Source organism: Ambystoma mexicanum, chromosome 11, assembly GCF_040938575.1.
Source record: "Ambystoma mexicanum isolate Mex_15411 chromosome 11, UKY_AmexF1_1, whole genome shotgun sequence".
In the NCBI taxonomy this organism is placed as follows: domain Eukaryota; kingdom Metazoa; phylum Chordata; class Amphibia; order Caudata; family Ambystomatidae; genus Ambystoma; species Ambystoma mexicanum.
The window spans coordinates 866,811,764-867,071,952 of NC_090934.1; the positions used below are offsets into that span (position 1 = coordinate 866,811,764).

The 260,189-nt window shown below is 47.3% G+C and overlaps 1 long non-coding RNA gene and 2 other non-coding genes across 5 annotated transcripts; all 3 read left to right on the top strand.

Moving 5' to 3' along the window:
- The first annotated feature begins 4,088 nt into the window (after positions 1-4,088).
- LOC138503855 (uncharacterized) lies at positions 4,089-163,948 on the top strand. Of its 3 annotated transcripts, XR_011279721.1 has the most exons (5): positions 4,089-4,166; positions 13,127-13,200; positions 102,714-102,800; positions 103,085-103,172; positions 163,099-163,948. It is a non-coding gene; the product is annotated as an uncharacterized lncRNA (long non-coding RNA). The 3 variants fall into 3 exon arrangements; XR_011279720.1 differs by lacking the exon at positions 4,089-4,166 and having other exon boundaries at positions 12,077-13,200; positions 162,714-163,948; XR_011279719.1 differs by lacking the exon at positions 4,089-4,166 and having other exon boundaries at positions 12,077-13,200.
- LOC138505245 (5.8S ribosomal RNA) lies at positions 90,241-90,391 on the top strand. Its single transcript, XR_011280073.1, has one exon. It is a non-coding gene; the product is annotated as a 5.8S ribosomal RNA (ribosomal RNA).
- On the top strand, positions 90,871-94,554 carry LOC138505198 (28S ribosomal RNA). The gene has a single exon (XR_011280036.1). It is a non-coding gene; the product is annotated as a 28S ribosomal RNA (ribosomal RNA).
- Positions 163,949-260,189: the final 96,241 nt, after the last annotated feature.

Genomic DNA, 260,189 nt, shown 5'->3' on the forward strand with positions numbered 1-260,189 from the left:
CTCTGGGCTGGGGAGGCTGCAGCAGCCAATAAGGAAAGTACTTAGTTGGCTTCTGAAGCCAGTTACTGCTTTCTATGATTGACTAGCTCTTTCAAATACAGAGACAGATAACTCATCATAGAAAGTGGGCCAGACTTTCAGCTTCGAGTGAATACTCTACAAGGTATTCAGCTGAACCTGAATAGCTGGATTTTGGCACAATTCCAGCTGAATACTAACTCGAAGAAATTTTTTACACCCTTAATAGTATGCTTCTCGCACAGCTGCTATCATGCAGGCCCATACCATCCACGAACATGTCAAAATCTTTCCTCCACCAGACCCATTAGATGTCTCGGTTACTGGAGTCAGCTATGTCGAAGTGAGGTGGTGCTTGCATTCAGGGTGCCTCTAATGTAGGTAAATCTGTCCGTGAAGAGGAGGGCGTGACATGCGCAGGAAATATCATCTGACATGATTGCTGGAGATACTTGTGGTACGTGTAGGATGTCACTAACACAAATATTTGTGTCAACTGTATAATATGGGTCAATAGTTGGTAACCCTAGAGGGACAACATAGCCTATGGATGTAATGTTTTCAGATCCACCATTATATGATGTGTTGGAAATTGTGGCCTTCAGATGGTGGGCGGCAACCCTCTCAGTCTTGTGGGTAGCAGAATATAGATTGAATATGGAGAGCATGACTCTTCAGCAGTGGCAGCTTTGGAGCGGAGGTACGTGGTGTAGACTTTTGGCGGTTGCACCCTCCACTGATATGCTTTTGCTGATTTGAATTGGGAGCAGGACCTCCGCTCGGCAGGATAAAGGGCTGCAGCATGGGTAGCACCTGCATGTCCGTCAGATACACCCTGGCACAGAAGGCGAAACGGGAGGAGAGTGGAGCCACCCCTCGAAACAATGACGAGATGGAGTGGGACTGCTGCTTGAGAGGATTAATACAACTCACGTCCCCTCTTCCTCATCCCAGTGCTTACATCACTGAAGGACATTGGTCCACCCCCAGTCCCTTCCCACATCTGCTCTTCACATGCATCCCCGTCCCGTCCCTCTGCAACTCGTCGGCTTCTGTTCCCTTTTCCAGGCTCGGAGGATGGTGGAGCATGCTGGCTATGATTCATGATCCCAGGTAAGTAGGGCCCCCCGGGCTGGGGTTCGGGTGACGTGATGCCAAGCCATAGGGCATGATTACGCTGGTTTGGTTTTCTCTTTTCAGCCGAATGGCAGTGGATCGTCCACTGTTCCCCCCACTTCATCCTCCCTCTATCGTAACATTAAACCAAACACCACACAACTGGCGCTGGGCGGTTTGGTTCTTGAGAGGCATGTGTTAAAGCACCAGGGCTTGTCCTCCCCAGTCTCATTGTCAGTTCAGGAATCTAAGAAGCCTTCCATGCTGAAGGCCTACAAAAGACACTGGGGGACGTTCTCTGGGTGGTTCATGAGTCATGATCATCTGCCATTCGACTGCGGGACCTCTGAGGTGGCTTGGTTATTACAGGACGGGTTTCAGCTTGGCCTTTCTGTCTGCTCTTTGGGGGCACAATGGGCAGCTATCTGTATGGTCAGGGACCAGTGGGTGATTATGCCTGAGTCTGATCAAGTCATGGCAAGGTTGTTTCCTAATTTCTCTTTGACTCAACTTTGGATAAAATCTCTTTCCCCTCCTTGGGATCTCCACTTGGTTGTGCAGTGTCTTCAGGATCCTTCCTTTGTGCCTTTGAGTACCATCGACTTGAAATTTCTGACCATGAAGGCAGTCTTTATGACGGCTATTATGTCCACCAGGAGGATCGGAGTTGGGGACCCTCTTGGCCACTCCTCCAATCGTCCTGTTTCACCTGAGTTTATTATCTTAAGTTTCAATCCTACGTTTTGCCCTAAAGTTGTTACCACATTTAATTTATCCCTGGACATTGTCATCCCATCTCTGCCTGCGGACAGAGGTGGGTCCCGAGCACTGATGGACGGGTTGGAGGTCAAGGAGGTGCCTTTGGTGTACCTGGACAGGACCGCTCCCCTTACGTCTTCAAACAGTTTGTCACATTTGTGGTGACTCTCAGGCGTCGGATGTTCTTCATCTCTGTCCATCAGCCAATTGATCAGGGATCACTTTGTTGGTCTACAGTCAAGGCAGGGTTCCCCTGCTTGGTAGGGTAGTGGATCAGGAACAGGGGCGTCTTTGATGGGACATTTGTGCAGTGGCCACCTGGGTCTCTCTTAACACTTTTGCACACCACCATCGCCTGACCCTTCTCGATGGGATGGCTCAGGGGTTTGCTTTGGCTGCATTACAATCTGTCCTGCCTTTCGGCTCTCGTGTTTGTCTGCTTTTGTGAAATAAAGGTGCACTGGGTTTGCAGTATTCCTGGCTCTGCCTGGTTTCTGGTTGGGTCAGACAATCGTTCTGCTCTTTGGGATACTTCAATGATGTAAGTACTGGGATGAGGGGACGTGAGGGTAATGCTCTACTTACTTACCGATAATCTTCATTACACCTAGTCCTCCTCTTCCTCATCACAGTACTGTTCTCGCTGCTCCCACCGGAAGGGACCTTTGTCCGGGATCTTGGCAAAAGGACGTAGTGGCAGTTGGCTGCTTCAGATGCGGCTTTGTACCAGTCGGGGGTGGGTTGAGTAGGAGAAAAAAATTGAGCCGATGCGGGAAGGTGCTGGGGACGGACTGACATTGTTCAGTAATGTAAGGACTGTGACGGGGAGGACTAGGTGTAATGAAGATTACTGGTAACTAATCAGAGCATTGTGGCACTCATGGACTCACATCCGCTATCGTCCCCAGTGTTATATGTCCCATGTATTGGGAGATATATCAGAAGAAAACACACAGAGCCTCCAGTGTGCAGTACTCGTCTTTATTCCTCCTTTTCTGTTTTGGCCCCTCCCCTTTGCGGTGACTTCACTTCTGATCTCTCCAACATCAAATAACACTACAACGGCTACCGTTCAATTGTACAATCAAGTTTTTTTTATTTAAATCCTTTATATTTACGGATTAGTTGATGTGCATACCTTTGTAAAAACGGTGTTATTTCACTATATTGTAAACATGTATTAAAGGGTTATATAAACCCATGTTTGCTAAAAAAAAAAAATACAATACATGAAAAGCATTGCCAAATTAGGTCCATACTGTAATCCCATACACCAATGATGGCAACAGTTTGCACTGCGTTTGCAGGTTGTTTTGTCTAAAATGCAGGTCAGCCCCATCGGCCGGCTATGGCATATTATTGATCTGCTCATCACTAGCCCGCCTCCCTCTGGGCCCGCTGACGCTGTTCATGGTCGCTGTGTAAATATTTGATGTGCCTATGCTGCAAGCTGTACATCTCTATTCATGAGGATGTAATATCACCCCTCTCAAACGCTACATCACACATAGCCCGCCTCCGTCGCGACCCCTACTGCTAACGCTGGCTGTCCGAGCACCCTGGGGGAGCCTGCACTGTGTACACGCGTTTAGCAGCAGCACTCCGATTGTATATTCGGCATGGAGCTGGCGTCGCAAGGCGCAATGAGAGCATCGCGCCCAAGTCTTACCACGCAGAAGGGAGGCGTGTGACAGCTGGGCCTGTACTCCCACCCGTGCATGTCACCAGGCGTGACGCAATGCTACGATGTGGCTCGGCTCCCACTCCACCGAGCTCTCTCCACAGTACATCTCTTGGCTCCGCGGGCTCCTTTGGGGGCCATGCCTTCTCACGCAGAAGGAGGGGTTCTGTTACTGTGTGACAGATGCTCAGTGGGCGCCAGCACGTCGCCAATGTGCACCCTCCTTTTATCTTGTCGCAACCCCTCCCCCACTAGGTTACTACCAACACAATAATACAAGGCAAGTTGGTCACATATCGCCAAAGTAACTACACGGTGTACATGAATGTTACATGCTATTTAGTGGAGATTGTTTGGTTCTCTCTCTGGACATCCGCCCCTCGCACTCCACACTGCCATTCCTTTCTGCCAAGCCTTTAGCACTCCCACGTCTGAAGCTTTTTGTATCTGTTGACGTAAATCAAGGTTGCAGGAGGTGGAGCTGCCAGAGAGAGAGACATACCAGTCACACTCTCTCTGCTTTATTTTTAGCAGCCTCATTTCTTTCCTCGATTCTTTTCCTATAAACACCGAAGTGGGCGGGAACTAAAAGGTACGAACGGCGCTCTTTGCTTTTTTTGGGAAATCAGTGATCGTTCCCTTGTACCTTTATTTATGTACTTGGTTGTTTAAACCCCGAGCACCCCTTCAGGACACCTTTATTTATTTATGTATTTAGTAACGTTTTACCTATTGGGGATGACATGAACCTGGGTTGTGTGAGTAACACTGCAGTGGCACACCTTGCAGAGCTATCTTGCAGCTGCTGCATTGCTGTTGTTCCTCTGTATAGACTGCCTGGGATGTAACGCCCATTGTCAAGCAGTCACAAAGCCCCATTCTCTACAGTGACCTGTGCCTTCTGCCATTCATCATGGATTGCTGCAGATGCAGTGGGCCTCATTACGAGTTTCCTGTTATGGGATTAATGCGGGCATATTTGCCAGTAATTTGGCACCAGCATTTTTTCCGTACCGGGAACACATGCCTTTGCCTTTGGGGGGGGGGGGGGCACCGATCTATCTACAGGCCTGACCTGGTGTTAAATCAGGCCCCCCTGGCAAATAAATGCTGCAATTACCTCCTTGGAATAGGGATTGACCAGCATTTCTACCGCCTGGAATATGCCGGTAATACCTGGAGATCAGGAGTCGGAAACGGTAGGGGCAGTTTGCCGGTAGCCCGCTGGGATTACCAGCGGGATACCAGCAAACTTTTAATGAGCCCCAGTGTCTGTACAGATAACGGGCAGGGGAGTATGGCTATAGCCCTAGGAGTGGGCGGTAAGAGGTGAGAATGGTGGGTGATGGGAAGGGGAAGGCTGCTTAAAGCTGATTGCTGTGGGGGACAATGACCAAGTAATGGTTGTTATTTAAATGCTGCATTTTCTTTCGTTGTGTTATGCGCTGTCTTAATAGTACTGGGTGGGGTGCAGTGGAGAAAAGGAAGGCATGGTGTTTGCATTGTGGGGGCGTTGAGTATGGGATAGGTGGAGAGTTAAGGGGTGTGGTTGGTGCGGGAGTAGAAGGGGGCAGGAAAGGGGAACAAAGTTCCACTACTTTTTTCTTTACACTTCAATCACTGATAAACACCATCCCTTTCCCTTCTGTCACTGATTTCTTCCCACTTTGCTCCTTTCACCCCTCCATCTCTCTTCTTTCCAGCCATTTCGAATGCCAACTTGCCCTCCTCTCCCCTCCCAGCATTCGAACCTCTTGCACCGCACAACCTCTAATTTTCCCTCCAGGCTGCTTTCTTGTTGCCCCGTTCCACCTCGCTCCCATTTACTGTTTTTATCTCTCCCACAATCCTCCTTGTGTCACCTCTCTTCATTACCCCCCACATCCTCTCTTCCTCATCCTAGTCCTAGCAAATGAAGGATGTCCGCCCCGGCAACCCCCAGAGAATTTCACAATAACCTCCTAAAAAATGCTGGTACACCCTTCCTTCACACAACACTGCAGGGGAGTTGACTTTTGATTTTCCCTGAGGGGGAGTGGGGTGGTGGACACATTTTTAGGATGTCCCATTGAAAGTATAAGCACTTTTAGCGCAGATGGCCTCTCCCAGGGGGTGCTCGAGCCCCACAGCACCCGCATACTCGGCGCCCCTGCCACAGGGTACACAGTAAACGCACGTTGCCACACATCCTGTTTTGTTCACGAGGTAGAGGACCTGCTGGGCTTGTCCTCTCACCTCCATTACAGCGTGGCTCCCGTATCCTCTACCAAGAGTAGGGGGGTTGGAGTTTTGGATATTCCAGCATGCCCACGATGAGTATGGCAGACCCGGGAACCCTGAGCTGGGCTGGACGTCCAGGCTTCCCACAGGATATGCTGGAGGGCCGCTGTTGGACCATCTGGGCGGGCCCAGGCTTCAGGCATGGCAGGACAGCATTCCTGTGCATGGTCAGCCAGGGAAACGCTGGTAGGAGAGGTCACTCTCCTGCTTGCAGTTCAAATGCAGTGCCCTGCCTAGCCGGATGGGTTAGGGCCACCAGGGACTGTGGTGGTGTAAGGGCTAAGGTAGGCATGCCCTTTGGGCGCAGTGTTTTTTTCTCCTTTAACTGCCCTACTCTGATTACAATTATTAAGGAGTATTTTATGTTGTGAGAGGAAACACCTCAAGCATGATTCAGTTAGCGAGGAATTAGAGCACGTTGCCACAAGGATGACATTCTTGGACAGTGCGGCCTCTTCTCTCAGTCGCATGCCTAACATTCACCAGTTCAAGAAAACCAGTAGAAGGGACCTATCTCCTAGAAACTATAGCTTGGCTGAAAACCCCATGGACTTGGAGCAGATTTCTATCCCAGCATTCAGGTGAATGTTATATCTACTTAAGGGGGAGGGGCAGACCGTGCCCTCTTTGTTTGTGATGGATTCCTTGTTGTCCAATCCTTCCTTGTCCTCTGAAGCAGCAGTGAGTAACCCAACAGACAGGAGATAAAACTGTTTAATCCCTGCAAGCCTCTATGTATTCCGCAGCTTAATCCCAGATTCCACCCTTCAAAATGTCTTCACCATCCAAAACACTCCACTCCCAACTGGAAGATCCCCCTTCCATCTGCCCCAGGGGTGGGAGGGTGGGCAGCCTCAGTCTTTGCAGGGTTTCCTTTCTCTCCTCCATCATAGATCCATGGGTATTGGTCATTCTGCATGAAGGATAAAACATATCATTCTGCCTGGGCCTCCATATGCAGAAGTCATGGACTTGCTTTGGCCTTGGCACACAGCAATCGAAGACATGCATGAGGCAGGAAATTCAGGATCTGGTGTAGAAGGAGATCATTTGACCTGCACCTCACCCAGTCTTGGGTCTAAAGGTGCTACTATCAGATCTTCCTAAACCCCAGCACATCAGAGGGGTTAGTTACAGGCTGTCCTGGACCTGGAAGGTGGCGTCATCTGTGTAAGAAATATCCCATTTATGATTGTCACATACCGGCGGATCATTGCACTAGTGTCAGATTGGGATTAGATGGCCTGCCTCTGCCCCAGAGATCCCTTTTTCCATGTGCACGTACACCTGGTGAATAACAGGTTCCGGAGAGTCACGATTGGCGGGATTCCAATATGACTACTATACCAATCTCAAGAAGTCCTACCTCGAGCCCACCAAGGAGCTCCTGGTCTTCCAGAGAGCAAAGCAGCACGGTTCATACAAGAGGGGATGGATTTATACCCACTAAAAGAGACTTTGGCTAGGAGAAGTCTTTTGTATAAGGGCTGATGGCAGCATCAGTCTTGGTTGCCTCATGGGCAAGGCTCCATCTTCAATATCTACACTGGCATCTTCAACAGTATTGGTCTCAGGCCGCAGAAGTGGTTATGAGTCTGATCTCGGACTGATCCCAGATGGTGGGGACTACAAATCTACAGTGTCATTCTTGAACCAGCAGAGGGAATGGGCTCTCACTCCCTATCCGCGATCTCCATTACACAGGGTTTCTGGGCAGAGAGAAATGTTCCCCTGGAAACCTCTCACATCAGGGGAATCCACTACAATCTAGTAGGCTTCCTCATCAGGACACGACTTTCCTCTTCACAGGATATTTTGCTCAGCCCATCAAGCTTTCAGTGCATTCTTCTGCATTTCTGTCTCTGGAAGGACGCCTGAGGAATATGCTTGGGTGCTCAACATTCTGCCCAGCCCCCTTGCCTCTCTGTCTTCTATACAGGTTTCTGCATAGGTGTCAGCTATTCCGGGTCCAATTGCTACTGATAACCCCTTACTGCCCTCATGTCATACCGACCTCCATCCTGCTCCTGTCAGCACTTGAAAGGGAGGGGCTGAAACAGCAGGGTCTGTCTCTCTCCTCGACAGGTTCGACTTCTAAAAAGCCCTCTACTCCCGCTCCTGTGATAGGCTCATGAGTTCATCACTGACTGATGTAGGAGGCTCAGTTTACCAACTTAACTATACATCTCCAGTCATTGCAAGGTTTTGGCAAGATGGTTTTCCTGGTTCTTTAAGTCTTCACCCTTAGAACATGGTTGGCATCCAGCAGTACAGTAGGGTTCCTTGGGTGGACGCCAAGGTGTTTGAAACTATCCTCTCCAGGCTGTTGTGCAATTTCTGTATATCTCGACTTAGGTGCGATCCTCTTTTTCCTGCCGGGGACCTCCACCTGGTTCTTTGGGCTCTCTAGTGTTCCCGTTTTAAACCTTTTTGTTCCTCTGTCCTTAAGCACTTGATCCTTTAGCCTATATTCTGATCATGGTCTCCTCAGCCAGGAGTATAGGGAAACTGGGTGCTCTCCTTAGCTCTCCATCTCTCCAAAGGCGGGCACTGTGTGATGTGTTTGCACTTTCCATCCAAAAGTGTTTCCTGTTTCCTTCTCTCTCAGGGAGCCGGGAGGTCTGATTCCAGCCTTATTGCCGGAAGTTCCTCAGGTATCTTGGGAACGACTAGCGTACTTGGTTGTGAAGCAGGTGAGCCTTACCTACGTGGACAGAAGCTAACAGTCTGTGCGTTTTGGGGCTCCAGGATAAGTCCCGAGATGCCCTGACTTTCCTTTAGCTATTGGTTTAAGGACACAATATCCTAGCGCATCACTTCTCGACTTTGCAGGGCTGACGTAGGGGCTTCACCAAACTCTGATTCCCATTAATCTCGACTTTCCTTCTCTGGGTCAGGCTACTCATGGGTCATCTTGGTGTTATTTCAATCTGTTCTTCTGTAAGATCATGCTGTATTATGTAGGCATTAAAGGTTAAATGGACACTGGTTGCGCATTATTATGATTATACCTTTTTTATTCGTGAAGATGACTGGTCAATCTCTCCCTTGTGTAGCCCGTGGCCCAAATAAGGCCCAGCTAGAAAGGGACGAAACTAGAAATAAAGATACAGATACCAGGGCTGAAAAAAGTACTTTATTTTGTGTGGTGTGATGTTTAGGTGTAGTAGACTAATCCATCCGGCCCACCATGAGGATGGAGGGAATGTTGTAAAGAAAAGATAAAGAAAAGAAACAGACTCCCCTGCCCAGGAATGGGCTGGTACAGGGGAGAACATATTCTAGAGGTTTTGAAAAGAAAAGACAGTTAGAAAAACAGCTGAGTTGAGAAAAGAAATGAAGAAGCAAGGGAAGAAGGAGAGAAAAGAAAACAACTCGCTGGGGTGGGGGCAACTAAGGGAGTGCTTAGGGATGGCCTAAGGACATTTTATATGCCTGGTCGCATGAGGGGGCGACCTGGCTTGGTAACTGTGGGCCCGAGCATGCTGCCCAGAGCAACCCTGGCACGCATGGGGTGCAGACGGGACGAGCCCCTTGATGTTCAAGGGCCCAGGCAGCATGTGCAGCACTGCCTGGGTTGAAGAGCTGCCCACTCCGAGCCTTGTAGGGTGGGTGGACTGGATCACGGCAACCCGCAGTGCCCCTGACAGCCCATCTCATGGCCAGCGAGGTGGGCCCATCAACGAAGTCTTCCCAGGCCACGCGTTACAGAAGGCCCAAGAGGTGAATGGGTGCACATGGCAGCCCGGGTGAAGAGAGCGTGTCAGGAAGTGAGCGTGTCAGTGAAGTTCCGGGCTGCCGTGTCATAGCAGCTTGGTTAAATACAAGCCCTGGCTTGCTAAGGCAAAGCCGCCTATGTGCAGCAAAGCAGCTTGCCCTTTGTGTCCCTCCAAAGCGATGCAGAGGGGCTGGGGCCGTGAACACTACCGCAGGTCGTGGGCATGGTGGTGAGCACAGCAGAGACCCGTGACAATGTAGACAACGTCTGGAATGAAGATGGTACAGTGTGAGAATAGCTGCATCCACACTATGCCCTGTGGGTGTCGCCTGGAGTAAAGATGGTGCTGCAGTGGGTAGCAGTGACGTGGCAAGCACCCAGGGGTACGAGCCAACCAGAAGATTGAAAAGAGGCCACAGGGTGTGTCGGTGATGTCGGACAGCCTACCGAGGACATGGGTGCCACCAAGAAAATCTGGTCTGGGAGCTACAGCGGTGAGGACAGGTGATCCTCCAACTGGGTAGGGGACCTCCCAGAGACTTGAAAGCACAGGTCCCACGAAGTGTGTGCTGGTGGCCCCATGTGGTGTACGGCGCCGCCCAGAAAAAAGAAGTTGTGGGGGGCAGGCACCTATTTCCAGCAGGGACAGACTCTCCCACAGCCTTATCAGGGGACTTCACCACAGAGACAGAATCATGAAGGTACTGTGAAAGGGGGGGCTGACGGCAGCAATCAACCCTTTGTACAAAGACATGGTTTTTATGTTGTATGTCATTTTGTATATTTATGTGTACAGTAAATGTTATGTAGGGTAATTGTTATGTAGGGGATTTTATGGGGACAGTTAAGTAGGTTAAATGATAAGTAGGTTATATGTATAGTGAAATATATAAGGGAGTAGGGAAGTAATACTGTGTAGGGGGAAATTGCCTGCCATTAGGAAGCGGAGGGTAGTGGCGGCCTGCCTGATGCCACTGTTAGGGAGGGGGGATGATCGTCCCAGGCCCCCAAGAGGTTTCAGATGAGGCAGAGGCATAAGAGCGTGTTGTAAGAGCTCACAGAGGTCATAGGCGGGAGAGTCTGCCAATATAGCTGAATTAGAGGTAGATCATCATGTGTTGCGGTATAGATTGCGCTCGGAGTGAAACGCCATCTTAGTACACAGCAGCCATCTTGAAATTAAGTCCTAGTGCTGCGCTGCAGCAAGGGCATTAGGATCAGGCCCAGAACATAGAGATAAGTGTGTGCATGCCGGGTCGGGCTGCAGCTTAGGCAGCAGTGGAAAAGACCAAACCCGCAGAGATTCATAAACCTCTCATTGTCTCATGCCATTAGCACTTGTATCCAAGAAGGAATGTGCCCTGCAAGGCCATGTATCAAGAAGGAATGTGCCCTGCAAGGCCATGAGGGGGCAGAGAGCTCCCTGTGAAAAATTATCCCAAGAGAAGGAGGGCATGAGCCTCCGACCTTCACTAGTCCAATCCCTAATTTATAGCTCCCAGATGCCCCGTCCCAAGATCCCAGCATTCAGTTTACCAGCTAGCCCAAGACCACCGACCATAAAACTGCTATAACGCCAATTTATCAGGAAGATCACAGCAGAAAGGCAGGTTCACCACATTATGGATCCCTGTAATTTGTGCTGCGAGGTGTCAGGGTGGGAAAAGTAACAAACCGAATTTGGGAAGGTGCAGATGTGTCTGGGATCAAGCAGGGGTTTTGAGTTATTGTGACCTCAAAAGTATCCTCTGCACCCATGTCTGCAGCATCATGTGCACATTAGGTCACAGATAGGAGATGCACTGAATTGTGTTAGTAATTCCCAATTAGTAGCTTTGCGCTTGATGACTTACAATGAAGAAGCCCCCGTGGAAGAAGATGGACGGGAGAAGCTGGGACCAAAATGGCTTGGCATCCCTTATGGAGCAGGCCGCCTCTGTATAGGGTCGCGGCAAACAGCTAATCGGATTTGTAACCTATGTGATGTACGTCAGTTGTGACGCTTGTTACCTTTAAAAACGATTGCTCATGCTGATTTTGTAAGAGCGCTCCGTGGCAGAAGAGTTCTTGGCACGTATTTGTATTTTCATGAGATTAAACCCTGTTCTCCATGCAAGAGGTGTGATAAGCCTTTTTCCCTTGTGGGTTGTATTTTGTCTAGTGTGAGTGTTGAGGTGTCTATCTACACCACCTAGGGTATGGGACCACCCCCAAAGGTCATCTTCTGGCCTCACACATCTGAGGGTGGTATCAGCTATTAGGTGTGGGTCTGTTTGGTCAGTCCCACCATATTGGTCTCCCTTTGACCCCTCCAAGGAAAGTTGGGCTGACGGAGCAGATCTTCATTTAGAGAGACCTCATACTAGGGGAATTTTAGAAAACAAAATAAGAGAATAGGAATGGGTAAAATGTTTGCATTAATAAAGAGGGGTCTGTGTTGGGATCCCTATAAAACTCTGGGTGTAGCCCATCTCCTGGTAACAGCAATTTTATTTTACAGGTGCAATTCCCCTCCCCATCGAGGTGGCCTGGGAGTGAGGGTGGTGGTTCCCATGGGGAACTGTCCCTGGTCTGCGGCGATAGAAGTGTGCATTCATTGCCTGGACCAGGGCTAGAAAATCAGCGCTACACTTGCCTTTGGAATCTTCACTTGTTAGGACTGTATTGAGAAAGAATTGGACACGGTTTTATAAAGATTGCTGGTTAGTAATCTGAGCATTTTCTCCTTTACTTTACTCTTCCATTTTTTCCCTCTAACACTGCCTCTCTTCACTCATCACTTCCCTTCACCTCTTCGTTCTCTCTCAAATCCTCCCCAATCCTTGCTCTTCCCGGGACTCTTTCGATATCATCACTCCTTGTCCACCTCTCTACTCTTTCCACTCCCCTTACCCTTTCCCTCCTTTCACAACCTTTTCATTCTCGTCTCCCCACCTTTGCTGTTCACATAGACTCTACCACTATCCACTCTAAATAATCCCTCTTTCTTTTATTTTTCCATCATCTTTTTTCCCGCCCATTCACCTTGCCTTATTTCTCCTCTTCTCTCCTTTTTACTCTTTCCTTCCGCTCTCAACACACTTTCTGCCATTTCCCTCATCTCACCACTATTTCTTTGCTTTCCCTATCTTTCTTCTCATCCCTTTCTTTCTCCCCTCTTTCTACCAATCTTTATATCCTCAGTTGCCTTCCCCCCTGTCTCCAATCTCTCCTTATTCTGGGTCATCACCCCTACTGATGCACGGTCACAAACCTTGCATTAACAAGATTCAGAAGAACACTTCTCCAACCTCCGGCTAATACTTGACTATCTCTCTTGGGCCTAACAGCCCCCAACCACATTGGATCTCCTGGTCACTTGTAACCTCAGTCATGGCACCTTCAGACAGTCCCTAATTTTCCACTAACAGGATTTCGCATTCACAGTCTTCAAGTTTAATTGTTACGGTAACAAGTAGCACCTTTTATGTGTGTGCCAATCAGCGTTTTCACGTTGTGTGGAGACCTGTAATGTGAACACTCTGACTGACAGGAGAAGATTTGTCTTCTGTCAGGAAGCGTGTCTACGTGCCGGAGAGGAGGGACGGCTAAGGCAGCAGGGTGCGTATGAAGGGTGCATCGAGGTAAGGTAAGTGCTTTGTTCATTTTGTTAAATGAAATGTGTATGTATTTGTGTATTATACTAAATGTGTATGTATATGTGTATGTATGTTCACATGTATGTTGGTGTCAATGGTGTGTTTGATTTTATGTATGCATGCATGCAATTAAAGGGGGGTCTCTAAATTTAGGGGAGGGGGATGCTGGCTGCATGACATTCCTTTTTGCTCTACCCTTCATGCACAGAACAATGTATCAAGGGTAAAGCAAACATAAGCGTTATCATTTGGCTAGACTGGCCTAGATTGATCTATGCCAGTCTACCCAGTAAGCACACTTGGCACGTTTGGTTTATCCTTGATGCCAATTAAAAAATGCCAAGCCACATTAAGAAAGCATACGCAGACTAGAAGTAGTAGTGCTAGTCTGCATATGCTTTCTTAATGGGGCATGGCAAATGTTACTTTAAAGCAAACACGTTGCATGGCATTACGTAGCTATACTGGCTTACATTGGTGGCTCCAGTCTCGCCATATATTATTAGCATTTCATAGCATTTCTATACAGGCATTTGTTGAGGGCAAATGCAGCATGAAAATGCATTGGAAAATGCTCCCGTGCACGATTGGCGACTTGTATCTATTGGATTTTCACATGTGCTACCATACAAAACCAATAGGAAACTGTTTGGCTTTTTACCCAATTTTTCAAAAAAAGTGCTGTAAGATGTACCATTTTAACCCAATGTTTCAAAAATGTTCTCGAGGGCGAGTAACCCTCTCAAGCACCCCTTATTTAGTTCATAGCTCTCAACCATTTGTGTCACAAAGGCGGGTGAAAACACCCGATTTTAATTTTGGCAGGTGAGAGGCCCATTGAAACGAATGGGCGTGCAGGAGGCTTGGCGGGTGAGTCAGCTGTTTACAAGGCGGGCGACACCCGCCAAACGCATGTGAGTTGAGAGCTATGTTAGTTTGGTCTTCCTCACTATGCTCAGTTGATCCTGCCTAAATGGCGCAAACATTTAAGCCCCTCCAGTTCAAAAATTCTCCAGCCACGACTGAACATCATCTACCTGCCACTGTGTATGTGTGTTCTAAAACTCACAAAGAGGCAGAGCGCTCCTTGATGCTGGCGTCATGCACCACACAATGCCATGCCATCCTATATATATTTATACATATGATACAAAAGTTAGTCTGGAATAAACCTTTCTTCAGTAGGGAAACATAACTTTGTTGTAGTTGAATGTCATTCGTAATAATAAACCATACCTGGGCTCCTTCACACATAAACTCATGAGGAGATTTCTCACGTCTCCTATTTGCGGCGGTGCAACCACTGGCCTAATGCAAAGAAATTTCAAAGGGGCTTCACCACACCTTAGGACAGCCATGTCTCTGCCCGGCCGAAGCTACTCTGGTGACTGACAGCAACAGGAGGGGAAATTAATGGTGGTTTGCCTGCAGTCTGTTGTCTTTACCAGAGCTGCAGACAGAGTAGGGCCTGAGCGGGCATGGCCCGCCCAAAATCTGTAAATGCCCATTCAGCAGCACTGTGTGGACATTTACAGATATTAATGTCACTGTGGTGGGCACAACTACATTAGCTTCAGGTCGCACTTGTTAGAAAAACCTGGCTACACCTCTGGCCTCTTTACTAGAAACTCTGGTTGCCTGACTACCTGATATATATTAAATGGGCCGCGGTAGCGGTCGTGTGGTTATGGTTAAGTTGCTAAACCCATAGGAAGACCACTTTTTCGGCAGCTTATAACTTCATTCCCCCTGGAGGAATCCTCACCAAATTGCTAAAAAAGTATATGGCCCACACTGAATGTTTTCGGCAAGTTGGGTGAGGTTTCGTGCAGGAGGGGGTAAAGTTATACGGGGGGTCCCAATTTTCTTTTTTTTCCCCCCATAGACTGAATGGGGAAAAACTTTGCGCACGGCTACAGGCCGAATGGCTGGACAAATTTTAACCAAATTTGTGGCAGGAGCGGGGGCTTGGGTCAGAAAGCATGCTTGTGTGTGTTTGGTGGAAATCCGACCAGTAGTTTTGTTTGCAAAGAACTGAAATGTACGTCTCAAAAGATTAGTGATATCTGGCTCCGCTCTGCCTACCCATTTCCCTGTTCGCTCCTTGGGCAAAAGTCTCATTGGCTTGAAGTACACCGTGATGTCGGCAAACATTGGACGTGGCCGGTGGTTGCTGGAGGTAAGCGTGCTGTGTATCAAAGCTTTTGGGAAACGCTGCCATGGTGTATCGGAGGATAGTGCCGCACCGGAAATGGGTTACAAAACATGGTTTGCAGGATCGGGTGGGTGAAAGAGGGGATGAAAAGTTTGGGGGAGTGAAAAGCAGAAAATATGATACATTTGATTGGGTCGAAGAAGACGGTGGTGTGCGAGTAGTGTATGGAAGCAAAGCAGCAATTTTGCCGCTCTGGAAGGGGTTGCAAGACATGGTTTGCAGGATTGGGTGGGTGAAAGAGTGGAAGAAACGTTTTGGGGAGTGTAAAACGGAAAATATAATATATTTGTTTAGGTCAAAGAAAACGGTGGTGTGCGAGGGGTGTACCCGAGCCATGCAGCAATTTGCAGTTAGCTCCTCAGGCGACTACCTTCTGTGGCGACTGCATGGAAGCTCGTTTGGAAATGGGGACTGCATTGCAGATGATGCAAAGAACTTGAAAATGGGTGACATTGCCACATGGAAGGATTTTTTGCCATCACAGTGTTGCGATATGGAGCATTCATGCAGCTACTCACATAACTTCATTGGCGGGTAGTTGCACAGGCCACTATCATTCTTTGGTGAGTGGAGGCAGACTCCATTGGGGATGGGGAGTGCATTGGAGACAATTTGAGGATATTTCCAGTCGGTGTACTATGTTGTGTTGTGCCTGCAAAGCCCCTACTGCCTTGTGCACATGGCTAGGGCCCTTGGACCTAACCATCTGGCCACTGGTTGGAAGTAGGTTTCAGAATGTTGCTTTGTTTGGGTCCTTTACTATACCCATACGTACCTGTAGTCAGGAAAGGTTCGTGGCCACATGTTCCCATGCATGGCTCTATTGCCTTCTCGCAAGTGTGTCCATGGACTAGCCTCTTGGGTGAATGGGCGGAGGCCAAAGGCCTCCGCATGTACCCAAGAGTCTAGGCCTTGGCCACAGCCCCCGCAACGTAATGCAGCCATGCATGGGACCACTGTGATAATGGTATGTGGATTGCACACATATGTATAAAGAGTGCATTTCCTTTGCCTTAGCTCATTTGGATAAGTTATTATAACCATACATTCTGATATCCCGCTATTGGCTAGGGGTGTCGGTGGTTATGTTGATGTTGTGGGTTTCCATTGTGTTGTGGCCGTGGGCAGGGGTGTCGGTGGCTGTAGTACGTTTGTGAAGTATGGTATGTGGCGCCATGTTGCCATGCATGCCTCCATTGCCTTGTAGTGGTTGTGGGCACGGCCTAGGTTTTTGGGTGCATGGGTGGAGGCCGTAGGACTCCATATGTACCCAAGAGGCTAGGGCTTGGCCACAGCCTTGCCTCAGGGAGGGCAGTAAGACATTGCCACATGGAAGGATTTTTTACCATCACAGTTTTGCGATATGGACTTTTTAAGCAGCCACTCACATATACTTCATTGGCGGGTAGTTGCACAGGCGACTGTCATGTTTTGGTGAGTGCAGGCAGACCCCATTGGGGATGGGAAGGGTATTGGAGACAATATGAGGATATTTGCAGTCGGTGTACTATTTTGTGTTGTGCCTGCAAAGCACCTACTGCCTTGTGTGCATGGCTAGGTCCCTTGGACCTAACAGTCTGGCCATTGGTTGGAAGTAGGTTTCAGACTGTTGCCTTGTTTGGGTCTGTTACTATACCCATACGTACCTGTAGTCAGGAAAGCTACGTGGCCACATGTTGCCATGCTTGGCTCCATTGCCTTCTAGTGGGTGTGTCCAAGGACTAGGCTCTTAGGTGCATGGGTGGAGGTCATAGGCTTCCGCATGAACCCAAGAGCGTAGGACTTGGGCACAACCCCCGCAACGCAATTCTGCCATGTATGGGACTACTGTGATATTGGTATGTGGATTGCACACATATGTATAAAGAGTGCATTCCCTTGGCCTTAGGTCATTTGGATACGTTATTGTAACCATACCTTCTGACATCCCACAGACTTTTAGATATGAGGTACTTACGTTTGCAGATTTATTGTGGAGGACATGTTAGACTTCATACAGCAGCAGTGGTGAGACATGCCACCATTCGCCTTTGGAAGGGTGTGGTTGTGAACAGATCCTTGCTGCAGGGAGTGCATTAAGACATTGGAAAATGCATGGGAGTACTGTGATAATGGTATCTCAATTGCACACATATGTATACATAGTGCATTTTATTTGCCTACGCAAACGTCAGTAAGTTATTATAACCATACCTTGTTCCATCCCACACACTTTTAAATATGCGAATGTCCTAAGGTACTCACCTTTGTAGAATCATTGTGGAGGACATGTTAGAGTTGCTGCAGCAGCATTGGTGAGATATGCCAACAGTTGCATTTGGAATGGTGTGGCCATGAACAGAGCCTTGCTTCATTGAGTGTAGTAAGACATTGAGACATGAAAGGATTTTTTTACTGTCACATTTTTGCGACATGGACCATGTACGCAGCTACTGACTTCTAATTCATTGTAGGGTAGCTGCACAGACGACTACCTCTAGAGCCCATTGGGGATGAGGAGAGTATTGCAGATGATATCGGGATAGTTCCATTTGGTGTACTATGTTGTGTTGGGAGTGGCAAGGCCCTACTGCCTTGTGTACATGGCCAGTGCCCTTTGAACTAACAGTCTGGACACTGGTTGGAAGTAGGTTTCAGTATGTTGCCTTTTTTGGGTCCGTTCCTATACTGATATGTAACTCCAGCGTACACTCTTGGAAAAATGCATGTCTCCTGTGGGTGCTCACCATTACAGAATGGTTGTGGAGGTCATTTTAAAGTTGCTACGCCACTAGTGGTGGCGTGAAGGGCCTTCACTTGCATATGGTGTATGTCATTGGACTTGTAGCCGTTCACGGAATGACATGCCACTATTTGTGTTTGGTATGGTGTGCCCCATATAATACCTTGTGCTTTGACAGTGAAGGAAGATATTGTGACATGATACCAGTTACTAAGCATTACACATTGAAAGTATGGATAATGTACAGACCTACCGACATACATTTGCACTGGACAAAACTATCAACGCCATTAAGTCCCCCATATACAGGACAGCAGGCCATCTGACTGCTAGCTTTCTTTTGGTGTGCCCCTGATAATAACCTATGCTCTGAGAGTGAAGGAAGATATTGTGACATGATACCAGTTACTAAGCATTACACATTGAAAGTATGGATAATGTACAGACCTACCCACATACATTTGCACTGGACAAAATTATCAACGCCATTAAGTCCTGCCATATACAGGACGGCAGGCCATCTGACTGTTAGCTTTCTTTTGCGTACTTGTTGAGATGGCCAACAAACGCAGTTGGCGTTCCTATTGTGTGCAATTGTAATGTGTGCCTCGCTTCCATTACCTATACATGTGGGCGGCATACACCATTGCAACAGTCACTGGCATAGCTGACTTTAGTTGTGGAGAGTCTTTGCTCATGGCGTGCACTCCAGGTATTTTCGTTACGTGCGTGCCAAGTGTAGCACACTCTGTCATTTGAGCACCTAGCTCTGGAAAGGAACAATATAAACAAAAGAAAAAGCAGACATGCGCACACAGAGCGTACGGTTCCAGAAAATTCCCATACTACACCAATAACACGGTTTATTGTTGCAAGTGCTTTATGTTCACAAGAACATGTAAGGTGGCTGCAATCACCGCTCTTTTATTTCGCAAACAAAATCCAGTGTGCAATGCCGTCTGTGCACTTCTGTAGTTTTTTGTCGTCTAGCAAAGTGGGAGAAGGATTAGTTTGTGGTCCTTGGTGGGCCATGTGGAAGAACACATTTTCTTTGCAAGGTAGACAAGGTAGTAGCTGTTGCCTCTGGGATGCCTTACATCATAAACGTTTGCAGGTTGGTTCGTATTGCCGGAACCGCAAATGGACATAGAGGCCCATATCGGTCGGCCCAGATAACGACGGAAAACACATTGCTTATGGTAATCTTGCAATACTTGTCCACCACCCGTCTGTTGGGGTGTGGAAGTTGTGGTACGTGCAGTAAGGTGCAAGGTATCTGAGAAGAAAGAGGAATAAGAATAAATGTAAGTACGCATTATTAGTGGCAGCGTACAGGATAAGAGTTTGTGGGAAGGATGTCGTAATAGGTGGCTGACTCATGGAGCATGTACTGTGTGTTATTGATTAGTGTCATATGTTAACCCACTGCCTTGCTCTCTGTTTTGTAGGTGATACTGTCCTTGTACGGCTCGACACAAGCAAAATGTCTTTGAAACGTTGCCACCAGATGCTCCTTTCATGTTTTTCATTTTTACAAAAAAATATAATGCTAGCGAGTGTTTTTAGACCCACGGCACAATGTCCCTGAGTGTGTCCAAAGAAAAAAAGAAAAAAACAACCCTCATGGTGGTCCCTTCGGATTGCAGGAGAATGCAGGAGTTGGTTTGCTAAAAAATGCAACATTGAAATGTGAGCCGGTTGACTGCTGCGTGTACCTGTGGCCGTTATTACTTTCAATACAATGAGGGTGCGTAGAACTGATAATTGTTTGAAAGGGCATATTAAGGGCAAAACAGGGTATGTAGCACTGCACGAGTGAGCATAAGGTGTGCTGTTTGCACAAATTGTGTTCCCTTTTCGTCTTGTCCTTTATGTCTGGATTTCAGGGGCTAGGAAGAATGGCAACAATACAAAGTACAATCACAGTTGCAATTTACATGGAATGGTGGAGACATGCCACTGTAACAGCACGTGATTACTGCCATCACAAACCTCCGTACAATGCACACACAGAAAGTGGGTGGTAAAGTACATTTATAATTATGCATACAGAACTACAGCTTAAAAAATTGTAATCATAATACATATGTGATGTAAAGTTGTACTTACAAAACTTTGGCAAATTCCATGCTTGTGTTGGGTGGGCGACAGACAAATTGCAGTGTACGTCATATGGAATCGTTGCAGACTACCTTTTGGGCACATAGGCAGAACAACTGCACTGTAACTTATGTATCCTTTTTTTCTACGATTACATAAATGTCTGCCCTTGGAGTTAATCATGCTTCCCGCTCAAGGCTATTTTAAAATTAGCATTTTTTTTGTTGAAGGAGAGGTATGTTAGGTTTTGCTTTCCGGAGATGATGCTGGATAAAAAAGGATTAAGCCGGCAACGTGTTTCGATTGTAGCATGCATTACCGCATGGCTGTAGTGTCATTACGGTGAAGTTAGTACGACGTATAAGTGGAGATGATGGTGCTGTACACATACTGCTCTGAATGCACAGATGGCAACATACAAAAAATTTGCTTTTACAGTCCCCAAGGAACATTTATATGTGCAGTGTGTTACGAGGCAACAGTGGACGATGGCAGACTGGTGTGCGCTGCCTCAGCATACGTGGGTGGCTGAGCCATCGTACGCAGTTTGGTGTCTTGCAGCATGAACATGTTTGGTGCTGTCGTTGATCAAAGAAAAGGAATTACTGCGTACGTCCTTCAAACATTGTAAGGGGATTATGCTGTTCAAATGGTGTTTCCATTATACAATAAGAAAGGGAAACAGAAGTTTAAAAAATGTAAGGAGTAACGCAGTGTTTGAAATATGGCTGCCGAGTTATGTACCATGTGCTGCAGGGAAAACTGTGTTGTATACCTACTTTTGGAATGGTGTACATAACAATGAAGATGGCCTAATGGCCTAAACTGTGCCAGTGGAATGTGAGGAGCCAAATGTTGCAGCAGTTAGGACAGTTACATAAGATATATGGATGCATTGATCAATTTGCAATGTTGTGATTGTGCAGATTATCGGGTAGGTTACTGTAGTGTAGTGCATTCAGTGTGTCCACTTATTATAGGCTTAGGTGAACAGTGTACGTAGGAAACAGGTTATCCATTGTGTGGAAAAAATGGCAGGCAATGTCAAGTGCAGTGGCTAAGGGGTAGGTGGCTGTGTTATGTGTGGGGTTTTAGGTACGTGGATAAATGTGTGTATGCATAGTTGTACAGTGCAGCGGCAGTTGTGGGCAGGGTCTACAATATTGAGTGCATGGCTGGAGCACCTATACTGTACTGGTTGTTGTGAAGCGTGTAGGGTATATGCACAAGCTGCGTAGTGTAATATAGGTGTGCTTTGCAAATTGTGGCATTGCAGAAATAAGTGCACACAGTGCACTGTGGACTTGTAGAGAAGTATGATACCAATAATTGCATACTTACTGTTTGGATTGGGGAAGGCCTGTGCAGTTTTTTGTGTATGGAATGTGAAATGTTGTAGTCATGGTTGCTGCATTATCTGTGGGAAAAGAGAACAGAACATGTTAGAACAGGTATTACTTTGCTGTCCACTACATTGCATATATTTATTTACTTTGTGGACCGTCATAACTAGTACTTCATAAGTACTGTGCTTTGAACCAGTGTACTGTGCAATATGTGCAGTTCCTGTGTTTCTTTGCATAATCATTGGGTCTGTGGGTAAAAATAATCCATGCTGGGTAAAAAAAAACCTTCCAGATTTTTTTGCTGCTATGTGCACAATGAATTACAGTAACGTTTGGAGTGGTTATAGCACGTTTTAAGGTGTACTCTTGAAGTAGGAGGAAATGTAATGGTTTACGATTTCTGGCCTATACATGTTGGTAGGATGGGTGGCGTTGTATAGCAGTTTGTGTTTTCTAAGTATTTACCTGCTTCCTTTTTGTAGCACTGTTTCTTTATGCGTTTGGTTGCTGCTGGTGTTTTGCAAGTATTGTGGCATTGTACTGTGCTACTGCAGAATTGGGATGGTAGTTATGTACCTGTTGGCGGACTGTAAATGCTCATACTTTGGAAATGTTTGAAGATATGTTTGTAGCACAGTCATTGTTGAAGGTTGAGTTTTAGTTGGGTTGTTTTAATGCTGCAAATAACATTGTAATACTGTGGTTGCAGTTAGATACCAGGTGGCATATTCTAACTGTTTCCAGTGTCCCATTCCTAAAGGGTACATTTACAAGCTAGTGCATTCCTGTTGCTACTTTCACATCTGTGCACATTCTGAAGTGATAGTCTACCATTATGGGTTTACGTAGTGGTAGTTGCATGTCTTGCAGTTGTCTGAGTATTCTTAGAGACTCATTTGCGTACTTGGTGGTTTCAGAGGTTACTGAGGATAGTTTTGAACCCTCATACTTAGTACTTTCCCTTTTACGTATTCTGTGGAAAATACTGCTACTGGGATTTGTGTACACGTATTGTTTGTTTTAGTGTACTCATTGGGTTCATTGGGGATAAAATTGTCCAACACACACTTTAATGCATTTCTTCAATGCTTGCTGTATGCTAAGTTGTTTTAGGTCGACAGTGTGGAAGGAATTATTTTTTTGGTGCAATTACAAAGGTACTGATTGGTGCTGGGGAGTAAGCTACAGTAGGTTTGTACATCAATTACTACATTTTGGCTTCAAGTATATTAAGTAGGCATTTGCAAGATTTGCAGGTAATCTCTACTTTGGAATGATGGCAGTATCATTGCATTCCCACCATGATCATTGCTTTCTAATGTATGCAGTATAGTGGCCTCCACTGGTTGTGTCATCTCTGTGGTAGATTATGGCTACTGTTGTGAAGGTTTTCTTGCCAAGTGATACTTGTCCGTGTGTGAAGGCAGTAAGTTTGCAGTTGTTTTTGGTTCCATCAATATTGTATCTTAAGAGCATTAATATTACAAATTGACTATGTGAGCGTATATGTAGCTTCAAATGATTATCAGAATCGCACGACATACACAATATGCTATGGTTTGCATTTTGTCACCAGTTGCTGAAATGGAATGGAGACACAGTTAGGTATTGATAAATACAGGAAGCATTCGTTAGAGACTTGTTCCTGAATGACATGGTTGCAGAGTCGGTATATATGTTTCCACATGTAGGAAATGTGAAAGATCTAATTCATGAGTATGTTTTTCCTCTCCAGTATTTGTAATAAGTACATTAGAAATTCCTGTGGATCTTCTTGTCGGTTTAAAGTGAATTTCACCATTCCAGCACGGTAGTCAGATTCTTGCCTTATTCCTGAGACACTGTAAATGTTGTCAGGATTACGTACTGCATTTCTGTGAAGCACAAGCATTTGCAAACACCACTGGTCTCCACCATTTAAATACATGTTTTCAACAATTGCTGGCATTTGGAATTGAAAATTCAACGTTACATTTGCATAGCAATTAACACCTGTTGTATTGGAAAATTTGAGTGGACCAGGTACTTCGGTGTCTAAGTACTTTGATGCAAGAGTAAGTAGTTTCTTTGAAGAGCCACTTTTTTTAGTGTGTGGAGTTGGGTATGTCTTGTCTTTTTTACTCCTTTTGTCTGTGCCTTTGGTAGTTGATCTAGTATGAGTTGATTTCAATTTCTATGGTGGTACTGTTGCCAAATCATTTACAACTTCTGATTGAATGAGCCTTCTTTTCATACCTTTGGGTTTCTGAGGAACATGGTACATTTTCAGCTGGGGTGTGTACAGTGCACGTAGTCTATTGTACTCTATGATGCAAGGAATGTCTGCTCTGACTGCAGTTGCATCAAAATTCACTAGATACAGTCCTTCCAGTATACGTAGCCATGACAGTGCTACGTAACTCATGCCTTCTTTAAAGTCTGTGCTGCCAATATCAATCAATGCGTGATCTAAGGTTAGACATTGCGATTTATGAATAGTTACTGCATAAGCTAGCAACAGAGAGAACTGTTCTCAGCATACATACATATCTTTGAAAAGAAGGAATTGAGCCATTGCATGTCCTATCTTTTTAACTTCTGAATGTTTGTCAAACTGGATGTTCACAAACTGAATGCTGTTGTCCCGTGGGTATGTCAGGAAGCCAACAACTGTACTAAGTGCTCTATTAACTAAACTTTGCTCTACGTCAAGGTTATTCTTTAGCATTACTCTACAGTTCACACATAATGTTAACATTTTCTCCAAACCAGCGGTGTTTGAGATAGAGTTTTCTAAGGTATTTAGTCATGCTATGGCTTGTTGACACATAGGTATTGTCAACCGTGTACGTCCAGTTTGTCTGTGGCATGAATTTCAACTAGTGGTTGTTTTCCTTTTTTCAGCATTGTTGCATTGAATTGTGCACAGCTTGCTAGAGTTGGCATTAAGGTCATACATGTGACATTTATGTGAGCTAATTGTTCCTTGACATCCGTAGCACATGTGTTACACCCGTACAGCCCATGGATGCATCTAGTATTGAGGGTAAACTGCGCCTCCTTTGATAGTACACCAATCCATATGTTTTTTAAAATGTTGGCGTAGGTGAGGTCTGCAGACTGATGCATGTTTTAAGTTAGTTCTCTGTATTGGAAACGTTGCCAGAGATTTAAATTCCTGATTCTTCCAAGACTTTCATGGTTTTAAGGTTTTGAAGATAGGTTCACCTTTCACTGGTGTTAATTGAAGGCGATCTCCAAAAACAATGACATGCTTTCCTCCAAACAGTTCTTCGTAGTCTGTTTTGAGGAACTCTTGAAATCTGAGGTGAATCAAAGGCAACATTAGGTTGGAGACCATGCTCACCTCATCTATTAGGAGCATTCTAATTTGTTTAAAAACTCTCTGCAGCTCCATAGCAGATTCCGCTGAAAGCTTATAGTACTCTAATTAGTTTGTGTGTTCTACTGGAAGGAGTAACAATCGGTGTAGAGTGACTCCACCTATGTTATAGGCAGCCATACCTGTAGGGGCAGTTACAACAGCTGAAATCTTGTTGTTTGTTAATTGTTGGAGGCATTACTAATAATTATTAAGAATGTTTTCCCTGAACCAGCTTCACCACTTACATACAGCAGTGCAGGTTTGTAGTTGTCACAGGTACACGTTTTACTTTCGTGCTGTATACCATGTTCAATTGTTTCACTTACTTCTAGAAAAATGGTACGCTTCTCATTGTTTAGTTGGGATTTCAGTACAGCCAACTCTTCTGCAGACTGCTCATACTGAAACATGGTGGTGGTTACTTCCGTCATGGCTAATTCTGCCTCATTTGCTATGAGTGGCTGTCCAAGTGGTTCTTGACTGCCTGTTACAGAAAGTTCACTGCTCTCAGAAGTGTCTACATTTAGTTGTGCTTGAAGATCTTCTTTTTGCTGGCGTTCATTGTCCAATATGGTTTTGTACCATGTAAAGTTTTCATTTGTAATTGTACTTTCACTTGCATTGAAAGCATCTTCATAAGAGGCGTGGGTGGCTAATAAACCTTCTTCTTTTCTCCATGGTTTGAAAAGTTGCAGTAGAGCTGTGTAGTACAGTTCTTTGTGTTGAGGAGTTTTTAATGACAATTTCATATGATTAATTAGTTTGCGTTTGGTAAGTTTCACCAGGCTGCCTTCACAACTTTCCACTCTGTATCTACCTTTCTTCTAATCTGGTTTAATGTTATTTTTGCATGTGAAGTTTTGGGCTATCTAGTACAGGCACAAGGCTTCTAAAGTAATACGCCTGTTCGGGTTGTATGTGTCCAATAAATTGTTCTTCAAAATGTCCTGTCTGTTGGGATTGCTTTTGGCTATTGTTTGTATGTCTTCAGCAGCAGCAGGACCAAGGTTAGCCACGCTATGTTTTCATATTTCCCATATAAGGCGGTGCCAGTTAAACGTCTGCAGCTTCGTAGCAGCCACATTCTCCATGGGACAGCATTTTTATGCCAAAGCTGTACATTTTTTGTGCCAGTGTTTTGTCAGATGATATGTCATCCCAGAGGTCTTTGAGCTCTGTTTTCTCTGCTTTGGTTAAGTAGGCTGTGACATATCGTGCAACAGCAGTGGAGTTGTCTGCAATGTACTGTACATCAACTTTAGCATTCCATAGGAGGGCAATTATTGCATTGTAATCATTGATGTACTTTGATGCTTTGCTCTTTTTTATGCAGTATGTGTTCTTAGGAGATTTCACTTTCACACTGTGTCGAACCGAAGACATGAACCTGTTTACTTGCCCTGTTGTTGAAACTGGTTATGGAAACCAAAGCAGAATTTGGTGTAGTATTTGCCTCTGTTCTTAGAATTGCATCGACAATACTTGCCACACTTGTGTCTTTGGAATTGCAAAATGTGTGCTTGTAGGTCACTAAACAAATTTTTCCCGAAGGAATTTCGCCAAGTGACATATTTGTGAATGAACTGCAAAACAGTTTCATCACTCTCCTCGCCAAATTTAGGAGCATTCCTAATCCACAAAAGCATGTGGGTGTGTGTGGTGCTCCTCTGGCTTAATATTCTTTTCTGCAAAAGAAGTGTTCCACTTCTCCGAGGGGAGGAAGTGCTTTATTGCAAATGAAGTGCAGCATTGCAAGGAAGCGATGATGGAAGTACCGTGGATCAAGAGAGAAGTAGGAAAGTGTGCAAGTCTTCCCATGCATACTCTGCACAACTTAAAGTGACAAACCATGCGGGTAGGCCAAGGTTGCGTAGCATACACCGTACATCTGCGTGCCGTCGGAACCAGTACTCTTTCATACCACGCATGTTTGCCAAGAGATTTGTAATACTTGATTGTAAAACTTTGTCCTTCTCTTGCACCTTTTCAAGTAGCTGTGTAGCAGACATATTTTGAAAATGGGAACCTGTTTTCAATGTGTGGGCAACTCCATAACATAGCATTGCCATTTCACTTTCAAAGCGGAGGTGGAATATGTACTCCACGTTATGTATAAATCTAGGGTCTTCAGAATACATTCGCAAACAGCGGTATTCTGATGCTGTTATTTGTGTGAATCTTTCATCATATCTTCCACCTTTTGCAGTCGGGAAGAGTAGAGGAAAGGCTTGTGCTTCTACATTATTTTTTCCCATATACTGATTGGCGCTCCTTTGGCTTTCTGCATTTGATATGTTTCTAGTGTATAGTGTCTTTGCAGTGTAGTGGGTGAACTGTATAGTGGTCTAAAATATTTGAGGCTGCACTAGGATCCAGATGTTCAAATTGTCCAGTTGTTGAGGAGTCCTGAATTATTTTGGTTGTTTCTCTCAGGTTTTCTTCAATGTTTATTTCCTTGTTGTATTCATTGTTTTGTTTAAGGTATTGCAAGGCTTCCCTATCTTTGCTTATGTCCACTAGTTGCTGTCTTTTGTAGGTACACCATTTACCAGGATAATCAAAGATTCTTCTATTGGCCTTTGCACTCGTAGAGTGTGTACATTTTCTTTGAGTTCTAATGGTAAATAAACTACTTTCCCATGATGAATGCCTCTCAGTAATTCGGTGGGAGGCAATTTAGCAGTTTTCGGTTGAAGTCGTAAATGGGTGCATTGTTTGGATGATAATGCTCTCATACAAAATAAGCTGCTGCAGTGCGTTTGGCAGTGGAAATACTTCCAAATTATTACTGATTGCCAGTGAAGGCCTCTGGTTATTGTCAAGTTTTGCAGTGCAGTATGTGCACAGTATGGAGGTGTTCGTAATTTCGTATTTGTTTTCAGCTTTAAGGTACAGAGCTAATTGAAATAATTGGGATTCTTCATTGCCTTCTATTTTCTGCAATATATCTATATTATTGGTGCTCTTTCTATAGAAGTTCTACGACAACACACGCATGCTTGGTTTGGCATTTCAGCAGATGTGCTTTTGCACTTTTGTATTTCTTTTCTGTATGTGTGATATAAAAAGTTGATAGCTGCAATGTTGTCAGTACCATTGTCTGAAAATGCTGGAGTTTGTAAGTGATCTTCAGTTGCACAATATTTCCTTTGGATGTGCTCTATTTCTTCGAGCACTTGTTTAGCTGTACTGTGTAGGAGAAATCATTTAAATGTTGCAGTGGTAAAGCTGGACTTTTTGCATAGTACAGTTTGTAAACTAGATGTCTGACTGTTGAATGGTGAGTTGCTAACATTTTGATACAGTGGAAGATGCTTTTGAAATACAGGCTAAGCAATGTCCTCGTATTCCTGTGTAATTGCGCACTGGACAGGAATCCATAGTTTGTAGTATTTTTCTTTTTCTTTTCTCGTTGCCTTTGACATACTGATTGAGGAATTGCTGTAAATACTTGATTAAGAATTTGCGAACATTACACATTGATGTGCAAGGCCATTTGTAGGTGAGGCGTGTTGGTTTGGTGGACTGGAGAGTGACATCTAAGTTTGATGGGGATATTTCTGAAAGCAGTGTTTCTTCTTCCATTATGGTATTGTGTATCTTTTCATACCCTCGTCCACTCAGATGAAAGGCAATTTGGTTTGTTTGTTCTTGTTTGTATGATTCTTCATTGAAGTATGGCTCTGTGTTGGTGGTGTGACTCCACTCACCTGTACAGATGTGGCCAAAGGTATCTATGCTGATGTTGCATTTGTTTCGAAGTAGTTCTTGCAATCTACAAATTAATGTTGTTAGTGGTTTCATTCTGTTCAAAATGAATATAAACAATTTCCATTTCACGATCATTGCACTGTCTAAAAGAGCTTCCAGGGTGACTTTTCTGTGGTAGGTTTTGAGGGGTGAGCGTGATTTCTGCCCTCTATTTATAAGGTTCTGAAGGACTCTGTGGTGGAATTGTTTTTGTAAAAGTAATTTTTTGCAATGCTTTCTTGTGGTTACATTACCATTTGTACTTGCTCTGTTAGCAGTAGTGCACATTGCACTGTTTTAAGTGCTTTTCTTTTCATTCTCACATTTTGACAGATGAACTACACAGTCTTCACTGGTAGATGCATCTGTTTTCCTTAATGACTGGATTAGCTCTTCTCTTTCAACTTTCTGTAGAAGTTCTGCTTGCAATGGATGGCTACTTTCTATTTTTTTAGGTTGCATGGCTCTATTTCTGCGTTGCTTTCTACAGAGTTGCAGTTTGGTAGGCATTGTGTAGTAGCTGTTGGCGAAGAAAGGGAAGTGTGGGTATGCAGATTTTCAAATGTATATGTGTGCAATGTGAATGAGTGGGTCAATAGGAGGGTAGGCTTATAAATGGAAGTGTGTCACTGTGTAATGGCCTCTAACTTTCGGTTGGGGACAGTATTTTACTATGTGGGGATTAGTCTAATGGTGGCGACATAACAAACACTGAGCACCTGTAGAGGCGTCATGAGTAACAATTAAGTGCATACTGATTGATTGCACAAATCTATATGCTACAATACAACAATAGTGCACTCTTCTAGTAAGACGTACAACACTATGATGGTATTGTACTTACTTTGTTGCTTGGTGAGAGTAGGCTTATTGCAGGTTATATTTTGAAGTGCACACACCAGTGGCTTTCCGGAGAGAGGTGGGTACTGCACCTGTATAAGAAGATGGTAATAAAATATGTTGGCTAATGGTATAGTGCTTACATTTGTACAATACATTATTTAAACCTATAGGGGAATATCTTGGCAGGAAGAGATAGTGTGTGTGTATAAATGGATGCCTTACAATATGATGGGGACTTGGGAGCATAAGCATGTTTGCTAAGGGGGTAGGTGGGTTATTTGGGAGTGTGTTGTTTGACGTCTTATTGAACATTTGTGTCTATTAGTGTAGAACTATTTCCTTTCAAAATGGAGTACTTCACATTGTGGAAGGATGACAAAAAGGTGCGGAAAGATGTACAGAGTATAAAGCACAATGTTTTTGTGTGTGCATTTGCATGTACTTCTCTGCATATATATGCTTGCTAGATGAGTGGAGCCATTGTTTCTGGTCTTTAATTTCCTTATGCACATTTATGAATGTTACTGTTGTCAATGCACATATACATTTTTTTTTTTAAGTAATGTTGTAATCTATGAAGTGTGAAAGGTAAGTGGCAGGAAAATGTTGTCATGCATGCAATGTATGCATTTGGCTTAGTTTGGAGGAATACGCTGACTGATCCTTTTGTGTGTGATTTTTACAAATTTGATAGGAGGTGCGTTAATGGGGGAAAGCATCGTAAAATTGACAGAACAAAAGAACAGAGTAACCGTTTGCATATAACAATGGCTGTTATGGGCAAATGGCAACTTTGCCACCACCTACCACTGTAGAAGCCATTTCATAGTAGGTGATGGGAGAAATAACAGTATGGGCTTCATTACGACTTTGGAGGCAGCCATGCCCTTAATAAGGGCATGGCTGCCTCCAAAACCGTGTCCGGGTTCCCTGAATGGGGAATTACTGGGCCATTCCGAGTTTGGAGAGCCCAGTAATTCCTCCTTCAGGGAACCCAAGCCCGGACCTTTCCCATTCCCATTTGAGCCCCCATAGGGCTCAATGGGAATGGGTGAGGGAGCTAAGAACGGGCCGATTAAGACCGGCCCGTTGTTAGCTCCTTGGTCCCCTCGTGGGACCCGCTCTGGACTTCTGGTAAAACCAGAGGTCCACATCCGGTCCCGCAAGGGAACCTCGTAATATTGCGAAGTGGGTTTAACGGGCCCGCCACCATTAGCGGCGCCTGTTAACCCATTCTGCAATACTTGTAATGAAGCCCTATGAATTTTGAGTACGTTATGGAGATTCAGTGCCAGGTACCCTGTTGCTCCGAACTTCTAACACAGTTGCAATGTACTGTACAAAAAGTAGTAATACCTACAAGGTGTGGTGATGGGTAGCGATGCTGATGTACGTGGATGCAGAACTCGTAGATAGTTTTACAGTACTTTCCCGTGCAGGTGCTTTTGATTTACAAGACACTTGAACTCTGCGTGTTTAATTGTTGGTATGGACTGTTCAACAGAGGTGATAGTGTTAGATGCAGAATTCTTGGATGTAATTGGTGGATGCGTATGTGACCGTTTAACAGTAGCCATTGAGGGTGCGTCCTTCACGGTAGTTGGGGAAAGCGCACGTGCTAAATGCTGTCCTTCTTAATATGCTTGCCATGGAAATGAGACTACCGAATCAGGTGTAGGTCTACTTTTCTGTTCCATGCTAGGATGTTCTTCTGTGCACATGAGAACCTTAGTGCTTCTAGTGTGACGTTTGTTAGTGGACCCGCTATTTCTTTTCCCCTATTGAAATTAGTCTTCTGTTCCACAATGTAAAATGTAGGGTGCAGAAACTCGTGTAATAATGTAAGGAGGAAAAGCAGAGAGCAATCCCCAACAACTACCACCACACAAAAAGGTGTTTCTTTACACGCCGCTTTACACTAGGGGTGTACCGAACTTCGGCATCGAGTGAGACTTAAGCCGAATTTCAGCTAAAAACCAGTTATTCGGCTTTGGCCAAATGTTCCTGGAAAACTTACTCGAAGCCGAAGTAAAAAAAGAAGTTACAAATTTCTTTTTAAAGTCCTCTTTCTATGATTAGCAATCTTCTCTCAGTGTGAGGGACGATAGCCAATCCTAGAAAGTAGGACAGTAGAAAAACAGCAGTAGCCAGTAAGCTTGCTGGCTACTGCAAGCAGCACAAGGAAAAATACCCTCAGGCACTGGGACAGTGCACCGAGGCCGAGACCGGAAGAAGACGATCGAAGATAATGCCTGAGGAAAGACGGACGTTGTGGCAGCATCAGGTAAGTGTAACTGTTTTTTTTTACCGTCTTTTTATTGAAGATTTTAATAACAGCAAGGAACAACTTTAGTAACATCCCTTCGGAACGCCCTCTTCCCACTCCCTTCCCTTGGGTTTGAGACGACAATGCTTAACAACCAATCTTATGAAACGACCTGTAGATTTTGGCTTCAGAACATATTAAGAATATGAATATTATGAGGACACCATTGGAGCATATAGTCACTCTGGAGATATTGCAGAATTGGTACCCAGTTCATATGGAAGATCTCGGTGGTGCCCCGCAGTTTACAAGTTACCCATTCCATGGTTATGAAGAGCCATACCTTTCGTAGCCATTGGAGCTGTGTTGGCGGCGTCGGCTGCTTCCAGCCCTGGGCTATGACCAGCCAGGCGGCGACAACCAACAACGTAATCACCTTCCGTTGTCGCTTAGGGTGCATTTTCTGCGCGGGGTCCCATATGCCGGCTAGCCATATACTGTCTCCCAGATTTTCTGCCCCTTGGACCATTTTCACCACCTGTGCCTTGACCTCCTTCCAGAAAGGAATGATCCTCGGGCATGTTTTCCATATTGGTTTTCAGTCTACTTCTTGATGGCAGCCCCGCCAGCACAGACCATCCTTGGCCGGGTACATGTCCTTCAGTCTTTTCTGGGTAATGTGCCATTGTAGCAGAACTTTTTGCCACATTTCCTTGAGATGGATGGAGTTTGTCAGGGTGGCAACGTTTTGCCAAGTTCCCTCCCAGGTGGGCGTAAAGGTTTGATATCAGCCCTTGCGTGCCTGGATCTGTTATCAGGTAGGTCTCAAATTGCATAAGGTCTCTCGTTGCTGCTTCTTCGTTGGACCGGCATGACAACCAATGAGTCATTTGAGCATATCATTACTTCTCAGTCCTCGCCACTCCCAGTTCTCGTACACATTCCTCAAACGACATGATCGACCCGCCTTTGTACATGTTGTCAATTCTAGTGCAGCGGCCAGCTTCCGTGAGGTGAAAGCCTTCAGGTCCAAACCCGGCGGAAAATCGGGATTGTGAAATAGCGGCGTAAACGGGGAGGGGTGTGTCGTCAAGCTTATTCTCTTTACTGCTGAGTCCCATGCGCTGAGGAGGGCGCCCAGTAATTCACTTATTCGTGTGTTCCCATGTCTGTACTTCTTGTGGGACCACAAGAGGTTTGAGAGCGGGCCCCCGGCCACTGCTATGTCCTGCATTACCCATTTGGTCTGTGGGTCGTCCACCACCCACTCTTTAAGAACTTGCAGCTGTGCTGCTTCATAATATCATTTGAAGTGTGGAAAGGCCAGACCTCCCTCCCTGACCGCCGCTGTCAGTATGGTCATTGCCACCCTCGGTCTTCTGCGCTGCTATATGTATGCAGATACCACTTTATTTAACGAGCGAAAGAACGATCTAGGGATCCTGATCGGGAGGGCCTGGAAGTGGTAGAGGACTTTAGGGAGGATCGTCATCTTCACAGCCCAGAAGCGCCCATACCAGGATGTGGATAAAGGTGTCCATCTTGTCAGCAGCTTTTGAAGGTGCGTAAGAAGGTCCGGATAGTTTGCTGCGTATAACTGACTCGTCTTGGGGGTGAACGTCACTCCGAGATAGGTGATCTTGCCTCGTGCCGCCTGGACTCCCTGCTCCTGGGTCAGTTTTGAGATGGTCACTGGGTCGGCAGAGAGATTCAGTATCTCATATTTATTTTTATTTATTTTGAGGCCAGAGATAGCACCAAAGCCTCCAATTTGCTCATCAATGTAGGGAGAGACCTGATCGGGTCTGTCAGCGCCAGAAGCATGTCGTCAGCAAAGGCCATTGCTTTGTGCTCCAGACCTCCAGTCTACACTCCCCTTATCAGGCGCTACTGACGAATCCTTGCTAGGAGAGGCTCTAAAAAGAGAGCGTACAGGAGAGGGGACAGTGGGCATCCCTGTTTTGTGCCTCTCGTCTGTGCGACCACCTTGGATAGGAAGCTGTTGACGACGATTCTTATGGATGGACTTCTATAATTTGCTTTTAACATCCCCATGTAGGTGGTCCCAAAGCCCATATGGGTCATTGTCCGAAAGAGCTGCGACCACTCAACACGGTCGAACACTTTTTCTGCGTCCAAGGTGACTAGTATAGCCTCTGTCAGTGCGTTCGGCCTTTTCTATTATGTGGCATACCCTCCTGGTGTTGTCCACTGCTTGCCTTGTAGGGACGAAACCCGACTGTTCTGCTTCTACCAGAGAGGGCAGGTGATCCGACAGCCTGTTCGCTAGAATTTTCATGAAGAGTTTTGCATCAAGATTTATGAGGGCTATCGGTCTGTATGACCCTGGGAGGGTGGGGTCCTTTCCAGGCTTCAAAAAGAGTACCAATTTTGCCTCATTCATTGACGCCGTAATTTTGCCCTTGATTTGAAGGTGTTGAAGAGGCTTGTAAGTCTCTGGGCTAGGACGTGTCGGAATCTCTTGTGGAAGGCCTCCGTATACCCATCCGGGCCCAGAGCTTTGTTCCTGGGGAGTTGTTTGATGGCTTGTAGCACCTCCTCCTGGGATATATCCGGATCCAATGCCTCCCGGGCTTCCTCCGTCAGGCACGGAAGGGACAAGCCCTGAAGGTATAGTTCTTGATCCTCCTCTGATGGAGCACTGGTCGTGTATAGATCTTGGTAGAAGGATCTCATTATCTCCCCCATTTCCTCATTGGTCATTTTCCGGGTGCCAGAGGGGTCCACCAGCGCCAGAATGGATCTTTCCCTGGTCTCCTCCTTGAGCTGCCGAGCAAGTAGGGTATCCGCCTTGTTGGCGAGGATGTAGAATCTTTGCTTCATTTTCATGAGCGCGTGGCCCACCTTTCGGGTGTGCAGGAGCTTCAACTGACCCAGGATGTGTTCCATAGCCCTCCTTTTAACCCTGCTCGGGTTCACCGCTGCTTCCCTTTGGGCATCAAGCAGTTGAGCTTCCACTCTCTCCCATTGCCCTAGTTGTTTCTGTCTCTTGGATTTCATTGCTATCATTTCACCTCTCAAGACCGCCTTGAAGGCATCCCACAGCATCTCTTGAGGGGTCTCTCCCATGTCATTTTCGATGAAATACGTATCGATCTTGTCTTGTATTTCTTCCACCAACCCTGGATCCTGCAGTAATTCCGAGGGGAAGTGCCAGGACCACACCCTCGATTGCCTTGTGTTAAGTGCCATAGATAAGGTTATAGGAGCATGATCCGAAAGGACAATGGGGCCGTCTCCACATCTCTGATTGTGCCCAGAAGGGGAGTCGAGACCCATATATAGTCTATCCTCGATAGAGAATTGTGGACATGGGAGTAGTGCGTGAAGCTCCACCGGTCTCCATGCTGTGCTCGCCAAGCATCGGCCAGGGAGAGGGAATCGAATGCCTTCTTTAGTGCCGCCGATGGGGCTTTTGAGCTTTCGTTAACATTGCTCGACCTATCGAGCAAGGGGTCCCAGGCCAAGTTCAGATCCCCTCCAAGGATGATTTCCCCCATCGTAAATTGCTCAAGTGAGTCCATCATGTCCCTGAGGAATGTCTCTTGGCCCACATTGGGAGCATAGACCAAAGTTAGGGTGATCCTTCTCCCATCGATAGTAATGTTTAGTAAAATGTACCTCCCTTCCCCGTCGGATCTATGGTCGTGCATCTGGGTCTTCAAGGTGTCTTTTATAGCCACCAAAACCCCGGCTCTCTTCCCCTCTGCATTTGACTGAAAAACATGTTTCGCCCCCTTTATCTTGATGCAGGTTCTGTCTCTCTTCTTTATATGCGTTTCCTGATATAGTAGGATGTTCGCTTTCTGGTTCCAAGCTTGTCTGTCCAGTTTGGTTCGTTTTACTGGAGTGTTCATACCTCACACATTCTGTGATAGCACTATCAACGGGACCTTATATGTCGAGTTCATTGCGAGATTGGTGCGTAGACTTGATGTGGTCGCCTCTTGTTTCAATTGGGAATAGTGACCTGCCCAAATGTCACCTCGAAACCTTTAACTTGAAAACCCCCCCAACCGTACCCACGAGGTCCGGGCTGGGTTGCTACCTGCCCTAAGACGAAATGTCCAGAGCTCCCGGCTTGTATTTTCCCTCTTTAACACATTGTGGTGAGTCATAAACCCCACTAAGAGTTCCATCAAGCTTCTCTTAGTTCCTCTACCTGCCTGCTATGTAACTTATGGAAGCATCAGCCGCATTCTTCTTCTCCTGTTAATGACACCTCATCGGAGCGAAGTTCAATCTGGAGTTGGCGAGTTCTTGGCATGCCCCCAGGCTTGCCTGGGCTTCCTTACTCTCCCTGTTTTGTGGATCGTGTCCCACGTCTCTTGTTGGTTTGACACCTTGAGTCTCCCCCGGGGATCCCAACGTGTCTGCTCCGCACCACTCGAAATGCCCAGCAAACTTTCCCCTTCTTCACAGGACGTGATCCTGTGCTGGACTCTCTCCCATCTAAATAGGAGGCCAAACGGAAATGTCCATCTATATTTGACCTGGGCCGCTGTCAAGTGGCAGACCACCAGGCCCATCAGCCGTCTTTTAAGGAGGGTGGACTGAGCCAAGTCCTGATATAATTGTACCTCCTGGCCATTTACTCTTATCTGGGGGGAGTACCTGGCCTTCCTCAGGATCTGCTCTCTCTGGGTGTAGGATGTCATGGCCACCAGCACATCCCTGGGTCGCTGTCCCAGTTCTGCCCCTCTTGTAGGACCCACCCTGTGGATACGATTGATCCCTATCGCTGGGTCACCCTCTTCAGCCAGGATCTCTGTGAACAATTGCGATACTGTAGACCTTAAGTCAGGGTCCCCAATAGTTTCTGGCAGGTTCTTGATTCTGACGTTGGACCTCCTTGATCTGTCTTCAAGGTCCTCGCATTGCTGTTCGAGGTACATGGTGGTCTGGGCTATCCTATCTAATGTCTCTTCTGACTTATGGGTATCTTCTTCTACTTGTTGGAGTTTTCTCTCCAGGATATCAGTTCCCTCCTCCAGTTTGGTGACGTCCTGTCTGATTTCCTGGATAGATTGCACCATCTCTCCCCTCAGGAGTTTAAATTGCTCTTGGACAGAGGTTAGTAGTTGTGATTGCAGATCTTTGAAGCACGCCTGCATTTCCGCTTTATTCACTGTGGGTTCGTCCATTCTGCCTCTGGTCGAGATGGGGACCAGCGGGGGGAATTCTCCCGATGTGGGCGTGGATCCAGCCTGTGTCCCCCAGAACTGCTTCAGGTTCTTTCCTTGGCTTCTCGGCAGGGAGGACCGCATGGAGGAGCCCGCCCGCGTATTCCTTACTGGGGTTGAGTATTGTGTTCCTTGGGGGGGCTGACTCCCGCCGGCCCCGGGGGGGCCTCTTCCACATGCAACCCTCTGAGGAGATCCGTGTGGATTATTGCTGTTGGCCTTTGTGTAGCTGGGCTGGGCTTGTGAGAGGCCGAAGTGTGCAGCAGCTTTCCCCAGGATTCACCGGGGGTGGATCTATGGGATCTCGTTGCCTGTGAGCCCCTCTTCTGGAGGCGCCCCACCGGGTGTCTTGTTATGTGTTTCACGCCTCCTTTTTGCTGCTTGTGTTCCAGATCCCTCGCCGTGATAGAGCTGGGTGGGGGGGTGGCCCAGGTCTGGTGCAGGGCCTCAGGTCCTCAGAAATGGTTTCTTCAAAGATGGCCCCCCAGCCCCTTCTGGAGCGCTCAATGTGAGTCTGTTGGTACCGCAGGGGGGGCGGCCTCCCTCAAGGCGGCTCCCCCCTCTCCCGGTTCACGCTCTGCCCCCGCCTCGCCGCCACGCCCGGGGTCCTCTGCTCACCACAGGTGGGCGCGCCGGCGCCGGGTTATGTTCCTCTGCTCCTCGGGACTCTCCCGCTCAGGCTCCGGGCCCCTGTGTTCCTCCGATGGTGGGCTGGTGCTTCCCTGCACACACCAGCCCCAATCCGGCCCGTTGTCTGTGAGGGGACCTGCCCGCGCCAGGAAACCCCAGATCTCCTGCTGCTCTGGGTGGGGAGAGTGCCACGACCCAACACCGCTCCCCGGCTGGGAGGCCCGAGACTGCCCCCTCTGCTCCGTCTCACGGCCCCCTCCTCCATCTGAATGTCCGCCGCTGACCAGTTCTCCGGACCTGCTCGCCCTGATCGTGGCTCTCCTCTCCCGGGAGCCCGCCGTGCCCACCGTGGGCTGGCATCACCTCCGGCTTCGGTATCTCCCCTCCGGCCCAGCCCTGGTGCTTGGCCCCTCTGTCTCAGGAGCGCAACTCAGCTCGGCTAACTCGGGAGCTCCCTACCAGGCTCGGAGCGCCACGTATCTTCTACGGTTGCTTTTACGGGGGGGGGGCCAGCCCTTCACTCGTATCCCGCTGCTGTGTTTTCTGGTGCGGGAACGTCCGTTTCGCTTTATTGTGGTGCTAGTTTTGCGGCCCAGGGAGGAGAGACGATCAGATGCGTCCTCCTACAACGGGCGCCATCTTGGAACTCAACTGTTTGTTTTTAAACAGGTCCTTGGATTCTTTCTAGACTCGCATACGGGGCTTGTACACACTTTTTGTTTTCTACAGGCAGAGTTAATCACTACGATGTAGGGAGGGCTGGGTATTGCCCTGGTTCTCTGCCTCCTCCCAAGTGGGGGTGCAAAGAGCCCGGGTCCAAGACCCCACTGCAAAAAGCCCCCAGACTAGTCCATTGGCAAGCGAAGTCCGATGCTGGACTCAGACGGACAAGTGACAGTGGTGGCCCTTCTGCAGGCGAGAGTCTTGGTCACTATGTAGTCTCTGGAATGTTGTTTCCCCATAGACTCTGCCACAGTATTTTCCCCATTTTCCAGTACAGTTATGCAGGTGGGTATCCTTCATTACCCAACCATGAATGCACTTCTTCCACTCCAGAACCCATCAAAATCACGTACCCCTACTCCTGCTGCTTTGTATCTTTCCACTGATGCGCACATCTCTCAATCCTGCACCTTCCCCAGTCCTGCACCTATTACACTCCTATCAGTCCTGACACTGTGCTACTCAGCCACAAATACACATTTTCTACTCCAGAACCCATCAAATCCACGTACCCCTACCCCTGCTGCTTTGTATCTTTCCACTGATGCGCACATCTCTCAATCCTGCACCTTCCCCCAGTCCTGCACCTATTACACCCCTATCAGTCCTGCCACTGTGCTACTCAGCCACGAGTGCACCTCTTCCACTCCAGAACCCATAAAATCCACGTACCCCTACCGCTGCGGCTTTGTATCTTTCCACTGTTGCGCACATCTCTCAATCATGCACCTTCCCCAGTCCTGCACCTATTACACCCCTATCACTACCCTTGCTTCCTTCCCTTGGTTCTTACTCTCGCTTCATTCCCTACCCACGCTTGCTTTCCTTGCTACCCTCACTTCTCTTACTTGGCACCCTGGCTAGTTTTCCTCACCGCCCTTGCTAGCTTTCCTAGCAACCGTTGCTTGCTTGCTTTCCTGCTGCTACACCTGCTTGCTTTCCTGCTGCTACACCTGCTTACTTTCCTTGCCACACCTGCTTGCATTTCACAGTGAAGACCCCTTACTTGCACTTCTAGCCCTTTTTGAGAGATGGGATACAAATGCCAGTGTCGCCAGGGGTGGAATGGCCTGTATGCCTTGGTACACTGGGCCTCTTTTGTGTGGTATTTCCAGATTTACCCATAGGAAAAGGGTTAGGCTTGCTGCTGAAAATGTGTAATATGGGGCCACTTTTAAAATTATTTCAAGGGCCTCTTATGGTTCCCAGTCCACCCCTGAGTTTGACAGCAGCATTTCAAACCTCTGCTCTTACACTAAAAAAATACACAACAGCGGCAAAAATGGCCCATACAGACTAAGGGGAATGTGTTTCAGTTTTTACACATTTACATGCGCATCAATGTGAATTTAGGATGCAAATTGAAATTTGTAGAAATGCCTGCTTATTTGTGCAAATTCTCAAATGGGGTTCAAAAGGGCATCTGAATGTGTGCATCCATGATGCGTGCATTCACATGCTCTTTACTGTCTTGCAAAGCAGTATTTCTCATGTGCTAGAAAATGTATTTAGAAAACCAACTATTCGGCTCACTATTCGGCTTCGGCCGAATTATTTGGCTAACTATTCGGCATTCGGCTGAATAGTAATTTCTCTATTAGTGTCAAGGATGGCACTCCGTCAAGAGTGGCACAGGGCCCCCAGGTAGGGTTTGGGTGGCTGTGTTGATGTAAGGTGACAGATAAGTACACACACAGCAGGAAACTCATCAAGAAAGAAAAGTAGGCAACTGTAGTTGTGAACAGAAAGGGGCAGGAAATACAAAGATACAAACAAACTGGATTCCCTCTTGGGGTGTATGCAGATATGGAAAAAGAGTGTTCCACGGACCTTTGGAAACTCGAGCCTTCTGCACGGATTACTATTACAGAGGCCCACTCTGTCTGCTCATGGCTGGGAACAACAGCTGTGGGTGTCTGTTAAACAGAAAACGCGACAAGGGAAGGGGCAGAGGTTGCCTGCCGGAAACCAACAGTCAAGCTCTGTACAAAGGATCAACATAAGACACAAGAGAGACAAGAACAGAAATAACCAGGGACAAGGAAGTCTAAGAGAAATCTAGAAGAAGGGAATGAAGGAAGAAACAGTACAATAGAAATGGGTAAACTAAAGGGGAGGACAGAGGAGTCAAGGAAGAGAAGGACAGGGATCAAGAACAAGGGGTTGCAACAAGGAAGAGAGCAAGGAGCAGCAGCCAGGAAAGAGGGGGGCTGCAAACAAGGAAGCAGGGCTGCAGTACCAAATGGTACAAGGTACAGAAAAACTGTAGTGGATTGCAGAGGACTGTAGTAGGCTGCTCGGCAGTGAGTCCAGAGGAGCAGGACTGAGAGCTGTAGTAGGCGGCAGACAGAGAGCCCAGAGGAGTAGGGCAGCAAGGGGCGAACCCAAAGGAACAGGGCGTAGAGGCAGAGAGACCCGAGGGTCAGGGCTGAAAGCAGAAGAGAGTAGCAGGCTGCAAGGCAGGGAGCCCAGCGGAGCAGAGCAGCAAGGAGCAAGCTCCAAGGAGCAGAGCAACGAGGCAGGGAGCCCGGAAGGCTATGGCTGTAGGCAGCAGAGTGTAACAGGCTGCAAGGCAGGAAGCCCAGAGGAGCAGGGCTGTGAGGCAGGGAGCCCAAAAGGCTAGGGCTGTAGGCAGCAGGGTGTAGCAGGCTGCAAGGCAGGAAGCCCAGAGGAGCAGGGCTGTGAGGCAGGAAGCCCAAAAGGCTAGGGCTGTAGGCAGCAGGGTGTAGCAGGCTGCAAGCAGGAAGCCCAGCGGAGAAGGGCTGTGAGGCAGGGAGCCCAAAAGGCTAGGTCTGTAGTCAGCAGGGTGTAGTAGGCTGCAAGGCAGGAAGCCCAGAAAGAGCACTGGAACAAAAGCAGGAAAATGCAGCAGCAGGAACAGCATACAAATTTGAGACAAAAGGCAAAAAGGGGCTGGGAGGACTCTTGATGCAAGAGACTGAGCTCCTGCAGGCAGCTGCTTAAATACCACCCTGCCCTGTACTGAGGCAGGCTAATTGGCAGCACCTGGAGCAGCACACCTGAAAACAATCTGCCTCCTCCCTCTCTGGTCCTGAGATGGTGGAAGCAGCACTGATCCCTAGGGCTTCTGGGGATTGTGGTTCCAATGGCGACGAATGGGAATGGCCAGGAATTGATAGCTGTAGCAAGGTGCATTGTGGTACATGTAGTTAGTTGAGCAAATAGGAATTAAGTACCAAAGTGTGAATAGGGGTTGTTCCAAGAGTATTCTGAAGATAAATTAATTACAAATAGTCCATGATGGTTGCCAATGTGTGCGCCCATGGCGCAGGCATGACAATTAGGTACACCCCTACTTTTCACAAATACCAACAAAGCGACCATTCTCTATCATGCTTCAAATGTGTTTGCGCAGCCCCCCACACAGGACAATATGTTCGCGAAAAGCCGCAAGATTTGGAGGTGCGCACGTGCTACATCAGGGTCTTTTCAGGGTGGCTTCAATGGAAATGGGACTGTGCAGGAGTTGGGATTGTCGATACGATTCCCTGGGTGTGGTGTGTAGCAACAGATTGTGCCAGAGCGTGTGTTTGCAAATAGGAGGGGAGATGGCTACGGGTATGGTTGTGCCATTCAGTAGACGTACTATATGGCTTTTGGGCGACTCCTGAATACATTGGGTACAGGTTTACGCAGAATGCTGTGCACTGGCAGCACACCTTGGGTTCCATAATTTCGATGTGCACTGGTACGGAATATGCGGGATGAAGTGGGTCCATGTGGGTCCTCTTTGTGCCAGTTTGGTGACGCTCGCTAATGCAGACATTATTATTGTTCATTGTGGAGGGAACAGTTTAGGACATGTTAGAAGCATCTCACTGCAGTTTGTGTTGAAGGAGACATTTTGGCAACTCATGGAAATGTTTCCAAAGTCGCACATAATTTTTTCACACATTGCCCAGAGAGAGATGTGGCTGCGTTCTTTCTCATGTGGGTCACAAATGGAGAAAGCGCACTGCAATTTGAACAAGGCTGTTTGTGCTTTTTTGCGAGACATTGGCATGTTCTCCTTCCACAATGAAAACATTACGTTTCGTAGTAGCAACATTTTTCGTTCAGATGGAGTTCATCTGACTGATGATGACAATGAGCTGTTTCTGCGTAGTATCCAAAATGCAGTGCAGCGCTTCCTGCAAGTTTAGGAAGCATTTTTCCTGTGGGTGTTCACCACTTCAAATGTTGCAAACATAAACAGCACAAAAAGGCTCTTTTCAGAGCCACCACATCGTTTTGCGAATGCGTACAATGTTTTTGACGGAGTCCCGCCGCCCATTGTTGGCAACCCTGTACGCAGTGCTCATAGGCTGAGCCACCACCTGCATGCTTTCAATCAAATTCTATTTGTTGAACAGTGCGAGGTGGCTCTGAAAAGAGCCTTTTTGTCCCCCCCCCCCCTTCTGGTTGTGTTGCATTTTTCCTGTTGTTATAAGACACGCCACAGAAGGACAGGAATGGAAGGGAGGTTTGGCAAATGGTACCAACCACAGGGATAAGACATTGCACATGGAGAGCAGAAGATGTTGGGTGGACCTTACTTGAGTAGGGGGCATTCTTTGTCATACTCCTGGACTGATGCCTCAAAAGCACTTTGAAATTGTTCCACCCTGCACAGTACCGCGTCACAGTACATGCACAATACAGTGACCTTTGAAAGGTATGGGTCTGTTGCGGTGCATATGGCTTGTATGGCTGGTTGCGGGACATGCTGGCACACTGGAGTGTCCCTAGTGGTGGCAGGAGCAGATGCGAGGATGCTGTATAGGAAAGTAACCTACTGCCTTCTTGGAAGGGGACAACCCTACGAACAGCTGCTTTGTGATTCGATTTCAGGTGCCGCCGCATGGAGGTAGTGCTGTAGCTGTACAAGCCAGGTTTTCTGTGACTGAGTACTCAGTGCATTTTACCTGGTTTGCACGAGATTTGGGCACATCTCCAACAGTCATAAATAGTTTCCACACCCACGACTCACGCTGGCTGCAGGCAATGGGGATTCCCTCTACTTTATCCTTGTTTCCTTTTTGATGTTCATCCACATTATCACGCCTGTTCCCTTGCTCAGGACCTTCAGAAGGAGATGTTGGTGGTGAGGGTGTGGGTGCTCCTGAGTCAGAGGTATTACTAGAAGCCCTGGTGGCCATTACTTGCAGAGGTACTTTCCAGCACAGAAATGGTCAGAAAGCAATTTCTGCTCGAATCAATGTGCACCGCTGCTCTTCTCTGGAAAGCCAAACACGGATTGCAGCGCAGTAGCGGGGTGCACCCTTTTATAGGACTGTTGTGGAGCACGTGCAACCAGAAAGTGGCCCCAAACCTTTCCCTACAATAACTACATGCAGAAGGGAGAGTGTAGGACCTCTGTAAGGGTGCACTCTCACTGTAACACTCCATGCATTGCAGAAAATAGTCATTTTTAGATGTGCACGGGTCCGGATCATGTCTGCCAAACAAGGGCTCAAGTGCAGCGTGGTTCTGTTCCCATGGTGATGTTGCCATTGTTCTCCATTTGGGCGGCTGTCTGCAGGGTGCATATTGTTCAGAATACTTTGTGGCCACGTGCATATGTCTCCTATGGATACACTTGGCATCACCGGACTACTTAAATGTATGGCACACGTGCACTGAACATTTCTAAAAAAGCTTGGTGTGTGCACGATACAGTAGGTGGAATGTTCACGTGCAAAGGTATTCACATGATGTGCGTGAGCGCTTCCACCTACTAAAATTCATCACACGTTTCTTCGCATATCTTGGCCCGGGGCAGTGTTACCAGGCATCACAGGAAGAGATACGCATGTGTGAAGTTGTGCGACCGACAAACATACAGTCCTACAACTACTTAAAGGCGGTTCTGTGCATGCAAACATGCGACCCATAATGGCGTCCTACGAATGCTTCCATTGTGATTGCGCGTAGAGCAGCCAGGTGCGGCGGTCGTACAACTCCTCCATTTCCCTCACTTGCGATCATCCCCACCAGTGCTCTGCCGTTCACAGTTACAATGGGCTTCTTAAAACAAAGAAAAAGGCACACATAAATTCAGTAACAATTTACATATCAACCTTTATTAGCACACATGCATAGCCATTATTCGGAAAGGGAAGGGGGACCAGAAACAGATACATGTACTGGGGATGTCGGCATTTCTACAAGTTGGTCGTGAGGGGAAGTGGGGATGAGGTCTCATTGAAGCGTCTCTCATGACCCGCAATTTGCAGGGATGGGGGCTGGGAAATGGAGAAGGGGCATGTGCAGGTGGGGCAGTGGTATCTTATTTTCTCCATATGTTCTTGTATAAACTCTTTCAAGGCGGCAAAATTGTTCAGCAATTCATCCATTTTGGCACCCAGGCGTTCTACTTTTATCTGTACAGCTTTTCCTTCAGTTTCTGTGGCCATATGTTGCTGTGGCAAAGGTGCCGCTTCTGGTGTACTTCTTTTTTTTCCCGTATGTTCTGGTAAAGAAAAACAAATGTGTTTAGTACACATGAAGCAATATATTGTAACTGTGTTACTTTTCACACTGCGCTCCCTACCTATGGGGTTACTATGGTCACTCATTTCGTCATGCGGAAAATTCCCCTGCAGCCATTCTAGGGTGCTTGCCATTGCTGCGCACAAACAGAAAACATCATGCTTTCCTACTATTGTACACTACCGGACCTGTGTAATTCTAACATAACCTTTAGTGTACTTACCATGTTGCAGTGACATTCTGCTCTCAGTAGTTGGCGTCCTTAACTCTGCCTCTTCATCCTTTGTTGGATTGTGAAGCAGGTGTGTGGTAAGATTGTTGAAAGCAAAAGTTACTTCTCTTGTTGGTGCATACCATTATGGTGCATACCCTATGCCTTTGCGCTGTTGGTTTCGGAAATACAGACTTTGTACAGCTACTGCATTTCCCCTTCCCATTCATGCACTTGCTGCTGTTTGTATATGTTTCTTGTCTTTGCTGCATGGTACCACTTTGTACGACTACCCCTCCCTTTCTCGGCAGGTTGGACTCCACCTGATGTCCGCGAACAGACGCACTGTTCGCAACCACTGTGGCTATTAGTATAGAGTCACCGGCTTCAGTATGCTGTACAGTACATCTATACAAGCTAAGAGTATTCTGTTAAAAACGTATGGAATTCAGTGAAAAAAACCTTATTAAAAGGGACATTATGGTTAAGTTGCACTACTAAAAACCTATCCCCTTTACTGAAAAAACTATGCTAAAGGAACGTTATGGTTCACGTGCCCTGCTAAAAACCTATGAAATTCACTAACAAAAAACATTGTTAAATGGACGTTATGGTTAAGTTGCTAAAAAAAACTATAACCTTCACTGAAAACACTATGCTAAAGCAACATTCTGGTTACAATGCCCTACTAAAAACCTATGAAATTCACTAATAAAAAACATTGTTAAAGGGACGTTATGGTTAAGTTGCTAGTAAAAACCTATCACCTTTACTGACAAAACTATACTAAAGGAACATTCTGGTTACAGTGGCCTACTAAAAACCTATGAAATTCACTGACAAAAAACGTTGTTAAAGGGACGTTATGGTTCAGTTGCCGTAAGGAAAACCTATCAAATTCAGTGCAACAAGTACATGAAAGGAACATTATACTTACTTTGCACTAATACCAACCTATCCATATTATGGTTACAAGTAAATCTGAAAAACCCCAGAAATGTGCCAGTTATGGTAAGCAAAGCAACCATAACTCACGCCACCGCTGTGCACTGCTGAAACTAACACCCATGACATGAAAGATGGCATCACAAATGTCATTGATGACATCACTGATGACATCACATGTTCAGTTAGTTTTCATGAAAAGCCTCCACAAGGGATTGTCATTATAATGTTGGCAGAAAGCTATCAGAGTTCATAGGGGGAACTATCATGACATACATAGTTCATTAAGCAATGCATTGCTATAAACACGATTGCATTACAGAGTTCTTTCCATTACATGAACCTGCTCATGTAGAAACGTAGGAATTGTCTGCAGCATGCACCATAGAGGGGACATTTTCAAATTCCTGCCATGTTGTATAGTAAAATGATGAATGCTTTTGTTTCAGAGTTTTCCATATTGTGCAACATACAGTAAGTACGTAATAATGCCTCACTTACTACATAATTGTACTACTACACACATAACCTTAAGAACACACAATGCATACAAATATGAGCATGTATACGGGGAAAATAAACTAAGGAAAAAAACAGCAGTATTACTAAAAAATGTTCATAACCTGATTATCTTCATGAGCAGAAATGTTTGCTGTGCTTCGCCCTTCCTTCTTCCCCTATGTATATGTATCCTATGATATGACGGAACCCTAACGAAAGTAGTGTCACAACATATGAGAAGGGTAAGGTCTGCAGATATAGTACCTTTTGCATTTTCAGTTCCTGACTATTCGTGAGCAAAACCACCTGGCCTAGATATGTCAGTGAACAAAAAAAGAGGGACGCACACATTTGATGTCATCAGTGATGTCATCAATTACATTTGTGATGTCCTCTTTCATGTCATGGGTGTTAGCCTTAGCAGTGCACAGAGGTGGCGCGAGTTATGGGTACTTAGCTTACCATAACTGGCGAATTTCTGGGGGTTTTCGGTTTTACTTGTAACCATAATATGGATAGGTTGGTATTAGTGCAAAGTATGTATATATGTTCCTTTCATGTACTTGTTGTACTGAATTTTATAGGCTTTTCTTAGGGCAACTAAACAATAACGTCCCTTTAACACCATTTTTTGTCAGGATATATATATATATATATATACATATATATATATATATATATATGTATATATATATATATATATACCCTGTTAAAGGATAGTTCCGGGACTTTTTTTTTATTGTCCCTACGGGTCGGCCATGTGTTTGTAAGCATAAATCGGTAGATCGTAGGAAACTTTCCTATGGACCTTACCCGACTTTTCGCCCATTATCGCACTCGAAATCAGCCTCCATTTTGTGATAATCCTATCATTTCGCCCCATCGACCTGGCTCACCTGCCTTTGCGGCACTAAATCAAATCCCCCGCCCCTGAAACAGACTTTATCAAAACATTCATATTCCCCGCCTCTATCCGTGACGTGACTGAGCTGCGTAGGCAAACGCGCCCAGGCGTCTTCTACGCGACTCCACACAGACCCCGGAAATCAACACAGATCAGCTCACAATACAGCGCGCCACAATTCGGAATATGAAACTGTACTTTGAAATCAAACCGCAAGATTGTAAATGTGGTAAAGTACATTTATTTGACATCAAATGTTTAGAGAATATTCAGCGATTTGCATTTTTATTTGCTCACGTTCCAAAAAGTTCGTATTGAGGAACGCAATGGTCCTTTGCTGTACACAGGGTCTTAGAGCATCTCACAATACAGCGCCACAATTCGGAATGTGAAACCGTGGTTTAAAAGCAAACGGCAAGATTGTACATTTGGCAAAGTACGTTTATTGGACATCAAATGTTTAGAGAATATTCAGCGATTTGCATTTTTCTTTGCTCTCGATCCAAATTAGTTTGTCTTGAGGGAAGCGATGTTCGTGTGCAGTACACAGGGTGTTGGTTTACGATAAAAATAAGCTCTTCGGTGCCACTGATAATCGCATGGCTGTTCCAACAACGAGGCACTAGGCCACCACAACGGTAGGTATGTTGCATCTAACCGTTAGTACCGCGTAAGGGCATACTTGTACTTGGCGATCGTCCCATAAAATGGTCAGGGTGGTAACGTTGTTCACGCGGAGAAGCAACTGGCGGCTGTAGAAGCCGTCCGCCGGTGTCTGGTACTCGTGACACAGACAGTAGTGAATGATGTACCTAAAAACATAAAAAATGAAATTAGTCTCACCATCAGATCCTTATTAAAATTATTCATTTCATAGCGAGGACAGCGCTACTGGGTGTACACAAGTGTTTAAAGGCGTGGCGAGGCATGGAGGGGGGGGGGAGTGGAGTACAAGGTAAGTAGCATAAAATAATAAATAAATAGGGCCAGCTGGTGGCAAGTGCAAGGTAAGTGCAGAACAAGTGCTGGGAAGGGGGGGGCTGTAGGATACTGAGACAGTCCCCCAGTGCAGGGGTTGACAGGGAGGCAGTGCAGGTGGAGAGTGGAAGGGCCCAGGACTGAGGTCACAGACAGTGGACCAGTTGTATCAGGGGAGAGGGAGAGAGAAAGCAGAAGCAAAGAGGAAGGTTTTGAGGTGCTTCAGTAAAAGCAGATGTTTCTCCTCAAGATAGTGCGCGGTAGAAAACAATATGCCACATAGAACGAACAAGTACAACTGAACCCGTCTTTAAAGCCACTGTATAGTAATGAAATTGCGGTATAAACTCATCAAAAGTTACTTACATTATATTTGCATTTTCCATTGTGTCTCTGTGTAGGGCAGACCCGAAACACCACTCCTTCTTTGCCGACGTTACTTCTTCTAATGAACGTGGCTCATCGTTTCGTTTCTGAAATTTTATTCATTATCTTTTCTTAGTCTTTCAGGATGGTCCCGGCCTGTCAAGGTCAAATCACAATAGAACCTTATATTGGGTCGTGGGCCGTTCCGCCACCCGAGCAAAACATCAAAGCAGCTGACCTTCACTTTGAGCGAGCACACATTTCTAGTTAGCTGCAGTTAGTTTTAGGGACATCTTGTCTGCGTGCCTTTTTTTTTATTGTCCCTATGGGTCGGCCATGTGTTTGTAATACGGAAACATTCTCTAATTTTTGTAAAAATGATTTATATTACTGTTTGGTTTAATTGCAATGGGCCTGCAACATGAGGAGACTCGAGAGAACAGACAATCAAATTACAATCATTTAAACCGTGATGTGTATTTCTCAATGAGCTCTGCTTTAGGTGGACATGGAACAGAGGCAATGTTGGGTGGCAATGCAGTTGTCCCCTGCATAGGTTCGTTCACCACTCCATGTATGTGCCTATCGAGGACATCTACGATAAGTCTCTCAATAAACTCATATTGCATATCCTCAAACACTGGTTTGATCACCCATTGTTTACTTCTTTTAGTGAAGGCCTTATTGTAGCGAAGCGTCCCTAAAGTTCCGGTCGTCCTACTTTGTTGACGGCCAACATTATGGTTATGTGCCAAGACCGCTAGAAGAGTCCGATTTATCATGCCTTCCATGCCAAAATGCAATCTTTTGGGCCTGTACTTTAGGCACATATTGTGGAACACCTCCAAATCTCCTGTGTGGCAGAATTCCGTGAGTCCCCTCAAATCTCTTGTTATAGTTTTATCAAATACAATCTTTTCAATGGCCTTGTGAGTGGGTGATGAAGGAATCAACCACTTCTTCTTCCGTGCCTCCTCTGTGGACAAATGGCCATGTTCACATTTGTGGAAATGCTCATTTGTCGACCATCGATGTACGTTGCTACAGTGCAACATTACTGACCGCCATTTTTCCAGTAGAATTTCCAACGACCCTTCACATGTTTTTGAGCTCCACCAAAGATGGTTGCTGATTGACTTGGACCACTGTGAAATACCTTGCATATCTTTTTTTTTTCCTGCAGCCGACAATTTTTTATTAATTGTTTTTGCAAGATGCCATACGTCAAATTGGTGATTTATATTTTTGTACTCTTCTCTCATTGTCTTGGCAATTGAAACGTGTCTGTCCGTGGCTATCAGGTCGATCACCATTCCCCGCGATTGTAGTTCTTGCAATGATGCTACAAAGCCAACTTTCTCCATGGCCACTGAGGATGTACTTTGTGACACCTGCACGACCACCGAACTCACAATTTTCTTACTTTCCATGTCCTGAAAGTGGTAGGTGCAGTACTTGGCTGAAAATCCTGGGCTGTCGCACTGTCCATCACCGGCTAGCCTGAAGCGTTTGCCCGCGAATGTACTTTCCATTGACATTTTTTCCATTCTCCAAGCTTCGCTGATGGCTGGAAATAGATAATCGGTTTGGTATTTGTAGAACTGACTTTTCGCAATGAAATGGATTCCCACAAACTGAAAGAAATACTGTAACTTTTTAAAACTTGAACCACTAAAAAGTGCGGCCGCTGCACAAAGTAGATTGCCTGCTGGCAGTTGCCCCAGCATGGGTTGTGCAGACCATGCGAACGGATGATATTGTGTACAGGTGGCATGTATTTTAAGGTTAGTGCCTCGAATTGCACGAGTCACATTAATCAATGGCTCCCCACATACTTCCCCACCAACCCAATGCCCACATTTCATCATCATAATAATATCCATCAAACAGCTATCGAATACAATGAATTTGGCCTCTTTCCTTATACTGTCACTCTGCATCCCAGCTGGTTCGGCCTGTAACGTTGAGGACATGTCACTCGCATGAAAGGTACAATCTCTGATATCGTCTTCCGCTATGCTGAGTGATATTGATGGTGTTTCATTGTCGTCCACTTCATTCTCTTCCATTGCAACATCTGTTCCTTGTCCGGAGATGGGAGAAAAAAACAATGTCTTCAACTTTCGCGCGCTCTTATTTTTTGCGGGTGTGGATTCTGTGAATTGATCTCCGACTGCATCCAAACTACCAGGAGGACATTCACTATCAATGGCTGGTGGTGGTATAGCTCCGTTGTCAATCACTTCATATTCTTCCCATTGGCACGATGCATCTCCAGTCTCAAGTCCCTGCCAAAAGGTTTGACAAGCAACATCTCTCGTTCGCTTCACTGTCTGTGTAGATCTAGTTCTTACACCCACTCGCAACTAGAGGACAGATTAAAAAAGGGATGTTCAGTTTAAACACAACTTACAGTATTGAACTATTGACAGTGAAAGACAACATAATATAGTGAACAGGACACTAACCTTCTTTTGCTTTCTTTTCTTTGAAACTTTCTTGCCTAGAAATTCAACATCTGGACGCTGTTGCTCCGACTCGTGTGTGCATGTCTCCACTTCCTCTCGCGCTGCAACGACTATATTTTCATGATAAGCACATCCATCACTCACTGAGGCTCCATCGACTCCCTGAAACATAGAACTTTCATTAGTATGTATAATAATATTGAAAACACAAAATGTACTTGGGGACCAATACCCATACGTACATCTCAATAGCAAAACACGAATGAACGCATTGTGTAGAACATTCAAACGACAATAGTTCACGCATTGTTGATCTAGTTAGATTGAACTGTCAAGATCCATACCTCGGGCTCCGCATAGACTTCCATTGATGATATTATTGAAGATGACGCTTCAGCAACTCCCTGAAACACAGTAATTGCATTAGTATGGTTTTCTATTTTGTTTAAAAGAACATAAACTTTCTGCAGGCGTCAACGGCTCATCTAAATAGACCTGCACAAATGATCAGTTGTCTAAAATAAATAATGGATATCTAAATATGATTCGATTTGCTCCATCGTTGGAAGTGTCACCACCCAGAGATCTGCATCAACTACTAGGGGTGATGTTCTTGTTGAAGAAGCTCCGTCAGCTCCCTGAAACATAGTACTTGCGTTAATAAAGAAGGAAGTATAGCGGATGTAATCACGTCATTTGATCTCGCATGATTGATCTGTCAGTATCCATACCTCGAAATGCATAAGAACATCAAGGGACGCTGTAACTGCGGTGCACACTTCTGCAAGCTGTTGCGCCGACCCGTAACTGCATGCTCCCCCTTCTTCTTGGACTAATGCTCCATCGACTCCCTGAAACATAGGACTTTCATTAGTAATGAACACAATATTGAAAAAAGAAGACACATAGGAGGGCGACGACAGAAGGACATACCAATGGCTAAAAACGAAAGAAACATTGTGTGTAACAATCACGCTACAAGAATGCAAGATCTGATGATCTCCATCGATGGAACTGTCCGGAAACGTACCTCGAGCATCTGAGTGACATCTACGGTTGTCGTCAATGCGTTGGACTCCTCAGCATCTCCCTGAAAGACAGTACTTGCATTATTTTGGATAACAATAATTATAACTGAAAACAAAGACTAGAGGACGAGTACTGTGGTGTACCATTAGGTAAAATGATTACACGATCAATTAAAACTATTGATTTACATGCCTAAAACAAGTCAGTGTCAGAATAGCTAAGTAAGATTACCCGATAGGCGCTTGAAGTGGCTGATGACTGCAATAACGACACGGATGGAGAATCTTCCGCCTTCATATTGAGTGGATACATAAATGGGGAAATTATTGTTAGCTAATGCTACACACTACCGCAAGGCCGAGAGACAAATACGTAAACTTGACTCACCAGTGGAGGGATGTGGACGAATAGAGTGGGAATAGCGGTTGAGAGCAATTTTCGCCTCGCTCGCGGTGTTTTCTTCTTTATTAGCAATGATGTGGAGTACATGTCTGGGCTAAAGTGCCTGCTGCAGATGCGGTATCGATCACCCCTCTTGTCCGCAAAGACTTCAAGGACTCTACTTTCTAGCTCAGAGGCTGGATATCCGCAATATCGGACCCATTCTCTTATCTGATCTATTGTCTTAGGGAAAACATGCATTATAGTATCTTCAGATTTGTTATGGGTCTTCGAAGGGCAACCGCCAATGGAACAGGCAGGCATTATGGAAAGTTCTGAAAAGTAAAGATCAACAATTCTCTATGAATACCAATGTGTTAAAACATTAAATGACACATAAAAGGTTCAATGCAAGGTCCGTTTTGGTTCTTGGAACTATACACGTTATTCACATGCGGATAAGTATTTCAATAACTTTCAAAAAATAGAAAAAGTAATTTGACTAAACTCAGAACATGTGACTAGTTCCTTGCATGTACTGTCGTGAACGAAAAGAAAACATGGATGCAATTTGATGACTACTAGCAAATAGATATAAATTAAAAAATTGGACGCAAAATGATTATGGTACATGGACTTACCTTGACGAACAAACAGTTAGATGCAGGGATCAGAGTAGTTTCTTGTCGTAGAACAGGGAGCAGTTCACAGGTTGCAAACTGACGAGTTTGCTCAAAGTGGTCACAGAAGTTCACAGAGACGAAGAGCAGATAACCAGCACCTTCACGGGTTGACTAGCAAAGCGCAAAGAAGTTCTCATTAGAAATATGAAGTGGGTTATAAAGAATTCGAAACAGGGGTGTGTTTGTGAATGAATGACGTGTATATGTCGTGGCATTATGCGGTCTGCAGGGGGCCGTCCAGCGTGAGGGGGGATGCTTGGCAGGAGACACAGGGTCTGGAGGTAGACATGGGAACAACAAACCCATGCTCTATAGACCACTTTGAAGTGTACATGGTCTTTGGCACCTCTTGGCCTTTATCGCTCCCTGACAGCTCCACTTGCCAGCAGCGCAAGTACCCCGGTGCGAACTGCCTTTGATAGGGCGGGGGGTGGATCGGGGCGGTGGTCGTGCAGACAAGACACAGGAAGACTCGTGAATGGAGACACACTTATGTGGATTGCAGGGGGCCGTCCAGCGTGAGGGGGGATGCTTGGCAGGAGACACGGGGTCTGGAGGTAGACATGGGAACAACAACCCATGCTCTATAGACCACTTTGAAGTGTACATGGTCTTTGGCACCTCTTGGCCTTTATCGCTCCCTGACAGCTCCACTTGCCAGCACAAGTACCCCGGTGCGAACTGCCTTTGATAGGGCGGGGGGGTGGATCGGGGCGGTGGTCGTGCAGACAAGACACAGGAAGACTCGTGAATGGAGACACACTTATGTGGATTGCAGGGGGCCGTCCAGCGTGAGGGGGGATGCTTGGCAGGAGACACGGGGTCTGGAGGTAGACATGGGAACAACAACCCATGCTCTATAGACCACTTTGAAGTGTACATGGTCTTTGGCACCTCTTGGCCTTTATCGCTCCCTGACAGCTCCACTTGCCAGCACAAGTACCCCGGTGCGAACTGCCTTTGATAGGGCGGGGGGGTGGATCGGGGCGGTGGTCGTGCAGACAAGACACAGGAAGACTCGTGAATGGAGACACACTTATGTGGATTGCAGGGGGCCGTCCAGCGTGAGGGGGGATGCTTGGCAGGAGACACGGGGTCTGGAGGTAGACATGGGAACAACAACCCATGCTCTATAGACCACTTTGAAGTGTACATGGTCTTTGGCACCTCTTGGCCTTTATCGCTCCCTGACAGCTCCACTTGCCAGCACAAGTACCCCGGTGCGAACTGCCTTTGATAGGGCGGGGGGGTGGATCGGGGCGGTGGTCGTGCAGACAAGACCCGTTTGCCGCAGGGCCTCACCAAGGAGAGGCCATCTAACTGAATGTAAGAGGATGGCTGCAGGATCTACTACATGGAAGGCAGGGGGGTGAGTTTATAAATACCTCACCCTCCCAGGAGAATATATGGGGGTCATCTCTGTACCCGGTGCCCAAAAAGAGGATTTATTATGATCAACCATATTTATTATTTACCTATAACCATGTTTTGTATCAATAAAATCCAACAGCTTTTTATTGCCAACGCTTGATGCCAACCCACAAAATAATATATGTATGACTGCTGCATATATGGGTTCAACGGTTATGTGGATTGAAGGTGTGCGGCCAGCGTGAGGGAGGATGCTGGCCGGAGACATGTGGTGTGACAAGACAAGGCACTGGAAGGCTATTCAACGGAGACACACTAGATTCATTTAAAAAATCAAAACAACCATTGCTAAAATATATGTTGGGCTTTATTTTAGATTTTAGTTAAACATAAATAATAAACATTACACATTGTAAAGTTGAGGTTGCAGCACATCGAGGGAAAATCCGCGGTATTGTCCACTGTCACTGGGGAAATGTTGTCTAATGGCAAGTACCGCACAGGCAGGTATTACTCTCCGAACGCGGTGTCCGAGCCTCCCGTGAAGCCACCAAGTGAAGCAACGATAGGCCACCAGCCTGTACCACCTGTGAAAAAAAAAGATGCAAACTGTATTAAACTGACCAAACTTTCTTATCAATGTCGATTCAGGTAACACATGTCATTTTTCTTAGAAAAAAATTATATCTAGAAAATGCACTATATGGAACCAATTTACATGCGTTCGAATGATATGTAAATGTAATTTTATATGTGGGAGACGACCATGAAATAGTGGTGGCATCACTGACATCACAAACAGAGTATACTTACTCTTTACTCGGATTACGCGGACGAACAGTGCCACGAAGTTCGTGCATAAGCACCATCATCATCCTCAACACTGTCCGTGAGAGGCAGGCTTCCCTGAACTCTGGCAGCTCGGTGATGCATTGCGGACTTTGCTCGCCTTCCTGCAGACTTTGCTCGCTTTCCGAAATGTAGGCCAAGCACCCGGAATTTTCACGGCAGCAGCAGTTCTCCTCCTCAGTTGGCATTAGCTCGCACCGATTGCACGTGCACCAGGTGGAGACGCCGTCCATGCGACATGGTCCAGGCTCTTCATCCGTTGACTGGTCCTCCCAACTGCCGTCCGAATCCCCATCGTTTTCGCGTGCTTGCCTTTCCAGTAGTTCCTCCTCGGTGTACTCGGGCTCGTACATATACGGCATTATTGTGGCCATTGTGCGGTAAAGATAGTAAAATAATTTACAGAGATGGTACAGGTGTTCACACGGGCTACAAGCGGCGAAGGTAGCTGACCAGAGCACTGAAACGAGTCACAGAATACTCAAAGTAACACAGAGAGAGGAATGGAATCGAAAATCTGCTGCTGTATGTTGTGAAACGGTCTGTTTATACTTATTGGGGAAAGAGGCGTCCTGCCATTTCCATGGCAACACGTCAATAGCTGAGGCGCAGCGATTGTTGACACGAGACGTGCTTGAAATGGGCAGTACGCGTCTGCTGATGTCAGGCTCAGGGGCGGGGGATTTGATTTAGTGCCGCAAAGGCAGGTGAGCCAGGTCGATGCGGCGGAATGATAGGATTATCACAAAATGGAGGCTGATTTCGAGTGCGATAATGGGCGAAAAGTCGGGTAAGGTCCATAGGAAAGTTTCCTACGATCTACCGATTTATGCTTACAAACACATGGCCGACCCGTAGGGACAATAAAAAAAAAGTCCCGGAACTATCCTTTAAATCAAGTGGCATATAACTGTAGCAGGGTCAGTGCTTCAATAACGAAATTCTAGGTGACAGGGACTACTGGCACAGGAGCATTATTACTCAATGTAATCCATAAAAACATTGAATCTGCCCCATTGTAATACATGGTTTTACGAATAGTGTGAATGTAATCACTTCTGGGGGCTCAAAATGTTTGCAGATAGGATACTATGGGTGAACTTTCCATATCTTGGAGTGGTAAAGTCAGGCGTGAAACCAAGGCGCAAGGCTTTTATGCCGCACTTTACTGATCAAGGGCATCTTTGTGACATTTTACAGGCGGAGTAGGAGATTGGAGGAGAAGTACGTTTCCTCCTCCACTTCACCACTAGATTTTCTGCCAGTACAGGATTTTCCCGTTGGCCCAAAACCAACGATTCCAAGCGGGAGCACAACTCTCTCCCCAGACAGGACGTCCCTTTGTTCTTGCGGCTGCGGCCGCTTCATCTCCTTTTCTTTCCTCGCGGCGGCGGATGCCACAGGGGTTGCGGGCTGATCCTCCCCAGCCCACATGAGCACCTGCTTCACAGAGGGCTGCGGCTAGGGAGGATCCACCAGCAGGGCTCTGGTCTCCCCTTTCCTTTTAGGGTGATTGGTGCTGCACCCACCTTGTGTTGAGAGGCAGCAGCGGCCGAGTTACTTTCTACCTCTCTTCCCGCGGCAGATGCCGCAGGGATGGCTCTGGGCTGATGGATGGCGCTCCTCCTCTTTTCACTCGTGGCAATGGCTGTCGCCCGCCGCATTCTCTCCCCCAGCAGGGGGACAGCTCCTTTCCTCCCTCCTTTAAAAAATAAGAAACAGGAAGAACAAAAACTGAGGACCAGCGGGGACAGGGAGCCCCACGGGGGTGCTTCTTCATCGCCATTGTTATATGGGGACCTGCTATGGGCATCCAGCAGGCCCCCATGGGTGCTATGGGTAATCAGCACCTTAGAGGCCCAGAGCCTCTGGGGGCTGCTGGGGGAGACCCAGTTTTAAGTGGGGGCAGGGCAGGCCTTACCCTTGACCATGCAGACCCTTGCCACCTTGCTGGCTCAAGGGCCCCACTGCATCATGGCCTGCAGTGCAGGCCTGTGCTCACAGGGTGTGGGCCTGCAGGCTCAAATGAGACACAGACTCATTCATTCCTCTTTGGGAGTCTGCAGCCGTTCTGCTGTACGTGCCTGCAGGGGCTCCTTTTATTAGCTTGGGCCAAGACACATTCATGGCCCACGTTAAAAGGGTAATACACATCGGCGGGATAACATTCCCTTAAAGGGGCAACACACTTGGGAGGGTCACACACCACTCATGGCCCACGTTAAAAGGGTAATACACATGGGAGGGATAACATTCCCTTAAAGGGACAACACACTTGGGAAGGTCACACACCACATGCAGGGCTGAAACTTGCTCTCGTGGTTCCTTCTGTGGTTTAAGGCCTGCAAGCCTCACAAGTGACTGCAAGAGCAAGTCAGAGGACCGGATGCGCAGGGGAAGGGAGAACTTGCTGGGGTGGCTGCATATCAGGGAGTCTGGGCTGAACACCACTTTTTGGAAACTGCTAAGGATCCGTCCGGGGTGGCCCCTCTGTCTTTATCTCCTGTCTCATTTCGAGCCCTCCCCTCCACCCCTTTCGGCCCCTACTGGCTGTTCTACACCAGTTCTGTGACAGGAGTGGATGACTGCATTGCTTGGTAATCTCCTCCCTCTGAGCACTACGTGCGGTGCTGCAGTGCACTAAACTCTTGGCAGGCTGCCTGTGGGAGTGGCTTCTAACATACTGGAAACTCGGGCCAGGCCTGGGGCGAAAGGCATGCTTGTTTGGATATATCTGAGTACTTTCCTGAGCAGTCATGACAACCTCTTAAGCAAGATGGCCCGGGGCAATATATCACTGACTCGCAAAGATAATAAGGCAGAGGTCGCTTTAATGTGACAGGCCTTAGCTCACAAACAGCCCTAAACTGGCTGCCTTTCATACTTAAATAAGAGGCCTTGTAATGCACATTCACCACGCCCAGGACATCTGTTCTAAAACAAGACCCATCCAAAATTCCAAGTTTACAAAGTTCCTTCTTGCCTTCCTTCTCTGAGTTACTAACCGTTAAAGAGCTCCTCCTTACCAGACAGTACTAATTAGGGTTGAAATCGAGGCAAGGGGCCCATGGACAGCGGCCTCCCACTTTTCATCGTCCCCTCAGTGTGCTTGAGAAGTTAAGATAAAACGTGATCTCTTCAGTTAGTTTAGAGTAGTCGGTGCAGAAGACGGGGATGAGTTTTTTGGTCTAAAGGTGCACGCACGCCTTTTCTACTTTGGCAGAAACATTGTTGGAAGCCCTTCTCGTTTGGGTTATTTTTCGGGTATTCATGACTAATTTTGTGACAGGCAAATGCACGTTTGTCCTTTGCCCTTTCAACAGTTGGGAAAGACAAATGGAGCGAAACGTGAATTTTTCACTTTAACATCAGTTCACGTCATGTGATCTCACTTGCAGTAACATATGTTAATGAGCTCCTCCCACTTTTTTTCTAATACTCGTGCCCTGCTAACTGTTAAGCCTTGCTAATCTCGCCTACTAGTTCTCTTCCCCATTCCCTGCCATTCCATAACGTAGGCAGTCGGGTACTGCTCGCCCCCTCCCTCTCTTCAATGTATATACGATCCCTCTGTAGCCCACTTTGACTGACTAACTGAGGCCAGACCAGCCCTTCTTATTGTGGCAAAACAAGGCTGCAGTTTATTCTCACTTATTCCAAACCATAAACTTCAAACAAACACATTCATATCTTTAATAACTCAGACCGTCGGCCGCACCTCTTTTCATATTCTTCATCCTCACCCCCCCCCTTTTCCCTTGTAGCTCTTTATTTATTTCCAGCCAGCTCTTTTTTTCTCCTTATCAACTCTTACTCCAGCATACTTCGTTCTTACTCCCCGAGCCTCCCGTTCAGGGCGAAACACATTGGCAGCCGCCGCTGTTGGGCTGCAGGGAGCGTTGTTATGCTTTCCTATCCACCAGCCAAGGCTGGAAGCTGACGACCACTGGGGGTGCACCTCTTTTTCTGACCTTGCCACTGCCGTTTGTGCGAGGCAAACGGGGAAATCCACACTTGGTCAGTAATCGCCTGCGACAATAAAGTACAACACATTAGAAAACCTTCAAATAAAAGTCATGTTAGGGTGGGTTTGGTGGGACAGAGTTCCTACTACAGATGTTCAAGCGTGGAAAGTATGAGGAATTTGACCATCCGCACAGTTGGTGTGCGCACACCTGGACTTTTTTGAAATTTTAAAAGAAATTGAATGATGGTAGATCAACCTCAAGAAAGTGTGTGGGGCTAACCTGTACAAATATTCCTATGCTCACCGCATGACATACATAGAACCATGTACTCGGGATGGACACAGCCTACAGCGCCGCCCCCAAATATTTAGTTGGGATATGACACCCAGGATTACACCATGTCCTCTCAGAAGCGGTGGGCAAAAAATTCCCCCTGCCATGGTTATCCTAATTAACTAATAAAGGCTCCATGGATCTGCCCTGTCCTTTTGTTAGCTTTGCTGCTGGTGTCAGCTTTGCATACTAATCAGAGTTTAATTCAAACAGGCCCACATGGGGCCTGGCTTCAGAGGCTAACAAAGGAGACAGGAAACCCCAACAACCTTTTATATTTACTGTGCCAACCTGAAGCCAGATCCCTACTTTAGTATCAATGGATAGTGAAATGTCATGTCTGGGAATGCGTGGATTACAGTAGTCATCTCTGCAGGGAGACTCCATTCAGAAAGTAGGAGTATGTGATTTGACAGAGACAGAAAGTCTGTCACTTTTATCAGGAACCACAGTGAGCACCATTACCTAGAGATACCCTTTGATCTACAAGCGACAGCAAGATGGCACTATGGTTATGGCCTCCATACAGGAGATTGTTGGTGGGTACCCAGGATTGGGTCATTAAGGTAGGCTTAGCCTACACCAATCAATGTGGCCCATTTGGCTTTAAAAGAGAGCTGAGTCCCTCTTTTGGGCAGATCATTGGAGGACTTTGCAAGGAGTAGCAAGAAGAGCTCAGCATTGGACCCTGGCTGAAGGTACAGTCTGCCTTACATCTTCCACCAGTTAAGGAAGGCCAGGAACTCCAAGAGGGAAACAAGACCCCTCCCCTAAACATCTCCCATGGAACAGAGGAAGATACTTCCAACTCTTCCTTCTCAAAGGAATTCTCCCTTTTGTCACTTTCCCCCAGAAGCTCAATGTTTCCGGAGCCCTGGTTCTCTGTAGGCTTGACCATTGTAACAGCCTCCTCCCCAGTCTACCTTCTTCCACTCTGCAACCCCTTCAGCTAATCCAGAATAGAGCAGCAAGACTTATCCTTGGCCTTAAGCCCAGGGACTGCATCTTTCCTGCCCTAAAATGCCTCCACTTGCTCCCGGTTGCTGCACGGATCAAATTCAAATCCCTCTGCATCATCCACAAGGCTGTCTGGGGCTGGGGACCACACTATCTACAACTCTCTCTTACCAAATACTCTCTCCCTAGACCTCTACACTCCTCTTGCACCAGCTCTATGTGTGTGAAGCGTTTCGCTAAACAGAGAGCAGGAGGCTGCTCACTTTCCTTAGCTTTGGGATGTCTACCTTAAAGGGTGACACAAGCCCAGTAAAGAAGCTAGGAGGAGTGCATTGACAAGCACCTAACGGCATCTGCCTTAAAGGACATTTTTGAGCCAATATAGTCCCTCAAGCTGCAACTGGCTGCACCGCTGACTGTTGTTACGCCGCAGTCACTAAACCCGTCCAAGATGCCTTGGCTAGTGCTTCAGAACCGCCGACCAGCACTGAGACAACGATTCCTGACCTTGAGCCAGCCACCATGTAGGCCAGCCTCCAGGCTTCCGTCCCGCCTCGCTCGCTGAACTGCCTGCCGCCTGATACCCGTAGCTGTCTCCCGTCTTGAACTTTGTCGCAGAATCTGCAAAGCGCCCTGAAACGGACTCTACACTGTCGAGCATCAAGAACCTCTACAAGCACAAGGTGCATTGTGGTTCTATTGCCCTGGTCCTTCTCCGAAGGCCCCTAGTCACATTTTACAACCCATTGCTCCCTTTGTGTTGGAACCAAGTATCCTTGAACTATTGTGATTAATTACTATACCGACTAGAATGCACCTCTTATCCTTCTTTGAAGCTGTCTGTCCTCTGCATTCCTTTACAGGGTGGGTTGTATTCAGTAGCGTGCTAGAACTGTTTGGTGTGATACTAATAATGTACATATTTTTATACAACCTTGACTGGACATTGGGTAATAATGGTATTTTCACTGTGTTGCAACTAACGACTGATCCACGACCTTGCGGATATAAGCCTGCCGCTCCGTTTACGTTACCAAAATTGGTCAAGAAGGTTTATAATTGACTTGTGTTTCCAAACTGTTCAGATCCCTTTTAGTGTACTAGAGGTGTGGGGCTGAATGATGGTTTAGAAACCGATATTCATCTCTGGACCACTGGTGCCCTGGAAGTTGATTTGTCACAGAAAAAGACAGCTCCCCCAGCGCACCCCCTAAATACTGATGCCACCTACGGAGGTGTGAAGATACCTTTGCCCTCCAATCCAGGGATTGCCTTATGATGGGTCATTCCTCCCTTTCCTGTCCCAGAATCCTTTTATTACCCTGTTTCCCCTTCCTAAGGGGTCACCATACCGGTGACGGCTGCTTCCTGTATCTTCTCCCAAATATAGAAGGCGGGGCTGTGGGGCTCGGCCCCTCAGCCATGTTAATCCCTGGTCCCCTCAGCCCCTTTGGGGCCGCGCCATAGGCTTTCCTATCACAAAGGACTCGCAGTTCTGGATAGTTTCCCTCATGTTTCTGCCTAGATTGCCTTCACATTGCAGGATACTTTACATTTAGTTTTTTTTAATTTATTTATAACGTGCCCAGCGGCCCATGAGCATAGGGGCACACATAAAGACAAATACATAATCCAATCATAACAAGACAAACATACAACCAGAATCAATTTAAGCAGAGCATATGCAACCGAAACCAAAAGAAACAGAATGTTATGAAAAAAGGTGTGTTTTCAACAAACGTTTGACGTGAGCTAGTGATTTAGTACATAGGTCATTTATTTCAAAGAGCCAGGGCTGAGTAATCAAACGTGATGTGGCCAACCTTCTGCAAACTGAAGCGGCAATCAAGCAATAAACAGGAATTATTTGACCTCAGAGTCCTCCGTACTGGTAGCCAGCACACTGTATCCTTCCAGTACTTCGGGCTGGCACCATGAAGGGATTTATGGGTCATAATCAGAGTCCCAAAGGGGATACGAGATCTAACCGGAAGCCAATGGAAACCGTCGTCTTTCTTCTTTTCCCTACTAAAAGTGAGCAGCAATACCTAACACTAAAAACCAAATCCACTCTGAAGGTAATATGCACCTAGGGTTTTCTGTCCCACTGGTGATGCTGGAAGTAGGGTTACATAACCCAACCTCTTGAACAGAGCTCAGCAGAGTTATGTGCAGACATGCTACCACTACATTCTTTTTTTTATTCCAGGCGCTTTGGCAGTATGACTAAAGGCAGCAAGATCTCTCATAACATATTGAGGACTCCCAGGATTTTAATGCTGACACTAAGGATACATTGGGTATATAAATTACATATAGACAAACACAATCCTTTCTACACTCGGAATATGTCACATAGTCAACGCATATATTCGTCATATACACAAGAAGGATGCTGTCTATTGTTTACAGACGAAGCTACATGTGTACAATTCCGATTCCTCTCCCTTATACTAACAGCTATCATTGCAAAGCAACGTACATCATTCCACGCATCTTTTCATGGATTTGTGCTCAATATTCACAATCATACACACATAAACATACATAAAAACAATATTCATAGTCAAAAACCTATCCCAAAACAAAATAATGTATTAATTAAAAAGTGTTTTCATTTGTATTTTGTCCTGGAGATTATTTAGGCATTACCCTTCCTTCATTGGGATCAGTGACCCAACATGTTTCAACCCAAAAATTAAGTGCTATGCTTCCTCTGGGTCATCTTGAACCGAGAAGGGGTGATTTGCAGTTCCTGTGTGAATAGGAAATACAGTGGTACAGAGATGAAATAGATGCATAATGTGGTTCTTCAAAGGCAGATATGATGCCCTGTGGCTGGCAATGTTGGAAAATTGTAGTTCTGTAAATTACTTGGGCGGTTAGTGTTCTCCATTTGGTATCTTGAACAACCAATTTCTCTCCCATTCCTAACAAGTTAGTGACATTCTCCCAGTCATTCCAAAACGTTTGCAGGCAACACCCCCTTTGTGAATCTCCCGATTTTCATATAAGGTTGTGTTGTGATGTGCTTGTGGATGATTGCTTGCAAGTCTGGAGTGCATGAGGAGTGCATGAAGTCTGAGTGAGGAAATGTAGAATGTTTATAAATGAATGAGAGAATGTTATGTCACGGGCGTTCCACCACAGGCAGTTGGAGGATGCAAAACTGAAGAAAGATAGACCAACCAGACCAGAGATAACATCCGATTACTGTTTCAATTGTAATCATTGACTATTTATTTTACAAAAAGCGTACATCAGATTGCACAATAACAATTCTATTCATGTAAAATATGGCTCTTTAACCAAAAACACATCCCTCCATACACACTTCATTCACAACTTCTTCATGCATTCATCAAAGTTCTTCTTTACGGAGGAGCGCGCACAAACTTATCCACTTATGAGTAAACTTATGAAAACACAAGCTTCATGACATTGTTATCCGTGGCTGAACATCATTAGTTGATATTCCATGTCAAGGGGTCTGCACCAGGGAAACAAATAAGCGTTTATACCACGCTCCTGCTCTAATTTACAGCACTTTTATTCTACTATACTGAGCTGGCACCCTAAGGAACCCCTTAATTGCTCGACTCTACAGCCCGTTTATTTTCCTGAGCGTATTCATTCTAATCGAGACATACGACGTGAAGCTCATTAACTGAGAACTTTCACGACGAGATTTATTCCAACCTACCAACCCGCCAGCCACTGAAAATTCAGAGGAGACCCAAGGCCTCTTTGCCTCACACCCCAACTTTCCTTTGAGACAACGTGGAACTGGCGATCGTCTCTTGTCCTGAAGAAGGTTGAATATAATACACAAGGGAATTAGTTGCCCACCCTAAGAACTCAACCGAAACATGTCGACAAACAGTTTTTTTCTATCCCCTGAATGTTGACAGAGGGACACATTGCAAATCAATCAAGTGTTGAACTAAGAAATGCTTTAACTGCTATTGTGATATGAACAAAATATCATTCTCTATTGTTTGTGAATATGATGAATGCATGAAGACGTTGTGAATGAAATGTGTATGGAGGGATGTGTTTTTGGTTCAACGAGCCATATTTTACATGAATAGAATTGTTATTGTGCAATCTGATGTACGCTTTTTGTAAAATAAATAGTCAATGATTACAATTGAAACAGTAATCGGATGTTATCTCTGGTCTGGTTGGTCTATCTTTCTTCAGTTTTACTATATTGCCTGAAAGACCACAGACAAAAATCAGGCGTCCCTTATATTTTCTCTACAGTTGGAGGATGCAGCCTGGGTGGTGGGAGCCAGTGAGTTCCTTTCTTACATCTTATAGACATATCCTACAATTGAATGAAGTAACTTGATGGCAACTTATCTGCAGTGTTGAAGAGCCTTCCTTCGCAACAGGTAGTCCTTAGAGATGCCACAAGGAGTAGGGCATAGCCATTTGCAAAGACGATGTGCCTTACATGTGCATGACACTTCTCCTGTACTACAGACTTCAAAAGACACTGACCTGTTGATAAATAAGGCCCAGTCAGTAAATACACCTACCACAAAGATGTATGTGTGATCTGTAGACCCTTGAAGACAATCCTGTTACAATAGGTCGATGTATTAAGGTGTCTATACCAGAGGTGGGCAATGTCCAGGTCACAAATTTATATTCCTAACTGAGCTTCTTTCTTGACTACAGGGCTGAAATAACTTCCATGGGATGGTGCTGGCATGTTATAATAGGAATGGCATAATGATGATTTGTTAGTTATATAGTGCTTATGCTTAAGCGCTGTACATAGAACATATTTACATAGATTATTAATCCCAACCGAAGTTGGTACTCATTTATTGACCTTGGAAGGATGAAAGGCTGAGTCGGCCTTGATGGATTTGAACCTGCGACCTGCAGATCGCACACAGATCAAAGCAGCGAGCGCTCAACCCGCTGAGCTATCTTTCTAGCTACAATTTATATATCATTTATTTTGGGAATGCAGTTTAGATTAGTTTATAGATTTAAAATAGCAAATAGCATCCAGCAGTGCTTATTACACTACACAGGGACTTAACAGTAGAGCTGCAATATTTATTTATGTATTAATTTATGACATGCCGAAAGCCTGCAGGCATCAGGACACCGACAAAGACTAAACAAGACACACTGGACAATGCAGAGAAGAGAAAAGGCGTAGGATAAGATGATTATGCAAACAAGAAAGTCTTCATGCGTTTATGGAACTGGCGTAAGTGACCTTCCTGCCGGAGAGACAAAGGCAGGGCATTCCATGCTTTAGGGGCCAGGTTGCCCAAAACGTGCCTGGCTTTAGGACACGCAAGCAGCCAGGTACCAGTGGATCTTAGGGTTCTACTTGGTTCATATTTAACCAATCTGACAGTAAGGTAGTTAGGTGCAACACCATGGATACACTTGTGGGCCCGGGTAAGTATCGTACATTTCACCCGAGCTACTACAGGTAACCAGTGCAGTTCCTTCCCCACTTCAGAGATATGAGAGTTAGGAGGTAGATCTTTTGCGATGCTAGGTGAAAAGCATTGTTTTGTATAAACTGTAATGTCTGAATGCTGGTCTTACTCCCCCCGACCCCCCACACCACCAACAGAGCATTATAGTAATCCATTTTGGGAAGGAAAGTGACTCGAGCAAGATACCGTTTTTTTCTGAGAGAAAAGGTCTTATTTGCCTCAGCAACTTAAGGTGCTAATATGATGTAGTTCACCTGCAGACGCCCAAAGTTGTTACTTTGTCGAGGACTGGGATCACACAATCCTTGATCCTAAAGCTAGACTAGCTAGCAGGAAGTTTTGACCTAGATTGGTGGGAGCCACATAGTAACAACTCTGTTTTATTGCTATTGAGGCACATCCAGTTAGTCGACATCCATTGATTAATAGTGCAGTACATGGACTTTAAGTTGTCCGTTTCTGTTTTGTGTGGCCCCTCAAGCTCAAACAGTAGTTGTGTATCATTGGCGTAGTTTGTAAGAATCACACCCATGTCGACAAGTGTGTCACAGGGGGGTTTGCGGGACACCGTAAGCTATTGGAGCTGAAGCAGAGGAAGCATTTCCCCATTGTACCTCAGACCTCCTGTTGCCCATTGATCAATCTGAGCACTTCATAGTAAGGCTGCTTTACCTTGAAACCAGCACTTCCAGGACTTTTACAGTACTTGTCAGCAGGACTACTATACTCTTAAAAATACAGCACACCACTTTTAACAGGACTACTTTTCTTTCAGTTAACATTATGAGCAGTTCTTGGCAGGGCAGCCATATTCCTCCTTGGGCAGTATCTGGACTTCTCTGCAGGGCTGCTTTACTTTCAACTGTACAGTACTAGCATGCATGTTGAGTGGCAGCAAAGAGGGCACTGAATGTGCAAGGGGTCTAAACTCTCCCAATTCACATTTGATCTTGTATGATGAACACAGGGTATGTTGTCTAATGCCTGTGTAGCGGTGGGATGTTATTTGGGCACGTTAAGCGGGAGAAAGGTGTAGGTGGACATGGCGATACAAGTTAGTCTATTTTCACCCAACTTTCTATGCCCTTACCCCACCTCTTAGCCGTCTCCTCCGCTCCACTCTTCCTGGATTGCACCGTGATGGGAAGATGGGCAGGAGCAGGTAGGCAAGATAGCAGAAACACAGGGAGAAAAGGAAGGGTCACAATACCCTGCATGTAGAAAAACACTAAATTAACACACTTCCACGAAATTATGCATATCAGGAAATGGCAGAGAGACACACTGACTGCTTTCTTACTGGTGTACGGTATCTTCATTGGTTGTTATGTTCTACACAGTTTCTGGCTTTGCCCCGCATAGAAAGGGGTAACAACACTGCACCTAGTACACAAGTGTTTTTTTCTGTTTTATTTAAAAGTGTTGAACACATTAATACCTTTAAATATTTAAATAGCTGTTAGGTGCTCCCATTGGTGTGGATGCAGCAAACATCTTGAAATCGGAGAAACAGCGTATTCGCAAGCGGATTGGAGGATGTGAAGCTGTTAAAGCTCCCAACCCTTTGCGGAGTGAGCATGTAGTGAGTGGGGAGTGTGTTACTGTGTTCCTTGGGACTGCGGTTTGTGGGCTGTGGCCAGGATGCTTTGAGCAGCTTCACAAAATCCCATGAAGGTGCTAGGTGAGTACGTTTGTGGGTGCTTTGGCTGCCGGTTACCCGATTGTCTGGGAAACAATATAACGTCTACACAAATCCAAAGGGAACAACCATAAACAATGCCGGGCAAAGCATCTACAAAAACCCGGATGCAAAAATCTAGAAATGTAAGCCTTACATGAAGTTACCACTAAGGAGAGGAGAAAAGGAACTAAATTATGCTGATATGGCTCGCGTGTAGACCCGCTCTGCGGCTGCAGGCAACAGATATGTTCAAAGCAGCACGGTAGCTGTGGGAAAAATCACTACTTACTAGCAGCCGGCAGGTGCTCAGGCCAGATCAGTGGGGCTGAAGGAGGTTGCTAGCAACACCACAGTGCCATTGGATTTCACAAACACGGACTATGGAGACATAGATAATACCTTGTTATTGGTACTGTGTTACAAATTGACTGGGGCTAGGTGTGTAACGCAAGGTCCTAGAGCAGAAGTTCAGGAAATTAACGCTGGTGTAAACAGAGTGACCAAAACGATAATACATGTAAACAATACTAAGTCTGCAGACATCTTGCAAAATCCTGCTTCTTTGGCCGAAGCGATACCTGCGGGTACTCCAACAAGTTTCCAGGTTGAACAAGCAAACACAGAGTGGCTGTCTATGTCACCTAATATTTGCAGAGGAACTACGAGGGAAACCTTAGACTATGTGGAATGTTCAATAAATGGGACGGGCTGCAGTAACAGCCAGATCTTAGTAATAACGTCAATACAGCTGAGGGTGTGTTACATTTTGCAGTCAAGATTTTGCTGAAACTGTGCGGAGTTATTGGAGGAGGTGAAAAAACAGGATGCTATAATAGGGGAATTGAACAATCGATCCCAAAGTAAGGGGAAGTGCAACAAAGGTACGGAAAGAACCGAACCAGCAATAACATCTGATCTGGTTCATGAACGTGCTGAACAAGATGTTATTATAATACCTATGGGACCACTCATGCAAGAAGAAGCCAAAGTTGACCTTTTTATGTATAAATCCCGCAAGGAAAGGCGCTTGGTAAAACGGGCCAGAATGTGGAGACAAACAGCAAATAGTAAAATCACTCTAAGGCACAAATTACACGTCGATTATGCCCGAGCAAACCCACAAAAGGAAAAAAAAACAGGCTGCATTCCACCAAGAGACGGGTAGGTGGGCAGAAGCCTCCCAGTACACTGACCAGGTGGCTATTGGCGGATGACCCGCAAGCTAAACGGCAAGTCAAGGGAAAGACTGTGCCTACCACAGCCCCGGTGAGGGGAGAATTGACTTGCCTGCTTGCGGAACATGATCTATTGGTGTCAGATGCTGCCCATTTGGACACACCAGTGGTACCACGGCCCCTTTCGGGTTTGCAACCTGCATCTACCCCTTCAGCGAATAAACCAAAAACCTTTACCTTGGGTAGGGGTCCTCTGACATTTACCGGCAACCGTACCCCTAGGTCAGATCTGCTAATAGTTTGTAAAAGTATACCTGCATTGAGAGTTTTATCATCTTCTGATTTAGTTTTGTATAACGGGTGAGAGTTAATGGAGGTAATTATGGACGTGTTCATTGTGTTTCAGCAGAGGCATCTTCATTGATACAGAGTTATAAAAAGTCAGTTCTGAATGCGGGATATGTAGTAGATTACCCATCACATTTACCCGTCCAACAGAGGGTGAAGACGAGTCCGGTGGAGGTCCTCGTCCCTAAGGCAGGGGGGGGGGATAGTTAAGGAGGCAGTACTGGAAGATGCCAATGGGATGGGAATGGCTTAGGAAGTTCCTTCATGCAGCAATTGCTTGAAGCAAAGTGATTTTTAAGGATTGTGAGCTGGAGTACCAGGGGGCATACCCATTTCTTGGACCTGAAGAGCTCGCTCCCCCTTCTTCATGAATTTGATGTAATTTACCTACAAGAAACTTGGCTCACTGCCAAGATTCATATGGAGGGCTTTATACTATTCCAGCAACCTGCGACAAGGGCACTCAGAGGCCGACCATCAGGTGGGCTGATTGTGGGAGTCAAGCATAATGTTCCTTTGTCCCGTGTGAAATTGATTTGGAGTACTGAGAATATATTGGCCATCAAGGTAGTGGTAAATGAACAAATGCTGGTATTGTTAATTAATATCTACGTACCGCCCGATATTGAAATCTTGGCTGAGATCCATGAGACCATTGACCAAATATGCTCCTTCTGGGTAGTGGTTGGGGACTGGGAATTCATTTTGTTAAGCCGGGATTTAAATGCATGGTGTATAGATAAGCAAAGAAGCCCCAAATACAGATGTGTTAAACCTGTAAGTATTACGAAAAATACCACAGGGAATAGAAAAGGGAAGGCATGGATTGACACGCTCAAGGAGTGGGATTTGTTGATGTATAATGGCCGTACCCCGTGCGATTGCCCTGGACAGTGTATGCGGTCTATGGGAAAGAAATCTTCCACATTAGACTATTTTTTTGGTACTAATGCCTGCTCTGAAAGAGTGCAGTCGCTGGTATGGTATCTAGAGGTACAGACTTTTGCGACCACCACATGCTGATACTCACCATTCATACACAAATAAAACGTGAAGGCCTGGGGAGCGTGTGTGGTCTAGATGTTAACCATGGGGGCAATAGGATATGAAGGTCGCCTAAAAACATTTGTAAGGCATCCAGATTCATTAACCAACTTATTGAATATGACGTGGAAACATGGGATGGGCAGAGTGTGATCTACATTGGTAAATGTTTAGAACAACTGGCCTTTGAAACCTGGTCAGACAAAGCCAGTTGGCCATCCACAAAGGTAAACATTCAAAGGACTTTGACATAGAAAATCGCGAAGCCAAGCGGCTGATGCGTCGGCAGATGAGAAAAGTCAGCGCGGAGGCTTTCCCTACCTTGATGATGTAGGCTAAAATAAGAAAAATAAAAAGAGTATAAGAGCTGGTTCAGAAGAAGAAGGTTCTTGGCCCTTAATGTGCAGTGGCAACAGATGTTTTCAGTGCTTTGCAGTGGAAAAGTCAGACCCATATGGCAAATGCTGTCCAAGGCCAAGGGGGATACTCGGGCTACCATGATAAATCCAATTCCTGAGTGTAAATGGAAAGAGTACATAACGTCTAATTTTGTGACCAAAGTAGAGTAACACTTGGAACAAAGACAGGATGGTAATAGCCCCAAGTGTTGACGACATATATACTGCCATCACAAAATGTAAGGGTACACGAGCACCGGGACCTAACAACCTGTCAAATGCTGTATTAAGAGCTGACCCTGGTGTGTGGTCACGGCCGCTGAAAATATTGTTTGAAAAGGTTTGTAATAAAAAAGTAGTCCCTGAAACATGGCTAATGGCTATACTCTTGCCAATATACAAAAAGGGTGACAGAGAAAGCCTGGAGAATTATAGATTATTATTTCCAATAGACTGTCATGAGCACTGTTTCCAAGGAGTCAGGACAAGCCCAACATCCCCGGAAGCAGGCTCACAACCCCCGCCCCTGGTCCCAACCGACCCCTATCGGGGCCCTCTGGACCATGTCCTGGCGCCGTTGGCGCCAGGCTCATAAGAATCACCAGTCCCGGCGCCAGAGGTGCCGGGCTCATACTTTGAATAAAGGTGCTTGGGTGGACTTACCTGTAGCAGACCATGCTGCATACTCACCTTCACAAGTCCTGGCAAAATGAAGCCCCAGCCTTCTGCTGGGTGGGACTATTTTTCCGAATCTGGAACTACTTTCTTACCTGGGTGGGGCTGGCATCACTCCTTGACTCTGGAACACAGGAACTCTTTTTCTCTTGGGCGAGGCTGAGGAGGAAGACACCTAATCACCTCAACACTATTTAAACCACACCCGATTGGAAGAATGTGCTTCGCGTTATTCTGCATCTGCAGCAGGACGCTCACCGAGTCAGCTCCAGTCTTCTGGTGACATCTTCTGCTCCAGCCTGTGAAAACAAGTCAGATCTTCACTTACCATCCAGGGATCCAGTCTCCGGCTGCACCTGTCAGCAAAGGAACATCAGGTTAGCAAAAGGCAACGCTTTAGCAGCCGCGCTTACTTACCTGAAACCACGGCATTTTCCGAATCCCGCGGCCTTTACCTGCAAGACAAAGAACTCCGGTCAACGCTTTAGCAGCCGCGCTTACTTACCTGAACCCACGGCAGCTTCCGAATCCCGCGGCCTCTACCTGCAAGACAAAGAACTCCGGTTAGTGCAGAAAAGGGGGGAATTGGACGCAATTATATTTTCATTTACCGGAGCTGTGCGCTCCTCGCCATCTCCTCTTCTGCTGCATCTCCGCACCTGCAAATCAAGAAAAAGACATTAAGAGGTGCGAATAAACTTGTCAGCAAGCACATTACTTACGTGCTCCTCCACGTGCACGGACCTTCATACTTACGTGCTTCCGTATGCTCAGCATATAGCATTTCGGCACCTAAGAAATAAAGGCAAAGACTTCATTGAAAGGTGCTCTCGAACTTTCAAACCGACCAGCATCCGCTCGTGCAGAAACGACGGCATCGCTTCTTCAGCAGCTTTAAACCTCTGAGGCTACAAGAGACTTAAAGCAGTCCCAGTGAAGTAACTGGAACCCAGCGCCCCTGCATCAGTCGCAGGATGGAGAGCCCAGCATTTACATATCTAAGGTGAGAGCTCATTCAGACTTTGGGCCTCAGGGAAAAGAACGAATAAGGAGGAGAAGCTCAACCAGCAACCAGCAATTAATCCCTTTTTCTTCCGCCTGCAGACACCTTACTCTACAAGTCAGACATTCCATAAGAGGAGGTCCGGTCCAGAGAACCATCCGAGTCCTGCGCTTCTCAATTGAAGGCACGGTAACTGTCCAGCCAGGGTCTGCGCCTCCGTGGGAACCAGGTGAGCGTTACATAGACGTTTCAGGCAAATTGCTCTCTACATTTGTACTACACGTCCTGCAGCACTGGCCAAATGAAAACAAGATACGGGATTTCACGCAAACTGGTTTCTGCCCCCGTTCTGCAACAACAAACAACGTCAGGTTCCTGGCTACACTGATAAGTGAGGCCGCTAACAAGGGGAATGCTGTTTTATATCCGATTTGGGTGGATTTCAGTGCGGCATTCGACACATTGAATCGGCCCGTCTATGGCAGAAGTTGCACACAAGGGGCTGTCCTGAAGGAATATTGGCGATTTTAATCCAGCTCCACTCTGACAACAGCGTACACGTGCGGTTGAACAACCTAGGATCTATGACGACTCCAGTGAAGGTAAATATGGGGTTAAGACAAGCCTGTGTCTTGGCACCTCTATTATTTTGCCTCTATTTGGCATCTTAAGGCTTTTAGTCAGGGATGGATGTCCTTGGCACTAGACATATAGCTAGTTTATTGTACGCTGACGATCTTGTCGTGCTCGACCGTACAATAAGGGGCGTAAACAATCTATTTAAGGTACTGATGGAGTATGCAAACCAGAATGACCTAGTCATTAATATGAGCAAGACAAAAATGATGGTAGTATCGGGCAGTAAAATAGCTAGGGTCATCCTGCAGACTGACTCCCACAAGGTGGATTACGTCACTAGTTACCCATACTTGGGAGTGGAGTTGTCGGCTGACAAAGACTATGGGGCTATTGTAGAGGGCAAGAAAAGAAAGGCCAACTAATGAACCTGTCTAATAAATAAATTTGCAAAACAAACAGCTGGCTATTCACTATAAGGGATCCTTAAATTGTACAAACAGAGCTTTTCACCAACCATCCTCTATGGACTTGAAGCGTTAGCCACGAGGGGCCTGACATGGCTAAGCGTGTTGGAGGGACAATTTTGAAGGAAGCTCTTGGCCAATGGCCTATCTACGTTTACAACTGGGATTCGTTTCCCTTAGGCGTCAAGCACTTATATGTAGGAGTTCACTTTATATTAAATCAAGAGGCCTGCCTATATGTTAATTGTTGCAACTTATCGGTTCGACCTATGAAACAGCTAGCTCCAACAATTACCTAAAACTGAATGAGGTGTGTTTCACTAATATAGTATGGACCCCCGACTTTGAACAGGGTACTATGTTCGAGGTCATGAAGGCATTAGACAGAAATAAGGTGGAGCAGTGTGATTGGATAAATAATTACCTACACTTGCAAACATTGCATCATTTCAAATTTGTATTGCGTATTGGGCATTGTTATCTTAAACCCCAGCACTATCTTTTGAAATGCCCTAGTTCGGCAGTCGTAATTTTTATGTTGAAAATGCGTACAAACCAGTTGCCATTGTTAGCACTGCAAGGCGCCTACTCTAAGCTCCTAGTGGAACAGAGAATATCTCGCATTTGTAAGTCCCAGGAGAATATTGAATCACCAAGACATGGTCTGACACTTTGTCCTAAAATGGGATCCATTTACATGACAAAGCTAGAGTAGTTTGTTGGAAGCTACGAGACCATAAAAAGTGATGAGTTTTGGTGCTATTGTCTAAATACTGAACTGAAATCTGTGCACAGGGCACTACACCAAATTTGGAAAGCGATATCCGAACGATTGAACACATAAAATAAGTGCCTACTGTAATGAATATAAAGAAATATGAATGCATAGGGATTATCACGTAACCTACACGAAATTATACAAAACCTACGATTGTATGACATGTTATGATTTTAATGAGGATTATGAAATGAATCGTTTGTCCGTTTTGATTATTGGATTGCATGCCTATATGAAAGTTTGTATGGCTACAGATTGTATGCATTTTATGTATTTTAAAGTGTATTTTAGAGCAAAGCATGTAGTGAGTGTGTGGGACTAAGAAATGATGACATTTTGCAAAGGTTCTTATGAGAATGTTTTGTTTTTGTAAAGGTTCTTTTTAGGAATCAATACAAATAAATAAATAATAACGAATATCTTTAAAAATCTGGACTATACCCACTAGCACTACCTAAGCAGCTACTAACAATCTAAACAGATCTTTAAAAAAATATATTTACAGTCTCTAAAGTGTTCACTTTATACGAACAAATATTTCTTTAAGGTTAAGGGTCCTCACTTGATACATGGCAGCCTGGCCAGTGCTGCGTGGTCTCCATGCTGGGCTGACTTTTGGCAGTGGTGGGCCTTACAGTAGACTGTTGTAGGCTGGCCCTGGTGGACAGAGGAGCTCTAGTCAGGAAGTCCCTGTTGACCCGGACCATGAGTGCTGGGTGGCCCAGTAGGAGGGACTCACATAGCACAAGCTGTGTTGCCTGAGAAACCCGGAAGCAATGGAACCTTACCCGGACGAGACCTTATCAAGGGCGCCGAGTATACGGGTGCTCTGAGGCCCTGGCAACCCCTGGAACCACCCTCTTCTTCCCTCCACTCCCTCCCTCCCTTCCCCCTGTTCCAACCCCCCCACGCCCCCATCCCCCACCAATTGATAAGGTGGCTTCATTATTACATATGCCTGATGCCACCCAGACGGAAAAGGCAGACTTGGAGAGCTGACCACGTTTTTTGCACAGCTGGTGTAGCTGAAGTAGCCCAGGAGTTGTGTGCAGGCCCACTGATGGGAAGAGGCAGGCCCATATGCACCGAGCCCTGCAGCACTCCTGCTGTAAAGGGTGCACTGCATAATCAATTCATAACCCGGGGCTGCAGCGGTGATTGAAGCACAGCTCCTCCCTTGGACACGGGGCACCGCATTGGTAATTGAGAGTCAGGTGTGTGGTGACCCAGGTGCAGTGCCTCTGTGGATCAGTGGGCATCAAGGTGCAAATCTCCAGCAGAATTTGTTCGATTCCGGGCACAGGCTTTGTTCTTCCGGCGGCGTCCAGGATATGGGTTTAAGAAAACGAAGCAGTCTTATCTTTATTATTCACTCGTGCAAACTGCTGAATACACGCACCGTGTGTTCCCTTAACAGGTGTTGTATGGTAGGCATCCTGCATCCCCATGGTAGCTTGTGGGAGGCAGCCTTCGTCGGGCTATCACGTTATATTTTCATTTCGCGCTGTATGTATGGCTGTAGGCATCAAGTGGGCATGGCTCCCAAGATTGCCGAACACTGCCTCCCACAAGCTACCATGGGGATGCAGGATACCATACAACACCAGCACTGCATAAACAGGGGAAAGCGGACCCCCCTGTGAACATTAGAACGCTACATCTCCCCCCACACAAGACAATACATTCTTGAACTACTCCATCTCTTCGATCCATCTCATGGGGCGGCGCACGACCCTCAGACTTCGGCCAAGGGGGCGCTCAGTTACCTCACTGTCACTGCTCTCTGCTGTGTGCACATCAGTATACATGTAAACTGTCGGATGGAGCTTCATCAGAGTTGTCTCCCGATGACATATCATCGGCAATGGGCGGCCCAACCTTCCAGAAGAGCGAGGAGTTTTGAGTGATCGAGCAAGCTTCATTTTCCGCCCACACAATGGTGCCTTTGACGTCTGTCACACATAGTGGCCTGGGATGGAAGGCTGGCACATCTTTCTGAGGCTTCTTTTGCCGTACCAGAACTGTGTCGCCACAGAGGCGTAGACAGGGTAGGGCCTGAGCGAGCAAGGCCCACCCAAAGTCTCCAAATGCCCACTCAGCAGTGCTGTGGGCATTTACAGATGTTAATGTCACTGCAGCGGGGCCAAATACATTAGCTTCAGGCCACACCTGTTAGTCAATCCTGGTTACGCTTCTGCTGTGTCACCTACATGGATGTCATGCTCTCTCGCTCTCCGTCTTGTGTCGGCATACCTTTTCATCTTTCGTTTGTTGATTTCATCCATTTCTCGGGGACGTCGTATCATGGCATCCTCAGGGTCCGAGCCAAGGGCTTACAGGAAAGAAGGTTTGTATCTTGCGGTTAAACTTGAGTTCAGAGGGACATGTCCCTGTGGTGCTATGTGGGGTGTTCTGATAATCCCGCAGTCGGGCACATATAGCTTGCATAAATGATCCATTGATAATGGTGCAGACTTGTAGGGTGCGCCTGATGTTAGCCATGAAACGTTCTACAGTGACATTGGCCTGAGGCCACAGCGGGGTGATCTTTCTATGCTAAAACCCAAAGTGTTCAGCAAACATGGCAAACTCCTGCCCACTGAAAGGAGGACCATTGGCAGATTTCACAATTCTGGGAACACAATAGTCTGCAAATATCTTGTCCAGGGCAGGGATGATTGCATGCACACTTGTAAATGATAGTAGTGCACTTCAGGCTATCGTGACATCTCGAGGCCCGACCAAATCAACAGCCACCTCATCCCACATGTTTAACGGCATTGGCGTCATTTGCAGGCGTTGCAGGAATGCCTGGGGTGCCATGGCTTTACAGACCATGCAATCTTCCAGCGCTGCCTGTATTTTGGCATCCATCTTTGGAAACCACACTTTGGTTCTCATCTGTCGCTTCATGGAGGACCTCATGGGTCTGGCCAATTATGCAGACCTGTAGGGAGAGTGGTATCACAATTCTGTTCTCCTTCAGTATTAACCCCTGCGCAGATGTGGACTGCATGTCCTTCATAAGAACAAATGTTTTTTATCAGCCTCAGCTGGTCCTCAGCCAGCTCTGATTCACCACTGGCCTTAGTGGGCCACCTCCCCGAGATGAGAGCACCTTCTCCTTTACCAGCGACAAAAGGGCATCTTTCCTTGTCTCATGCACTATTTCCTGTATCATCAGAGCTGCGGGTAGTACCTTGTTAATGAGGTAGCTGACGTATTGATCAGCTTTGGCGGTCTGCGCCTCCAGCTCGGCCGGCAGTGGGAACCTGGAGAGAAATTCATCCGGGCTGTTCTCCTTCCCTGGCTTATGAACCATGTCGAAGGAATATTCCTGTAAACGTAGACCCAACTGGGCTATGCGAGGAGGTATTTTCACAGTGGGTTTGCTGTAGATGTTGATGAGAGCATGATGATCCGTCACAATGGAGTACCTTTTCCCATAAAAGAACAGATGATAGTGTTCACAGGCCTACACCACAGTCAGGCTTTCCTTTTCCGACTATGAGTAGGCAGGCTCTGCGCTGGAAAGGCTTCTGCTAGCATAGGAGACAATGCGCGTGGGCGAGTTGGAGCCCCATTTGTACTGCGCGAGAAAGACCTCTAACCCAAAAGGGCTTGCGTCAACTCTCACCTTCGTCTCCAGTTCAGGGTCATATTAGGCCATGTACGCGGCTGAAGAGATGAAGGATTTTATCTCCTGGAACGCAGCCTCACACTCCAGAGACCAGAAGAATTCATGCCCCTTTTCTGTAAGGAGCCGCAGTGGCGCGTGCTGACAGACACAAAGTCTTTGATGTGCCTCGTGCAGTAACTGGCCATTCCTAGAACTGATCTCACTGCTGAGAAGGAGGATGGAGTGGGTGTGTCGACCAGTGCCTGCACTTTAGATGGATCAGGTTGCAGTCCTTCACTTGAGAAGATGTGGCTGAAAATGTTTAAAGTGGACTTGCTTAACTGACATTTTTTGATGTTAAGGGTCAGGTTCGCCTGTTCCACTGCTGTGCCTTGCCTAGCGTGTCATCGTGAGCTTCTTGTGCGGCCCCAAATATGAATATGTCATCACTATAGTTCAAACACTGGGGTATGTGCTTGATGACCTGATGAATCTCATTTTGAAAGATGTCTGCGGTGGAAGACACGCCAAAGCTTAAGCGATTCTAGCTAAACAGCCCTAAATGTGTTGTGAAAGTGGTGATGTATCGGCTGCCAGGGTGTAATTCCAGTTGATGATAGCCTTCATTAAGGTCCAGTTTGGAAAACATTTAGTGCGAAAACATTTAGTGCCATGCAACAAGTGCATCATATCAGTCATTCCAGGAAAGAGATATGCCTTTCCATTTCTATTGCCTGATTTGGCATCCAAATATCTATGCAGGGACGCGTTTTCTTGCTGTTCTCTCCCTTGGGCATGGGAACGATGGGGGAAACCCAGGGTGTTGGGACTTTCACATGTCTATAATGTCTTGTGCAAGTAGGGATTGCAGCTCCTACTCCACTTGCGACTGGATATTTAGGGGAATGCATCTGTAATGTTGAGATGTCGGCTTAACTTCTTTGTTGATATGCATTTTGATTTGCTTATTCTTCAGATTGCCCAAACCTTGAAAAAGTGACGGGAACAGTGGCTCGACGTGTAAGCAGACATCCGATACATAATGTGTACCAGACCCATCTTTATGGCCGTTTTGAAACTTAATATGTTTCCTCCAGGTACCTTGCCTTTTATTACGTGTATCTGCAGCCTATCACTTTTATCCTTGTAGGAACAGGCCACCTCAAACATGACTTTTGCTGCATGGAAGTGGCATACTTGACCCGTAGAGGCATATGTCAATGTCGAGGCTTTCAGCTTGGCGGGACATCTTAGACTGTCGTAATTGGCTACACTCATGACGTTGACAGTAGCACCTCTGTCAATGAGGAATTCCTGGGTGCTGCCATTGACCTGTAAGAACAGTGTCAGGCTAGATTTGGTTGCCTTCTTGTTGTCTATGGCGTGCGTGTACCCTCTTTGCCTCTCACCGCTGGAGGAAGAATGAGAATCTGACTGGTGTCTGGGGGACCTCTCGATATAGCGCACATTGCGTTGTGTGGACCTTCTGTTGTGATTGTTTGGCAAGGTTGATGAACGGCGTTCATAGTGCCATCCAGTATGTTGTTTAGGGCTTTGTGAGGATGTGCAATGCATCGGGAGAACTCTTTATTTATTCTGCGATGCAGCGAAGACCTTCGCGGCAAGGACCTTTGCCCCTTGGATGCTCGACCTGAGTATCTCCTCTCTGACTTGTGGGAGCCATATTTTGACGCTTTGTACATTGACCTAAAATGTTTTCATTCTGCAGCCATCGCACCTGTGGCCCATGGTCAACCCGTCCCTTCATGAGGGGAATCGTAGCCACACCTATAACATTTCATTGGTTCCTTCTTGCATCCCTTGACAGAGGACTGTATTTGGCAAAGAGGAGCAGGACTAGCATGAGAGATGGGGGTCTTTCCCATGGACTCAGCTTGCCTGTCGATGGCGATGCTGGTCCTGGAAAGCATTAGAATGTCCTCCAAGGATTTCCTCTACTGGAGTAGTTTCTTGCCAAACTATGTGGATTCACAGCCAGCGATCACCTGGGATCTGGGGACTTCTTCGGTTGAGTAATTGTCAAAATCACAGCACTTACACCCTCTCTCTGTCTCATCACGAACAGATCCAAGGTTTCCTGTTTGTTCCTTGTGGTGGTGTGGAACACTTGTTTCTCGCAGTTGATATTGCGATGTGGCGCAAAATAGGCATTGAGAGTGTCAATGACGTCAGTGTAGGATGCTGATTTGAGCTGGCATTTCATAAACCATGTGGTGCTCTGTGGGCCCCAAAGTGGTCATCAGTATGCCCCTCGGGTGTCTGGGCTCCCGTACCCCCAATGCATCGATGTATACATAAAAGTCCATGAGTCATCGAGCTCATCTGGGCCTTAGACTGTTTGTATCCATAATATCGAATGGTGGCACCCCTTGCAGCTGTTTATTCTCCTGCTGCGCCTCAAGTTGTATGGGCGTGATGGGCGAAAATCGGGATGGAGTGGTCTCTTCAGAAGACATGTTGGGAGGTTGTTCTCGCCTTCCTACAGCCTTCTGGGGACAATTTGATCTGGTTCACTGCCACGACCTGAGGGAGCAACTCCTTGACATCAGGCACCTCTGCCAGCCACTCTCTAGAGACTCTCCTGCCTAAATGGTGTTTCATGGGCTCCTGGGCTGCTTCAGGCCCTGTAATGAGCACGATCTCATGGAGCTGAGTAGATAAGCATGTGTAGGCTGCCACAGCACAATGCTCTCACAGAGCTGGTGGTGTGTGCTCACCTGGAGCCGTGTCCCTCCATATGCAGCTGGTGGCGCCGATGCTGTCCGTGTCTTGTCCCCTGAGCCATGTCTTGCGGGTGGGTGTGAGCGTGCAGGCACACACCTACGACCTCGTCGCCAGTGTTCTTTCCGGGCGCTGGGTTTGTTCTAACTGAGGCTCCTAGGATGTGGGTTTAAGAAAATGAAATAGGCGGACACAGAGCTATTGGTAACACGTCTTAACTTTATATGTCCCTCGTACGAACTGTCGAATACAAGCATGGTAGGGACTAGTTCCCATCCAAGAAACGGACCATAGCAACGGCCCGCCCAGTCTTCTTCACGTGGCCTCTGATGTCATCTGTGTGATTTCCGTAGCAATGAAGCGGTTCCGGAGCAATTTCAGTGAGCGGGAAGTGGGAAGGCTGTGTCTGCCAGTCCAAGTGCAACCAGACTCTGCCTGACTTTGGCTTGCAGGGGTTGGGGTGGTCATTTTCTTCGGAAGACCTGGAACGTTTCTACAGACTCTGGAGCGTCCGACTTCGTCTTGTCTGAGCGGCAAGGCTCTGGCTGCCAGGCTGCAGGAACAGCAGCAATCCGTGTGCTCTTGGCTGGCTGCAAAAACAATTTGCATTTTCTTCGGGATACCGTGAACGTTCCTGCAAGACACCAGATTTAGACAGGAGATCAGGAAATAACATTTACTTTAAAAATCATGTTCAGCTATTCAACATGAAAGGTATGGAGGGCTAAGAAAAGGAACAGGGAGACAGTGTATGGTGGTGTTTATCTGATCAAAGGGGGCTAATCAAGTAATTTAATGTTTCATGAGGGTTTGTTTAGGATGGGTGGTTTTAGAGGGGGTCGGCTGGGGCTATCTGCGTGTGATTCGGGATCAGCACACGGGCATCTGTTGCAAGGGGGAAGGGGCATCTTTGCTATGTGGAGGGAGGATGGGGCATCATGGTATTGGTCTAGACTCTAGAGCACGGGTGCACAACATATGGCCCGCGGGCCAAGTGCGGCAGGGCATGTTGTTTTTCCCAGCCCGCCAGGATCAAACACTTTTCGAATGGAGTGCGGCCCGCAAGCAGCAATGCCCGCCCTCCATTAGAAAAGTCTTTTGTTTGACTTGCCGGGCAGGGAAAAATACTGACCTTCTATTGGTGCAGTGCATTCACTATGTGGCTCTTGCGAGTCACATAGTGCGTGTGCTCCACTGATAGAGGGCCAGCACTGGGCTGGTATGGAGCGGCTTGTTGATGGAAAGTCATTTCAGCTTCGCCACGCCTGCCGCAGCATGAGTTTTCGGAGAGGTCCTCTGCCTGCCTCCACGCCTACTAGGTAAGTTGGGGGGACCATGCACTGCTGTGTTAGCACCCGTATCCTTACCAATAAAGCACTGACTCCTAGTCCTGAGGTGTTTTGTAGCCGTGTTCGTACCATGCGCTGGATGCATAATAAAGTGCATGTCTATTACCTTTTTTATGTTCAACTCTTTCCTCTTCATTACCCGGCCCCTTCCCTGCAGTAGCTCTAGTAAACAGCCGTGACAGTGTCCGCATGTACCTTACAGATCCTCTACAAGCAAAGAAAGGGAGGTGAGCCTGTGATGGTCTCTGCTGGATAGTTATCAAGGCGTGAAATGAATTCTCAGTGTCAGCAGCTGGCTTGCCCCCCGCCCCTCTCTGACTTCCCCCCTCTCTCCGCTACTGTGCTTATTAATTGAACCCATGCGACGATCAGCTGCTGCGGAAAAGCCTGCCGATTACCCCTGACATTATCACGATCTCCAGGATGAAAGGTGGAGCTGCCTGTATCTGCATTTATACCTGCGAACCACCAACTGATGCCTGAATCAAACCACAGCCATCTTACCAGGGTGATGTGTTTAATATGAGCACTGCATTGTGGGTAAAAGAGAAACACGTTCTGCCAAAACCAATACGTTTGCATGCATTTTAATGATGAACATGTGTACTGTGTGGTCGGGCGGGGGACATTGTATGAACTGGCATTCACACCATCTCTGGTACTACGTGAAGTATTGCCATGCTTTGGCAAAGTGCTCGCATTACTGCAGGGTAGTGCCAGGACATTAAACCATGTCCGATTCATTTTCTCATATATAAGGGGTTGGTGGCACTTTTTCTGACAATGTATGCCCAGATGCACACCCCATTTGCCAGCTATTGCTACTCTATGCCCAGGTGCACCATATGCCAGGTATTGCTCTTGTATGGACCGATACTTAAAACAGTTAAATGGGCTTAGCAATGTCTAGCCAAGTCCCTGCATCATTTACAAGCTATTGCTTGCTATCTTGTTCCCAAATATTCTACCCATTTTCCAGTGCACAGCAAGACACACTCGCGGTTTGCTGCTTATTGGCATCACATGCCCAACATTCACATTATGTGGCATGTTTAGCCACTGTGTGCCTTCTAATGCACCCAATAATGAGCTATTGCCATATTTGGGATGCTGTGTAGGTGGAAGCATGGGCAAAATCTTCAGCGAGAATATTTGTACTCCCTATTTTCATGTTTAGAGTATTTGCCTCTTAGGGAGTAAAAGTGGCTGGTACACAGCTCACCATTGGGTTATTTTCAAGTCCCTGGTTACAGAGGTGAACTCTTCAATAGGCATGTTAAAGGCTACTTTTGTTTTACCTCCTCAGATCGGATGATGATGATGATGATAATAGGTTCTTGCTGCGAAAGAAGGGGGACAGAATCCTTCCTATGTGTCTGTTTCCTATTTTTTGTTGCAAGTATTTTTACTCCTTCCTTTTCTTATTTGGGAGTATTTGACCATTGTTAGGGAGTAAAAGTGGCCAATGCACTCCTTATCTGTGGGGCTAAGTGGGCTGAATCCTGCCAGGTCCCAGATTGTGGAAACTTGCAAAAGGCACTCCAAGAGGAGTCTCTGCTAAGTCCCATTTACACTGTTGTTTTGTAGTTTTCCGCAAAGAACAGACCCCGTTCCCCATCCATTCGCTCACAACTGGGTTTCCTGCCAACCTCCTCTGTCCCTCTCACCTTTTAATTGCCTCCAGAAATATCATAGTAGGTGACATGGGATTAGGAATAAGAATATCAATCATAGCTTCCCCTCAACCTCCATTCCAAAAAGGGGTTAGTGTGGCATAGCCAGCCTCCAGGGCCTGAAATGGAAGCCTGCACCCAAAACAGGGATGGAAATGCTGTTTTTTTTCAGTCACTTCACTACGGCGTGCCCTTTAGCAGCCTGTCTCAGTGAAATGCGCTCCTAGCAACCACAAGGTTGCTGGAAGCCCATCATACAATGAGGTTGCAACCATGCTGCACAGCCTGATGAACCCCACCCCCCCATTGTCTTGGGCTATCCTAGCCAATATTCTCCCTAATCTATTTTTGTATACTGGGCAACCATTGCTCCCCTCAGGCATGTGACCCTTCCTGTCTGGCTAACTACCGCCTTATCTCCATTACCCCCTTCCTGGGCAAACTCTTGGAGAAGCTAGCCATCTCCCAGCTTATCCACCACACTGAATTGGTTGGTTGTCTCCATGACCACCAGTCTGGCTTCAGAGCGGCCAGAGGCACGGAAACCTCACTCCTGAACACTTGTAAAGACTTGCTCACAAATCTCAATTCCAACTCCCCCTCCGTTCTCATCCTTCTTGACCTTTCCTCTGTCTTTGATGCGGTCAATTATGCCACCCTTATAAATCGGCTCTGTGATACCTTTGGCATCACAGACCTGGCCCTGGGCTAGTTGACCCCCTTCCTCTCGGACCGACCTTCCCAGGTTCAACTGGGCCCTTTTCTCTCCAACATCTCACTTGCCACCTGTGGTGTTCATCAGGGCTCCATTCTCTCGCCTTGGCTTTTTAACATCTACATTGCCCCTTAGCCCATTTTATCTCTGCCTTCTCTCCTAACTTCCAGTGTTTTTCTCCTGAAGGATTTGCCTACTTTGTCTATTATTGCCAATTGTCCTTATGAAAGAAGGACATGATAAAAATGGAAACTGTTTAGTACAAAATTGGTGTGTCTGGGGGAGGGATGGGGCACAATGTGGGACTGGTTGAGGTATGGTTCATCTAGGTGTGGGTCGGGAGTGTGGTCTGCAATGGATAGGGGCACATTGGTGTAGTTTTGATGGGAGGGACGTGGACATTGGTCTGGGGAGGGATGGCACCATATTGGTGTGGGTTTGGAAGGAGGGGATGGGGCACATTGGTGTGGGTCTGGGGGTGGGGCATAATAGGATGGGTGGTTTTAGAGGGAGTTGGGGGGGGGTTGGCTGGGGCTATCTGCGTATGATTCAGGAGCGGCACATGGGAATCTGTTGCAAGGTGAAGGGGCATTATGGTATTGGTCTAGAGGGAGGGATGGGGCATCTTGGTGGGGTCTAAATGGTTGGATAGGGGCACACTGGTGTGGGTCTGGTGGGATGGGGCACTTTGGCGTGGGTCTGGAGGAAGGGGGCACATTGGTGTGGGTCTGGGGGAGGGATAGGAACATGGTGTGGGTTTGAGGGGAGGGATACGAACAGTGGTGTGAGTTTGGGGAGGGTTGGGGTACATTGGTGTGGGTCTGGGGGAGCGATGGGCGTACATGAGTGTGGGTCAGGGGATGGGGCACATGGGTGTGTTTGTGGAGAGAGAGAGGTGGCACAGTGGGTCTGGAGGGTGGCATGGGTCATCTAGGTGTGGGTCTGGACAGTGGGATGGGGCATCTTGCTGTGGGGATGGAGGCATCTTGCTGGGATCTGCAATAGATAGGGGCACATTGGTGTCGGTCTCGGGGCACATTGGTGTGGGTTTGATGTGGGGGCGGGGCGAAATGGTGTGGGTTTGATGGGAGGGACGGGACATTGGTCTGGGGAGGGATGGCAGGATATTGGTGTGGGTCTGGAAGGAGGGGATGTGGCACATTGGTGTGGTTCTGTGGGGATCCGGCATATTAGGATGGGTGGTTTTAGGGGGGGTCAGCTGGGGCTATCTGCGTGTGATTCGGGAGCGGCACATGGGCATATTTTGCAAAGGGAAGGGGCATCTTGCTACGCAGAGGGAGGATGGGGCATTATGGTATTGGTCTAGAGGGAAGGATGGGGCACCTTGGTGGGGTCTGAATGGTTGGATAGATGCATGCTGGTGTTGGTCTGGCGGAATGGGGCATATTGGTGTGGGTCTGGAGGGAGAGATAGGAACATAGTGGTGTGGGTCTGGGGAGGGATGGGGCGAGTGGTGTGGGTTTGGGGGGAGGGTTGGGGTACATTCGTGTGGGTCTGGGGGAGTCATGGGGAGACATGGGTGTGGGTCTGGGGGAGAGATGGGGCACAGTGGGTCTGGAAGGTGGCATGAGTGATCTAGGTGTGGGTTTTGCATCTTGGTGTGGCTCTGGAGAAAGGGGGTAGGTTGCACATTGGTGTTGGTTTGATGGGAGGGATGGGGCACATTGGTGTGGGTCTGGGGGAGGGATGGGGGTACAATGTGAGACTGGGGAGGGATGGTTCATCTAGGTGTGGGTTTGGAGGGTGGGACAGCACATCTTGGTGTGGCTCTGGAGGGAGGGGAAGGGGCACATTGGAGTGGGTCTGGGGGAGGGATGGGGGCACATTGGTGTGTGTGTCTGGGGAGGGATGGGGGCACAATGTGGGACTGGGGGAGGTATGGGTCATCTAGGTGTGGGTTGGGAGGGTGTTACGGCACATCTTGGTGTGTGGCTCTGGAGGTAGGGGATGGGGGCACATTGGTGTGTCTGGGGGAGGGATGGGGGCACATTGGTGTGTGTCTGGAGGAGGGATTCGGCACAATGTGGGCACATTGGTGTGGGTTTGATGTGAGGGCGGGGCACATTGGTGTGGGTTTGATGGGAGGGACAGCGACATTGGTCTGGGGAGGGATGGCAGCATATTGGTGTGGGTCTGTAAGGAGGGGATGGGGTACATTGGTGGGGGGATGGGACATATTAGGATGGGTGGTTTTAGAGGGGGTCGGCTGGGGCTATCTGCGTGTGATTCGGGAGCGGCACATGGACATCTGTTGCAAGGGGAAGGGGCATCTTGCTATGTGGAGGGAGGATGTGGCATTATGGTATTGGTCTAGAGGTAGGCATTGGCCATCTTGGTGGTGTGGGTCCCGTGGGATGGGGCACATTGGCGTGGGCCTGGAGGAAATGGGGCACATTGGTGTGGGTCTGGAGCGAGGGATAGGGACATAGTGGTGTGCGTCTGGGGGCTAGGGATGGGGCGCATTGGTGTGGGTCCAGAGGGAGGGGTGGCACACATTGGTGTGGGTTTGATGGGAGGGATGGGGGACACTGGTCTGTGTGTGGTGGAGGGATGGTTAATCTAGGTGTTGGTCTGGATGGTATGATGGGGGCATCTTGCTGTGTGGATGGAGGGATGGTGGGGTCTGCAAAGGATGGAGGCACATTGGTGTCGGTCTAGAACAGGTATGGGGCATCTGTTGGTCTGGGAGTGGATTTGGGCATCCTGGTGTGGGTGGATGGGGTCATTTGTGGGCATCTGGAGGGTGGGATGGGGCATCTTGGTGTGGCTCTGGAGGGAGTGGATGGAGGCACATTGGTGTGGGTCTGGGGAGGGAAGGAGCCTATTGGTGAGGGTCTGGAGGGAGGGATGGAGCATCCTGGTTTGGGTTGGATGGGGACATTGGTGTGGGTCTGGAGGGAGGGGATGGGGTACATTGGTCTGTGTCTGGGAGGGATGGGGCATATTGTGGGTCTGGGAGGAGGGATTGTTCATCTAGGTGTGGGTCTGGAGGGCAGGATGGGGCATCTTGATGTGCATGGAGGGATGGTGGCATATTGGTGTCGGTCTGAACAGGTAGGGGGCATCTGTTGGTCTGGAGGGCGGGATGGGGCATCCTGGTATGGGTGGGATGGGGACATCTGTGTGTATCCAGAGGGTGGGAATAGGGGTACATTGGTGTGGGTTTGATGTGGGGGCAGGGCACATTGATGTGCGTCTGGGGGAGCTATAGGGGCGTGGTGTAGGTCTGGAGGGCAGGATAGGGGGCATCTTGCTGTTTGGAGGGACTGATGGTGGCATCTTGGGGCGGGGGTCTGCAATGGACAAGGGCACATTAGTGTTGGTTTGGAAAAGGTATGGGGCATCTGTACTGGAGGTTGGCATGGGTCATCTAGGTGTTGGTTGGGAGGGTGGGATGGGGCATCCTGGTGTGGGTGGGATGGGGACATCTGTGTGTATCTGGAGGGTGGGAATAGGGGTACATTGGTGTGGGTTTGATGTGGGGGAAGGGCACATTGATGTGGGTCTGGGGGAGCTATAGGGGCGTGGTGTGGGTCTGGAGGGCAGGATAGGGGGCATCTTGCTGTTTGGAGGGACTGATGGTGGCATCTTGGGGCGGGGTCTGCAATGGACAAGGGCACATTAGTGTTGGTTTGGAAAAGGTATGGGGCATCTGTTCTGGAGGTTGGCATGGGTCATCTAGGTGTTGGTTGGGAGGGTGGGATGGCGGCATCTTGGTGTGGGTCTGGGACGGATGGGGCACATTGGGAGGGAGAGATGGGGCAAATTTGTCTGGGTCTCGGGGGGGTTGGTGGCATCTTGGTGGGGTCTGGCATGGAGGGTTGGTGGCATCTTGGTGGGCTCTGGAATGGAGAGATGGGACATTGTGGTGTGGGTCTAGAGGCATGTTGGCATCAGTGTGGGTCTAGAGGGGCATCTTAGTCTGGGTCTAGCGGTATGGGACATCTTGGTGTGGTTCTGAGAGGGAGGGATGGGACATCTTGGTGTGGTTCTGAGAGGGAGGGATGGGGCACATTGGTGTGGTTCTGAGAGGGAGGGAGAGATGGGGCATATTGCTGTGGGTCTGAGGGGAAGAAATGGGGCTCATGGGTGTGGGTCGGGAGGGATGGGGACATTGCTGTGAGTATGAAGGGAGGCATAGGGCACTCTAGTATGGGTCTGGAGGGAGGGATGGGGCACATCGGTGTGGGTCTGCAGGGAGGGATGGGGGATCATTGACCGGAGGAGGTATAAGGGCTTCTTTCTGTGTGGAGGGAGGATGGGGCATCATGGTATGCGTCTTGACGAAGGGATTGGGCATCTTGGTGGAGTCTGGATTGGAGGGGGCATTGTTGATCTGGAATGGAGGGTGAGGGCATATGTTGGGGCGTGTCAGGAAAGGATGGAGCATGTGGGTCAAGGTTGGAGCACTATAGTGGGAAGGAAGGGGGCATCTGGGTGTGAATGGCGGGATGGGGTATGTATGTCTGGAGAGAAGGATGTTGGTTTATTGTAGGGGTGGGAGCATGTGTGTCGAAGGGATGGGGTAATCGGGTGTCGGTATAGAGAGGGTGGATGGCGCCATCTGAATGTGATTCTGGAGGTAGAGGTGAAGCATATGCGTGTGGCTCTGAGGGGTGCAGCTTCTTGGTGTAGGTATGGAGGACGGATGTTGGTGTATTTGTGTGGGTTTGGATGGAGGGATGGTGGCATGTGGGTCAGGAGGGAGGTGGCATTTGAATCTGGAACGTGTGTTTAGAAGGAGAAATGGGGCATTTGAGTGTGACTTGGGACATGTAGGGCTAGTATATCTGCTTGTGAGTGGGGGCATGAAGAATCATTAACAGCAGAGCAGAGGGAGGGAGAGCTGCGGGCCCGACTTCGGTTGCATCCCAGACGCGCACTGCCACAGCCCGGGGCTCCTCTCGCAGACCGGTCCAGTGCGCGTGGTCAACCAGGTGCCAGGGAGCAGGGATTCCCTTCCACCAGAAGGGGGTTCGTGACCCAGCAGATGGACAGGGACGAGCCCTGTGCGGCCCCCTCCCCTCACTGAACCTGCCTCTGCGCTGGCCGGGGAGTGCACTCTTCTCTCTGACCTTCCAGCGGGTGGGCATTGGTGGGCACACCCCGGTCAGCAGGGAAGCCCCGAGTGGGGGCAGCCGGGAGCCGAAGGAAACCTGACTGCTCTCGAAGGGCCGCCACCCAAGCCATGGCGCAGCAGGCTTGCTCGACAGGCGGGCGCCAAGGTTCCAGCCACCCATATCTGTGGGCGAGCAATGGCAAGGCCCGTTGGCAAAGCGGGTGACATTCCCTCTCGCCCAGGTACCAAGAGCTGGGCCCTATGTGGCCAGGCTGGGATTTGAAGACTCTAGTGGTCCCACCCGACCCCATGTCCATGCTGTCTCTGGCACGCCTTGCCGTCCGTCTCCCAGCCCCCCCAAAAGGGAAGCGGAAGTGGCCGGGGAAGGATCAGTGGATCGGGCCGGGTGGGCAGGTGGCGGAGCGGCCTACCTCCATCCCACTCGGAAGCATTGTGCTGCTGCAGGCGGCGGTCAGGCTTCCCAGGCTGAGAGCCTGTTTTTTTAAAAACCACAATGGTCTCGGCCGCGCTAGGCAGGGCGCTGGGCTGTCCCGCCACAGGCGGCGCTGCCTCCATGGCCTCTCCTGCAGCGGCAGGGTCAGGCCGATGCCTGGAACAAAAAAAAGTTGCCTGTGACTCTTGGTGGTGGATCACTCGGCTCATGCGTTGATGAAGAACGCAGTTAGCTGCGAGAGTTAGTGTGAATTGCAGAACACATTGATCAACACTTTGAACGCACCATGCGGCCCCGGGTTCTTCCCGGGGCTACGCCTGTCTGAGGGTCGCTTGTACACTAATCGCCCCAGGGTTCCCTCCCAGGGGCATTGCTGGGGCTGTCGCAGGGACCGCATTCCCTTTGTCTCCCTAAGGTCAGACCCCGATCAGTACCGTCGCTGGATTCCTGGACCTGGCATGCAAGCTCATTGCTGGCGCAATCCGGCCTGCCCAGTTTCCCTGTCTCATGCTGGTTTCGGCAGGGCCAGGTGTCCGGCACACCCCGGATGTGGAGGCGGCGGCAGTGGGCCTTAAAAAAGCCTGGCACACCTTCACCCTACCCCGTGGCACCTGGCCGTGTTGTGTGTAGCTGTCTGTGGTGTCCCACGGCTGCCGGCGCAGGATGGCCATGGAGCACGGACCGTGTGATCATGTGGGCTTCGGTTGCAGATTGGGACAGCACACACTCACCTGCGCCAGAGGCACAGGGCAGGGGCAACCCCCTGTACGGGCCCAAGGCCTGCTGCCTGAGATTTGTGCCCCCCAACTACGGCCTCAGATCAGATGTGGTGACCCGCTGAATTTAAGCATATTACTAAACGGAGGGAAATAAACTAACCAGGATTCCCTCAGTAACAGCCAGTGAAGAGGGAAGAGCCCAGCGCTGAATACCCATTCAGCGGCAGGCGTGGGAAATGTGGGGGAGGGTCATGGGGGATCAAGTTCTTCTGATCGAGTCTCACCCCGCGGATGATGTTAGACCGGTAGCGGCCTCTTGCACACCGGGTTCAGGTCTTCTTCGAGTCAGGTTGCTTGGGAATGCAGCCCAAATCGTGTGGTAAACTCTGTCTAAGGCTAAATACAGGCGCGAGACTGATGGCCAACAAGTACCGTTGAAAGGGAAAGTTGAAAAGCACTTTGAAGAGAGAGTTCAAGAGGGCGTAACCATTCAGAGGTAAACTGCTGGGGTCTGTGCAGTCCACCCGCAGGATTCAACACGGCAGGCAGGTCGATCGCCTGCAACGGTGGAGACCCTTGCGGGTCTGCAGTCCGGGCGCACCCAGCCCCAGCAGGGCGCATTTCCTCTGTGGCGGAGCACCACAACCGGCTGGGAAGGTCCCAAAGGGCAGGTCACTCTCTGCACCAGCAGATAGTGTTACAGCCCCCTGACAGCAGTTTTGCTGTGTCCGTGGGGCCGAGGGAGATTGACTGCCACCGTGCCCTTCTCCTTGCAACCGTCCTAGCCACTCTTGGGTTCAGACAGGGCTCCCGATGCGACTGTGGTGGACTGCCCTCAGTACGCCCGACCACGTCATGCCACCGGGTGGGGAGGCCCACAGAGAGCGCCAAGGGTCTGAGGTGATGTCGGTTAACCACCCGACCTGTTTTGAAACACAGGCAAAGGAGTATAACAAGTGCGCAAGTCAGAGGGCCGAATGAAACTCTGTGATGTAATGATGGTGAGGGCCAGCGCTCGCCGATTGCGTTGGGATACCGTTGCGGTGGGCACTCCACCAACCCGTCTCGCCCACTGTCAGGGAGATGGCACATGAGCGTGTGTGATAGGACCTGAAAGATGGTGAACTCGACCTGGTGGGGGTCCGTAGCAGTCCTGATGTGTAAATCGGTCATCCGACCTGGCTATAGGGGCAAAAGACTAATCAAACCATCTAGTAGCTGGTTCTCTCCGAAGTTTCCCTCAGGATAGCTGGCGCACGGAAACCCCAGTTTTATCTAGCAAAGCGAATGATTAGAGGTCTTGGGGCTAAAATGATCTCAACCAATTCTCAAACTTTAAATGGGTAAGAAGCCCGGTTCGCTGGTGTGGAGCCGGGCATTGAATGCAAGTGCCCAGTCGGCAACTTTTGGTAAGCAGAACTGCCGCTGCGGGATTAACCGAACGTCAGGTTAAGCCGCCTGATAACGACGCTCATCAGACCCCAGAAACGGTGTTGGTTGATATAGACAGCAGGATGGTGGACATGGAAGTCGTAATCCGCTAAGTAGTATGTAACAACTCAACTGCCAAATCAACTAGCCCTGAAAATGGATGGCACTGGAGCGTCGGGCCCATACCTGGCCGGCGCGGAGAGCCGCAGTGGCTAAGATGTGACAAGTAAGAGGGCTGCTGCGGTGCACACTGAAGCCCAGGACGAGGGCTTGGGTGGACCCGCTGCAGGTGCAGAGCTTGGTGGTAGTAGCAAATATTAAAACGAGAACTTTGAAGGCTGAAGTGGAGAAGGGTTCCATGTGAACAGCAGTTGAACATGGCTCAGTCGGTCCTAAGAGATGGGCGAGCGCCGTTCGGAAGGGACGCTCAATGGCCTCCGTTGCCCTCAGCCGATCGAAAGGGAGTCCGGTTCAGATCGCCAAACCTGGAGTGGCGAGACGGGTGCCCTTGTGGCGTCCAGTGCGGTAACACAAATGATCCCAGAGAAGCCGGCGGGAGCCCCGGGGCGAGTTCTCTTTTCTTTGTGAAGGGCAGGGCACCCTGGAATGGGTTTGCCCCTAGAAAGGGGCCCCAGCCTTGGAAAGCATTGCGGTTCCGGCGGCATACGGTGAGCTTTCGTTGGTCCTTGAAAATCCAGGGGAGATGGTGTAAATCTCGAGCCGTGCCGTACTCATATCCGCAGCAGGTCTCCAAGGCGAACAGCCTCTGGCATGTTGGAACAATGTAGGTAAGCGAAGTCGACAAGTCGGATCTGTAACTTTGGGATAAGGATTGGCTCTAAGGGCTAGGTCAGTCGGGCTGGGCGCGCGCCATGGCTGGACGAGGCGTCTTCCATCCAGGGGCGGTGCTAGATGCGAGCCAGGCACTTCCTGTGGATTGCCTAAGCTGCAGTGGTTGCCTCTCTCGTCCCCCCTCCTGATGTTCGGGACCGGCATTCTGCCTCGGCCAACACCTAGCAGCGGACTTAGAACTGGTGCAGACCAGGGAATCCGACTGTTTAATTAAAACAAAGCATTGCGAAGGCCCACGGTGGGTGTTGACGCAATGTGATTTCTGCCCTGTGCTCTGAATGTCAAAGTGAAGAAATTCAATGAAGCGTGGGTAAACAGCGGGAGTAACTATGACTCTTAAGGCAGCCAAATGCCTTGTCATCTAATTAGTGATGTGTATGAATGGATGAATGAGAATCATGAGATTCCCACTGTCCCTACCTACTATCTAGAGAAACCACAGCCAAGGGAATAGGCTTGGCAGAATTGGCAGGGAAAGAAGACCCGGTAGAGTTTGACTCTAGTCTGGCACTGTGAAGAGACATGAGAGGTGTGGGATAAGTGGGAAGCTCTTGGGCCGCCGATGAAATACCATTACTCTTATCATTTTTCCACTTACCCGGTGAGGTGGAGGGTGAGACCCGAGGGGCTCTCGCTTCTGGCTCCAAGTGCCTAGCGCCTGCCAGGCACGACCCGCTCCGGTGACAGTGGCACGTAGGGAGTTTGACTGGGGTAGTACACCTGTCAAACGATAACGCAGGTGTCCTAAGGCGAGCTCAGGGAGGACAGAAACCTCCCGCGGAGCAGAAGAGCAAAGGCTAGCTTGATCTCGATTTTCAGTTTGAATACAGACTGTGAAAGCAGGGCCTCACGATCCTGCTGACTTTTTGGGTTTCAAGCAGGAGGTGTCAGAAAAGTTACCACAGGGATAACTGGTTTGTGGCGGCCAAGCATTCATAGCGACTTCACATTTAGATCCTTCAATGCCGAATCTTCCTATCATTGTGAAACAGAATTCACCAAGTGTTGAATTGTTCAACCACTAATAAGGGAACATGAGGTGGGTTTAGAGCGTCGTGAGACAGGTTCGTTTTACCCTACTGATGATGTATTGTTGCAATAATAATCCTGCTCAGTACGAGAAGAACTGCTGGTTCAGACATTTGGTGTGCATGCTTGGCTGAGGAGCCAATGGGTCGAAGCTACCATCTGTGGGATTATCACTGAACGCCTCCAAGTCAGAATCCCCCCCAGACCGTGATACCGCAGCGCTGTCGAGCATCAGTTGGCCTAGGATAGCCGGCCTCGGGCCGGTGTGTAGAGCCGCTTGCCTCGGGACTTGAGTGTGGACAGAAGGGGGCCACCTGTCTTGCCTGTAGTGCACTGCATGTTCGTGGGGAACCTGGTGCTAAATCATTCATAGACAACCTGATTCTGGTCATGGTTTCTTAAGTAGCAGAGAAGCTACCTCGTTGCGATCTACTGAAAGTCATCCTCTTATCCAAGCTTTTGTTGCAAGGTGCCGCCGCCGCCCTGGTTCTCCATCCTTCCTCCTGGTGCCCGCGGGGCGCACAGGAAAATCTCACCCACCCTAGGTGCACAGCCACGGGGGTGTGCGGGCTGGGCGGGGAGTGCTCGTGCTCTTCTCACCGTTCCCAATCAGCCTGGCGGACCAGATGGTCTTGGTCCTGGGCCTTCGAGGTGGTTCCTTAAGCCCCCGGACAGGGCAGAGGAAGAGAGGCTGCAAGCCACCCCCAGGGCGCGGGGGGTGGTACCTTAAGCCTGTACCTTCCGAACGGCGCTCGCCCATCTCTTAGGACCGACTGACCCATGTTCAACTGCTGTTCAGATGGACGGTGGGGTCGGGGCAGACACAGCCGGCCACTGGGCCAACTGATCCGGGAGTAGGCCCAGATGGCCAGAGTTGTGGCTGGCGGACCAGATGGCCCGAGTTGCGGCTGACTCCTGCATTTGTCTCTGGTCGGGTTTCATAAACCTACACCTTCTGGGTGCTTAATAGTCGGCGTGGAAGTGTCTCCCAGGCCCCGGCCCTAGTGCACAGAGGTGGTGCCTTAAACCCTGGCCAGGGCAGGTAAGAGAGGTGGCAGCTTAAGCACCCACCCCAGAGCACAGGGGGTGGTACCTTAAGCCTGTGCCCCTGGACGGTGGGGGCAGGCCCGGCCAGAGTATGCCCAGATGGCCCGAGTTGTGGACGTGGGACCAGATGGCTCGAGTTGCGGCTGGCTCCTGCATTTGTCTCCGGTCTGGTTCCATAAGCCCCCACGTGGTGGCATGCAGGCGAACCCCCTACCGGTTCAAAAGATTGTGAACATTTGCAGTAATAAAGTTTACTTTTTCCTTTCTCATAACTGCACATGAAAAGCTGCAGGAATTTGATAACTGTTTTTCCATAAATGTTTCACTATTCGGCTTCTTTTTCTTCCAATATCCCCAGGTAAAGCAGGTTCACTCCATATGGCTCCACCAATTCTATCTTTGGTTTACACATGTATATGTATTATTTGTTGCTTTACAGTGTAAGCACTTGTCATAATAAAAACACTTCCATTACCCAAATGTCTATTTAATTCTTTAAGCTAATGTGTTATTCGTTTTTAACCCCTTAACTGCCAATGGTCTGCCACCCCCACCCCCCAGTGCCTTTTTTGGTGGTTTCGGTATGTCGCCATTCAATCCCTTGTAACTTTTTTGTTACATGTGATATCTCTGCCAAATTTTGGCCCCCTTTCTTCCCACATGTAGGTGCTCATAACTCCACCAATGAATCATAGTTTGCTGTATCGGGGTGAGAGAAAAGAACCAAAAAGGAGCACATTTTGTGTTTTTTCAGAAAATGCCAATAAAATGATGTACATAGAAGCCTGTGTTTTTTTCCTTCTAAGAGCTAGGAACAAATGGTTTGCTGTGCTGAATTCACCATGTTCCAGTTTTCCAAGAACAGGTTGAGTGGAAATAAATAAGGTACCATCAATTTTGTGAGAGCTATTGGGTTTTTACCCTTTTTTACCTCAATAGTCCATCCGTGGGCGGAATGGAAAAGGAGGGTAGGAAAGCTGAATGGGAAGACAAAGGCATAGATTCCATTTCTGAAAAGTAGACAAAATCTCAGTTTAGGAAAGGGTGGTTTGCGCAGGTCAGGTAACATCTATGTAGGGAAAATGCCCATAGTTTGGGGAAAAATGACAGATAAAAAAGGTATGTGCTGGACATGGTTGGACCTGTAAGGTAATGGCTTCTGTGAATATTGAGAAAAGCAATGCCCAGTTACATTCCCCTGACTTTTCCAGTTAGGAAATCGCAAATTGTTTGTTTTGTTTCACAAAACAAGCAATGCTACAAGCCAAAAACTGAGCCATGGTACACAGGATTTTTATGCTGATGACCTAAACGGACATACTTCACATGTGTAAATATGGAAAATAAATGCGAGGAATGGCAAGCATACCATTTTTGAAAGAGCACAGGCAGACCTTTTGAAGGGTAGGTGGCTTGTGCAGGTTACAAAAGCATACAGTGCTTAAATCGGCAACTACATGTAGTTCACATTTGGGAAATGAAAAGGTTGTGTAACAAAGTGCAGTAGCAAATGTATGAAAACCAAGAGAAAACAACAAATGTCCTACCTTCCCACATTCCCACACGTGTCCTGACGAAAGCGGTACCTAACATGTGGGAGTGCACCTACCTGTGCGTAAAGGAAAAAGGCTAAACCACTGGTAACCCCAAGTGTTTCGGCACAGCAGATTTTTCAGGAATCTGCTCCTGTGGACAACCTACAGATTTGGGCGTGGGGTGTCACAGCCACCAAGGAAAACAGGAACCCAATGCATTTCCGAAAAGATTGCACTCATGGGAATCCATAGAGCTCTGACTTGTGCGAATCACCCCAGAATGTATTTACCCATAAGCCCCGGCAAAGTCCAAAATTTAGGGAAAAAAACTCCATTTTCAGACATTTCAAACCTCCAATCCAACAAAACACACTGCCAACAACACATGCACCTTCCTGTGTTCCCACAGGTGTCCTGATGAAAACTGTACCTCATGTGTGGCTGCACCTACGTGGGTGCAAAGGGAAAAGGCTAATCCACTGGTAACCCAAGTGTTTCAGGAGAGCAGACTCCTGTGGGAACCCACAGAGGTCTGACTTGCACAAATTGCCCTAGAATTTATTACCCAAAAGCCTGGCAAAGTCTGAAATTTGGGGGGGGACACAATTTTCAGACATTTCCAACCTAGAAACTACTGAAACATACTGCCAACAACACATGTCCTACCTTCCCACAGGTGTCCGGATGAAAACAGTACCTCATGTGTGGGCGTACCTACCTGGGCGAAAATGAAAAAGTGTCAACCGTCCCCATGTCCAACGCAACGGCAGTCCCAAGGAGTCCCAGCAGGGTCCCCATCTGTTACCTGAGGGAAATTCTGTAATGCTGCCTAGCCAGAGCTCCCGGGATGGTCGGGGGTGATGTGCCCGACCGTGGACAACTACCATGTGGGTCCACCATCCCCAGGCGCAGCGGCACTCGCAGGGAGCCCCGGCAGGGTCCCCTTCACGGAGCTTAATTGTATAATGCAAGCCAGCTCAGAGCTCCAGGGTGGTCAGGGGTGATGTCCCTCATGTGGTTTGACTGTCCACAAACCCAGGAGCAGTTCCAGGGAGCTTCGGCAAGGTCTGCGTCCTTCCCAGAGGGGGAAGCTGTAACGCAACCCAGCCAGAGCTCCAGCATGGTTGGGGGTGCTGTCCCTGGCCTTGGGCATTTGTTTCCCATGTGGGTCTACCGTCCTCAAGCAGAGCGGCTGTCCCAGGGAGCCCTGGCAGGGTCCCCATCCTTTCCAGGAGGGAGAAGCTGTAACGCAGTCAGGCCAGAGCTCCAGGAAGGTGGGGGTGATGTCCCTGGCCTTGGGTGGCTGTCTCCCATGTGGGTTGACCGGCCCCAAGTCCAGCTGCAGCTAGCCGGGTCTCCATTCCTCCCCAGAGGCGAAATCTGTAATGCAGCACAGCCAGAGGTGCAGCCTGGGCTTGCAGACAGTCAACCCACATGGGAGACATCCGCTCCCAGGGCAACACCAATGTTTTGCTGGCATGGGGGGCAATTTGTGGCCTGACCCTGCATTTGTGTCCCAGCCCACCAAAATACCTTCCCAGACTGCCCAATCCCATAGAATAAAAAAACTACTTGCATAACGTTGCAGCTCCTTGCGTAAAGAAACCTGTAAACAAAACAAAAACATTAATTACCTATGTTCTTCCCAGCAAAAACAAATCATAACTATCACGGTCTTATCACTGCCCCCCCCCACCCCTTTCAAGCCATCCCTGGTGGTCTAATGACCTTCACACCCTAGTAAAAACACATTTGCCCCTTCCTAGGGGCAGATTTATATTAAGACTATTAGTGACCATAACACCATTTAACAGTATAATTATAGGTTTATGGATTTTGGCCGACCGCCCCCCCCCACCCAAACTGGTTGAAAATCCCCTGCCCCCTCCCCTCAATTTCTTTACATGTTGTATACCACCAAAGGTAGATGGTGGGTTGGGGTCAGGTCATATTGGATTGTGTAAGGGTGGGGAGGTGGGTGGTGGAGGGGCGACCTACCCCACAATCTGACATTTAAAAAAAGTAGGTACAAAACATTTGGAAAAAATGCAACTAGTTCAGGTTCAATTAGAACACATAGATCCATAATTATGCCAATGGCTAAGATATTGATAAATATGTAAGAATCATGAACTGATAACTCAAATAATATAATAAATGAAAATGAGGCCTACTTTAACAATATAAATACTTTCATGGAATATAAATGACTGAAAATATGAAACTGTCAATGAAAAGAATTACATAGTGAGTACAACAATGAACTGAGTGACAGCATAAAATAAGGAAAGAACTGTGACCATGTTTCTAGGTGGACACAAGGGAATGGAGCTACAACGCACTGGGGGGCGGGGGGGGGGACCTGTACCTTCAGAAAGATAATAGCCAGTATATAAGGTATTCCCACGGCGCCTACCCTATCCACTTTATCCTTTACCAGGTACCAGTCTGTAATTCAAGACCTGGTAGAGTTTTGAAGAATGAACAACTCTGTATTAGAAGGCAAAAGGTATGTGGGTATCGTCTATGATCCCACTAAAAGTACATTTGAATACACAATCTGCAGGATGGACTGTGAAAAAGACCTACATAAGCTTGAGGGTATGCAATGAAGTTGGCAGATGAGGAGGTTCAAGATTGGCAGATTTATTGTGCAGCTGCCTGCGGGAGGCACCATTGTGGGGTCAGGCAGCTACCATGACAGCGCTGCTTGACTTCAAGTTGGCAGCTGACAATTTATAACTGATACAAATCACTAGATCTGAAAATGGTGAGTTACTCAGGAGACCCAATCACTTTGTCACGTACACACAAGGACTTGGGCACATTAACACCCTTCCTTTTCCAGTTTCAAAAGGGGCAGTACTATACAGGGAGGCTTTGGTAGAAGGCCTAGTATAGGAGTTTGGAAACAAGTGTTGCAGTAAAGAGCGGAGTAAAAGAGGAAGAAGGGAGTGGACTGAAGCTCTCCTCTGGGCTATACTAACGCAACTCCCTTTTTACTTACTTAAAAAGTACTCCAGTAATCCGCACCCTGGAGTCAGGCGGCCGTTGTAATAACAGGAATGTCTTTGAAGTCCTGGTTTCACAATGGGGGTAGAAATCCCCTCACCCTGAATATAAGCAAGTGATTAGGCTAGTCCTACATCTCAACACTATTCGTTCAAGCTGCTGAGCTACCTTAGTTGCGGTCTACTTTAGGTCGTGTACCTCTGCTATGGATCTCTGATTCTGCTCAAAATTACCATACTATCAACAGTGCAGTTCATGTACATGGCTTTAACGCCAATAGTGTTTCATCACCAGCCACACTGAATATAGATTTAGGGCGTGTAGCCAGAAAATGAAACCTGTAACATTCCTATGGTGGCAAAGTGATGTTCCTGCCCCCCCATTGCCAAAGTACCAAGTGGGAAGCTGTCCGTTTGCTCCGCTTTACTGAGCGCTTATGGGTGATCTCTCTCCTGTTAAATCGACTGTCTTTAACCTCTTATTATTTGAAATTGAACTGGGCGTGGTGTCTGTTTAAGTGAAAAGCTTAGTGTGCCTTGCTGAGTGCATACTATTAGGCAGAGCAACTATGAGTGATGTCTTCTCACTAAAGCAGGGTTTTCCAACTCCAGACCTCATAGGCTGGAAACAAGTTAGATTTTCAGGATACCACTTGAGATAAATATCATGAGATACATTTGCATACAATGATTCTAAATGGATGCCATTTTTTCTCATGAATATTAATGAGGGGTATCCTGAAAATCTGTGAGGTTTCCGGCCCGTGAGGCCTGGAGATGGACAACTCTGCATGAAAGGTATGCTGTCTCTTGCTTGTATGTATCATCCGTAACACCAAACTGGATGCCTGCAAATGACGACTATGAGCAGCTAACTAACACACATGTAAAACCCAGTGTATTTATTTGTAACGTGCAGAAGCCCGCAGGCATCAGGGCGCACACAAAGACTAATGACAGATATGAAGCACAGGGCAAGCAGAGGCAAGGTGGCTTAGGATAGTGGTGTATATGTGAACAACACGTCTTCAGACTTTTATGAAATTGGCGTGAGTTGGATTCTTGTTGAAGCTTCAGAGGCGGGGTGTTCCATGCTTTCGGGGGCAAAGTGACAAAGGATCTTCTGTTGCCCACAGCGCGTCTTGCTTTAGGACAGAGGTCTTCAATCTGGCGCACCACCATGCCTGGGGGGGGGGGCGCGTGATGCCTGGCGCAGAAGAAGAGTAACGCTTTTTTTAATTTTATTTTAAATTTTTTTTTTTTCCTGCACTGAACTGAGCATGTGCAATGGGGAGCCACTGACTCCCATGCACATGCTCAGCCAGTGGGATGTGCTGGGGGCGTGGCCATGAACAGGAAATAAACACAGCCTGGACGCGCGCTTTCCTGCATTTGGATCGTGCGTTCAGGCTGCCTTGTGGTGTCCTGTGTTCCTTGCTCCTGCTGCCGCCGCCTGTGAGAGGTAAGTGACCCTTTATTTACATCGCGGCTCCCCTGTGGCAATCTGCCACGGGGGAGGCGCGTTATTAATACAGTACCGGTCCCCCCTTCGCCGCTCTCCCCCTGCGTCCCCCACATTAGGGGGCATGGAGGAGAGGAGGCGAGCGGGGGACCAAAACTGCCCTGCCGGTGTTTTTTACAACGTGGCTCCCCCATGGCAGAGTGCTGGAGCCCAGCAATCTGCCATGGGGGGAGCCGCGTTATTAATGCAGCACCGGTCCCCCAGGCGCCCCTCTCCCTCTGCAACCCCCCACACTAGGGGGCATGGAGGAGAGGAGGCGAGCGGGGGACCAAAACTGCTCTGCCGGTGCTGTATTAATAACGCAGCTCCCCCATGGCAGATTGCTGTCTGCCATGGGGGAGCTGCGTTATTATTACAGCACCGGCAGAGCAGTTTTGGTCCCCCGCTCGCCTCCTCTCCTCCATGGGGCACGGAGGAGGAGAGGGGAGCAGGGGACCGAAACTGCCCTGCCGGTGTTTTTTACAATGCGGCTCCCCCATGGCAGATTGCTGAAGCCCAGCAATCTGCCATGGGGGGAGCCGCATTATTAATGCAGCACCGGTCCCCCCTGCACCTCTCTGTAACCCCCCACATTAGGGGGCATGGGGAGAGGAGGCGAGCAGGTTTTGGGATTCTGAAAGTAATGCTGTTGATGAAGGCAACGCTTTGAGCGGGAAAAGCAGAATACATTCTGTTTCTTCTTGAAGCCCATCTACAAATCATTTGAAGTGCTAAGAAGTTGATTATTTACCTAAAAATCCTTACAAAATGTATGATATATTTCATTCAAATTTATCATATTGTGATGATCATTAACGCTCTGCTCTAATGATCCTTACCTCTTTCGAGAATTTACTCTGAAGAAGTATCCTAGTGTGCAGGGCACGGGAATATCTTTTATTCTTGGAGACCATTTCTTGTGACTTTTTTGTATTTACAATTTTTGTGCCAGGGTTGTTGTCTTCTCCCCTGCACCTTTATACTTCTAAAATGTCTTTACCACCTTAAGCAATACTTTCTTTTTTTCTTAACAAGTGGTGTGCAATTTGGACAACTCATTTTTTGCAGCTTCACTCCCCCACCTCATGCCCCATGGAGAAGAGGAGGCAAGCTTGGAGTACCTTTGCTGAAAATGTTGGGGGGGACATGACATCTGCTGAAATGTTTCCCCAGCTAAATGAATGGGGATAAAATGGTGTGCCATGAAAGTTGGGGTGGGGGGGACAAACACCCCTGTCCCCTCTAAAATTACGCCCATGGAGGCAAGTGGGGGACTGAAACTGCTCTGCTCTCGCCTCTGCCTGTATTAACCTCGCCTCTGCCTGTGTTACCCTTGCCTCTGCCTCGGTTACGTGTTGTATGTGACAGCCATTTAATTTTTAATATGTCGCTGGCACGAGCATACGCTATACACAGTGTTTACTAGTCACTTCTCAGATCTGCCGGTGTTGTGTTTGCATGTTAAAAGCCTGTCTTTAACAGTGATGCCTCCCCACCTCTGCTCTAACACCTTCTGTCCTCCCCCCAGACCTGCAGCACTTGCGCCAGAAGACCTTCGCCTTCCCATACTTTGACGGATCTTTCCTGCCCGTCGTCCGATCTTCGTATTTCCCTGGTAGGTGCCAGTGCCATTTGAGAGTAGGTAGGAAGGGCGTCTGGGGGACAGGGGTGGCAGCGCCATGCGCGTCATGTATTTGAATCAGGGATTTCAAACTTATCTATTACTGGGGCTGTACCTATCTCTGATGCATTTTACCCAAGAGCTGGGTTTAGCTCCTGCTCATCTAATCCCAATTTGAAGTCTCAGGAAGACCCATATATCCTTGTGTAACTGTTCTGTTTTCATTGCAGCAGCATTGCTCCATGTAACCTTGACTAACTGTTCTGTTTTCATTGCAGCAGCATTGCTCCAAGCGTCAGTCTATCAACCAAACCACCTGTGTTCCGGCAAGAAAATCCCAGTGAAGCACTTGCCCCAGTCACGTAGGTAAGGATTTATTTTCCCTGTGTGCCATTGGATGAGTAAATATGCTGATGTTTTATATCCACCCTGTGCAAGGTTGCACCTGCAACCTAGTCCGGGGCCAGACTGCAAAAAAATATTAGAGCTAGGCCTGCATGATCTGTATAGTAATTCTTCTGAGGTTTGTACCAATGTATTTTAATCCAACTAGTGTTTCTGGCCCATTTTTTTGTGGGGCTTCCCTCCCCCACTTCCAAACTTTTCAGACTGTTTTTTGCTGAATTTTTGCTTTTTAAAAATCGCCTGTCCTTTTTTACCCACCCCATATTTCTTAACCTTTATTGCATGGGGTGTTTCGCACCAACCCCAACCTTTTCACATGGCTCAGTTTAACTCTTTGAATGTTGTGTTTGCCATGTTTACGCTTTTTTGGGGGTGCAGTTTTACTTTTTTAAAACCGTTTGCAATGTTTCGACAGGTTCAGGCTTCTTTTCTCGATGGATCGTTTTCTAGTGCCCAAAGATGGTAGGGATCTGAAACGTAAAGCGGAAGGAGAGGAGGGAACAGACAAAAGAAATGCAAAAACACAGAAATATGATCACTCTTATTTGGACTTTGGGTTCACATGCATCACAGTCGCTGGGGAAGTGAAGCCGCAGTGTGTGATTTGTGGTGCTACATTAGCAAATGACAGTCTGAAGCCAACAAAATTAAGGCGGCATTTGGAAACCAAACATGCCGATTTAGCAAAAAAGACCAGGGATTTCTTTGTACGGCAGCTGCAAGGCATGAAAAAGCAAAAGGAGACTGTTAAAAGTGTGGCATCTGTACCTGCAAATGCTTTGAAAGCATTTTACCACATTGCGTACTTTCTTGGCAAAAACAAGAAGCCTTTTACAAATGCTGAGAAAGTGATTCTCCCAACCATTCTCGCTGTCAACCGGGTAATGCTTGGTGAAAGTGCAGCAGAGAAATGCAAAAGTATCCCTATGTCAGACACAACAATTTGCCGCCGTATTGCTGACCTGTCCTCTGATATCAGTACAGAATTGATATCACGCTTGAAAGACAGCCAGTTCGCCCTACAGTTGGATGAGGCCACTGACATATCAAAAGAAGCTCACTTGATTGCCTATGTGAGGTACTGCCATGGAAAGGAGATGTTGGAGGACTTCTTGTTTTGTAAGCAAATTAAGGGCAGAGCAACTGCACCTGAACTCTTTGAAATTTTAAACAACTTCCTGAGTTCCAACTGCCTAAAGCGGGAGGCGTGTGTTGGTATTTGCACGGATGGTGCTCCTTCAATGTGTGGTGCTAGAGCTGGGCTAAAAGCAAAAGTATTGGCAGTAGCTCCACATATTGTGTGGACACACTGCATGATACACCGAGAAGCTTTGGCTGTGCGCAATATGGGGCATGAACTGACACAGGTTTTGACTTCTGTTGTAAAGATCGTAAATTTTATTAAGATGCACCCCACAAGAGCCCGTCTGTTTGCCACCTTATGTGCAGAAATGGGAGCTGACCATGATGCTTTGCTGTTTCACACAGAGGTCAGGTGGCTATCCAGGGGAAAGGTTTTAAATCGCATCTATGAACTCAGAAACGAAGTGAGATACTTTCTCCTGGAGTTAGACCAGACAAAAGCAGAGCCTTTGTGTGATCCACGCTGGCTTATACTGTTGGCTTACCTTGGCGACATCTTTGAAAAGCTAAATTTTCTAAACCTCTCCCTGCAAGGCACAGAAACCACATCATTTGCCATGAATGCAAAAATATCGGCATTCAAGAAGAAGCTGGAGCTTTGGAGGAGGAGGGTTGATATTGGCATAGCCGATGCGTTCCCATTATTAGAAGATGCTCTTGAGGAGACAGAGTATGATCTTTCATGTGTTTCTGAAGTAATTGGAAACCATTTAAATGCTCTCAGAACCGGTCTCGAAAAGTACTTTCCTGACGATAATTGCAACATGAATGACTGGGTGGTTCAGCCTTTCCTAGCTGACGTAGGAGCCCATCTCCCAATACAACTCCAGGAGGAACTAATGGAGCTCCAAAGTGACCGCCTACTAGAGAGCCAATTCAGAAAATTGTCTTTGGGTGCATTTTGGCAACATGTGTCTGCAGAGTTTCCAACTTTATCGAAATGTGCAGTCAATGTACTGTTACCTTTCAGCACCTCATACCTTTGCGAAATTGGGTTCTCTGCACTTGCAGCCCTTAAGACAAAATATCGGTCAAAGCTGGAGGTGGAAGAAAGCCTGCGGTTGGCTATTGGAAAAACTGAACCCAATATTGACAGGCTGGCTGGTGAAAGGCAGGCCCACCCTTCACACTAGTTCTCCAGTATGCCACTGCCCAACTTGCAAGTGACAGCATTGACAGTACGTTGTTGTACTTGAGAAACAAATTGTTACAGCACTTGCATAGCAAATGTTACTACAGGACAGCAATATTGGGTGTTTTCGTTTTTGTGAAATAAATATCCAACACTATTTTTAGTTTAGTCCTCTGTATTGTAGCAAAATCGGAATGCTTTGTTCACAAATATTTGTCCTCTAATCTGATTTGAATCATTGCAAGCAATGATTTTGAAACAACGTGGTGTTTGGCATTCACTCCTTCGTTAGGGGCACCATTCTACTCCAGCGCGCGATAACCGTTCGCAACCGAGTACAATTTTGGAGTCCATGTTTATAGGGGGGGCCTGGGCCGGAGAAATTTTTCTTAGGGGGGGCTCGGGGTCAAAAAGTTTGTAGACCACTGCTTTAGGACAAGTGTAGGATTAAAGACATCTCAAATTAGCACATCAGATCGAGATGTTAAACCAGCTCTTTTCATCATATTGCATTCTGGTACTTCTATATCTCGCTTTATAGCTTGAAGCTAAAACTACATTTACTATGCAAGCAACCAAATAAGGCCTGCTTATAGGAAGTGCGTGAACATCTCAGCCTTTGCACCCTAACTCAATGGCTTTGTTTCTGCATATTATTAAAACATAGTGCAAATATGCAACACTAGGTTAGTCCTTTGCCCCCAGAGCCATTCCGCGCAACTGTTTGGATATTTCCAGGAATAAAAAGGGATTGGAAAAAATAGGTGTCAATGGCATGTAGTTATCTGTCGATTTCCCCCACCCCTCCCTGCTGACACAAAACTACAAACCTATTATAACAATCAATGTGCACATAAAAAGTGAGCTAAACCCGTGAAGGGTAGTCTGTGGATGGAACGTTTAAAAGCTGTCCCTTCCATGTCTATCGGGAGCCAGGACAGGGACTGCAGTGCATGAGTAATGCTAGAAGATATTGTCAAACAAAGGAGGCCTGGCGGCATGATTTCTAAGCGCTTATCATCTTCTGAAGGACCACTTTGAAGATCCTCCTTCTCTTTCCTATCAGCTACTGTATGGAGCTCTGTGCCCAGGTACCTCGCACAGAGGACGATCACCTAGTCTTTGGAAAAATCTCTTAAAACCTGGTTGTTCCCTACAGTGCTGGCCCCTGGTCTGCCAGTGCCCTGTGCACGATTTTCCAGTGTGCCCCACCCCCACCTAGCCCCACCATTTTGACAGCACTGTTCAGGGGTGGCCTGAGTGCTTTTCACTGCTTTTTTGGCACGATTAGTGATGCATCAGGAACCCCTAGGTGAGGAGTCCTGGGTCCATCACTAATCACACCAACTCACCACAAATGCAGAAAAGCAGAACTGAGCCCCCTGCTGTACTTGTAAAGTGTGTTGAAGGGCTGCATCCGGCACGGCGTGATTGTTTAATAGGCTCTGGGCCAGACCGTACTTAAGTTTACATGACACTGAGCTGGAGGAAAGGCGCCCTTTATTTGCTGCGCCAGGGGGCTGGGGGGGTTGCCCTTGTGCGACCGCACCCCCTGAGCGCACCTTGAGCCAGCGCTGGTTCACTCGAGCAGAACAAACAACCTAGAATGTCACCCTTCAAAGATGGCTCCAATCACAACTTTCAACCTGTAGCCGCCCCAGGCTGAGACTAGAAGACCCATCAGAGCCACTCAAATGAACCAAAATGGCCCTGCAACACGCAAAGGATGGATTTTAAGTAATCTCAGGGTTTTTGATTTTCAAATGTATGCAGTGTGGTTTGTGACCCCTCCCAAGTGTGTTGCCCCTTTAAGGGAATGTGTCCATCCCCTTTGTATAGCCCGTTTTATTTTTTTCAATTGAAATTTTATTGGTTTTTGTACATACAAATAATGGGAAACGGGTAAAACTTCGTTAACACATTGATGTCACCACATCCGCATACTACAGTTCAACCAAACTTAACAATTTTCAATTTTGCCATTACCCCTCCCATTAGTGTCTTGTGTTCCTTACCCTCCCTCCTCCCCCCTAGGCAGATGGTTATTTCTATGCAGATTGTTGGCTGAGGTTCTTGCTTCTTTTTATTAGAGGCCATGGGCCTCATTCCGGGTTTGGAGCTAACCATGGAGTAATTAGCTCCATGGTTGCCTCCGAAACCGTCCCAAATCCGGCATGGTGAATGGAGTAATTACCGGTCCATTCCAGGGTTGGGGGACCGGTAATTCCCCATTCACCTTTTGCCCTTCCCTATTCACCTTTTGCCCTTCCCCATTCCCATTTCTGCCCCATAAGGCTCAATGGGAATGGGGAAGGAGGTAATTACGGCACCGTAAATTACAGTACCGTAATTACCTCCGAAGTACCTTTGCGGGTCCCGTACTTTACTCCTGCTAAAAGCAGGAGGTAAGGATGGACCCGCAAAGGGACCTCGGAATGCAGAGGTAAGGGATTACCAGCATCGGCACCCTTACCGGTGCCGGTAATTCCTTACCTCCAACCTCGGAATGACCCCCTATGTCTTTTCTTTGGTTGTGTGTTTCAGCAATTTGCCTTTGTCACCAGTATCAGCTGTGGATACGTGAAGTACAGGCTCTCCTCCATCGTGTGAGTAGGTTGCGTGTTGGGATCTTCAATTCACTATTAGCTTGTGTTTGAGGCATGGAGGGTGGCAAATTCACACCATAGTTCTTCATTATGTGCGGTTTTTCCGTGGAGTGCTGCTGTAATTTTCTCCATTGTATATATGTTTTTGGCAATGTTTATCCATTCAATTTTCGTTGGGAGGCATGGGGATTTCCATTTGATTACCAGCGCTGCTCTTGCTGCTAGTAGTAGGGGGTCCTTGTGCCCTGACCAGCTCTTCTTCATCTTCCTCTAATCCGAATAGGGTTAGGAGGGGTGTTGCGGTCCTTTCCACCCCATATATCTCTTTGATCCATCCTAACGCCTCATTTCAATATATGCATACTGTGGGGCACTCCCACCACATATGCCAGTAATCAGCGTATATTTTACATCCCCTCCAGCATTTCGGGCTGTTGGTCTGATACATTTTGGAAAGTCTGTGCGGATCATATTGCTATCTGTGGAGTAGCTTTACTGCGTGGAGCTTGTATTGCATTGCGATCGATATCTGGGATGGTGTTTTACATATCATGTCCCAGGCTTGTTGTTCAAATTTTCTTTTGAAATCTTTTTCCCATTTGTCTCTGAGTTTTGAAGCAGAGTCTTGGTTTTTGTTGATCAGGGATTTGTACATACATGATATTAGGCCTTTATTCGTGGTGATCGTGTCGAGGAGTTTCTCAAAGGTGGTTAATTCTCTGGGTATTTTGGAGTGTCATTCCCGTTTGGATAGAACACCTTTTAGTCGCAGGTATAGGAATACTGGTATGAGGTGCAGTTGGAGGGCTTCCTCCAGTTCGGATATTGGTATGAATTTGTCTTCCCTCCATAGTTGTCCAACTCTTTCAAGCCCTGTGTCGAACCACGTTTGATATCTGGCGTGTTCGGGGATTTCCTCCCTGATTCCTGGAGCCCACAAGTGGCTCAGGGGGGATGGCCAGGTTGTTATCCCTGTCATCGTTTTGCGTTCTTTCCATATTTCCCATATAGTTCCCAGGATGGGGTGTTTGCGTAATCTCCGCGTGAGCTTTGGCCGAGGGACACACAGCCATTCTGAGAGTGTCGCCGGGGTCAGATTGTCGTTATCTAGTTGTAACCATTGCAGGTCATTTCTGTTTCTTACGTGGGGGACGAGGACTCGTAGCTGGTCCGCCTGGTAGTATTTCTCTATATCTGGGAGGCCTACGCCTCCTTGTTCTTTCGGGAGTATCAGCGTTTCATACAGTATTTTAGGCTTTTACCCCGCCCACAGGAATCTTACTATTGCGTTTTTTACTTGTCTGAAGAAGCCTTCCGGGATATTTATTGGGAGGACTTGGAATGGGTACAGGAAACATGGGAGACTAACCACCTTGATTGTGTTGAGGCGGGCAATCCATGAGATCTTAAGCGGTTGCCATCTCATTAGGTCGGCTCTGAGTGCTGATAGAAGCTGTGGGAAGTTGGCTTCGTAAAGGTCGGCTATGTTTCTCGTAAGGTTGATGCCTAGGTAGCGGAGTGTCGGCCCCCCGATAGTGAGGTTTAATTTGGTAAATTCTGATAACTGCTGTGGGGTGGGCTCTTGCAGCGGGAAGAGGATGGATTTGGCTCGATTGATTTTAAGGCCTGATAGCAGTCCACATTCCTCGATGAGTTGTATAGCTTGTGTTATTGATGTCAAGGGGTTCTGGACGTGAAGAAGGATATCATCTGCATACAAGGCTAGTTTGTATTCCCGTTCCTGTACACGTAGACCCTCTACTCTTATGTCTGCTCTGAGCTTCTGCGCTAGGGGTTCTAGGGATAGTGCAAACAGTATGGCCGATAGCAGCCCTCCTTGCCTCGTGCCCCTTGTCAGGGGAAACCATCGTGAGTACTGTGAGTTCACTGCTACGGACGCTCGAGGTGAGGTGTATACTGCTTTTATTCCTCTGCGAAGAATTGGGCCAAGTCCTATTTTATTTAGGGTTGCTTCCAGAAATGGCCATTTGACTCCGTCGAACGCTTTTTCCGTGTCGATCGCGAGCAGGGCGGGCGTGTTAGACATTTCCTTGGCCTCATGTATCAGGTGGAGGGTCTTGCGGGTGGAGTCTGCCCCCTGTCTACCTAGGATGAATCCGACTTGATCAGTGTGGATTATGGAGGGCATGTGCGTTTCGAGTCTGGCTGTGAGGACGCATGTATATATCTTGGCGTCTATATTGAGGAGGGAAATGGGGCGGTATGATGCGCACTGCTTGGGGTCTTTGCCTTCTTTTGTAATGACTGTGATGAGTGCCTCGGAGAAAGAGTCAGGTGCAATGCCTGTTTGGAGAATGTGGTTGAAGAGGTCGACCATGAATGGGAGGAGGGGACCAATGAAAGTTTTGTAGAATCCTGCGTTGTGGCCATTGTTTCCTGGGGCTTTCCCAGTCAGAAGTCTTTTGACGGCGTCTTCTATTTCTTAGTCTGTGATGGGGGATTCGAGTGCCTCGGCTATTTCCTCGGTTAGTCTTGGCATAGTTATGTCGTTCATATATGCAGTGATGACTTTCTCATCTCGTGTGGTTTGGGCTGTGTATAATTTCTCATAGAATTGGGCAAAGGCTTCAGGGATGTTGCTGAGTGGCTTTGCCTGTGGGTCCTTTTCGTTTTTTATGGCTGATAGCCATCTTTCTGCTCGCTGAGTTCTCAGTCTAGCAGCCAGGAGTGCATCTGCCTTGTCTCCTTTCTCATACTGTTTCTGCTTCAGAAATTGGAGTTCGCGAATGACTTGGTTTATCTCCAGTTGACGTAGTTCCTCTCTCTTCCCATTTGCCTCAGCTATTCTTTTTTCTCTCTCCGTGTCTGTGGATTGTGCATCTCGTTCCAAATTGTGTTATTTCTTTCCTGAGCTTGTTTTCTATCAGCGTCTATTCTCTTTTCTTTGCAGCTCCTTGACTCATTAGTATATCTCTCCAAGTGGCCTTCCCTGCTTCCCATACTGTTTGTTTTGAGACTTCTCCTGTACTATTCCGTTAGAAGTATTCACTGATATCTTTCCCCAGTTGGTTGCGGAATATGGGTTCCTTCCAGAGCGATTAATTGTTGTGCCATTTCGTGCTCCTGTGAGGTAGTGCAGACTGAGCGAGTTTAACTATGACCATGTCACGGTCTGACCACATTATGGGAGCTTATTCTGACATGGTCAATGCTTGCTTTAGGCCCATTGAGAGATACATATAGTCGATTCTGGTGTACGTGGCGTGTGGTGCGGAGTAGAAGGTGAACCCTAGCCTCTGCGGGTTTATGTGACGCCGCGCATCAACCAGGTTGCATGTGTTCATCATCTTGATCACTTCTGTGCGGCCGGCTTCCGGTGGGTTGCCAGCGTGGGGGTTACCAGTTTGTTTGTCAAGTGACGGGTCCGCCCACATGTTGAAGTCACCGCCTATAATCACTTCTCCCTCGGCTTCAATCATGATTTTGGGGATTGCTTGTTGAAGGAACTTGGATTGACCTGTGTTGGGGGCGTATATAGTGGCGAGAGTGATAGTGGTGTCTTGTATCTTGCCTACTAACATAAGCGCTCTACCGCTTACATCTGACCATGTTTTTCGGACTTCCATTTTGAGTTCCTTACTTATTAATATGCCTACTCTGGCTTTCCTTAGTGGGCCGGGACCCCAATATTCAGATCCCAGTTTGGCGTACATAACCTTTTGTTCCTCTCCTCTTATATATCTCGTTTCTTGAAGGAAAAGTATGTCTAGTTTGGCTCTTTTAAATTCTCTGATGATTAACCATCTCTTGGTGGGAGAGTTCATCCCTTTGACGTTCAATGTTCCAATCTTGATGGAGGCTGGCCTGTCGGTTTCGGCAGCTGTGAGGTTAGCCATATGCATTTGTCCCTTGTTTGTTCTCGCATCTCCCTCTTTTCAGTTCTAGTAGCCGGTGATCTGCGCCTCTGTTGATCGATCTGTCTGTCTGTCTTAAATTTTAACCTTTTAGCCTCCCCCCTCCCTATCTTTTTACTTTTTATTCCCCGTCCCTCTTCGCTTGTTTCCCCTCCCCTTCCTTTTCCCTTCTCGTCCATGTTTTCCATCCTGGTTGGTGGCGTCTGGTATGGACTGGATAAGAACTATCATTCCAACGTCAGACCACCGGGGTAAACCGTTACCACACGGTCCATATTTTACATGTAATCACTTTAACAGTGTGAGACCCCTCTTGATCCCCCCCTTTTTCATGACACAACATTAACTGATATAAAAGGATATGACTTTGGACGGACCCTTCTTGGGCCGGACTTCCGCTTGTCTTCTTGTTGTTCTTTCCATAGGGTGTCCTCTTAGCCGTTGCTGGTCCCGTGTCATTGGGTAGGCACTTTGGTCTGCACCTTCATCATTGACCCGACAGGTCGGGTCACTTCATGAGTCCTGTGTTTGGGTTCTGGTCCATCAGGCAACTTTCTCATTTGTCATTGTCTGGCGTATTGTTGCCATGTCTGTATTTCCTGGAGCCCTTCACTCTCTTCCTCCTTGGGCCTTGTAGTTCCCATCGTGCTTTCCTCTGCCCGGGTTCTTCTTGGTCTGGGTCCTCTGAGGCCATCCCTAGGAGGTCCGCTATGCATTCTCGTATCTCCTCCTCGGTTTTCAACTGTATTTTTCTACTTCCGTGTTCAAATGTGAGGGAGAAGGGGGATCCCCACCTGTATCTTGTGTCTTGGTCATTAAGCCATTTCGTGAGTGGGCTGCATAGGCGTCTTAGGGCTAGGTTGAGGGAGGATAGGTCTTGGAAGATCGTAATCTGGGCACCACCAAGTGTAAGTGGACCTCCTGACCTGGCTTTCTCCAGAATTCTGGTTCTGTCCTGGTACCTATGAAATCTAGCAAGGTCTGACCTTCGACCACCGGGTGCCCCTCCAGCCCTGTGTATCCGTTCTGTCTTGGGTTCATCAATATCTTCGTCAGCCGTTAGGATTTTAATAATGTTGTGGATTGTTTTCTTGAGGTCTCCCTCTGTTTCACCCTCTTTCTCTGGAATACAGAAGAAATGCAGGTTGTTCCTTCTTTCCCAGTTTTCTAAATCATCAATCTTTAGTCGGAATTCTTCCTCCCTTTTTTCTATTTCTCTTATTCGCAGGTCCATTTGTGTCTCGAGGGTGTCTATTGAGGCTTGATTGTTTTCGACCCCTTCGAGTCTTTCTTCGATGTTGTCCATTCTTTGGGTTATCTTGTCAATTTTACCGCCCAGGTTGGCCCCCAAGTTCCTGATTTCACTTAGTAGTGCAGCAATGTCCCCTTTAGTGGCAGCAGCGCCCGTTTCGGTTGTATCAATTGCTAATATTATCTTGGGGCCTCGGGGCTGTGGGGGGCGGAACGTAGGCGTATTTGGCGAGCTTCTTTCTAGTGTTCATACGTGGTCGCTACCGCAGAGGAGGCACACGCCCCTTTTCCGGGGGCCCAACCCTCGGCGTGGTAGGTTGTGTCTTTGGTTTCGGTTAGAGTTGGATCGGGTTTAGTGGCACTCTACCTCTGTGAACGATCAATTGGGCGGGATTGCCTGAGGCTCTAGAAGCGTCTTTTGTTTTAACCGGGGTGCCTTAGGCAAGGGTATTGTTTAGTTCACACCTTCCTTCGTGGGTGGCCGTCGTTCGTTCTCTTTGTGTTGGTTCACCTGAGGAGGCACACGCCCCTGTTACGGGGGCCCAACCCTCAGTATTGGTGACCTTTGATGGCTTCGAAGTGGGGTCCCCTTTCTCTTGCTGGGTGGTGGTGGTGCCTTGTGGGAAGCGTTTTAATGGGAGGTATACGGGTTCCTTGGGGCGACTTTGCACTCTTTCTGAGATATGAGTGGTAGGTGGGTTACCTTGTTGTCGTCTGTTTCACTTTTGCTCCATATCGGGGGCTTGTGGCTTGCTGTACTTCCTGGTTGTGAGATATTCTTGAGTGGCCTTTCTCTATTTAGATTCTCTGCTTAGTTTTTACTCATTGGTCATGCGAGACGGAGCAGTGTGTCGGCTGTGGTGTCTAACTGTCCTTTTCTGTCCTGCTCTATTTGGGTGTGCATGGATCATTGCCCCTTTCACTCTTTTCCCACTTTGCCACCGGTGGGTTCCTTAATGCTGCTTGGGTGTGTACCACTCACTTGTGGGTACTGCTCTCTGGGGTGTGGGGAGCTGCCTAACGTGTCCTTTTTTGTCTTTTGGGGTGGAACGTGGTATGCTCCTCTATCTTCCGTGTGTTCCTTGTTTTATATTTTTTATTTTAGTCCCCCCCTTTTTTTGGGGGGGGCGGGGTGGCCCCCCCTTTTGTGTCCCTGATGCCTTCACGGGTTCGCCCGCATCTGTAAGGCCTCTGCGCGGCCCGTGTCCCCTCAGTGGTCGCCACGGGAGAGGGCCAAGCGAAGGCCCCGTCTGCCGCGCCAGCTGGTGGGCCCTGTGCCGGGAGCGCCGTGCTGAAGCCTTCCGGGCTGGTGGAGGGGGCCCGCCTGTGGGGCTCTGTGGGCCTTTTGGGCTGTTCTCACTGTCTGTGTGCGGCCGGGGCGGCTGGCGCAGCGCGTCTCTTACCAGTGCTTTTCTTTAGCCCGGGTAGGCTTTCTGTCCTGCTGCGGCTCTTCACTCCTGGGGGTGCGGGGGACCCTTTGGCAATTCTCTGCTTGCTGTGCGGGTCGGGCTGTATGCTTTCCAGGTCTTCAGGACACTGCTCAGGCGCTTTCATTTGGCCTGCCCGTGCGTGCGCAGGCTTGCAGGGGCTTCCCCTGCCTTTGCTGAATCTCGTTGTGGCCTCAAACTTGGTTGTGGTTTTACGACTTTCCCAAATCCGATTTTAATCGGGATTTCTCCTGCTCTTGGGGGGGGCTTCAGACAGCCCTCGTTTCGTTGATATTTCTGAGGGGGTCTCTAAGCAGGGCTCAACTCGCTTTATGGACCCGCGGATGTGGAGCTTACACGGTGATGCTGTTAATCCGTGCGCCCCCTGGTGGCCAACCCGTGTATAGCCCTTTGAACTTGGCCCAAGCTAATAAAAGGACTGGTCCGTGTGGTGCTGTCCCTTTAAGGGCTTCGGCACGCAGCGGAGTGACGTAGCACTCCGCCTCCTGTCTTTAAATAAAGGGGGCGTGCCCCAACCGTCAGTGCGACCTGGGAGCCCAAAACCGAGCGGACGTCTCGTGTGTGAGTCTGTGGCGGGAGCGGGGGCTCACGGAACATCGCGGGGGTACAGAGTGCCCCACAACAGTGGCGACGAGACCGGAGTCTCGCCCGGGCCCGGCGGTGAACATACTTACCATTTTTTATGTTGAACAAGTTTGGAAATCCACTCGTTCCATGCCGCGGAGAGTGTGTAGACCACACAGCTGGCGGCTATTTTGCCTATGAGGCCTAAGATGATCGCGGTGCTCCAGAAGGGCCCACAAATGCAATCCAGGCCGAATTTTTTGGACAATCATGTAGCGAGCAGCTATCTCTGCTCACACAACCCTTCAAATATGGAAAATCTTCGATTGTAAGGTGTTTTGCATCGAGTGAAGGTGAGGTGCTGGGGGGAAGTTCCCTGGGAAGATCCTGGACCTCCCTGGCGCAATTTTTGGACACTCCCTACTAGCCTGTGGGCCCATCTACATCTAGGTGGCTGGCTGTTCTATGACTACATGTGATCTGCATGGCCTATGCCCTAATGTTGAAATGGTGAGGAAGTCTGAAGATCAAGAAGGCCTGCACATGTATGCCCCATGGTGGACTAGTGTGGAAGCTTGAAGATCAAGGAGGCCTGTACAAGCCAAACCTTCTGGGTGAGTTGCGGCCCCTGTGTCATTTCGAATGGGTGCTTGTGCGCTTGAATCATGAGTGATCCAGCTAATCAAGACGGGGACAACCAGCAGCACAGCCACCGCCTCAAGGCCAGCTTCCACCTGCAGCCCAGCCTGGGCCTCAACCTGTGCCTCAAGTCATGGCCCAGATGAGACCCCCAGGGGCCCTTCAGCCGATCCCAGAATTCGACGTTTCTGGCCCTCCATCTAGCCTGAGGCCCAGGTGGAAGTGATTGGTTGATCGCCTCGACATGTATTTACGGGCTACAATGGAGACCAATGACGACAGTAAGCTGGCAACCTTATTGTATGCTGCAGGGCCTGCGGTTCACAAACTCTTGGACTCCCTCCAGCCTGCACATGCTTCCTATGGCGCAGCAAAGACGGCTCTCCACAATTACTTTCTTCCCTTAGCCAACACAGACTATGAACGTTTTGTAATGCTCTTCACTCGCCAAAAAAAAAAAATGAGACACTGGACACATTCTATGGCCGTCTCAGACGGCTGTCAGTAGTGTGTGATTGGGACAACCCAGATGACATGGTCAGGAACCAGCTAATCCAAGGGTGCTCATCGGGGAAGCTATGGAGACAGGTGCTGAGGGAACCGGGGATCACTTTGCCCCGCATCCTGGAACTGGGTCGTTGCCAGGAAGTATCGGAAGTACGTGCATCCAGGATGGAAGCGGGTGCACGTCCACTCAAGACGAAGGAGGTCTGTGCCGTGGGTCGTGGCAGCAGAGGTGCCCGGAGGCCGGCAGGCAACTTCCGCGACAGGGGTGGGAAGCCAGGGGAGGCGTGCCTGAAGTGCGGGTATGACCTGCCCCACCCAGCTGAGTGTCAAGCGGCAGGAAAGACTTGCGGCCGGTGCAGCCTGGTCGACCACTACGCGTATGTAAGGCGTCCCTGCCAGTGATGGTGCCGAGGGGTCCGGTGCGGTCTGGCTTCTTCCGACAATCTCACCCACCCAAGGTTGCCCAGGTCGATCAGGGTGAGGAGGATGCACAACTGGACGAGGAAGAGGAGAACATTTTCTTCGTCTCGAGCATTGACACCCTCAAATTCAAGAGCAGACGGTAACCAAGGTGCATAGTTGCAGTCAACGTGTCTCCCATCCCGGTACTGGTGGACACGGGGGCATCCATCAATGTGATGGCCAGAGAACACTAGGATGCAAAGGAATGCCCCTCGAAACTTGCCGCCCCCAGGGCTTGCATCTTCACGTTTGGGGATTCTAAGCCAATTCCCCTGGATGGTACGTTTGTAGCGGAGGTGGAACATGGATCAAAAATAAGAGCACGCTTCTATGTAACACCTGTCATTGCACCAACACATTGCTGAACTATGCTGCGGCAGAAGCCCTGGGGATTGTAAGTTTTGCGTATTCAGTATACGTGGAAGACATTCAAACTCTACTAGACAAATATTCCCAACTATTCCAAGGAATTGGACAGACGGCCGGTGACCCAGTAAGTCTGCACATCGATAAATCTGTGCATCCCATTGCTCTCAGGCACTGCAGGGTGCCCTTTCACTTGAGAGAATTGGACAAAAAGCTGGACAACCTGGTCAACCTCGACATCATCGAGAAAGTGGATGGCCCGACACTGTGGGTGTCCCCCATTGGTTTGGCAAGAAAGCCCAAACAACCGAACTCGGGGAGGATCTGAGTGGATATGAGGCTCCCCAACAAGGCAATCAGAAGGGAGCAGCATCTAACACCAACCATAGACGACATCACCGTGTTGCAGGGGGCTTAGTTTAGTTTAGTTTATTATTTCTATAGCGCACCGCTTGACCCTGGGGGATCCAGGCGCTTGACATGGTTACACAGTAGATAAAAAGTGTTGCAGACAGGTGTTCCAGGCATGGTAAGAATAGGTAAGTGTTACATGAGTATGTAAACATTATATGAGATGAAAACATTGTGAAAACAGTTGCTGATAATATACACATTGTAGCTCAGTTACTGACAATATACAGATTGAGACGTATTAGCACAATTTGAGAGTGTGCAGGATAAACAGTATATGCAAATGAGTTGTCATCAGTCGGCGATTTAGGCTTCTTTGGCCAGAAGCCAAGTTTTGGCGCTATGTCTGAAGCGGTGGAAGGATGGTTCGACTCTCAGCTCGGTTGGTAGCGAGTTCCAATGTTTTGCAGCAAGCACTGGGAAGCTTGTGCCACCTGCTTTTTGGAGCTTAAATCTAGGTATATTCTATCAGTGTGTTTGGGCTGATCTGGTTAGGCGGGATGGTGTGTGGAACGTGAGGTTGTCTGAGAGGTATCTGGGTGCCTGGTTAGATAAACATTTGTGTGTGAGAGAGAGTGTTTTATATTCGATTCTCTGAGGTATAGACAGCCAATGACAGTCACGTCTGGTAGCAGATATGTGTTCGTGTTTGGGAATGTTCATGGCTGCTCTTAGTGCGTTATTTTGTGTAACTTGAAGCTTGTTGATGTTTTTTGGCTAGTCCCCAGGTGAAGAGCGTTACAATAGTCAACTTTGGAAACTACTAATGCTCTGGCTAGGGTCGTGCAGTTGGAGGTTGACAGGTAGGGTCTGCTGGCCTTGATGAGCTTGCATGTGTAAGCGGTGGAGGATGAGATAGCGTTGATTTGTCTTGTCGGTGTGAGGGAGGAGTCAAGGTAGATACCAAGAGTTTTGACGCTGTTGGAGACAGAAATATTGTTGCCGTCAATGGTGAATGCCTGAAAAAGTTTGTCGAGATTGTTGAGTCTGGCTTGGGAGCCTAGGAGAAGGAGCTCAGTCTTGTCGTCGTTGAGGCAGAGTCCATGTTTGGCCATCCATTCTTGGATGATGGAATAAATATTGTTAAGTACTGTGTTGTCGGTAGAATATTCGCCTGTTAGTGGGATGAGTATTTGCGTGTCATCGGCGTAATTCGTGTACATGACACCCAGGTGGTCTAGTATGTCTAAGAGGGGTTTTGTGAATACATTGTATAGTGTGGGGGAAAATGCAGGAACCCTGGGGGACGCCGCAGGTAACGGGGGCTGGTGCGGCAGAGGCTGTGGGAGCGAAGACCCTCATCGCTCTATTATTCAGGAAGGATTGAATTCAGAAATTGGCTTTGTCTGAGAAGTTAGTTGCTGAGGCTAGGTGATTGCAGAGAATGTCATGATTTACCAAGTCAAAGGCGGCCGACAAGTCGAGGAGGAGAAGGAGGGCTAGTTTGCCATTGTCTTTGAGGTTGTCCATTTGTGTCTTGAGGTCGATCAAGGCTGTCTCTGTGCCGTGTTTGGGGTGGACGCCCGATTGTCTTAGCCCTAGCAAGTTGTTTTTTTCTAGATGGTTCTGGATCTGCAAGTAGGCAGCTCTGTCGAGGATCTTTAGGAGGAAGGGCACAGTGGTGATAGGTCTATAGTTCGTCGGGTCACTAGGGTCTAGAGTGGGTTTCTTCAGTAGCGGTAAGACCCAGGAGTCCTTTAGGTTGTTGGGTACTATGCTGGATGAGAAGGATGAGTTTATTAAGGAGGTGTTGAAGGGTGCAAGGTGTTTAGCCGCTTCTTTGATAACTGGAGCAGGGCAGATGTCGCCTTGGCATTTAGAAGGTTTTAGAGAGTTGATTATGTCTTCAACCTCTTTAGTAGTGACGGTGGAAAATTCAAATAGGTTGTTGTTATCCGAGGTGTGGGTGTGAGAGGTGGGATTGTTAATGAAAGTAAGGCTTTCTTTCTTTGACTCAATTTTGGAGTGTAGCATAGCAATTTTGTCAAGGAGTGCTTCTTGTATTTTGGTACACCAAGAGATGTCTTTGGTACATGTGTCTGGTATAGGGGATGGAGACTCTAAGTCTCTCAGGATGTTGAAGAGCTCTTTGGTGTTAGATCTGGCATTGCAGATTCTCTCATTGTACATGTTTTTATTTGTTTGGATAATTGCTGACTTGTAGTTGATGGAGGCTAGTGAATAGGCTGTTTTATTGTTGGCGGATGGGGACAAGCTGATTCAGCTTGTCTTTTGTTTTTGCCGAGAGTTTTTAGTTCAGGAGTGAACCATGAATTGAGATGTGCGCGTGGTTTGGCTTTCCGAAGTGTGAGTGGTGTTACTGTGTTTATGGCCTTGAGAATGGTAGTGTTGTAGAGGTCTACTAATTCTGTGGGGGTTGGTAATGGAGGATGTAAAGTCGATAATGGGTTGGAGCAGAGGGATGAGTTTCTCAACTGTGATGTTTTTGCTGTTTCTTGTGAGTGTGGGAGGAGCGTTCGGCAGGGTTTCAAGTGTTTGTTTGTCTTTGTTGATGGTGAAAATAATGAGGTGGTGGTCAGTCCAGGCACAAGGTTTGTTGGCGAGGATGGTGGTGTTGCAATTGAGGTCTGCTATCCAGTCAAGGATGCAGCCTTTGTTGTGAGTGGGATACGATAAGTGGTGAGTGAAACCTAGTTCTGATATGGTATTAGCGACTGTGCTTGCTTTATCATTTTTTTTGTCGTTATACCCCAGGTTGAAGTCACCAAGGATAAGTATCTGAGAGTTGGGTTTGATATTGTTGGACAGCAGGAGAGCTATATCGTCGTTAAAAGAGGATATGGGGCCCGGCGGTCTGTAGATGAGGTGGGTGGTGACTGTGCTTGTGTTGGATGAGGATAATTTGATTGTAATTCAGCGGATGGGAATGATTGATTTTGTATGTGTCTGATATTAAGGGAGTTTCTAGCAATAATGGCTACCCCGCCGCCTTTGGCTGTTTGTCTGTGCGGTAGGTGGTGTAGTCATTGGGTATGGCTAGCGCTAAGGTGGGACCTGAAGCTGAGTGGAGCAAAGTCTCAGTAATGGCTAAGAAGTCAATTTTGTTGAGAGAGATGATGTTGGCTATATCTAGGGCATGGGCGACTAATGATCTACCGTTGATGAGTGCACCTTTGATTGTTTTGGTGGTTGCTTGGTGTGTTTTTCTGATGGGAGTGTGGGGGGGCGCTGGGGTGGGGAGCAAATTGGTGGGGGGGATGACATTATGTGTGAAAAATGGGTGGATGGTTTGGAATTAGTTTTGCTTTTACTAGTGCCTGTGTAGGACAAAGTTGAAGTGGTGTGTGTCGTGGATCTGAGACGGTCGTCTCTCAATTTGCCTGTGCTGGGAAAGGTGCTCCTGATGGTATCGATGAGGGCGGACTGTGCAGGATGTGTTAGATGGCAGTATGTGTTGGATGGCAGTATGTGTTGGATGGGAGTGGTGTGGGCGAGCTATTCAGGTGAGAGAGGGTATGTGACGGTGGGAGGTGAAGCCTTGTGATTAGTCTCATGTTAACGGCGTAGGTGGTGATGGGCTGGGTCGGTGATGAGACTGCGCTGGCAATACGCGAAGTTAGGCTTCTGTAGCCAAGTCTCAAGTTTCTGCAGCTGGTAATGCAGGGACGGTTTGGTGTGGGTTTAGTGGCAAAGTGGAGGATCCAGAGTGCTGGGTCGTTTAGGTAAGGGTTAGGGGCAGCCATGGTAGATAGGGCTAGTGGGTAATAGGGGTGGGAGTGGAGTGTGTCGGTAGTGGGCCAGGAGAGGTCAGGTACACTGGTGGTGCTTGGTGACACGATCAGGAGAAGAGAGGACAGTAGTGCACAGAGTCTAGTAAATAGGGAGACACTGTGGGTGGGATGCAGCCTGAGGGACCAGGGTGGAGGGCAAGAGATGTTTGAGGCCGACAGCATTTTACACTAATCACCGTGGGCCAGATGCAGTGTCAATGGTAAAGAGACTCAGCTGATACCGTGAGCGTTGCGTAGACAAGCTATGCTCCGGGAGCTAAGTGGCAATCAGGCTAAGGATTTAGGGGTGCATAACAATAAAGCTGAGTGCAAACGTGCTACGAGACAGGGATACACAGTAATAGGTATTAACTGCAATGGGGCTCAGATACCAAAGTACACATAAGCATGTTAAATGCAGAATAGGCTCGGAGGCAGAGATGCATAGAAAAAAACATTACATACCAGAAGGGCTCATATGCCTAAATACTCAATACGAATGCTAGAATCAATGGGGCTCAGATGCAAAAATGCACAATAATCACGCTCAATGCAAAATAGGCCCGGAGGCAGCGATGCATAGGAGAAGAAAAAAAACATTACGTGCAAGAAGGGGAAGAACAGCTGTTGGCAGGTTTTGAATCAGTAGGCAAATCAAGTGCCAATGTTATGCTAATATAGTGCCATTCGATACAATTTCAATAATGCGAAACACATACAGTGTGATCCTGTACAGAAAGTAGGTAAGGGGCTACTAAGCAGGGTGGTGAATCAGAAGGCAAAAATAAACTGACTAGGACAGTACAGTTTCAATCACTACATCCAGGTAGGTGGGGGCAGACAGATGCAATGTATTGCAATATGGGCAAAGAAGTGGTGTGCCAGAGGAAGTGACTTCTAATGCATGCAAGTAACGATTAACTAGGAGTAACTAGACCTCAGGGCCGGGTACCACCAGGTTGTAATCCACCCTGAGTCCAGGTACATTACAACGTTCACGACTCACAGAGGCCTGTACAGGTATAAGAGACTCAGCTTCGGGGTATCCTCGGCGGCCGAGGTTTATCAAAATATAATACGGGGTGCCTTGGCGGACCTTGACAGTGTCTTGAACATCAGCAATGATATCCTTGTGTTCGCAAAATCTGAGGTGTACCATCTACACAAGCTCGCAAAGACATTTGAACGGCTGCAATCACTGGGCCCGATGCTCCATCGGGAGAAATGTGAATTTCTGAAACCGACCATCCAATTTTTTGGATTTACGTTTAAGGAGGGAGTTGTGTCTCCTGATCCCCGCAAAGTCAAGGACATCAAGGATGCACGCCCACCTGAAAACGTGTCTGAAGTATGGAGTTTCTTGGGCATTGGGACCTTTTGTGGCCGTTTTATCAAGAACTTGGCATCCAGGTCAGAGCCCCTGTGGGCCCTCACCAAGAAGGAGGCAACATGGCAGTGGGGACCGCTCGAGCAGGTGGCCTTCGAGGACATTATGAGCGCCCGCACGACGGAAGACACCATGGCGTTCTTCGATCCCGCCCTACAGTCTGAAATAATAATGGATTCCAGCCCGTTCGGCCTGGGAGTCATACTGACACAGATTGGCTCTGATTCCAGTGTCAGTCCGGTGGCGCATGCCAGCAAGGCGCTGTCAGAGACCGAGCAGCGCTACTCCCAAATTGAGCGGGAGGCCCTGGTCGTTTTGTGGGGGTGCTGGCACTTCCGGTTGTACATTCTGGGCAGACCGGTAACAGTTGTGACCAACCACAAGCCTCTGCTCCCCATCTTGGCTGGGTCATCCGCCAAGCCACCAGCGAGGATCGAAAGATGGATGCTCACGCTACTGGAATATGCGGTGTCGCTGGTATATCAGCCAGGCTCCAAGAACGTGGCTGACTATCTGTCTCGCCACCCCAGGGGAGGTGCTGTCGGCGAGATGGATGCCTGTGCGGAAGAGGCTGACGACCATGTTCAGCTGATGGTGAAGGTAGCAACCCCGAACGCCTTACAGCTGGAAGACCTGGAGGCTGCGGCGGCCCAGGACGAATGCTTTCGCATCCTAAGAGCAGCGATGCAGCAGGGCTCCTGGAGGAGCGTGCTGGAATCCCTGGCGATGCGCACGCAAGAAGCGAAGGTGGCACTCGAACAGCTGTGGAAAGTGAGGGACGAACTGTCATTCTCCGCATCCGGCCACCTACTCCGGGGTGACCGGATTGTGGTCCCTCAAGCCAAAGTCCAGGAAGTCATCGGCCTGGCCCACCAGGGCCATCTGCCAAAACCAAAGCCCGCCTACGCCTCATGGTGTGGTTCCCAGAGCTGGAGTGATGAGTAGAAGAGTATGTGTCCTCGTGCGTGTGGTGCCAAGCAGCTTCCCCTGCCCAGATAGAGCCCCCCATTGAAGCTATGCCCCGAGGCACACGTCCCTGGGAGGTCGTACATGCCGATTTTGGCTCGACGACGCAGGGTACCCACTTCCTGGTGGTAGTGGATGAATATTCTAGGTACCCTGAAGTCGAATTCGAGTCGGTGGCATTCAAACACATCATAGTGGCCATGGAAAAGGTCTTTGCGGCTCATGGACTCCCCAAATCCCTGTGTTCGGACAATGGGGCACCATTCCAAGGCGAGTGGTTTGCAGCAATGGATGACTACGGGGTGCAACATCAGAAAATCACCCCGCTCTGGCCCAGGGCAAATGGGGAGGCGGAGAGACTAATGTGCACCCTAAACAAGGTGTTCCATATAGCGCAGGGGCAAGGACGATGCCTGGAGAAGGCGCTATACTAATTCCTGCGTGTCTATCGAACCACACCTCCACAGGAGTGGCCCCGGCAGAGGTACTATTCAAGCGGTTCCTGAGGGGGCTGATACTAGAGGTCGGAGAAAAGGAACCGGCGATCATTGCGGACCAGCAAGTGGAGCAAGACCGCAGGCTGTGGACTGAACAAGAGAACGTGAGGAGAGGGCTCACCAATCTCGGTCCTTGGCCCAGCCACTCTCCCCTGCACTGCCTCCCTGGCAACCCCTGTACTGCGGGACTGTCTCTGTATCCCTACAGCCCCCCTTCCCAGCACTTGTCTGCACTTATACTGCACTTGCCACCAGCTGGCCCTGATTATTTATCTTGTATTTTACTAATCACTTTGTACTGCACTTTCCCCTCTCCCTTTCCCCCTTGCACTTTTCCCATCCCCTCTACCCATGCACTTGCGCAATCTGAATGACACCTGGCCTAGTAGCATCGTTTGTCTGTCTTCCCTTGTTCCCCCCTCCCTGCCTCGTCGCGCCTTGAAACACTTGTGTATAGGCGCGTTACAAATGCCATATCATATCATATCATGCACGGGGATGAGGCGCTGATCAAGAACAGGCACCCACACGGGAAGTTATCCCTGACGTATGAACCTGAGCCGTTGGATGTGATCGCAGTAAAAGGGTCCATGGTGACACCCTCTGATGGCAGGGCATTGGTCACGAGGAACGGGAGTTTCTTCAAAGGGCTGCCCCAGGACCAGGACAGCATGGAGGTCCCAGATGAGGGTGGGGGTGCGGGACCCCTCCCTCGTTCTCTGGGCGGTGCAACGGCCGCCCTTGTAACTCCCAACCCAGAGGCGAGCAGGAGGTAGCACCTGAGGGCAGGGCGAGGGAAACCTGTTCGCCTCAGTGCCTATATTTTGGGTCAGTAATCCCTAGCGACCCCGGTGGGGTGTGCTAGTTGTATGGGGACCTGGGTGGCTGTGATTAAAGGGGTCCAGCGGGGTCATGGTTGTGTGGTTTGATGTTATTGTGTTGATTTTGAGTGTTATGTTAATAATGTTCATTTTTTGTCCTCATGAAAAAGGAGGAGTATAGTGCTGGCCCTTTAAGGGCTTCAGCATGCGGCGGAGTGATGTTGCACTCCGCCACGTGCCTTTTAAGTGGGAGCCCGAACCGAGCGGACGTCTCGTGTGTGAGTCTGGGGAGTGAGCGGGGGCTCACGGAACATCACAGGGGTACAGAGTGCCCCACAACAGTCCATCTCTCATTTAAGCCTGCAGGCCCACAGCATGTGAGCATGGGCCTGCAGGCCATGATGCCGTGGGGCCCTCGAGCCAGCAAGGTGGCAGGGGTCTGTATGGTCATGGGTATGGCCCGCCTTGCCCCCACTTAAGACCGGGTGTCCCCAGGCAACCCTCTAAGGTGCTGATGAGACATAGCACCCGGGGGCCTGCTGGATGCCCATTGCAGGCCCCCATATAACATCCACTTCAGATGACTGAGAAATATAGAGAAAAGGAACAAATGTAGGGATAACCTAGAGTTTAAACAAATATGAGAAAGATGCACCACCTGTGATGACCTTCACCAGCACAACAGTTCCTCCACGTCCCCCAATCTCCTCCACCCCAATGTGGCACCCCCCAGTCGCTCTCACCAGTGCAGCATGTGGGAGGCGGAGAAGCCCATGGAGGCCGGGACAGCCGTGCTCCTGACCCAGTGCTCTGGGGTCATCCCGACGTTGATGCGGGGGCTCTTGTCTGTGGTGTAGTTTGTGACTTTCCCGCTGGCGGTGTCCGGCATGTGTGCGTGGTGGGCCTCTTTGAAAGCTTAGCTTCAGGACAGGGCACCTTAAATACCTCCATCTCCCCCCTCCCCACTCATCATGTGCCAGTCCCGAGTCGCAGTGCGTCACGCTTCTGGATTCACCACGCCAGGATTATTCCATGAAAGGGGGAGAGAAGACTTGTAAGAGGGGGGGCATTTCAGCAGCTGACATCATGCATGGACCGTGACACAAGACGCTTCCTGCCTCTTCTGATACAAGACACTGTACAGTGCCCCGCCCCTCCCCAACCAAGACTTTTGCTCATGGTGGAAAGAGGACGTTAAAGGGTTACATGCTCAGGAGTACGCATTCTGTCACGGGTGAGCTAGGACTGCAGGTGTGTGTCTCTTTTATGGTACGTTATCGTTGTGAGCAGAACAGTCTATACCAAGGGGTGTCCAGTGACACACCTACACGGCAGGTAAGTGAGGATGTTGGTCCCACGTATAAAATACCTCACAGGTGCTGCATTTGTATGGGATGCGAAGGGCAACTGCCCCTTTTATGGGGTGTATCTGCTGTTACTGTTCCTCACTCGCACATGCAACGAGGGCTTACACAAACACACGCGTTTCCTCCTCTTGAGTGCAAGGGACAGGAAGAGGTCACTTTCTCACACAGTGCTGAAGTGGACGCGGCAGTAACCCCTGCACTTGTCCATTCGTACCCATAGCCAATAAGCCATATTTTCTCATTCTTCCGTTTCACTTTATTTACCCCTTTAAGAAAATTAGTTAGACTGAGACAATTGTTCTTCAAAATGGTAAACTTGGCCGCAGATTTATTTTCACAACAAAAAGAATGACTGCACACATTTAGTGAAAATCAGTCTGTAAGTGTGGCGCCTGCTCCGTGTCCAATACACCTGCTTCCCCCTATTCATTTGCACCAACTCCATAGTAGGCCCAACTCTCCCCACCCTTTGTGCCTGAGCCCCGCCTGCCCTTGCAGGTGTCCGTGGGTGGGGAAAGTGCCGTTTCTTTGGGGGAAGTTGAGCCCTTTTTTACCACCAGACGCCCCTGCTGTTAGGCTCCCAAGAGGCGCTGGTCCGAGAAGAGCGAAGACCCTTCCGGCTTCCTCCTGGCTCATTCGGAGTCTGTCTCTTGTGCTTGGTCACCCAAACACTGCCACGCCACTGGTGGATTACTGTCCAAAGTGGCTCCCCCTTCCTTCTACTTCTTTTTATAGCTCCAAGAGCTTTGTACATATATTCCAGTAGAAGAGTTCCATTCCCTTTTCTGACAAATGAACTCCATCTTTTAGAAAGTATTCAGGGGATTTCAAGTTGATCAGGCCATGTCTGATATGTTGGAAGCCTCTGCCCCTGCAGAACATAGAAATGGCGCAATTCAACTTCTTCCTCGATCTTTCAACTGCTGTGTGGTTCTCTGCTCCCCTCTATTCTGGCCTCGGAATTATCTCTGACCACACGATCTCTGTCTCTCCCAGCTGCGCTGATATCTCCTGTAATGAGAGCATCATGTCCCTCAACAAGACTCCCCTCCTCAAGTTAGTCAAGTCGTTACCCCCCAAGTAGATGACCAGCACCTCGGGCCTCTGCTGCTTACACAGAAACTTCCGTATAAGCCCCTGCAGCTGTGCCCATTTCATCCCTGGCACCCCATGCCACCAAATCCGGTACTCGCCGGCCATCAGCTCCTCCTGCTGCGGTGTCCAACTTGCCCCGGCCCTTGAAATAAACGAGTGCCCCACCACCCAAACGGAGAGCCTCTTCCTCCTCTGCGAAGCTGGTAATGAGAAGGAGACGAAAGGTGGCATGTTACTTTACATTTTTTCCGGCCTGATGTATCTTTTAAAACACCCCAAAGAACACCTCCCTATTTTCTTGATCTCCTCTGCCCCTAATTCCCCTGCTGCTGCAGAGGTGGCTGCCCCGATCCTGAAAGAGTGAGACCCGAACTGCCCCTCCGTCAACCCCATCTTCGCTAGTGCCAAATCCATCACTTTTCTGAACTGGAAGCGGCTCAAGGCGGACCCGTCCCTATGCAACAGTAGTAGAGCACCCGGGTCCGACAGCAGCCTTTGTTGAAGGAAGCTGGCCAAGGCCGCCACCGGGCAGACTAAACTTGCCTAGATGGCCTGCAGTGTCATCGTCACCCCTCTCCCCTTCTGGTCGGTCTTTGCCCTACGCATGTAAATGGTCACTTGGCTGCTAGTTGCCTGAACGTCCCTTAATCGCAAGAAACTGGCCCCCTTTGTTCTCGGGCACTAGCTCGCACACCCTGAGGGCCCCAAAGAATGCTACTGTGAAGGCTGCTGTGAATAACACTCTCTCCGTATTACTGCTGCATACTACGTTCAGGCATTTAATTAAACCATGTAGTTTCACCACGTCGATGGGCCGCCTATCATCAGGCTTCAGTACAGTTTGCTTAGCCCAGCTTCTCATGGCCAATGCGATGTAATGGTCCTTGGTGGGGTCCCTTTCACCCCGAAGTTTGGCATAATGGGCTATTGCTGCCAAGTGGTATGTCATCCAAGCTCTGGTTTTTCCCATCCGCCAGCAACAGCCCACAAAGGCCCACACCAGTAATTCTCTCTTCCCTTCTGACAGAACGTCCCTTTGAAACACTGTGAATCGTTCCCAGCAAGCCCTGTACCTTTTTGCTGTGCCTGGCACCAGAGCTGTGTCTATTAGAGAACTCAGATCACCCCAATCATCCCCCACCAGTGTTCCTTGAACGGGGACATCACCTTCCTTGCTTCTGGACAGTTGCATCGGAACTTCTCCCACTGTAAACGAGACAGAGAATCGGCGGCTGTGTTTGGGATATGCTGTGCCCTGACCTCGATGTTTAATGCCAATAGGCTCTTTGTGAGTTCCCTGAGCAATTTCAACACCCTTACATTGTTGGATGACCCCAGATTGATAATCTGGACCACCGCCACATTGTCTGACCATAAAGACACCTTTTTGTTCTCCTGTTGTACCCCGCAACACTTAAATGCTACCACAACGGGAAAAAGCTCCAGCAGCGTGATGTCCTTTGTGATTCCCTTCAGATGCCACTCTGTTGGCCATGCCTTACAGCACCACCTGTCCCCCAAAATCCCCCGAAACTGTGCGACCCAGAAGAATCAGTAAATAGTTTGAGCCTCTCGCTGCTGGCCCATTCCTCCCTCCAAAGTAGCACCCCATTAGATTCAGCGAAAAATGTCTCTCACAGCCGGATTTCCTCCTTTACTTCGGATCCCAACCGGACATGCTGGGAAGCATGCTGCAATCCCACTGTTTTTAGCTCTATACCTCTGGCAAACACTCTTCCTGTGGGTATTACTCTCCCAGCGAAATTGAAGTTACCTGCCACAGACTGCAGCTCCCTCAAGGTTGCTTTGTTCTTACCCTTCAGCACCCTGATGATCTCCTTCAATCTCTGAACCTTGTCTTGCGGAAGCCTGCATTCACCTTTGACCGAGTCGATTTCAATCCCCAGAAATGTTAATGTCGTGGCTGGGCCTACCGTCTTCCCTTCTGCTAATGGGACTCCCATGCTCCCCATCAAGCCCTGAAATGCCGCCATGAGAGCCCTGCACTCCTCGGTCCCTTCTTTACTAATGAATAAAAAATCGTCAAGATAGTGCAAGACCCCACCCATCCTCACTTTTTACCTCAATGTGAACTCAAGAAAGGTGCCCAATGCTTCAAAGTATGAACATGAAATGGCACAGCCCATTGGCAGACATTTGTCATAAAAATACTTGTTATCCACCTTAAACCCCAGTAAGTGATGGCTTTCTTTGTGAATCGGCAACAGCCTGAAGGCTGATTCAATATCTGACTTTCCCATAAGAGCCCCCCTCCCTGCAGCTTTTACCATCTGTATTGCGTCATCCAGGGAGGCATACTGCACCCTACACAACTCCTCTGGTATGGCATTATTCACAGATTGCCCTTCTGGAAACGAGAGTTGATGAATCAAGCGATACTGGCCCTCCTCCTTTTTTGGCACTAGCCCTAATGGTGACACCACAAAATTGTCCAAGGGGGTGGAAGAAAAGAGGCCAGCCACTCTACCCAGCTTGATTTCTTTCTCCACTTTTTGTGCCACAACCTCCGCCTTTCAAGCGCTGACCGTAGGTTGATTGCTTCCTTGATACCCTTGTTTCCTGTACCAGGGATCTTGAAACCCCACCTGAGCCCTTGCCACAACAACTTTGCATCAACCCCGTTGTGATATATATTAAGAAAAGGAGTCATGGCAAGGAGGTTAACCGGCGTGGGTAAACTGGTTTTAATCATATTCTTGTCTCTCAGTGTTTTGTCAAACTCAATCACGTCTGATAATTCCTCACTCCTGCTTGCTCTTATGCTTTGCTTCGCCTGAGGAGGAGCTGCAAGCCCCCGAGCTTCCCCCTTTTGGGTGCCTGAAGCGGCATGTTTTCCAAAGGGACAGTCCCCCTCTGCAAACCTCCAGCAATCTGCTCGCTCCTCCTAGTAGCTTGTTGCCCGATTGACCCAGGACGAGGGCCCGCGAAAGGACCCCCTACCTCGCTGTGAATAACCCCCTCTACCTCTCCAAACCTGAGACTTCTCCCCTTGTTGCTTGTCCCCGGACTCTCTGGCGGGCAGCATTTTATCCATGTAACCCCCGACATCCACCTCATCCCAAGACATAGCGGGCCATACTTGCATTTTTAGCCTGAAACCCTGGTCATAATCCAGCCATCCTTCCCCCCCATACTTCAGGTATAGGTCATGGATATATTGCTCATAAGCCACCATTGTTAATGCATCATGCCGATATTTTTCTAGCATCACAAACATGTATATTCTAAATGCTTTGAGCCAATTGTGAATGGTGGGTTCAACCTTAGCCCTCTCCCTTTCCCTTTTCTCTGGGTCTTTCAAACCCTCACCCAAAGGTACAATCCCCAACAGATCAAAAATGTCAACAAACTCCTTCCTCCACAGTTTCTCCTTAGTAACCCAGGGGATGTGCCACACCAGTGAGTTCACTGCTGCTCGCACTGGTGCAAACCCTGGCATTGGTCTTCCGTACTGGGTTACCTGTCCCCAACCTCCTCCCGCCCCCGAGTTGGGTGGGATCATTGAAATTGGCTGTGTCTATTTCTCCCCGCTAAAATTGTGGACCCCGGGCCCTTGCCCCACCATGACTACCCTTGTTGTGTTCCAGGTGGAGAGGTCATTTGCGACAACTGGCTAACCGCCCCGCCGGGCCAGTGCTACGCAGACCAACTGACTGAAAACCACCAGGCGGAATTACCCCTAAGTGGGATACCTGCCCCGTCACCCCTATGGGAGAAAAAGCATGATACATTCCCCTCTCAATCTCCCCTGAGCCTTGGTTCATGGCCTATTGATTCGGCATTCCAATAATATTAACACATTTCTATTCAAATTATCATTAACATCCAATGATTGACCGTACCTACTTTCCACCATGCCTGCATGCACTGCATGATCATACCTTTGACCATCTCTGGTGAGGTGGGTCATCTCGCAGCTACTTCCACCGGTCTGATTACAGGAGTTCTGGGTGTGCCACCACAGTTCCCTGGAGCCTCAGGAGGTGTAGGTGCCGGTAACGCTGCATCCTCCTGCGCCCTCCCCTTTCCTCTTTGTTGCTTGTTGGCATTAGCTTGTTCCTTGCTAGCCCTGGCTTTCGCCGTTATGGTCCTTTTTCTCTTTGTCGTCTGCACCTCTTCCTCCTCCTGTTCTTCTTCTGCTTCCTCTTCTCCTTCACCCCGCAGTTCCACTTCTGCCAGCGCCACATCGCTGGCACTGCCCTGAAATATCAGGGGAGAACCCCTTCCTTGACTGGGCCCTGGCGTCTCCTGTCCTGTTTGCCGCACCATTGCACTCATCCAATCAGGCACATGTGTTGCTGCAGCTAGTTTAGCCATTGTCATGAATGCCTCAAGGTCCATCCCTCTGCTGTGCCATGTAACCCTTTTAATTTGTAAGCTCCAAACTGTTCACAATCTGCTGCCACCCCAAAGTTGCCTGATGCCTTGCTTTTCCACCCAAAAAGCCCGGGGGCTGAACGTATCCACCCGCTTGGGGGATTGCAGCCGCTCGTTCCATGCTGGGCTTTTGAACCGCTGGCCCAGTGCCCATGGCTGGCACTCGAGATTTTGCTCCGGGCGGTTTCTTCCCCCCACGAATGCTGCGTCCATCTCACTTTTCACCCAGGCAGCATGGTTCGTGCAGCTTAATCCCACTGCTTGCCCGGCTGCTTCGTTCGTTCGGGAGCCGGCAAGAGCCGTAGCGCTTCTGTGCCCCTTGCCGCTCCTTACCTCCTTCCGCTTGCTCGACCGCAGCTTGCTCCTGGCCGCTGCTCCACTTCTTCCGAGTTCGGCGTGACGACACCCCGCGTCACACTGCTTCTCTTCTTCCTGGTCTGCCCCTTCCGTGAAGCAGCCTCCTCCCCGACACGACCTGCCGCGCTCTTCTCCACACAGCCTCTGATCCCCGCGCCGGTGCCTGTGCCGCGTCGTTCCTGGGATCCAGCCCCTCCTCCCCTGTCCGGGTACTGCAGCACTGCTCCTGAACGCTGCACATCCTTGCAGGCTCCTCCACTCCCGGTCAGCACTTTGTGGGCGAACACAGAACGAAACCAACAGACGAGATCAAAAATGAAATTCCTATCTTTTCAGCGGCGGGCGTCCTACTGCAGGGGCTGGAGGCTGACTGTCGTAGTACACCCGCTCGTTATAAAGGGGTTACCAAGCCCCTTTCCATTGTTTGCCCTTCGCAGGCTTTGGTAATTTTCGGCGCTGTTTTTGCCTGTGACCTCCATCTTACCCAGGGGGAGGTGAGGGGAGGCAGAAGAGGACCCTGCATGGGTTACCAGGCCACCTCCTCCATCTTCTTTTACTTTTCCGTCGGCAGCTTCATTCACGTCCTTACATAGTAAACACATTCATGAATGAATTCACCCAGCACTGTAGACGGAATTCCTTCAGCACTAAAGATGAACAACACAAACACCAACCTGATGACTTTCCAGTAAGAAAATCCAGAAACGACAATGAATAAGAGATTTTTAGTTTTGCTATTTGGTGGCTGTAAAACACAAGCTATAAGCCGACACTATTGAATTGGAGAACAAGTAAGAGAGAGGGTTGTATACTAATTGACCTTTTCACAATTGACCTCAGGAAAATTGACCTTGGGAGAATTTACCTAATTTAGAAGGTCAATTAGGACATATATGTGGGGGAAACCCCCCGCAACCCCGCCACCCAATCCAAAAAACCCTGCAACCCTCCACCCAATCCCCTTATATTATTTATAATCCAAAACCAACCCAATACATATATAAAATAACTAAAATAATATAAAGGTCAATTGTGCAGAAAGTCAATTAGGGCCACTATAATTAGGTCAATTGTGCAAAAGGTCAATTGTAAAAGGTCAATTTGGGTAATACCAGAGAGAGGGATGACAGGTGAGGTGCAGACCTGGGAGAGCCAGGTAATTTAGGGTCAGGGCCGAGGCTGTGGCTCTGGACTGACTCTTAGGGCTAAACACGAGCTGAGCCCCAGAAAGGGTTTGGGGCATGGGGAGGTGGAGGGGGGGAGGACCACGCAATACATGGGAGGGGCTATGTCAGTCTGGGGGCAACAAAAGTAGCTGGGGACTAGAAAAGGGGCTACAAATGACTGGGGTGAAAAAACGGTATAAAAATGACGGGGTGAAATAAGGGGCTAAAATCAGTCTGGGGCAACAAAGGGAGATAAAAGGGTCTGAAAGGGGCTAAAAGGCAATGGGGCAAGAAAAGAAGCAAAAGGGGTAGGTGCAAGAAAAGGGGGTACAGGTGCAAGAAAATGGTGCAACAAAAGGGGATAATGGGTGCTGGGGCGGGGAAAGGGGCTGGGGAATGGGGTGTAGGAACAACAGTTGTTTTGGGGAGAGTGTGGGGGCTGGGGCAGGGAAAACGGGATGGTGGCATTTTGGGGAGGGGGGGAAGCGCTTGGGAAGGGGAGCGAGCCAGAGGAGCACAACCAAGCTGCCTACCAGCTCTTTGCGCTCACTTACCTTTTGAATTTGCCGCCAGCTGCTGCACGGTCGCCTCGGGCAGCACTCCAGTCCTGTCCCAGCCAAACAATGAGTGGCTGGGGGCAGGACAGGAAGTCAGGCAGGAGCGCGATTTGTAAACTTTATTTTTATTAAAGCATTTCCTTGTGGGCAGGCACATACCCGAGAGGAGGGTCAGGCCCGGGCCCTGTCGGGCTCACCCAGCTCTAGTGAGGTGGGACACAGCCTGTGGGTGTAGTTTGGTTATTTAACCACCCACTGACTGCCCATGCCATAGTGGTCCCTGTGGCCTTTACCATATACTACCTACCCCAACCCACCTAAATCAGACCCTCGCAGGTTCTCTTTGCACTAGCTTTATCAAGCAGTAACATCAACCTTTGCCCTGTGTGACGTGGTGGAGTAAGGAGTCGGGAAAAGGAGTGGCATGATTCAGCAAATCTTTACTAAAAGATAAAAAAAAGAGCCTACATCGCTCTATTTCTAAAGGGTTATCCCTACCTAAACTAATACCAACTCGTGTGCTCATTGTCAGGATTTTTGTCCAAAAGAAAGTATCCATCCTCTGTCCGAGACCCTACTCCAACCCTACCACTAATCTACTAAACAGTTCTGCATCGAAAGAAAAATAGTACCAGGAGAATGGCTCCCTTCTTCTGGTGAACTGGTTCAGCCCTTGTCTCTTTTCATACAATATTTTGCTTTAGGTTCTGGTTCAACAAAGAAGTTCTGGTCATGAGAATTACTCCCTTCTCCTGACTCACCTTTCACAGCCTTGAGGGCTGACTTGGGATAATCCTTAGCAATAGTTCTTCAAAGTCTCTTTACTTCCTCCCAAGGGCTTTGGAAGGTCAGCTCCACAACTCCAGCACCTCTTACCTGTCTTTTTAACTTTCGGTAGTGTACTTCTAGACAACGTTTGTTGTCTAATCTCTTCTTTTTGCTTATTCTGTACAATCTGTGTGACGTGGGAGACTCCTCCCAAGGCACTCTTTATCTGAGTCCTTTTCGGCGATCACTTTGACAAGGGAGATTACTTCCGATATCTCCTTGGTTCTTACGGGAGATTACTCTTTCCTTGCTCTCTGAATGTTCCCAATAATCACTGTGCCAAGGGAGAAGACTCTTGGTACAACTTCCACTCCCAGTGCTTCTTGAGTATTTACCGTGATGAGTGCGATTTAGTCCCAATGTAACTTCCCTTCTCTGTGTCTCTTTGGTAATTACTGTGGCAAGAGAGATCCCTCCCAATACTCTCATGGCTCTTGGTTCTGTGAAAGTCATTACTGTGATGAGGGAGATTAATCCCAATACTCTTGTGGCACTTTTCTGAAAGTTACTACTGTGACGATGGAGATCACTCCTAAGGCTTCACTGACTCTTGGTTCCCTGGGTATCACTACTGTGATTAGGTAGATAACTCCCAAGGCTTCCATGACTCTTGGTTCTTTGGGTAGCACTACTGTGACGAAGGAGATCACTTGTGAGGCTTCCTTGACTCTTGAGTCTGTGGGCATCACTACTGTGATGAGGGAGATCACTCCAGAGGTTTCCTTGATTCTATGTCTTCCCCAAACCCCTACCAGGTCTCCTGCTGTTCCCGTTACTGTTATCATGTCGGGAATGTGTTGCCGGTTCTTCCTGGTGTGCTGGGGTGCCTCATGCTGCTTCAACGAAGCCTTTCTGCACTCCGCTTCCCGCTTCATTCTTGCCGCTTCGCAGAGACTTGGGCCTCATGGCTACGGCGCAGTTGCAGGACCACACGGTCCACCTCCCTGAGGTCATGCCACAGCTGGCTTCTGTCTGGTTCTTCCACCGGTCAGGAGCTTGGCGTCGCTTGCAGAGCTCCGCTGACCGTTCTGCGCTTTCCTCCCCCGTGAGGATCAGTGTCCAGTCTGCTTCAAGTTTAAATTTCCGAGGCAGGGCTGGCTTCACGCCGGCTGCTCTCCCTTTGGTTTAGTCCCTTCTCACTCTTAATTGTTTGGGCTTGACTCTTCCCCAGTGCAAAGTCAGAGTGCTTCCTTCTTGTTGGTGAGGTAATCATTAGGCGTCCTCGGGGCCAACTCTTCTCAGTGTTATGATCAGTTGATGAGGTGATTTGTATGCCTCCTTGGGACAAACTCTTCTCAGTACTATGGTCAGATGTGGAGATGATCATTATGCCTTCTTGGGACCAACTCTTCTCAGTACTATGGTCAGTTGTGGAGATGATCTTTATGCCTCGTTGCTTCTTCTTCTTCGGATTATATTGATGCAAGGATCAAAGACAGAAGAAATCTTACCATAGCAGACAGCAATGCTATCAGAAGTTTCTACCAGGGACTTTGTCTCAAGGGGAAAGGGTTTAGGGAGTTCCTTCACAGAACCAGAGTCCTTATCCCCATGAGGGGAGTCTCTCCCTGTGAGGTCCTCCCGCTTGTTACCACCCCTACGGGGACTATTGGGTAGCGGCCTATCCTCACAAGTAAGGGCCCCCTGCTAGGGAGAAGTGACAGAATCCCATGAATGATCACACCTGCCAGTGTTATTTCTAAATGGTCTGCTGAGAGTTAATGACTTAATTGCAGTTATATGTGCTCTACTAGTGTAAATAAACATTTTAACCATGTGTGCCTTCAGCCACTTGATTTATACCAGTTCCTTGCATGGAGTCCTGTTAAAACCAGGTATTGACAAAGGCAACAGTTTTGGCATGTTTATATTCAAAGTCAGATGTTTTGGGGCTGGCTGTTTTCCCACAACATGTTCGGTGCACGCCCCCCTTCAGCACGCTCTGTTGGCCACAGCCAGCATGGCACACCAAAGGGGGACTCCAAACCTCTCAGCACCCTACTTTGAATATACGGTTATGCTAAACACTAATAAGTGCAGTTGTGGCTGACTGTATATTAAAGGGATTCATGGCCCACTCAGCAAGTGAAGCTGTGCTGTCAACTTCACTTGCAGAGCGGGCCGTCATTCCTTGAATATACTGTCATCCAAAACTCTGCATTTATTGGTGTTTTGGGTAGCCGTATAGGTGCTGCAAGGCGTTAAGATCCCTGCACACTTCTGGCCATGGCACACAGGATACACCCAACGGGGGCATGAAGCAAACACACTGAAACAGCCGGTGCTAAAAAGGCTGCACCAAAAGAGGGCAGATTATTTATAGGTATTGCACGGCATTGCTAGCATGTGCCCAGGTAAACTACAGCATTTTTCAGCTGTTGGCATCTTATGGCCAAGTAATACTATTATGGCAGTGCCTGGCAAAGGCCTACCCCATGCCTCCACAAGAGCCAAAACTGTTGCTTTTGCCAATGCTTGATTTGCTTTCCAAAAGCAAAGTCATAGAGTGCACCCTACTGTTTACGCCAGGCTGATAATTTTAGGTGGCACTAGAAGCTCAATGAAAGCCTTTCAAGAGAAGGCCCAGCAGGCATTTCTTGTTATAAAGTCCAAAATGCTCAGTAATAACCCACCTGATTAGCGTTTATTACCATTCACTGTGTAATGAGGAAGCCTGTGGAGCAGGGCCCCAGCAGAACCCGTACAGCTAAAAGTCCATAAACAGGGGTACTGCATTAGGGTGCTCAGATGTGGCTGATAATGCACAAGAGTAGAACTGAGACACTACTTACCCGTTGGCATAACATAGTTAGTAATGATGGTGTGGGCAGCAGTGACATCCACATTTACCAACAATGGATGCAATGAAACCAACTAAAAAATTACAGTCCAAAAGCCAGGACACGTGCAGACTTGAAATCGGCTGCTGCAAAAAGGAAAGGACCAGAAAACAAGCCTTCTCTGCCTACGCTCCAAGACTATGGAACCTCCTCCCTGTCGACATCAGACACGCCCCCACACTCCTACAACTCAGAAAATAACTCAAGACCCACCTAGGCCATCACGTCGCCCCTCGCGCCACCTGACTCGCTAGACGCCGCCTGCCCCTTTCCTCCCCGCCACGCAGTACAGCTGTACCTCTCACCTGTCCCCCTCCGTATCCTAACCCCTGCTGTATATCTGTTCTGTTACCACTGAAAAGCACTGTTATGTATCTGTACTGTTGTATACCTCTGTTAAAATCTATGTTATGTATCTGTATTATTGTATACATCTGTCAAACGCTCCGTTGTGTATGTTTATTGTTGTATACCTCTGTAAAGCTCTCCATTGCTTCTCGAATTGGGAGAATTGCCTTCAAGCTCTGTGGTCAGAGTCTTTTGGTGTAGCTTCCTGACCCAAGTACTGCTAATGATTTCCTCACCGGGTTCTCCGAGTGGTGCTCAGTGCTGTGGTTACTGGTTTCAAAAAAGAGTAGAAACAAAAAATAGTATATACCTGATTTACCTACCTTTAAAGTAAATCTACACAAAATGGAAGTGTTCCCCGTTGGTGCCTACAACAAACACAAAACTAAGGGAATTACGTGTAGAAAGGGAACTTGGTTCTGATGGCACAAAGTCTGAGCTAGAAGAGGCAATTTCCCAAATCTGTCTTTGACCAGTCCTCTACAGAGGCAGAGGAAAATTGCTCTGAATTTACTGTTTTTCTTGCTCCCCAATCTGTCCCCAACCGTATCACCAGACAGTCTGGATTGGCTCCTCCACCCTGGCAGGTCCTTCCCACTCCTGCTTTAAATGGAGGGGGGGGTGCACCGTTTCTACCCCACCCTTCTACTCAAGGTAAGGGTATTGCTGTACCTAGAAGCACCGCCCGATTCCAAACATGTGGGGTACCCAGGGGCCCTGCCGTTACCATGCACACGTCCATATCGGCCCTATTAGTCACCAGAAACGCGTGCCTCCGTGCGTACACCATTTCCTCCTTGTATCACCCACCATCCATCTCTGCACATGAGGAACGTGTGACTTGGGGCCAGGTGCACACGGCCGCCAAAGGACCTTCATGAGCCAACCTGCCAGCAGATTCTCATTCCTGAAAAATGCCTTACAAGCTGCATGCCATACGACATTGTTACAGGAATCGCTGTTGGGCCCCCTTGTCACACACTCCCGAGTACTAAGTACTTCTCCCACAGGGGAAAGTACTTCCTCCTCCCACATCCATTCCACACGTGCTGTCTCCCGGCCCACCAATTGCGGCGCAAGCCTGCCTACAGTCGTCACCCTCAGCACTGGACTTCTCTTTACGGACTCTGCACGTCTGTACCCTGGGAAGCTCGGCTGCCACAGCTGACTTCATTACGTATGCAAATATGGCACAGTCTGCCGAGATTGCCTCAGGGTTCCCTCCCCTTGAATTACCAGAGGCCAATACTTCCTTCCCCATGCAAAATACAGACAACGCTGTCCTGTAAATGACTATCACTGTTACTCCTGCCTTGTCCATGCCTAGTAATACCATTCCTGCTCGTACATGCCATATTGTAATAATGTTGCATTACATACGCCAAGTATTACTAATCTTGCCTTGCCTGTGCCAAACTTTTATATTATTACCTCGTATTTACCAAGTGCTGCCAATTCTGTCCTGCGTGTGCCAAATATTAATACTGTTGCTCCACATATGCCAAGTGCGGCCAATTCCGCCTTGCCTGTGCCAAACACTGATATTGTTGCATCGCATATGCCAAGTGCTGCCAATACTGCCCTGCCTGTGCCAAACATAGAAACTGTTGTACCACATGTGTCAAATACTGCCAAGTCTGTCTCGCAAATGCCACACATGGGTGCTCGTGCATCGACTATGCTAAATAATGCTGTTACTGGAGCTATTAATGCACATGTCTTCATCCCCTCAGCCAATACCATACTGGATCTAACTAACTTCACCCTCTGCTTCTACATTGAATTTTCACGTTCCAACACCTGCCACTACAAGTACTATTCCTGTCCGTGTCACAACACAAGAAACCAGTTTGCCTCCTTCACCACCTGGTGTCCCCAGGAATGCCACTACGTTGCCTACCTTCACTCATAAGGCTTCAACCAATGCCCCCCTTAGATGCGCCCTTATCAATGCCCGCTCCCTTCCAGCCCATACCCTTGACGTTCATGATCTTAGTGAAACCCAGCCCTCGCCCTAGCCATACCATCAGGCTACACTATTTTTAGGCAAGACCGCCCTCACCAGAGAGGTGGAGGGGGTAACTCTTATTGCTGAAGAGACATCCCGATTAGAAGGGGAACTTGGATTTAATAGTGCTATCTTCATCTTAAAGTTAACCCCTCCCGAACTGTACTATTGCTCTCCATGCCATCTATCGACCACCAGGACCAGTTTTGGACTTCCAAGAAGCCCCGATTCACACACTCACTGATAATCTGAAAAAACCCACCACCAAATCCATTCTCCTGGGGGATCTCAACCTAGGCCTTAACGACCCCAACGACTCCCAAGCAGTATCCTTCAATAAAGCATTATCTAGCTTAGGGTTCACTCAGGCTATCTCAGAACCTACTCACATTAAAGGTTGCACCCTTGACTGGGTTGCCCACCATAACTGCTTTCTCATGGTCACGGACATTTGTCCCATTCCCTTTCTGATCACCATTCCATTCAATTTGATCGCTATACTACGAATGGGTCCACTAAGCAAGTCACTCCACTCCCTCCTGCACTCACAAGAAGCTCTTGTCAGCTTACCAAGGAAAAGCTCACTCCCTACCTCCTGGTGCCTGCCCTGCAGCCCCCTTTTTCCAGTGACCCGGAAATTCTGGCTAGTGCTCTCAAATCCGTCCTCACCCAAGCAGTTGACGTGATCGCCCCACTCATCATAAGGAAAGCTAAGCGTACCAAGCACTCCAATGCCTGGGTCTCACAAGAACTTCTTGAGCTACACTCCAGGAAAAGGACAGTGCTCTCCCATTGGAAAGCTAACCCTAATGACTCCTCTAACTCAGCTTTTAAGACTATCTCTAAAGAATACAAAGCTGCCATAATCAAAGCCAAAGCCACCTACTAGGATAGCAAAGGCCAAATCAGGGACCAAAGAAATCTTTGCTATCTTCAGAGAGTTGGAACCCCTCCACCCCCGGACTCTCCAGACTCTCCACAAGGACAAAAAGTGGTGCAATAGTATTCAATCTGCCGTGCTTGACAAACAATACCCTTCAGAGTAAAATCCTTGCTCACCAACAGGCACTTAGCCATCAAATATCCAATCTACACAGTGGCACGTCTGGTGAATCCCCTCCCTAAGCCTTCAAGGAAATGAGCGAACATGAATTCCTAACCCTCCTTAAATCCATTAAACCTTCCTATTGTAAAGGGGACACCTGCCCAGCACAACTGATCAAAGATTGTGCCCCTACCCTGGCCCCCTTCCTTACAGCCTTTATCGATGCTCCAGTCCCAACTGGTCTCAAGGAAGCATGGGTATGCTCTCTCCTTAAGAAACCTGCACTTAACCCAACGGTTGACCCAACGGTCCCAGGGAACTATAGACCCATCACCATGGTCCCATTTCTATTTAAAATACTCTTCAAGGCAGCCTACCTGCAAGTCCAAAAATTCCTTGAGGCGAACATCCTCCTTGGCCTCAGGCAGTCTGTCTTCCGTCCAGGACACGGGACCGAAACTGCACTTCTAGACCTTAAAAATCAAATGGACGATTTCAGAGATGCGGGCAAACCTGCTCTCCTTCTGCTCCTTGATCTGTCCGCAGCTTTTAATTTGGTATACCATAATACTCTTTGCCACCTTCTCTCTTCTGCTACCAACTTCTCCCCTAAGGCCATTGCTTGCATCACCTCGTTCGTCCAGGAAAGGGTTCTGAAAGTCTTTTCGGACTCAGCCTGTGCCCACCCAAGCAACATAAAATGCAGAGTCCCACAGGGCTCCTCCATCTCACCTACCCTTTATAACCTATTCACAAGGCCACTGTTCAACATTCTGGATGCACTGGGCATCACATAGACTAATTATGCTGATGACACGCAGGTCCTTATTCCCCTTACCGGCGACTATGACGCTGATCTGAAAACCCTTAACTTCATATATTCCACCATCCAAACATGGATGGCAGAAAACTGGTTGTGCCTTAACTGCGTAAAAAACAAACATCTGCTAATTGGATCACCTGCCACCCTTAAGAAACTGGACATGATTGATAACACGCAGATCCCTGTATCTCAACCTGTCAAGACCTTGGGTGTCTACTTGGACTCCAACCTCTCTATGAACAGGCAGGTCAACGCCATTGCAGCAACATTGCATACAATTCTAAATTGTTCAACGCAGCTAGACCTTTTCTGTCAGAACAGAACTGCCTCACCATTTCTAGAGCAATAATTGGATCTCTGTTGGATTACTGCAATGCCCTCTTTGTAGGGCCGTCCGCCAAAAACATTATCAAACTCCAAACTCTCCAAAATAATGCCCATCGGGTTGCCACCGACATCGCCAAGAGGGATCATATCTCCGCACCAGGAAGCAGTTTCACTGGCTCCCCATAAAAGAACGGATCATCTTTAAAGCTCTTGCCTTGACGCACAAATGTTTCCTTAACCTGGCTCCCCTCTACCTTTCTCAAAGAATATCCAAACCCATATCCACCAGATTGGCTTACACTAACAGAATCTCCACTCGAAAGTCCCAGGAAATGTGCGCAGAAGGTTCAAGCTTCCCTGTATAGGCCGCGGCCCATTGGAAAACCCTATCCACCACCACCCCCCATTAAAAGTATTGAGTCACATCTGGCCTTCCAGAAAGCGATAAAAACTTTGCTTTTTGTGTAAGTGTATCATGGCTAAATCCTTACTCCCATTCAAGGCTGCATGCCTTACTCTTTATGTGATGTGACCTTCTTTGTAAATGTATTATATCCCAACATGTAACCACTTGTGTATGCATCCTGCATGTTACAAAGTTTTCACTGCTAGGATACACGCTCACTGTAACCATGAGCTAAGTAATCTTCCTGTACATAAGACATTCTCATGCAACAGCGCCTCAATGCCTATGGGCTTGAAGTGCGCTTTACAAATTCAAATAAATAAAATATAATGCAGAATTACCTCACTCTGCAACTAATTTGGTAGAAGGACAAGGAATGTGAGGGGAAGGAATTGGATTTGGAGCAGTTGAACCTCAAGGAGGCCGAAAAAGAGACTGGTACATGATAAGGCAAGAGTTGACTGGGCCAGAGAGCTCGAATTAGAACTCAAGTTCAAGGAGTTTGGGCTTGAAGCAACAAAGGCCAAGATCACCCTTCTCAACAATGGGTGTGTAGGGGCGGGGGTGTGTGTGTGTGAGAGAGAGAGAGAGAGAGAGAGAGAGAGATGGAGACAGCGACAGACGGAGAGAGAGCGAAAGAGAGCGAGAAAGAGACAGAGAGAGAGAGAGAGAGAGAGAGAGAGAGAGAGAGAAAAAAGAAAAAAAATAATGTCTTGCTTTGGTTTAGGTACTGTAAAAAAAGCTTGTACAATGGCTGCCTTTTTTGCTTCTGAGCAGGCTTTTTCTTATGCTTGATGGGTGAATGGGTGAACTGCTTCAAAGTGTTTGAGCGCGATTTGGACTGGATGGAGCTAAGCAAGAGAATTACAGCAGCATGAAGAGTTTCTATACCGTGGCACTCTCAGGTTGGGATTTACTGCAAGCTTCTATGCAATGCGTTAGCTGGGCTAAACGGCAAGTTGATAGTGGAGTGTGGTAGGACTCCCTTTCAATACCTTAATAATTTTAAGAACCGCAAGGAAAAAAAGTAAACAAATCCCACCTGTTCTGCTTGAGCGACTTTCAAAGATGGTCGAGGGGTTACAAAGTAAACTCATTTGAAGGCATAGTTGATTTAGTAATGCTTGCTCATGTTAGGAATACTTGTTCGCCAGAGCTGAATAAGCACCTTACTGACTGGAGTATTGGATCAGGGAAGCTGGCAGCTGTTGCGCACTTGAAGGGTATCTTACAAAAACAAGGGGACATCCGAGAGTTCAAAAATTCTGATCAGGAAAATTCTTCCTGCCTTCAAGGCCTCAAAATAAAAATGGGCAATCTCCTTGGGGTGGGCTCCTTAGGGATAATGGTAATCCCTTATTCACAGGGATTCTGAAGATTATGACCACCCAAAAATAGACCTTGGGGTTTTAAAAATCCACAGGAGTTACAAACCTTAAGTCTAGACTCTGAGGATCCCTGCGATTCTGGGGAAGACACCCTACAGACCTCTGCGTGGGAGACCGCTCAAGTGGGGAAGTAGTGATTTCCGCCCACCCAATACCAGACCGTACTTGCATGTCCTGTTAGTAGATGCTCCAGCAACCACTGGGTTGAGAACATTGAGCAAGTGTTACTGTGGTGGACAATCCATTGGTTAGGACAACGGTTCTGTTAAACTGGCCTTGGCAACCTGCAAGAGCCCTGAAGAGTTTCCCATTGGTAGCATAACTCTTCAAATAGATTGGTAGCATAACTCTTCAAATAGCTGACAAACAGCAAGGGCTTCCTGTCAATGTCTGTAACAAGGGAACCAACTCACCCAGACCGCAGGAAGGACAAGGTCCGCCTGGAAGGGAGAGAGCAATCCCAAACACACAGCAGAATGGCACAGCAGGGACAACCAATCGGAGGGGAGGCAGGACAATGAGGTGGTTGTTTTTTCTCCTTTCTGGCCCGGCCAGAGGAAGCCCTGGAACGTCAACGGGCTTACACCTGGATTTCTTAGGACTGATTCTATGCTCTGGCCTGGTGGACAGATGTATAGAAGCCAACCTATATTGTGACAGGGACAACTCTGGGAGCTGTAGCCAAACCATTTCAAGGTAGCAGTGACAATGGGGTCTAGGCTAAGTCTCAAGAGGAGGTGAGCTTGTAAAGCGTCCACAATGAGTATACACAATGGGAATCACAAATTACACTAAGACAGTATGTATACAAATTGTTATTTATGGCCAAATATCACTATGGAAAATGACTACAAAACAGGTTGAATTATCACACAACACTATTTATAGATTACATATATACATTTACTTGAGTAGGGCATAATACAAATCAAACCCCTGTAAAAACAAAGTACAGATTAGTGTATGCACTACAGGTCCACCGAGAGAATTAACCCTATCTTCAAAAGTCTTCCCCTAAATTGTCTGGGGCCTTATGCCCAGGGGTTCAGGAAAGGTTCTGACAGTTTGTGATGCAGGAATAAATGAAGGTAGGGTGTCTGGGGTCCAGTGAACGGTTCCAAGTAGAGGGCCATTTATTCTAATAACATAAGTGTCCCCAAATTTCGGAAGGCTTGCGCGAGCAAGCAATGGCAAAGCCAAAAGTATAGCAAACGTTTTATAAATGTTAGCAAAACATTTAAAGGAAGTTAAGGGACAGGTAAGAACCACTGTAACCCCTTCCCTCCCCCCCCATATATACTCCGATTCGTCCCAGGACTTGACAGGTCAATGGAAGAAGGTCCGAGTTTACTTTTCCCGTTGTCAGCCTCTGTCCGTGATTCGCAGGGGTTGCAGGTTCGAGCAGATGTCTGGTCGGTGTCTTTCGCTGGTGCAAGGACTCTCAGATGAAGAATGCAGAAAAACACAATGCAGGACCCCTCTCAGGACTGGACCCGACTCAGGTAAGCTCTTTCGGACTGTGGTCACTGCAGCACGGTAACGCAAAGGGACTCTCGTCACGGTCAAACTTTCCCCTCCTATCACGGGTCCCCTTGACGCTAGGACTCTGAAATTCCACTGAGGCAAGTCTTGCAGGACAAGCTGAGGATCCCCCAAGTTCCAGGCCACAACGCAGAACGGCAATGTCAGCAGCACGGTAGCCCAAACTCAGCTGGTTAGCCACAGGACGGTCCCGGGACACTTCTGACGGCTCTTCTTCACAGGGTACTGAGCAAACATCTGGAATGGATGTTCACTCCACGGGTCGCAGCCCCGTCGCAGGACTGTTGAAGATCAGTAGCAAGACAGGGCTCATCCAGGACAGCAGCAGAAGTTGTTTGCCAGGCCTCCTTCAGACAGGTCTCCGGTCTCTTCACGGGTCTCACAGCTGGACAGGAGTCTTGGCTCCTTCAGGTTACTCCAGGATCTCTGAAGAGTAGGTGCAGGGATCCTCTTATCCCAAATGCCAGGTAGGAGCCGACTCCCAATAGCAGAACTAGCCCCACACACACACCCCCAGCAGTGGTCCAATCAGGGTCACTGGTGGGAACACTTGTGCATAACACTCAGACACTGAAACCAGTGTGTGGATTGGGACCAGACAGTCCCAGACCACATCCTGCCAGCAAACACACATAGCCCTCCAGTAGCCCGCCAAAAGCTTCTGCTTTCCTGGGCACTGGAAGTCCATATAAGGATTTTCCTGGCCTGTGAAGGCTTAAAAACAAGATGGCCAAAGGACAAGTGAAAAACCTTGTGGCAAAGCCACATTTGGTCACTAGCCACAGTTAGTAGCCAAACGCAGTAAATGCGGTAAGGCTAAATCAAAAAGCACCAGCAAATGGTAAGCTGCCACCAGACTGTCCATTTAGCACACCTAGAGTAACCAGAAATCCTTTGAGTGTTAGTCTAGGGCAAAACAAAAAGTGTACCCCATTGTAAGATGCATTGTACGATTATAAAAGTGACCACAAGTGATAAGTTACGAAAAGTAGTGACAAAGTAACTAGACTAAGGGAAACAATGTTTCCTAGTACGGACAGCCTAAGGGACATGTCAGTTTCCCCATAAAAGATGAGCAAAAGACATTGTAGGGAATCTTAAGGCTTCACTGCACTGTAAAAAGTACAGGACATGATCAAAAATCAAAGCAAAAAGTTTGGGGGTCCATTAAAATGGAAGGAAAGGTGCAGTAAAGATAAATCTTTCCTAACACCTCGGCATACTAAGAAGGTAAAGCAGATCTGGAAAGGAAAGCCGGACCAGGACAAGGGAAGAGCCACGCTCCAATTGATGGCCTGGAGGCTCCCCCTCCCATCTATGTGAAAAGCACCTGTCTGGTTTCCTGATTTACCCCACTTGTTCACAAGTGGTGGCAGCATTATGATAAATGCCAGGAAGATTCTATTAACGGCCCTTACAGAAGAACCGCAGCAGCAGCAAACCCTACACCTCCAGACTAAGCAGGCCCAAGAGGAGCCGCAAGCCTTTCAGCAAGCCATACAGACACAACACGCCAAGTACATGGACGCCCAGTCGACCAGACAGACGCCACAGGCCCGCACCACCATCCTGCAGAAATGCAGCCTCAGAGAAGATCCTGCACATATTTTCTTAACTTTGAGCAAGTCGTCCAAAATGCTACCTGGCTGCAAGAACAGTACGGGGGTGGGGGGAGTACATTGCTCCACTCATGACGGGATAAATGCAAAGTGCTTATTAGGCGGCCAACCTGACTGGAGATGCACTGTATGTAGACCTAAAGAAATATGTCCTCGAGCGGCTCGGACAGGCCGACCAGTCGTACTGGATCAAGTTCAAAAATACCATCACAGAGAGACCCTGATCGCTATTGTACTTAGTAAACTTAGCAGATAAATTATTGCAAACATTGTCTTCATTCTCAGCTGAAATGGCAGAATGCAACATTCTGGAACAATATGTTGGGGCACTGCCACCTCCCGTCCAGTGCTGGGTGAAACCGCACCACCGCACAGCCTCATGGAGGCCATAAATCACAACTCTGCTTACTGGAAATAGGGGATGTAGCGCCTGGTCACCCACTTGGGGCCCTTCCGCCTTGCCAGTAAAACCCATGGGCCCAAACTGGGCGACTTGCACTGATACCCAGTCAAAGGCCTGTCACAAAACGTTGCCAATGATAATGCCAGATCACCTTTATAGGTTGAAACACACCAACTTTATTTCTTAACAGCTGCTCTTAACCTTGCACAATGTTTATTCTCTTAGGGGAGACCGGCGTGTCTATGTAGCGTTGCCTTCTGTTCTTTCTCTTGATTATGTCATGGGAGACCAGGCGTCTCTCTGTAGCTTTGCACACTGTTAGTTCTCGTTGTTATGCCCGAGAGACTTGGGCGTCCCTCGCTTGCTTTGCGCAATGTTTGTTCCCTTTTCTAATGTTATGAGAGACCGAGGCGTCCCTCTCTCACTTTTCGACTTACTGCACAAAAACCCAGACTCAGAGTGGAAAATATCGCTTTAATGTGACAGGTCAAAGCTTACAAATAAATGCTTACCTGGCTCCCTGGCCTTACAAACTAACAAACTATTTAAACAACCAAACAACAATTACAATTTTCATTTTCCCAACAATTAAATATTTAAATAAAGAAAGAAATCAACTTCCTCGCAAACATTCCTTGGTCCCAACAGTCTCCTTACCACTTCTCAAGGCGTCACATTTATCCCCTGGGGCCATGCCCCTTCAGGTTCAATACCTGCTCCCCCGGGGTAGCCCGCTTGTGCAAACAGCACCACCCCATCCTTTCCCGCGCCATTCCCCGATTGCGCTTCCCTCCACATCAAAAGGGGCCATGCCCCCGCCACCAGAAAAACCCTCCCCCGAGGTGTTCTTTCTGCCCCACCCCCCTCCAACCCTTCCTACTTCCAACTCTTTAACATGTCTCTCACCAACCATATCAGTTCCGACAGATAGTAAGTATTCCCAATCATAGATAAGTGGACACCATCCTCTCTAAATAGCATAAATCCTTCATGAACAATATCCTTGTGGTCCAACACCTGCACCGCCACCGAGGCACAAAATTTTACCATCTCTCTGTTTATCCCCTTCCTTGCTCGCTCTATCGCTCCTTCACTTCTCGCTCCCCTCCAAACTCTCCTAGGCAACAACTTGTCCATACTACATATGGTTGTGGCCACATTTCTCGTACCCATAACAAATTCCTTTTCATTTTTCTAAGGAGAGCCACACCAGTATCCCTTACCGGGTCATTTTCCCCAGCATGAATAATCAGCCCATCTGGAGTCCCGTGACTCTCCCTCAACTCCGCCACTTCCCGTAGAAAGCAATCCCTGCCATTTTTCCCAATATAGTTACTTTGGACCAACCCCTATCCATGCACCTCAATAGGAAATTAGTGACATCATCCCTTCTCTGCTCTTCCGCATCCCCCCCAACCTTTCCAACTACGAGCTCCTCCTCTTATAAAATCCTCCCAAGCTCTCCTGTAAGCCTCTCTAGATGCCAGAGCCAGCGAACCCTACACCAATGAAAGCGCTCTCAGCTTCCTATTTTCCACAGCTCCTCCGGAATCCTCTGCCCCACCTGTTCCGCTTCTGTAGCCAATCCACGGAATCTCTGCCATTGAAAACGAGATAACGCATCAGCGATGCCATTATCCTTGCCTGGCACATGTGTTGCCTTGAAAATCACATTCAATTCCATGCAACGCAAAACAAACTCTCTCATCAGCCTCACCACCCTCTGATCCCTTGCGGACTGTCGATTGACTACATGGACCACGCATTCATTGTCTATGTTGAAATTCACCTTCTTGTTTTGCAACTCCTTCCCTCACAACTCCAATGCCACCAACAAGGGAAAGAATTCCAGGAATGCAATGCTCCTTCCCTCCTCCAACCAAAGCGATGGCCACTCCTCCGCGCACCACTTTCCTCTCCAAAACACTCCAAAACCTCCTGCGCCTGCTGCGTCTGAAAACATTTGCACTTCCCAAGAAACCGGCTCTCCTTCCAACCACATGGACACTCCATTAAAATTCTCCAAAAAATGAAGCCAAATTCTACAATCTTCCCTCACTGCACCTGTCACTCTTATCCGATGATGTGGGCACTTTGCTCCTGCCATCGACCTTGCCATATTTCTGCAAAACGTCCGCCCTTGGGCCACCACTTTGCATGCAAAATTCAAATGCCCCACCAAACTCTGCATTTCCACTAGCATCAACTTCTTGGCCCCTACCGCTTTCTCCAGCAATCCTACCAGTTTGCTCACCTTGTCGTGCGGCAAGCGTGAGGTCATAGCCAATGAATCTAGCTCAATCCCTAGAAATGTCAACACCACCCTTCTGTTTTGTCTTCCGCTAAAGGCACGCCCAGCTCTCCCATCAAAACTTGGAACAACTTCAGCATCTCTTCACCCTCTCCTTTCCCTTCCGCCCCGCTAATAAACAGGAAGTAATCTAGGTAATGCAGAACACTGTTACAACCAGAGGTGTATGAAAAGACCCATTGCATTGAAACGCTCAAACAAGGCGCAAGAAATTGCACACCCCATTGGTAAAGCTTTGTCGATGTGTATCCTGTCTTCAAATTGCAAACCCAATAGCCAAAAATCCTCTGGGTGCACTGGCAACAATCTGAAAGCCGCCTTAATGTCACATTTGGCCATGAAGGCCCCACCCCCAGCTTTCCTCACCAATTCCACAGCCTGATCTACACTTGCATATACAACCCGCATTCTTCAGGGGCAATGAAATCATTGACAGACATGCCTTCGGGCCATGACAAATGGTGTATCAATCTGAATTCCCCAGGGGCTTTCTTAGGCACCACTCCCAGTGGCGATACAACTAAATCGCCCTGTAAATCAACAAATGGCCCTACTATCCTTCCTGCTGCTATTTCCTTGTCCAATTTTTGTCTCACCACCTCAACATTTTCTTTGGCTGACCTCAAATTTTCCGCCCACCGACGCACCCTTGGCCCCTGATAGCCCAACCTGAAACCATGTCCAAAACCTTCACTCAAAATTTCCCCTCCTTCCCTGTCTGGATAAAATTCCAACCACTTCTCCAACACATCCAATTTAATTGGAGTAAAAGCCTTTCCCCACAACCCCTCTGCCAGATCCTCTCCCCCTACCCCTATCTCCCTGTTGGAAACACTGAGTGAGAGAGTGTTTACCTGCACATTTGCTACATTCATGCCTAAACCTACAGAAGTTCCTTGTGCAGCCATCCTTGTTAAACGCCCAACACGCTGCTGAGGACTACTCTCTACCTCCTCCCCCCGCACCCCCATGGGTGGGGCGACCAAGAAAGGGCCGGAAAGGCACGGGCAGCCCACTTGCTGTGTGCAACGTCGGGGCAGGCTTCGTTGGAGCCATCCATTGCAACCATAAATCCATGTCTATCTCACCCCAAACCGCCTGACTGTCTTCCACCATCCTTGCTCTGAATTCCTCATCATAACGCACTCACGCAAAGCCCCTGAAACTTGTAAAAGCCTTCCTGATCACATCCATATATTTTAGCAGAGCCACACACCGTTCCGGAAATTTCTCACAATATACACTAGTGTAAATAATGAACGCTGATGTCCAGTTTTCAATTGTTACCGGGACTCGTGGGCGCAAAGCCAACTCTCTCTCCTCTTCCTCAGAACCCTCTTTTGCTCTCACTTCCCTATGAAGCAATTTAAAAATGTCCACAAATTCCCCTGCCTGAATCTTTTCCTTAGTCGCTGCCATTAAATGCGCCCCCAAAGGTTTTGTGATGCCCATGTAAGGTAGCTTTTTCTCCTTGCCCCTCACTTCAACCTCATTTACTTTTGAAACCTGTACCTCAAGCGCCAATGGCTCAACCACTTTATCCGTTTGTACCTCCACCAAGCAAATTCCGTTGTTACTCCCCATGGCTTCAATAGCCTGTACACCAATCTCTCTCCTTGCACCTTGCAAACCAGTCTCTTCATTTTCTACCCTCGTTCTCATATCCCCTCCCTGCCATGCAGATGACCAGTCCCTTTCCCGCTCACCTCTTTCCGTTACGCCATCGCCCATCTGCTGTCTGGCCTCCACTCCAATGCTTCTCATCTCTTTTCTTAATGGGCTCCTATTGCGGGGACAAAACATGTCAGCAGTCTCACCCAACCAATTTCTTCCCCGACCTCTTGCCCCCCAAACCTCCTGTTCCCGTCTTTCTCTAACCCACCCAGAACTCCTTCTCTCATTACCTCCTCTCCTTATTGCCCTATAACCTTCATCCTCCCACTGCCCCACAAATTCCTCAATCCCTACTTCATCACCCCCGCAATACCATTGCTGATGCGAGCTCATGCTCAGGTCGTGTGGATCCTCTCCTTGTGAGCCTGGGGCGTCCGCCCCGACACTCCTTTGATGTTTTCTCGGCGGGACTGCAGAAACCCCCTCTTGGTCCTCTTCTCTTGGGCGCGGTGTGCTCTCCTCCACCCTGTAATCTTCATTGCTAGGGGCCGTGCTGCGCCCTCTAGACTGACCCCCGCATTGCCTGAGGAGGGGCTGCTCCTAAACCCTCTCCATAATCCTCTTCTCGAACAACGGGGGCTGTGCAGCGCCCTCCGCTAACCAACCTACTTTCCATGGGGGCCGTTCGGCACCCCTCTCTCACCTCACTAATCGATGGGGACCTCTCTCTCTCCTTCTCCCACCTGCACTCTTCTCCATGTATTTTCCACCTTTGCCCCTCTGACCAGGTACCCTCCCCTGTGTTGCAACACCCCCACTAACGTGACTCTCTTGTTCTGCACCTTCTTGTACACTCCTCACATCCTCCATCTCTTCCTGCTCGTTATTAACCCCCACCCTCAAAGGTTCCTCACCTAAATGCAATTCCCCCTGGAAGCTCTCCTATCAATCTCCCTCCTCAACTTTCTGCCCCTGGATTCCCATGCCTCCCCTCTGCCAGCCGTAGGTGTGCAAGCCACCACTGCTGCTAGAGCCCCATCTGCCGCTGCTCTGTGCTGCGGCCTACCAACACCTTCCTCTACTTCCCTTATAACTTCCCCCACCACCTTCCACTACTTCCCTTATAACTTCCCCCACCGCCCCTTCCAGTTGGGCTTTAGATGCCCTACTAATAATCTCCAGTGCTTCCATAAGAGCCTTTGCATCCACTAAACCCTTCTTGCTGGCACCCCGACCCACCATTATGCCCAAAATTGACAGCAAATTAAATAATATCCCTAAATACTAAGTACTATCCAGAAAAAACCCACTCAGCAGCACCTAACTGCATAAATTGAAACCTGTGAAGAAAAAAGAAAAATAAATGTGATGAAACAAAAGATATTAAAATGGGAAAATGCAACAAATAAAAAATGTCCAATTTAAAATGCCCAATATACCTATTTAAAATGTTAGGCCTATTAGATTATTTAATATATATAAAATTATATATTATATAATCATTATTATTATCTTTTTTTTTTTTACAACTGCCCACCTTATGAAACATCCCTGTAGCAATAAAAAACTGGAAACAATTCCATATACACAAAAAACAGCTGCACAATATAGGCATACGGCTATAACGAAGCCAAACAAACCCACTGCCCTCTGTGCGCGCCTATTAAAACAGAAATTACCACCTATTACTATTAAACTAATAAAACACTTGTGTATAGGAGCGTTATAAATGACCCCTCACATCACGTATTATCAAGTAGCAGAGCGAGAAAACGCTCGCCACAACCCCCTCACGGAGCCCTGCAGAAAAGAGCAGTAACCCGATGTGGAACCGTATCCTCCCATGAACGGAAAAAGAGAGCCAACAGAACACGGCCCAAAACGGAGGAAAGACAAGGAGACGATCACCACCCAATTAAAAAAAAACAAAAATAAATAATAATTTAAATCCTTTCTCAAACCGCGGCCGCAGGGACCCGAACCCGTGACAACATGCTCCGAATACATGGAAGGCCAGCGCACCATCCCGCTGCGCCCCCCGACCGGCTAATACGGACAGGACTCGCACAGCCTTTACATAACATTAAACTTCCCCCCAAATTAAACTTATAAACGCTACGATGAAGTCCGAAAACAAAACACGTAATCTTTAAAAAAAAAAAGGGGTGGGGGCACGGCCTAAATACCACGAAGGATGAGGAGAGAAAATGCCATAACGACAATTATATATTAATATCCGAGGAAACAAATAAACCTAAAACTCGCCCCCACCTGTGGGCAATGTCCCATGAAAAGTAATTACACGGAAAGGGGGTGAGGGGTACCTTATTTATTGTACTCCCGACTATACAAACTTCTTTTTTTTTTTTTTAAATTATCACCATACTTAAATAAAACAGCCCACCTACCTCAAAAAACACTAACCCCACCAAAAAGCCCAACTACCAGGGAAGGCTCAGGAAACAGGCGACAGGACTTCTCAAACCAAAGTCCCCAACCGTCGCCTGCTTCCCGAACCTTCCCTGACCCTTAAATACCCCTGATGACGCTCTGCACGTGGCACCTCGCTGGCCTGTGCAGCGTCAAAATAACCCCAGGGGGAAACGCTTCGCGTTCCCCCCGAGGCCCCCTTTGCGCAATGTTTGTTCCCTTTGTAATGTCACATGAGACCAGCGGATCCCTCTCTTGCTTCGCACACAGCGGATCCAGTGTGCGGTTGTGTTTTCTCTCTCTCTCTCTCGGAGAGCCGGGTTACTCTGGCAACTTCAATGGCAGCTTCTTATACGGCTGATGGTTTCAACTTCTCCACAATGATAACTTCAGCCTCCAACTCAGCTTCTGCGGTTTCTTTTGGCGTCCCAGCACGCCCATGTTAACGGTTCCTCATTCCCATCACACACCTCCTGAGGGACCTTCAAAACCAAACGCTCACGAACAACGCTAATCTCTCTCTGACTAGAGAAAAGCATCCAACAGGCACACTGACTTCTTGGATTCCTCCCCCTCCCAGCTCATTAACCCTGCCTCTGCTGTCTGTGGGGTTATCCTGTGCTGTCGGGCCATTATCTTTACAGACCCCCTCCCTAGGCCCTTGCATTCGGGAAGGGCATACGAGTACGACATGTAATCGGCTTGTGCTATCAGTTTCCCTGGTCGGTGGACTGTTTGAAAAGAATAGAGTTGGAGAGATGGAAACTATCTCGGAATCCTCGGATTAGTCTTTGTTTCGGGCCAACCAAACCAAGGGTGTGTGGTCAGTTGCTAAGGTGAATTGCCATCCTAGCAGGTTGCAGCGCTGGGATTCAACTGACATCCAAGCACTCCTTCTAAATGGTAGCATAACTCAGTTTGTGAGGTAGGAGTTTTCTGCTTATGACCACAATGGGTCTTTCTGCTTCTCCTGTGTTCTGGAACAGGACCGCTCCTATCCCGGATCCGGAGGCATCAGTGTGGAAGTTGGAGGCGGCTGTGTAGTCTGGGCATTGTAGCACTGCGTGATTGGTTAGCGCATTCTTCAAGGCCAAGAAGGCGGCTCTGGCCCCTCTGTTCACCAGGCACAGTCTTTTGTCATCTTGATACGTCTGTAAGGGGGGGGAGCGAGGGTGGAGAAATGAGGTCTGAAGCGTCTGTAGTATCGGACAAAACCTATGAAGGCTTGCACTTGTCTGGCATTGGTGGAGAACGGAAGTTTTCAGATTGCCTCCATCTTCTTTTTGGGGTCAATCGTACCTTGACCCACAAATTATCCCAAGTATTTTGTATGAAAGCATGCCATCTGTGTCTTTTGAGGGTTGACATGTAGCCCAGCTTGGAGCAATGTTCTTGGGATGGCTCTCGGGTGCTTCACGTGTTCTTCCCAGTTTGCACTGTATATGATTGTCATTCAGGTAGGCTCTGGCATACTGGCCATGTGTTCTTAATAGAGTATCTATTAGTCATTGAAACGTTGCCGGCGCTCCATGTAGGCCAAATGGGAGCACTGTAAACTGATATAACCCAAACGGGGCTGCAACGGTGGTCTTCTCCTTGTCTTCCAGTCGTAGAGGAATCTGCCAGTATCCCTTTGAGAGGTCTATGGCGGTGATGAACCTGGCTCCTCCTAATTTGTCTAAAAGGTCTTCGATCCGGGGCATTGGATAGGCATCAAATTTTGAAATTTCATTAAGCTTGCGAAAGTCCATGCAAAACCAGACACTGTCGTCGGGTTTGGGGACTAATAGGATGGGGGAGCACCATTGGCTGTGGGATGGCTCTGGGATGGCTCTATCACTCCCATTCATAGCATCGTCTGTATTTCCTGGTTGACAGCTTGGATTCTGGCTTCCGGCATCCTGTAGGGTCGTAACCTGACCGTCTTCCCTGGAGTCGTCTCGATGCTGTGGTAGGCCCGGTTGGTATGTCCTGGTAATGAGAACACTGTGGCAAATATTTTGATAACCTGATCCAGCTCTCTCCGCTCAGAAGGGTGTAGTTGCGGATTGATGTTTAGGGCCTCCTTTCCGATGTCGTCTCCACCTTGTTGCATCTCTTCCAACTCATAAAGTTAACCCACATGTACACGTCTCTCCTATTTTACTTCCAAGATTGAATCTTCCAGTATTGATTCTCATTCCCTTCTTGAGGTTTTGTTATTTGGATCTTGACTGAGATGAGTATGATTAATTCCAGAACAATTCTCATTCACTCCTCAGGGGTTTAGTATCACAGTCTCTTTACTTTGCGACGAGTATGATTGGTCCCATAACGATTCACAGTTCCCCTCCCGGGTCTCATGTTACCTGGGATCCTATGGATAACTTCACTGGGGTTTCTAGCTGCCCGGGAGCGGTTCTCTGTGCCATCCACATTTCCTCTTGCTTCTGCAATGTTTCCTTTTTCATGCCATTGTCGAGGATGGTTGTAGGGTACTTCCAGTACCGTTAGGTTCTGCAACTCTGTCTGCAGAGTGGTTTTGGCGTTGTTTGTCTGAGTCCTGGTCCACCACAAATCTATCGTGGTAACGCCACCACCTTCAGTGTCTCTCTCTCTGGGCTCCGGGATGCGCTGCGTCCAATTACTTCACTTGCTCTCCTCCAGTTAAGACACTACGTGTCTGTTTCAGCTTAGCGTTCCTTTCTGGTCACAAGACGCGTCCAACTCTCTCTCTCTAACGGATTTTGCCCCGAACTCGTAAGCTTTTCTCTCTGTCAGTGTCCTCCCTGCTCCTCCATGACATATGCTTTGGACTTCCCTGACATAGGTAACAGTAAGCTGCTGTGCTTTATTTGTCACCTTTTAGATGGTGTGACTTTTACACGGTAGGTCAGAAACTAACAGAAGTATAGTAGTTTTGTCTGTGTAACAATGGATGCCATATTTAAGGAGGAGTGTGACTCTGCAGTTTGAAACCTCATTATTGAGTCTGCAGACACAGGCGAATTATTGTTGGGCAAGTGGCTGTGAATTTCACTTTAAGGTTCAAGTCAAGTGGCTGAGTGTGGTATTAATTGCCCTTTGTTTATGTTCTTTAATCCAGATTATGAAGTCTTTTTAGTTCAAGACTATATTATACTGTCAAAGGGTGAAGGTGGATCTCATTATTTTAGTTGGCACTACTTGGTTTCACATGAGCACGTGGTTATGGCAGTGTTAGGTCTTTTCCGTGGCGGTTTGGGTGAAATAGGATATTCTGTTTTTTAGTATGACACAGTAAATTAAATTATTAATTTATTTATTCTTTGGTTTCTTTAACCCCTTAAATGCAGAGGACAAGCGATCTCCTCCTTCGCACTATGTTTCCAGTGCGGGGGACGAGATACCTCGCCCTCCACCCAGCTTACCTTTTGGGGGGGTGGGGCAGATCTCCCTCATTCCCCCACCTGCTACACCCTTGATCTCATCGACCCCCAGGCAGTGACGGGGAGGACTTCCCATTCCGTGCCTGGGAGTCGGGGCTTGCCGTCGGCGCATGCTACGTGTGCCGACATCATCAGGAAATGAAAGCTTCAGCATGTACATTTAGCAGAGATGCATTTGCGTCCTGCAAGGGCATTTATTGCCTGATTTGTCTATATGAGGGCTTGTTGGAAAAGGGAGACTCTCCCCTTTCCGATGAGCACCCACACAAGCAGATTGCTGGTCGAGGATTGTTCGTTCCTGACTACCAGGGAATTGATTTTGGGGCTGCCCCAGCACCGAAGCAGGCCCCCACCAAAATAAAAAAAGGGGCACAATGTTATGTCTTTTTTGGGGGCAGATGGGTGCTGTTTTGCACCCATTTGACCCAAGGAAGGCAAAAAAAAAAGATATTTGGGGCAGACTTGGGGGAATCAGGGGGCTGGACCCATGCCTGTGGGCCAGCACCCCTCCTCGGGGGGACGGATGCAAAGTGAGGATCTGGCCCCATTTTGCCACCCCTGGGAAGCAGAAAGGAGCACTAGACCACCAGGGAATTGATTTTGTGGGTGTGGGGCCCCGCAGGTCGTACTACCCCGCCCTCCTCCCAAAAAAGCCACAAAGGAGGCCCAATGTTGTTTTGCCTTCTTTGGGGGCAGATGGTTGCTTTTGCACCCAGTTGCCCCCAAGGAAGGCAAAACTACATTTCACTACATTGTTAGGGGTACACTTAGGGACGGACCCATGCCCGTGGGCCTATCCATCCTCGTGGGGGAGGTGGGGCAAGTGAAGGTCTGGCCCCATTTTGCCACCCCTGGGAAGCAGAAAGGAGCACTAGACCACCAGGGAATTGATTTTGGGGGTGCCCCCCCAGGTCAAATTACACCCTCCACCCCAGAAAAAGCCAAAAAGGAGGCACAATGTTGTTTTGCCTTTGGAGGCAGATGGATGCTTTTTCAACCCTTTACCCCCCTCCCGGATGGCAAACAACTTTCCACTACATTGTTAGTGGCACACTTGGGGGCATCAGGGGGCTGGCACAGTCCTCTCAGGAATCCCCATCAGAAAGGCGCATCCTTTCTCCTTCCCGGGAGAAAGGGGAAAGATTGAGGCCCTGGCCCCATTTTTACACCCCTGGGAAGCAGAAAGAAGCACTAAGCCACCAGGGAAAAGATTTTGGGGGTGGGGGCTGTTTGGCCCGTTGCCTGTTGCAGCACTGCCGGCCGTCCTGGATCTCTGGCCAAGCCATGTTGGAGTTTTTCCATGCAGGGAGGGACGGGGACCCTGCCGGTTCGCCCCATGACTGCTGCTGGGCTGGGAGGCGGTGAACAAAAGTGCAAGGCAGACGCCCAAGGCCAGGGGCAGCACCTCATGCCTTCCAAGACATCTGGCTGGGCTACGATGCAGCTCTTCCCTCGGTGAGTTATGGGGACACTGCCAAGGCTCCCTGAGATCGCAGCTGGGCTTGCGGACGGTCGACCCACATGCGAGATAGGCGCCCAAGGCCATCCTGGAGCTCTGTCTGTGCCGCGTTACAGCTTTTTCCTCTGGGGAGGAATGGGGACCCTGCCGGGGCTCCCTGCCCACAGCTGGGCCTGGGAAGCACGACCCACAAGGGAGACAGGTGACCAAGGGTGGGGACATCACCCCGGACCATCCTGGAGCTCTGGTCATGCCACGTTACAGCTTTTTCCTCCTGGGAGGGATGGGAACCCTGCTGAGTTGCCCCATGTCCGCCGCTGGGCTGGAGGGTGCTCAACACACGTGCGAGGCAGACGCCCAAGGCTGGGGGCAGCACCCCTGGCTGTCCTAGAGCTCTGGCCATGCCGCGTTACAGCCTTTCCCTCTGGGGAGGGATGGGGACCCTGCTGGGGCTCCCTGGAACCGCTGCTGGACTTTGGGACGGTCGACCCACATGTGAGACAGGTGCCCAAGGCTAAGGACATCACCCCGACCCCCATTCTGGAGTGGCTGGGCTGCGTTGGAGCTTTTCCCTTCGTGAAGGGATGGGGACCCTGCCGGGGCTCCCTGGGACTGCTGGTGGAATTGCTGACGGATGGCCAGCACTTATTCTTTTCTGGATACAGATGGAAGAGGGAAGAGCACTAACTTGTCTTTCTTATCAAGGGTATTCTGTTACAATTTCTTACGTTTCAGCTTCATATGGGTATGGTCACCAGGCCAATGGTGATCCTGTATCGGAAAGAAAAAAGTCTGTAGTTGCCCACAGGTGACCCACATGCACTCTTGTCGGACAATGTCCTTCTAGGCATTTATTAATATAGATACTTTCAAAATTAAGATTCATAAATTAACACGTTTTAATAAAATAAACTTTCAGAAAACAAATCCATCAGTCATACTTGGTAATTACAGTGTTGCCCAAGATCCACGGGCAGTAAGTGTACCAGGAATTAAAGCTACACAGGTTTTCTTGGATCCTTAAAACAAAAGTCAAAATTCCAAATACAAGTGTTCAATATTGACACTAGTGTCATTCAAATATAGCAATTCTACTACAGTCAACTCAAATGGTTGTATGAATTAGACAACATATTTTGGCTATTGCACTATATCCATCTCAGGATTTTGAGTTTTCCTTCATAAACTAATTCTAGTCTCTTATTGTTCATCTGTTGACCTGAAATTATGTAGGGAATTATAATTAACCCAGGGGCATATACATCTGTGAGTCACAGAACATCTTGGTTGCAAAAAGTAACTAACATCTACTTGTAGTCGAGAGTAGGTCTGTCCTGTTAATGGAAATGTACGCATTGCTCACATAACCATGGGTACATACAGAGCAGTTTCAAGGTGCATCAGTCACAAACTGCTGTTCAAATTTAAACAGAATTCCCCAAATCACTCACCCAGCGTCTCTCAGATCTAGCTTGCCAGGTGTTTTCTTGTGCTCCAAATGGTCTCACTGCTGTACGACTGTGAATGTGGCTGTCGAGGTAAACCAATATCTCTTTCAGTGTGTCCCCAAGTAACAAGGCTAGTGTCACAAGAACTGTCAAGGTAATCCCCTTGATACTGTAACTTCATTATCAACCGTAGCACGGATAGGATTGTGTTCAACTTCTCCCCGCCTCTATCTATCAAGAGTACCCACAGTCTATCCGTCCTCTCTGCGCTCTAGTGAACCCAGCACCATGCGCTTTACTCAAGGGTCCCTCGCTGTTATAATAAGCAGTGTTGATCTCATGCACCACCTTGATTATGGTGCCCCACATAGGGAGAACGACGATATGATCAGCAACACTTGTGCAGGTCACTTACCAGTGCTTACTGTAAACACGGACTGTGAGGCAGAAGACTGGCATCGCTGGCCTTATTATTTTCTGCCCAGGTAAACGTGCACACACATGTGAGGGACTGTTTTTGTCAGGACACATGTGGGAAGGTAGGACATGTGTTGTTGCTGGTGTGTTTCAGTGGTTTCCTGGTAGAAAATGTCTCAAAATAGTGGTTTTTTTTCCTACATTTTGGGCATTGCTGGGCCTTGTGAGTAATAAATTCTAGGTTGATTCGCGAAAGTCAGACCTCTTTAGATTCCTACAGATCTCTTCTTTTCAGAAATGCATGGGGTTCATTGTTCGCCGTGACACCCCAGACTCAAATGTGTGGGTTGTCCAGACTGCCAAATCTAGTATTCCCATGGGTGTTTGATGTACCAGTGGTTTAGCCTTTTCCTTTGCACCCGGGTCAGTGCACCCACACATGCAAGGTACCGTTTTTTTGGTCTGAAACCCCTGTGTGTGGTAAGATATGTTGTTGCCGGTGTATTTCAGTGGTTTCCTGGTGGCAAATGTTTGAACATTTAGTTTTTCCCCCCCTGCATTTTGGGCTTTGCTGGGCCTTGTGGGTAAAACATTCTAGGGCGATTTGTGAAAAGTCAGACTTCTTTGGATTCCCACAGGTTGTCTTCTGTTCACAAATGCATGGGGTTCTCCATTTTCCTTAGTGGCTGCAACACCCCAGGGCCAAATCTGTGGGTTATCCAAAAGGCCAAATCCAGTTTTCCCCAGGGAGTTTGATGTGCCAGTGGTTTAGCCTTTTCCCTTTGCGACCAGGTCAGTGCACTGACACCAGTGGGGTACCATTTTTATCGGGACACCTGTGGGAATGTGGGAAGGTAGGACATTTGCTGTTTTCTCTTGATTTTGATAACGTTTTCATACATTTCCTACTGCACTTTGTTACACAACCCTTTAATATCCCAAATGTGACCTACATTTAGTCGCTGCATGCTTTTGTAACCTGCACAAGTCACCTATCCTTCAAAATGTCTGCCTGTGCTCCTTTAAATAATGTATGCTTGCCATTCTTCGCCAGATTTGTTTTTCTTATTTTCAAATGTGAAGTACGTCTGTTTAGGCCATCAGCATAAAAATCCTGTGTACCATGGCTCAGTTTTTGGCTTGTGGTATTGCTTGTTTTGTCAAACATTTTGAAAAACGTGTGATTTCCTAACTAGAAGAGTCTGGGGCGGGGAGTGGGGGCTTTGGGGGGGAATGTAGCGGTGCATTGCTTTTTCTTAATATTCACGGAAGTCATTACCTTAAAAGTCCAAACATGGCCAGCACATACCTTTTTTTTCTGTCATTTTTCCCATTTGTTCCCAAACTATGGGAATTTTAGCTGCATAGTTGTTGTCTGATCTGTGCAAATGACCCCTTCTTGAACTGCCTTTCTGTCTTCCCATTCAGCTGTCCTACCCTCCTCGTCCATTCCGTCCAAGCATGTCCTATTGTAAAAAGAAAAAGGAAAAAAAACAAATCGCCTACCTCTCGCAACACCTTTTTATATAAAAAATGTCTTTTTTTTCCACTCAACCTGTGCTTGGAAAATGACAAATTCAGAAGAGCAAACCATTTCGTCCTATCTCTTACAAGGAAAAAAAAACAGGCTTCTTTTGTACCTCATTTTCTGAAAAAACACATTTGGTCACTTTTTTATTTTCTCACACCGCCCCTACAGTAAACTAGTAATTCTTGGTGGCGTTATGACTGCCTACATTTGGGAAGAAAAGGATGCAAATGTGCCCAGTACAACACAAATCTTACAAGGGATCGAGTGTGACATACTGAAATGTCTCAGAAATGGCTCAGCACTTAGAGTGAAAACCCTGAGCAGTTAAGGCTTATATTTGCTGATTACACTTGGCTAAGCAGGGTATCTCAAAACCACCACTTTATCTTGTGTATGGGGTTTGTCTATCTCAAAACCACCACTTTATCTTGTGTATGGGGTTTGTCTATCTCAAAACCACCACTTTATCTTGTGTATGGGGTTTGTCTATCTGAATACATTTGTAAGCATGTATGAGACAACTTAAAATTGTGAGAATAATGCATATATTTTCTTTGTATAGATGACAGTCTCTGAAGAAGAGTCTTTAAAACAAACGCGTCAAGACAGCACAACTGATCTTGCTGGTCATCATTAAACTAGATTTTTTATTGAGCTCTGTTTTTGTTGTGTGTAAAGTTATGTACACAATCTGTTAATCAAGACTTGTAAAGTCCATGTTTTAAATGTGACTGATTTAACAAATCGAGCTATCAAATTGTATTTAACAATGTGAACTATGTAATTACTTGCCTTACTGGCATATTTTAGGGCTGTGTGCAGCAATTGTTCAGATCGCGCAAGCGTTGTGACCACCTTTTATTGTTGATCTGATCATTGGCTCTGTACGACCATTTGATTGCGAGCACCACCAGTTTCAATCACTGCATTGTGTTTTTTTGTTATAGAGTAATTCGAAATGAGAGCCGGGACATCACCCCCTTGTTTACCAAACAATCTGCACATTGGCCACCTCTGGGGGAAAGAAATCTTAGAACTGTTTTGTCAGACCCAGGGTCCTTAAACCACAGACCTGTTCATCATCACCATTGGTCTTCTGTGGGACTCCCTCCACCAGAAACTCAGGAACTGCTCTTTGGGGACACTTCGGCTGAAGGCAATTTATTTTGTGCAAAAACACTGCCTCTAATGCGCATTACTGGTCTCCTTTGGTCTCTCTCTAAAGTTGCTAGACTAGATAAGTAAGCTGTTAACTACCTGTTACTGCATTTGCTTTTCTAGGAAGGACCGTAATTGAAATCTAAAGAATTATTCTTGAAACTATTTATTATCTGATATGTTGTGACATCTTTTGTTAACAAAGTTTACTTAACTGTAGTGTTTTTTCTCTTTGAGTTTTCTCATTTAAAAATTATATTTTTATAAAAAATATAGTGTGGGGGCCATCTCTCATTGGATATACATGAAGTGTGTACGCCATAGAGTTAGGCCTCGGCTGCTCTGTTAAGTCTACCACTCGAAGAGACTGTATAGTTTAGGGGAATCGCAAGCAGTATGTAAATCGGGAAGAGGTTCCTAAAGACCCTGACCGCATGGACAAGGGAAACAGTTTCTGGGGTCTGTCATCATTTCCTTGGTGTGATTAAGCAAGGATTCCTGAATTCGATTGCCTGGAAGCCCATGTGTGCTGGATTGAATCCACATCCTGACCGGCTGCTGTCGGAGACGGGTGGGGGGGGTCGAAGGTGGAGGGAAGAACTAATTTTCAATAATAAAAGAACTGCTTTTTGTTTGGTTCCCTGGAATATATGTGCTTTTTTGTGCTACTGTGTACCTGTAGGATTGAGTGGATGTGCACTGCTCATTTACCAAACTTAATGAATCCTACAATAGCCGATCATCAGTTGTCTGCTGCCACCTTTTATCCCCATGTGGCAGCATGAAAATACACAAGTGCCCTGAACTCTAGCCTCTAAGAAGAAATGGTAGAACTGTTCCCAAAACATGGTTGTAAAAAATAAATAGAAAACACACCTTTTTTAAGTAGCTCTTCAAGTAAAGGAATAATTGCACTGCTGTCTAGCATAATCAGACTGTGGGTAAGTCTCTTCAATGTGGTTAGTAGGTACACGTTTAAATCTGACTCCCTCATTCCATCTAGGTTTAGCCTACTATGGTAGCTGTATGCGTTTTGTGTGAGAGTAGGCATACATGCTGTGTAGTGATTCTTGGGCCATTAACGTAATATTTGGCTGCCCATTGTGCAAATAATATGCATGTTTTAAGTACATAGTTGTTCCTTGCACAGAAAGGGTAACTTGGCTCCTTAAGACAACTCCACAATCAGAGAGGGATCTTTTTAGGCAGTTGCTTCTGGAACTTAAAGGGTCGCCTCTGTGGCCATCTTCTTGGCTGCTTGCATATGGGGCCACCTATTCCCTGTGGAATCCTAAGGGAAATCACCTGCCTGCTATAAGAATCAATTCCTAGATGATGGTAGAGGCCAGCAAGATCCCTGTGGGATGGGCCAGGATAGGAAGGAGCAATGCGTGTTTCTGTACATACTACGGTTAGTCTTTGGTTTGGGTGAGAAATTGCAGTAATACTCCATAAACCGGGGTGACCCATTTAGCATGGGGTTCTACCTCTAGGCCGTAGTGGTATGGTTTAGTGGGGTTTACCTAAATCAACTTTGTGATCAAGAAGGCAATGGGCCTAGATCTAGGAGACTGCTGAGATCCCAACATTGGCAATAAGTGAGACCATAAAAGATCAGTTGTAAAGTAGCTTCCGGTGCACCCTGCCCTCAGAAGAAGCCACCACCAAGGTGATTCTGCTAGCAAACTAACTACCTATCCAGATATCCTCTTCTGGGATAGTCCTCTTCTGGGATAGTCTGGGATTAAAGCCCTCATAACTGGGATCAACCAAGCAAAACATTAATGAGTAGTTAGGTCTTTCGAGAATCCTGTTGGAGGTTAAAGTGTAAAACAGTTCTGTATACATAAACTCACTGTTGGAGGCGCAACTTAGCCACTCATTGTATTTTCTCAATTAAATGACATTCCTACTTTAGGAAGCATCACAACAACAGAAGGGGGCTAAATCCAAATGTTTATTACAATATACATAATGAGTAAAGATATAACCGATGGAGGCAGTGTTAGGGAGAATTCTCAAAATGTGCTAATTCCTCTCTACCTTTAGAGACCCCCAGCTCTTTAACTAAACTTTGAACATTTTAATCCTGTTTGTTTTCTGTGTTTATTTCTTTTGATTATGGAGTTTTAGACAACTCAATAGGCATCATCTTTTTTGTGTGTGTCACACAGCACCCTTTTAGGCTGTCCCAAAGTTTAAATACCTTCCCTGGGATGAACTACTGTTTCCCAGAGAATGTAAGGTTAAATTGACTTTACTAGTCTTTTTAAATTCCTAGACCCAGCACACACTATCTAGTATCCCCTGTGTCTAGAAACTCATGTAGCAGTCAAATGCTACTCTTTTCTATCGAAATGGCTGGTAGCATTGGTTTTACAACGAACTACCATGATTTTTCTCGACTGCGAACACCAGTAGCTAAAAATCGCGGGAGCCATGTTTTTCAAGATGGTGCCTTAAGCCCCTTTGTTTAAACGGGTCCCGGTCTTCTTTTTTCACCATTTCTTTTTGGAAAGGTCCTTCTAGTGTTTGTCATGGCGCGCCAAACTAGGACATCAGGACTGAAGACCGCCTCTGGCGTCTGAGTGTCTGGGGTGGGCAGGAAGTGAGTCAGGTGCCCGAAACTCCCTGTGCTTAGTCTCCTAGGAGACCCAAATGCACTCTGGCGTAATTGGCTGGCTGACTGTCCGGCAAGGACAGCCACCCTGCTGGGTGAGTGGCAGCAAGGCTGGAATGAAAGGGAGAAAACTGTTTAAAAAGAAAAAGAGTCTCTGTGACTGTAAAGCAGAGTCGACCACTGGAACAAAAGAACCGAAGACGAGCTGGAAGAGGACGGCTGCTGCAACTCCTGGACCGTTGGTTTGCCCAGTGAAGCCCTGCTGCAGGTCCGAATTGCCAAGTTCATCTCGACAGAGAAGCCCCTTCAAGGACAACTTCTTCCTTTGAGTTGGTGGGACCAATCAACTCGTAAGCCACCTGGATACCACCATTCTCGGAGATGGTTAGGATTAACCACGGGGGAGGATACCAGCTTGTGTGCTTGACTACAGCTACTCGAACTGAAGTGACTCCATTTTGTCAGTGTTTTCCAACGATCCCATGCAGTGTAGGAGCCCCCGACATCTTCCCTCTTGTCCCCACGACTGTGGCTCAGGAACAGTGAGATCTGCAGGAACTGCCAGGAACCAACGTCTTCAGCTGCATCTTGTTCTTCATATTAAGGTACTGTGCCAACCCGATTGAGAGAACCTACCTCTTGCGGTGAAAGTTTGTGGAACTTTCCCAACTTGCAGGCCTAATCAGTTTGTGACCCAACATATGATTCTTTTTCATACAAACCACTTCTGAGAACTTTGGCAAAGACTTTACCGTTTACTACAAGAACTGCTCTTTCCTATCCAAAACACTAGTCCATTGACTTTGACGTATTGAACTGAATCGAGTCCTCTAGTGAACTGAAACTTTTTTCACTGCCTAAGAAAGTATTTGTGTTATATTCTATTAACCTGTGCCTTTTCCCTCCTATTTAAAGTGACTGAAATGCTATTTTGCTCCTATTTCAGGGGAGCCTAATTTACTCAAAAACGTATTGGTTTGGTGTTGAAGTTTATTTGTGTATGATATTAAGTTGCCTCCTTCTAGTGAATGTTTTCTAAAAGATTGTGTAATAAATTAATAAGTGTTTTAGCAAGAAACCTTGAGTATAATTGTCTACTTGAACCACTTTGATTGTAAAACCTCTGTGTAACCTCTTGTACTGCTCACATTTCCTCTTGCAGCAGCACTAGCTTCAATTTGAGGTGTCGACTTGTTGGACAATGTGGGCAGGCCATGTCACCCCTCCATTCCAAGTAGCTAATTTCTGCAGTAGTGGTGGTCTGGCGTAGTACCCTGCAGCAACGATGTGGGCCAAGCCTTTCACCCTGTCCGATACTTCCTGTGACAGGGCTTATTTCATTCATCACTCACTCGAGCACTGGATTTCATCAGATGACTGAATGAGTCCTGGGGGAGATTAAGTGCTTTAGGCCAGATAGTTGTTCCTGGGGCATGGACCAAGTCATATCCTGACAGAGAGTTGTCGGTACACTGGTGTATTTCCACAATGAGTTGAGTTGTATATGCGAGTGGTGCAGTTTTTCGGTGGCTGCCGGTCAAGTCCTTTTCGATGACATTCATGTCAGTAACCTACTGGCCTTTGTACACAGCCGAGTTGCTGTCTGTCTCGTGTACGGTGACTTTGTAGAGCAGGCCAGGCGCCAAGTGCTTCTGCATACTCTCCCAGATGAACACCGCTACATTCTCCACCGTGCTGTGAAAACAAGGAAAGACACTCTCTATGAAAACAATACTGTCAAGGGCTGTCACAGAGCCACATCCCTGTCTGGTAACCTCTCTCAGCAGTTTGCCCAAATGTCTACTTTTGCTATTGTACCAGCTTATACATCGGGTATATTACATGATAATCGCTACCGCTATTTTCTACTATGAATCAGAGGTCTATGATACTGTCCCTTCTTTTTATATATAAACTATAGCAAGAAACCAAACAAAGCCTAACGGGTGGAGGAGGGAATCGAAGTCAGAAACGGAGTTTGCAATTACCTTATTTTTCATTTGAGCCCTAGTCGTCGTATGCAGCTTCCTTAGCATCTGCTCTGATACGTTATTTTGGATGTGCCATCTCACTCATTCTGCTGTGTTATGTGATGGTATCCTATGTAAGGTCATAGTGCTGCACCATGTTAGGCTAGTCTACTGAATGGTACCCTGGTTTCATGTGTCTATGGTTCTGACACGATTTCGGAAATATGTCCTTACATGAAGTTTGACCATAAAGGAGCTGCCTTACAACCAGGGATCGATGGAACCATAGAAAGGGTGAGGAGGTCCTTTGGTCTGCGGATCTGTGGATGTGTGTGTGCTGTATGAGCAGGATTTATTTTGCATTAGCGCAAGCTCTCCCACTCTTTATACCTGATCGGCGGGTCCATGTCTAGTAAACACTGGCTTTCCATTTGCACACTGAGGGTAATTGGTTTGCGGACACCCTTAGGTTTCTGCAGCTGTTCGAAGTACTGGGGCAAATGCTGCTCTGTGCCCAATGGGCATGGTCATGATGGGAAGGGCGAGGGGGCACAAAGACCCAGAGGCTCCTATGGGGAAAAGCAAGGTAGGGCGAGACATAGGGCTGATCTTAATGTGCTTCATGAGTATACAGCTAATATAAATGTGTGTAAAATGGAGATGTGATTTCATATTTCAGCGAGAGCTTCAGATCTCCCAGAACCCCTGGCACTTAAGGGAAATTAGTTGAAATACCAAGTAGTCCCCTTTCATTCCTTAATTCTTGTTGCACCATGTGGGAGTGGTAGCTGGGAAGCATAGGTCAACTCTTCGAAGAAGAGCAGGGTAGTTTGAAGATGCAGTGTGATAATTATAACATTAGCAAGAGAATATCTCCACATATGATATGGCATTTATAACGCACCTGTACACAAGTGTTTCAAAACATGGATGTTAAGGACAGTATAGTTTATCTTCTTCAAAAGGTAAGTAAAATGAGGTTTGGTTTACAGCCAAATCGACTTTGTTTAGAAAGTATTTTCATAGTTCAGGGGTGAGAACCTGCCTAGCAGGTCCTTTAAGTACCATGTTTGGCTTGTACTACCACAGGGGAACTTTGGAATCTGTACCCCTCAGCACCCCTGAATAAAAATGGACATTAGACTCTTATATGAATCAATGGGAAAGACAGACTGGCTTTTGATTCGCTGGGCAGGATATGGATTCCAGAGTTGTGGTACCCATAATTGTAAGTAAAGGCCAAGTGTTAAAGATGGAGCTGCGTTTTGAAAACTGGATGTTTGTGGCTACTAGGTGGCAATGTTGCCGGTCCTCCCAAGGCTGGAGTTCAATGATAGTGATGTCAAAGATCTTCAGGCAAGATAGTCTGCATAAAAGCCACTCTGGAGGGTGCGGTTAGGGTGGAGATGAATTTCTGATGCTAGGGAGCAGTGCAGCGTGATAGGGCAGAAGCTTGGTCCTGAAAGTGCAGTCTGAGTCCATTGGTTGCAGTTCAAGTTGGACCAGGGCTTTTCCGAGCACCAGCAGTTCTTTGGTTGCTACTTTTTGTATCGAGAGACATCAGGCTCTGCCACTATCACAACTCCAGTTTACGATAGTCCAACTTCTGTGTCGGGTCAGTGTTGAGATGAACAGCAAGGCTTTTGCTGGAAGCAAGAGGGGCATTGCGGCAATCAAAAAGGGAACACCAGTTTCTTGGTTTTCTCTGGCCGTATGAGGTGTCTGGTATCTGTGCACACTGGCACACCTCATCATATTGGACTTGGCAAGATGCAGGTGGGCACAGCTTCTACACGTTCTCTCGTTTGACTTTCTTTCTTGTTGGGACTTGTCTCAAATTCAACTGTTTAACCAGTTATGGGTGCATGTATGTGAGCAAAACCTCTAGTTGAATTGGAAGCTCGGTGGACACTGTACTACCAAGATTCCTATGACTGGGCTGCTTCCACTAAATCTTTTGGCAGCAACCCAATCACTGGGAGGTGTTGCATTCAATCTTCCCTGGGCATCTTCCCAGGTTTCCGCTCAGGTCTGGCATCCACCCAGAACTCCAGACACCATTCAAGTATCAGGGCAGATCTAGTCTTGGCTCTAGAGTCCTTGCTCTTCCAAGGCAGACAGGTGCCATGGCCATATGTGACAACATTGGTTTCCGATGCACTCATTAGAAGGAGCTGCTGGGCATTGTAAAGGATTTCAAACAAGGGTAGCTAGTAGGAACGCCCTGGAATACAGCTGGCTATATTTTATACACACACAGTAAAAAGTCACCATCTGGTGAATCCCATAGGGTTTACTGTTCAAAGCAACCCTGAATAGGTTCCTTTGGGGGGGTATCCTAACCCTGTGATGCTTAGGGTCTCACAATAGCACATGATAGAGTTGTGTCCTTGTGTCCTTGATAAAGCCTCGGATTAGGATTTATTGGGGGCAGTAAACGGGGGCAAGGAGGGGGAAAAGAAAGCAAAAAGGTACAGGGGTCACTTGTGAGAGGCATTGTGGCAGTATTTGCAAATGACAGTGGGGCATAGCATGCTGTAGCCTAGATGTGTGCCTTCCAGGAGCACCCTGTGTAAATCCAACAAGAGTCTGACAGACTGATGTTAGTTATGAGGCTAGTCTACACACTTTAAAAGCAGCATTTGGCTTTGTGCACTCTGCTTGAGCTACTTGACCAGGGAAACTACATTTTCCAGCAGCCTCAGGCTCCTCAAATCAGTTGATCTGGTGCACCTGAGACAAGCCCAGTCTTCCCCAGTCATCGCCAGGCGTGTTCCTCCTGTAAACCCTGCTCTTCAGGTATTCTGTGCTTTGTCCATGTTCTTGAAACCTTGTGAGGTATAACAAACTGCGTTTATTGTGTGCTCGGCCTCTGCTCCGTGTTAATAGCTGTACATTTCACTGTATTCCGGCCTCTTGACGGAAGCAGCTGCATACCACTGGTGGCCTGGTACTCCTTGGAAGGGTGTGGAAGACATTATACTTTGATCTAAAAATCAATAAGGACCTATGCGCAGAAACACCACTTCCATTAGATAATCATAGATCCCCTCTGGGCCCTTCAACTCTGGTTGGTCTGCCCAGTGAAATTACCCCTGCCAAGACTGCAAACATCAATACGGTAGACATGAATCTGAAATGTGCTCTACTTAACACCCACTCACTCTCTAAGCATGCCACTAATATAGATGACTATATTCTGGAAGGAGACTTGGATTTACTGTGGCTCACAGAGTGCTGGCTAAATTAAGCTAGTGGCTCACTGACTGATTGAGCTGGCCACTCCAGATGGCTACAGGAACCACCTTTCTGGCCGGGCTGGGAGGCTTTAAGCTATTATAGCAAGAAATGGCCTTCATCTCTTTCAATCACCTTGCGACTTTAAATATTGTGAGGTTTTGCATCTCAAACTGACACTGTCAAAGAATAGTTGCATTAACTCTGTCCTTATTTATGGTCCTCCAACTGTAACACTTAATTTTCATGTAGATTTCTTCCATCTTCTCAATAAATTACAAGGACCTAACTGTTCCACCTGGCTAGTTGGGGACTTCAACCGTTGGCGTAATGACGTCGCTGACCAGCAAGCAACCTTTCTAGAGAAGGTGTTAAATAACCTTCACTTCCATGTCCTTAATAGTGCGCCCACTCATATTAGGGGTCACACCCTTGACTGGGTTGTAGTAAATAATCTCAAAGTCAATGCAATGGACACGTTCCCTTGCATCTGGTCCGACCACTATCATGTTTCCTTTACAATCCTTACTCCTGGCCCATCTGCTAAACCACTAAACCCTCAGAAAACTGTTATAACCCGGAGCTTTAAGAAGATTACGCAGCTGGACCTGCAAGACTGCCTGGACAGCATCATGTCGGCCACATCTTATCTGGAGCCTCCTTCTATTCTTACCAACACCTTTAATAACCTTATGCTCTCCATGCTGAATCACGTGGTGCCTGTTGGGAGCAAACTGGTTGGAGACAATCCTTCTCACTAGAAATGGTTCTCACAGGATCTATGCCAAATGAAAATTCAGAAACATCAGGCGGAGACCAAATGGCTTAAATGCCCTTCAGTAAACAACAAAGCCCAGTGGAAGATCTTAGACAAAGAATACAGGACAGCTATTAACAAAGCTAAAAAATTGTTTAATAAACAAATAGAGGAAGCAAACAACAGTTCTAAAAAAACCTTTTGAGATTGTGTAGTCATTAGAGAAACCCAGTACTCTTTCCATCGCTATAGCTCCCACAGACCAAGACTGTGCTGATATGCAGACTGCCTTCAAAGTCAAGGTGGACAAGGCGAGGGACAAAATCAGAGCTAAACTCTTGACTGATGAACATCTACCTTTCTGTCCTCCTCCTGTTCCTCTGATCAATAAATCAGGGCATATGTTTAACTTCGCTCATGTCTCTCTTGCCGACCTGATGGCCACCCTCTCGACTATGTGCCCCCTCACAGTCTCCAGAGAACACCATTTCCCCCTAACTTTTTCTTGGACTACAACAATATCTTTGCACCCTTTTTGATAAGATTGGTCAACTCCTCTTTTGCCAGTAATCAAGTCCCCGATTCCATAAAGAAAGCCACCATCACCCCTCTGGTTAAAAAAAACCAGGACTGGATCCAAGTAACCCTGGTAACCTGTGCCCTATCTCAAACTGTCATTTATTTCCTCAATCCTATGGGTGAGATCAATTCTCCAAAATCATACCTCTCGAGTACGTTGGGGTCAGGCTTCTTCTCCATCTTCCCCCATTTCCTGTGGGATCCCTCAGGGAGCATGTATGTACCCCTTCTTTTCAACCTTTATATTCAACCTTTTTGTTACCTTTTGGATGAGCTTGGAGTGTATTTCTCGAACTATTCTGATGACACCCAGCTAGCTCTTGAGTTATCAGGGGATTGTGCCAAGGATGCTGTCTTTCTTCAGACCATCTATCTTTGTGTTGAGACCTGGATGAGCAACACACTGGATGTGTTTAAATGATGATAAGACTGAGCTGTTGGTTTTTGGCAGCAAGCATGCTCGAGCAAATTTAGATACCAGCTACCGGTCATTCTCCCTTCATGGTTGTCCAATTCCGGTCTCACAGAGTGTTAAAACTTTGGGCTTCATCTTGATCCCCTGCTTGGTGCAGACGCTCATATCAACCAGATAGTAAAAAATGGTTCTTACTACCTTAGGCTGCTGAGAAACCTGCGTCCCTTTCTGCCGGCATCCAGTTGCTCGTCAGTGGCCCGTGCAGTTGTGATATCCAGATTAGACTATGACAGTGTATTATCAATTGGAGCCAACAAGAAAAACATTCATTCCCGCCAGAGTCTTGGCCTCCTGGCTGGAATTTAACGCTGCTTTTCTAGCCCATAGAGCTTTATATGGTTCTGCTCAAGTCTATATTAAAGAACTGGTATCCTTTTATGGGCCACCAAGCAAGTTGCACTCCTCGGCTTTGGCGCTGGTCAACATCCCTAAATTCACTCTTTCTGGTTGCCTAGGGAGATCCTTCCCATTCAAGGCTGCGAAAATCTGGAATGCCTTTGGAGCGCAGGCTGGTAAAGGAATACCATCCCTTTCGCCGGAGATTGAAGACTGTCCTTTTAAACTAACGCTCTCTACAGCCATACCTCTCTGAATAGAACCCGCCCACTTCTGACTCTCTTGCCCACGTTGGTCTCCTGTCCCGTCTTTTTTGTTGCCGTTTCCTGTGTTTGTGCGCCCTGATGCCTGCAGGCTTCGGCGTCCTACAAAATAAATAAATAAAATGTTGTTTTATCTGAGAGAATGAGTGGTATACAAATGTTGTCCTAGCCACTGCCTACCACAGACAACAAGGGCTGTGGTTGCCAGAACCAGATATAATGTGTGTGAATGATGTCAGGAATTCAACCCTGAAACAGCACGTGAGATAGATCCAGAGGCGGGGCAAGCGAACAACAAATATCGCTGCTCTTCTGTGATTGGGTGGCCACCAAAACTTTGAAAGAATGCAACTCTGATTAGGAGATGAGTTTCAACTCTGCAACCAAAGTTCCTAATAAAACTGAGCATCTCTTTCCTTCTCTTCCCCAACATGGGGGAGGAGGAGTCCTGAATCACAGAAGAAAATACCAACCTGAAGAGGGATTGTGAGGAAGGTCTTCATGTCCCTGTACTCTTTCATACCTATTTCAAGGGCGATCCTGTGCCACTGATTTGTGGACAGTGGCCTTTCTTAAGCAATTGGAGGGAAGGGAGGAACTAGTCGTTCCTTCCCTTGACCTAGCCAGTACAGGCAGCTTGCAAGTGGCCAAGACTTCTTGCTGCTTGTACCTGTGTGCACCCAATCCACAGAATTGTAAGTACTGGACAGCAAAAGAGCTGGCAACCAGCAGTGCAAAAGACGTGTGTTTGCTACTTGAAATGAACAGTTTACAACAAAGAGCTCTAAAACTAACATTGGGACTCTGAGGTGTCTGTCTCTTGCTTGAACTACCTTTGTGATACACAGCGTGCCGCACCGGCAATACACCTTTAGTGAACTAAAGAGCTGCACTATAACCCATTCCAACAGTTCTGCTCCTCTTTAGCAAAGAGGCACGACCAGTGGCTCCACAACTGTTTTGATTGAAGATCCCCCTCTTCACCACTGGAGTTGTCCCCGCTTTACTGATCCTCCTGAGGACCTCTCTCCTTGCAACGACCCCAGTGTTGTCCGTCAGTAGTTGGAAATAACATATCCAAACCGCAAGATATTCCAGCACTTGGATTGACTTGGAAAAGGCACTGAAGTGATCCCACTTTGAAGTCTTATCTTTAAAAATTTGGCCAAATACCTTCCACTGGGGACCACTGAAAATGCATGGGCAATGTACTGCTTGACCTCTTAGAAGCCAGTTAGTCACCCCTATTATTTCCTTTGAAGGACTCTCTCTTATAAATACATGTCCTAAGGAACCCTTGGCATTCAAACTGGTGTCCTGGTTGGACTTTGGCTTCAAGGAGATTTAATATAACCATAGCTGTCACTCCTAAAAGATGTTCTAAGATACTTTCTGAACCACATTATATGCTTGTAACATTCACCAGTATGCTCCCCACCTTTCATAATAACAGCGTTGTGGATATATCTTTGTACAAAGTGATACTGTTTTACACAATATTCTTGTCAGCCCTTCTCCCCTCTCGAGATTTGACCTTGTGTACTGTTGCCACTAGGCATCCCAAGAAAAGAGTAAGGCAAACCAGTCAACCAAGGTTTATACACCCATAAAACCTCAACATGGAGCTGAGAGAATCTGTACTAAAATATTGCTACTTTTAGTTGGGGACTGGTGCCTGATTTCAGTCAACATGTATGACTTTGAATTAAGCTCCTATAGAGCCTTGGAGCAGGACCGCAAAGAGACCAGAAATTGTTTTACTGCCATGAAAGATGACAAGCTATGGGAGCTCTGCAAAGCAAGAAGGATGAAGTTCAGTGGCTTAACCAAATCTGATTTGCTGTCAGTAATTTGACGATACTAAGTGGGATAAAATTGGCCTCTATTGGAACAAGAAGACCCACAAGAGGGCCCCTACTATTCATCTCCTGAGCAACCTCAGAACGTGAAGCCCTGCAGCTGAAACCATGAGTGTTGCATATCCAGAAAGTCTATTTGGCTATGCAGAAACAATCCCAGAAGATAGAAAGGGAAAGAATGGACTTTGAAAAAACAAGTGGGAAGATTACCTGTTAGAGGAAGAGAAGGATTGAGCTCATCAGATGGTGCTGAAGAAACTCAAACTTTTGGCAGCAAAAGTGAGCAATGGTGAGCAGCATACACAGGGCAGGTAATGAATCAGACCATTTTTCTTGTTCCCCATATCTTTAAAGATTTGTTTCGAGTGTATATGGGTGGTTTCACCATTTTATCCATTTAGCCCATAAACTGCATTAATGTACATAATACCATTAAAAAAATATATATTTGTTCAAGTTCAGACGTCTTCTCAGTAATAATGAGTGGGCAGGACTTCCAGTATTCTAAATTCTAGCAGGCCGTGAATTTTCTCTCCAAAGATAGAACCGGTTGGGTCCTGCTTGGGGAACAATTTATATTATTCAGTATGCAATTTCTCACTCACAATATTCATTGCATACTAGGAAACTGTCACTCCAGATTCCAGGATTTCTCCCACTAACCATGCTTACTTCATTTTTGGCAATCTTTTCTCCAGGATCCAGAGAAGAGCCTCTCTCTTTCCTACACTTTTCTTTGTGTTCCTGTGAACCTTCAATCCAGGTGCGAGGATTTGTGTCATGATTTCTTACTTAAGCGGAGTGTTTGCTGCATGCTTGAAAACCTCCATCCAACTTCTAGGATTCAGAGCAGGTTCCCTCTCTCTCCCTGTGTCCCTCAACCACAGCGTTTGTTGCACAGATGGGAACCTTCTCTCCATGTTCTAAGTGCAGGATGTGTTCTTCACAGTATATTGACTTTGAGTGTGAGATTCTTGCGAACCTTCACTCCAGGTGCTAGTATTTAGTACAATTTTATGGTGGCAAGTCTTTCTTCGGTGTCAATTCTGAGGACTTCCCAGGTATCCCTCCATCACTTGGCACTTCTCCCACCTCAGTATCTGCAATGCTCGGTCCACTTTGATCGTGAGGTGTTTTAACCATGGTTCACCACCTGAGTTTCTGCTCTGCAGTGGTCTCTACTTATGTTATTTCTACACTCCTTGGCCATTCTCCCTCCTCAGTAGTGTTTAGTGTTGTATTCCTCCTTCCCTTCATAAATTCTCGCCGACTGTCTCTGTGCTGATTGTCATCTTGGTCCACGGATTCCCAGTGCCTGGTCCTGCTGTCTGTCACATCTCTTCAGTTCTCGAGCAAAACTTTTGCCATTCAGCATGCACTGTTCATCAGCATCCCTCTTCCGCTCAATCAGGATTGCTCCACTCTGGCCTTAGTTATTTTTCTCTCTGACCGGAGCTGTTCCTGTGACAGTGAACATGAAAAATAGACTAACGGTTTCCAATTTTTTATCGTGTGATGGCCACACCTCTTTTGATTTGTCATGCACTATGCTCAAAGTGAAAGAGGAAGAAGTTGCCTGCTCAGTCACGTGCCTCCAAGGGAAAGTGAAGCAATGTTGGAGTTGAGCAAGAGCGAGCAAAAGAAATACAGAAGCATAAAACACTTCTTTGAACGTTTGTGAACTCGGACTCCGCATCTGATAGGAGTTCTCTATTTCGATATCAAAAACAAAAGTAAATTGTGAAACCAAGGTCACCAGATTTAATGGGAATCTGAATGAGTGGATTTGGAAGAACGTGGACATGCATGATGTGCATTAAAAACACATGACATTGAAACATATTTTGGACGCTCTTCCCATGTATTTGCATCAGCATCTTGCTGACTTAGATGGTCAACCCCGAGCTCCTAGCAGTGGCTGCAGACCAGTCGATTACCCACTGGGTAAACTAGAAAGGACAGACTCCCTCTCAAAAACCTCAAAGCCCCTCCATCCAGGTGCCCATTACCTGGGAAGACCAAAGGGAGTGGGCCCTTTAGGCCACATATGTCTGTGTTAGGTGGTAAGATCATAGATGAGTGCGGCGCATAATAAGGCAGGGAGTGTGAGGATCTTACACACTGAAGAAAGGACGCCAAAAGCAATAGATTTACATTGATTTTGGTGTCCTTGGATCAGTGGTCTTCAAACTGTGGGACTGGCTGGGGGGGTGGGGGGGAGGGTGGGTGCAGGGGGGGGTGCAGACTGGAGTTCACAGACTGATTTCAATGGAATATATAAGCAGATATGGATCTGGGGGGGCCCAGAAACACTATTTTTACCCATTCAAAATTTTACTCAAAGGGGGACTCAGCATAACAATGTTTGAATACCACTGTCTTAGATAAATAGCAACACATAAATGCTGCCAGTCTGTTATTTCAGTTAAAGGAAGAGCCTATGGGAGGGGTTGCCAGGGTTCACTTGTGTGTATGGCAGCGTTATCAGAAAGTGTTGGGCAGAGAATTTCTCTGCATTGTTTTTGTAAACAACCATCTACAGTAAGAAACAATGAAGCAAGCATGACATGGTAGACCAGTCCACAATGTGACCTGATGGTCCTGTACTGATACCACCTGTACTTAGAAGGGTTTCAGTTAGGCAAAACTGCCAGTGAAACTATTCAGATTTGTGACAAGAACAGCAAAAGGATCCATTCCTTGTTCAGGACAATGTTCATGCAAAGGTCTTACTTAGCAATTTGCTACTTGGGTCAGGTCTGGTTTATGTGGGTTAACTGTTCATGTTATAATTTGATCACAAGGCTGAAGGTAAAAGCTTGATGCTTCTTGTAGCATAAAGGTTGGAAGAAACTCCTGCATCCCCTAGCACGCATACCACAGGGCTTTATTTAGGGCTCACTTTTTACTACTGGACTTTTGGGGCCAAATAAGGAACCATAGCCTCTGGATGCACTTCCTTCAAATAAACACCCTGGAAATTGTGCTTGAATAGAGGAGTGTCAGCAGGGTATTCAATGGCGGAAAGATGCTCTATGCTAAGAGCAGTGGATAACAGCTAGCAATTTATTATTTAAACTGATACATTTCTAACATAGCTAGTTAAAGAGGCACAGAACTTCAGGAAGCACACATCAGTTGCTATCTCTAACAGAGAGTGGAAGTGGGCCACTGTGGTAGAATAATGCTATGCTATCATCCGGGCTTTAGGTGGCTCTCCTCCCTATCAGATAGTGATTACCTGTAAGAGGCAGACCAACTATAAACATTTAAAGTGAATTATGACAAAGAAGGCGGAAAAACTAAGTTGCTCAGTTGGTCAGTGAGCCTGCAATATCTGGGCTTCATTGTGGAGCATACGGCAGGCACTAGTTATGAGTATGCAAATGGATTTTTCAATTTTTCAGAATGTTGGGTGGGTATGAACCTGGTGGCCATTCTGCTGGGGGTTATCCAAGGGAAGGGTGAGACACCAAAAGGTACCATCCTAGCACTCTGGCCTTAGGTGCTGGGTGGGCCTCATTAGGGACACAAATCCTGAATGTGCTCCTGAGAAACATTCAGCCTCCTGTGGTTACAGTCCCCAAAGGAACTCTTTTACCTGTGTGCCTCCTCACATCAGTGGCCTCTGGTTCTTGGTAGCCTTTGTTAACTATAATAGGCTTCAAGGTTCTGTACCCCATGCAGGGGGACACCATTTTGTTCCTCCTGTGTTTTATTTGGTGAGATAAGCACATGTGGAGTGCTGAAGGGAAACGGTCTCCCTTTTCTCACTGTTCCAGTAACTTTTATCCCTGTTCATGAAGACTTGTTCATACTTGATGTTAGGGAGAATTCTCAAAAATGTGCTAACTCCCTTCTCCTTAGAGACCCCCAGCAACTTTGCTGGATTTTGAGGACTTTGATTTTTTTTACCTGGAGAGAGTGAGACCCTTTTTCCTACTCTCTCGTGTATTTTAATGTTATTTTACACTGTGGGCCTCATCACGACTTTGGCGGTAACCCTTAAATCTGGCGGTCGCGCTATTACCGCCGGATTTAAGGGTCCGCCAAATCAGGACTTAGGCGGATTTCTCCCCAGCTCTTCTATTCGCGCTATTACCGCCGGCGGGAAATCTACTTGCCTCCTTCTATTGAATGTTTTATAACTGACTGGTAAATAAATTAATAAGTGTTTAACCAAGAAACCTTGAGTGTAAGAGTTTATTTGAACAACTGTGATTGAAGACCTCTGTGTAACATCATTACTGCTCACATTCCCTCTTGAGATAAGCCTGGCTGCTCAGCAATGCTACCAAAACTGTGTAGAACAGACTTATACCAAAGGTTGGTTTTGCTTACACCTGTAGTCATAGTTGTGTGTAGTGTTCCCAAAGGGTACTGCATACAAATTCTGCCTAACAATTGAGCCTTATACCTACCTGGGTTGGGAAGGTCTTGATGGGTCTTTTGTCATTGGTGTGCTTCCCTTGGAAAGCTTGCCAAGGTTCTCCGAGTGCCTGAAAGGACAGAAAGTGGGGGAGGTAACCAAAACTCTCTGGTCTTTGTCCTGCAGTGTGCCTGCCTGGTCCCCCCGGATTTGCATGAAAGGCTTCAATGGTGATTGGTGGTGCAAAGACTGGAGGGGGAGGGTCTACTGCCCTCTACATGGTTGAGATAAAGGCACAGAGCACCCCAGCCAAGGTTCTCTATATGGTAGCTATGGACAAGCAACCAAGGCTTAATCTGTCAGGAGATGATGCAGGCTGGTTCTTAAGTACAGCGAGTCCCCAAACCCCCACAAAGGAATGCCCACACTGTTGGGTGATAACAACACTTGTTTATATAAAATAAGGTTCATTAAAATATATAAAAACAAATAAAAACACTTTGTAATGGCAAAAATATTTATATTCTATGTGGTACCACACAATACCTGGATTCATACAAAATGCACCAACCGCTGACAGTCTTTAAAAAGCATGTGAATTGCAAAGTAAGGTGTAACTGCATAGATTAAGGGAGAAAGGCATATTCATTTAAGAACATAGGTCGTATACTTTCTCTAGACTTAAATAGTGATAATGTGTGAGTATTCCCCCCCCCCCCAACCTGGTCCACCTGTGAAGGAAAAGTCAAGGTGTACTTTATCTTGTTTATTACAGCCCAGGCCAAATAAGTTCAATAATGCTTTGTTTTCTTTCTGTAGGTTGCACCACCCCAAAGTACCTGAGATGCCACAGGAGAACAGGATCCACGATGAATCTTGGACCACTGGAGGATTCCTGAGGCGGGAAGACATTCTTCCTCGCCAAAGTACATTTGGTGCCTCAGCAGGTGAAGTGGTGGAGTTTCTTGCCTTTTCTAGGCAGGGCCCATGAAGGATGAACCCCCTCTGCAAGGACCGTCACCAAAGCTGGACCCTTGGGATGTTGTCTTCGGATTTTGGTGGCGGGAAACCCACCGGTGGACCTTCCTCTGCACACAGCAAACTTGGATCTTCTTTCGCAGGATCAAATGGTCAGATGTCGTGTCAGGGATGTCCCTCTAAGGATTCTTTGTTCAGGTGGAACTTTCGCAGCTCTGGGTGTCAAGCAGCACTATGCCAGCGTACCCCTTTTGTGGGCGGTAGACAACAATCTGGCTTCCAGCGACCATGAACACTCTTTTGGACCCTTGGTGACACAACTGGACTTCTTTGACTCAAGATGTCCATGCACTCCTCTTCTGTACTCACAAAGACCCCTTCTCAGGACGGCAGGCACACAAGCCTGTCTTCCAGGGTACTTCTTATGAAGAGTAGCAGGTGAACGATAGTCCCTTGTAGCTTGGGAAGAGGTCTCCAAACCAGGTCCTCTCTTGGATCAGTCCTTGGAAGAACATAGCAGCTTTTTTATTACTTGAAGAAAATGCAGCAGCAGACTTCTTCCTCCAGCTGGGTTCCAGGGAACAGCTTCTTCTTGCTTCAGCTTCGACTTCAGCTTCTGAACAAATTGGTGAGTGAGAGGAACACATGTGTTCTATAAGACTGGCGGTGAGCTTTGCACCACGTTGTATTTTTGACAAGGTTTGTGTTCAAAATAGATAAATGTCTCTTTTGTAATTTGGGGTGCAAACCCGCTGGAAAGAGTGTCTCCGTGATAGAACACTGTGTAAATCGTGAAAGAAAGACCTTGGCTGTGAAGCCAGCGGTGTGGGTTGCACTCCTGTGTACCACTCTGATGTGGTTTTAGTTCAGTATTAGAAATTCAACAAATGCTTGTTGTAGCCTACCAAACAAATATGTGTTTATTTTATCTTTTTCCGCTTATTACTTTCATAAGCTGTAATCCCTCCAACGGGATTCAAATTATGAGGCTGAAATGTCACATTAAGGCCTATGCATTTCCGGTTAGAAACCCTTCCTCAGAGCCTGTGAAGATATATATTTAAATCTGCCTTCCGGTTAAATCTCCTAACATAGGTAATTATGACAGTCAGAAAGACAAGCACAGTTTCCACAATTAGATAATAAGAAACCATTCATCAAGTACCAGCAAAATGGGCATCAAACAGAAGCATAATTAAACAGTCAAGTATGAGTAGAAAGTTCAATATACGTTACCAATATTACGTCATAGAGTGAATAATTGGTTTGTTCATCATCCAAAGAGTTTGTCAGTTAAGATGGATCAGAAACGAAAATGATAGAAAGATTTCAAGAAAAAAATGATAAAAAACAAGTGAGCACACTTTCAGAGATAGAAGTGTTAATTATTGGCAATGCTAAACTTCAGATGGTGGTCTGGTGACTGACCTGCTATTCGCATATACGGAACTCCATGAAAAGGTCTCACGGAGGAAGAGCAAACACCTGTGCCTGATTATATGATCGTGATCGCTGGTCTGAAAGTTTAATAGAGTTGTATTATGCGTTGCTCTTGTGGGGGTGTTTGAAAGATAAATTATAGTGGGCGAAGACTATTACCTGAACAAAGTAGAACGTTAAAGCGGCTGGCCGCTGCTGAAATTGACGAGCAGAATGCCGAGGAAACTCGCGTGCAGTCTCAGGCTTGTTTAGTTGTATTGGGTTGCCTAGGGAGCAATGACGTCTTCTGTAAGATCGCCGATCTGTGAAGTTAACGGAGCTTTATTAAATATCGCTTTAATAGAAATATGCAAAGAATATGGTAGTGTGGGCCAAGTCAGTTACCTGGAAAGATGATAAATGTTGAAGCGGATGGCCGCCGTTGAAATGAACAAGCATAACGCTGTGGGGCTCGCGTCTGGGCTCGGGCTTGCTAAGTTATGGTAGGTTGCCTTGGGAACAGTGATGCCTATGTGATTCAGCGTACTTTTCCGAGCGGAACGCCGTAAGTATGAAGATTACAAAAGTTCAAGTGCTGAGCCTCCTTTTCTGTTGCCTTCCTAACCTGTGATCTGTCCTTTATTTCAGGTGCAGAATGAAGGCGATGCGTTGAGGGATTGAATTGCCGATGGTAAACTCAGGTGAGTTAGCGATGGGGGCGATCCCTCTTAATGTCTTTATATTCCTCCAGTAATGTCTTTTGTCCTTTCCCCATAAGGGCCGGGGTGCGGTACATGCCAACGAAGCGGCGCCGACCCGAAATGAGGAATGGTCCACCAACAGAAGACCGGTAAGTGTTGTGGCGGAAAATTAGGCTTTCCTCATATGTTCCTTCTGCTCACCCTTTGTCTCTTCTTCTCTCCCCTAGGCGCAGAGATGTGGCGACCGGTGCAGACAGTCGCGGTGGAGCCAGAAGAACTCCCGAGGACAGGTAAGTGAAGCGCGGCGCTGCAGCGAGCAACGCAGTGCTTTTAAATGAAAGTCTTTTCTCAGGAACGCTGGCGTGAAGGTTCTGGATGCAGGTAAGAAGTTTGATAAAATTCTTGGTTTTCACCTTTCTCTTCTCTTCTTTCCTTACAGATGTTCCAGGATCGAGGCGGGCGTGGCTGGAGACCAGATGCAGGAGCAGACACGGTGAGCGTTCAGCTGCTTGGATGCAGAACAACGCAAAGCGTGAGCTACTGTCTGGGCGTAGCTTAAATAGCCCCACAAAGTAGTTCCAGGTAAGTATCCTTCCCCAGCCACGCCCGAGTGGCAAAATAGCCCTGATGAAAAAATAGTCCCTTTCAGGTCTCAGGGAGGCCTGAATCTTGCAGCATGGTCTGCATGAGGTAAGTGCACAAAACACCTTCCTTTATGAGCGGCGCCAGGACTGATGTCCAACATGAGCCTGGCGCCAACGGCGCCAGGACAGAGTCCAAAGAGCCCCTATAAGGGGCTGCTGGGCTTTTACCCGGGGGCATGATGCCTGCTCCCGGGGGTGCTGGGCCTGGCCTGGTGCTCCGGGGGTAGGCATCATGACAGCACTCCCCCCCCCAAGGCCCCTCCCAAGGTCGTTCCCTCTGGAGGTTTCGGTTTGTTTGGGAAATTCCGATGGAACCTTTTTACCAGCCGAGGTGCATGTACGTGGTCGCTGGGTTCCCAAGACCTTTCCTGAGGCCCGTACCCTTTCCAATCAAGAAGATAGTTTTGATTTTGAGATCTTAGAATCCAAAATGTTCTTCACCTCAAATTCAGGCTCCCCATCTATCTGGATTGGTTCTGGTGGCTTTATTAATCTGGTTCCTGGTTGCACTGGTTTCAAAAGTGACACATGAAAAACGGGGTGAATCCGCATGTTAGCTGGTAGATCGAGCTTGACTGCCACTGGGTTAATCATAGCTTTGATCGAGTAAGGGCCCAAATACCTTGGATTAAAAGTTCGAGGTCCCTTGAGCAATAAGTGTTTGGTAGCCAACCATACCTGATCCCCAATTTGGTATGGAGGCGCCTCACTCCGATGCAGATCCGCATTCTTTTTGTATTTCCTTTTCGCTTGTTGCAAATGTGCAGTTGCATCCTTGAAGGCTTGAGTTATCGTGGAATGCAAATGGTCCACTGCGGGCATTTCAAGGCTCAGAGGTGAGTCCAGGTCTGAAGTACAAGGGTGATGTCCATATAGGGTATAAAAGGGGCTTTGTCCAGTTCCAGAGTGTACCGAGTTATTGTATGCATATTCGGCCACCCATAAAATATCCTTCCAATTACCCTCCGATTGGTGCAACATACATCGTAGGTATTGTTCAAGGGTCTGGTTCGTTCTCTCCGTCTGACCATCGGTCTGTGGGTGGTGGCTGGTTAAGAGTCTTACGTCGATTTGTGCCAGTTGACAACACTTTCTCCAAAAATGAGAAATAAACTGGCTTCCCCTGTCGGAGACTAGTATGGACGGGAATCCATGCAAACGGATGATATTTGCGAGGAATTCCTTGGCTAGGACAGAAGCTGAAGGTAATCCTTTCAACGGAATGAAATGGGCCATCTTGGAAAATAAATCCACCACAACCAGAATAGTATTGTATCCATTACAAGGGGGCAGGTCCGTGATAAAATCTAGTGACAAGGTGTGCCAAGGTGCTGGTGGAAAGTCTAAAGGCTGAAGAAGACCGGCGGGTTTTGTCTTTTGGCCTTTGTTTTGGGCGCAAACTCCACAGGACAACACGAAAGATTTAATATCCTTTCGCCAGGAAGGCCACCAGAATTGTCGTTTAATTTTTTCCTCAGTTTTGGCAATGCCAGGATGTCCTTCCATCAGGGTATCATGATGACGGGAAATAACCAGTTCTTGCAATTCCTTTTCTGGCAGAAATAAGCGTCCTTGGAAGTAAGGTAGGCCATCGTTGACTGAAAAGTAAGACCCCCTTTGGATCCAATCCTGCAAGGCTGTAGAGTCCAGGAGTTGTTTTACCCGTGCTTGAATGTCTTCAAGGGTTTGTAAAGAGGCTATCCCCAAAATTCTTTGTTCGGGAATTATCGCACAGGTTCTGAGTTTGTGTCTATTTCTCCCATTCCTATTCGAGATAGCGCGTCCGCTTTGCCATTCTTCCAGCCGGGGCGGTAAGTGATTACAAAATCGAACTCAGCAAAGAACAAAGCCCATCGGAGCTGACGTGACGATTGAGCCTTGGCAGTTTTTAAATATTGTAAGTTTCAGTGATCACGGTGATGGTATGCCTGGCGCCAAGAAGATAATGCCGCCAAGCCTTAAAGGCTGACTTAATGGCTAATAATTCCTTGTCGGTGATTGCATAATTTACCTCAGGCGGCAAGAACTTTCTGGACCAAAATGCTACGGGGTGCAGTTGGTTGGTTTCAGGGTCTCTCTGAGACAGGACAGCTCCCATGGCTAAGCTGGACGCGTCGGTTTCGACTATATAAGGGAGATCGGGACGCGGGTGCTTCAAAATAGGTGCAGACGTGAATTTAGCTTTCAATTCCTGAAAGGCCTGTTCGGCTTCCTCGGTCCATTCGAAGCGTTTATTTTTTCGCAAGAGTGCAGTGATGGGTTGTACCACACGTGAAAATTCCGGGATAAATTAGCGATAAAAATTAGCAAAACCAAGCATGCTTTGGACACCTTTAACCGAACTAGGTGATGGCCATTTGAGGATGGCATCCACTTTTCGTGAGTCCATTCAGACCCCTTTAGGTGTCAGGATGAATCCAAGAAACTCAACCTCGGTGGTATGTAAAACGCACTTTTCCAGCTTTGCAAACAGTTTGTGCTGGCGCAATTTCTCAAGGACGGCCCTGACATGCTTTCTGTGATCAGATTCCGAAGAGGAGTACACCAGAATGTCATCGATATATACGACAACACAAACATCGATGAGTTCCCGAAGGACATCGTTCATGAAGAATTGGAAGGCAGCAGGCGCGTTGCACAACCCGAAAGGCATCACCTGGTATTCGAATAATCCATATTTTGTACGGAAGGCCGTTTTCCATTCGTCGCCTTCTTTTACTCGCACCAGATGATAAGCCCCCCGGAGATCTAACTTGGTGTATACGCAGCGTCCTTCACCTGGTCAAGGAGTTCAGGGATCAGAGGCAGAGGGTAACGGTTTTTAACAGTTATCTGGTTCAATGCGCGGTAGTCGATACAAGTTCTAAGGTCGCCTTCTTTTTTGGGCACGAAGAACAAAGCCGAAGATGCCGGAGACTTTGACGGGCGAATGAAACCATTGGCTAGGTATTGATCTAAATATTGTCTCAAATGCAGATTCTCAGGTTCAGTAAGGGCATAAATCCTGCTACAAGGGGGTTGTGCACCGGGCACAAGATCGATTTGGCAATCGTACGATCTGTGGGGAGGTAACGTGTTGGCCTGTTCCTTTTGGAAGACGTCCTGAAAGTCTTGGTATTCCAGAGGTAGTTGCATGGAGACAGAGGTTACAGACGCTAGACTAATCTTCAGATTTTCTGGGTAGCAGGTTTGTGCACAATCCGGGAAGGTTATTCTCTTCGCTCGCCAATCAATTCGAGGATTATGTATCTCTAACCAAGGGATTCCGAGAATAACCTGAAACTGTGGAGCCTTGATTACATCAAACACAACTGCCTCCCGATGGCCGTCCGGACCTATAAGTGTCACCTCAGCAGTGGAATGTGTTACCGGTCCAGAGGCAATTTCGGTTCCATCGACTGTGGTGATGACATCTTTGCTGGTTTTAGGATGCAGAGGGAGGTTAATCCAAGACACCAATTCACGATCCACATAATTTCCTATAGCCCCACTATCGATGTATGCCTTTATTGCATGCAACCGCTTAGGCTGTTCCGGATCTACGAGGACCATTGGCACAATGAAATGCGAGGTCTGAGAGTTAGTTTTCAAGCTCGGCAAGCAGACCCCTAAGCTTGTCGGGCGTGGTCGTTTCCCGAAACAGAGTCTTCATGATTTTTATCAGCGGCTCCTACCACCTTCTTGGGCGGTTTTGCCAGGCAATCTTGTAGAAAGTGTCCAGAGGACCCACAATAAAGACGTAATTGCATCTGCCGTCTTCTTTCACGTTCTTTTTGAGTTAAAGGTCCTTTAACCCCTCCGATTTGCATAGGCTCAGAGACATCAGCACCCTTGGGGTTAGCGTGGGTCTTGACCAACACCCGGGTCTCAAACTTGGACCGATCTGCTTTTCTGTTTTGAAGTCTGTGATCCAATTGGATCACTAAGTCTATATATTCTGTGCATTCTTGGGGCAGATTTACAACTTGGGCCAGGACATCTTTAAGTTCTCAGCGTAGACCTCGATAAAATAACGTGATTCTTTTATCCTCTGGCCACCCAGTTTCCACAATTAGTCTATTAAAGGTTGCAATGTAGGATAGGAGGTCCTGATTGCCCTGTCGCAGGGATAGGAGTTTGTCATCCAGAGCCTGCCCCTGAGAGTGTCGAGCAAATAACCTTTCCATGCTTGCTTGAAATCCTTGAAAATCACGGAGAATCGGGTCATCTTGAGTAACCAGTGGAACTGACCAATCGGCAGCACAGCCGCTGAGATATGACAATACAAAGGCTACCTTGGTCTGGTCATTAGGGAAGGCCCCAGGTCTGCATAGGAAGTGCAAACGATACTGATTCATGAATACGGCAAATCGTTTGGGGTCCCCAGCAAAGCGTTCGGGTGGGGCCAGCGGCATGTTTCCAGGTAGATTAATCTGCACAGGGTTACTGGGAACCACAGGAGTGGGGTTCCCCCCAGAACCGGGTAGAGGAGTGTGTCCAGCTTGACCTTGCAAAAACTGTCTAGCCAGGTCATCAGTTCTTTCCTTTGATACAATCACTTCTCTCCTGAGAGCATTAGTCTCTTGACGAGCGGCATGTACTTCGGCCCGTAATTCCCCCAGTAGTTGGGCCAACTGATCAGTCTCAGAAGTTTCCATAGCGCCTGGGTGGGAATTTGTAGGAAGGCTTCGCGTTCTGTAACGCTCACCTGACTCCCACGGAGGCGCTGGTCTAGTCTGGGTTGCTGGGGTCTCTTCGAGCGTGATGCGCAGAACTCGGAGCACCGACTGAACAGGACCCTCAAATCTTGCTTGTCTGGCCCGTAGGAATATCCTTCTGCAGATGAGAAAGGGGATTAACAGTCTGCAGAATAGTGTGCTTGCTCCCCCCTTCCCCCCTTCGTTCTTCTCTAACTTCCTCCAAAATCCCCGGTTGAAGCTCACCTTATGGTTTGAAAGGATGAACACTCCATCCTGCTTCTGGTGCAGGTGCGCGTGTTTGTCCAGTTACTTCACTGGTTTTCAGAATGGTGCTGGCAAAATCCACTTGACTTTTCTGAGCGGAACGCCGTAAGTATGAAGATTACAAAAGTTCAAGTGTTGAGCCTCCTTTTCTGTTGCCTTCCTAACCTGTGATCTGTCCTTTTATTTGAGGTGCAAAATGAAGGCGATGCATTGAGGGATTGAATTGCCGATGGTAAACTCAGGTGAGTTAGCGATGGGGGTGATCCCTCTTAATGTCTTTATATTCCTCCAGTAATGTCTTTTGTCCTTTCCCCATAGGGGCCGAGGTGCGGTACCTGCCAACGAAGCGGCGCCGACCCGAAATGAGGAATGGTCCACCAACAGAAGACCGGTAAGTGTTGTGGCAGAAAATTAGGCTTTCCTCATATGTTCCTTCTGCTCACCTTTTGTCTCTTCTTCTCTCCCCTAGGCGCAGAGATGTGGCGACCGGTGCAGACAGTCGCGGTGGAGCCAGAAGAACTCCCGAGGACAGGTAAGTGAAGCGCGGCGCTGCAGCGAGCAACGCGGTGCTTTTAAATGAAAGTCTTTTCTCAGGAACGCTGGCGTGAAGGTTCCGGATGCAGGTAAGAAGTTTGATAAAATTCTTGGTTTTCACCTTTCTCTTCTCTTCTTTCCTTACAGATGTTCCAGGATCGAGGCGGGCGTGGCTGGAGACCAGATGCAGGAGCAGACACGGTGAGCGTTCAGCTGCTTGGATGCAGAACAACGCAAAGCGTGAGCTACTGTCTGAGCGTGGCTTAAATAGCCCCCAAAGTAGTTCCAGGTAAGTTTCCTTCCCCGGCCACGCCCGAGTGGAAAATAGTCCCGATGAAAAAATAGTCCCTTTCAGGTCTCAGGGAGGCCTGAATCTTGCAGCATGGTCTGCATCAGGTAAGTGCACAAAACACCTTTCTTTATGAGCTTGGCGCCTATGGCGCCAGGACTGATGTCCAACATGAGCCTGGCGCCAACGGCGCCAGGACAGAGTCCAAAGAGCCCCTATAAGGGGCCGCTGGGCTTTTACCCGGGGGCATGATGCCTGCTCCCGGGGGTGCTGGGCCTGGCCTGGTGCTCCGGGGGTAGGCATCATGACAGGGGACCCTTTTGGGGTGTGCCGCAGCCGTGGCACTGCAGATTGTGAATTTCGTGTTCAGAGTGTACTTGAAGGACATACAGACCCTGCTTGACAGATATGCAAGTGTTTTCACAGGAATCGGGAAGCTGGTGGGTGACCCCATGAGGCTGCACATTGACAGCAGGGTCCAGCCCGTCGCGCTGACACCTCAGAGAGTGCCATTCCATCTGAGGGAAAAAGTGGAACAAGAACTGGACAATCTGGTCAAATTGGACATCATTGAAAAGGTGGCAGGGCCGACCCCGTGGGTCTTCCACATTGTGGTTGCAAGAAAACCCAAACAGCCGATGCCATACGCATCTGCATGGACATGTGCCTCCCGAAGAGGGCCTTCCGATGGGAGAGAGACATAACATCCACCCTGGACGACATCCTGGCAGACCTCCAGGGTGCGCGCTACTTTTCCAAGCTGGTCCGCAGATCCGGGTAGCATCAGCTGGGGCTGGATCCCGAATCCTGCTACGTCACCATGTTCACTACACACAAAGGCCTGTACAGGTATAAACGCCTGAATTTCGCCACATATCGTCAGCCACGGAGGTATTCCAGAATACGATCAGAGGGGCGCTCGCTGGCCTGAAAGGAGCAATAAACACCAGCAATGATATAATGGTGAACGCCGAATCAGAACAGGAACACTTGGAGAGACTGGAGAATGTCCTGAAGTGCATCCAACACGCAGGTCTCACCCTGCACCGGGACAAGTGTGCGTTCATGCAAAGGAAAATTGAATTTTTCAGATCCGTGTTCCAAGAAGGAGGCATATCCCCAGACCCGGCGAAGGTCAAAGACGTACGCGGGGCTTGTACCTCGGTGAACGTGTCTGAGGTGCGTAGTTTCCTGAGGATGGCCATGTATTGTGGCAGGTTCATACGGAACCTGGCATCCTTGGCAGAACCGCTCAGGAGCCTCACAAAGGAGTGTGCGTGGAGATGGACTGCACTGGAGCAAAGTGCGTTCGATGACATAACAGGGGTCCTGTCAGCTGATGAGACAATGGCGTTTTTCAACACAGAGCAAAAGTCAGAGATCAGCGTGGACGCCAGCCCATTTGGCCTAGGGGCGGTGCTAATGCAGTCCGATGTACGACATTGAGCTAACATTCTGCCCGGGGAACATCAACACAGTGGACTATCCGCCATGCCTCCCTAGTCAAGGAAAAGGGAGTACGGAAGAGGTGGAAACAGAAGAATATCTGCATAATCTAGCAGAATTCGGCGAACCCCGTCTCCATGTCCATTGATGACATTGGGAAGGTTTCGGCCGATGATGAGTGTTTCAAGATACTCCATGCTGTTGGGACCAAAGGAGAGTGGTGAAGAGTCCTCGAAAAAACGGAAAGACACACGATAGAGGCGAGGAAGGTATTGGAGCAGATGTGGAGAGTGAGGGGAGAGCTCACGTTCATGAAGGATGGTTTGGTATTAAGGGGCTCAAAGAAGGTAGTCCCTGGCAGCCTCGTGGAAAAGTCATTGGAACTAACACACAAAGGTCACCAAGGAGTCGCCAAGATCAAGACGCGTCTCCGAATTATGGTTTGGTTTCCATGCATGGAAGAGCGGGTGGAAGACTTGGTCTGCAGCTGTGTTTGGTGCCAGGCAGCGTTGCCACACTGACGGGAGCCACGCATTGAATCGATGGAGAGGAGTTGTGTGCCATCGGGACTGTGCACATGGACCTCGGATCCGCTTGCCGGGACAATCACTTTGTGGTCCTGGTCGACCAGTGGTCGAGGTACCCTGAGGTCGGTTCGTCAGCTCCACATCTCTGGAGTATGTAATATCAGCGTTGGAGAAGGCATTTGCCACTCATGGTCTTCCAGTTAAAATATGCTCTGATAATGGGCCCTCATTCTAGGGACAAGGGTTTGCGGAATACCTGCAAGACCACGGTATCACGCACCGGAAGATCAGGCCGCTGTGGCCAAGGGCAAATGGAGAGGCAGAAAGACTGATGTGGACACTGAACAATGTCTTCAGGGTAGCCCATTGAAAGGGAGAAATTGAGAAGCGAGTTCTGTATCAGTTCCTATCTGAATATCGGATAACCTTGCAAGACCATGAGTGTTCACCCCAATGGCTATAGCCGACCCAGTGCCTGTTTCATGTGGTGTTCCCCAAGGATCCTGCGTTTCACCTACTTTGTATAACATTTTTACAAAGCCATTATTTGACTACCATGACAGTTTGGGTGTCACCTACACTAACTATGAAGATGACACCCAAATGCTCATACCCCTCTCTGGTTGTTATGACACTAACTCTAAGCTCTTGAGTGAAATTTACCAAGTTATTCAGGCTTGGATGGCAATACATGTCCTTTGTCTTAATGACGATAAAATGAGATACTGTTGATTGGATCCCAAAACCGCCTAAACAAACTGGCAGAACAGTTCAAATCTTTAGTCATTGACAACATTATTATCAAAGTTGGAAAAGAAGTCAAAACTCTAGATATCTACCTAGACTCGATACTCTCGCTAACCAAACAAATCAATGCCACAGAGTCCTCAGTGGCATATACAGCTAAACGTATTAATGCTTGCAGGCCATTCCTCTACCCGGCCAGTTGTATCACTTTGGCTAGACCCTTGATATTGTTAAGACTGGACTACTGTAATGCCCTATACATCGGTACAAGCTGCTTTAACCTTAACAAATTACAAGTATTACAGAATAACGCATTAAGTGCGCCGCTGAACATTCCTAAAGACAACCACATTACTCCTATCAGAGAAAAGGTCCAGTGGCTCTCAGTCAGGAACAGAATCGCCTTCAAAACAATATCTTTAACCAACAAGTGTCTGGCGAACAGAGCCCCAAAATACTTAAATTGTAAATTTACCAAGAACCAATCAAATAGACCTACCAGAGCCTCCCAGGTCAACCAAATAACGGTGCCAATATACAAACTAGAAAAAACAGGGGGCAAGAGTTTTTCAGTCTTTGCATCCAAACTCTGGAACTCTCTGCCACCCGACCTCAGAAATGAGACTGCTTACTGGGTCTTCCGAAAAAAACAAAATCATGGCTATTCTAACAGGAATAATAATGATCCAAGTACCTGACTACTGACCTGCATAAAGGTCATTCTTAGCACTACAACTTTTTCTCTCACACTGTTTGTAAAAAAAATGTATTTATTTATTACATTTGTTACACCCCCAGACCCTTGGGTATAATGGCGAGGTTAAAGACAACTTATTAAAACATTCATTAATAGCCCATTAAGGCGCAGTTACTGTAGTATTTACAGCAATGCAGTGGTACAAGTCCAAAGATATAAACAACAGGGCAGAGATCACGTAAAGAACAGTTATTTACAATAGGCAGTGGTACAGAGCAGGTACAAGAGTATTTACAGGTAGTATGGTGGTGATTTATTACTCTTGGTTAAATAGCCAAGTTTTTAACAATTTTTTGAAACCCTTGAAAGTTTCCTCATTTTTGATGATGAGCGGTAGGGAGTTCCAGTGTTTGGGGGCTAGATATTGAAGCTACTGCCACCTGCTCTAGAATTATTGTAGCGGGGCATTGCTAAGAGTGAATAGTTATTGAATCTTAGGGATCTAATGAATTCTTTTTTAACTATAGCATGGTTCAAGTAGATGGGAGCATTTTTATGGAGGCATTTGAAAGTGATGCAAAGGGTTTTGAAAATGACTCTATCTTTGATGGGCAACCAGTGGTGGTCTCTTCTGATCTTGGCTATATGGTCAGATTTTCTTATTCCAAGGGCAGCTTGTAGGGCTTTGTTTTGTATAAGTTGTAATTTATTGAGGTTCGAGATTGATGTGCCTAGTAATAGTACATTACAGTAGTGAAGTCTTGATATTATCAAGGCCCTTGCCAGGGTAATGCAGTTGGTAGGAGTCAGGAATTGGCGCCTTAGAGTAATTAGTTTGGCGGTATAAGAGGTAGAAGATGATAGAGCACTAATGTGTTTGGTCATTGAGAGGTTAGCGTCCAAGTAGACTCCTAGAGTTTTTATATGTTTCAGTACCGGTATCATGGTACTATCTATATTGATGGAAGAGTAGTCTGGATGAAGTGCAACTATTTTAGATTGGGGACCCACGATGAGAATCTCAGTATTCTCATCATTGAGGCAGAGGCTGTTTAATGCCACCCAATTTTGAATTATGGCATATATTTTGTCGATAGTCAGAGTATCTTGGGTGTAGTTCCCTGAGAGTGGGATGAGGATCTGGGTGTCATCTGCAAAATTGGTGTAGATGACACCCATATCGTCTAGGGCTGAGAAGAGGAGCTTAGAGAGTATGCATTATAGAGAGTGGATGAAAGGTAAGAGCCTTGAGGTACACCTATGGGGACTGGGATGCGGTCTGCAGCTTCTTTGCCTATAGAAACTCAAGAAGTTTGTTTCGCTAGAAAGGATTTAATCCACCTGGTAGCGTCGGTGGAGAAGTTGAAGTCTTTAGCTAGGGCAGAGCAGAGTTTATGATCCACAAGATCGAACGCTGCAGATAAGTCCAATAGGAGAAGGATGCAGAGTTTTCCTGTGTCTCTGATGGAATCCATCTGGATTTTGAGGTCCAGGAGGGCCGTTTCCGTACTGTGATTAGGACAAAGCCGGATTGTCTGGTTCCAAGGTGATGGCTCTGGTCCAGATGCACTTGGACTTGATTGTAGGCTATTTTGTCGAGGATTCTGAGTAGAAACGGGACTGTTGTTATTGGCCTATAATTTTTTTTAGAAGGGGGGTAACCCAGGCTTCTTTAATACTGGCTGGAACCAATTTAGCCTTAAAGGAATTGTTTACAAAATGAGTTATAATAGGTGTAAGGGTGTGGGCACATGATTTGACTACTTGCGCTGGTACGGAGTCTCCTTTGCAATTTGAGGCTTTGAGTTTAGATATGGTGTCAAGCACTAAATCTTGGGAGACTGGGGTGAAGCAGAAGAGGGGGTTGGTGTTCTCGTTAGAATTCAGGGAGTGATTGACAGGAGTGGCTTTATCCGCTAGAAGTTGCTTTTTGGTTGTAATTTTGTTTTGAAGTAGATCAATCTTCGCAGCTAGGGCATCTTGAATGGTGGTGCACCACTCTTTGCTGGTATTAGCGGAGTTTGGGGCTGGGTTTTCCAGTTCTTTTAGGATTGAGAATAATTCTTTCGAGTCGGAGTCAGCGTTACTGATCCGAGCATTGTAGGCGTTTGCTTTGTAGGAAATAATGGCTGTTTTATAGACTTTATTTGTACCCTGGAAGGCTTTTTCAGTCTCTGTGGTGGGGTGTTTTCTGAAGGCATGTTTGAGGGCGCGTTTGGTTCTCCTAAGTGTGACTAGATCATCATTGAACCAAAAACACGATCGTTTGTCGGATCGTTTAGTTTTGGTGGTGAGAGGAGCTACAGCGTTGATGGTAGAGGTGAGGCAGTTATGGTAAGCGTCTGCTAGTAGACAAGGGTTGTTATTGGAGATTGATAAGGTAGCTAAGGCTTTGGAAAGCAAAGGCACTAGATTTTCAGGTGTAAGATTACGAGGATTTCTAGTTCCGTAAGAGCTGGTTGTTTTGGGTTTGATTGGAGGGGGTTCATTGGACCTGATGGTGAACTTGATGTTGTGATGGTCCGTCCAGGCTAGAGTAGAGATGGAGTCGATGGTTATAGCCATATAGAGCTATAGGATCCAATCTAAGGTTCTTCCTTTGATGTTACTGGGGGCATTCACTAGTTGGATAAAGCTCATATCCTTAAGGGAGGAGTGTAGTGCTTCTGCTTTAGGGTCTAGGCTATCGTTAAATCCTAGATTCAAGTCTCCCAGGATGACGCATTTGGTGTTGGGTTTGATGAGTGGAGCTAATAGTAAAGGGATGTCTGTTTCAGGATGGCTATTGGAGTTGGGAGATCTATAGATCACAACTGTGTTGATAGTTGTTTTTTCATTTATGGGAAGTTTGGCAAGCAGTATTGCGTAGTCTGCAATGTTCTCAATGGGGCATGGTCTTAATTGGAGTTTAGTCTTGGCAATGATGGCAACACCACCTCCATGAGAGTGGGACCTATCAGTTCTAAGGATGGTATAGTCTGGTGGAATTGCGAGTGTCAAGAGAGGACCAGAGGCTTGGTGAAGCCAGGATTCAGTGACTACTAGGATGTCAAGCTGTGATTCTGTAATGAGGTCATGTATTTCAATGGCATGCGTTCCTAGGGAGCGGGCATTTATGAGGGCGCCTTGCAAGATGGTCGGAGGTTTCTGCCTAGAGGTATCTGCCGTCATGGGAGTCGTAGGTCTTGAAATTGGGCTTTGTTTGGTGTAAGGTTTAGACAAGTGGTGATAGGGGTATGCCACAGAGGGTGACTGCTTTGTTGATATGTGATCAGGTCTGATGCAGTTTACACGATGCAGGGTTTGTGATCTTAAGCGAAGGCGTCTTGCCTCACACAGAATGGGGAGACCGTGGTTTTCTTCAGGGTTGTTGTGCCTCTGGGTGGACTCCAGTGTGTGTGCGGTGGTGGGGTGTTTAGTGTCATAAGTAATGGCATTGGGTCTTGTGATGAAGGTGTAGTTGGTAGTGGGTGGGAACGGGGATAGCAAGGGCAGGAACGGAGTAGGGCATGGAATGGGGTGGTGCCGGGGGCCAGCAAGTTTAGAGAGGCCATTTTTGTATTCGAAGTAACGGCTCCCAGAATAGGGTACATGGTCCGGGATAATACAGAGCGGGAGCATGATGATAGTTAACCAGCCTAACATGGTTGTGAGAGGCTTGGGTCAAGGTAGGAGTGGGGTACTTAGTACTTTGAAATGTGGCTGCAGCGAGGTGGTGGGAGTGGGTTGGGTCTAGGCTAAGCTAGTTGATCGTGGAGGTCAATGGTAGGCTGTAGGTCATTGCTTCCTACATGACACAGAGAGGGTCTGTGAGGCTGGGCCTTACTATGACACTGAATATTGAGGAGGCACTATGCTAGTGGATCAAAATGATACAATCCGTCAGGTCGGCAGGGGTGCCAAATGAAACTCTAGGTATAGCATAACAACATTTCTAAGTAAAGCGCAAGCACAGAGATGTCCAATTCAGTAAAATAACTTCCAGTTGTGCCACTATAATGCATATGATACGGTTGATCAATAAGTCACAGGTGCAGTATATAATCACTTAATAGGCATTAGGCAAAAGAGAGCATGTGAGCTCACTATAACAATTCTAGCATGCATGAGGTGGGGCCAACACAGGTAGGCGGTGCGCTGCCGTTTTTTGACCGGCTAAATAGTAACTTGTAAATATTACTAATGTAAGCATATTGTTTAACCTAAAATGAAACCACTTCTACGTCAATTCTAACCTGTAAACGTGAGCCCAGACACCTCTGGGATAGGAGCGCTATATAAATAAATAAAATGTTCCACTGGGGTATCCCCCACGGAGGCACTGTTCCAACAATGCCTGTGAGAGTTTTTGCCAGACCACTGGCCACAAGCACCAGGAGTCATTGACGATGATGCTGTGTTGGAGGAAAGAAGGAGAGCCAACAAAAGGGAGAGTGATCGGAGGAAGTTGCGACATGAGTATCTGGAGATAGGTGACCGGGTGCTAGTGAGAACCAGAAATGTGAGGGGGAAACTGTCTTTGCCTCACGAGCCAACCCCACTCAGAGTGATGGATACTAAGGGGTCGATGGTCACCACATCGGATGGGAACACCCGTAACTAGGAACTCCTGAGTGGAGTCCCAAGCGACGCCGAAGGCCTCAGCCTCCGCCGAGGTGGCCGAGCCTGGACAGAGAGGGTCTGTACAGAGAAGAGACCAGCCCGGGAAGATCGGCAACCAGCATTGGGCAAGAGGGCCAGACTGATCAAGTAGGAGGCCTGGACTCTGTAGAGGATGATACTGGCGGGGAGAGATGCTATCCTGTCTGAGAGCACCGCAGGAAGCCCAGCTACCTGCGTGACTTTGAAGTAGATCTCCCCTGATAGCTGATGGTACCCGTTAGTGCAGTTATATTGAACCTGTTTGTTTAGTTATACGGTTGTGTTGTGTGATAAAGAGCATGTGTTCTATTTGTTGCTCGTTTGAAATATGAAAAAGGAGGAATGTGGAATTCCCCTTTTAAGGGTCAGGGTGACGAAGGAGTCACGTAGTGTTCAGCTAATAAAGGTGGGTCCCTGCTGGGCATGCGCCAGACAGAGCACGGGATCCATGACTAGCACCTCTTGTGTGTGTCTTTCTTTGTGCTCCGGTCCTCACCATGAAGAGGCCCCCACCAGTGTATACTTTTGTAAAAACGATATTATTTCACTATATTGTTAACATATATAAAAGGTTTGTATAAACCCATATTTACTGAAAAAAAATACAATATATGACAAGCATTGCCAAATTAGGGCCATACAATACACAAATGATGGCAATCATTTGCACTTCGTTTCCAGGTTGTTTTGTCTAAAATGCATGTTAGCCCCATCGGCCGGTTATGCCACATATTATTGGTCTGCTCTAAACAGACTGCTCATCACTACCCCGCCTTCCTCTGGACCCGCTGTCGCTGTTCATGGTCGCAGTGTAAATATTTGATGTGCCTATCTTCAGTTACGGCTGCAAGCTGTACATCTCTATCTATTAATGAGAATGTAATATCACCCCTCTCCAACGCCTCGTCACTGATAGCCCGCCTGCATCCCGCTGCCTACTACACCCGCAGACAGTGTGAGCACTCCGGGGGAGTCAGGGGATGGCAACCCCCATTCCCTCGGTAGGCATCTCCCACCTTTCCTCTGGGAGGAAGGGACGTCTCCGGGGCGGAACATCCGGCGCGCCCTGGGGACAGCATATAAGGTGGGTGGACTGGAGCTCATTCTCTTTCCAATCCCCCGACCCCCGCCTGAACAGTGTGTCGCTGGAGTTCGCGTAGGGCAGGAAAGACAGCATTTCAACGGTTGCTGAACATGTCTCAGTTAGGATCGCCAGACATGTTTTCCGGAATTGATATTGTTTTGAACAGTTCTTGTGATGAATTCGATGAGGAGGCCAGGTTGTTTGCTCGGTTTCAGGAACAGATGCGCAAAGGGAGCAGGGGCTGGGCAGAAAAAATGTTGGAGGAGGAGCAAGGACTGCTCCCTTACCAACAAATTGTGCATGTGTGTGGTCCACGACACCCCACCGCTTACTAATTTACCAACTGTCTTGACACCCAAACCTAAGAGGGCAGCACAAAGGGTAAGGCAGTGTCTGTTTTACCTATTGGTGAGTTATTAAAACCGGGGGTATGCGTCCAGGCCACACCAACACCAAAGAAGCAGGTGGTGAGAAAGAGCAGGGCGAGTCAGACAGGGGTCATGCCACTTGAGGCGGTCCACCCACAAGCACCCGCTACTGGGGTGAACCCCCCTAAAACACCCAGGGGCCCACTTCTGGCAATTTGGGGAGGACAGTAACAGATACTATATCGCCACCTGTGCAATCCAGTAATGATTTATTGAGTTCACTGCCAGCTGTTGTTGCAGTGATGAGTGAGAAAATGAATGAGATGCTAGGTGAAATGTTGAAGTTATTGCGGGGATCGGTGCTGCCGACGCCTTGTGCACCCAGCACAGACATGAGGGAAGTGTGGAGAGCCCCCCCCAGAGCCAGCTGTAATCGCTGGGGCCTCAGGGACAGTTGGTGGGGGATGCCCCAACCTGGCCCATTGGCGCTACAAAGCCAGACAGTATTCGGGGGCACAGGGTTACAAGTCTTAGCTGATAAAGGGGTTGGTACTTCTGGGTCCGAGCCAGCACAGCAGTCTGGAGCGATAGCGAACAGTGCTTGAGGTGCAGGGATAAGTGCGGTTGCCCCCATATCCCTAATAGTAACACCCACACCGCTGCCCGCTCTGCCACCAAGGTTGGCACCGCTTGAGGAGGGGGAGTTGAGGTTACCCTCCAACAGGTTGCCATCGCTCCAGTTCTGTCTCAGTGTGGCATATTCCCATATTTTTTAAGGAAAGGATCTGGGCAAGGGAATATTTTGACATACTATGCATATTAGAGACTGAAAGTACGGGCCCTGATTTTAACATTAGCAAGGAAGAGGACAAGAAAAGGCAGAGAAGGTTCAAACCAGAGGAGAATATACAAAACTGGGAGTTGGCATTTGACCTATTGGCCTATTGGAGAAACACCCCAACCAGGGCCAGGCTTTATGGACATATAAGAGGGGGATCACACTGGAATACAGGCAATATGGGTCTACAGTTTGGATTGACGACGGTAGGGCATTTAGAACGAAAATGGCCCTGGTACCTGAAATGACTTGGGATCAGAAGGATATGGAGGCATGGTTTGCTTTCATGGGAGGTGTACAGGGAAGCTAAGAAGCCATGGTATGGTAAGAAGGAACAGAATAAAAAGAATGATTGGCAGCCCTTGATGTCGGCCCCCCCAAGGACAGAGGGGGGGTGATCGGTCACGCAGAGGCTCCATGGCTGGTAAACCATGTAGATCGTTCAACAAAGGGACTTGGACTTGGGGGCCAAGGTGCAAATTCCCTCATCAATGTTTCAAGTGTGGGGCAGCCACCCGATCACATCCTGTTTTAAAACAGAGGGGGTTTCTAGGGGCAGAGGACAGCACAACAGGGGTCAGTAAAGGGATGGGGGTGAAGCGTCCATCCACGATGGACATAGAGGTGCTCCAGGAATTCCTGCAGGATTACCCGAGGTCGGGGGATAGGGAATTACTGTGGGAAGGTTTCACTGAGGGGTTTATCATCCCCCACAAGGGCCCTCTGACAGGGTGGATGGCGAGGAACCTCCCTTCTGCACTCGGCCAACCTCAGGTGGTAACACAGAAGATTGGTAAGGAATTAGTGCTAGGTATGGTGACGGGCCCTTTCCCTGCCCCCGCTTCCCAATTGTATTGTCTCCCCCCTTGGGATCGTGCCCAAGAAAGAGAAGGGCAAGTTTAGGTTAATTCACCACCTGTCCTACCCGAAAGGGGATTCGGTAAATGACTGGCTAGATCAGGACCGGTGCTCAGTGCATTGTGCCTCTTTTGACCAAGCCATGCTGATGGTCACCGCCACGGGGCGACGGGCCCTTTTGGCCAAAGTGGACATTGAGTCCGCATTCAGACTTCTGCTAGTCCACCCGGACAGTTTTCACTTCTTGGGGTTTCATTGGGAGGGCCATTTCTATGTTGATGAATGCATGCCAATGGGTTGCTCAGTTTCTTGTGCATATTCTGAGGCCTTTAGCACATTTCTCTAGTGGGCGGCTCGCAGGGTGGAACCACGGGGGGGACATCATCCATTATCTGGACGACTTTATGTTCATCGGACAGGAAGGATCCAGGGATAGTATGCTCCCACTGTCTTCCTTTCAAAATTTGATGGCCAGGATGGGTATCCCACTGGCACCAGAGAAGACGCAGGGACCCACAGAAGTGTGGACGTTCCTGGGTATTGAGATAGACACCATAAAAGAGTCTTGCAGGTTGCCCCAGGAGAAGGTGTCTGAACTGATTCAGGAGACAGTCTGCTTTGGCGAAAGACAGGATCACACTGGAAAGGGTACAGCAATTGTTGTGGAAATTGAATTTTGCAGCCAAAGTCATCCCGGCAGGGAGGGTATTTGGCGCGGCCTGGCAAGGGCAACAGCAGGGGTGTCACAGGCGCACCACCACATCCGCCTAGGGGCAGGTTTAGAGGAGGGTTTGCCCATGTGGCAGGCATTTCTCTGCGAGTTCAATGGGGTACTGTTATGGATGGGCCCTTTGCAGACCAGTGAAGAACTGCAGTTATACTCTGACGCTTCAGGGAGTGAAGGTTTTGGGGTCATACTGGGGCAGGAGTGGTGCGCCCAGAAACGGCTAGGGCAGTGGTACAAGAAGGGTAGGACAAGGAATATAATGGAGTTGGAGCTATTTTCCATTGTCCTGGCGCTCAGACTATGGCCCAAGGATCTGTGTAACAGGAGGGTGCACTTCTGGTGCGACAACAAGGCAGTGGTTCAGGCCATTAACCTTCAGTCAAACTCTTGTCCGGCAGTGTTGAGCCTGCTGAGAAGGTTGGTTGAGGTGTGCCTAAGAGGTAATATCGAATTCAGGGCACGGCATGTACAAGGTGTGGTGAATGTGGCAGCTGATGCACTTTTCAGTGGCGCAAGTTCCAGGCGCGGGACACCGTAATGCAAGGAATGAGGGGGTGGTGTTCAGGAGCGAGTGGTGACGTGGACCAGGCACTCTGGGACTTGGGGGAGCGATTGCTCACACCAGGCGTTAGATCCCGGTACCAGTAGGGCTACAGTATGTTTGTCAGCATGATTCAGAAACAGGCAATATCTGGAGGTTCATTGGGGGAACAAGTGCGGGCATGTGTTGTATGGGCACACAGTAGCGGTAAGAGCAGGAGTTGGGCGGTGGGTCACCTGCCAGCCATTGTGTTACATTGCAAGTTGAAGGGCTTGGGGGACCCAACCAAAGGGTTTTTGGTACACATGGCTTTGAAGGGATGGGGCCGGGGGGAGGGACCCAAGCGGGACACTCGGAAGCCCATCAACTTAGAATGGCTGGAGAAACTGCTGGGCGCATTGCTCGGGATATGCTTTAATGGTTTTGAGGTGGCACTGCTCAGGGCTGCATTTCCATGTGCATTTTTTGGGGCCTTTACGATCAGCGAATTGGTGGCAGGGGGCAAAGGGGATCTCTCTGGTAGGGCTCTAGCTTTGGGTGTTGTACAGTTCAGTCCAAAAGCGGACGGGGTGTTTTGACAATTAAATTGCGCCTGTGTAAAACCGACCAAGTGGTAAAAGGGAAGATGGTGGTGCTCCACGAATCCAGCCACAGCAACAGCTGGCCGGTCGCTTTGTTAAAAGGGTACTTGACTTCGAGATCCCAGCAGCCAGGCCCTGTCCTGGTGCATTTAAGTGGGACACCACTCACCAACTACCAGTTTAAGAAGATTCTGTCAACCCCCTTGGGGGCAGTGGGGATTAAGGGGAGGGGATGGTCCTGCCACAGTTTCTGCATCGGCGCTGCCACAGCTGCCTTTTTGCAGGGCATGCCAGCACCCGCAATTCAAAGGATAGGGAGATGGCAGTTGTACTGCTTTCAGCTTTATGTAAGGCCACATGAGACAACAAAGTCTGTGACAGGTGCGATTTAGGGGGTGTTTCCCTGCATGCCAGAACGGACTGATTTGATGGTGGTCGGACTTGATATTTCTCAATATGTTTTTCTCAAACCCAGTGTTTTGTATCAACAGATGAGTCCGTAGGGATTGTAGGTCATTCATTTATAACATGGGCTGAGGTCGAGGCTCAGCGATGGCAAATGGAACCCAACCTAGGATTGGAAAAAAACAGTGTTGTACGGTTGGGGGCATCAGGTATGAGGTGGCACTCATTGTTACCAGCAGTGCACAGACGGCTGCAGTAGAGGCTTGCACCCAGGGTGCTGATGGTGCATTTGGGTGGCAATGATCTGGCCATCATGGGAAGGGGCTGATTATGGGCTCAGATCCAAGTGGGTCTGCGCACACTGGCACAAGAATTACCTGGTACCGACATCATCTGGACGGAGGTGGTGCCCAGGTTGCAATGGCGCGGGACGGCGTCGCACTGGGACATTGAGAAGTCCAGGCGCAGGCTCAACAGAGGGATTGAAAAATGTACAAAGGCTGATGGCTTTGGTTTTGGAAGACACACCTGCCTAAATTCGCTACCTTCCCACTATATGGCAGACGGGGTGCATCTGTCGGATGAAGGGAATTACCTGTTCCTCACAGCCATTATGGGGGCCCTCTTGAAGGCCGGTTGCAGCTAGAACAATGGTAAGTTTCAGTGGAGCATGGGGGGTTTTGGAGGAGCGGGAGGCCACCCCCAAAGCATGGCAGAGTTCGGGGCAGTCCTAGCCGGGGAGGAGAGTGACGCTGCAGTTTGAAGTGGGGGCAGGTTTTACGGTGGCCGCACTCGAGCCATATTCGGACGATGGGCACTGAGTCCCTTAGGGACACTTGAGAATCCTCACTTGCAAGATTCAGTGGCCCGAGGAGGAAGTACTGCTTGCAGTACAATCTGGACATATGTTCGGTGCCTTGCGAAAGCCCGGGCGGCAATGGGACACTGTGAGCATTCAGAACTATAACATTGCCCTGCTGTTGGGCCACCTTTAAAAGGTATGGTCGTGAACCATGATGTGTTTAGTGCTGGGACTGCCCCCCTTTTTGTTGTATGCTCCAATAAATTGTGACCTTTCCAAATGTAGAACTATTGTCTGCCTATTATTGGGGTAGTAAGGGTTGGTCTATGATCTGCCCCCCTCAGAAAAGGGGTAGGGGGCCAATGGGGGCTGACACCGCTATGTACTGTGTACACGCGTTTAGCAGCAGCTCTCCGATTGTATATTCGGCATGGAGCTGGCTTTGCAAGGCGCAATGAGAGCATCGCGCCCAAGTCTTACCACGCAGAAGGGAGGCGTGTGACAGCAGGGCCTGTACTCCCACCCGTGCATGTCACCATCCGTGACGCAATGCTACGCTGTGGCTCGGCTCCCACTCCACCGAGCTCTCTCCACAGTACATCTCTTGGCGTGGCAGGCTCCTTTGCAGGTCATGTATTCTCACGCAGAAGGAGGAGTTCTGTTATTGTCTGACCAGCACGTCCCCAATGTGCACCCTCCTTTTATCTTGTCGCAACCCCTCCCCCACTAGCTTACTACCAACACAATAATACAATGCAAGTTTGGCAAATGTTGCCAAAGTAAATACATGTTGTACATAAATGTTACATGCTCTTGAGCGGAGATTTTTTGGTTCTCTCTCTGAACACCCACCCCTCGCATTCCACACTGTCATTCCTTTCTGCCAAGCCTTTACCACTCCCACGTCTGAAGCTTTCTGCATCTGTTGACGTAAATCAAGATTGCAGGAGGTGGAGCTGCCAGAGAGACAAACCAGACTCAGGGCCTGATTCAGAGCCCTGGCTAAATATAGCGTGGAAAGCCGACATTCTCCCATCCAGTTTCCAACACCATCATTCTGAGCTGTATGGAAATACTGGTGGGGAAATGTTCAAAATCTGCTCAAATCTATCTTTGCAGCGGAAACGTGTGATCCAGTGAATTAGCAGCATTTCTCAAAAGACTGCCACTTTTCTAATTCAATGAAAGTTTTCTCAAACTTTTATTGAACTAGAATAGTGGTGCTGCCGTCTGAGAAATGCTATCTACATAATGGGAGAATGGGTGCTGTGGGGTTTAACGGCACCCCCAGGGCTACCGTTAATGTCTGCATCTTTTGGCTGGCGCAGGAAAGGTGTTCTGGCCTCTGAATGCACCTCTCGCATGTGCGGGGGTTGGCAAGGCTGTTGCCATGCTGTAAATCACGGCTTTGCAGGAGTGGCAGGCTTCGTTCATTGCCGCCACTCCTGTAATATGTAGGAATGCATGTCTTCATGGAAAAGTGTCTCACAACACTTTTCCATTTTAACATGCACCTCTGAATCAGGCTCTCAGACTGTCTTTCTCTCATTTCTTTTTACCCACCTCATTTCTTTCACACCCGAGGTCAAAGTGGACAGGAATTAAAGGTTACAATGTTCCCTTACTTTTTTGGGAAATCAGTGGTTCCCTTACTTTATTCAACAAAGAACACTGTTCCAGGACCCGCAGCGATGTACACCTTAATAAATGCATTTAGTAACTTCTTCCCAACTGGGGATTTTAACCTGGGCTGTGTTACTAACACTCCAGTGGCACCATGCTGCACTATCTTGCAGTTGTTGTGTTGCTCTTCTTCCTTTGTATAGACTTCCTGGGCTATAACCCTCATTGTCAAGCAGTCACAAAGCCCCATTCTCTGCACTGACATTTTGTGAGGAATTTGACCATCCGTACAGTGGGTGTGCGCTCACCTGAGCTTTTTTAAAATTTTAAATTAAATTAAATTGAATGATGATAGAATCAACCTCCGGAACATTTGTGGGGCTTATCGGCACACATGTTCCTATGCTGACTGCATGACATACACATATACCTGTGTACTCTGGGTGGACACAGCCTACAGCCGCAGCCCACCCTGTCATATTTAGTTGGTAGATATGACAGCCAGGAGTACACCACATCATCTCAGAAGGGGGAGCCATGGCCAGCCTAATTAACAAATAAAGGCTCCATGGATCGGCCCTGTCCTTTTGTTTAGCTCTGTAGATGTTGGCAGCAATTAACATAATTAACATACTAAAAGAGTGTACTTCAAACAAGCCCAAATGGGGCCTGGCTACAGGGGCTAACAAAGGGGACAGTAAATCTGTCAGGCTTCGGCTCCACCTCCCCCTTCTCCTCACCTGAATCCTCAGATTTAGGATCCTTAAACGCTGCCTTGACTCTTGAACGTTCTTTCTTCTTAGATGGAGTCTGATCCTTAGGAGTTCGAACCTTCTTTTCGTGCAAATAAGGTCTGGCCCCTCCGGAGGCCACCTTGGCAGATATCGAAACCTGCCTTCGGGGGCTCCCAGGGGGCCAGCCTCAGCCCCAAGTGAAAAAGCCGGATGGCAGAAAAATCCCTTGGTAGATGAACTGCAGGAGAAGTGATGAGTGGTTCCAAAGACTCAGGAGTGTTCAGGCTGTTTCTCCCAAAGCTGAATGCCAAGTAGACTCAGAGATAAGTTCAATATAAATGAGGGATTTCCATGATAGTACTGAAGCTTGCTGAAGAGGGCTAGGAAGGAAATAGTATCCGGGAAGTAGAAAGGTAGCACAAACAAAAATGGAAACCGGAAGGAATACCGAGACTAACAGTCAGTACACAGGATTACAATCAGAAGGTTGGAACCCAGAGAATAGGAGAACAAGGCGGAAAGGAAGAGTTGGAGCTTTAGGTAAGTGAAAGAAAAATAAACCAAGCCGACCGTGCAGGCGTGCAGGCGGCAGAAGGCTAGAGCAGCGGAGGACGCCGAGTAGCAAGGAAAACAAGAAGGCGTAGAGAAGTAGGACGCAATCCGGGGATCGCGACAGAAGTAGAACGACCAGGCGGTCTAAAGCGGAAAGAAAGCCGAAAGCGGACCAAGAGGAAAGAAGCGAAAGGTAGAGAAGGGCCGCCGAAGCCGCGTACGAATGATAGTTAAAGAGAAAGCCAAGAAAAGGTTGCAGAAAACTGAAGGGAAAAATACAGATAAAATATACCAGGGCGGAACAGAAGAATAACGTCCCAAAACAGATAGACGGAAAAGGGACACGGGAACACGGGTAGGCAAAGCACAACACGGAAAACCGTGAGAGGAGGGTGAAAACTCAGCAGAGTGAAACGGAGCGTCAACAGTGAAAGGAAACACAGATACAACGCACAGAGCTAGGGGAGGAGCTAGGATTTATAGTGAAAGCCGCCATGTTGGATGAGGACTAGAACGGGCTGTCTACTTGAGCCTCCATTGATTCCATAGTTTCCACCCTCGATTCCTGACAAAATCCCACCAACCATTCAAATGCACTGTGTCAACCTGAAGCCAGCTCCCACTCTTGGTATTGCTTTGACAGTGAAATGTCATGTCTGGGACTGCGTGTATTAAAGCAGTTATCCCTGCAGGGAGACCCCATTCAGAAGGTACGAGTATGTGGATTGACGGCGATAGAAAGTCTGTTCTTTCCGCAGCTTCAAAGGAGGCCTGCCACTTTAATCAGGAACCACAGAGAGCTCCATTGACGAGAGAGACCGTTTGATCCACAACAGATAGGAAGATGGGTCAGACTTAGTATTACATGTTTTCACCCATTTAACTTTTCTGTTGCAAAGCACTCCGGTTATGACCTCATACCTACAGGAGATTGTTGGTGAGGACCCAGGGTTGGTTCATTAAGGTAGGCTTAGCCTTCACCAATCCCTGTGGTCCATCTGGATTTAAAAGAGGGGTGACCCCCTTTTTTGGGCAGATCATCTGAAGACTTCACCAGAAGCAGAAGGAAGAACTCACCATTGGACCCTGGCTGAAGGTACAGTCTGCTTACATCTTCCGCCAGTGAAGAAAGGCCAGGACCTCCAAGAGGGAAGCAGGATCCCTCCCCTAAACATCTCCCATGGTACAGATGGAGATACTGAATCCAGAGGACCCCCAAGCAGCTCCAGAACCGTTACAGAGCCTGCACATAGCGTGCCCTGCTAGGCTCTGCCGCAAGCTTCCTAGGTGGGAAGTGCCAGAGAGTCTCTGAACCAAACCAAGGACAAGGCAGCTGTCTGCAACACTCTCTGAAGCTGACTCTGTTGCAGAAGCTGCAAAGTGCTCTGGAACTGAAACTACACTGTCGAGCACCAAGGACTTCTACAAGCAAAAGGTACATTGTGGTTCTGTCCCCCTGGGCCTTCAGCTGCACTCCACTGGGCATTCGCTCATCATTACCGGGAAACTGACATGTCATTCAGGCTGTCAGTACTGAGAAATGTTGTTTCTCTTAGTCTTTCGACTGTGTTGCTACTTTTGGAACATTTTATCATTGGGCAGAGTACATTACTGTACCGCGCAATGGGCTACTTGGGTTTTCTGGCCCTAGTCATCCCTTAAGGAATTTTTGGTGACTCAACAGTGTGCCTTGGAACAGACTGGTGGCAGTAGAAGCTTTTCTTTTTCCTTTTACAACTTTTTACCAAGGCATGCCGTGCTTACCGGGCTTGGCTCATGTCTGTGGCTAGTGTCCGTCATGGCCGTGCCACAAGGTCTTTTGTCTGTTACTTTGGCCATTCTGTCCTTAGGCCTTCCCTCTGTTCTTAATGACCTGGGAATACCTTATTTGGGCATGCAGTTGTATGCAAATGCCAACTTCTTTCGCGGGCTACTGCATGTCACATGTGTGGGTACCCAGGAAGGGGGTTGGGACTGTCTGGTCTCAATCCACACTACTGGTGCCAGGATGTCTGGTGTGCACAAGGGCATGAGAACCACAGTGGTCCCTGATTGAACCACTGCTGGTGTGCATGAGTGGGTCAGATATCCTCATTGGCTGACCAGGTGCGAGCACTCGCCAGACCTTTAGATATGATGAGGGGTCCTGAATGCAGACCAGCAGATCAGCAACAGGTCCGAATCGACCTATAGACAGAGCCAAGTATCCAGAAGAGCTGAACAGATACAAGGACAATCCGGAACTGCACTGAAGAAGGTTGGCACCCTGAGCCGCTGCTGTCCCTGTAGAGCCCTGCTTTGCGCTCAATCTCAGAAGACCTGCACATTTTCTTTGAACCTTTCGAGTGGTGGGACTAATCACTCTCTGTGCCTCCTGGTTGCCCTGCAAAAGAGCCTGTTCAGACATGTCCCTGGGCCATCCAGTGCACTGTTCAGCTCAAACGTTGGCACCATTCAGGAGTGTTGCAGCATCAAGTTCTGACTCGAAACTTGGGCAAATCCTAACTTGCACTGTATGGCACCTTTTCACCAAATTTACCATCAGATCGCGAGAGTTGGGTGCCCCTGCATCACTGTGCGACAGTGACGGTTGCTGAAATTGGTTTTCCTGCGTTCCTTCTTGTGCCCTGAGACCAGCTGCATCAGTGTTTCCTTTATTCTTTAACCAAATTGAGAGATACAGCTCCTGTTGCAAACAGGACCCGCAGTTGTATCCACAGCGCTTGTGCCCTTTGAAGCCAAACCGAGGGCGGGAAATCAAACCACTGATGACCCCTTTCAGACCTGCCAAGTTTGGACCAAAACCGAGCTAAGGGCAGTGAGAACTGAAACCACTTACCGGTGCCCCCTTGTTCATCCATATTATTTTACGCCCAGAGGATTCTGTGTGGTTCTCTCTTTGGCCTGGGTAGCATCTGTAGCATCTGCTTCCTAAAGCCCTACGAAAGTTGGGAATAGCTTTGTTCATCGGAGCAGATCCTCCCCTGATTCTTGGAACCTGTTTTCACCCATCAGAATTCTGTCCCTAACTTTCCCAGTTCTCTAAAAAGGTACTTTGTGACTTTTTTGTACGACCAAGGTCTTTTACGCAAGCATCAAACATTGAGCTCCATTCATCGTAGGGCTGAACTTATAAGGTTAGGGGATTCCCTTCTGAAGTTTGTCTATGCTCTGAACATTATTTGCCCTTTCCTTTACAGGTATTGGTGGCGTTATTAACTTGATTGCATTGACTCTAGTGTCTGTATATATTTTACATAGTGAGTTGCTGGTGTGATATTTTGCTATTACTTTTCATTATTCATTTGTGTTTATTCTTGGGCCTAATAAATTGTATATTTTTGTATACTTCGTCTAATGGTAATTCCTGGTGTTTCACTGTGTTTTCTCATTAAAGGCTTCTGATCACCCTCAAGCTTCTAGCGATTTAGCCATGACTGCTCTCCAAGTTATCGTTAATTGGTCTGGCTATCTTGAAGATATCACACCACTGAAACCTCGTAAAGCCAAACCTACAGGACACACCAATGCCTGGTTTACCACTGACCTCCTGGCAATGCGAACCAAGAAACGTGCAGCACTAACAATCTGGCAATCCACCCAAACCGATAAAGTTAAACTTGACTTCAAAAGTATTGCCAAAGAATACAAACAAGCCATCATTAGAGCTAAAGCCACCTCCTCTGAATCCAGAATCCAAGAAGTGCAATCCCACACCAAAGAGATTTTCTCGATCTTTAGGGACCTAGAGACCCCCACTCCCATACCACACAACTTTAACAAAGACAAAACCTAGTGTGAAGGAATCCAATCAGCCATGCTTACTACAATAAACACACTCCAAACCAAAATTAAATCACCCAGACAATCATTAAAGACTGCTCCACCCCCGCCATGTGCACCACCATCACCCATGGACCCCTGCACTCCCTTCTCTTTCAGCAAAATTTAAGAAGAGGACATGGTTAATATCATGAAATCCTTTAAGCCATCCAAGTGCAAAGGAGACACATGCCCTGCCAGTATCATAAAAGAATGCGCCAGCACACTTGCACCCTTCCTTACAGCTTTTGTCAATGCTTCCTTTGCCACTGGCAAAGTCCCTACCTGCCTCAAAGAGGCATGGGTACGCTCCCTCTTAAAAAAACCAACTCTAGACCCATCATCTCCGAACAACTATAGGCCCATCACCACGGTGCCCTTTCTGCCCAAAATACTGGACAAAGCTGCATACCTCCAGGTGCAAAAATTAATTGAAGACAACAAACTCCTGGGGGTACGCCAATCAGGCTTTCGCCCAGGACATGGGACAGAAACTGCGCTATTGGACCTATAAAAACAGATGGATGGGGCTAGAGACGCTGGCAAACCGGCCCTCCTCCTCCTTCGAGATCTCTCTGCAGCATTTGACTTTGTTGACCACAAGGTCCTATGCCACCACCTAGCCAAATTCTCACCAGAAGCCACCGCATGGATATCATCCTTCCTGCAAGGAAGAACCATGCAAGTCTTCTCAGACTCTGCCTTGGCCTCACCCACCATCATCCTGTGCAGTGTACCACAAGGGTCTTGCATCTCACCCACCCTCTACAACATTTTCACGCGCCCCCTCTTCCTCATTCTAGATGCACTGGGTATCTCATATACTAATTACGCCAACGATACCCAGATCCTCCTTACCCTAACAGGAGATTATGACACCGACTCCATGTACTTAAACAACATTTATAACACAATCCAAGTCTGGATGGCTGTAAACGGACTTTGCCTGAACTCAGACAAAACTGAACTACTACTAGTTGGCACCAGTGAAACACTCAGGAACCTAGACCCTAAGTTCAGCCCTTTCAGCATCGACAATATCAGAATCCCAGTTGCCAGCGCAGTAAAAACTCTAGGAGTCTACCTTGACTCTAAACTGTCAATGACTAGGCATGTCAATGCTATTGCTTCTGCAGCAGCCTACCACACTAAACTCATGATAGCAGCCAGACTATTCCTATCTAAAGAAAAGTCCACTACCATTGCGTGAGCCATCACTGGATCAAGACTGGATTACTGTAATGTCCTCTTCCTAGGAACCTCCTCAAAGAACCTGGCTAAACTACAGGTCATTCAAAATAATGCCCTACCAGCAGCCCTAGGCACCCCAAAAAGACCGGACATCACAGATGCTAGGAAAGAAGCACACTGGCTGCCTATCAAAGAGAGAGTCATTTTCAAAGCCCTTGTACTGACTCACAAATGTATTCACCAAACCGCTCCCACCTACCTCTCTGAAAAAATTCACCCTATCCTCACAACCAGACCTACCAGAACACCTTATGCGAACATGCTCACAGTGCCCAAATTTAAGAGAGCTCGAGCTGGTGGCACCAGCTTTCCCTACCTAGCAGCTATGCAATGGAACGCATTGCCACCCGCACTCCGAGGTGAAAGCTCACACTTAGCCTTTAGAAAAGCTGCCAAAACACTACTCTTCACATAACCACGCCACACCTCAGCTACCCAACCAACACCTCCTGTATGCATAATGTACTGTCTCACCTAAATTCATAATGTATTGTACTGCTCCCTGTATTGTATTGTAACTAAGTGTAACTACAAGTAACAGCGCCGCAATGCCTTGGGGCTGCCTGTGTGCTATACAAGCGTAAAATAAATAAATAAATATCTTCCAACAAGTTTCCCCTGTTTCACTAACAAGGGTGGTCTCCTAAACATCTGTCCATCGGGCCAGAGTTTAGAAATCCATTCTAACAACTTCCAATCCAACCTCAGATGGGTTCACTTTCTAGAGAGCAGAGCAGAACGGTTCATACAACAGGGGATGGATTTATACCCACTAAAAGAGGCTTTGGCTAGGAGAAGTCTTTTGTATAAGGGCTGATGGCAGCATCAGTCTTGGTTACCTCATGGGCAAGGCCCCATCTTCAATCTCTACAGTGGCATCTTCAACAGTATTGGTCTCCGGCTGCAGAAGTGGTTGTTAGTCTGATCTCGGGCTGATCCCAGATGGTGGGGGGTTACAGGTTTTGTTGGAGTAATTAACTTGATCGCATTGACTCCAGTGATTGTATATATTTTACAAAGTGAGTTGCTAGTGTGGTATTTTGCTATCGCTTTTCATTATTCATTTGTGTTTATTCTTGGGCCCAATAAATAGAATATTTTTGTATACTTCTGTCTAATGGTAATTCTTGTTGAATAGCCTGGAAAATTTCATAAAGAAGAATGACATGAAAATTAACGTGGAAAGAACTCAAGTAACGTCACTAGGACACTGCTCCACCAAGCAAAATGCTTCTTTAAGACTGCACTTAGCAGGGAAAAAACTTGCAGTCATCAAGGAGATCAAATATCTTGGCGTATGGCTCTGTCAATCTCACGTTGAACAGACATGGAATAGACATTTAAGGAACAGAGCACTTACCCTGGCCTGAGCATCCACGGGAAATATGGGCAATATACAATGAAGCCTGTTATTGCCTTCTACAAACAAAAAGCTAGTGCCATACTCCTATATGGGAGCAAAACACTACTCAACACCCCTTACAATATCTGGTCCTTAGTGGAAGGTCTATTCTGGTGTAAAATACTTTCTTTAGCACCATCCTTTCCTACGCCTAGAATACGATACGAACTGGGACTCCAATCTCTAAACTCCGTCAGAAGCTGGAAACAAATGGACGTTTACCGAAATATCATCAACAATGAAGACATCCGGCAATCAGAATTCTGACAAAAGCCATGGAAACACCCCATTCGCCTGTTTTGGAACTATGGAAAGAGGCATGTCTCTCACTCCTCAAACAAAATGATATCACAATAGAGATGCTAATAAACAGACCAATGAAGGCAAAACAGAAAGTCAAAGAGAATAACTGGATAAGAACAACACAGGGAAAGGCCTCGTACAAGATGAATATAATATAGGGAAGTAGAATGCAGAGCACTCAATGAACTCCCTTCCTACCGCAAAAGGTTCCCTTCTAGAACAATACGAGACCTGTACCTCAGACTTCACCTTAATATCTTACCCATTAAAGAATATTTGGCAGCAACTAAAGAAATAAGCAAGGAAGAATATTTCTGCAGATTTTGCAAAGACATGGACCAAACAAAAGTGCACTTCGTTAACTGAACGACAGAAGTCGTACAATAGCATGATGAACCCGCACAGAACAAGTCATGGAGACGAAGACACATGGTATCAGATAATCTCTGGCAAGAACCGGAAATTAATTATCACGACCATTCAATTTTGGACCTTCATCATGTCAAACTAAATTAATTAGAGGAACTCTCTTATTCTCTATTTTTAATGAAATCGGACGAATGTCTCTCTTGCAAAGAAACAACATAATGTAAAAGTTTGTTATACAAACTAACACATAAAAAGAAAAGTAATTCTTGTTGTTTCGCTGTGTGTGCTCATTAAAGACCTATGATCACCCTCACTCCTCTTGAGATTTAGCCTTGACTGCTCTCAAAGTTACTGTGAATTGGTCTGGCTATATTCCCAGAAGTGTCCCCTGTTTCACTAACAAGAGTGGTCTCCTAAACATCTGTCCATCAGGCCACAGTTTAGAAATCCATTCTAACAACTTCCAATCCAACCTCAGACGGGTTCACTTTCCAGAGAGCAGAGCAGCACGGTTCACACAAGAGGAGATGGATTTATACAAACTAAAAGAGACTTTGGCTAGGAGAAGTCAATTGTGTAAGAGCTGATGGCAGCATCAGTCTTGGTTACCTCATGGGCAAGGCTCTATCTTCAATCTCTACAATGTCATCTTCAACAGTATTGGTCTTCGGCCGCAGAAGTTGTTATAAATCTGATCTTGGATTGATCCCAGACGGTGGGGGCTACACAACTAGAATTACCATGCATTAACTGAATTAGAAATGTTTGAGGGGGAAAAAAAAGAAAGTCATTTGAACGAAAATGACTTTTGGTTTTTACTCCCCTGAACATTTCTGATAACCCACACCTCCCACCCCCTTACTTATCTACTTCACTGAGTGCCGCCGTCTCCTCCATCCCTCCGCGTACGCTGGTTCCCTTCACTTACGTGGATGGGAACTGGCGCAGCAGGATCCTTTAAAAAAAACCTTATCTAACCAGGAGCGGGGGACACCTCTGCAACCCCTGATGGCATTATAGTGAAGAAGGGTTTGTGGGACACCCCCACAGCCCCTGGCCCCTTGTTTACTATAATGACACCGAATGGGGAATTTATTCAAAAGGTTCAGCTGAACGCAATTTCCGTACAGACAATTTTTTAACAAATCTCCCATTCGTTATTTTTTTCTTCAAATTTGTATTTGGATTCCACACAACTACAGTGTCATTCTTGAACCGGCAGGGGGAATGCCCTCTCGCTACCTATCCTCGATCTCAATTATGCAGGATTTCTGGGCAGAGAGGAATTTTTCCCTGGAGACCTCTCACTTCAGAGGAATCCACTACACTCTAGTAGGCTTCCTCAGCAGGACATTTTCCTCTTCAAAGGATATGTTGCTCAGCCCTTTGGCCTTTCAGAGTGGATTCTTCTGCATTTCAGTCTCTGGAAGGACCCCCGAGAAATATGCTTGGGTGCTCAACATTCTGACTAGCCCGTGACTTCCCTGCCTTCTATATAGTTTTCCTCCTAATTGTCTGTGTCAATTTTCTGCATAGGAGTACGCTATTCCGGGTCCAGGTTCTTCTGATTGCCCCTTACTGTCCCGCATGTCCTACCGTTCTCCCCCCTGCTCCTGGCAGCACTTGAAAGGGAGGAGCTGAAACAGCAGAATCTGACTCTCTTTGACAGGTTCGACTTCTAAAAGATGGTTTTCCTGGTTCTCTCTTTCTTCACCTTTAGGGCATGGTTGGCAACCAGCAGTTCAGTAGGGCTCCTTGGGTGGATGCTAAGGTGTCTGATACTATCATCTCCAGACTTTTTGCAATTTCTGTATATCTTGTCTTAGGTTTGAGTTTTTTTCTCCTCCCAGGGACCTCCCCCTGGTTGTTTGGGTTATCTAATGTTCAGATTTAAAAACATTTTGCTCCTCCATCGTTCAGCACTTGACCCTCTAGCCTGTATTCTGATCATTGCCTCCTCAGCCAGGAGTATAGGGAAACGGGGTGCTCTCCTTCACTCTCCATCCCTCCAGTGGTGGGCACTGTGTGATATATTTGCACTTTCCATCCAAAATTGTTTCCAATTTCCTTCTCTCTCAAGGAGCACGGAGGTGTGATTCCAGCCTTATTGCCGGAACTACCTCAGGTATCTAGGGAACTACTAGCATACTTGGTTGTGAAGGAAGTGAGCCTTACCTACATGGACAGAACCTAACAGTCCGTGTCTTTTGGGGCTCCAGGATAAGTCCCAAGATGTCCTGACTTTCCTTTAGATATTGGTTTAAGGACACATCACTTCTCGACTTTGCAGGGCTGACGTAGGGGCTTCACCAAACTCTTATTCCCAGTAATCTCGTGGGATTATCATGGGTCATCTTGGTGTTATTTCAAACAGTTCTTCTGTAAGATCATGCTGTATTATGTAGGCATTAAAGGTTAAATGGACACTGGTTTTGCAGTATTATGATTATACCTTTTTTATTTGTGAGGATGACTGGTCAATCTCTCCCTTATGTAGCCCGTTGCCTTTTAGGGGAGATTTCCTAAAGTTCACTTGGAGGTAAGACTCTATAAATCTATCCTTTGGTATACAGGGCCCCAACTATTAGTATAAGTCTGTACTACCCAACAGATTGGTAGAATGGCAGAGCAGCCAGGCTTATGTTATGAGGAGGATGTGAGGTGTAGGTAAGTACACTGAACCAATCCATACAATAGCCCAAACAAACTCTTACACACTGAAGGTTATATTAAAAATATACATTTATTCTTATATACACAAGGCAGGTAGGTAAATACTTATTTGAACTAGGCAACACACACAGGAATTATTAACAATACTTTTCATAGGTGACTACTTCAATAGTGGTTGCTCGCTGTTACAATTGTTACAGAGCATGACACCAATGTCAGTTCTACCGTATTACTAGTAATGCCGCACACTCGCATTTCTTACAGATAAACAGCAATTTAATTCCAGCTGTAACAGGCGCAAGGAAAAACAAATATCTGTACCTCAAAGACCCCCTATATATTCGAAATTTAGAAAGGGGGCACCCCTCTTATGAACCAACTCACAAACATCCTTGCCTTAAGAGTTGTAGGGAGTTTGGCTGTAGAGAATCCTTCTACATGACACAGGAGGATATTTGACTGCTGCGACAGGATGTAACACCAAAATGGCTGTGTTGGAACACACATGGTTTTTGGCCATTTATAGTGAACCCCTTGAACATTGACTATATAAAAGCAAGTGATACATTTTTGATGCAGGAGAGCTGGGCATGTGAAGAGTTTTTCTATCGATGGCTAGAATATATTGTATCTGTGATGAACTCTCACAAGTGGGCTGCGCCACTTAAGCAAAATACTTTCAGCCTCAAATAGTTGTAGTTATTCTGATTTAATAAATCATAAAGGCCCTTCCATTGAGACACGCGTTTCGGCAAGTACTGTGCCTTTTTCAATCAGGGCTAATTGTCAGATATATTCAATCAATATTCAAACCAAATATTTATAAAGCATGTGCATTAGTATCAAAACATTCAAAATAGAACGATCAATGTCCACAATTTCCAAAAACGAAATGTCAATAATAAATGACATTCGGTATTATGAGAACATAAATATGCACAAGTAGTGACAGAGATTCAGGATTGGGGTTGAGGGGTGGAAGTTTAAGGGAATTGTGGAAAAAGATAAAAACAAATTTTTTTTTAAAATGTTCAATATTAAATAAATATATAGATATTCAGATCTCAGGTCGATCTCTCTATACACTCTGATAGGGGATAGCGCTGGTTTCTTACCAGTAGAAGTTCTTTTAATCTTTCGAATATCCAAAGGTTGTCCAGGGTTAAATCCCTTATTCTGAAATATACGTAATACGGAGTAGTTTGATCAATAATGTTGTTTCTATGTTAGGTTCACTTCACTAATTATGGCTTATTTTTAGTTTGAAGCCCCTAATTAAGTACTGTTTCTTATGTTTGGGACACATTATATCAGCTTACTATTTCAAGAAAAGCGCGTTACTTGAAAATACAATTGTCCCTTCTTGCCGGATGGTATTGTTATGTTAAACTCGGCTGAGTGGTAGCTCTTACATTTAGAATATATTGTACTCTCCGGTCATATGTGGTGTTAGGGGACAACTTCGAGGGGGCCTGGCAATTGGTGCTCAGGTCAAATACACCCTAAAAGCTTACAACATGTACATTTACACACTTTCACCATTTGTGATGTTTGCTGTGCTCCTAGATCCCACACACCAGGTTTCTTATTATCAATATCTATGACCCCCCCGGGTGGCATGGCTACAGCTGGGATTATCACAAATATTGAGAAAACGATGATGACCTGGCACGAAGTTTGCCTTACAGGTGGGGTGATTATTGTAGGCTATTTAAATGCCTCTTGTCTCTTGCTAAATGCATTGCTCTCTCTGGATGTGATTGACAAAATTGGTGGGGGTGGAAATATTCATCTTGCCTCCTTTACTGTTTCTGAGTGGATGAACTTGTTTGATGGTCACAATCTTGCCTGCTTGAATATTGAACACAGTGACAATCCCATTTCTAGAGACACTTGGACTAATAGTACCAGTTTGTCCTGTTTCGAATATATATTTGTTGACAGGCAAAATTGGGATAATTGTGGGGACCTTACCATAACATTTAATACTGTAAGCGACCATGCTATGTTACGGTGCACATACAATCTACCTACTCCAAGATATTTGAAATGCATGGATTTTTCTGCATCTGTTAGCACACAGGGCTACCGTATTGTTTTGAGTGATAGGAATGTAACTCGAATTAGCAATGTAGTCCAACATAACCAAGATACACTTTTGGAATGGCTGGCTGAGCAAGAGTGGGGCATATCTAAAGTGATGGCATTTTTTAATAAACATTTATACCCGAGTCATAATGTCCCTACTCCGTTGATTGGTATTTCAAGTCATTTTGATATCATTGTCCATCTTGCTAAGAAAGCCCATCGAAGGAGGTATAATGCCATTAAGAAATCTGTACAGTACAGTGACCCAGAGAAAAAGAGCCTGTTGGCCCACCTCTCTACTAAATATAAAAACTGGCGATATAGTTATACAGTCTCAATGATGGGTGCGGATTGGAAAGCTATGTTTCATCTATTAAGAAGTAATGATGATAAAACATTTTGGTAAAAAATCAGAACATTCGTTAATGGTACTACTAACCTAGAATTGAATCCCATTAGCGTGCTGAAATTGACTGATGCTTTTAAAATTCTATATGACAAATCAGAAATTGGAGTAATTTCTGTGCCTTATACCTCTAACTCTACTTTTAGCATGAGATTCGATAAAGATGATATCGAGATGATTATTAAATCACTAAATAGTTCCGATGCTCCTGGGCCTGATAGGATGACTAATGTGATATTTAAGGCAGATCCTGAATATTGGTCCCTTATTTTGGAAAAATTGTTTGCACAAATTCTAAAATTTGGTAACATACCATTGAGCTGGCGAAAATCCATACTAATCCTGGTTTTTAAAAAGGGCGATCGCGCCAACCACCAAGACTATAGATTACTTGCAATGTTAGATATCAGCTCCAAAATCTTTGCTACTATCCTTAAGAAGAAATTAACTAAATGGGCTTTTAGCAAAAAACCTGCTCTTGCCATTTCAGAATGGTTTTCGCAAATCGCACAGCACGTTACATAATCTTAGTGCATTGCATGCTATTGTCTCATACTGTCGGGACATAACTTATGGTGATCTATACTTATGTTTTGTGGATTTCACTAAATCATTCTGCACAGTCTCCCATACTTTATTGTGGACCCAATTAGCAAATTGGGGCATAGATCGTACACTCCTCTATTTCCTCACATCGCCCCATACTAATAAGTTTGTATCAGTTAGTGTAAATCAAGGTGGAGAGATCACAGATGAGATAAAAACAACTATGGGGCTAATGCAGGGTTGTCACTAGATGTGCTTGCTATATATGCTGAAAATAACTACCAATGAGTAAACAGCACCAAGACACAAGTATTGACATTTAGCAAGAAAAAGAAAGTTAAATAGAATTGTAATTAATGTTTTAAGGGCTCACCATTGGAAGTAGTCAATAAATATATATATATAGGTGTACCCATTTGTAGTACCCCCACCATACAATTCTTTGGTGACTTCATTCAAGCAAAAATAATGAAGAAATGGCTGATACTCAGGAGTTTCATACGCAAAAAGGGCTGCCACAATATTGAAAGTCTAGTGGCTGTGTACTGAAAGAGTATCCTTCCTGGGATCATATACGGCTTTCCAATCTTTAATGAGCAGATGATGATGTGGGCGGACGGATTTGAAGGAAAAATCCTGAGATCGATATTAGGAGTACCTTCTTTGGTTGCATCAGCGATGTAAGTTGTTCCTCTCTAACTATTCCTCCTGCCCTTTGGCTAATAATTTATCAAGCCTTTTAGCTTGATCATATGGTAAGGTTTGCACCAGTAAATTCCTTATTCAATTACGGGACATTGCAACAAAACATATTTCTTTTTTAAGTAAAAAGACAAATTATAGTATTTTTTAGTGCACAAGGGTTTCTCTGTGATCATCTCCCTATGTACCTAACCAAGTTAATTTCTTTGAATATTTGCCGATTTATTATCTATCTGCGTTTTAATATACTTCCTACCCGTGAACACATGGGTCATTGGATTAAATTGGCACGTCAAGAAAGAATTTGTCAGCTATGTAATTTGAAGCTTGAGACTGCTCCCCATCTTCTTTCTTATACTAAATGCTGTAGCTGTTTTATGCATAACACCTGCTCTATACAGGAAGAGCAATTTTGGAGCTTAATATATGGAGTTGAGAGTATTGTTATAACTGCAGCGGCTTTCCATTTATAGAAAGAAGAATTACGCCAAATTGCACTAGTAAATGTGGAATACATTTCTTTTTAATTGATTGCTGACTTAATCTTATATGCTAGTAGTATTTATAATTATTCACTATTTTACTTGTGTATTTTTTATAAATATTTTGTAGGCACGTGCAATATGTACATAAATATAATATGATATTGCTTGATTTGTGTATTCGTATATGATGAAATGTATTTTGCTAAAGGTTTGTTGTTTAAACATATGCAATAAAAAAATGTTTTGTAAGTCCAATCCATAACTATCAAAAAGTTCATCAAAGTCAGTGTAGGAGTGGCACAAAAGTCTTATGCAGCAGCAGCAGAAAAGGCAGGATACTTTAGTTACTTAAATAGAAATGCTCGGCATGATAACACAAGTTATAGGGACCCTGCAAAGGACTCCCTACTAGGACACAAGCTGTCAAGGCTGGGCCAAAGGTATCGGTGGACACCCAAACACCTTTTCACGCACTACAGTCACACTGGAGCGACTATTCGGCTTATGGTAATTTCTACCTTGAGCCCCACAGTACCTTAGGGTAGATGATGAAAACGCAGCTGGATTCTCTCCTTTGCAGCAGCATCAGACCCGGTCTCCAGATTTCTTGGTCTGGTGATGGAAGGAAGGACCCTGAATGGGATGTCTGAGCAGCAGTCGTGAGAGAGGACCCACAGCAAGGATGTCTTTGGTCTCCCAAGTTGGTATGCGGTTTTGGCACCTTTTTATCAGCTCAAACAAAGGACGTTTATTGCCTGGTTGATCTTCCTCTATTCTGCTGTCCTGCACTCTGGTGAGGGGTCTTGGATGAGTGGGATCGTGCCTTTGGAGGTCCGACTGGAGCTCACCAAATTTATTGGGGGATTGGTCCACGACAAGATGTTGCACTGCAAATCGGTCGAAGGTCTTCTGGTGTTTGCGGTCTGCAGCTCTGGCAGTTCACAGCACCTCGGAAGATGGCTCGATTTGTAGTTCGATTTAGGGGCTGGTTGGCCCCACCAGCCAAAGGGAAGGAGTTGTCCTCTTCGGAGCTCTTCTGTTGATAAGAAAACGGGGTCAGGACAGCAGTGGTCACTTTACGGTTACTAGAATGGGTTGCAGGAGTCTCTGGTCATCTTCACCTTTGGATCTTCTGTTCCAGTGGTCGACTGGACTTCTGTCTCAGGAACCTCACCTTTTATTCAGTTTTCCCATTCACTCCTCTGCAAACTCTCTCAGCAGTTTACAGAAATGGGCGGGTGGCTGTCCAATCAGGACAGCCAGCCCCCCAGTGGGAACTGGTTCCATTCAGGCACTGTAGCAGACAAAGGGCAGGGGAGCTCCTCCCCGGCTTCCTGTCCTGGCAGACACACTGGAGCCTACACAAGGACACCCAAGGGTTCCCGCCAAAGGCAAAACTCATACACAGAACTCCCCCTCCTAGAATGGCAGAAGAAGGGCTACCAAAGGAAAGCCACACAAGAAATGGTGAAAAAAGAAAGGAGCCACAAGGTTAGAATATAGGTGATCATATTGTGTATAACCGAGACTGGCAATACAGTCTGCAGTAAAAAAAACATAGCACAATAGTTGGTAGAACGCTTCCAATGCCACCAGCCATAACTTTAGAGTTGTCTCTGTGACTAAAAAGGCAGAGGTGGAGAGAGAAGTGGGATACTACTACTATCCCCTTAGCACTCCACATAGGGTGGTGTGTGCTAATCTCTCTGAGTTAAAGTTTTAGGAAGGATACAAAGCATCCATCTATCCTTAAGAACAGTCGTTTATAAGGATAGTCAAAGAATCTCAAAGAAGAACCCAAAGGGTTTCCAGCAACACTGCACATAGGGTGCTGTGTGCTGCAAAGGTTAAACACAGATGCCATTAAAGCGATATGGAGGAAAGCAGACTCCATAGAATAGGTAAAACACAGAGAACAGAGTTCCAAAATGTCAGAGCACATAAGATTGAATGAGGGGAAAAAGTCTCCCCTTATTCAGGATAGAACGAAAAAGGTCCAGAAGCCCAGCAAAAAGTGCCAGGGTCTCACTAGGAGAGGGATTAATCCTAAAACTGATAAATCTCTCGCAGGCTGGGCAGAAGCCTTGTACAGAGCAACATCCCCATTTCCAACTTGGATGCTGCAGGAGCAGCGAGCAACAGTCCATGGATATGAATGAAGGTAAGCCCTGTTGGGCTATTTGATGTTGATGAGAAATCTGTAAAAAAAGAGAGAAAATCTTCTCCTCGATGCGTGCTTGTTATGTTTGTGTTTATGTATATGTACAAGCGTATTATAAGCCACTTGGCTATTTAGATATGGATTTATTTCGAATCCCCACTTCATAATGGCTGACGCAGCATCATGTAGAGGAGCCTCACACAGCCCAGCCAGCTGCCCCTCTGTGAATGGCCAGACCGTTCTTTGAAGAGCCAATCCTCGACACCGGCAGGCGGAAGCCGGCTCCTTCATCCAAGGCCCCTGTCTGTGCCTGTCCGGGCCTAGAGGGCTCGGTGGGCCCCCTCCCTATACCCAGCATTACCACCCGGAACAGCACAAGGCATGCGGCCTGCTAGCCAACGAACTTGGGGCTCTGAAACTCTGCACATTTCTCAAGATTATCCATGAGTCATGCCTGGATACTGTTACCATTTTTACCACTACCCTATCCAGGTGTTGCTTCAAGGTGTGCTTATGCGATTCTGCCTTCCTTGCCTTCCCTTCTTCTCTCAAAGCACTTCTGTGCCCCTGTGCAAATTCAAATCGTGGTGTGTTTCTGTAAAATATCTGCACCCCATTTAGCATTACTTTTTGTGCACCTGTGCAATTTCTAATCCTAGTGTTTTTCTGTAACATCTCTGCACCCCATTTAGCACTGCTTTTTGTGCACTTGTCTGTTAGGAATAGTTCTCAGAAATGTGCTAATTCCCTCCACCTTAGAGACCCCCTGCAACTTTGCTGGATTTTGAGGACTTGATTCTTTTAACCTGGAGAGGGTGAGACCCTTTTTCCCACCTTCTCATGCATTTTTATGTGATTTGATACACTTTGTGTTTCTTTTGGTTATGGAGTCTGACAATCTCCATAGGCATCATCTTTTACAACTGTGTCACACAGCACCTTCAGTGCAGTGACACAGGGAAGTCTTCCAGATTTCCCAAGGTTTTAATACCTTCTGTGGGATAACTACTGTTTCCCAGAGCAGTAAAGTGAAATTAACTTTACTTACCATTGTAAATTGCTAGACCCAGCGCACACTATCCTACAATAGAGTGCTGGAGGGGTTACTTAGTATCCCCTATGTCTAGATGATCATGTAACATTTTTATGTTACCCTTTCCTCATTGAATGGCTGGTGTCAGTGGTTTTGTTATGAACTACCATGGTTTGCATTTACTGTGTCTGTTCGCAGCTTCAGTAATGCTAACCCCGGGAGCCATCTTTGACAAAGTGGTCCCCGGTCTTCTTTTTTTGCCATGTCTTTGAGGAAAGGTCCTTCTAGAGTTTTTCTCTGCGTGCCAAACCAGGTTTGGTCTCTTTGTTCATTCGCCTTTGGCGGGCTTCAGGAGTGAAACCCGTCTCTGGCTACAGAGTGTCTGGGGTAGGCAGGAAGTGAGGGAGGTGCCTGAAACTCCCTGTGCATGGTCTGCTAGGCGACCCAAATGCACTCTGTGGTGATTGGCTGGCTGACTGTCTGGTAAGGACAGCCACCCTGCTGGGTGAGTGACAGCTAGGCTGGAGTGAATGGGAGAGAACTGAATAAAAGGTGAGTCTTTTGGCTTGGAAGGCAGAGTCGACCACTGGACGAAGGAACCAAAGAAGAGCTTGAAGAGGACGCCTGCTGCAACTCCTGGACTGTTGGTTTGCCCAGTGAAGCCCTGCTGCAATGTTGAAACGCCATGTTCGCATCGACAGAGAAGCCCCTGCAAGGACAACTTCTGCCTTTGAGTTGGTGGGACCAATCAACTCCAAAGTAAGCCACCTGGACATTCATCTTGGAGCTGGTTGAATTTCCTCAGAGTTTCTGCAGGAAACCGTATAGCCAGGGAGAGGAACACCAGATTGTGTGCATTGCTTTTAAGCTGGCCTAAAGCTTTTGGAAGATCCTCCAGACTCCCACGAAGCAGGACTGACCAAGCCTGAGCCCCATCAGCAGAGAGCGGGACCCCAGAAGCAAGGACAGTCCACCTTGAGAGCCAGGAATCACGTCGTTGCTATTTGCAGTAGGACTGAGTAGCTGAAACGCGAAACAGCCACTGAAAGTGAAGTTTGCCTGTTGCAAGTTTTGGCAGTCCCAGTGCATTGCAGGAGTCCCCCAACGTCCTCCCTCTTGTCCCCACGACTGAGGCCCAGGAACAGTGATACCTGCAGAGCTGCACAGGAACAGAAGTCATCAGCTACATCTTTTCTTCTTTACCAAGGTACTGTAAAATAAGTCTAAGAGAACTTACCTCTTACTGTAAAAGTGCTTGAAACTTCTACAACTCCTAAGTCTAATCAGCTTGTGGCCCTACATTTGATTCTTCTTTTTATTAAAGACTCATAAGAACTTGTGCAAAGACTTTTCAATTTACATACCATAAGTGCTTTATCCTCTACACGACTTTTGCCCATTGACTTTTGCTTAGCCTATTATATTGAATGACTCTTCTAGTGAATTCTAAAAGTAATAGCACTGCTTATGAAATATGTGTGTCTCTTGTGTTCTAATAACCTTTGCCTTTTACCAACTTCTAAGAGTATTCTGAATGCCAACAGTAAGATATTAATGTCCCCATCACCCTTGTTACTGAAGTCACCTGTGGGTGTAGGTTGTGTCTGTGGGCCTCCAAAAAGGGTCTTGTCTGATTCAGACTCAGAGTGTACAGTATTGAAGCGTATTTGTATGTTACTATTATATTGCTATCTTCTTAAGAAGTCTTTACAACTGACTGATAAATAAATTAATAATTGTTTATGCAAGAAACCTTGGGTGTAAGAGTTTATTTGAATAACTGTAACTGTGAACCTTTGTGTAACTCCACTGCAGCTCACATTTCCCCTCTTGAGATAAGCCTGGCTGCTCAACACGCTACCAAAATTGTGTAGTACAAGCTTATACCAAAGGTTGGTTTGCCTATACCTGTAGTCATAGTTGTTTGTTGTGTTCTCAGAGGGTACTGCATAGACACTTTGCCTAACACTGTCCAAATTCGAATCGTGGTGTGTTTGTATAACATCTCTGCACCTGTGTAGCATTGCTTTTTGTGCACCTGTGCAAATTTGAATCCTGGTGTGTTTCTGTAACATCTCTGCACCCCATTGAGCATTGCTTTGTGTGCACCTGTGCAGGCTCGGATTGGTCCCTCTGTCTTTTGGCCCGTGGCCGGGCCGAAATCGTCCCTGGGGAGTGAGGGCCGGTTTGGAAGAAAAAAATAGTAATAATATTAATAATAATAATTCCGATTTTTTTTTTCTTTCAAAAAGCCTTAGGTTGATAAATGAGTACCAACACAGGTTGGTTGATATTATATGCATATTTGTTCTATAAAAAAGAGCTTAAGTGTAAGTGCTATACGATAATATATTATCATTTGGCCTTGGACGTCTGCTTGGATTCACAGTAATTTAGTGTACTTAGGAACAATGCTATTTGATGCCACTTCCTGTTTTGTTAAGAGGTGAAAGGTTGTGTTTCAATGCTTCCTGGGGTGTCATTTTGGGGTGGGGTCAAATGACATCACTTCCGGTGATGTCATCAGAGGTAAAGGGTCATGAGCTGAGGGGTGGGCCACTTTTTTTTGGGTGACCGGGCCTATTTCTTGTCCCAGTCCGACCCTGCACCTCTGCACATTTGAATCCAGGTGTGTTACTGTGACATCTCTGCACCCCATTTAGCATTGCTTCTTGCGCCCCTGTCCAAATTCGAATCATGGTGTATTTCTGTAAGATCTCTGCACCCCATTTAGCATTGGTTTTGTGCACCTGTGCAAATTACAATCCTTTGTGTTTCTGTAATATCTCCAGCCCATTTAGCATTGCTTTTTGTGCACCTGTGCAAATTCGAATCCTGGTGTGTTTCTGTAACATCTCTGCACCCCATTTAGCATTGCTTTTTGTGCGCCTGTTCAAATTCGAATCCTGGTGTGTTTCTGCCATCAAGAAACTCCAAGCGTAACACCTGGTACGACTCTGAACTTGCAGTCCTAAAACGCAAGTGCAGAGCTGCAGCACGAAAATGGCCGACCTCAGGCTCACCCTCTGACAAACTGGCCTGTTGCCTGCTTCAGAGCAATACCGACTCTCCACTCGGTCCAAGAAAAAGGCCCACATCCAGGCTTGAGTCTCTGGAGCATCCAACAACACGGCTGAACTCTTTAAAATCTGCAAGGATCTAGCCAACCCTTCTGCAGTCTCCTCCTTACCACTTCCCTCCCAGGTCCTCTGCAACGCACTGGCCACACACTTCATTGCAAAAAAACAGGACATCCAGAGCACCCTTGCATCCCTCTCCCCCTCACCATGCCCCAGCCCCTGCCTCCTATGGCCTCCCAACGTCCTCTTCCTCTCCCTCCTCCTTTTCTACTATCACACCTGATGAGGTCACCAGAGTTGTCCGCTCCATGAAGGTCTCCTCCAAACAGGTCTCCCCCTGTTCTTCCAGAACCATTAAGGACAATATTGATTCTCTTGCCCCTGCACTTGCTGATTTCTGCAACCACTCTTTTGCTACTGGATCCTTGCCCTCCTCCCTCAAGCACTCCCTTGTGCGCCCCCTCCTGAAAAAACCTTCTGCAGACCCATCCTGTCCAGCCAAATACCGCCCCATATCTGTCACCCCCTTCCTTGGAAACTCTTGGAGAAGCTGGTCTTCCCCCAAGTGACCCAGCACATTGAGTTTGCTGGTAGCCTACACGACCATCAATCTGGATTCCAATCATCCAGAGGCACAGAAACTGCTCTTCTGAACACATGTGAAGAACTGCTTGCATCTCTTGATTCTAACTCTCCAGCTGTTTTCATTCTACTTGATCTGTCCTCTGCATTTGATACGGTCAACCACTCCATCCTCATAAAACCGCTCCATGATACCCTAGGTATCTTGGAGCGGGCACTGGACTGGTTGACCTCCTTCCTCAATGACTGTACGTCCCAGGTTATTCTGTGCTCTTTCTCCTCCCTCACCTCTATCTCCACCTGCGCAGTACCCCAGGGCTCCAACCTTTCTCCCTGGCTCTTTAACACCTATCTTGCTTCACACACACACACCATTTCCACCTTCTGCCCCCTAACTTCCAGTGTTATGCAGATGACACACAACTCTTTTTCAAACTTCCTTCTCCTCTCCTTACTTCCCCCATCATTCCTTACTGCCTATCTGCCATCCAGTCCTGGTGTACTTCCAATGATTGCTGCCTCAATGCCAGCAAGACTGAGATCCTTCCTATTGGGACTCCTGCTCTCTCTTTCTTCCCCTCACTCTGGCCATCTTCTATGGGCTCTCCCCCTTCACCTTCATCTGAAGCCAGAAACCTTGCAGTCATCTTCGACTCCTCGGTTTCCTTCCTCCCTCACATTCAGAACTATGCCAAGAAGGCCCACATTCAACTTCACCTCCTCAAAGGTATTCTTCCTTTCCTCACTTTCCCCCAGAAGCTCAATGTCTCTAGAGCACTGGTTCTCTCTAGGCTAGACTACTGCAATGGCCTTTTCCTTAATCTACACTGTTCTTCCTTTTCCTTAATCTGCACTGTTCTTCTCTATGACCCCTCCAGCTAATCCAGAATAGAACTGCAAGACTTATCCTTGGCCTCAAGTCCAAGGCCTGCATCTCTCCAGCCCTTAAATCTCTCCACCGGCTTCTGGTTGCTGCAAGAATCAAGTTCAAGACCCTCTGCATCATCCACAAGCCTTTCTGGGACCCCTCTATATCAAATTCTCTCTCCCTAAGTACCTCCCTGCTAGAGCCCTTCGGTCGTCCAGCTCTCTCTGCAGATCAGACGCTATTCCAGGCAGAGAGTGGGGGGTAGATCTCTCTCCTCCCCAGGTGCCTCCTTCTGAAATGGCCTCCCTGCCCCTATCAAACTTGAGCCGGATCTCCTTAAGTTCCAGAAACTTTTAAAGGCCTTCCTTTTCTCCTCTTCCTTCCCTCTACCCCTCCACTGCTAAAGTCCCTGGCTGCTTCTTGACTGGCTGCCTGGTTGCATCAGAGTCTTCAGGGCACCAGGCCCCCCATTCCAATCTACCCCTGAACTTGCTCTCCCTAGAGCCCCTTCAACCTGCACATGCCCTTCCTGCACATTCCTGGCTTGGCATACACCATTGTAGCCCATCCAGCCTCTAACCTCACACTTAGCTTGTGGATCTTCCTTTCCCTGCACTCTCTGCTTTCTCTTGGCTCTGTCCACTTGGCCACCCCTGGCACTCCTTTTCTCATGGGCCCTTCCACCCTGGCCGGCACTTCCCCCCTCCCCTGCACTTCTCTTACTGCACTTGTACGTTCTGAATGTCACAAGGACTAGTAGGATTGTTTTGTTTTGTACTCCCTTTTCCCAGACTCTCTTGTCTTGTTGCACTTTGAAACACACTGTCTATAGGTGCATTATAAATACCCAATCAATCAATCAAACAATCAATCAATGGTACCTTCAGACAGTCCCACATTTTCCACTAACAGGATTTTGCATTCAGAGACCTGCAATGTGAACACTGACTGATGGGAGAGAATTCCTCTCCTGTCAGGCAGCGTGTCTACATGCAGGAGAGGAGGGAGGCCCAAGGCGGTGTAGGTGCATATGAAGGGTGCATGGCGGTAAGGAAAGTGTTTTGTTTATTTTAATGAAAGTATATGTTTGTGTGTTACATTAAATGTGTATGTATATGTGTATGTATGTTCACGTGCATGTTGGTGTCAATGGTGTGTTTGTTTTTATGGATGCGTGTATTGAAGGAGTTGTGTGAATGATGAGTGAATGTGTGGCTGTTGTATGTGTTTGTGTGTGCCAGCTCCCACCCCTAAATGTAGTGGCCCTGTGGGACATTACATTTAGGTGTGGGGGAGGCCAGCGGCATGGCATTCTTTTTTGCTTTATCCTTCATGCACAAACCCATGCGTCAAGGGTAAAACAAACATAAGCATTACCATGTGGCTAGACTGCCTTCATTTAATGTAGGCCAATCTTGCCAGTAATAACAACATGTTTGGTTTACCCTTGTTGCCAATTAAAAAATGGCACGCCACATTAAAAAAGCATATGCAGGCTTGAAGTAGTAATGTCAGTCTGCAAATGCTTTCTGAATGGGGCATGGCAAATTTTACTTTAAAGCAAACACGTTGCATGGCATTATGTATCTAGTCTGGCCTACATTGGTGGCTCCGGTCTGGCCATATATTATTAGCATTTCATAGCATTTCTATAGAGGCATATGTTGGGGGCAAAGGCAGCATGAAAATGCATTGGAAAATGCTCCTGTGCGTGGTTGGTGACTTCATCTGTTGAGTTTTTCTATGTGCTGCTATACAAAACCAATTCGAAACTGCACGGCTTTTTACCCAATCTTTCAAAGAAAGTGCTGTAAGATGCACCATTTTAACCCAATGTTTCAAAAATATTCTCGAGGGCGAGAAACCCTCTCAAGCACCCACTATTGAGTTTGGCCTCCCTCACTATGCTCGGTTGATCCTGCATAATTGGCGCAAACATATAAGCCCCTCCAGTTCTAGAAATTCTCCAGCCGCGACTGAATATTATCTACCTGTCACTGTGTATGTGTGTTTTAATGTGCTGGCATCATGCACCACACGCCCTGCCATCCTATATATATGTATGCATAAAATACAAAGTTAGTCTGGAATAAAACTTTCTTCATTAGGGAAACATAACTTTGTTGTAGTTGAATTTCAGTCGTAATAATAAACTATATCTGGGCTCCTCCACACATAAACTCATGAGATTTCTTGTGTCTCCTGTTTTCGGCGATGCCACCACTGGCCTAGTGCAAAAAATCGCAAGGGGCTCACCAAATATTTGGCCCCGGACCTCATCACACCTTGAGATAGCCATTTCTCCGCCCAGCTGAAGGTACTCTGGTGACTGACGGCAGCAGGAGAGGAAATGAATGTTGGTTCACCTGCAGTCTGTTGTCTTCAATCTCTAGTGGCCTGACGACCTGCTGTGTAAATCAAGTGACATATAACCGCAGCAGGGTCAGAGCTAGAATAACCCAAATCTTGGAACGTAAAGTGAGGCGTGAAACCAAGGCGTATACGGCTTGTATGCCACACTTTAATGACCAAGGACATCTTTGTCACATTTTACAGGTGGAGTAGGAAATTGTAGGGGAAGTACATTTCCTTCTTCACTTCACCACGCGATTTTATTCCAGCGCAAGATTTTCCCGCTGGCTTAAAACCAACGATTACCTTGGCAACGCTTATTTTTAGCACCAGATGCCGATGCCCCATTGTCTTTAGGATATGCTGACAACAGAAACGTATTAAGTCATTGCTAGGCCCTTGTTAGGGGGCCAGCGCAGCTGTGCAGCAGCGCGTGATAGACACGCTGTTTATCATGCTGCCATTTGAAATCCCTGAAGGCAGCTGGATCTGGCACTGTAGCGAGTTTTTAATTTGCTACAACTCCTGCAGCTTCTACATTTCTACACAACGTGATGCGCCTCAGGCCGTTTTAGGAGGGCAGAGTATGCAGACATGCAGGGCGGCAACTTGCTCTCGTTGTTCCTTCCGCGGTTTAAGACCTGCAAGCCTCACAAGCGACCTCGAGAGCAAGTTAGCGGACCGGATGCGCAGGGGAAGGTAGAACTTGCTGGTGTGGTTGCATATCAGGGTGCCACGGGCAAAACACCACTTTTTGGAGACTGCTAAGGCTCCGCCCAGGCCACCCGCCCACTCTCTTTATCTCCTCTAATTTCTCTCCTCCCTCTCTCAGTACTGGTTGCTCTACACCTGTTGTGTGGCAGATGTGACAGCTGCCTTTACCCGAGTGACTGGGGTGTATTGTTTGGTAATCTGGCGCCCAGGGGCCCGCTCTCCTCCTCCTGAGCCCTACGTGCGGGGCTGCAGTGCACTATGCTCTTGGCAGGCTGCCCGTGGGCGTGGCTTGTAATATACTGCAAACGTGCGCTAGGGTCGGGCCAGGCCTGGGGCGAAAGGCATCCTTGTTTATATGTTTATGAGTACTTTCTGCATAGTCATGACAACCTCTTAAGCAAGATGCGTGCAATCTATCGCTGACTCGCAAAGCTAATGTGATAGGCCTTAGCTCACAACAGCCCTAAACTGGCTGCTTTTCGTACTCAAATAAGAGGCCTTGTAATGCACCTTCATCACGCCCAGGACATCTGTTCTAAAACGAGACCCATCGAAAATTCCAAGCTGACAAAATTCCTTCTTGCCTTCCCTCTCTGAGTAACTAACCGTTAAACAGCTCCTCCTTACCAAACAGTACTAATCAGGGCTCAAATCGAGGCAACAGGCCCAGGGCCATCTTAAGCACTTTTGGGGCCCTGTGCACTGTTATGTCCGGAGGGGTGGCACAATGATGAGGACAGACACACCGAGTAGGAATACACGTTTTCTTTATTCCTTGTACATACGATAATTGATAACTTAACGTTCCCTCCCCCTTGTGTGCTATGTCACGTTGATGTCGGTCTCTTAAGGAGACACAAACACTAACATCACCCCTGGACGAAATGGCCTTACAACGTTCTCAACATTCTTCAACTAGGCGGCTACTAGTACCTTCTCCTGGACCTTCATCAGGCCTCTCTGTTCTCTTCGTACCTGGACGAGGGGAGAATCTTGGAGGCGTCCACAATGTCTCTCAATGATCTATTGCCATCGGTTCAGGATTTAGAGGCTGAAGTCTCTCATTTTCCGTGGTTGTTGTAAGCTTGAACTTTAAGCTGTTCCGTGTTATTTCTCGTTCTTCATTTTCAGCGGTCACCATTGTTCCTTTGATCGCTGTGACTTGTAGCGGCTGTCGGGAGAATCTTGAGTCTGTCTTCTTGACTGTTGGCTGTTGCACTAACACCTCATCCCCTGATTGAAAGTCCTTTGGGCGTGCTCCTCGCCTTTCATCCGTTTGTATGCGGGCTCGTTCCTTTCTCTCCGCATCTTTCCTTAGGATTTCTGGATCAATTTCTGGTTTGTTTATCGGATGTTGTACGATTCGTGTGCGAACTTGGTACTTTTCCATGAGTTCGGCGGGGTCTTGTTTGTGGCCTCATGGGGCATATTTCGATCATCTCGGAGCATCCTGCTTGGTGTGGGTCGACATTTTCTAGCCTGGCTCTTTATGGTGTCTTTTTGATCGATGACATGAATCTCTCGGTCATACCGTTGGCCTGTGGCCATAGAGGAGTTCTTTTCTGGTGCTTGAACCCTAAGTGTTTGGTGAGCGTTGTGAAATCGTGGCCGCAGAAAGACGGGCCATTGTCTGATTTGATGACATGAGGTATGCCCCATTCACTCACTACTTCGTCGAATATGGCTGCGACTTGTGCGAAGGCTGTTGATGGTGATCTCTTTACGATTGGGAACATTGAATGTTCATCAATGAATAAGAGTAAGTATTCCCCTGATTCTAGGGGACCGTAAAAGTCCACCGCCACTTTTTCCCATGGATGTTCTGGTATCTGTGTCAGCTGTAGGGGTACTGGTGTTTCGGCTCTGGCCGTGCATTGGCACGCCATGCAGTTCCTTACCCAACGGTCGACTAGGGCGTCAAGGAAAGGGAACCATCCATGGCAGCGTAGTTGACATTTGGTGTTGTCTGCTCCCCGGTGTCCATCATGGGCCGTCTTGATTATTTCTGACTGCAGCGCCGCTGGGATTACTATTCTGCACCCTCTGAGGAGTATGGTTTTGTCTTTTACGGCCAGCTCTGTGTGGACTTTTGCAAGCCTCTCTAGTTCGTCTCGGTTTGCCCCCGGATGCGTTGACAGTGACCTCCTGTAGTCTTTCCACCTGTTGTGTTCAGTGAGTTCAATCGCCAGGGCTATGGATGGATCCGCTGCTGACGCAAGTGCGACGGCTTCCAGTGATATCGCTGGCGGTAGTGCACTTGTGGTGATGTAGCTTATGTATTCCATGTCACCCTGTCTTAGTGTTGACTTTCCTGTGGGGTGTCTCGACAAGTAGTCGGCTGGGTTGTGCTCTCCCCCGGATGATGTATGATGTGGTAGTCGTATTCTTGTAGGCGAATGCCCCACCGTTCAATTCTGGGGGGCATCTTTGTTCGTGGGTTTCCAAACAGTGACAGTAGGGCCAGATGGTCCGTGATGAGGGTGAATCTTTTCCCTATTATGAAGTTGTGAAAATGTTCACACGGCCAAACTGCCGCCATACTCTCTTTTTCCGCTTGAGAGTACGCAGACTCGGGGGCGCCAGTGCCCTGCTGGCGTAATCCACTATGTGCCTTGGGTGGGTGTCAACTCCGTTGGTCTGGGCTAGTTTGGCTCCTAGCCCCACAGGGCTTGCATCGACTACTATTTCGGTGTGCCAATCCGGGTCGAAATAGGCCAGTTTTCTGGCTTGTACTAGGGACTGCTTGATGGTGTCGAATTTCTCTTGGCATTCTGCTGTCCAGGCGAAGAGCATATCCTTCTGGAGAAGTTTTGGGAGTGGTTCAGTGATGGTGGCGTAATGCGGTATGTATCTTGCTCAGTATCCTGCCATGCCCAGAAAGGAGCGTATGTCTGCAATCTGTCTTGGTGCTTGTAAATTGAAAATGGTTGCCACTTTGTCAGGGTCTGGGGTCATTCCATCTGCAGAGAATATGTGACCGAAGAATTTCAGCTTGCCTTTACTGAACCTGCACTTTTCCACGTTCAAGGTGAGGCCAGCATCCTGGATGGCCTTGCACGTAGCGCGCAGTGCGATATCGTGTTCTTCACGTGTGCGTCCGTACACTAGAATGTCGTCACTGTAGTTCAGCGCTCCTTTGATTGGCCAAAAGATTTGTCTGATGGCTCCATGAAAAATGTCTGCAGCTGAAGATATGCCGAAATTCAGACGTTTGTAACGAAATAGTCCGTCATGCGTGGTGAATGTGGTGATGCCCTTCGACTCAGGATCGAGTACCATCTGGTGGTATACTTGGTTTAGGTCTAGTTTGGCGAAGAGGGTGGATTTATTCAGTTGGACTATCATGTCTTCAATTCGGGGGCCAGGGAGTTGTTCGAGCTGAATGGCGGTGTTGGCTATTCTCATATCGACGCAGAGCCTGAGTCTTCCTCCGTCCTTTGGCACTATTACCAATGGGGAAACCCAAGGGGTCGGGCCTGTGGCTGGTTCGATTATTTCATCTTCTAGGAGTTGGCTGAGTTCGGCTGACACTGCGGCTTGGAGGTGGAACCCAACCCTCCTTGGGTGTTGAGGCACGGGTCGGACGGTGGGATCTATGTGAAGTTTTACTGGGGGTCCTTTTAGTTTCCCTAGGCCCTTGCAGATGAGGAGAAATTCTTTCATGATGTTGTCTTTTGACATCGTCTCTGTATGCGTGGATTCTGGTTGGACGTTGAACATGCTCTCTCTTGTCTCCACTACTTGTTCCGTCGAGTGGATTTTGGCGCCATCTCGCACATGTTGTCGATGAGCCCTAAGCAGGAGGCAGTCCTGTAGCTGAGGAGGCATCTACCTTTGGTCGGGCTGCGGATGATGTGAATGTTTGTCGTGGTGGAGAGATTGTCGTGGATGAGACGTTGACTGAAGAACCCAGCTGTTTGTAGGGGAGTTGCAGCGCCCGATTGATATATCTTGGACCCCGATGATGTCAAGTTTGGCTTGTTGTGAATCTGGTGAAATTCCTTCTCACCCATTATGTTGACGGTGGCTCCTGAGTCTACAAGGAAGCAGAATTGCCTCCCTCCTATGTCAACCGGTATCTTAGGTGCCTCGCGGGCTTCTCCTTCATCCATGATAAGATTGACGTATTCGTCCTGGGGATACTGGTCATATTGATTGCCTTCGTATTGAACACCTTGTTGGTCCACTTCATAGTGGGGGTGGTGTGCTGGGGGTCCATCATATTCATCTCTGATGTGGGATACTTGCTCATATCCTTCATTTCCCTGGGTCTCATCTGTTGGATAGACGTCTTCGACCACTCTGACGTATCTTCTTGGGTTATGGTGATATGGTCATGTTTGGTAGGTTTGGACTTGTGGGCTTCTGTATGGTATTTTAAATTGTGGGGCAACCGGAGGTCTTGTCTGCCCTCCCTGCAAACTGATTGGAAGTGTTCCTCTCTGCCGCAGTTTCCACATCTCTGGGATAGCGCGGGGCACGTCCCGGCGTGAGGGAAGGCCATCCCATAACAGTAACATTGACATTGGGTTCTCGGTGTCATAAAACAGTTGGGGTTGGTGCTTTTTTCTAGTGGTCTGGGGTTGTTGGACTGCAGTGCCGCTACAGTTTCGTTTTTGTCTTGTTTCGTCGAAGTGGTGTCGGATATCTGAGTCACTTGTTTTTCGACCCTTTCTAGAATTCTGGCCATCTGACTTACTTCTTCTGTCATGATCAGCTTTTTAAGGAGTTGCTTCATTAGGGTCTGGGACATGCATCCTTCGATTACTCTCAACCGTATGGCCTTGTTAAGTGAGAATTTGCTCCCTTTATTCGTAGGCGGGTGATGAACTCATCAAAGGTCTCGTCGACCCTTTGCGTGCACTGATTAAATATGTATCTTTCATAGTCTCTGTTGGGCTCAATTACCAGTCGTTTGTTTAATGCTGCGATGAGTGTTGGGAAGTCAGCCTGTTCAGCTGATGGGATAGTTTTTAATAGGACTTTGATGTCATTGCCCGCTAGGTTTAGAAACATGCTGCGTAGCCTTGGTGACTTTTCTTCCCCTGCGGCATCTATAAAGGTATTAAAGTCCTCCAACCACTCAACCCACTGTGGGCCCTTGGCCGCTTGAGGCATCATGGAGAAAGGGGGGGCATGCGCCATGCCGTGTCCGCGGTATTCCCTGTCGGAGCTGGAGCTTGTTGATCCTGGGGTGAGCTCATGGTGAGGTGGTGATGCAGCAGGTGGAAAGGGCTTGGGCCTGCTGTCCTACGCAGCTACTGTCGGTGTAGGGTGTCACCCACCTTTTTGCTTGGAATCTTCTAGGCCTTTGTTGCAACCGCTGGCGGATTGCCGTGCAGTCGATGAGTGGGGGCACTGGATGCGCACCCTGGATGATTGGTCTTTGCCTGCAATGGGCCCTGTGGAGATGAAGTATGCCTGGGAGTGGTGGGGCCCGGGCCTGTGGCCGTGTTGCTGTACACATGGTTTCCAGTCGACTACCTGCCAAATGGTGCACTGTCTCTGGCCGTGGCGCTGTTTCCGAGCAAGGAGGAGGAGGGGCGGGTGTGGGAACACACGTGCACGTGGAGCAGAGCGGCCCAGATCAGTCCGTTTGACTGGAGGAGGAGGGGCAGGTGTGGTATCACACATGCCACTGCTGCGAAGTGGACTGGGATCTGTCCGTAGGAGGAGGCAGGCCTGGGATCAGGCATGGTCGCCGGCGGGCTGGAGGTGCCTACGGCGTTAGGAGGAGGCGGGCCTGGGATCAGGCGCGGTCGCCGGCAGGCTGGAAGTGTCTGCAGCGTTGTGCTGAGCGGGATCGCTGCAATTGAAGGAGGAGGAGGAGGACTCGGCGGTCTGGTAGGTCACCTCGTCGCCAGTTGTTATATGCCCGGAGGGGGGCACAATGATGAGGACAGACACACCGAGTAGGAATAAATGTCTTCTTTATTCCTTGTACATACGATAATTGATAACTTATCGTTCCCTCCCCCTTGCGTGCTACGTCACGTGATGCTTCTCACGTGACATGATGTCGGTCTCTTAAGGAGACACGAACACTAACATCCACGGACATCTTTGGGGCCCCCCTCCACCAAACCAAAGTAATCAAGAATACTGGTCATGCCCCCCACCCATCGCGCTCGCAGCCTATAGCTTGATATGCTCTCTCGCAGCATAATAAGCAGGTTTAATCCTTTTAAATCCCTTAGCCTCTTCATTCAGAATGGAACAAGTCGCATTTGAAGACCAACATTAGAGGTTACTGTTCTAGTACATAATATCCAGGAAGGTATGCAGCCTGTAGTATTAATGCAGGACTTTATATAAAAAAGGTACATGTAACCCATAATAGACAGAGAACTCGCATTAGCTGCCTCACAGACTGCAAAAGTGCTCATGCATGGATAGAGACCACCAATTAGAAGGAAGGAGAACACTACACAAACGGTAGCATGGATAGTGGAGGTAGATTAGAAGCTACCAGGAAGGTGTTTTTATCCAAACAGACTGAGATTAGAAGTGGGATATGGTTTTCAAATAGTGTTGCCATTAGATATCAAAGGAACAAATGTCTGTGGCGTGAAACCATGAAAAAGGCTTTTATGAAGATCATACCATGAGAAGGAAATCACTCTGAAGGGCTGACAATTTTGAAAGGTTTAGGGACTGACAATATTAAGAGGTTAGGCAATACAAGATTAAATGAGATGCCCAGGATCACATATTGGTTAAGGGATGAAGGGGTGAAGCTGGGATTTGTGCCAACTCTGCAATTTCTGCATTTGAACACTTTCTTTTCCAGTTCTTAGACTGAACTAAAACAATCAAATTTTATTAAAAAACGGATATGGAAAGTACACAAATCAGGTTACCAAACATGACAATAATTAAACAAAATATTATAGAAGGGTGTTATGCAAAATAGGAATGATTCTAGCTTCATTCTCTCCATCATCAAGGGATGTATGTAAGAAACACTATACCAATCTACGGGATTTAACAAATGAAATCTGGGTTTGTCTTTCGTATTTTAAAGCTTTAAATACTTCCAAAACAATGACTTGTGACATTTTAATTTATACACGTGCATGAACACCTTTGTTTTTTTTACCAAAAAACAATCAGTTTTTGTGTCAAACAAGCAGACCTTAAAATATGCTTGCCTGAGGCCTGCAACATATGGTCCGCTCTCTTCTGTCTAACATCCCTCGCCCCCAAATGGCCTACATAAGAAGAAATATCAAGTAATAGGCTACACTATACAGCAGCATGCAAGAAGGCAAACCTTACAGAAGAAAGCACAGTAATTTAACATATATTAGATGATTTGACCAGAATCGCTGTATTGTCTGCTGGCAAATCCAGGATACAAGCATGGACTCTTTAGTTCCATAGTCTTGACTTTTGATACATATTCACCTCTTGGACTAACAGTTTATGCCATCATTGAAAGCGATTGCCTAGGTTTTACAACACCCCATCTGAAAAAACTGATTTCTAGACCTTCACCATACGGCTGATATGTTTATATTAGTTTTTATAGCAACCCCTAGCTGGTGTAGGTACATTGCTGATAATAGCAGATCTTGTTCTGCAAAACCAAGTACGTATGCAGGCAGGTTTATAAACTTCAGACAGCCTTGCTGGAATGTGACATTCTAATTGTGCATATGAACACATATTTCTACAATGGGTGCTTCACACACTAAGCTAACTTCTGAACCACTGTGGCACTCAATTTACCAATATGCATTTCACCATTGCCTATTAAACATGATCAACATAGTTCCCACAGGAAGGAAAGAATGCTACAGAGTTGTGGCTAAGGAACACACAAAACGATGTATAGCGCAGTGAACACAGACAGCGATACATGATGAATTGATCATGGCAGAATGTACTTGTAGAAACAGAAAGGCAATGAGTGTAGAGCCTCAGCAGCACCCCACAAAAATTATCCTGACGTGTGCTATTTAAGAATGGTGAACAATGGAATCTTACTTCAGAGCAGCCAGCCTTGTGGGGGCACCCTGCAACTTGGGGGCCCTGGGTAAGTGCCCCTTTTGTCCTCCCATAAAAACGTCTCTGAACAGGCCCATGGAGAGCGTCCACCCACTTTTCATCGTCCCCTCTGTGTGTTTGAGGAGTTACGTCCCTTCTGTGTCTTTGAGGAGTAAAAAAACGTGATCTCTTCAGTTAGTTTAGAGTATGTGGTGCAGAAGACAGGAAACAGATTTTTGGTCTAAAGGTGAACGTCTTTCTACTTTGGTAGAAAGTTTGTTGGAAAACCTCTCTTGGGTTATTTTTTGGGTGCTCATTTTGTGACAGGCAAATGCACGTTTGTCCTTTTCACTTTCATCTGTTGGGAAAGACCAATTGAGTGAAATTTGAATTTTTAACTTTAACATCTGTTCATGTCATGCGAGGTCACTTGCAATTAGATGTGTTAATGAGCCCCCCCCCCCACACCGTTTTTTCTAGGACTCGTGCCCTGGGAACTGTTAAACCATTGCCAACCTTGCATTCCAGTTCTCTTTCCCATTCCATAACATAGGCAGTCTGGTACTATTAGCCCCCTCTCTCTCTTCAACGTATATACAATCCCTCTGTAGCCATCTTTGACTGAATGAGGGCAGACCAGCACTTCTGATTGTGGCAAAACAAGGCCACAGTTTATTTTTACTTATTCAAAACCATAACCTTCAAACAAACACATTAGTATCTTTAATAACTCAATGGATTGGCAGCACCTTTTTCCTTATTCTCTGTAGTAGTCTTGCTCTGGAGGTGCAAGTACTATGCATGGGGAATGTAGTGAGGTGCAATGGAATGTGGTGAGGTCAGGGTAGCATGTGGTGTGTGTGTGTGACTGCTGGGGTTTCTAAATGTTGCAGTTACATCTAGGAGCTGGAAGGTGTGGAATTGCCAGTGTTTTACTGTCTGGATACCTACTTAGGTCACGTACCTGATGTGTACCTGTGTACCTACAAACAAATACACGTACCTTAAGTAGCCTGGGTCACTGTGCCTTCATGGCTAATGAAGGCACCCTAGAAGCAGGTGTCCCAATAATATGCAAAAATAAGATGAACTCCCCATCAAAGGGAATGAGACCAGGAGATGAGTTGCAAAGATAACAAACTTTATATAATCATAAAAATTGCCAGCAAAGAACACTGCTGCTCAAGAGCGCTCTGCCAAAAACATTACACGGGCAGCACATTAAAAGGACACACAGCATCACTGCTGTCAACACACATAGTGTACACATTCTTGCATCGGATTGGAGAGGGGCCTATAGAACAGTTGATTCTATAAGGGATACAAGATGTTAATTGGCTGCCGTCTCTCCGTTGCTCTTGGCACCCGTGGGTCTGCTGGGCTCATCTCCGCGGTGTGAAGGTCATGTCGAAGGTGCAACATAACTAACTAAACCAAACAACAGGAACTGATAATGCAGAAATAATGGCATACCTAAAATCTTGCATGAATAGGGATACTTAGGTCAAATTAACTAATATGTTGGCATTCCAACCTCTACACTGTGGATTCTCTTTGGCACTCTGATTATGTCGGAAGCAGCCTCTTTTCGGTTTCCAGTTACGGTGAGGTGCGGCTTGACACTTGTGTTTCAGTTCCTGTTCCTGCAGCGGGTCCTTTACTCTAACACCCTAGAACAGGTCGGAAGCTTGGAGCGGATCGCAGCGATCGTAGCGATCGTAGCGAGAGCCGGCTGTGTGGCTGATTCACGTTTCACCGGCTTTGTATCCCGCTTTGTATCCCACAGTGAATTGCTTCACAGATTGGATCAGAGCGGATTGGATTGAGCAAGGGCGAGAGGTCTGCCAGAGGTCTGTCTGTCGGTGAAGCCACTGACTGGGGTGCGGTAAGCCTTAGGTGCCTTGTCCTCACTCTTTGCTGACACCGCTGATAGCGTTGCTACTCGCCCGTAAAAAAACAGGGGATAGCACTGGGAAGTATTTTTTAGTACTTCCCAGCTGGCAGCACTGTGAAATACTGCCAGCACTATGACTGGGCTGCGTGGTGTGCGGTGAGCCACAGGCGTTTTGCATCTTGCTTTTACTTTTTGCTTTTACTTCCTGCCGGCACCGCAGGTAGCGTTGCTACCCACCTTGCGGGGAGTGTCCCTTTGCCTGACCTGATTTGGTCCTGGCAAAGGCTTGCGCTGCCTGCTGTTTCACCTAGCCGGGACTAGTGGCTGTAGCTCATTTATTATTTCACTATTCGATTAATGGTTATTTGCTAATGAATGCTTAGCATGCAGGGGCAGGCATAAGCATCGCGAGTGGGTGCTAAACAAACTGTAACTGTGGGTGGGGAGACTGTTGGAGTAACTCCTTTGATCCCCATCAACACTTAGAACTGGCTAATATTTTTGCCAATCCTAAGTACTGTAATATGTACTAGCGCATTTCCGCCCCTGCGTAAAGTACAAGTCTGGCGCAGCCACAAGAGCGGAGAGCAGGACTGTTGGGAGACTGCTTGGAGCTACGAGGAGCCATCGGGAGAACCAATTCACACCGTGTTAGAAGACAGATCCGGTACTCTGCCAAGTAAAAGTGTGGAGTGAAATTATTGGCAGTTGAAGAACACCGGGGGACTGTCGGCAGAATTTATAAGGCACCCCTCTCAAGTAATAGCACATATCAAACATTGAAACAAGATTGGGGTAACGTGGTAGTGATTTGGACTATTAAAAATAAAGCAAGCCAAAAGTGAATCCAGAAGCAACCAGCACGTGCAAGCTTATTGATCTTAGCTGGTGGATTATACTGACTGTAAATAGATTTACTACATAAAAATATGAAGCTGCACAGTAAGGTGCTCTTAGATGACCGTAGTTGCCCGGAATGGGACAGGTCATATTTAGAGGAGATAACAACACAAGATGCACATTCTACACCATGCAGAGTGGTCACAACATTATCAACACCATATATAACAGCAATAGCCCAGGTACACTCTGAGCAATTAGTGACCAATAATGCAGCATCGGACATTGGCCAACTTTGGAAGCGCGGTTTGGAGTATACTACCACAACTAAAAAAATACAAAAAAAATTAGACATACACTTTTGTGAGGGCAAACAAATGAAAAGTATGAATGCTATCCAAAATGAGAACTGGTCTATACCGAATGATGGAGAGCATGAGCCCCTACCAAACCACGACTATTTACCTCAAGCAGCTATGCAAAAATATACTCTTGCCGAAACTTCTATGGCGGATACTATCCAGGAGGAAAAACTGGACAAAGAGACACCAACTCAAGTACTTAATGGTGGAAGAAATTTGACTGAGGTAACCTTGGAAACAATCCAAGAACCCCAACAATATCAGAGGAAGGGGCTGCAAAACAAGCAAGCACGGCTACTCTCTCAGCATTAAATTTTGTTCTGAACTCCTTGGTAACAGTTTTTCAACATTTAAAAACTGAAGTTCAACTGCAAAGTGGAACCTTGTTAGAGCTGACTCAAGAAATAGTCTGTATAGAACCTTCAATAGTGGGACTATCAACGACAATTAACACAGTCCTTACACCCTCCCTGAATGAATTGAGGGTGGAATTAACAAAACAAGGCTTGGATCTTTCAGCAGTACAAAGGTCCCTTAAACATAATAAAGAAGAAGAAGACAGACAAAAAGGCCTGTTATCAGAAATGTTATCCTTACTTAAAACCCAGAATACAGGAAGAGGTGGAGGCACAGAAACCCACTTAGGAGAAGAGGCCGACATCAATTGCTTTGATGACACACCGCTTTCTGAGTCAGTTTTGGAAGAATTTAGAAGATGGGCACATGTGGTAGAAGAATTAGAGGACAGACCAAGGGAGCCACAAATTAGTGAACAAAATGATTTTCAACAAAAACAAATTGTGTCTTCGCCAGAATGGAAAGAAGCTGGAAATCATCTGTCAAATGGTAGGAGAAAGGCAGGGAAAAAAGAAGCCAGAAGGAAATGTACAACTGCTTTCCCCAATTGTTCTTAGAAAGAAAAAAAGCGAATAGATAAACATAAGAAGAAAACCTTGAACAAAAACGAGCAATTGAAAAGCAAAGAGGATGTCATAAGAAGTCAGGAAGAGTTGCAAAAGAAAGAACTGAGGATCTCCAAAGATAAAAAAGCAAAAGGAGCTGTAAACAGGACTAGAAAAAGTACTGTGGCACAAAGAGAAGGGAGAAAAGTTGGGAATAATGTAGGAGATACAATTCAGAACCAGGCAGCTTTGAATCAAAAGAAAGAAAAGAGTGTTAGCGTGGGGCTGCAAACTGATCCTCTCCAGGTTCAACTAGGAGATGCACAGAATGAGAGACTGGAGCTCAATGTTCTATCGAGCTCTTTTGAGCTCGTAGAAACGAAATCAGGGAAGTCTACCACAAAGATCTGCCCCTATATAAAAGGACCGCCGTGGGCTCCAATATTCCTAAAGAAGTGGGCTAAGTGTATATCGAAAAAAAACATTGCTCCGGCAGTTGATCCCACTAGGAAAATTGGTCCAATCTTCTTGCAACGTCCCCGGCAAGCAGATATAATTCTGCCTCTGCAGATAGTTAGCAAAAATGGTCAAGGCAAAACAAAGGTATTAGGAGATGAACATAAGTAACCAGCACAGGAGAATTCACAAGAGCCTTGTCAGGGGGAAACCCCTCAGCATCAGGCTCAGTTAACGGCAGGTATTACTGACGATCAAGAATATGCAATCCCAAGATTATGGCTCAAGGCAACAAATAAAATCCCGCAATATACATCACTTTGCCAAAGAGCAATCCTGGGCTACATTAACAAGATCCCTAATCTCTTTCTCTTTGGGACAGGAAATATGGAATACGTAAAGTTTCCAAATAAAAACAACCCAAAATTGGTAGAGGTGGGATTTACATCAATGAAGGCATGGAAGGCAATAAAAGCTAACAGAAAAGAGCTAGAAAAAATTCATTTGTTGGTCCTGGACAATTTGTTGGAGGAAGAGGACAATGAAAAAGAAAATGGGATTGGCAACGCCAACGATGCAAATACAAGAACATTGAGCGCCTTGAAACAACATTCTTCCACTGGCCCTAATGATAATAGTGGAGACTCGAAAGGCTGCACGTTGGCTGCACTTCCTGAGATTCTCACTCAGGTACTCCAGAAGTTAGGCCTGGGTCCCCACAGCCTTTAAGCAAGATGAAATAAAAGTTACAAGCTGGAATACCCGTGGCCCAAACACATTCACTACAAATAAAAAAATACTCTCTTTCATAATACCAAAATAATATTGCTTCAAGAGACCTGGCACACACCCCCACTAGAAATAGAAGGATTTACGGACTTCATAGTGCCAGCAATACAGAAAGCATTGGGTCGGCCATCAGGTGGACTGTTGATTGGGGTCAACAACTCATTAAGTAGGGATGTTACACTACTACATAGTGAAAAAGACGTTATCCTTGCATGTAAAGTTGGGATAGATACAACAGGGGGTCAGGTACAACTTATAATAGTGATGTTTATTGGAACCCGGCACGACTGAATCTTCAAAGCTTCCAGCTCTTGTTGTCTGCAGTAATGGAAAAGATAATATTATTCTATAGTGACACAAATGTGATCCTAGAAGGCGATCTAAATGCCCAATGTACATCAACACAGAGTAATGAAAATAACACAAAATGGGCTAAAAAACAAAGGTAGGATCCCAATGGGTAGTTTATCTTAACTCATGGGGTCTCTGCATGTTAAATGGTTCGGTTTTAGGTGACAGTCCAGCAAAACCAACCTGGTTACGTGGTAACTCCTTCTCCACATTGGATTATTTCTTTGTTTCTGAAGTTATTCAAACGAAAGATAGCTCCATGCAAATTATATGGGGGGAAGGGAGTGATCATGCTCGTATAAAAATTTACATACCTACATCAATAAAACTCGATCTGTTACATATCCCCATAATCTGACTGTGAGAAAAGCGAAAGCAATGATGGTAAAGTACAAAAGAGAGGGGAAGAGATTAAATGATAAACTTTCATGCTTCCCCACCACAGAATTGAAGGAAAATTGCAAACCTGAATGTTTTAAGAAATGTATCTGGGCTGTACATCTACCAAGTACAAATGGACCTCGGACAATAACCCATCATCAGCATACATTTGACGAAGAAACCTGGGAGCATAAAAAAGGTCTAAGAAGAGAAAGTAGACGATTGAGCAAGATAATAACAAATCGAACAACATTGCACAGAGAGTTACAGAAACTTGCAAGAGCATATAAACAGTGGTCACGAGCAAGACATTTTCTGCGGCATCAACAAGATAACGAACAGATGCTCAAAGTTCTTTGCGAAGATAATACATGCAATTTTTGGTCCATCATAAACTTGGGCAAAAAACCAAACAGTAACAGCAATCGATGCAATTTAGTTTCGGAAAAGAACTGGGTGGACTATCTCACAGATAACTTTAAAAATACATCAGAGATCACAGGAGGGAAGAAGGAAGAAATACAATGGGAGCTTAAATTTGATATCAAGCTAATAGAAGATCTAATCCAAAATGCTTCATCCTCAAAGGCAGCGGGCCCAAATGGTCTAACCTACCAGGTTCTAAAAAACAATGTCAAAACTTGGGCAAACCTCTTATTCAATCTATATAATGAAATATTAGAGAATCAAATGTTCCCCTCTTCCTGGAAACAAGCTGTAATTATACCATTCTACAAGGGGGGAGATCGATCTCTACCAGAGAATTATAGGCCAATCACCCTCCTTGACATCGAAAGCAAAATATTCATGAGAATGATCACGATAGAGCTAGAGGATTGGGCAAAATATTCTAAGATAGTCTCTAAATTTCAAACTGGGTTCAGAAAGGGTATGGCCACTACATTAAATGGGTTAACACTGTCCCTGCTGGCAGAACACTCAAAAGAGTTTGGAGAAGGCCCTATGTATGGAGCATGGATAGATTTCTCTGGGGCGTTTGACTAGGTCAATAGAGAACGCTTGTGGGAGAAGAAGAGAAAATGGGGAGCACCAAGGGATTTACTGTCAATATTAATTGAATTACATAAGGATACCTCTTTGATGGTACAATTAGATGAGGCTGGACATCTAAGTAATACCATTAATGTTGAACAAGAAGTGAGACAAGGCTGCTTGGGGGCACCGTTCTTTTTCAATCAGTATCTGTTAGATCTAGTGCCTTTTTTGCAATCATGGGCAATGGCGAGCCCTAAACTACATACGACCCAGGTTTTTTGGCTCGCCTATGCGGACGATATAGTCCTGATCGACAGAACAGCGGTAGGGCTGCAACATTTATTAAATGGCCTAAGCAAGTATACCAAAGCAAATGGTCTTCCAGTAAACCCAAAGAAATAAAAAATCTTGGTATTGAAGCACCCAAAAAAGCGTGTAAACTACACAAGCTGGTTCTTCGAAGACGAAGTGATCCCGAGAACAGAAGAGTTAGTGTACCTCGGGTATGTGATACATGCTTCTCCATTAACTAATAAAATTGAAGAAGAAATAAGGATAAAAGTGGAGAAAGCAGTACCACAGATGAAAGAAATTCTACGGGAACTTTGTAAATTTTCAATTATACTGTTGATAAAGTTCTACGTCGCAAAAATGACCCCTGTGATACTATATGGCTTGGAGGCCAATACAATATTCTGAGAGATAGACTGGCAAAAAGTAGAAGGTCAGATATGGAAAAGATCACTAGGCCTGCCAAACTGTCTGCCCATGTCGGCCCTAAGGTTTGAACTCGGGTTGAAATCCCTGGAGCAACAAGTAGACTGGAAATTGGTTTCACTTTATCAGCTGATAAAAGAACCACAAGAAAACACGCTATATGAGGATATAAAACTTCAGATGCAAATGAAGAAGTCCAAGATACTTAAACATCTAGAAACAAAAGTTCTTAGAATTTTGTGGCAGCGGATACATCAGTAGAAGTCTTGATGGCTAATCCTCTGAAAGCGAAAAAAGTAACAGAAACACTTGATTGGATTAGAACAAGAAGCGGCGATTGTAATTGTCAATGTGTGGATTGGCCACATGTTTTGTTTTTTTTTTCTGTTGTTGCTCTTTTCATTTTCTTCTCTCTTTATTTTTATTTCTATTCTTATTTTTCTTTTCTTTCTTTTTTTATTATCTTCCCTTGTACTCTTTTTCTCTGTGCGGTATTTGTTTGCTTAAATTGTATTCTTGTATGTTCTTTTAATCAATTTAGCTTTTTCTTTTTTACAATGTGGATGAAATGAAATCTTAATATTATTCTATTTTGATAATAACTTTATTTTGATAATAACTTTGAAATGTTGAATGACTGTTTTTGTAAAGGTCAGACTTGACCCAAACAAAGGTCAGGTTTTTGTAAAGGTCAGACTTGACCCAAACAAATAAAAATAAAATAAAAATGATTCTCATTGATTGTAACGCTCACCTGATTCCCGTAGAGGCGCCGGTCTTGACTGGGCGTATACCGTATCTTCAAAGGTGATGTGTAACACACGGCTGGCTCTTTGGGCTGGACCTCTGTGCACTGTATGTCTGACTCGAAGGGTAAGATGTCTGCAGATAGAAAATATGGGATTAAGGAACTGGGTTATTGAATGTCTCTCTCTTCTTCCCTTTCTCTTCTCCTGTAGAACCCCAAAGGTTAACGCTCTCACCTTAGGTAAGTGAACGCCGTGCTCTCCATCTGCCTCGGAGCAGGGTGCTGTAACCAGTTTCTTCACTGGATAAGGGGAGCAGGCCTCTTGACTTCAGAGGACTGCTGTCCGTCGTTTACTGCACGAACGGTAAGTTTCGAGTAATTCTAATGTCTTTAAAGTCTTTAGTAATGATGTTTCTTGTTTTGCAGGGTTCCGGCGATGGCGGATGACGGGCTGAAGTGAGTTGAAGATGGAGCCCGTGTGATGAATAGAAGCGCCTGGAAGCACGTAAGTAAGCGCTTGTTGCCTGCTTCACGATGCGCTCTAACTGTCTTTTTATTTTGCAGGTACAAGTTCGGAGCGGCTGCAGGGTGCCGGAATACCCACTGGGTTAGATGTGGAAAGGAGTAATGGCACGTGAGTATTAAAGTTCCCCAATGTCTTTAAACGCACCTTGTTTTGTCATTCAGATGCGGGATGCAGCGCCGAAGGCCTCCGGAGCGTGCGAAGAGTTGGTAAGCTTTTGTCTTTCAGATGCCGGAATGCAGTGTGAAGACCTCCGGAGCGCACGAAGAGTAGGTAAGCCTTTGTCTTTCAGATGCCGGAATGCAGCGCGAGGCGTTGGTGACAGCCGATGGACCAGGTAAGTGAAGAGCTGTCACTGAAGACCGTAATGCTAACCTGTTCTTTCTTGTCTTTATAGGTGTTGCTGAAGACTGGATTCAGGATGGTAAGCCTTTTTCCCTAGGCCCAGGATCAGATGCAGAAGACACGATGAGCGTTCTGCTGCAGAGGATGCAGAATAACGCAAAGCAAGATTCATCCATCGGGTGTGGTTTAAATAGCCTCCTGTAGTGCTTAGGTGTCTCCTTCCACAGCCACGCCTAGGTAAGAAAAGAGTTCCTGCTTTCCAGAAGAGTTCCAGTGTTCTGAATCTAGGGAGTGGCTCCTGCCCCACCCAACAGGAAAAGTAGTTCCAAACAGAAGAGGATCAGAGGCTCAACTGGCAGGCAAGTAAGCAGCATGGTCTGCTGCAGGTAAGTCCACCCAAGCATTATGAGCCCGGCGCTTCCAGCGCTGGGACTGGGCATATTTATGAGCCTGGTGCCACTGGCGCCAGGACTGGGTCCAAAAGGTCCCAATTGGGACTGGTTGGCACTCGGAACCTGGGTTATGGATCTGCTTCCAAGGGAGTTGGGAAAACCCTGACCTTTTGGAAGCAGAGATCATGACAGTACCCCCCCTCAAGGCCCCTCCCAAACCGGGCTTCTCCGGGGGTTTTGGCTTGTCAGGAAATGTTCGGTGAAATCTTTTGATTAGGCGAGGAGCGTGGACATATTCAGCAGGTTCCCAGGATCTCTCTTGGGGGCCGTAGCCTTTCCAGTCAATTAGGTAAAATAGTTTAGATTTGGAGATCTTGGAGTCCAGAATGCTTTTGACTTCAAACTCGAGTTCTCCATCAACTAGGATAGGTTTTGGAGATTTAGTTAGTCGGGTTTGAGGTTGCACGGGTTTTAATAGAGAGACGTCGAAGACCGGATGTATCTTCATGTGCGGGGGCAAGTCCAACTTGACCGCTACTGGGTTTACTATGGTAGTGATGGAATAGGGACCAAGGTATCTTGGGTTGAATGTGCGTGGCCCTTTTAGAGGTAGATATTTGGTGGATAACCAGACTTGATCCCCTACTTGATATTGAGGGGCTTCCTTCCGATGTTGATCTGCTCCTTTCTTGTATTGTTCTTTAGCCCTTTGAAGGTGAGAAACAGCTTCCTTAAAGGCTTGGGTGATTGTAGAATGCAGGTAGTCTACTGCTGGTGTTTCAAGATCTTGGAGGGGATCCAACTCTGAGGTTCGAGGGTGACTGCCGTACAAAAGAAAAAACGGGGTTTTCCCAGTTCCCGAATGGACAGAGTTATTGTAGGCATATTCGGCTATCCAAAGGATGTCTTTCCAAGTTTTTTCAGTTTGTTGCAGCATGCAGCGTAAATACTGTTCCAGAGTTTGATTGGTCCTCTCGGTTTGTCCGTCGGTCTGAGGGTGGTGACTGGTCGATAGTCTCACATCAATTTGAGCCGACCGACAGCAACTTCGCCAAAAATGAGAAATAAATTGACTACCTCGATCCGAAATTAGAACCGAAGGAAAACCGTGCAGTCGGACGATGTTTTCGAGAAATTCTCGGGCCAGAGTTGCTGCTGTTGGCAAGCCTTTGAGCGGAATGAAATGCGCCATCTTGGAGAATAAGTCCACGATTACTAGAATCGTATTGTATCCGGAGCATGGAGGTAGATCGGTGATGAAGTCCATAGAAAGCGTATGCCAAGGGCGAGGTGGGATGTCAATAGGGCGTAAGAGGCCTGCTGGTCTTTCCTTTTGACTCTTGTTTTGGGCGCATACTCCACAGGACATTATAAAGTCTCTGATATCTTTTTTCCAAGACGGCCACCAGAAGTAGCGCTTGATCTTTTCTGAGGTCTTGGCCATACCGGGATGTCCTTCCATTAAAGAATCATGATAACAAGAGATTACTTTTTTCTGTAAATCTGTGCTGGGTAGGTATAATCGTTCTTGGAAATACAATAAGTTGTCCTTTACTGCAAAGTCCTTTCCCTGCAGATGCCAATTCTGTATGTCTGCTGGAGTTACAAGTTGCCTGGCTTTATCCTTAACTTCCTCTATGGATTCTGTGGCGATTACACCCAGAATTCTTTGTTCGGGAATGATTGGTACAGGTTTAGGGTTGATCAAGTGTTCTTCCACTCCCATCCGAGAAAGGGCATCAGCTTTACCGTTCTTTGTACCAGGTCGATAGGTAATTATGAAGTCAAACTCGGCAAAGAATAATGCCCAACGGAGTTGTCTAGAGGATTGGGCTTTTGCGGTTTTCAAATATTGCAGGTTTCGGTGATCCGTAATCACAGTAACGGTGTGTCGGGCCCCCAGCAGATAATGCCGCCAAGCCTTAAAGGCAGACTTGATAGCCAGAAGTTCCTTGTCAGTAATCGTGTAATTGATTTCAGGAGGCAAGAATTTGCGGGACCAAAATGCCACGGGATGCAACTGATTGGTTACCGGGTCCTTTTGTGATAGAACTGCCCCCATGGCAAGGCTTGAAGCATCAGTTTCCACGATGTAGGGGAGTTCGGGGCGAGGGTGTTTTAAGATTGGTGCAGAGATAAATTTAGTCTTCAAATCCTGGAAAGCTTGTTCCGCCTCGGTAGACCATTCAAAACGTTTGTTTTTCTTTAACAAGGCAGTGATGGGCTGGACTATTCGAGAGAATTCGGGGATAAACCTGCGGTAAAAGTTAGCGAAGCCTAACATGCTTTGCACACCTTTTACGGAGGATGGTGATGGCCATTTGAGAACTGCATCGACCTTCTTTGAATCCATACGCACTCCGCCAGGTGATAATATGAATCCCAAGAATTCAACTTCAGTCACGTTGAAAACACATTTTTCCAACTTAGCGAAAAGTTTGTGTTGACGCAATCTTTCGAGGACCATTTTCACGTGTTTCCGATGTTCAGATTCCGATGAAGAATAAACGAGGATGTCGTCAATGTAAACAACAACACACACATCTATGAGCTCTCTGAGGACATCGTTCATAAAATATTGAAAGGCGGCCGGGGCATTGCAAAGTCCGAAGGGCATGACCTGATATTCAAATAGCCCATACTTGGTGCAGAAGGCCGTCTTCCATTCATCGCCCTCTTTTACTCGTACCAAGTGGTAAGCTCCTCTAAGATCCAGCTTTGTATATATGCATGCTTTTCTGACTTGGTCCAGGAGTTCAGGGATCAAAGGTAACGGATATCTATTCTTAACGGTGATCTGGTTCAGGGCGCGATAATCTATACAAGTTCTAAGGTCTCCTTCCTTTTTTGAAACGAAGAACAAAGCTGAAGAAGCAGGGGACTTGGAAGGACGAATAAACCCATTTGCCAGGTATTGATCCAGGTATTGTCGAAGGTGAAGGTTCTCAGGCTCGGTGAGGGCATAAATTCTACTACAAGGAGGAGTAGATCCAGGTATCAGGTCTATCTGGCAGTCATAAGACCTATGAGGAGGTAGAGAGTTAGCCTGATCCTTCCGGAAAACATCTTGGTATTCTAGGTATTCGGGAGGTAACTGGGGAGTCTCTGAAGAAATTGCTGCCAGTGCAACACCAGGTGGAGGGTGACAAGTAGAGACACATTCTGGAAACTGGACCGTTCTTGCTCGCCAATCGATCAGAGGATTGTGTTTCTCTAACCAAGGTATTCCTAGAATAATCTGAAACTGAGGGGCCTTGATCACATCGAACACGATCTTCTCATGGTATCCATCTTGACTTACTAGCGTCACCTCTTGAGTGGTATGCGTTACTGGCCCGGAGGCTATCTCCGTACCATCCACCGTAGTAATGACGTCCTTTACAGCCTTGGGACAAAGAGTTAGATTCATCCTCAAAACCATTTCATGATCCACATAATTGCCGATGGCACCGCTGTCGACGTAAGCTTCAATTGCATGTAATCGATCCGGATTATCAGGGCTAATGAGGACCATAGGTATCACGAAATGCGAGGTCACGGAACTGGTTTTCACGCTCGGCAAGAGGACCTCTATTCTTGTCGGGCGAGGTCGTTTCCCTGCTCAGAGTTTGTAACTTTGGTAACTGCAGCTCCTACTGCCTTCTTGGCAGGTTTCACCGGACAGTCTCGAAGGAAGTGCCCTGAGTTTCCGCAATAGAGGCATAATTGCAACTGTTTTCTCCTTTCCCGCTCCTTTTGTGTTAGAGGACCTTTCAGACCCCCTATTTGCATGGGTTCCCCGGAGTCTACTCCTTTGGAAGGAGTTGGCGGTTTGGAAAATACTCGAGCATCAAACTTGGAACGATCGGCCTTCCTGTTCTGCAGTCTGTGATCTATTTGAACGACTAAGTCTATATAGTCCGAACAATCTTGTGGGGGATTCACTACTTGGGCTAACACATCTTTGAGCTCTCCACGTAGACCTCTATAAAACAGCGTAATCCTTTTGTCCTCAGGCCATTGAGTTTCCACTATCAGTCTGTTGAAAGACGCAATATAAGCCAAAAGGTCTTGATTACCTTGTCGCAACGAAAGAAGCTCATTGTCCAAGGCCTGCCCCTGTGAATGTCTTGCGAACAGTTTTTCCATACTGAGCTGAAAAGCTTGAAAATCATGGCGGACCGGATCATCTTGATTTACTAGAGGGATCGACCAGTCTGCCGCATTGCCACTAAGGTACGAAAGCACGAAAGCTACTTTAGCTTGATCAGTTGGAAAGGCTGCTGGCCGGCATAAGAAATGCAACCGGCACTGATTGATAAATACTGCAAACCTCTTTGGGTCACCAGAAAATCGTTCGGGCGGAGCCAGAGGTACATTCCCAGGTAGGTTGATCTGCACTGGATTCATAGAGGATGTAGAAGGAAGATTTCCCCCAGATGCGGGTAACGGGGTCTGTCCGGCTTGTGACTGTAGCAATTGTCTAGCGAGATCATCTGTTCGCTCCTTGGAAATAATCAGTTCCCTTCTTAGAGCGTTCGTTTCCTGACGGCTGCATGCACTTCTGCCCTTAGTTCCCCAAGTAACTGGGCTAGCTGGTCGGTATCCGAGGTTTCCATAGCGCCTGGACGGGAGTTTTGTGGTAGGCTTTGCGTTCTGTAACGCTCACCTGATTCCTGTAGAGGCGCCGGTCTTGACTGGGCGTATACCGTATCTTCAAAGGTGATGTGTAACACACGGCTGGCTCTTTGGGCTGGACCTCTGTGCACTGTATGTCTGACTCGAAGGGTAAGATGTCTGCAGATAGAAAATATGGGATTAAGGAACTGGGTTATTGAATGTCTCTCTCTTCTTCCCTTTCTCTTCTCCTGTAGAACCCCAAAGGTTAACGCTCTCACCTTAGGTAAGTGAACGCCGTGCTCTCCATCTGCCTCGGGGCAGGGTGCTGTAACCAGTTTCTTCACTGGATAAGGGGAGCAGGCCTCTTGACTTCAGAGGACTGCTGTCCGTCGTTTACTGCACGAACGGTAAGTTTCGAGTAATTCTAATGTCTTTAAAGTCTTTAGTAATGATGTTTCTTGTTTTGCAGGGTTCCGGCGATGGCGGATGACGGGCTGAAGTGAGTTGAAGATGGAGCCCGTGTGATGAATAGAAGCGCCTGGAAGCACGTAAGTAAGCGCTTGTTGCCTGCTTCACGATGCGCTCTAACTGTCTTTTTATTTTGCAGGTACAAGTTCGGAGCGGCTGCAGGGTGCCGGAATACCCACTGGGTTAGATGTGGAAAGGAGTAATGGCACGTGAGTATTAAAGTTCCCCAATGTCTTTAAACGCACCTTGTTTTGTCATTCAGATGCGGGATGCAGCGCCGAAGGCCTCCGGAGCGTGCGAAGAGTTGGTAAGCTTTTGTCTTTCAGATGCCGTAATGCAGTGTGAAGACCTCCGGAGCGCACGAAGAGTAGGTAAGCCTTTGTCTTTCAGATGCCGGAATGCAGCGCGAGGCGTTGGTGACAGCCGATGGACCAGGTAAGTGAAGAGCTGTCACTGAAGACCGTAATGCTAACCTGTTCTTTCTTGTCTTTATAGGTGTTGCTTGTTCTGACTTGAGTGTCGTGTAGACCGATGAGACCTCCGTCCCCAAGTGACGCACAGGGGAACTAAATATAAACCCGCTGTACGACCCTTGAGGCCACAGGTGAGAGATGTCTTCCTCGGATCCACGGAGCCTCTTGGAACACCGATGCTGCTGTCAAGAGGGAATGAGGTTAAGTACCAGGCAAGCACAATACAATGAAGAAGACAAGTAACTAAAGTGTCTTACCTATCTGATGTAAGGGAGACCCAGGTGACCTAGTATGGAGGTTCGAGGCTCATTAGATGCGGCGATCCTTGGAGTGGTAGAACCGCAGGTTCAGCGTGGATGAAGAGTAGCCACCTGTGGGAGTTAGGGCTTGACTTGAATCCCCAGTGGGGAAAAAGGCGTAGAAGATCAGCAAGGTACCAAGGGATGATCCAAAGACAAGTCGAGGTGCAGTCCAAAAATCCGGCAACAGGTAAACAGTTCCAAGCAAAAGTACCAAGGGGTGTCCGAGGGAGTCCGAGATAGAGTTCCGTGATCAAGGTAACAAGGAGCAAGTTGTAACGCCAAACAGTGTCCGAAGCCAGCTGAGAAGCAATGAGCGTTCTGTCTCTCAGACCTTTATACTGATCGTCCCTGGGTCATGTGACTTCTCTGGATCATGTGACGTCCACCAAGATCACATGGGGAACGCCGTAGTGTATCACGTGACTGGCGGGAAGACGTAAGGCCGCCCTTACTGCTATACGTTCTCCAAGGCAGTTGCCAATGCAGAAAGGGTTGCAATCGAGCCCGTACACTGGTACGGAGCTTTCGGTTCTGTGGGTTCACCGAATCACTTGAGCCTCGAAGCTTGGGAGGAGATGTTGGGGGAATGTGGGCAGTGTTCTGATGTGTCGTGGCCTGGTGTGCAGAGGATCGCCTAACATAGCCCCCCCCCAACGGCCCACGACCCGTGGGCAGGACGGATGATCCCTATGGAAGCGAGCTACCAACCGCGGGGCGTTCACATCAGATGCGGAAACCCACGAACGCTCCTCCGGGCCGTAACCCGTCCAATCCACCAGATACTGGAGCCTACCCCTAAACCACCTGGAACCCAAAATGGCCGACACCTCAAAAACATCAGGAGAGGTCAAGGACACCGGCGCAACAGGGGTACGAAGACGGATTGAGTCAGGACAGGGTTTGAGGAGGGAGACATGAAACACAGGATGGATACGCCAAGAGCTGGGGAGAACTAGACGGAAAGCCACCGGATTAACAACCTGCGAGATCACATACGGCCCGACAAAGCGAGGCAGCAATTTCCGGCAACCCACCAGGCGAAGATGTCGGGAAGATAACCAGACCCTAGAACCCACCACCAGGGGGGGAGCAGCACGACGCTTGCCATCCACACGGGCCTTCATAGAGGCCTTTGCTTCAGTGAGATGAACCACTGTACTCGCATGAATAGCAGAAAGATCCCTAAGACACGTCGTGGCCGCAGGATTCAAAGAACCAGAGGCATCAGGGACCGGCAAAACCTTGGGATGTTGACCATAGAGGGCGTAAAAAGGAGAGTAACCAGTAGCTGAATGAGCCGCGTTGTTATACGCGAACTCCGCAAGCCGCAAAACGGCCAACCAAGAGGACTGATGTTGTAATATGAGGCAACGAAGGTATTGTTCCATCGATTGGTTCGTCCTTTCGGTCTGACCATCGGTCTCCGGATGATAGGCCGAAGAATACCTCGTATCAATGCCCAATAGTTTCGTCAAGGCCCTCCAAAACCGAGAGGTGAACTGTGAACCTCGATCGGAAACTATGACCGAAGGGAGGCCGAATAGCATAAACACATGTTCAAAAAACAAGTCCGCCAAGACAGGGGCCGAAGGGATACCCCTACAAGGAACAAAACGGGCCATTTTAGTGAACGTGTCCACCACTACCCAGACGGTGTCAAAGCCTTTTGACTTGGGGAGATCGGTAACGAAATCCATTGTTAACGTATGCCAGGGCCTGGGAGGTACCGGAAGTGGAAGCAACAATCCAACCGGTCGACCCCTTTGATGTTTAGCCTGAGCACATACCGCACAAGATCTGACATAACACTCCACATCGCGCTTCATAGAAGGCCACCAACACCAACGCTTGAGTAGATCTAAAGTGCGCTCTTGTCCGGGATGGGCATTGAAAGGAGCGTCATGAGACCACTCAAGGGCTAGATTACGTGTATCAGGTGTAGGAAGAAACAGGCGTTCATGTACGAAGGGTAAACCATCAGAATATACAGGATCCCATTCTCGCAACTGGTCAGAATGATTGCTAGTCCAGGACCGGACCGAATCCAATAGTGACAATGAGGGTGTACAGAGACAAATCACATGGCTCTTACCGAGAACAGTGTCGGGAAATGTAGGCAAATGGACCCCTCCCGGAGAACGTGACAAGGCATCCGCCTTCCCATGTGAAGTGCCAGGACGGTGCATGATATGGAAATCAAAGGCGGAAAAGAACAGATGCCATCGGACCTGTCTGCTATTAATGCATTTCAAAGAAGCCAGATCCTGTAGGTTCCGATGATCGGAGTAAACCGTGATGGGATGCCTAGCCCCCAGAAGATGATGACGCCAGACACGGAAAGCATCCATGACCGCCAAGAGTTCCTTCTCCGTAACGGTATAATGAGACTCAGTACTGGAAAACTTACGGGAATGATATGCAACTGGATGTAATTTGCTTGTATTTGGACATGTTTGTGATAACACCGCACCGAGGGCAAAAGAAGAGGCATCCGCCTCTACTATGAACGGAAGATCAGGATTTGGATGTTGGAGTACCGGTGCGGTAGTAAAGGCGGTTTTCAAAGCCTCAAAAGCCTCCTGCTGTTCTCTCTGCCATTGATAAGATACCTGAGGACTAGTCAGGGCCGTAAGCGGGGCTACAATTGTGGAGAAGGAAGAAATGAAACGTCTGTAAAAGTTGGCGAACCCTAAAAAAGCCTGCAAGGATTTGAGTGTTCGAGGTACTGGCCAATCTAATACTGCTTTGACCTTAGATTCATTCATAGATAACGCCCCAGGGGTGATGTGAAAACCCAGAAACTCAACAGTTGTCTTATGGAACTGACATTTCTCAGGTTTGGCAAACAAGGAGTGTTCTCTCAAACGGGTCAATATTTCTCGGACATGGTTCACGTGTTCGTCAAGATCACGAGAAAAGATCAAGATATCGTCCAAGTACACAACCATATATACATCCAGTATATCCCTGAATATGTCGTTCATGAATCGTTGGAAAGTGGCCGGGGCGTTACATAGGCCAAAGGGCATGACCAGATATTCGTACAGGCCATACCGAGTGCAGAAGGCGGTCTTCCACTCGTCTCCCTCGCGGACGCGTACTAAGTTGTATGCGCCGCGTAGGTCGAGCTTAGTGAAAATGGAAGCGTGTGTTAAATGGTCTAGAAGTGGAGTGATTAACGGGATGGGATACCTATCCTTTTTTGTGATAGCGTTAAGACGCCGATAATCTACACAAGGGCGTAAATCCCCCTCCTTCTTGGGTACAAAGAAGATAGGACTTGCCGCGGGTGAAGTGGAGGGGCGGATGTGTCCTAATCGTAGGGCGTTCTGTACATATTCTTTCAGCGCCAGTTCCTCCGAAGGGGACAAAGAATGGATCCTGCCCGAAGGAATATTGGAATCGGGAAGCAGTTCGATTGGGCAGTCATATGGTCTGTGTGGAGGGAGTACCTCAGACGAGCCCTGGTCGAACACTGATTCGAATTCTCTGTATTCTGGCGGAATCCCAGATACCAACCCCCCAACAGTATGTGTATGCACAAGCTCTGGATCGTCGACAGTCAGTGTGAGTTGGGCTAAGGCCCCCAAGGCCCGAGAAGGTGTGTCAGGGGCTTGATGGACCGGAAGACAATAATTCTGACAGATATCAGACTCAAAGACTACAGTACCTGACTGCCAATTGATCAATGGATTATGTTCATGTAACCATGGAATCCCTAGTATGATGCCGAATTGGGGTGTGGTGATCAAATCAAAACTCAGGGTTTCGGTGTGTACTTCTTGTATGGTTAACAGGAGGGGTGCGGTTTGATGTCTGACAGGACCAGAAACCAGTGCAGAGCCGTCTACGGCTTGGACATGTTCCGGTCGTGTTTTCACCACTAAAGGTAGGTTGAGGGAATGGGCCAAATCAATATCTATGTAATTACCAGTGGCACCTGAATCAATAATGATATTGACTGCATGAAGAAGGCCTGTAGAGGGACATAGGGTAGCCTTTACAGAAATGGGTTGAACACGAGTAAAGGCAAGGGAGGTACCCGGAGAAGATGACGGAACACTCGACCTGTTCTCCGGTTCTAGGGTCGAGCCGTCCGAAAAACCTGACTCTTCCTGGGCCGTCGAGGACACTCTTTCACGAAATGTCCAGTGGTACCACAATAAAAGCATGCATTATCCACCCTTCTACGTTCTCTCTCAGATGTTGTAATGGGACTACGTAACCCTCCCACTTGCATAGGTTCTTCGGTACTGGAAGCAGGTGTGCCAACAAGAGTGGGAGAGGAAGAGGCCCCTATTTCAGCTCTACGCTCCGATCGTCGTGCATCTACCTGCAAGACCAGATCAACCAATTCCTGATACTGAGTAGGCATAGAAGGGATCACTGCTAATGCATCTTTCATGGTGTTACTCAACCCCCTATAGAAAACCACCGCCCTCTTGTTTTCTGGCCATGATGTTTCCGCAACTAGCTGATTGAATCGGGTGATGTGATCTATCAGAGACCTTTTACCCTGAGTCAATTCCAACAACTCCAAATCCCTAGACTGTACCTTGTGTCGGGTATCGAATACTCGGGCCATTTCTAGGACCAACAAATCAAAATCATAAAGAACTGGGCTATTGTTCTCTAACAGGGGATTAGCCCAAGCAGCTGCTGTTCCGGCCAAATGGGAAAGGGCGAAGGCAGCTTTAGCAGTGGTGGTGGGAAAAGCCAAAGGTCTGCATAGGAAATGTAACTTGCACTGATTAATAAAGGTTCTGAACTTCTTGGGATCCCCTTGATAGCGTTCAGGGGCAGCTAAGGGGGAAGGGGTTGGGAGTATCATCGGAGTCGGGACTACAGGAGCAGTAACGGGAGAGGGTGTAGTGGAAGAGCCGGTATCGCCAAACTCAGGGTCTGCAGGAAGGGAATGTTGAACACTTTGTATGGAATCCAACCTTTGATGGATCACAGTGTTTGCGGCGGCCATATCTGCCCTTAATATTGTAATTGCCTGAACTAAAGCAGCTATGGGTTCATCCGTGGATCCCTGCATCGTCTAACACGACTATACGGCTTCTCAGTCTGTTCTGACTTGAGTGTCGTGTAGACCGATGAGACCTCCGTCCCCAAGTGACGCACAGGGGAACTAAATATAAACCCGCTGTACGACCCTTGAGGCCACAGGTGAGAGATGTCTTCCTCGGATCCACGGAGCCTCTTGGAACACCGATGCTGCTGTCAAGAGGGAATGAGGTTAAGTACCAGGCAAGCACAATACAATGAAGAAGACAAGTAACTAAAGTGTCTTACCTATCTGATGTAAGGGAGACCCAGGTGACCTAGTATGGAGGTTCGAGGCTCATTAGATGCGGCGATCCTTGGAG